Genomic DNA, 262,810 nt, shown 5'->3' on the forward strand with positions numbered 1-262,810 from the left:
ACGACGCCCAATCCATCTTTCTGGGTATTCTGTATGCAATCCCGTAGGACAAGCATAACAAGCATAATGAGCTGGTAACCCAACCCAACCCAACCATCTTGTTGAAACCACATATCTCTGTAGATATTGAGTGGCACATCTTCTAACAAACTTGTTAAATCATTTTGGAGGAAATACAAATAACATACGAAAGTATGAATTTTTTAAATAACTCGTTTTTTGCAGAAAAACGCAATAATATTTTTTAGGAAAAGAAAAATGGAAAGTGTTATACCTTTTTGGAATCTTGACTAAACAGGCAATCTTTTAAAATAACTTGCAAGGGGTGTTGTACTACTCCTTTGTTTAGAAATCGTGTGTCAAACTTAATAGACATAAATTCTTTCAACCTTAACTCAATCAAACTAATACTTTGTTTTGCAAAACTAACGACTTTTGTTATTTGATTTGTGACTGCTATAGTAGCATGGTAATGAGTAGGGCAACCAAAAATATGCTCAAAAAATGATAGTTTAAGCGCTTAAAAAATGCTGTATAAAAATCAAAATATGCTGTTTAAACATGAAAATATGCTCTATAAAAAAGAGTCTTTTCCAAATATTCCTATCAAATTTAAAATGTAGTTGTCTTTTAAATCTGTAGGCGAAGTTAAACAAAATAAAGTAGAAATGATTTCTATTTATATCTCGAGACATTTATTAGTTTGACATGTTTAAACTAAAAGACAATTAGAAAATATTGAACAATATACAAAAGACAAATAGAAAGAAATAGATAATAAAACAAATACAGATTCAACTTAAATTTTGATTACAATAAATGACAAACATCTCACCTAAATTATCAAAAAGGAAGCTTTGTCTGTTTGCACGTAAAACATTCTTGTACATTGAAAAACTTCGTTCCACTTCCACTGAAGTTATAGGTGCAAACTTAAATGCTAGTATTTCACTAACAGTGTATTTATTGTTTTTATTTCTGTAAATCCTGTACTTAAACATGTAGAAATTTCTTTCAAAATAGAAAAACCATGATTTTTTGAAATACACATATCCATTTTTTTCTTTACTGGCAGTTTCACTGTTTATTCCATTAATTAAGTCCTCAGGTTTTGTCACTATATCAACCTGTGCAGAAAGCGAAAGCCCAGTTGTTTCCAATGTTTTTATTGACGCACAAAGGAAGCCATAATTTGATGCAATGAAAATCAAATCTGATTTTATTGTATTGTCATTTAGTAAGGCCTTTGAAATTTTGATTGACGCAGCGTCCTCTTCGTCTAATGCATCAAACACATTCCTAATTATTTCGAAATTAGTTGCATAGTACTTTGCCGCTTCAATCCATGTTCCCCAGCGAGTAGTTACCGGTTTTGGAGGAAAAACAACACTAGGCGCTATTTCCTTAAAAATTGCTACTCTTGATGGCGCTTTTAAAAATACTTTTTTCACATTGGCGATAAGCCGGTCGATGTTAGTGTATGTACCTCGAATTTGCTCACAAACTCGATGAAGTCCGTGTGCAGCACAAGTCAAGTGTGTCACTTTTGGATAAAACGTTTGTATCGCCTTTGCTGCTTTTACCATGTAGGGAGCAGCATCTGATACAAAGAGTAAAATCATATCTCTGTTGAAAGTCTCACCCAAAATCTTAACAGAATCATCGAAATGTCTTGCAATAGTGCTATGATTCGCTTTATCAAGCACTGCTGTATTTAACAAAAAATTTTGTTTCGCAATCGACTCATGAGACTCTGCTTCTTGTGACTCGAGAGCCACAAGAAGCGACCGTTGATACATTTTCGTATGTGTTCTATGGTATTTTGGTAAAGTTCTTTAACATACTTTGTGCGAAGAGTAGTTTCAGATGGTACCTTGTACTCTGTGTATGACTCTAGGAACGATACTAATTTTTTGTTACGCATTTTATATAGAGGTATATCAGCTGAAATTAGTGCGCTACATAGATCTTCTGCAAATTGAATATCTTTTGATTTGGATGTGGAACATTCAGCAAAAAAAGGCTGAGTAGTTTTCTTCTCATTATTTTTTTTCTCTAATTCTATGTGTTTTAAACTTGCTAGATGCTATTTTACCGAGAATATTTTTTCGGCTGACACAGATTTGTTGCACACTTTGCAAAAAAGTACCTTACCATCAGTTTTGAACACAGGATATTCACGCACATATTGGGATAACTTTCCTGAACTTTTCAAATGTCGATAATTTAATATTCTTTAAAGAATTGAATAACTTTATGGTAACTTTATATCAAATTGCAAAATAAAATTCAAATATAAAATCAATAAAAAAATAGAAAAATAATATTCATTTATTTCCAAAAATGTTATATAATTTGAAAATATGCAATGTATGCTCGTATAGATAAAATAAGCAAAAATATGCTCTAACAAATACGGCTCAAAATTCATAGATTGATTTGAAACAAATTTCTATCTAGTCCATTTTATTCTGGAGGGTATGAAAAAAAATATACGTTTGCACCGTTTGCATATTTTTGGTTGCCCTAGTAATGAGGAACACATTATTAAAAAAGTCACTATTAAATTGCGAACATTTCTGACCGTAGTACCTAAAGATATGATGTACGAGAATGATTTTTAACATTTTCAAAAATATGTCTATTACCACTTAAGTAAAAGACATAGAATTTTTTTCTTATTTTTACCAGAACAGGTATGGGTTGGCCTCTCACCCTGTGCCCGCTTGACGTTGAGTTTCGGGACACCTGTATACTATATTCCATACATAATGGGCTCCTTTGTATGAAATTCCCGGTATATCATAAATCATAACAACCTTTATGGAAATTTTGTTTAGTATCAAATTTTTTAGTGGTTCTTAAAATAATTTTTACCTGATTTTTACCTGATACTCAAAGGTTGGGTTGTTTATCATTATGAGTAAGATTTCGTAGCCAAACTTGAAATAAATACTACAATAAATTGTTAACTTTAAATTTCAAGAAAACTCGTTGGAAAAGCTAAAGTAATAAGGAAGTTAGAGTATCGAAAGTGAAACTCTTCGCTCTTCGGACAGATATTTATGGTTTTCTGTTTAAATTTAGTAGAGTCTATTTCCAATTATCCCGTTTGATTTTATTATGTAAATTTCTCAATCATCTGCATAGAAATATTTTTTTAAATTTCACAACACCTTTGGCATTTCATTATTTTATTACCAGTTTTTCCGATCAAGATCCAGTTTATTTTTTTAATTTGTTCATCGTTCATTCCATTCCAGTCTCGTAGTATCCTTGATAAAACATGTGTCCGCGTTCGCTTAATTTATATTATTTCAATACGTTTCGTACGAGTTCTTTTATTAATTTTTTTTAAACGTTCAACCAAATTGGGTTATTTTAAATGTCGTTCGGACACCGACCAAAAAAAAAAAGAAAGAAAAAAAAACGTGGTTCTCGTCGCCGGTTTTCGTTTGGCCTTTGCATAGATGCGTAACGGCGAAAGGTCATCATCGGGTTAGGTATAGTAGCGGTGGCGAAGGAGAGAGTAAACGACTTCTTCTTCTTGTATTCGGTACGGAGCAGAAGAAGCACATCTTTTGCGCGACCTCGACGTCGTTAACTTCGCGAGCGCGAAGAAGTTAGAGTTCAAATCGAGTCTAAACAGTTCACGTTTCGTGATCTTCCGCGCCTCCACCTATTTTTTTAATCCCCAATTTAACAACTTTTAAATTAAAAGTGACCTAATGGGGAATCTTTGAAGAATAATTTAATTGTTGCGATTTAAAATTATTTTTGGGTAAGTTATTAACTTTTTTTTTTTGTTCTCTTTTAAATGTTATAATTAGTTTTTAAGTCGTGTTGGATTTAGAACGTGTGAAATAGTTTATTTCAAAGTGAATTTCTAATAGGAAGATTTTAAATAATTTATTAAATTAATTGCATTTTTTGCCAAATATTTACAACTTGCTAATTTGTTTGCAAAAAAGAAATTTTTTTAAACGGTGTTAAATAAGTAATAAGGAAGAACGCTACGTTGGTGTATTGAAAGTGAAATGCCACGCTCTTTATATATAATACATTTGTGGTTACATCTATGGTAAATTTGCACATCATTATTTAATTACGATTTATATTTATACTTTATAATAATAAATCTAAGATACGAAGTGGTTTATCCAACAAAATCTCCTCGGACAATAGACATCCACTTATCGTTTCGGAGAATCTTTAACTCTCTTCTTGCCTGATCTGATTGAGGATCTTGCGTAAATTCGGGGCCAATTTCCTGCGACTCTTAGACGTTTCTCTACTCCACTAATTGTATAGTCTTAGTAGATCCCGAAATCAAAACCTAATTAACCCGGTCGAAAAGCCACGCTCAATCCATCCTTTTCTATCGCCTTCTACTTCACTTCTTTATTTCTATTCTATGGTTTCATTCTATAAAGGAGTCGTTTACAATTTAATCCACCTGTGTTTGCATCGTTATTTAACTTCTAGAGGACGGACGTTAAAGGTGATTTCGTTTTTCTTCTTTTTAACGGTGTCGTCTTCTTCTTTCTATGGAGTCTCCAGGTCAAGGAAACAAGAAACGTCTTCGATTATCGATGAACTTTGCTTCTTTGAATGTAATCAAGGTAAAGATCCCATGTGGTTTTGCTTTCTATTTAATTTTGTATGTAATATAAATAAATTTTAAATTTTCTGGGTTTAGACAATGCAAAGGTACCAGTTTCTTTTGTTAGTTAGTGTCTAAAATGCGTACAAATAGGATTAAATCATTTTTATTATATCCTGTCATCCAGATGCGATAACCATCATATCCTATTAAGATGTTTTTAATAGCCTTGTTGTTTAACTACTTTCTCTTCGTTTTTGGAATATATGTGTAGCATGTTCCACCACTAATGCGTATCAGCTTGATGCTTTTTTTCTTTTCGCACTCATCAATCAAGCATGATACAGAAAAACTTTTAGACCACAAGTTGAGACAAGTTTTACCCTTAACACATCACCTTCTAACACTTTTTCTCTCAGATGCATCAATGTAGAGAAATATTCGAAAAACTGAAAAAAATAGAAGAATTCGTAGTTTCATAAGTGGTTAATGGAGAAAAACGGTATTTCGAGCACGATACAGAAGAACTTTTAGAACAAAAGTTGTACCAAATTTTACCCTTTACACATCGCTTTCGTATATTTTTGCTCTCAGATGCATCAATGTAGAGAAATATTCGAAAATCTGAAAATTAGAAGAATTTGTGGTTTCACAAGTGGTTAATGGAAGAAATCAGTATTCCGAGCATGATACAGAAAAACTTTTAGAACAAAAGTTGTAGCAAATTTTACCATTTACACATCGCTCTTTAACACTTTTGCTCTCAGATGCATCAATGTAGAGAAATATTCGAAAAACTGAAAATCAGAAGAATTCGTAGTTTCACAAGTGGTTAATGGAAGAAATCAGTATTCCGAGCATGATACAGAAAAACTTTTAGAACAAAAGTTGTAGCAAATTTGATCCTTTACACATCGCTTTCTTATATTTTTGCTCTCAGATGCATCAATGTAGAGAAATATTCGAAAATCTGAAAATTAGAAGAATTTGTAGTTTCACAAGTGGTTAATGGAAGAAATCGGTATTCCGAGCATGATACAGAAAAACTTTTAGAACAAAAGTTGTAGCAAATTTTACTCTTTACACATCGCTCTCCAACAGTTTTGCTCTCAAATGCATCAATGTAGAGAAATATTCGAAAAACTGAAAAAAATAGAAGAATTCGTAGTTTCATAAGTGGTTAATGGAGAAAAACGGTATTTCGAGCACGATAGAGAAGAACTTTTAGAACAAAAGTTGTACCAAATTTTACCCTTTACACATCGCTTTCTTATATTGTTGCTCTCAGATGCATCAATGTAGAGAAATATTCGAAAATCTGAAAATTAGAAGAATTTGTTGTTTCACAAGTGGTTAATGGAAGAAATCAGTATTCCGAGCATGATACAGAAAAACTTTTAGAACAAAAGTTGTAGCAAATTTTACCATTTACACATCGCTCTTTCACACTTTTGCTCTCAGATGCATCAATGTAGAGAAATATTCGAAAAACTGAAAATCAGAAGAATTCGTAGTTTCAGAAGTGGTTAATGGAAAAAATCGGTATGCCGAGCATGATACAGAAAAACTTTTAGAACAAAAGTTGTAGCAAATTTTACCATTTACACATCGGTCTTTAACACTTTTGCTCTCAGATGCATCAATGTAGAGAAATATTCGAAAATCTGAATATTAGAAGAATTTGTAGTTTCATAAGTGGTTAATGGAAGAAATAAGTATTCCGAGCATGATATAGAAAAACTTTTAGAATAAAAGTTGTAGCAAATTTGATCCTTTACACATTGCTCTCTAACATTTTTGCTCTCAGATGCATCAATATAGAGAAATATTCGAAAAACTGAAAGAAATAGAAGAATTCGTAGTTTCACAAGTGGTTAATGGAGAACAACGGTATTTCGAGCATGATACAGAAGAACTTTTAGAACAAAGGTTGTAGCAAATTTTACCTTTTACACATCACTCTGTAACATTTTTGCTCTCAGATGCATCTATATGTATAGAGAAATATTCGAAAATCTGAAAATTAGAAGAATTGGTAGTTTCACAAGTGGTTAATGGAAAAATTCAGTATTCCGAACATGATTCAGTAAAACTTTTAGAACAAAAGTTTTGTTGTAAATTTTATCCTTTACACATCGCTCTCTAACACTTTTGCTCTCACATGCATCTAGGGATGTGCCATGGACAATTGACTGACTATACGCCATGTGTTTCTTTTCGTTTGTTCAAACTGCTGCAGGGAAAGCTTATTGAGTGGATAACAAGGTAACAAAGAAAAGAAGATTAAGTAATCAAGATCAAGAAGATAACAGCTTAAATAACAAACAAGATATGTTTTTTAAAAATATGTTTAATGACGTTGCTCCTGAAGATGATTGAATGTAACGATCAAACCGGTAGAGCTAAAAATTAAAAAACCATCCATCCATCTATAAATACACATAATTTTATTTCAATTATATTAAATATAATAATGTCATCTATATTCAAGTAGCGATAGTAAAGTATTTTGTAGGTTTAAGTTATGAACTGCAGTGAACTGATTTTACCATATTTACTTAATTAGATTCATGGGATTCCGTGAATCATTTTTGACACGTAATTTCCTATAGTAGAAAAGTTTTTTTCGATAGTAACTTTTCGAATTTATAAATTCCTTTATCTGGGATCGATAAGTACCCCTCCAAAATTAGTTGGTTAATTTTAAAGTTTAGTGAATAAGAAACTAAAGTTTTATTGAAGTTTATATATTGGTCAATTGACCGATAATTGACCTAATCATATTTGACCGGTCAATTGCACAACTCTAGATGCATCAATGTAGAGAAATATTCGAAAATCTGAAAATTAGAAGTGTTGGTAGTTTCACAAGTGGTTAATGGAAAAAAAAACAGTATTCCGAGCATGATACAGAAAAACTTTTAAAACAAAAGTTGTAGCAAATTTTACCCTTTCATATATCGCTCTCCAATGGTTTTGCTCTCAGATGCATCAATGTAGAGAAATATGCGAAAATCTGAAAATCAGAAGAATTCGTATTAATTTCTCAAGTGGTTAATGGAAAAAAGCAGCGGTATTCCGAGCATGATACAGAAAAACTTTTAGAACAAAAGATCTAGCAAATTTTACGTTTTACATATTGTTCTGTAGCAGTTTTGTTTTCAGATGCATCAATGTAGAGATATTCGAAAATCTGAAAAATAGAAGTGGTTAATGGAAAAAATCAGTATTCTGAGCATGATACAGAAAAACTTTTAGAACAAAAGTTGTAGCAAATTTTACTCTTTACACATCGCTCTCCAACAGTTTTGCTCTCAGATGCATCAATGTAGAGAAATATTCCGAAATCTGAAAATCAGAAGAATTCGTAGTTTCTGAAGTGGTTAATGGAAAAAAGTCGGTAGTCCGAACATGATACAGAAAAACTTTTAGACCAAAAGTTGTAGCAAATTTTATCCTTAACGCATTGCTCTCTGATCTTCGAAGTATAGCTGATATTTCTGAACGTCACAATCTATAGATTAACCGAACAGATTCTCTTATCCAAACTTAATATTTTTGTAAACAACACATGTAGTAATACTGTAAAAATATTTTTAGGTGATTTTCTTTCCATTTTATGTGTATAAATTAAAACTTCGTTTTTTGCACTTTAATGGATTTTATTTATTGTTTTTTTCAACCGGTTTCGCTACATTTACATAGCATCTTCAGGAGAGTTACGTCAATTTGTTACAAAAGTATACTTTATCTTGATTCATTTGATAATTCCTTGTTTATTTCTATTGTTAAACTATATAGATGATATTTATTAAGTATGATTGAAGAGTTCGTTGTCAAAGTTAATTTAAATTAAATAAAAATAATAATAAATAAATAAAAATTAAAATTTAAATTAACTTTGAGAACGAACTGCATGACACATCACGTTTCTAAACAATTTTAATCCTCTTCAATCATACTTAATAAATATCATCTATATAGTTTAACAATAGAAATAAACAAGGAATTACCAAATGAATCAAGATAAAGTATACTTTTGTAACAAATTGACGTAACTCTCCTGAAGATGCTATGTAAATGTAGCGAAACCGGTTGAGAAAAACAATAAATAAAATCCATTAAAGTGCAAAAAACGAAGTTTTAATTTATACTGTAAAAAGTCTGCGACTATTAATTGATGACGCACTGAAATTTAATAATCACGTTAATAAATGTACCCAATTAGCGTACTGTAACTTAAAACTCATTTACAACTGTCGAAATTCTTTAAATAGAAAGCTTAAGGCTAAACTTTGCGAATCACTTGTATTATCGCATTTTAATTATTGCGATGTGATATGCTCTACTTTCATTTCATATCTTGCAAAGAGGAAGATACAAAGGGTACAAAATTCCTGTTTACGACTAATTTATGGTATTAAACGTCGGCAGCATGTTAGTGATCGATTGGTCGATGTAAACTGGTTGAATATGCAGAACCGAAGAATTTTGCATTCAGCCTGTTTGTATTATAAAGTGATAAATTATCAACAGCCCCCTTACATTTATAACAGGATTCGATTTCGAGCCGATGTCCATACATTGAATATAAGATTTGATTCTCCAGTATACGACCTTCAATTTTTTTAAAAATGCTTTAGTTACCAGATTACTAAAATATTCAATAATATTCCATTGGATATCAGAAAATCATTGTCTCAGAAGTCATTTAAACGGAAATAAATAATTTTGCATTGTTATTTGATGCAGGTTGAGAGCTCTCTGTGTTTCTTCTTGCCTTTGTTTTTATCTACGTTGTTGTCATTCTTACTGATTATTCTTATTTATTTACTATTTTTGATGTGCACGCTTCAGTTAATTCTAGTTTGTATAGTCGTTTATTAATTTGCTTTTGTTTTGATTTACTTTTGTTTTCCATAATAAATTTTTTTTTTCCTCTCTCATGGTTAAGTTGAAAAACGGTTTAAGACTGAACTTCGCCTTTTTTTTTCGCTTTTGTATTTTTGTTTCTTTTTTTTAAGTTTACAAGCATTGTTTTTATTTCGTATTACTAGTGAAAAAGTCATTTATTATTATTATTATTATTAGCTCTCTATTACCTTGCTGTATTGAACCAGTTCTATTAAGAATGAAATTTGCTGAATTTACTAATTCATTCCAAAGATTCTTCGTAATCTCTTTGTGAATATATCAAGGCTAAAGTAACAACAAACGCAAAGACACCTTTGTGAGCTTAAAACCTTTGAAGAAATAAGAAAAATGTAGGATTGAAAAAATCATAGTAACGATATTTTGGGAAAATAAGAAATTGTTTATAGCACTTTGAATCTTTATCAAATTTGCGTTGTAATTCTCTTTATTTCATTGTTATATTTCAATTCATTCTTGAGATACGAATTTTTAAAGTTATGCATTTCAATCAGTAACAAACAATTATACAGAGATGGGTTAAACAAATCATAACAATATTTTTAAAGAATAAGTAATTATATTAGATGTTCGTTATTTCAGTATTATATGTTAATTAGTTGTTGAGATAAAATGTGTTAAAATTGTTTGAATTGTTGATTCTAAAACGATTCATTTTAACATCTCATTCATTAACAATTCCAGAATGCTTATTCACCACCACGTCGTGTTTTGCCATTTTTTTTTATTACCTTCCACAAAGATGAAACAATCTTTTGACCGGTCAATGTTAGTCACGTCTAAAAACTACGCGATGCAACAACAATAATAAATGTTTTCCGATCGAAATGCGAAGGTCTCCTTCGTCTTCTACATCTACTTCCAGAAAGTTCAACGATCAAAAAAGATTATGTTAAATAAAATAACTTTTTTGGGATTGTTTTAACGATATTTTATGTACGTGTGATAAAAACTTGAGGAAATCAAGATCTTAATTTCACTTTGTGGTGGAGATGATTCCACGACCTGTCACCTTTTACTTTCACCTTTCTTCTTATCAACCACCCAGAGGCGGTGTTTGAGAGCTTAAGAAGTTACTTAGATGCCGGCTCTCGAATAGCAATCTCGCCATATATTAGCATTTTCTTTCTATCATGAAACTTTCTTCGATTATATATTATATTGTTTATCATATTTATTTTATTTTAAACTTTTCTGTCGTAATAAATATTTTTTTTATACATTATTGTTGAAATAATTAGTAAAGTGGTTGATATTACGAAATGGGGCACACGTCTATCTTTCTGGGGACTACCGTGGAAGCTGTAATTATCGTATTGCCACAGTCACCCGCAATAATAGTTGCGACTAGTAAGAGAGTGAGTTTAAAATGGGAGGTGACTTTACGCAATTCGCAAGAGTTTCTTTTGTGAATTGAACCTTAAAATTAGACTAGACTTTTTCTTTCATCTCTATTTATTCATGTCTATAAACAATAATTTTAATCTTTATTAATTTTTAATTAAAAGATATTTGCGTGGTTACACTATTATTAAAAATGTTGTAGTTTGTAATAAAAATAAGAATAAAAAGAGAAAATTAAATGAAATCAAAATCAGGAAGTTTGTGTTAAAATTGAGGATGATCTAACAATGGTTAAAAGACTGCATCGAATTTTAAATAACCAATTTAAATTGTAAATCCCAAAGTTGATTTGAAAGTCAATGTCATTTGAAGAAGCGAAATTTTTGTATAAAACTAGAAATCGTCGATTTCAACTCGATTTTCACAAACTAGATCTGTTTCTCCATCACTTTTATTTCATTACTTTTCTTTTTTACCATTACTTATCTAAGAAAAAAAATATATTTATTACTAAGCTGAAAAAGGCAAAATTCTTTTAACTCGAACTAGAAAACGAAATGAAAATAGAAGAAGACATCGTTGAAAAATAAAATGTATACGAACCTTGTACCGATTTTTTTCTTTCTATTCGTGCATAGAGCTAATTAGGAAGACGTTTACACCGTCATATTGTTGTGTCTCTTCTGATGAAACTCTTTTGCGAAGAAGAAAACCAAGTTGGCAAACAATTAGTTGAACGTTTTTTCAATGTCTCGAACCAAAAAAAAATTCTCGCGTATTAAAAATTAGTACTAAAAAGATTTCGTTTATATTTGGCTTCTCATTATTTAATAATTCTTTGTAGTATGAAGTGAATCTCGAAATGTTATACAACGAAACGACAATTATTATTATTTAAAGATTTCACTTGTGCGTGCAGATCTTTGAAAAGATGAGTGGAGTTACACTTTCTATACCAAACGAAGAAATCGGCAAATTATTATATAATATCATTTTAAAGTGTAAGGGTGATATCTCAATTCGATCTTGAGATACAAACTTTTACAATTCTTAATTTCAAACATATAAAGTTTAACTATAAATAAAGCAACCTTAATTACTAAAAAGATCAACAATTCAACTTGATAAAGCCAAGGCCACTATATCAGACGAGTACTATATACAGGGTGGTTCAGTTTTTAATCGGGAAACTTTACTAGGACGTAGTACTTGCCAAAATAACACAAGTTTTTTATATAAACATAGGGTCGCAACTCTTTTGTTTTCGAGCTATGAGCGATCAAAGTTGAGCTAAAAATTTACATTTTATTATTTATTTCGGCTATAAGTAAACCGAAGAATTTGAAATTTGGTATGTATTTACTACTGGTTAACATCTTGTTTTCTAGCATACCTTAAGCTTCCCTAGCGCCCTCTAAGGGGATGAAATTCACCACCCCCTTGGTTCTTTTTAGAAGAACTTTTTAACGCAATGCAATATTAACATAGAAAAATATGGGTTGTACAGCTCATTCTTTAGTGGTTCTTTTTTGTCTCTTTAGTTTTTCTCTTAAAATTGATAGTTTTTGCGTAAAAAAATAAAATATGTTACATTGCGCGGCAAAGCGCTACCTACTAATAAAAAACAAAATTTTAAGTTGGCTATGGAAGATGTAAACTTACCAGGATTTTGGGCTAACACAATAACACAAATTATTTACGATTTCGTCTCTTGACTTGTTTTCTCATTAAAGTAATAAAAAATTTAATTAAATTTAAGTTAAAATAATCATTCAAAAGATAAGTAACATTTAATAATAAATTAAATAGTATACTAAAAAAATGGAAATTACAAGAGAAAAATGTTAAAAAACAAACAGAAAACTAATTAAGAATCAAAATGAAACAAATTTATCAAAAAAACTCATTACAAAAATAAACACAATTAATTTAAAAATTGTTCAAAATGCATGCCATTGTTATCAATGCATTTTTGGCATCTTGTAACAACAGAATTAACTGCTGCTAATATTTGAAACGGATTGTTCCTTAAAGTGTTAGCAGCGTCTTTTATTTTTCCCAACAGTTCTTCCCGAGTGTTTATTGGAGCGGCGTAAACTAGATTTTTCATATAGCCTCACACAAAAAAATCTAAAACGTTAAGATCAGGAGACCTTGGTGGCCAGGCAACGGGACCTCGGTTTGCCTCTTGATAATTGACAGGACCTAGTCGTCCTATCCGTCTATGACCATGCACGTACGTTAGCGCTGTAATGCGATGGTGCCCCATCCATCTGAAGCCAATGTTGCTCCAGATCACCTAGAGGAACGTCCGATAAACATTCCGCCAAATCGTTTTGCAAAAAATTTAAAAACATCGTTGCGTTCAAACGAGGTGGCAAAAAATAAGGCCCACAGAGGTTATTATTAATTACACCCATCCACACATTAAAACTAAACTCTGTTTGGTAGGTTTTTGGACGTATTGCATGGGGATTTTCATGCTCCCAACTATGTAAGTTATGGTAATTTACGACACCCCTTCTTGTAAACGTGGCTTCATCTGTCCACAAAATCTTCTTACAAAAATTTTGGTCACGTTCAACAGACTGTACAAACCACCTACAGAAAGTTACTCTTTTAGGACCATCTTCAGGTCTTAAATTTTGTACAGGTTGAAAACGATAGGGTTTCCTGTGGTCCTTCTTCAGAGTTCGTAAAATTGTACTTCTTGAGACTCGTAAATTTTGAGCTTGAAGTAGTCTAACAGCTATGCGACTGCTTAATGTGCTGTCATTATCAAAAAGGTTTAAAATTGCTCTTTGGTTTCTGTTATTTTGATTATTTCGTACTTGCTGGGTAATTAAACCATATTGTCGAAAACGTTGATGTGTATTGATAAATACCTGAGGATCAGGACATCTTCTATTAGGAAACCTTCTAGCGTATTCTCTAGATGCCGCTTCCGCATTTCCATCACAAAAACCATAAATAAAATGAATGTCTGCGTATTCTTCTGTCGAAAATAATCGTGGCATGATCAATTTTTCGTAGTTTTTTAAACAATGATCAACAATAAAAAAATAATGATACTTTTACTTAATAACAATCAAGAAATATTTTCAATAATTGTCAACAATTAAGAGGATTTAACGTAACTAACAGCTCGTCTCAATACAAACATAAATTGTTTTTTGAAAATCAAAGCCAACTTTTAGAGTAATTTTAGCTAAGCATGGCGGTACATGGCACGACATTCCATTTTTTTACACAAAAACTATCAATTTTAGGAAAAAAACTAAAGAGACAAAAAAGTACCATTAAAGAATGAGCTTTATAACCAATATTTTTTTATGTTAATACTCCATGGCGTTAAAAAGTTCTTCTAAAAAGAACCAAGGGGGTGGTGAATTTCATCCCCTTAGAGGGCGCTAGGGAAGCTTAAGGTATGCTAGAAAACAAGATGTTAACCAGTAGTAAATACATACCAAATTTCAAATTCTTCGGTTTACTTATAGCCGAAATAAATAATAAAATGTAAATTTTTAGCTCAACTTTGATCGCTCATAGCTCGAAAACAAAAGAGTTGCGACCCTATGTTTATATAAAAAACTTGTGTTATTTTGGCAAGTACTACGTCCTAGTAAAGTTTCCCGATTAAAAACTGAACCACCCTGTATAGTATAATATATCAGACTGTATCAGACGAGTATTCATCTTTCATATACAGGGTGTCCCGCAACGATTGTACAAAACTGCATCAGCGTATTCTATGATCAAAAATAAACAAAAAAAGCCTAATAAACATAGGTCCGAAAATGGACCATTTTCGAGATATTCAAAGATTTAGTTTCATAAGTTGATATTGTTAACATCATGAATTTAAATTTGTTTTTATAATAATTAAGTCGTTACTATGATTACGATAAGTTGTCTAATCAAAAAAAAATAATAATACTTCACGAAATTATTATTTTACTATTTAATTTAATAAAACTATTAAGTATGGCTCCTATTAATTACTCCAAGGAAGAGATGGCGGATATGGTGTATTGTTACGGACTAGCTGATGGAAATGCGTCGTTAGCAGCTCGTCATTACGCGCAAAGGTTCCCGAACAGACGATTGCCTAATAGTCACACCTTTAGCAGACTATTTCTCAGATTAAAAGAAACGGGAAGCGTAACCCACAGCCATTCCACGGAGAGACATTACACAAGGCCGGTGGAATTAGAAGAAGCAGTTTTGAGAAGAGTCGATGAAAATGCCTCAACCAGCATTAGAAGAATTTCTGCACAAGAAAACATTAACAAAACAACCGTTCACCGCATTTTAAGGGAGCAGTTGCTTTATCCTTATCATTACAACACCGTTCAAGCTCTAACAGAAAATGATGGCGAAAAAAGAGAGATTTTTGTAGGTGGGCCATACAGGAGGAGGCAGTAAACGTCGACTTTCCCATAAACATTGTATTTACGGATGAAGCAACATTTACTCAAAGCGGAATTTTTAATATTCATAATGCGCACGTTTGGAGCGATGAAAATCCCCATGCAATACTAGAAACTCATCATCAGGGGCGATTCAGTGTTAATGTATGGGCTGGAGTTATAGGTGATCAGTTATTAGGTCCATTTTTTCTTCCAAAGAGATTGACAGCCGATGCCTACATACATTTTTTACAAAATGACCTTACAGAGGCATTTGATGAATTACTTCAACAAATTCTAGAAGATTGCTACTTTATGCACGATGGAGCACCAGCACATTATGCACGCGCCACTCGAGCATACTTAAATAACAGATTTGGCAATAAGTGGATTGGGCGAGGAGGTCCTGTCCCGTGGCCACCTCGTTCACCAGATTTAAATCCGTTAGATTTTTGGTTTTGGGGACATTTAAAACAAATTGTTTATTCTGAAGACGTTCTAAATGTGCAGGATTTGAAGAATAAAATTAGTAACGCATTTGACACAGTAAAACAAATTCCTGGTATCTTTGAACGCATTAGAAGTTCATTTAAAAAACGTATCCGTTTGTGTTTAGAAGTAAATGGTGCGCATATTGAACATTTATTATAACATGAATCTTTTCCAATTTGTTAAATATTCGTTGTTTTTATGCTGGTTGAACGATTTTCTTCGACAATCTTTGTTACTTGTTTTGTTAAATTATTAATGAACTGTATTAATTAACTTAATATTATCTTATTATTTATTAAACTTTATCTTAACCATCGTAACCATGGTAATCATATAATTACTGCATCTAAATCGTTAGAATTAATGATGTTTACAATAGGTCAGCTTATGAAACTAAAACTTTGAATATCTCGAAATTGGTCCATTTTCGGACCTATGTTTATTAGACTTTTCTTGTCTGTTTTCGATCAGAGAATACGCTGATGCAGTATTGTACAATCGTTGCGGGACACCCTGTATATGGCCTTGTGGTACAAAAATAAATCGTTTTTTCTTCAAAACTGCCAGAAAACTGAACACAAAAATTTTAAGAAGGAAATATTAAATAGTACTTACAGTAAATAAATTATCAACAAACACAAAAAAAAAATAGTGAATCTAATAAACATTAATGTACAAGGTTTATCAATAAAAATCAACCAGCTTCAATATGTACTTAAAACAAACTCGAATACAGAAATATTAAGAATTACAGAACATAGGATGTCAGAGACAACAATTAATACCTTAAATCTGCCAAAATACAAACTTGCGACCTATATTTGTAGAACATCATGTAGATACAGTGGAGTGGCTATTATTATAAAAGAACAATACCTCTTTGAGATATTTGATTTATCTGACTTTAATAAAGAACGATGTTTGGAGCTATGTTCAGTATTAATTCCAAAATTAAAATCGATAATTATACAAATATACCGCCCTCCTGATGGTGATGTCGAGGAGTTTTTTGAACGGCTGCAAAAAATGTTAGATTATACAACAATTACACAAACTAATAAAAATATATTAATACTTGGAGACTTCAATATTTGTGTAAACGAAAAAACAAAAGTGAAGGAATATTTTCTAAGTACTATGTCAGAGTATGGTCTGTATCTCATATTTGATGAACCTTCAAGGGTGGGGGGTAAAAGAAAAGCGTTTTAAAGACCTTCATTTAGGTGATCATTTGGCACAAAAAGCATCTTGTATTTTGACATCTGGAAAACAAGAAATTAAAATAACACAAAGAAGAAGAATAAACGCTACTAACATAGAGATTTTCAAACGTCTATTAGAAGAGAGCGATTGGTCACAAATACATAATACAAGTCTTAATGCACTGAGCCTCATCCGGAAGCAACCGCGGCTTAATTACTAAAAAGATTAACGACTCAACTTGATAAAGCCGAGGCCGAGGCGCCATTATATGATGATCAGTTTTAGGTTGATACAATCTTAATTACTGAGCTTTACCCGGGAGTAGCCTCGGCTTAATTGCTAAAAAAGATCAACGACTCAACCTGATAAAGTCAGGGCCGCTTACAGCCGAGGCGCTATTATATGATGACCAGTCTTAGGTTGATGCAATTTTAATCACTGAGTCTCGGCTGTAAGCGACCTCGGATTAATTGCTAATAAGATTAAGAAGTACATTTGATAAAGATGAGGCTGCTTGCGGCCGAGGCGCTACAATATGACTATCAATTTCTGATTGATATAATGTTAATAAATGAGCCTTGGCTTAATTACTAAAAAGATCGACAACTCAACTTGATAAAGCCGAGGCGCCACTATATGATGACCAGTTTTAGGTTGATACAATCTTAATCACTGAGTCTGCGCCTCAAGCTATTTCGGCTTAATTACTAAAAAGATCTACAAGTTTATTTGCAGTAGTAATATGATGACCAGTTTAATCATCTCTGAATAAAATGTTTGAATAAATTGTTTCGCAAAGATTTTCTTGGGGCTACAAACATAATTCGAACCTTTTTGTAAAGATTTGACTTGTACGTGTAGATCTTTGAAAAGATAAGTGGAGTTACACTTTCTATGCCGAACAAAGAAATCGGCAAATTATTATAAAATATCATTTTAAAATGTACTTCATTGTGATATCTCAATTCGATCTTGAGATACAAATTTTTACAACTCTTAATTTCAAACATATAACGTTTTTGCATACAACAATAAACAAAACATTACAACAATAATAAAAAGTACAAAAAAAATAATTTGAAAACCATATTAATGCATGGTTGTGACAAACAACATTTTTATATAGTATAACAAATGAAAGATAGGTACGTTCTTTATTCCGACATGGATAGTTCTGGTAGGTCCTTTCGCTTCAATCTATTAACAGTTGCCCGGTACAACAGATTTTTTGCAAGTCGGTTTGGATGAATTTGCAGCCTTTGCAGGTATAATACTTGTAATTTCGCTGGGCAATTATTTCTTTTACAGTAAGCATATTGAGGTCTTGATGTAAGATCTAATTAGGTACGAACCAAGGTGCGTTACATATTTGTCGAAGAACTTTAGACTGAAATAGCTACAACTGTAAAATGTTTGATTTGCTAGCGGTGCTCTACAATTAAATACCGTGTTCCCAAATAGGTTTCAGTATGGCAGTATGTATAAGCAACTTATTGTCTAGGCTGAGTTGTGAGTTTCTATTCATAAACCAGTGCATTTCCTGTATAACAGTCCTAGTTGAAGCTGTTTGGTCCAAATATGTTTTTTTCCAGGTTAGGTGATGATCTAGGTAAATTTATTTATTTATTTATACATGGAGTAGCGACATGACAAGTCCCATTAGGAGCAACCTCACAACTATACTATAGATATGTAATTTAATAAAAGGAACTACGTCACGACGATATGTACAAAAACAAAATTAATCCTATCTGGGTACAAAACTGAGGTGCTATGGTGCTTCGAATAACACGTCTAAAATTCTTTGGCGTGAGGGCAAGTATGATCTATTACTCTTTCCATCACTACGATTGAAAAATTCTTATAAGAATTGGTTCGAGCTGTTGGTGCGTAAAATAAGAAATCATATCGTAACCGATGAGGAGGAAGATGCAAGTCAATACTTGAGAGAAGATGTGAGAGAAAATCACTACAATATCTACGCTGCTGAAGCATGGGCATATGGTAGATTTGGCAGGTAGACTAATAATCTGTACAAGGATGCTGGAATCGATAGGAAAGGTATTTCAGAAATCTAATCTGAACTGTCTCTATTCTATTAACTTAAATATCGTAGGGAGGATTCCAAACAGTGCTTCCGAAATATAAAATACTATTTACAAAGACAATATACATAGAAATTATAAGCAATCCGTTAGTAAAGAAATTCCCAGATATTTGACTTCATTTTGAATAGGTAATGGAGCATTATTTGGAGCATTTTAATGTAATAATAGTAGGACAGATTCCTTTTTTTCGGATTTATTTTTACTCGCCACTGTTCAAGCCATTTTTCCAGCATCAATAAGTCATATTGTAAGTTTTGGGATGTCATTTCAGGAGATGTATGAGTAGCCATAACTATACGGGGCTCCATATAGAGTAGGCTCCAAAATACTACGTTGAGGAACTCTAGCATATATCGGTACTATCGGTAGCAGCGGCGAATGTCGGTCATTTTGTTTAACGAAAATGTATATCTCCATCAGATATGATTCGAATAGTGTAGATACTGGATAAGGTAGATAGGTTTTAAGTTTGACTATAAGACCGTCATGCCATACTCTGTCGAAAGCCTGTAACAGGTCTAAAAAAGTTGCTGTACAATATTTTTTTGGCTTCTAGGGCATCTCTAGCTGATCTCATTACTCTGTGCACTTGTTCTATGGTACCATGTTGTTTTCTAAACCCAAATTGAGAGTTAGGAATTAACTTTTTGTCTGCTATGATGCTCTGAAGTCTCTTCAATAAGAGGTTTTTGAACACTTTTGAAAGCAATGGAAATAAACTTATTGGGCTATAGTCACGTCGATTTTATTTGGTTTCAGCACCATAGTTATCTGGGACACCTTCTATTGTATCGGGAATGATCCTAGTCTTGCGATTGCGTCGAAGTTAAGCAGAGATAAGAATATGTTTTAAGCTCACATAATTGAAAGTGTCCAGTGAAGTTTCATTTAGTCCTTTATGCTGGGATAATTCTGGTTGAGGTTGAGAGACGTTATGCAGGTAATCCGCAAAGGTATTTGCTTTTTCTTCGTTACTTCTTCTCCAGTAACCATCACTTTTTGTGCGATAGGCACAACGCCAACTCTAGCAATGGAGGTTCTGCTTGGCCTATCTCCTCTGCATTTGCATATAGAGAAAGTGGCTAGAACAACCATTTACAGATTTAAGCAATATGCTCAAAACTGTTCCGACATGTCCTACCAATGGGCTGCGGAAGACATTATAAGCACTGATACTGTGCTATCAATGCCGTCAGATTTGGCGGTATCACTATCAGTGATTAATGCTCGATACCAGATTGTACTGCCTGAGCGGCAGTCCTGGGTCGAAAATGAAAATTCTCTGGTTCAGGCAGACATTTGCTTGTACACAGATGGATCAAAAACGCCTGAAGGGGTAGGAGCAGGAGTATACTGCCAGACACCTCGAATTAAGCAAGCCTACAGCCTGGGTACGTACTGTACTGTATTCCAGGCGGAAGTATTTGCTATTGACATGGGTACTAAAATCCTTCTTGAAAGAGGGGTGAAGAACATGACAGTACGAATTTTCTCAGACAGTCAAGCCGCTCTCCAGGCGCTGCAAGCCGTGAAAACGGTGTCGGCTCTGGTTAATGATTGTAAGAGAACATTAAACACACTGAGTTGTGATAACAGAGTCTCTCTGATCTGGGTCCCGGGTCACTCTGGGGTTGCTGGCAATGAAGCGGCAGATAAGCTAGCACGAGATGGCAGCGCTGAAGCGTTTGTGGGACCGGAACCAGCAGTTGGTGTATCATTTGCGATGGCCAAATATAGGATTGGACTGTGGGCTGAAGAGAGACTTCGCTTACTGTGGACCAGTTCTCCTGGAATGAGACATGCTAAGGGTAACTGTCAAACCCGGAAAATTTTAGGACTTGCCCGTAGTAGCATAAAAGTTCTAATGGGTGTTTTTACTGGGCACTGCCGATTAAAAGCACACCTCAACTTGTTGGGTTTAGCCGACGATGTTGAATGCCGACTATGTGCGGAGGAAGCAGAGACGGTTGAGCATGTTTTATGCCACTGCCCTGCCGTTAACCGTATCAGATTCTCGATTTTTGGGTCGCAGTTTATCTCCTCAAAAGATCTGAATGACCTTTCGCCGAGCAAGGTATTAATGTTCGTTAAGAGCATTGGACTGCACGGTGAAATTTGATAACGATATCTATCGGGGTACAATAGATCCTTAGGGTCGCGGTGCAAGGTTGGTTGGTCCGCCTACCCGATATGTATTCTATGTAATGTAATGTAATGTAACCATCACTTTTTCTGATGGGCGTATTAACAATTTGTTGCCATATAATTTTATTTGTTAGCTTCCATATTGAGTAATTCCTTTCCTTATCATTAGAGAGATTACTAAGAAAATAGCTAATGTTTTCGTTTTTGAAACGTTTTATTATTCAGTTTTGTTCTAATATCAGACGATCGAGTTGTCTGTTTTTCTTAATATTCTTTTCTCTCTAATCATTTTGTTAATATCGCGTAGATAATGAATTATTTTATTATGATGCTTTGGTTGAGGAGTCGATATTGCAGCTCGATATTGCAGCTTTTTGAATACTTTTTGTGATGTCCGCTTCATTTTTGAGAGGTATATTCAAGTTTACTGAGTTAACTATCGTATATCCTGGAAGATAGTCCAATTAATCATTTTATTTGTTATGTTAGGTGACTTGGGTATGTAGTGACAATGTAAGTAATTTGTAGAAATCTTCTTAATTATACAAAAGTCAATCAGATCGGGTACTTTTGACATATCGGAAGGCCAATAACTTGGTTGTCCTCTAAAGAATGTTATTAACTTATTTTCTTCTATAGTTTTATACAAACTTATTCCTCTTGGTGTAATAAGTCGTGATCCCCACTGAAGATGTTTGGCATTATATTCGCTTGCAGCTATAAATCGGTAGCCTAATGTTGCAAAATATTCTCTGAAGTATTCTTCCTTTATCGACTTATTTAGACAACTGATGTTGCTTGTATATTAACATATAAAGTTGAGATAAAAAATCATACCAACTATGTTTATGATAACTAAGAAATTATTTATAGCACATTGAATCTTCATTAAATATGCTTTAAAATGTTCTTTATTTCATTGTTATATCTCAATTCGTTCTTAAGATACGAATTTTTAAAATTGTATGTTTCAAAACAATAACACTCAAAAATCATCAACGAAACGACGATTATTATTATTTAAAGATTTCACTTGTGCGTGTAGATCTTTGAGAAGATGAGTTATACTTTCTATACCAACCAAAGAAATCGGCGAAATGTCACCGTTACATCGGGCTGCCACTTTTATTGAGTCAACAATTTATCGAGTTATATTCGAAGAAAATGTTATGTTTATTTAATTGATTTTATATCGTAAAAAAGAAGATTTGAGGAAGCATTGCAATCAATTTAAACTAGATATTGCCGTTTGAAGAAATGAAAACGTAAAAGTCGATTGTAAAAGTAAAATTAAAGTAAAAGTTATTAATTAACGAACAAAAGTTAATTTATAAAAATCGATTCTTTACAATGAGATAAAATCGTCGGAAAGTTTTAATCCATTAATATTCCCAAACTCATCAATCTTTATCATCTCAGCTCTTTTCTATATTTTTCTTTGACCCAATGACTTTATATTGTTGTGATAAACTGAAGAGACAATATTCTTGATTCTTGTTTTAGATGACATCTTGCATCACGTACGTGTATAGATAACGTCTTGAAATAATGAAATTTTGACATTTAAGTTGTTCCTTTTGTAGATGAGGCGACCTTTTAAAACTTTTCCATTTAAAATTCTACTTATTTATTTTGTATGCGTGAGTGAGTGACTTCGCTTTTATATTTAAAATTCATCTTCAATGTCTTCTTTCAAACAACTAAAATGCGCAATGAAATCTAAGCAAATCTAATCAAATCATATCTTGCGGTTTTCGGTTTATCCTGAACATATAAAACTTATTACGTAGAATTAACGCATTCGACACGTGTGAGATATAATTACAGCAACATTAATTGCTTCAATTCTAAAGATAGGAAATGAAAATTTAAAAAAAACTTTATTCTGGGTATCGTTAGATTTATAAACGATTTTCTAGATTTAGAAAGTTTATAAAACCCGAAAAAAATAAAAATAAAATGACATTTTTTCTTCGAATTTAAAACCATCACTTTCGCTTTATATCAACATCTGTATCATATTACATAACGTTTCGAATCGTCTTAATACGTCATTTATTAAAAAAAAAGAGTTATTTTAACGTAATCAACGATTTTAAAATTTAAAGTGACCTTAAAAACCACGTCTTTTACAACTTCTCTGCTAATTTAAACCTTCGATTCATCACGATTTCGGTCTGATGTTTATTTACGGCCTGAGAAGTCCTTCGATTTGTGTTCTCATCACATGGTTTTAATACAATTGGTGACCTTATTAAACTACTTAAAAAAATTAAGTAACAAAAAATTAAAGAAAATTGGGAGAAACTGAGTAAATTTGTTTTTTAATTAAAAAAGTTTTATAAAAGTTTTATTGAGCTAAATTAATCGATTATGATTGGTTAGATAAAGGCTAAATGATGGTTGGTAATGATTTCTTTAGAGAGGAATGATGCTTAGCGAAGAAAGGTACGTTTATAATTGGCTTTAATAGATTTTTAAGATGTTGGTAAAGGATTACTTTTAATTGTTAACTTTAATTAACAATAAATGTATGTGGAAAATCGATTTCTTGAGATGTCTAATTAATTGATGAAGTTTTCATTCTGCTACATCAAGTACTTTTTTAAAAGTTATATTTAATTTGGTTTTGTGTATTGTATAAAGTAATAAGTGGTTTCTTGCGGAAGTTTTTTTATGTTCATTGTGTGCTACAAATTTTTACTTCCACTTTTGGGGTTTTCTCTTCTAGGGCGCTTCGCTTTCACATTGACCGCATCAATAAGTTGCTGCGCGATCAAATCCTGTTCATTTTTGTTACCCAATTATCAATTCTGTCAATTAACGCAGCTATATCGATAAATTCCCAGATAAAAGCTTTCTAAACCTGCAATTGTAGATAAAATAGATTGAAACTTACAATTTCGCCGTTTATTTAGTTTTCTTTATTTTCCAAAAGTGGTGTTGTGGGCGGTATTAACACATCATAACCTTATATTACTGGTATTAGTAATTCGTTTAATGTAGAAATTCAATGCCAAGTAATTCAAGTTGTTCCACACTCGTCTTAAGAGTTTCTAATAATCAGTTTCATATCACTTCATCATTAATTGTGTAAATACTACATGTACATATGAAAGTAGTAAAATAGCAAATGAAATAACTAAGTTTTGTTTGAATTTGAGGATTTGTTGTAAATATCCTTTCAATATAGACTTTAATGGCCGTTCCTCATTTGTTAGAAATTCGGAAGTTTTATCAAACATTTCTGCTTCATTATTAACATAGAATCCTGCTTTTTACCATTTCAATTTTTTACTCCCACATTTTTTCTATATATCTCCACTATCTTGTATATTTTGGTATAATATAATAATTAATATTGCGGATTTTGCTAATTAGTATAGTTGCAGAAATCCACCTATCTCAGTCTTACTGCACCCAAACTAAACTCAACACAAGTTAAATCTAGTTTAATCACACTCAAGGCACGCACACAAAATTTGTCTCAGCCCAAACCACGCTACACAACGCAACTTATGCTATTCATAACTAATTCAGCATGTCCATGCCGAAACCTGACACTATATATACAAAATCCAGCGCAATAAGACTCATGCCAAGCACACCACACTTAACCAAACTCAAAGTCTGCCTCTTCAGCACATCTACTCCAAAATGAGAGCCAACCCAAATTAACCGAAGTACACGCCAGCTAAATTCATGCCCAAACCAACCTCAACATAAGCCAAACTTAATCCACATAACCCTTAACCATGCAAACCCAGCCTATTTTCATACAAAGTTTACCTAAATCCAGCTCAACAGTGTAACAAATACGGCTTAAAATTCATAATTTGATCTGAAACAAATTTCTGTCTAGTTCATTCTTTTCTGGGAGATATAAAAAAAAATATACGTTTGCATATTTTTGGTTGCCCTATTCATAACCAATCCAGCACATCCACTTTAATATCAGATCCAACCCTAACTATCGAAGTCAACACCAGATAACCCATACCCAAACCAAATTTATCATAAGCCAAACCTAATCCACATAACCATCAACCCTGCAAACCCAGCCTATTCTCATACAAAGTTTATTTCAATCCGAACTACGTTGCACAATGCAACCCTATTCACAACTAATCCAGCACATCCGCTTGAAACTATACCCAAAGCAATCCAAATCCAGCTCAATCAGATGCTCAACCCAGCCTATCCAAACTTAAAATTTGCCTCTATTCAAACCAAGCAAAATAACCTATTCCAAAATATTCATAACTAGGGCAACCAAAAATATGCTCAAAAAATGATAGTTTAAGTATTTAAAAAATTGAAGAGTGGAAGTAAAGTCAAAGGTGATAAGTGCCAAAATTTCGGATTTTTAGTTAGATCCATAGAGATCTAAAACATCATAAAGATGTTATGTACCACTCTTTATGTCCTGACAAGGGTGTTATGTTAAAATGTAAATTTTTGCACTTGTCACCTTTGTTACTTCCACTGTTCAATTATAAAAAGGAAACTTCGTCTGTTTGCAAGTAAAACAATCTTATACATTGAAAAACTTCGTTCCACCTCCATTGAAGTTATAGGTGCAAATTTAAGTGCTAGTACTTCACTAACAGTGTATTTATTATCTATTTCTGTGGATCCTCTACTCAAACATGTAGAAATTTCTTTCAAAATAGAAAAACCATGATTTTTTGAAATAACCATAGCAATTTTCTTCTTTACTAACTTAGCAGCTTCACTGTTTACGCCATTAATTAAGTCCTGACGTTTTGTAGAAAGCAGAAGCCCATCCGTTTCAAATGTTTTTATTGATGCACTAAGAAAGCTATAATTTGATGCAATGAAAATCAAGTCTGAAGTTACTTTTACTATGTAGGGAGCAGCATCTGATACAAAGAATAAAATCATGTCTCACCCAAAATCTTAATAGAATCAATCAGATTCAAGCCAAGCACCTCAAACTTAATCCATGAAAACCACAATCATGCAGAACCTAGCTTATCCAAACTCAACGTCTTCAGCACATCTACTCCGAAATTAGAGCCAACCCAAATCACCGAAGTCAAGCCACCAAACTCATACCCAAACCAACTTCAACATAAGCCAAACCTTATTCACATAACCCTCAACCAAGCAAACCCAGTCTATTCTCATACATAGTTTACCTCAATCCGAACTACTGTATTCACAATTAATCCAGCACATCTGCTTGAAACCATACCCAAGACAACCCAAAAGAAATGTAGAAATTTCTTTGAAAATAGAAAAACCATGATTTTTGGAAATAACCATATCCATTTTTTTCTTTACTAATTTAGCAGCTTCACTGTTTATGGCATTAATTAACTCCTGAGTTTTTGTCACTATATCAACCTGTGTAGAAAGCGGAAGCCCAACTGTTTCCAATGTTTTTATTGATGCACTAAGAAAGCCATAATTTGATGCAATGAAAATCAAGTCTGATTTTATTGTATTGTCATTTAGTAGGCCCTTTGAAATTTTGATTGACGCAGCGTTCTCTTCGTCTAATGCATCAAACATATCCCAATTATTTCGAAGTTAGTGGCATAGTAGTTTGCCGCTTTAATCCATATTCCCCAGTGAGTAGTTCCTGGTTGGGTTGGGTTGCCTGAGCTGCTTTTACCATGTAGGGAGCAGCATCTGATACAAAGAGTAAACTCATGTCTCACGCACAATCTTAATAGAATCATCGAAAAGCCTTGCAATAGTGCTATGATTCGCTCAATCAAGCACGAAACAAAAATTTTTGTTTAGCAATCAACTCATCTTGATCCAAAATACTAATAATGACATTTGACACATATCTTCCTCTTGTATCTGTTGTTTCGTCGATTGAAATCCACAAGAAGCGACCGTTGATGCATTTCTATATAAGGTCTATGATATTTTTTTTGTACTCTGTGTATGATTCTAGGAATGATACTAATTTTTTGTTGCGCATATTATACAGGATGTCCTGCAATGATTGTACAATACTTTACCAGCATATTCTCTGGTCGAAAATAGACAAAAGATTCTAATTTATAAGATTAGACTTAATCGCATATAAAAATGGTAAACTAGGTGGCCACGTAACAGGACCACGTGACAGTATACTCGAGTAGCACGTGCATAATGTGCTGGTGCTTCATCGTGCATAAAGGTTTGCAAGCATTTGCAGAGGTTATTCATCAAATGCCTCAGTAAGCTCATTTTGTAAAAAATTATGGAAGCATCGGCTGTCAATCTATTTGGAATAAAAAAATGGACCTAATAACTGGTCACCTATAACTCCGTTCCATACATTAACACTCATAGCCACTGATGATGAGTTTCTAGTATTGCATGGAGATTGTTATCAGTCAAATTGTGCGCATTATGGATATTAAGAATTCCGTTTTGAGTAAGTGTTGCTTCTTCCGCAAACACACTGTTTATGGGAAAGTCGACGTTTAGTACCTCTTCCTATACGGCTCACCTACAAAAATATATTGTTTTTTGCTATAATTTTCTGTAAAAGCTTAAAAAGTGTTGTAATGATACGGATAAAGCAACTGCTCCCTTGCAGTGAACGGTTGTTTTCTTGTACAGAAATTTTTCTAATGCTGGTTGAGGCATTTTCATCAATACTTCTCAAAGCTGCTTCTTCTAATTTCACATGATGGAACTACAACTTTGAATATCTCAACAATGGACCATTTTCGGACCTATGTTGATGGACCTGGTGAAGTATTGTATAATCGTTGCGGGACATTCTGTATATAGGTATCTCAGCGGAAATTAGTACACTACACTACATAGATCTTTTGTAAATTTAATATCTTTTGGTTTGAATGTGGAACATTCAGCAAAATAGCCTTCAAAATCAGATCCAACCTAACTATGAAAGTCAACATCAGCTAACCCATACCCAAACCAAATTTATCATAAGCCAAATCCAAGTTAATTACATTCTAACCACACAGATCAAAGCTAGCCCATATAATCCATAACCATGTGAACCTAGCCTATCCTAACTTAAAATTTGCCTCTAGCCAAACCAAGCAAAATGATCTTAGTATTACAAAATATTCATAACCAATCCACTTCAAAATCAGATCCAACCTTAACTATCGAAGTCAACACCAGTTGACACATATCCAAACCAAACTCAACATAAGCAAAATACAGCTTAATTACATTCAACCCACATACACTAAACCTAACTCATATAACCCATAACCATGCAAATTTAGTTTGTACCCATCAAAATCTGTTCCAACCCAAACCACGCAACACAACTCGACCCAACCAATTCACAACCAACCCAGTATGTATCCTTTCTTGGGCAACCAAATGAAATTAATAAACATCCACACCGTGAAAAACCATTAATAGAGCTGAGATCCCGTCGTTGCAACTTGCAACCATTTTGGAAGCAGCAAAAAGTATTTTTGTAGTGATTTTTTAGATCACTCATTATTTTTTTTCCATAAAACCAACACTCCGCTATAGAAGAACATTTTTGCTCGTCATAAACATGCTTGATATCTGACAGAACATCACTAATCTCAAATTGTGTCTGAATCTTGTAGAAGAAGCACATTTCTAAACATATCAAGAGTCAGGACTACTTAGGCTTAGGAATTTCTTGTTGCAGGTTTTGAATTTCATCACAATTTCTTCTTACTCTTTATTTTGTAAGTTTTTCTTAATCCTTTTAGTTTTCTATGTATTCTTTTTTATATATTTGTAATCTTTTAGTGATGACATTTGTGTTGAAAATATTTGATGATGATTTATTATCTCGATTACATAAGTCGTAATGGCAATAAAAAAAGTAATATTTAAAAACAATGACAACACAATCTCTTTATAACAATCAGATGAAGAAAAAAAAAGTTCATAAAAAGAGATAATCTCGCTCGTTAATAAAGAAATGAATTGCTTGAGTAACCGATGCGAGGTCCGGATAGGAAATCGTCCGAGGTGAATGCGAATATGTGAAATGGAAGGCGCATTTTTCGCACATTTCCCATTCATCTAGTCTTACTTGGTATAAAACGCCTCCGCGTCTCTTCCTGTCTTAACGCTAACTAACTGGGCAACGTTAGGTGAAAGAAAGAATGAAGAGAGCATCAAACAATGGTATTATATAATCTCGTTTCACACTTGAACCAACACAGTCTATTTAAAAATTTAAAAACAAGAAAAAATATGTTATATTAATTTATTTTGTCTAATTTTGACACAGAAATAAACCCTATGTACAATAAAAGCAATTAGTTTTTACTTAAAAAGCCAATCCGGCTTCATTGGTGGTGTGAAAAACTTTCTCAATAGCGTTAACATAAGCGGCTGCTCTTAAATCTGTACCTAAATTGTGTTCTTTAGCAGCTATTAAAATCTCTTTAAACGTCCGTTCCATCGTCCAAGCTAAACCTGAATGAACGATATCCACTTCGGAAGCGCCATGAATTCTTTTTTGAAACGCTTCCGATGGAATGATCGGTATTCTTGGGGTTTCACCACCAAAGTGTTTCGCCAAAGACTCCTCAACGGAAGCTAATAGGTGATAATTTGTGTCTCTCTCGTATTTGAAGGTTAATCGTCCAAACGAAGTGTGATTAATATTTTTTAACCATTCGAAATAAGAAACGGTTACCCCACCAGAATTTGCATAAATGTCAGGGAGGATTATCGTATTCTTTTTTAAAAGTACTTTGTCTCCAGCCGGTGTTATCGGGCCATTAGCACCTTCGGCGATTAATTTGGTGTTAATATTTTGGGCAACCTCCTTCGTGATTAACTTCTCACCGGCTGCCGGAACTAAAATATCGCACGGTTCGAAAAGAAGATTTTTTCCTTTATAAGCTTCAGCCCCCGGATAACCTACCACGGTACCTTTACTTAATTTATAATTTTGCAATTCTAAAATGTTAATTCCGTTCTTATTGTATATAGAACCATCCATTTCGAGTATTCCAATGCATTTAGCACCTTGCCTACTAAAATATCGGGCTACGTGAATACCAACGTTTCCAAATCCTTGAACGATAAATGTTTTATTTTTCCAACCAACTGGTAAATTAACCAATTTCATAAAATGTTCGCTATTTATTACGTGATCGACACTATGAAAAATTCCTCTTCCGGTTGCAGCAGTTCTTCCATGAATACCACCTTGGGAAAGAGAAAAAAGGAGATTAATTAAATTAAGGATCTAATAAATACACTAAAATCAATTTCAAACTGGCTTAAACTCTAAAACTGTCAAGTTTGAGATTTTAATATCTTATGAGGCAAAACTAAGGGCAGCTAAGAAACTGCAGATGTTACAAGGAAGAAGATTTCTTATAATCATTAGACAGGTTTGAAAACTTTGTCAAAATGTATAACACTCTTGAGATCTTGCTATGAATTCAGACTATAACGCAGCTATTAGAATAAATGCTCATCAGCTGTATTTGACAGCCTTGCAATTATTATTATTTAAATTATTTTGACTTCAAAAAGCACACTGAAACTTATTTTGCAAGCATGTACCAAGCAGATAGTGAGGCAACCTATGAAGTAGAAATGAGCAAACTCAACATATTTGGCGACTAAAGTATAATCTGTCAAACAATCTTGTACAAACAATTTGCACCAAATTCCATCAAATTTAACAATTCATGACACTTTAACTGATTCTTTTCATGATGTGTGTGTGAAGTTTTAGCACATTGAGAATAGATACAAGAATGAGGATATGGCTCAGATCTCTAATTACTGAGCAGCTACTAAGTTAGCTATGCATGAAATGTTCATCGAGACCAGTTTTGCAAAAGTTTTGCCATTACTATTCAACTATTGTGTTCTTTGACACAATGTTTTGAAAAAAACGTAGTAAAGTTGAAAATGTGTATTTGATCGACAGTTATTAAATAATTTCAGCATGAAAAACTATTATTGCAATGATTTTCGATTTTTGACACAGTTTTGGTTCAGTCTGGGCCACAGTGCGACGAGTCAAAAACGAACATATACTGTGTAATTGGATCGCCAGAGGCCGTCTAACACACAAAATTTTCGGTAAAGCTCTGTTGACACCTACCGACATAAAGGAACAAGACCTTGGGACAATACCAAGGTTCATTAAGAACCTACATTTGTCCTAAACTTTTGGAGAGCTAAAGTTATAATAGATCTTACAGGTAGCGGTAATGAGGGGGGCCACTCCCCTCAGCCTAGCGCTAGTTAGCATAAAATATCACTATGTTGCATATTTTTATTGAAATAAAACTAGAACTAACACTAGCTCTATCATTAGAACTAACACCAAGACCTAGAAATAGAATCATTCGGGTTTAGTCGTCTTGAGAGACTTGCGACTAAATCCGAATGTTTCTAGTTATAGATCTAGTGTTAGTTCTAATTTTAATTATTTCTACTATTTCTTTAATTGTTTAATTACTTTCTAGTTCTAGGTCTAGTACTAGTGCTTTTAGACATCTGTTAAGACGTCCAAAACCTTTTTCCAAGCAAAACTTTTCCTTTGCAGAACTTCCTGTACTATACTATTAAGCTATAGTTCTTTTTTTTTTCTATAATACTTGTCAAGGTAAATTGTTTAGGGTTTCTGTTGGTATTACCCTTATAAAATTGGTTGTTTCCTTGATTTTTAGTAACATTAGAATGATTAGTTTTTGCATTTATTTTATTTTAATTTTATTACTTTTGACTTTTGGAATAACGAAAGCTCAAACGTCAGTGTGACATTTATTTCAAAACATGATAAAACAAAACTCCCTGTTAATTTTGCCAACTTTACAACAATTTGACAGGTATTATAGAAAAAATAACGAACTTTATGTTGCATTTTATGTGGGATATTGTAAGTATATTGCAAGTTATATGAAATTCTCAGTAAATTTTTACTTATTTTTCACTAAAAAATACACTAAAATCAATTTCAAACTGGCTTAAACCTTAAAACTGTCAAGTTTGAGATTTTAATATCTTATGAGGCAAAACTAAGGGCAGCTAAGAAACTGCAGATGTTACAAGGAAGAAGATTTCTTATAATCATTAGACAGGTTTGAAAACTTTGTCAAAATGTATAACACTATTGAGATCTTGCTATGAATTTAGACTATAACGCAGCTATTAGAATAAACGCTCATCAGCTGTATTTGACAGCCTTGCAATCAAACGTTATTGTCGTCAATGTTTTCAAGGTGTCAACATAAATTATTTTGACTTCAAAAAGAACACTGCAACTTATTTTGCAAGCATGTACCAAGCAGATAGTGAGGCAACCTATGAAGTAGAAGTGAAAGTCGAAATGTAGTCCAACATCAGCAAACCCAATATAATTGGTGACTAAAGTATAATCTGCAATACAGTTTTGTGCAAAAAGCTTGCACCAAATTCCAACAAATTTAACAATTCATCACATTGAGAAGAATGAGAATATGGCTCAAGTCTATAATTACTGAGCAGCTGCTAAGTTAGCTATGCATGAAATGTTCATCGAGATCAGTTTTGCAAAAGTTTTGCCATTACTATTTTACCTTTTTAGTTCTTTGACACAATGTTTTGATGATAACAGAAAAACTCTGATGGATTTAATTCCACTTACCTTGATTTATGGGTTTCCCCGTAACACATCCATAAGCCATAATATCATTATATCCAAATGTTTTATGATAAGTATCACAAATCCAAGACATTTCTCTTTCTCCAGTTGCCATATCAGGAGCTGGAACGTCCAATTGTGGACCGATCATCATCTTCCTAGCTAATTCAATAGTTAATCTTCTCGTAATCCGTTCTAATTCGGTGACGCTGTAATTTCTCGGATTGATTTTAACTCCACCTTTTGATCCGCCGTACGGTAAATTAGCACTAGCACATTTATAAGTCATTAATGCTGCTAATGCATAAACTTCGTCAGCGCATACTCCGGTTGCGTATCTTATACCACCTTTAGTGGGCATTTTATGGCATTTATGCATAGCTCGATAGGCTCGTATCATTTCGTAACTTCCGTTATCACGTTTAATTGGGAAATTAATTTCCAACATAGAATCGCACTGTTCCAAATAAGTCATTACATTTTTTACTTTAGCTTTTCGACACTCTTCATTCATAGGCGGTTGCCCTTTGATTTTTTTTAACGATTCGACCAATTTCTTTTCGACTACCAATCGGGCTTTGTGAAAATTGTATTGAACCATACTGTAAAACGCCGGATCCGCTTCTTCGTCGATATTCGCGAGTTCTTCGGGCATTACTCCGAGTTCGGCGTAACATCTTTGCGATGGTTTAGTGATGATGGTGATAACAGCGCGTTTCTTCGTTACGTGATGAAAATACAATTTTAAATGATTAAATAGAGACATTTATTTTTTGCCCAAAAAACGCAAAGTGACACAAAAATAATGATCATTTGACTGAAATATGACTTATTTCGATTTTTGTGATTGAGAATTTGTTTATATTTTTAATAATCATTTTATTGCTTAGATACATTTAATTTAATTTAAAACTTTTAATTTGATTAATCTAATATTAATATTCTTTGGATTAATACGTGAAGGAAGTGTTTGAATAAATAAATTTAATGCATATAAATTCCAACAGGAATCTACGCCGTTGCGTTCTTCTGAATAATAACTATAGTTATAGTTATTATTAGTAGAACTAATAATAGTAGAACTATAGTTATAGTTATTATTAGTATTAGAGCGACCACTAATACTACAATTAACACTAGACCTAGAACTAGAAACATTTGGGTTTAGTTCGATGAAAAATATATAACAATTTAGCGCTGAACAATAGCTAAAACTAGAACTAATTGCGCAAACCCGAAACTTTCTAGTTCTAGGTCTAGTGTTAGTTCTAGTTTCAGTTCAATGAAAATATACAACAACTTAACATTGTAGTGTTAGTTCTAGTTTTAATTGTTATTCAACGCTAGGTTGTAGTATATTTTAATTGAACTATAACTAGATCTAGAAGCATTCGAATGTTATTAATTCTAGGTGTGGTGTTAGTTCTAATGATAGTACAAGTATAAATTCTAGCTATTAGAACTAACACTAGATCTAGAACTAGACACTTTCAGGTTAAGAAAAGGTGTTTGACGTTACGAATGTCATGTTGCAACTTTTTTGTACTACACATCTTTGTTTTTTAAAATTTTAAAACCGTTCCTTGTATATCTTGAGACAGATACAAAGTCTTCTATAAGAAAACATTTACTTTAACTTCGCTAAAGTTACCCAGGTTTGAGCGGAAATCGTTCTTTATATACCTTTGTAAAGATAAAAAGATTCGTATAAGAAAATATTTATCATCACTCCGCCGAGGTTGCTTGCGGGTGAGGCGCTGGTTTTATAGTATGAACATGCTTTTGGAGATTCTACCGCCTCGTCCGGAAGCAACCTCGGCGAAGTGACGTAAATGTTTTCTTACAGAAGATTATATTTTTACAAAGATGTATAAAGACGATTTTGCTTCAAATCGCCGAGGTCACTTGCGAGCGAGGTGCTACTTTTGATAAATCAACACGAAATAGTCAGCTCTAGAAAGTTCTACTGCCTCGCCCGCAAGCGACCTCGGCAGAGTGAGGTTAAATATTTTGTTATAGAAAACTTTGTATCTTTACAAAGATACAAAAAGAACGAGTTCGCCTCAAATCGCCGAGGTTGCTTGCGGGCAAGGCGCTACTTTTGATAAATCAACAGAAAATAGTCAGCTGTAAAAAGTTCTACTGCCTCGTCCGCAAGCGACCTCAGCAGAGTGAGGTTAAATGTTTTGGTATAGATCGCCGAGGTCACTTGCGGGCGAGGGGCTACTTTTGATAAATCAATACGAAATAGTCAGCCCTACAAATTTCTACAGCCTCGCCCGCAAGCGACCTCGGCAGAGTGATGTTAAATTTTTGGATAATACAAAAACTAAATTTAAGCTTTATAAACGTGATATAGATTGGCAAAATTACTTAAACGACTGAGAAATTTAACTATTAATACGATAAGATTCGAGAAAACAGCTTACTTTAGTAATTTGATGGTTGACATTGGTCATAATAGCTCAAGGCAGTTGTGGAATGATCTAGGAAGGGTGGGTATTTCCGCCGAGCTTGGATAATCTAGATGAAATAAACGCGTTTTTTCTTGGTCTAAGCTCCCGAGTCGATTCAACAGATAGTCCAGATTTAGATGCCTTTGAAATTAAAAATCAAATTGAATTTCGCTTTAGAAATGTGGAAATTAATACCGGTATAGATATTAGCATAGACACATTAAATCTTTGCGGTGTCATATTTTACAGTTTATTACTCATATAATTAATGCTTGCCTAGAAGAGGGTGTTTTTTCTTCGCAATGGAAGACAGCAATCGTTATTCCGCTAACTAAAGTAAGCAATCCCACTATCTATCGGGACCTTAGACCAATAAGCATATTACTGGTATTATCAAAGGTGTTGGAGAGGGTTATAAACAAACAATTGTTTGCGTTTTTGGAGGAAACTGATTTCTTACCATGTTGTCAGTCGGGCTTTAGAGAAGGACTAAGGCTGCTGCACAGCTTTAATAAAGGTGACCGATGTCATACTGACTGCTACGGATAGGGGAAAAATTACAATTCTTGTGCTACTTGGTTTCAGTAAAGCCTGAACTTGGTTTCGATACGGATAATCACGATACTTTGTTTAATATTCTGTCCAGGATCATTTTGCTTACTGCGCTCCACTTTACTATGCCTCAATTGATAGTATTGATAATGTAAATTGCTAACGCTCTCTATTATTAGATTTTGACTAGTGGGAAGCCTTCCTACCTGACAAACAAAATAAGATATCGTTGTGATGTGCACACTCTGAATACGAGGTTCAGAGGTAGAATTTCTCCTCCTAAGTATGAGTTGTCACTATTTAGAAGATCATTCACGTACTAGATTTATGTACTTTACAACGATTTGCCTGATGACCTAAATATGTTATTTCTCGGAGCCTTTAAATCTACCCTTGTCATCTTGTTACTATTCGATCAGTAGTGATTACTATTTAATCAGTAGTGATTACTATACGATCAATAGTTATTTCTTTTATTTTATTTTTTTTAAATTTATTTATATTTGTATAAGGTGTGCCATCTTTTATCTTATCTTACCTTTTATCTTAACTATTCTCGCTTGCCGTGACATTGCTCGCTATCTTGCGTTTTGCTTTGTAATAAAATTTTCGTTAGTGGGTTGGATCTGAGCAGGGGCACATTTTTGATGTGCCATCTAGACCCCGCCTTACATATTTTATTTATACATTGTAATTAAGTTTATTTAATTCAATAAAAGGTATTATTATTATTATTAAAAAGAACGTTTTCGCCTCAAATCGCCGAGGTCGCTTCCGGACGAGGCCTTTCTTTTGATAAATCAACACGAAATAGTCAGCTCTAGAAAGTTCTAGTGCCTCGCCCGCAAGCGACCTCGGCTGAGTGAGGTTAAATGTTTTTTATAGAAAACTTTGTATCTTTACAAAAATATAAAAGGAACGACTTTGCTTCAAATCGCCGAGGTCGCTTGCGGGCGAGGCTCTACTTTGATCAATCAACACGAAATAGTCAGAGCTGACGCTCTAGAAAGTTTTTGCCTCGCCCGCAAGCTACCTCGGCAGAGTAAGGGTAAATGTTTTCTTATAGAAAACTTTATATATTTACAAAGATATAAAAGGAATGATTTTGCCTCAAATTGCCGAGGTTGTTTGCAGATGAGGCGCTAGTTTTGGTATATCAACTCTAAATAGTCAACTCTGGAGATTCTAGTGCCTCGTCCGCAAACGACCTCGGCGGTTTGATGATAAACGTTTTCTTATAGGAGACTATATCTTTGTCAAGATATACAGGGTGTATCAGTTATGAGTAGAAAATAATTGAGAGGTTATAGGTCTCCTCTTTCTGAATAAAAATTCTTATAACACATTGTCCCATTCTTTGTCCTTCTTAAGATGATATGATACGATAAAGTTAAGGGTTCACAGGTTTGAGTAGTACTGGTTAATGAATTATACTAATAAAGGCTTTGCTTTACAATTTGTAATTTGTTATTAAAGAGCGATAAAACAGAAGTGATCTCAAAAATGACTTTTATGTGTCAAATTAAAGCTATATTACATAAACAACGCCTGCTTAATATAATTCTTTATACAGCAGTACTTAAACTTTCAAACCTTTAACTTTATCGTATCATATCTTAAGAATGGCAAAGAATGGGACATTGTGTTATAAGAATTTTTAATTGAGAAAGAGGAGACCTATAACCCCTTAAATTTTTTCTACTCATACCTGATACACCCTGTATAAAGTATGAATTCGCCGAGATTGCATACAGGCGATGCGTTAAAATACTCGAAAACTGACGATTTCATGTTGATACATCAAGACCAGCGCCTCGCCCGCAAGCGACCTCGGCGATTTGAGGCGAAATCGTGTCTTATAGGAGTTTTGTGTCTTTACAGAGATGTAAAAGGAACGATTTCGCAAAATAGTTTATTCTGGGAAATTCTACTGCCTTGTCTGCAAGCGACTTCGGCGGAGTGAGAATAAAAATTTCTTGTTAAAGAGTGTAAAATAGTAATTTTTTTGACAATGACGTTTAGTGATACATAGTTTAGTGATAGTTAGAATTAGTTCTAATGTCACTTCGCTCTAACGATGTTTAGAAATTTTGTAAATAAACCATCTAAACCCGACTAAACCCGAATGTTTCTAGTTCTAGGTTTAGTGTTAGTTCTAGTGACAGTGCAAGTGTAAAACTAGAACTAACACAGGACCTAGAACTAGAATCATTTCGGTTTAGCCGTCTTGAGAGACGTGCGGCTAAATCCGAATGTTACTTCTAGTAATGCACCAGCACTATCACTAGAATTAACACTAGAACTAGAATCATTCAGGATTAGTCGTCTTGAGATACTTGCGGCTAAACCCGAGTGTTTCTAGTTTTAGGTCTATTGTTAGTTCTAGTTTTAGTTCATTGATAAATATAGGTATAACAATCTAACGCAGAACGACAATTAAAACTAGGACTATGTATGTATGTATGGACTGGGGAGTGCATGCAAAACCGCACGCCACACTTAGGCCCCATTGGGCCCCTTGTGCATCCTCCCATTACACGCTCTGGTCACATCAACCAGCCTAAGGATTTACCAAAGGCTAGGACAGATCCTAGACTTGCATTCCTGATGTCATCTGTGGTTGGCCATTCCTCCCCGAAGGTCCTCATTCTGAGGTCGGTCAGAGAGGGGCAATCACACAAGATGTGTTTAAACGTCTCGTCATCCTGTTCACAGGCTCGACAGAGAGGAGAGTCAGCAAGCTTCATGTTTTGAAGGTGCTTATTTACTTTACAGTGTCCCGTGAGGAGACCTGTGGCAGTGCGAAGGGCACTTTTACCGAGCCCTACGAAAAACTGGGCTGTTGCGGCTGAAGGATATTTTAACAATTCCTTAGCGAGATGACAGCCCGAGGTACGGTCCCACCCGTTTAAAAATTTTTTGTGGGTAATGTGCTTTATTAACTCGATATGAGTGGCTAAGGAGGGGGTAATTATCGGCTCGGGTGCACAGGGCGCTCTACCGGCAGCAGGTTTGGCTAGCCTGTCCGCGTGGTTGTTACCCTTGGAGCCGGAATGCCCTTTAATCCACTGGATTCTGACAGAATTGTATTTCGCGGCCTCCTCCAGTGCTTTGTGACAATCCATAACTACTGCAGACGTTATAATAACTCTGCTTAAAGCTAAAAGAGATTGTTTACTGTCTGTAAAAATAGTAAAACACTTACCCCGCTTGTTGGATTCAACAATACAGTCAGCAGCAAGTTTAATAGCAGTTAGTTCCGCTTGTATGACGGTGGTGCTGGACCCTAAAGGTTCTGAGAGGCGAATCAGGGGATCGTGAGAGAATACCCCCGCGCCTGCACCATTTCGTCCTTTTGAACCATCAGTGTAGATCTTTAAGGTTCTATGTACATCTACAACTGTGGGACTGACGTGGGTGAGGTACTTCCTTGAGAAAACATATTTTGCTGCCAGCGTCCTCATCCTTCATAGTTCCTACTGATTGTAGTCGTTTCATGGTTACCAACGCCACTTCCTGGATATGTAGGTTGAGTGGTGGTAAATTTAACATGATTTCCATGGCCGCTGTGGGGGTTGATCGCAGCGCACCTGTAACATACAGACACGCGAGTCTCTGTATTCTATTAAGCGCAGTGGTGGCGGTAGACTTAGAAGTTCTAGTCCACCATACCACCGCACCGTAAGTTAGCATTGGTCGAATAACGGCGGTGTAGATCCACAGGGCTATCTTGGGAGACAAACCCCAAGTCCTCCCGACAGCCCTCCGGCACTGGCCGAAGGCGACACAAGCTTTATTAACTCTATTGTCTAGGTGGGATTTCCACGTTAGCTTACTGTCTATTATTAAGCCCAAGCACTTGACTTCTGTAGACAGTTTAAGTCGAATTTTAGCGAGCGTTGGCAGTCTAGGATTGCCAATGTTGCGCTTGCGTGTAAAAAGAACCATCTCTGTCTTTTTGGGATTGACGGAAAGGCATTGTTTATTACACCAGTTCTCAATTAGATTGAGTGCTTCCTGCATCCTGTCGAGGAGTACATTAGCGTACTTGCCTCTTATGAGGATTGTCAGGTCATCTGCGTAGCCAACGGTTTTAAAGCCGGCTAGATTTAGGCGTTTCATGAGGCTATCGAGGGTGAGATTCCACAAAAGTGGAGAAAGTACTCCCCCTTGCGGACAGCCTCTAGTAACAGCCCCTTGAAGAGTGGCCTGGCCAGCTCTTAATTTGACGACCCTATGTCTTAGAGTGCTCTCAATCCAGCCGCACAGGGCCAGAGGAACGTTATGCTCTAGCAAGGCGTCGTTAATTCCGGAGAAGGTAGTTTTATCAAAAGCTCCTTCCACGTCAATAAAAACCCCGAGGGCGGACTCCTTGTGGTCCAGCGCACCACCGGCGAAACTGATCACTGAATGAAGAGCCGTCAGTGTGGACTTTCCCTGGGTGTAAGCATGTTGATTAGAGTCTAGTGGCCTGCTGCTAGGCAAACTAGGACTAATACTAGCATTAGAACTAATACTATACCTACAACTAGAATCAGTCGGATTTAGCCGTCTTAAGAGACGTACGGCTAAACCGAAATGTTTATAGTTTTAGGTCTAGTGTTAGTTCTATTTTTAATTCAATAAAAATATACAATAATCTAGCACTGAATAGCAACTAAAACTAAAAGTACCGTCCTTGATTTATACTCGGGGAATACCCCCAGTTTATCTATGAATATATTCTTGCATATATGTTTTATTGTATTATGAAACTTTTGAAACGTCCTAAAAAATCACGTTGTGTAACTGCTCCAATTTGTTACGGGATATTAAAGAACAATACCTTGTAAAAGATAGACATCGAGAAGTTGTTGGAATTTTCGACAATGAACCAAATTTTCCCATAATATTCTCGATTTTTTTGTTACGTTTTTACCCTTGATACAACAAAAATTTTAACATTTTAAATCTAGATTTTAATCAAAAATACAACCGGTATTGTTTGACTTATCTCAACAAAAATATCTAAACATCATTTCGGCTTCTGCGTCCATTGTCTTCGCGATTCAAATTGATTTAACGCATTACCATTTAACATTGTTAATGATAAACGGTTAATTGAGCTTTGTAATTATGACATTGAACGATAATATCTTTTTTCATTCAATCACGACTCCTCTTTGAATTTAATTTGAAGACTTCGGTTCTGGTGATTTTCACTTTCAAACGCCAACGATAGTGAAATTGTCTTCGGAGATGTTATAAGAGGGAATTAACTCTTCGGATTGGGTAGGATATTTTTCGTAGAGAAAGCATCGTGGTGTTGAAAAAGGCAAACTTGTTGGTTAGGTAAACTAATTTATGCGTGCATAAATCGTAAAATATTGATGACTTCATCGTTGCGAAAATACGCGATGATCCACGCTAATGGTAATTTTTTAGTAAATAAATTCGACTCATAAACTATAAAAGTACTTGTTAGATTATCCTTGAACTTTTATTAAGAGATCCTCCTCTTACATTAAAATATTCTTATAACACATTATCGATTAAAAAATGTTTTTGAAAAGAAATACATCGCAAGGTCGTTTTTCTTATGGTAGTTGTCCTAAATTGGACCAGATCTGGCTCTTCCAGTGACATTAAAAGAACCAGGACGCGAAGGCTGCAACAACAACGAAAACAAGATGTGCGGGTTTTTGCGCAATTTTTCGACACTCTTAAATATCAAGATTGGAATCGGACAATTGACCCAAAAAAACCCCACCGGCTGGTTCAATCGCCTGTTAATTATCGACCCAAACCGAAGCTTTTAAATCGAAGGTTGCGCAAGAACAACTAAAGACACATCTATTTTAAAAAAAAATTTTATTTTCCTTTAAAACCATTGAAGCAAAAATTAACCTTGCAATGCCAATTTTCTCGGCTCTTTTAGCATTAATTCCGAAAAAGGAAGTCGTTTTGCAACATTCTTATTGTTTTTAACATCCGAACAAAAAAAAGATAATTACAAACAGTAAAGCTAAAAATAAAATGGTCATCAACTTAATTCCCAATCTATTTTTAACCAAACTTTGAGGTGAAAGCAAAAGTAATTCATTCAACATTTAAAAGTACTCGGATTCAATTTCTAGATATCGAAATAAATGTGAATTTGTTCGACTGGAAGAAGGTCGGATCAAAAAGGTCAAGATCGAGTGATCTTTAATGGTTTATTTCTTTTTCGGTTTCTCATAGAGAGCACTCTAAATTGAAGATATCAGATCGGTTTTCGAAATGAACGGTGACCATTCAAGATGACCCGAGTATTGTTAACGCGGAAGGAAAGTTGGTCGCGGCGAGACCAAGCGGATGGGATGCGAAGATGTGATTGTAAAAAAAAATTGTTAGACGGCGAACGAAAAGTTAATGGTTTTATTACTGGTTCTTGTTTATTATGTAACTTGAGTAATAAAATTTGATTTTATATTTTGGAGAGTCTTACTTCTCAAATTTCGATCTTCACTTCGAGATTAATCCTATGAAAGATGTAGTAATGTTTCTTCTATCATTAAGGAATATTAATTACTTGTCAGGTAATCAGTTACAATCAGTATTTGTTTCTTGTATTCGAATTTCCAAACAAGTACTTATTAGCATCTCTTATACAATCGTTTCTAACATTTAATAAATCTATAAATTGTTGATTCATATCCTCCCTCAACCAGTTTCTTGACCCAAGTATATCTATGGCATCCTTATTCGTTCAGTTCTCCCATCTTGAGATCTATATAGGGGAAGAATTCGCTCCTTGAAGCCCATTACATTTTCTGGATTTTGATGTACTCTGAGAGCATTCTGAGCAGTTTCTGATTATATCTTGCTCTCTATGTACAATTCTTATACATATATTGGGTCTACAATCCTTCTTAGGATTCTCCTCTCGTAGATGACTACCCTGTTTTAGTTTTTGAGTTCAAAATCAAAGAAAATTTCTTGTCTATTACGTCAGAACATGAACTTAAACCAGTCTTTAATCAACCATCTCGTGTAAATGAAAGAAGATGTGTAGTTAACTTATTTATAAATACATTTACGGATGTTGTCATAAAAAATACAGAAAAACTGGCATCTAGGTGACCATCTGGCGCAATTGACAACAAATTATTCTTGAATATAAAACTGAAAAGAATAAACATACAAAAATAAGACTAATAGATAAAGGATGAAAAGAGTCGTAGGGAATCACAGTGTCTGTCTGTGTTGGCTTACGATAAATGTTAAAATCAATGTTTCTATTCCTCCTACTTATTGTTAAGTCCAGGAAATTTATAGATTTTTGTTTTTCGATTTCCTCAATTTTATCCAGGTTTTCTTGTTTCCACAAAATCAGGATATCGTCTACATATCGAGTCCATAAGATGATGTTTTTTAATATGGATTCTTTGTGTTTAAGATTAAGTCTTCTTCTATTTTATTGAGGAAGAGATCGGCCAAGAAACCACTCATTGGTGAACCCATGGGTAAACCGTCTGAATATGTGTAAATGTTATCCTCAAAACTGCAAAAATTCTGTTCGGTGCAAATCTTGAAAAGGTTGTGTATGTTATACTTCTTTTTCTTCCTGAAGTTCATCTGTGAGCAATTTTCTTAAGATATCCAAGGTCTCTTTGATAGGGACATTGGTGTACAAGTATGAGATATCGAAAGATATCAGAGAATTTTTCTGGAAGTTCAGTCTGATTGATCTTTTCCATTAAATCCTTTCTGTTTTTTATTGTGTATTTCGGTCTGAATGTGAGGTTGTTCCTGGTGAAGGAGCTAAGAAATTTTGCTAGATAGTATGTAATAGAGTTTATGCTTGAAATGTATTTTGGGTAGTCCATACATTTTGGGTAACTATGACTGCATTCTTTAATTGTTGTCTTCAGTCTATTGTGAAAGGCCATCATAGGGTTTTTGTTAAGTTTTTTAAATTTGTTGTTCTCAATGAATTCCATGGTTTTATTGATATAATCCTCCTTTTGTAGTATGATCATTCCCGCATTTTTGTCTACATTAATTAATATCAAATCATTGTCTTTGATCTTCGTTTTAATGATCTTTAGGTGATAAACCTCATTTTTTTAGGGAATGGTAGTTCTTTCCTGGTTTTTGATCTTTGTTCTGTTTTTCCTTTATTCTTTCTTCTGCCTTAGTTAATAGCAACTTGATATCATTCCTAATTTGATTTTGGTTGGGGAGATATTTGATATTGGCTTAAACTGAGATTAGTTTCTAGTAGAGCAAACTTGTTACCTTTAGATAAAAGTTTCGACCAAGCAAAATGAATTTTGCTTGGTCGTTCTTGATATCATTATAGTTGATCAACTTCTCCTCGGACATAATCTCATCTATTTCCAGTGAGTGATATTTAATTGATAGGTCTTGTTAGGTTTTATAAAGTAAACTATTCATCTCATTAATCTTCCTGTGATGTTTGCGTTTTTCTCTCTTCATCAGTTATACAAAGTTTCACCGAATAATTATATCGTGTTATCAGTCTGCTTTTCGAGAAATAATAATAAAAAAGAAAACATGTACTATCAACACTAAAATGAATTGAGATGACCTAAGCAAGATGAAAAATACTTTAGATGCTATCTACACGATAGCTGAAGTAACGAACGACAAGAAATACAAAGAATTGTATCAAATAAAAAAACGTGAGTTTAAAAGACTATTAGATAATACAAAAAAGGAAGCTTATAAACAATTTATGACGAATTCACAAAATAAAATAGTGGTTAGCACGAGACCAACGAGACGAGATTTTCATGAAGTCTTGTCTCGTCTCGTTTCTCGTACGAGAGTCTCATAAAAGTATCGAAATCTCGTCATGCATAATCTTATTGTTTCAGTGCAATAAGGAATACTTAAATACTTGCTATAATGTAAGAGTCAGAAGGGAGAATTACAGCCTTCAGCCCTGTCGGTCGCAAATGATTTTGTTTTTCACCCAATCGTTTAGGTATAATAAATATCGTGCAGATTTATTATTAAGGCGATTTCGATGTTTTCTTATAGTTAATTCAGCACGTGAGAATAATCTTCAGAAGCATGAATTTTCCACCATTGTAATATATGTGTCTTTATTACACCAGGGCGTAGAATAATATTTTTGAAGCTCCTGCATCCATTCTGCTTCGGAAGGCGTAGGATTTACTGCATACAAAACATCAAAATCAATTACAAAATCCGACTTTTCCGCTCTAGAATGCCATTACTTTCGAACGTTGGTCTTCTGATTGGTGGAAATAGGCTTTGTATACATCTTCAAATTTCTGAATCGAAACTGCAGCATAAATCTAATTAGTTTTACGATAATGCTTTAATATTTTGTCTCTCGCAGCCTGAAAACTAACAATAAGCTGCTCTTCGACAGCGTTTTGATCTGCCTTTCGGTCCCATGAAAATATTTTGCTCTCAATATTATCTATTAGTATATTGATACATACAACCACCATAGGTAATTTGACGTACTTCTCTACTCCGAGTTTCTTGGAAAGTATTTGAAAGTTGACTAGTAATTTATGCACTTCTTCTAGCAGTATCCATTCTTTGTCCTCAAGAGCATATGGTTTTAAATCAACAACATTTTGACACAATGCACCAAATCCATGTCTACCTTCAAGAGGTACTTTTAACATATCATTACTGGAATTCAAGCGTGTAGATACGAAAATATTTACAGAAATATTGCAGATATTATTTGCACAAATGTTTACCTGCGAGACTCTCGTATGAGACGCAAGACCTCATGCACGAGGCTTGTGACAAGACCAATGAAAGTCTCGTCTTGTTTTGTCCGAGTTGCGTCTCGAGTCTCGTCTCGAAAACGAGACGAGACCATGCAAGACTCTCGAAAACGAGACTCTCGTACGCACCACTAAAATAAAATAACTGCTGCCTGGAATATAATGAAGCAAGAAACTAGAAAAACAAGGCGCAAGAAAGAAAATAATTCTCTTCTGAACGTAAATGACATAAATCATTTTTTTGTATACAGTGGTAAATCTATATATGGAAACAAAAGATCCTATTGGGCTTGAGCAAATTAAAGAAGAAGAAGGAATGCAATTAGACGAAATTGGAGAAGAAGAAGTGGAAAAGATAATCAAAAATTTGAATAAGACAAATACTAAAGATGTTTATGGGATGACAACGAAAGGAATTCAGAACATAGAACTAACAATAAGAAAAGTATTATGTATTAACTTTTCCAAATTAATTAAAATATGTTAGAGTCATTCCCATTCAAAAACCAGGAGACCCAAGTGATAAAAGTAAATATAGACCTATATCAATAGTACTAATACACTGTTGGAAATAATTCACGAGCACACCCTGTATAATCTGAACGCGTGTGTCTAGCGCAATAAAATTTGGTATGGAAGTAGTACTAAAGTAGTGTAACTTACTCTCACAAGGAGAGCGGCACAACTCTGCTGGGAGGAGAAACATCAATAGCGAGAGTATCCCACGTGAGCTTCGCGTACCATCGGTACACGACGAGGCATGGAGTTAATAAGTCGCTGTATTGTAGCATAGCTCCTCAACGTTAGCCGAGGAAGCCGGATAACGTAGAAGTCTCCGACCAGTCATTTCCCAAACATGTTTGATCGGATTCAGATGCGGAAACCGAGCTAGCCATGGAAGCATTCGTATACGGTGCTCTTCCACAAAGGTCTGTACAACACGCCCGATGTGCTGTCGTACAACGGACCGTAGCACCTCATCTACGTATCGTTGACCCGTCATGGTCTGCTATACACGCAGCAGACGTGTACGTCCACCATGTGTAATAGCACCCCAAACCATAATGCTCGGTTGTCGGTGGATAGGGCATTCTTGCACGGACTGCTCGAGTAGACGATCACCACGTCTCCGACGAACTAAAATTCGCGCATCACCGGTGCTCAATTCGAATCTTGATTCGTCGGAAAACAAAATGTCCCTCTACTCGGCAACCCATTAATGCCTAGCGTTGACCCATTCGTGACGTATGCTGCGGTGCTCGGATGTTACTGGAATCCGCTGTTTCGCACGACGCGCGCGCAGTCCACTATCTACCAAACGCCGCCGTACAGTTCGCGTAGTGAGTGCGCCTTCCTCTGCCGGTGGCCAAACAGCTCCAAGTTGCCTTGAGGAGGACTCACACAACGCTAAAGCGCTGAGCACAAGAGCGCGATCCTTGTGTGCTGGGGTCACGCAGGACCCTTCCGGCCGCGGCTGAAGGTACCTATGTCCCAAGGTTTATATATAAGAGGTTGCCTAGGTTCGTACGCAACCATACTGCGCATTACGTCACAGGTGGAAAATAATACCGCCAAGCATTTCAAATTAAACAAATGCATGGAGCACCATATGGCCATGAGGTTGCGTGCGCAATCCGTGATCGCTTACGTCACGAAACACTCCTGCTCTTGCCCCTCGCCCACAAACTAAAATCAAAGTATTGCAGCATAGGAACTTAGACAACCTTTAATATATAAACCTTGCCTATGTCCTACCTCAGACCATTCTCGCCATGCCCGTTGCACTGCAAACTGAAATTACGAGGAAGTGTGAAATTGGAAGGGTACAATAGATTTAGAATTGGTTTACAATAGAGATAATAATGCTTTGCCATTTGTTTGCTATGTTGATTCGGACTATGGTGAAGATTATCATGACAGAAAAGCAATTAGTGGTTATTTAATTAAAATTTATGGGGTTACTAAAAAACAAAATTGTGTAGCTTTATCTAGCACCGAAGCGGAATTTGTTGCATTATGTTCGGCACTACAGAAATGTTTATGGTATAAAAAATTTTAATAGACCTAAACATCACCATATGTGACACTCTGCCCAACACGATATCTCTTACTCCAAGAAACGAAAGCATTGATCTGCTATGATCTTTTCTGCATTAAATTTGATAATATGAGCTATTGCATAGTAAGCTTTGTTATCGAGGAGTCTTTTTCTTTGTATATCCCTAACCTGTAACCATCCAGTAACATGTTTTAAAAAACTTTTTTATTACAATAAAAACTGTCGCTTTATTCTTTTCACTCAATTTTATACCAAGAGTAAACTAGCTCGTTTTTATACATTCAAAAAGCGGATAAAATCGTCTGAGGAGATTCCCAGGAATTGTGAAACAAACGTTCCCAGGTCGACGTAAAGGCAATTACACGCTTAGAAAGTGTTAATATTTAATTAACACCACTCGCGGTGTGCTCTTTCACCTTGATTCAATTTTGAATTTTCTTCCATTTATTTTAATTCATGCGTATTAATTAACTTATTATTATATTTTACATTTTAAAATTATTCGATTTTTATTGAGGACGTTGGTTAGAATTTAACGCCTTTAACGACTTCATTAGGTAAGAAATTTGACTTACATGAGGCGTTACAAATGAGATCGTTGAGAGATAAATGAGACCAAAACTGTTTTTCTTGCGGTCGAGTGTTCGTCGTTGCGCAAAAGTGCTCTGCAATTTATCTTTCTCGGTTGCGACGACGCCAAAGAAAACCAAAACGAAAGAGAACAATGCGGAGGTTCTCTAATTGTAGGAAGTTGTGCGAAATTGCGGATCTCTTACTTGTTTCTTAGATAATTGATTTTTACCTCGAAATTTACTTATCTTAGTTCTTTTTCTGTTTCAGGTGTTCTTCGATTTTGAGGGAGATTTTTAATAAAATGAGGTATTCCATTTATAGATTTGGTAAGTGATTTATGATTTATAAAATTAATGATAAAGATTGTTATGGTTGTTGTAGTGGGTTTTATAAATTGTAGCAGGAATGTATAATAATAACAAGGGCTTGGTAATTTGTTACGATAAATCGTGGATAATTTTATTCAAAGTTATTCTATGCAAATTTCAATAACAAAGTTATTTTTTTATTTTTTTCTTGTAGGTTTTGCGACACTCTTCTATGCTGTATTGTTTTTAACTGTAAGTAAATTCAATAAAACTTTATTAAGAGAGGATAAATCTATTTTATTTTTTTTTAGACACCAGAAGAAGTTTCGTCGAATCAAAAATCGAACGAATTCGACGAATTTGTTTATTATCAAGGTATTATAAATCTTTAGAGAAAAATTTTATATCGACGATTAATTTTGTGTTGTTGTAGGGGTCCAAGGAAGACCAGGAATCGATTTTCCAGTATTTGCTCGAATTCCCAGAACAGGATTTAGTTGTAAACAAGTTCCTTCAGGTTATTACGCCGATTTAGAAACAGATTGTCAAGTAAGATATTTTTTTATAACAATCAATAGAAATCTTGTGGTTTCTACTTCTTTTTCTTGCAACAAATAGAGATCGATTTCTTTTAAATGATTTGATAGAAAAATTAGAGGAGTTTCAAATTAAATGTAATTATCATTTTCTCCTTTAAGGTGTTCCACATTTGTAACGAAGGAAGCAAGATTTCGTTTTTGTGCCCAAACGGCACGATTTTCCAACAGTCCGATTTAATTTGCGAATGGTGGTTTAAAGTAAATTGCACGAATTCGCCCAATTTGTACGAGGAAAGCGCCGAACAATTACTGGAGGAATCGTGGAGGAGGAAAGAAAATCGAAGACCCGGTTACCAAAATCGTTTAGCTAACGAAGAAAAAGAAAAAAAGAAAAATTTCGTTGCTACTAATCAAAGCAAAAGGAAAAATTTAGGGAATTCTTTGAATAAACAAGTCAATTTAAATCCTTTTTCGACTAACAATCAAAATCGTGAAGCTAAAATTGCGAGAAAAGAACTACAAAATCAAAATCAAAGTCGGGGGAATCAAAAATACAAGAGACCGATCAATTTGAAGGGGAAAAATGATTTGAATTTGGAAGATTCGAGCGAGGAGAGCCAGGTTTTGGCGGAAACCGCTTCTTTTTATGATAATAATAATCAAAACGTTATTCATAGCACTGATAAGATTGCGTTGGGTAGGAAAGGTTTGAATCAAAATCAAAATAATCAAGCGAATCAAGGCAATGTTGGTCGTAAAATAAAAATTAATAGGAATCGTAATCAAAAATTGAATGAAAATAGTCAAAATCAAAATTTGAATCAACATTCGAGGTCGAAATCGAGTCAAAATTTGGATCAAAATCAAAATTTGAATAAGAATTCTGATCAAAATCAATTTTCTAGTTCTAAATTCGATCAAAAATTGTTTTCGAATCCTGTCGAAAGTTTTAATCAAAATTTAAATCAAAATAATCATAATTTAGATCAAAATAATCACAATTTAAATCAAAATTTGAACCATAATGATCAAGGTGGACGCACTTTGAATGAAAATGGTCGAAATTTGAACCAAAATAATCAAAAATTAAACCAAAATGATCAAAGTGGTCGAAATTTGAATCAAAATGGCCGAAATTTGAATCAAAATAAACCAAATAACCGAAATTTGTATCAAAACGACCAAGATTTGGACCAAAATAATCAATATGAACGAAATTTAAATGAAAATGGTCGAAATTTGAACCAAAATGATCAAAGTGGTCGAAATTTGAATCAAAATGGCCAAAATTTGAACCATAATGATCAAAATGGACGAAATTTGAATGAAAATGATCAAAAATTAAACCAAAATGATCAAAGTGGTCGAAATTTGAATCAAAATAATCAAAATGGCCGAAATTTGTATAAAAATGGCCAAAATTTGAACCATAATGATCAAAATGGACGAAATTTGAATGAAAATGATCAAAAATTAAACCAAAATGATCAAAGTGGTCGAAATTTGAATAAAAATAATCAAAATGGCCGAAATTTGTATAAAAATGGCCATAATTTGAACCATAATGATCAAAATGGACGAAATTTGAATGAAAATGGTGGAAATTTGAATGAAAATGATCAAAATGGACGAAATTTGAATGAAAATGGTCGAAATTTGAACCAAAATGATCAAACTGGCCAAAAATTGAACCATAATGATCAAAATGGACGAAATTTAAATGAAAATGGTCGAAATTTGAACCAAAATGATCAAAATGACCGAAATTTGTATCAAAATGGCCAAAATTTGAATCATAATGATCAAAGTGGAGGAAATTTGAATGAAAATGGTCGAAATTTGAACCAAAATGATCAAAAGTTAAACCAAAATGATCAAAGTGGTCGAAATTTGAATCAAAATAATGAAAATGGCCGAAATTTGTATCAAAATGGCCACAATTTGAACCGTAATGATCAAAATGGACGAAATTTGAATGAAAATGGTGGAAATTTGAACCAAAATGATCAAAATGGCAAAAATTTGAACCATAATGATCAAAATGGACGAAATTTGAATGAAAATGGTCGAAATTTGAACCAAAATGATCAAAATGGCCGAAATTTGTATCAAAATGGCCACAATTTGAACCGTAATGATCAAAATGGACGAAATTTGAATGAAAATGGTGGAAATTTGAACCAAAATGATCAAAATGGCAAAAATTTGAACCATAATGATCAAAATGGACGAAATTTGAATGAAAATGGTCGAAATTTGAACCAAAATGATCAAAATGGCCGAAGTTTGTATCAAAATGGCAAAAATTTGAATGAAAATGGTCGAAATTTGAACCAAAATGATCAAATTGGTCAAAATTTTAATCAAAATAATCAAAATGGCCAGAATTTGAACAAAAATGATCAAAGCGGTCGAAATTTGAACCAAAATAATCAAAATGGCCGAAATTTGAACGAAAATGATAAAAACTTTAACGAAAATCATAAAAATTTGAATCAAAATAATCAAAATTTGAAATCAAATTTGAATAATCAAAACTTGAATCATAATTTAAATAAAGATTTGCATTTTAATTCAGAAATAGGTGATGATTTAAGTCAAAATAACGAAAAATCAAAAATAAATACTCAAAATGATCATTTTATTAATCAAGAAAATGATCAAAATCACCCACACTATCCAAATCATAAAACAAGTCAAGAATTAAATGATAACCCAACTGTTACATTTACAAGAAGTGAAACACAACAATATTCTGATGAATTTACAACCGAATCAAATCAAAAATTAACTGATTATAATCAAAATAATTTGAATAATGAGTTTATAACAACAGAATTTAATCAAAATAACCAAGATGTCTCAACGAATCAAAATGAAAATGGGTTTACAACAAATAAACCTTTTGAAACGACGATTAATACTCAAACGGATCAAAATCAGAATCAGTATGAAGATCAACGTAACGAGGAAAGTTTGACAACGAAGGAATTTTATCCGAATCATAAAGAAATTTATACTGAAGTTCGCGAACCTAAGTTTTTATCAACGAAAGCTTACACAACCGGGCCTCAAACGATTCCTCCTCAAACAGTTTCCACGAATCGTATTCCATTGAACGATGGAAAACCTTTCGTAGTGAGCACTCCAAAATCATCTTATAACATCAAAGAATTCACAACGGAGAATTTCTTTTATTCGCCGACGATTCCACCCTTTACAACGACGACGAAAAATTTAATCTTTAATAATCAAGATGAATCGAATAAAGAAGAAATAACCGTTTCAGAACCTTACAGTAACGTTGTAACAGAAAATGTTAATCAAAATAAAAACAATTTGAAGTTAGAAAATAAATTTGATAACAATGAAAAGATTCACGTGGTGAATTCGATTCCTGTTATAACCGAAAACGCAAATAAAACCGAATTCGTAAGAATTTCATCGTCACTCCCACAAAAAGAGAAACCCGAACGGATCAAAATTAACGTTTCGACGAATTTACAAAAACCTGAAAATCAAAATCCTTCTTCCGAATCTTCCCCCATTATTTACAGGCGATATTCAGCGGCGATTTCGCAAGCTGAAAATCCAAATAACGCGTGTATCGATGAAATCGTTAACAGGAAAGGGACAACGCGAGCTCCAAAAACGACGAAATTAATTAATTTGGAAGAAATAACGACAAAAACGTATTCGGGGACGAAAAAACCCGACTTTGAAATAGTCGTTGGAAGAAAACGAACGGAGCAAGACTCGAAGGTTTTTAAAATTTCCAAATATCCCGATATCCAAAAGCCGAGGTCGTTTGAAAAAGCCACCGAATCATCGATTTATCGGGTTAATGTTAAAAATCAAGAAATTGAGAGAGTCACGGAAAATAATTTTTCGCTAAAACCAACTGGGTTTTATGTGACTAAATCTTATGATGGTGAAGTAATAACGCGATTTGGAGCTGGGAATACTTATTTGCCTAAATCAACCACTCCAAACTCTTCAATTAATTCGAAAAAATCGAAATCTTTATTAATAAAATCAAATGATGAAGAATTTGATGCTTTAAATGATGATTTTGATATCATTCAAAAACCGAAACCGTTTGAGTTACCTCCTAAATTAACTTCGAATGTTTCAACGAAACCTAATTTAAATACAATTGATTCATCTCCTAATTATGAAATATCATCAGCCAGACCGTTTGAAACGACAATAACCCCAACTCAACCCACAATTTTCCCCTCAAGAACCCCAAAAGTTTACGAACACGTCACAAATATGTTAACGAGCATCAAAGATTTGATTAAAACGGTGAATAAAAATGAAAGTGATGAATCCCGCGAAGGATTAATAGTCCCCCCTTCCGCTGGCCCACAAACTTTACATTCATTAGCCGTTTATTTTGCAAACGCCCTCGAAGGTGTTGGTGATCACGAAAATTTTAGCCAAAACGATGATGAGATTACAACAGAAAATGATGAAAATAACAAAAAAGATATTGAGTTATTATCGATTCCTACATTGAATAGGTACAAAGATTTATTTAAAGAGGATGAAGAGACAACTCAAAGCGTAACTGAAGATAACGATCTCGAGGGGCAACACACAAAGAATGGGGTTGTTACGCCGAGGGTGAGGCAGTTAGCTCAAGTTTTTACGAAAGCTTTAAGTTCATATTTGGACGACCCAGAAATGTTTAGAAAATATTTGCAAGACGTTCGCCCAACGGAACCAATAATCAAAGAAAATTTAAGTCGTACAACTCAAAGAAGTATCGATAACACCGAAGAAGACGAATTATTAAATTATTCCGACGCCGATATAAAACCAGAACTCCCCAAATTATCAACAACAACCCCATCGATTAGCCCAACTTGGGGTTATCTCTTAGCAAAGAATAACTCAAATAATTTCGAATACAACTCATTAAGCACCGATGGCGAGAACTTACAAAGCGCGGATAGCCAAAGTTTCGTATCACAATTTAATAATTACATTAAAGAAAAACATTTTGCAACAACCCCTTTAAACAAAAAAGAAAATTTATTTAAAGATAAATTATATTCGAACCCCCTAGCCATAAACGACGATTTAGACGGTACAAAACCAACTTTAGAATCAACCGAAATTAATTACGAATTAAGAACGTTACCGAAAATCGAATTAAACTCGACTCAAGTTCACGGGATTTTAATTGATTTTATGAATACAACCACAAAGAATGAAAATTCGCGTTTAATTCGAATTTTATCGAAATTAAATACGACCCAAGATGAGTTTTTGAATAAAATGCGCGAAATCGAACAAAATCCGCTCACGAGGAGATTAATTTTATTGTTAATTAGTGAATGTGCTGGAAATGTTACTGATAATCATAATGATAATTTGGAAAATGATGGTTACGTTTCTTCTAGTGAAAATAAATCAAAAATTGATTATTCATCGAAATTGGATTTGTTTGATTCTTCTCGCGTGGCGGAAAATGATAAGCATGTTAGTAAAAATTCGGCGATACCGAAATTTGTTGATCAAACTTTGAAAGATGAAGATGAAGATACTCGAGCTTTGGAGTTGTTGAATTCTTTGTATACTATTGCTTCAAGATATGGAAAATGATTTATTGGAATTAAAATTTGATTATGTGTAGGAAAAATAATATTTATATTTAAAAAAAAACTTGTTTTTCTAATTTTATTTGTTAATTAATTAATGTATCTTCTTCAATTAATTTTTAATCTAACAATTTTGGTGATATTAGAGCATCTTTACGTTTTTTGGCATTTCTTATCGTTAGTTCTTGTTTTAATACTTGGATATTTTCCATTCAATTCCTATGCAATCGTTCGATGTATTTAGTTTTTATAAAATGAATAAGGTGTGTGTGTGAATGATATTAATCGTTTTTTTTTTAAATTTTGAGTGAATAATTTATATTTTGAATTAAAATATTAAATTAATAATCAATTCGGAAATGGATATTAAAATTAATTATTTTGTATTTAAAATTTTAATGATTTTGTATAATATAAGGTAATATTGTATATTTTTTCTGTAAATAAAACTTCTTTTTGTATAATATTAGTTTCAATTTCAAAACACTTAATTTTCTTGACTTACAACTTAAGAATATAAATAATAAGATCTGTTTTGATATCTTTCGAAAACCGACTAATGTCAATACAATTCCATATGATTCCTCTCATCCTTTATCCCATAAATTGGCGAACTTCCGTTTTTTATTCAATAGAGCCCTCAACTACCCACTTTCTAAAGAAGATAGAACAAAAGAATTTACCTACATTTATAAACTTGCCATGACCAATAACTTTCCAAATTAAATTATTAATAAACTCCTATATAAAATAAAACTTCAGAAAGATCCATTATACTTAAAATGTACAGAACCTAAGATTTACAAACCTATACCTTTTAATAATATTACATTACAGTCCAAAAATATTTTTTCTAAGTATAATTTATCGTTGGCTTTTTCCAATAATAATTCTATCCTGAAATTACTCTGAAATTGTCATATGGAGAAGATAGACACTTTTGACAAATGCGGTGTTTATTCTATAGAATGTTCTAACTGTGATGGAATATACATAGGACAAACAGGAAGAAGATTAGGCATACGAATACAAGAACACAAGAATAAATGTAATTCAAATGTCTACAGATATCACTCTGACACTGGACACATAATAAATTATAATAATGTTAAAATCATTCATCAATGTAGTAAAGGTCCAAAAATGGACTTACTAGAACAATATGAAATTTATAAATTCAAGAGAAAAAAAGAATACACATTATTGAATGATCAAATCGACATTGAATATAACCCTTTATTTAAATATTTAAAAGATTCTCCTATACAGGGTGATTCATTAGCTCTATGACAAACTTTGGCAGATGAAAGGTGATGCGATTCTAAGGAAAAAATGTTATATGAATATGGGTCCGATTCATTTTGGTTAAAGAGTTACAAGCCTTGGAAAATTTTACACAGTTTAATAGGCAAATGAAAATGTAACATAAAAAATAAGTTTAAAAATTACAAAAATTGTTCGAAATGGCCGCCTTCAGCTTGAATGCACGCTTCACATCGACGAAGTAAAGATTTGCAACAATCGCAACAATAATTATGAAACACAAATACAGAGTTGGCTGTGATAACAAAACTGAGTTCTTTATGTCAAACATTTCAATTTACTCTATTCTGTGTGTTTCAAAGTTTATAAATGTCAGAGTTTTGATCGAAAACGAAAATGCATGTATTTACGACTGAAGAACTGCATTCCGTTCGTCCCCATGATGTGAATGTACAAAATGAAGAACGTGTTATTGATTTAGTACTTGACGACCCTTCAATTAGTACGTATAGCGAGCATGTTACAAATATCCCAAAGTTTTGTATGGCGTGTATTGAATCGAGAAATGTTACATCCGTTTGGAGATACTGAGCAACGCTTAGCATTTTGCCACTGGATTATTCAGCAACATGCTCAAAATAATAACTACATTTCCCAAGTTCTGTGATCTGATTATGCGTGTTTCACTAGGGACGGCATAAATAATTATCATAACGAACATGTGTGGTCCTTGCAAAATCCACATGCAATTAGACCAGGAAGATTTCAGCAACGGTTTAGTGTAAACGTTTGGGGTGGCATTTTTAACAATTCTTTGCTACCTGTATGGGTGATAAATGAACGCTTAAATGCAAATATGTACAGAAATTTCTTGGGACATAACCTTTTCGATTTTATCGACGACGTACCACTTAACATCGTTCAAAATATGTGGTATCAGCACGATGGTGCACCACCACATCGAGGAAGAGAAGTCATCGCTTGGTTACATGAACATTTTCCAAACAAATGGATTGGCAATGGAGGTCCAGTAGTCTGGCCACGACGATCCCCAGATCTAAATCCGCTGGATTATTATTTCTGGGGACACATGGAGCAGCTTGTGTACCATGTAGAAATTACTACCCGTCAGCAACTACTGGACAGAATTCAAGATGCAGCTAATAGCATACGGAATGATCCAAATATCTTTACTTCGTCGATATGAGGCGTGCATTCAAGCTGAAGGCGGACATTTCGAACAATTTTTGTAATTTTTAAACTTATTTTTTATGTTACATTTTCATTTGCCTATTAAACTGTGTAAAATTTTCAAAGGCTTGTAACTCTTTAACCAAAATGAATCGGACCCATATTCATATAACATTTTTTCCTTAGAATCGCATCACCTTTCATCTGCCAAAGTTTGTCATAGAGCTAATGAATCACCCTGTATAGTGTGATGCGAATTATGTTATTTATTGGTTATATTTTTTATTGTCTGTAATTTTTCTTAAAAATTCATATCGTTTTTCGTTTAGGCTCTTGTATCCGGTTTTATTTTTCTGTTTCATAGTCGTTTTTCTCGTGCTCATGTCAAGTTTTGTTCGTGCGTTTCGTTCTTTTTAAAGTGTTTTACAATATTTTATCTATACAATTTTATTTATATACTGTGTTTTTAACTTTAATGTTCACAATAACATACATCATTACTGTTTGATATATTTCAATATGTACTCTTTTCATAATTTTTGTTTTAATGACGTCGTGGGTTACTTTTTAACTATTTGACAGTAAGTTTATGATTGTAATATTTTTATTATGTTTCTCATTATATTTAATTGATCGTAATGTAATTTTTACGTAGATTCGGATGATGATGGGCTAAGCTCGAAACCGGTTCCGAATAAATTGATATTAAGCAAGTAAGAAGTTTTTTATATAGTTTAAATTTTCCTTGGAAAGTTTTCCACCGCTACATTTTCAGACTTAAAAGCAAGTGTTTTGTTCGGTAAAGCTTTGAAGAAAAGGCCAGTTTCGTCGGCGTTGAACACATCTTCTTGCGTAGACTTAAAAATTAAAGTGGCTCTTACGCTATTTTTTCAGCCAACCATTGGATGTCCGAAAGTTGCCAACATTTAATTTTTGTGCTATTTCATGAGCTTTGGCCTTCACTAAACGTCCCGAATGTTTTGGCTACGACCACGAGAAAACCAATTAAAACACACGTTGTCAATTTGAAGTCTGCCAGTTTTCAAAAAACCCCTTTTTTGACCGGCATTGCTTCCTGACTTCCACTGTAGACGAATATTATTTATATTCTAAACCATTTCCGCGGCTTGAGTTTTTCCGATATTAAATTTTTCGGCGAGCTTCCGTACTGACAATTGTTCCTTTACCGAAACGTTAACAACTTCCATTTTTTCACGCAAACTAAGAAGTTTTTTGCTAGGCGCTATTTCAAAAATCTCTAGCACTCAATATTTGCACAATAGAAAGAAAACAAGCAGTAAAGCAAGCAACAATCGCACAGAAACTAAATAAATACGACAGAAAAGAAAGATTTAGTTTCTGACTAAAACGAACGGAAATAGATAATTGCAATACCAATACTGTGATATTGGTTGCATACTTGCAATGATGACGTCGGGCAAGGTCTATAGAACATAAGATTACCCAATGCCGATTCTCCTCCTCTGAGAGGCAAGGTGGGTCAGTGACGTAGCTGGTTCTATGAACCACACAGCACGATGCGATGTTTAAATATTTTATATTAGTGATGGGCATAATCGAGATATATGAATAATCGATTATTAATCGATTATTTGATTATTAATCGATTATTTGATTATTAATCGATTATTTTATAATCGAATAAAATAATCAATTATAAAATAATCGAATGAAATAGTCGATTGTTTTTCCATTCAATTATATTTTCATTCGATGATGAAAGTTGAAATAAAATTCTATCTAAAATATTTACAGTATTACTACTTCAGAGGGCGGATTCGGGGATTTACCGAATTCTTTGAAACTCGATGTAAATATATACACACCCCTACCCGAACTTTGGCAATACTACAAATTTAAGTGAACACCTAAAACGAAAGCACCCAGCCTTATTATTACAAAAATCTAAACCTTCTGAAGATACATCATGCGAAGAAATTCGAGGTACACTTCCGTCAACTTCTACAACTGAAACTTCCTCACAACATTCTATAATACACCCACCGCCTTCCAAACGTAAACGTCAACTTGCTCTTTACGGAAAAACACAAACATATAGTATTTCAGAAAATGAGCAAACCGAAATAGATCAAAGTTTAGTTGAAATGATAGTTTCTGATTTTCAGCCCTTATCCATTGTTGAAAATAAGGGGTTCATGAAATATACAAATAAACTTAATCCGCATTATGACTTACCAAGTCGAAAAAAAATTACAACTTCCCTTATACCAAATATATATATGTACAGCGACGTTGAGTAAGGTAAAAAATGAGTTGAATTTGTCGTCAAATTTGTCTATAACAACAGATATATGGACATCATCATCTATGAAAGCATTTTTGGCAGTTACTGCTCATTATATAAACGGAAGCCAATTGAACAGTTACTTACTGGAAACAAAACAATTGGTTGATCGTCATTCAGCAGGAAATGTTGCCAGCGCACTTCGCGAAGGTTTTGAAAGTTGGGATATCTTTGAAAAAGTTCACTGTATTGTAACAGATAACGCTTCAAATATGAGAAACGCTATCACTGTTCATCTCAATAAGACTCACCAACCCTGCATAGCACATACGCTGAACCTATGTACCATGAACACCCTCAAACATGCAGATCTACAGCAATTGCTCGAGAAATGCAAAAATATTGTGGGACACTTTAAAAGAAGCACTGTAGCATCTGGTGAACTGGCCAAAATGCAGGATCAAATGAAACTTCCTCTGCTAAAAGTGAAACAGGACGTTTCAACAAGATGGAATTCTTGCTTGACGATGATGCAAAGATTAGAGGAATTAAAAGTTCCGTTGTCAGCAGCAATGTCCAATCTTCCCGGATCACCTTCACTTTTGTCATCGGAAGACTGGGCACTAATTAAAGACTGCATATGTATTTTAAAACCTATTGAAGCTATGACTTCCGAGTTGTCGGGAGAAAAATATATAACGTTGTCCATTATCATCCCCTTAATTCGTGGTGTCCAACACGCTGTTGAGAATGCACAACCAATAACTTCCACGGGAAAGGTATTGCAAACCAATTTTCATGATATCCTATTGAGGAGATTGGGTTATGTTGAATCTTCAAAAATTTGTGCAAAGGCGACATTATTGGACCCCAGATTAAAGATATTGGCCTTTGATAAGGTAATAAATGGTAATCAAGCCCTTAAATGGATTACACAAGAAGTAGAGGATTTGATTGTGACTATCACTCAGCATCTAGAAACTCCAAATTCTGAAATACCTTGTACTCAGGGGCGTGCAGGTAAATTATTACTGTTAACTCATTTTCGTTAAAAGTTTTTTTTTATTTGTTATTGCAATAGTTCGATAATAGAGTATATTTGAATATAAATTTTAGATTCCAGCGAGAACCAAGCTAGTTTACTTTGGGAGCATTTTGATATAAAGGCTAAGCAGGAATTCAGCGCGTCCACACCTACACATTCTGCCGAAGCACAAATAAAGCAGTACCTAGACCTACCATTGGTAGATAGGAAGCTGAATCCTTTAGACTTTTGGGAGTCCAAGAAGGAGATGTTCCCGCAACTATATAAACTTGCAAATAAGTACCTCTGCGTGCCAGCAACATCAGTGCCATCTGAGAGGGTATTCTCAAAAGCAGACGAGTTAACAAAGGACAGAAGGAGTAGGTTAAGCAGCAATATGATCAACGAAATCATGTTTTTAAATAGTAATATGTAGTGCAATAAATATTTTCTTTGAAATATGTATTTTGACTGACCATCCTCCATATTATCATGGGGAATCAAATAATCATTCTTTTTTTACTTCATATCAAACAACTAGTAATGAATACAAACATAAAACGTGGATTCTACTAATCATTTGAGGCTCTATTTAATTTAAATATTAAAATGAGACATTCAGAGAAGTCGGTAAATTCCCAAAACAGCCTTGAAGTAGTATGTCAGTCAATATTTTATATAGAATTTTATTTTAACTTTCAACATCGAATGAAAAAATAATCGAATAGAAATATAATCGAATGGAAAAATAATCGATTATTTTATTCGATTATTTCATTCGATTATTTCATTATAATCGATTATTTTTTAGAATAATCTATATCTCGAATGATCGTGTATAATCGGTTAATCGATTATGGTCATTCGATTATGCCCATCACTATTTTATATAAACTGTACTACAGTATAGGCTATCTTTTACTCAACTCTTTACTCTGACTGTATCGAACCAGTGACGTCAATCTGCGGGGTAGCAATCGATACCACAGATGCATGGGAATTAGGTAACTTTATGTTCTATAGACCTTGGACGTCGGGTACCACAATTAATTAACACACTGTATTTAAAATGAAAGAAGGAACAATAAAGATCTTATTAAATAATCTTATTTTAATATATTTTTATTTAATATTTTTTTCCTCTTATAATAATAAGTAATATATTATTATTATTAATATAAAAATCCCTATTTAATTACAATATGTACAAAATAATTCCTCATCTATATAAAAAAACATCTATACATTCTTAAATCCACGTTATTAATAACTAATTAACTTAAAAATTAATCATATAATCTCTTAGACTTTATCATCATTTATCATAAAAAAAGAAAATAAATATCTTAATATCCTAATATATAAATTTATCACTAAGCACTAATGACTTTTTCTTTTTCATTTCAATCCCTTTCTTTATCATTTAATTAAAACGTTTTTTCACTTAAAGTTCTGTCGTTGTCTCAATTGGAGAATGATCCCCATAGGGATACCCCATATGAGAATAATCCTTCTTCTCTCTAAACATCACATTATCGTTTGTTGGGCTTGCATTCATCTCTTCATCATCAGAAGATCTATCAAAACAAACTCAGTAATAAATTAAAAATCGAGTATTTAAAATTACCTGTGATAAACATGTTCTCCTCTCATCGAATGATTATGATTCGATGTTAAAATATGTTCTCCAACGCTAGAAGCTCTTGCAGTAGTCGCTGATTCACTACTAACGGGACTTTGTTGCCCATATTTATTCAAATTATTATCCTTCGAGATATAACTAACATTCTCCAAACTAAATGTATGATTTTTATTGCTAAAATCTAAATGTAAATCGTTATAATCATCTTGATCATCAACCGGAACACACATCTGTAAAACTTGAGTTTCATACTCCTTCAAATTTGGTTCAACATAAACCGAATCGTAACGACTCGGACTCGCGGGTACCACGTATTGCCGCTGCATTTGATCTTTAAACGATTTATATTTGGACCAAGAAACGCAAATATAAATAATCCCAACGATTCCTAACACAAAAATAATAATTGCGATTATAATTAAGGCGTAGGGAAAAACATCTCCGTGAATCGAAGCGATTGAGGCGGTTTTTATTTTTTGAACGACGAGTGGTTCGTGAATTCCGAATGCGGTGTGTTGGATTTGGCCGGAAATATCAAAAGTGATATTATTCATCGCTGATTTTGCAAGAATCTGATTTTGGATTAGAGTGTGATTTCTTGGTAGGATCGTTTCCGTTTCTGGATCGATTACGTAAAACCAAACGTCCGTTCCGATCGGATCAACTTCCAAAGTCCCGTTTTCGCCGATAAACTCGCGGATGTTTATCTTTTCGATCCCAGCAATCAAACCGGATCGATCTTGGATTACTTGAGATACCGTTTCTAATTTATTCGCAACAACATCCGGTTTTGCATCGCCTATTTCTAAGACTAAGCGATTTATTGGAGCGATTAAATTAATTATTAATGTTGTTTCGGTTGAGTGATAATTTTCGGTTGAGTTTGGGTTATCTCTTGCTTCGACCAAGAAGCGGAATGGTTCTGAATTATCGAGTTCTTCGAACGTTTTTTTCGTTTTTATTATTCCCGATGTTGAATCAATTGAGAAATATGATAGAGTTGAGGGTGTTGATGAATCGTTTGATTTTAAGGTGTAATTTATTTTCCCGAATTTTCCGCTGTCTTTATCGTCAGCCTAAAAATTATTTTTAGTCATTAATTGTTACTCCCTCTGTTCCAAATTATTACATTTCTCTTTACAATTTGTCTCAAATTATGGTATACAAAACTTTGGAAACTGCTTTATTGTATTTGAAAAATTAGTAATTCAATTTGTACCTTAATTTAAACATACATTTATGAAAATTTTACACATTTAAACACAATTCAGCTGGTTCAATGTAAACGCCCTTCATGGCGAAGCTTTTCTTTATTCATGAATTTTCATATTTTTCTCGATATCTATGGTTTGTAAGAAAACCATAGATATCATAATATAATTTTGTTAAGAATACAATTTGCTACAACTTTAGTTCGAAAAGTTTTTCTGTAGCATGCTCAGATTCAAATTTATTCAATTTTATAGTTATTGAGGCCATCATGGTTGACTCCATGCACTTTTGTAGTGTCGAGAATACGTTATCTAACTTTTCTTTAGTTAATGCGTCGAAGGCACTTTTAACACAATCTATCAATTCATTCATAGTTTTTGGCGAGGTTTGCTGGCGATTTTGATATTTTGAGAATTCCTGGCTTGAACTTAAGAAATGGTGATATCTATGATAGCATTGGTTATGAATTATGTTATCTTAATTCATTATCATTAATTTTTATGGGACACGTTTTTCTCTATCACCTTTAATTTTCTACTTATAACAGAATTTAACGCAGATGATTGTCAACTTCGATATTTTGAGAATTCCTGGTTTGAACCTAAGAAATGGTGATATTTATGATAGTGCTGGTTATGAATTATGTTATCTTGATTCATTATCATTAATTTTTATAGGATACGTTTTTCTCTATCACCTTTAATTTTCTACTTATAACAGATTTTAGCGCAGATTGTCAATTTTGATATTTTGAGAATTCCTGGCTTGAACCCAAGAAATGGTGATATCTATGATAGCATTGGTTATGAATTATGTCATCTTGATTCATTATCATTACATTTTATGGGAAACGTTTTTCTCTATCACCTTCAATTTTCTACTTATAACTGAATTTTACCGAGATGATTGTCAATTTTGATATTTTGAGAATTCCTGGCTTGAACCTAAGAAATGGTGATATCTATGGTAGCATTGGTTACGAATTATGTTATTTTGATTCATTGTCATTAATTTTTATGGGAAACGTTTTTCTCTATCACCTTCAATTTTCTACTTATAACAGGATTTAACACAGATGATTGTCAATTTTGATATTTTGAGAATTCCTGGTTTGAACCTAAGAAATGGTGGTATCTATGATAGCATTGGTTATGAATTATGTTATCTTGATTCATTATCATTAATTTTTATGGGAACCGTTTTTCTCTATCACCTTCAATTTTCTACTTATAACAGAATTTAACGCAGATGATTGTCAACTTCGATATTTTGAGAATTCCTGGTTTGAACCTAAGAAATGGTGATATTTATGATAGTGCTGGTTATGAATTATGTTATCTTGATTCATTATCATTAATTTTTATGGGAAACGTTTTTCTCTATCACCTTTAATTTTCTACTTATAACAGAATTTAGCGCAGATGATTGTCAATTTTGATATTTTGAGAATTCCTGGCTCGAACCCAAGAAATGGTGATATCTATGGTGGCATTGGTTATGAATTATGTTATCTTGATTCATTATCATTAATTTTTATGGGAAACGTTTTTCTCTATCACCTTTAGTATTCTAGTTATAATAGAATTTAACGCAGATGATTGCTAATTTTAATATTTTGAGAATTCCTGGCTTAAACCTAAGAAATGGTGATATTTATGGTGGCATTGGTTAAGAATTATGTTATTTTGATTCATTATCATTAATTTTTATGGGAAACGTTTTTCTCTATCACTTTTAATTTTCTACTTATAACAGAATTTAACGCAGATGATTGTCAATTTTGATATTTTGAGAATTCCCGGCTTGAACCTAAGAAATGGTGATATCTATGATAGCATTGGTTATGAATTATGTTATCTTGATTCATTATCATTAATTTTTATGGGAAACATTTTTCTCTATCACTTTTAATTTTCTACTTATAACAGAATTTAATGCAGATGATTGTCAATTTTGATATTTTGAGAATTCCTGGCTTGAACCTAAGAAATGGCGATATCTATGATAGCATTGGTTATGAATTATGTCATCTTGATTCATTATCATTAATTTTTATGGGAACCGTTTTTCTCTATCACCTTTAATTTTCTACTTATAACAGAATTTTACGCAGATGATTGTCAATTTTGATATACTGAGAATTCCTGGTTTGAACCTAAGAAATGGTGATATCTATGATAGCATTGGTTATGAATTATGTTATCTTGATTCATTATCATTAATTTTTATGGGAAACTTTTTTCTTTATCTCCTTTAATTTAATACTTATAGCAGAATTTAACACAGATGATTGTCAATTTTGATATTTTAAGAATTTCTGGGTTGAACCTAAGAAATGGTGATATTTATGATAGCATTGGTTATGAATTATGTTATCGTGATTCATTATCACTAATTTTTATGGGAAACGTTTTTCTCTATCACCTTTAATTTTCTACTTATAACAGAATTTAAAGCAGATGATTGTCAATTTTGATATTTTGAGAATTCCTGGCTTGAACATAAGAAATGGTGATATCTATGGTGGCATTGATTATGAATTATGTTATCTTGATTCATTATTATTAATTTTTATGGGACATGTTTTTCTCTATCACCTTCAATTTTCTACTTATAACTGAATTTTACCCAGATGATTGTCAATTTTGATATTTTGAGAATTCCTGGCTTGAACCTAAGAAATGGTGATATTTATGGTAGCACTGATTATGAATTATGTTATCTTGATTCATTATCATTAACTTTTATGGGAAACGTTTTTCTCTATCACCTTTAATTTTCTACTTATGACAGAATTTAACGCAGACGATTGTCAATTTTGATATTTTGGGAATTCCTGGCTTAAACCTAAGAAATAATGATATCTATGGTGGTATTGAGTATGGATTATGTTATCTTGATTCATTATCATTAACTTTTATGGGAAACGTTTTTCTCTATCACCTTTAATTTTCTACTTATAACAGAATTTAACGCAGATGATTGTCAATTTTGATATTTTGAGAATTCCTGGCTTGAACCTAAGAAATGGCGATATCTAGGTATTGGTTATGAATTATGTTATCTTAATTCATTATCATTAATTTTTATGGGAAACGTTTTTCTCTATCACCTTCAATTTTCTACTTATAACAGAATTTAACGCAGATGATTGTCAACTTCGATATTTTGAGAATTCCTGGTTTGAACCTAAGAAATGGTGATATTTATGATAGTGCTGGTTATGAATTATGTTATCATGATTCATTATCATTAATTTGTATGGGAAACATTTTTCTATATCACCTTTAGTGTTCTACTTATAACAGAATTTAACGCAGATGATTGTCAATTTTGATATTTTGAGAATTCCTGGGTTGAACCTAAGAAATGGTGATATCTATGATAGCATTGGTTATGAATTAAGTTATCTTGATTCATTATTATTAATTTTTATGAGAAACGTTTTTCTCTATCACTTTTAATTTTCTACTTATAACAGAATTTAACGCAGATGATTGTCAATTTTGATATTTTGAGAATTCCTGGCTTGAACCTAAGAAATGATCTTATCTATGGTAGCACTGATTATGAATTATGTTATCTTGATTCATTATCATTAATTTTTATGGGAAACGTTTTTCTCTATCACCTTCAATTTTCTACTTATAACAGAATTTAACGCAGATGATTGTCAACTTCGATATTTTGAGAATTCCTGGCTTGAACCTAAGAAATGGCGATATCTATGGTAGTGCTGGTTATGAATTATATTATTATGATTCATTGTCATTAATTTTTATGGGAAACGTTTTTCTCTATCACCTTCAATTTTCTACTTATAACAGAATTAAAGGCAGGTGATTGTCAATTTTGATATTTTGAGAATTCCTGGCTTGAGCCTAAGAAATTGTGATATCTATGGTGGCATTGACTATGGATTATATTATCTAGATTCATTATCATTAATTTTTATGGGACACGTTTTTCTCTATCACCTTTAATTTTCTACTTATAACAGAATTTAACGCAGATGATTGTCAATTTTAATATTTTGAGAATTCCTGGCTTGAACCTAAGAAATGGTGATATCTACGGTAGCATTGGTTATGAATTATGTTATCTTGATTCATTATCATTAATTTTTATAGGAAACGTTTTTCTCTATCACCTTTAATTTTTTACTTATAACTGAATTTAACGCAGATGATTATCAATTTTGATATTTTGAAAATTCCTGGTTTGAACCTAAGAAATGGTGATATCTATGGTGGCATTGGTTATGAATTATGTTATCTTGATTCACTATTATTAATTTTTATAGGAAACGTTTTTCTCTATCACCTTTAATTTTCTACTTATAACAGAATTTAACGCAGATGATTGTCAATTTTGATATTTTGAGAATTCCTGGCTTGAACCTAAGAAATGGTAATATCTATGGTAGCATTGGTTATGAATTATGTTATCTTGATTCATTATCATTAATTTTTATAGGAAACGTTTTTCTCTATCACCTTTAATTTTTTACTTATAACTGAATTTAACGCAGATGATTATCAATTTTGATATTTTGAAAATTCCTGGTTTGAACCTAAGAAATGGTGATATCTATGGTGGCATTGGTTATGAATTATGTTATCTTGATTCACTATTATTAATTTTTATGGGAAACGTTTTTCTCTATCACCTTTAATTTTTTACTTATAACAGAATTTAACGCAGATGATTATCAATTTTGATATTTTGAGAATTCCTGGTTTGAACCTAAGAAATGGTGATATCTACGGTAGCATTGGTTATGAATTATGTTATCTTGATTCATTATCATTAATTCTTATGGGAAACGTTTTTCTCTATCACCTTTAGTTTTCTAGTTATAATAGAATTTAACGCAGATGATTGTCAATTTTGATATTTTGAGAATTTCTGGCTTGAACTTCAGAAATAGTGATATCTATGGTGGCATTCATTATGAATTATGTTATCTTGATTCATTATCATGAATTTTTATGGGAAACGTTGTTCTCTATCACCTTCAATTTTCTACTTATAACAGAATTTAACGCAGACGATTGTCAATTTTGAGAATTCCTGGCTTGAACCTAAGAAATGATGATATCTATGGTGGTATTGACTATGGATTATGTTATCTTGATTCATCATCATTAATTTTTATGGATAACGTTTTTCTCTATCACCTTTAATTTTCTACTTATAACAGAATTTAACGGAGATGATTGTCAATTTTGAGATTTTGGGATTTCCTGGTTTGTACATAAGAAATGGTGTTAGCTATGGTGGCAATGGTTATGAATTATGTTACCGTGATCCTATATCATCAATTTTTATAGGAAACGCTTTTTTCTATCACCTTTAGTTTTTTTAGTCATAACAGAATTTAATGTAGATGATTGTCAATTTTGATATTGTGGTATTTCCTGGCTTCTGCATAAGAAATTGAGATAACTATGGTGGTATTGCTTATCAATTATGTTATCGTGATCCATTATCATCAATATGGAACCAATCAACTTGGATCTAATGGTTGGAAACGTTATCGATAATCATCTTTTTGCATTCTGCTGCATTGTTCTTCTTACCCGGTTCTTGCTGTTTTTTTATAGGTTTTTTATAAACAAAAAGCCAGAGTCCTATTTTGCCGTTGAAATACTGTCTTTTAGCACTGTCATAGCGTGGTCTGGCCACTGCAGCCATAAACATAACTTTAGTTAGGAACCCTTTGCTTTTACAGCGCCTTTCTGGTTCTGTGTCGTTCAGCGTTATGTAGTATGACCTTTTAACTTGCGTTGAGACTTACATATCCTCAAAACATCGATTTGATTTAACCTTCGATAAACAGAACTCTAGTTTCTTTCATTAATTAAATTAAAATTACATTATATTATATTAAATAGATAGAAACTCGTTAATTCTCCAAACTTTCTTAACCCATAAATTTTAGAGAAATGTATACCATAATTTGGAACAGAGGGAGTACAAATTATTTAAAAATTAATTAAACTGACCTTCATTTGTATCACAGTTGTAGCTAAAGGTGCACCAATCGGCAACGCCGCGTACAATTTCTCCTTAGAATTCCCATTGTAAATAAAAAACGGCTCGTTATCATTCACGTCCAAAACGTTTACGTTAACTTGCGTTTTACTAAATTCTTTATTTAAAAATCCTTGAAGTGATATCAATTCAACGTCGACGTTGTAAGATTCGACCGATTCAAAATCAATCGTTCCGTTTAAATAAAGTGCACAATTTCGTTCTTCAGTTACATTAACGAGAAATTTTGCTTAAAAAAAATTTTTAAGTTAATAAATAAATTTTGAGTTGTTTTCTTTGAGACGTTTCGAGATTTACTGACTCGGTTGGATAATAATAAATAAGTTGAGTCATGAGTGAATACCTAGGACGTGCCTGCAATTTTAATGAGGCTATACACGTTAAGTTTGTTTTTTAAATTTATTCGAAACGAGGTTAAATTCTTAAATACTAAAATTATAATAAAAAAATTAAACAATTAAAATTAACTCACCATCATCATTTCCCGAAATTATCGTACACTTTAACGGGATATTTCCACCATGAGCTCGACTATTAACAATCGTTAAAGTCTTCACTAAACTCCCCAGAGTTGAATTCTCTGGTAATTGAATGCTATAAGAATTATCAGCGAAACGGAGCCCAACTTCCGGTGCTACCGTCGCTACGTGTTGAATATAAACATCTAAAGTGATAACGGAAGAAAGTTGGGGTTCACCCAAATCATAAGCTCTTACGTCCACCTAAAAAAAAATTAATTAACAAAAAATAAATTAAAAAATATTTCTTTTACTTGATATTCGGTGTCTACTTCTTTCTTGAGATCATTGGTGACTTTGAGCTGGCCGGAATCGGGATCTATTTGAAAATACTTGGTGGCTTTGCCCCTCCCGATGATTTCGTAACGAACCTGGGTGACAACAAAGAAGGTCGTTTCATTAATGCCCACGTTTATTATTTTCATCGGGTGGTTTCGAAAGCGCGCCGCGCAATTGTGTGCCTCGGCCGAGGTATAAATATTTAAGGCATAGGAATGTGGAAAAAATCTTCATCTCGAGGTGTCGGCGAAAGTAAATTTATTGTCGTTGTGATGAATGCAATGTGCACTTATGCATGGAATAAATCTAGTAAATTAATTTCTTTTTAATAAATTAATTTTGTTAAAGAAATAAAGTAAATATATGCAAAAAATTTAAGGAATTTAAATTTTTTGGAGAAAGTTGTTTTTTTTTCTAGTAAAATAGATTATATAGAAGATATGAAGAATAGAATAAGGGAAAGCTTTAGCTGAAATACTAGATAATGTGCAAGCCGAATTCGTAAATCGGCTTCATCTATGCATAGAGCAGAGAATTATTTATTGTTTTCTTTTTAAATCGTTATTAATGCTTAATCACGTATTTTCATGAGCTTATTTCTTTTGATTAATTACACAATATCTCAAAAACTTCAACTTGTAGGTATAGAGACGTACTGAAGATTTTTAATTTGTAGGGAATTAAATTCTCTATCTGATAAGCTAGTCAAATATGGGTGTTCCATTTAAAATTTTCGACTTTTTTACAATGAATATGGTAAAATAGTAGTTATATTTGAATACCCTGTATAAGATAGACTCATGTAGCCAATGGCACTCTAATTAAGGTATCCAAGCAGCAACTCTCACAAATTTTAACTTTCTAGCTCGATCAGTCGCTAAGAAATTCAGTTTTAAAGAACACTGTGTTAATTGCTAAAAAACCGTCTAATTAAAATAACTCAAAAACTAAAAGCGGTAAGTATCAACATATCTTATCAAAGTCAACATATTTTGGTGTGTAGAATTAGAACACGCAATAAAAACTATATCATTCCATTTAAAATAACATATGTTTATTTCGGTACGTCGTTATGAAACACCTGTATGTATAAAAACATTTTCCGTTTATAGTGTGGTAAATTTCCTACAACTTTTGTATAAGAAAGAACTGTGTATCTCCCCCGCTTCTTAATACTATTTATGTACTTTGCCGCTTACGTGGGACATTCTGTATACAGGATGTCCCGTTAAGCGTACGGAGCGGCTGTATCTCTAGAACGGTAAGGCCTAGAGGTTTGGGAAAAAAATCCTTATAAGCAAAGTGACCAATAGAAATAGCTGGAAATTATTTTGAAGTTCGTAATTCCACCGCTAGGGGGCGTAACTGCCATTGAGAAACATAAAGTTCCCGCTATCTCAGAAACTTATACGATGAGCTATAACTTTGACAACATCATTTAATAGCTTGGATAATACCGCATCGCTTTTGCTTTGCGATATTTCTCATATCTGTCATAATAAGGGAGGGGAGGCCAATGCGTTTTCATATGTTTACATTTTAATATCTCCTAGACCATTCAACCGATTTGAATATTTTCGGTGTTGTTTGAAAGAGCATTTTATGCTCTTTTTAAAGATATTTTCAGTAAGATCGTCTGCTTTAAAACAAATGAGCTAGAGGACGTTATCTGCAGCGATTACATATTTTTGTGATTTTTGAAGAAATGTTAAATGGAACGATACTATTTACTTCACAGACCCTTAGTCACCTTAAAATTTGCAAAATTTTAGTGAAAACCGCATCTCGATATCGCCACCCGTTCTCGAGTTATAGAAGAAAATGTTAAAAACTCGAGTGCCATCAATCGGATCCAGTTACCTCATCGAGAAAAACAAATCACATAACCATGGTAACTGTAAACATGTCATTTACTAACGCAGAAGCGTATGATAGAGCGTATGATGATTTATTTTCAATGTTTCGAATACGATGCAACTGCATGGCAAAAATGTGCAATGCAATTACGACAAAGAAAGACATTTTTCTCTAGAAGTGTTTTTAAGATTGACTTAGCGATTACGGAAAACTGGCAACCTGTAGCCCATTCAGACATCTCTATGAATTCGTAAATCATGTTGGTGCGCAATTGGATCCCACATAATCTGGGAACTCCGAAAACAATTGTCCACTAGAGTTCTCAAGAGAATAATATCTCCACCACGTTGTTTTACATCAGGCCTTAACAGGTACCGATTATGATAACAGACTGAACTATTACCATTGACTTTTAAATATGATTTGGGCAAATCCAAACCTTTTATCACAAATGCTATGGATGCATGAAGCATCTGTCCACAAGCTGATGTAAACTTGCATAATATGCATTGTTGGTTCGAGCAAAACCCACATTGCTTTCACCCCTTTATCGAAATTATTTTATTATTGGGTAGACTAAACGACCTGACTTTTCAAGAAAAAACCAATAACCAGGGAAAATATGACAAAACACTAAATACCAGTAGAAACGTGTCCAGGGCCGAGACTTAAGCAGCGCTTTCTTTTCGTCGAAACTAGATTAAATAAATGCATCGAGGTTTATGGAAGGCATTTCGCACATTAGTGAGTTATTTTTGCCAAAAATTTAAGTTATTCTAAGTGTTTTGGTTTATTTTGTTTTATTATCATTGTTGATGTTTCATTGATCCGTTGGCTTTTCAACACGCCTCAAAAGTAGTTTTGAAGCAGTTCTAAGCTTGGATAAAGTGTGAAGGAAGGTTCTAGATAATAAAATTTTTGTTCTCTCTTATTTGTTTCCTAAGGTACCTTGATCGAATCGAATCTTGATCGAATTGTAGCTTGATGATGCGGTTTTCACTAATATTTAACAAATTTTATGGTGATTAACGGTCTGTGAAGTAAATAGTACCGTTGCATTTAACTTTTTTTCAAAAATCACAAAAATATGTAACCGCTGCAGATAACGCCCTGTAGCTTATTTGTTTTAAACCAAGCGGGCTTACTGAAAATATCTTTTAAAAGAGCATGAAATGCTACAGGCTGTTTCAGGTTTTTGTAGCAGGACTTTAACAGTCGATAGATCTTTTAAAATTAATACAAAAACTTCATATAAACCAATAAATCGACAAAAGCTTTGTTTTGGAAATATATGATATTCACATTAAATTTTTAAATTAATTTATTTTTAATACTACACGTGTATTTCAACCGATTCTATTCAAATTTGGTATACGAAGGCTTTTTGGCATGAGAAAGACGTTTTACTATAGCCGGTAGAGGGCACTCTGTATGTATATTCTTTACGGATTAAAATAACCATAACTTTTCTGACAGTATACTTTTTGGCTTTTTGAATAAAAGTTCTTATTCTGTGTACTTTTTGAAACAAAAAAGATACTCTTATCAAAGTTTCTTATTCGTTAACGTGTTAAATTCAATTTTCTTGCTAATTAATGTGTTAAATTCATTACTCTTTTTCCTTAACGTGTTACATTTTTTTTATTTTTTACATAAAAACTTTATAAAATGCCGTTTATTTTTTGTATGCAAGAATTAGCGGATATTCATTTTGTTTATGGGTATACAAACGGAAACTCAGCAGAAGCAGCCCGAGAGTATAGGAGAAGATATCCAAATAGAAGACATCCGTAACCCTCCCTGTTTGTGAAAGTGCTTAGACAAATGGTTGAACAAGGGCTGAATAATGATCGGGCAGATCATAATAATGACAATGTTAGACTGCAAAGAAATTTTAGAAGAAGAATTTTGCGTGAGACCCCACTACGAGTGTTAGAAGAGTTTCGAATGCCTTGCGGATTTCTAGTGCGCGTGTTTATCGCGTTTTAAAACATGATCATAGACATGTTTATCATTTACAACCCGTGCAAGGATTGCAACCAGACGATGAAAAACGGCGTGTTACGTTTTGTCGGTGGATTGCTAATGCAACAGCCAACAATCGAGATTTTTTAAATAATGTAATGTGGACTGATGAATCCTGTTTCACAAGATGTGGGATTGCAAACTTTAATAATTTACATGTTTGGGCGCATGAAAATCCCCACGCAATTCGGCCACGAAACTTCCAACATCAATTTAGTGTCAACGTCTGGGTAGGTGTTTATAATAACCATATTTTCGGGCCTTACTTTTTGCCACCACGACTAAATGCAGCAGCGTTCTTGCAATTTTTGGAAGCCGAACATGCCAATATGTGGGATGACATTGATTTAGATTTAAGAAAAAAGACCTGGTTTCAACTTGATGGTTGTCCAGCTCATCATGGTAGGGTGGTAAGAAGTTGGCTAGACAACTATTTTCCTGCTAGATGGATTGGTCGTGGTGAACCAGTCGCATGGCCCCACGATCTGCAGATCTTAATCCTTTAGATTTTCTTGTATGGGGATATTTGAAAGGAAAAGTGTATGAAACACCTGTTCCCACAAGGGATGAATTATTAATAGGGTTAGGAATTATTGTAATGATATAAGGCTGTTCTTAAATACTATTACACGATCAGTCATTCATCGGTCAGAATTGTGTATCCAGCAAAACGGTTCACAATTTCAACAATTTCTTTAATTTTTTTCTTGTATTATTCAGATTAAAAAACATTAATAAACTGAAACATTAGTTAATTTACCTACTTTCTTTCCATAGCACACATTATTATACCGCGTCCCAAGTTGGAACTCTGTTATTTATATTTCGAGTTTCTTGAACAAATAAAATTTTCTAACGCTCAGAAAAATCTCTTTTTTTGATAATTATTAGGCTGAGTCTGGAGGAACGGACCAAACTTTAGGAGTGTATTGCACGCTTGAAAATAATGTAAAAAAACTCAAATGTTGTCCGATTTTCATTTTTTAATTTTTGACAAGAGCTCTTAATAAACGAAGCCGGAAATGTTTAGAAGTTAATAGCAATATTTTCGAACAATCATTAAAATAACGCTGATGATCAATATTTAATGTTGATGTATAAGATTTTGTTTAATTGTAGTTATGCAGTAAGAGTTATGCAATAAAAACTTGTTTTACATTATATTTTAGTGTACAACACACTTCTAAAGTTTGGTCCGTTCCTCCCGACTCACCCGGTATATACAGGGTGATTCAAAAAACCGCTGACAGACTTCTAGAGTAGATAATACATGAAAAATTAAGATGAAAAGTGCCTCGTCGGCGAGATATAGCGGATCAAAGTTTCTTTAAAATTAAACACTATCTGCTATAAAAAGCACTTTTTTAAAAATATTGTCTACGCCATTGCTCTCTTCGCGTGTAAATTGATCAATTATCTATCAATTGGTCTCTTACAAAACTTGGATCAAAGCAATAGTTTTTAAGAAAAACACGTTTGTAGAAAATTTGTTAATTCAATCAAAAATTGTTGCTTTAATCAAAGTTTTGTAAGAGACCAATTGATAGATAATTGATCACTTTACACGAAAATACTGCCCGTTTGATAAAATTAGCAGTGGAGTTGAAAATATTTTTAAAAAAGGGCTTTCTATTGCAGATAATGTTTAATTTTAAAGAAACTTTGACCCGCTATATCTCGTTAAGGAGGCATTTGCGACCCCATGTATATTAAGACTTTTCATCTTAATTTTTGATGTATTACCTGCCCTAGAAGTCTGTCAGCGGTTTTTTGAATCAACCTGTATATGTTTTAAATAAAAAGTTTACTTTTTCTATCTATTGACTCAATAAATTTAATACTTACAGAAATTATTTAATTTTCCGAACACGTTGTAATTATTTTTTCAAATTTTAACACATGCGCATTGGTTATTTGTTATTCTGGTCTCTCGAGCAAACAAAAAGTATAACCACTTTTCCTTGCAATTCAACCATTATTTTGTAACTTTTCATTGTAACGTCGTAATTGTAATTTATTTTGGTTAAGTTCAGTTTTGAACGCCAACTTTTTCTAATGACAAGTAAGTTAACGACAAGTACTTTTTAGTAGTAAGTTTATAACAAATCTTAGTCATTAATTGTAGCGCTTCTGAAGATGACCTTATAAGGCCGAAACATGTAAAGCGCGATATATTAACTATAAAACCGGTACAAAAGTACAAAATTTTATCATTGATATTTTTAAATCAAATATAAATTTTTAAAACTACTGGTAAAATGTATTTTGTAATCAATATTGACCAAATATTAATAGTGCTAGATTAAAAAAAAAATCCTCTTTCATATCCCGTAATGAAAATGGGGTAAAATTTAAAATCTACACAAAATAATTGCAATAAATTTAAATCTTTAGATCCGTTTCAGGGATTTTTCCATAAACCGTTTATAATGATTTTATCACCTATATCCGTTACTTTACAGACACACTGTATATGGTAATGCGTAGTACTTCACGGATGGAGAAGTATGTGTTGTTGACTGAGTCTGCCGACAGGAGACTACGACAACACACCGAAGATGTCAGGTGAGATCTTGGCGAAAAGATCTTTCCAAAGAGAACCAACAGGAAGAATGGATGAAATCTCGTATCGACCACAACAACACATGTATACACAGGGTGATTCTCAACCTATATGCATAAACTTGGGAATTTATTCCTGGAGACAAATAATGGGTAATAGGTGAAAAAATTGTAGTAAAAGATTTTTAGTTTCATAGATATCCGATATATGCGACGACATTTAGATAAGGAAGAATGGACAGGTCGAGGTAGTCTTGGTACTCTTGATTTCTATTTTTGGGGTCTCTTAAAAAGCATAATGTACGTCACCGAAGTTAATATTGAGTAAGGATTGCGAAATCAGATACAAACTGCTGCCGAGACAATCCGTTAACACCCTGGTTTAGGTCGCGCTATCATATCATCTCCAAAGCGTACAGTCTTTGCTTCCGGCTATCATCTTACACAGCAACACCAAACTATCTCATCTATTTAGAACTGATACCACCACACTTATTTCATCTTCTCCAAAAAAAAGTTTACATACATTTGAGTGTGTCGCTTGCTCACGTTCTTTTGATTGCAAGAGTTGTGCACACAAATGAATGCCTACATAAGATGCAGAATGACATGTACGGATCATACAACGTTGAGAGCATCAAAAAGAATCAGATAGAACTACAGCGAAAAAACGTCAGGCAGCCTTCCTCAGTTTCAAAGTAAGAATAAAAGAATTAGAACAGGTCGAAGTATGTAATGTAAACTATGGTTACACTATGAGTGATTACAAAATCAAGATTGAGTGATATGCAGATGACGCCGTCATCTTGGTTGATACTGAGGATGGCATACAGCGGTTAGCACAGACATTTAACATTGCAGCTGAGGAAGTGAATACTGAGGAACGATTGCGAAATCAGATACAAACTGCTGAAAATACAATTCGCCAACACCCTGGTTTAGGAGGCGCTAGTGGGACATTGTGGATTCCGCGAGCCCAATTGTGTATAGAAAATATTGGAAACAACTTGATTTTAAAGCAAATTTCATTGATATCTAGGAAACGAAAAAACTTTTGCTACAATTTTTTAATCTATTACTCATTATTTGTCATGAGGAATAAATTTCCAAATTTATGGGTATAGGTTGAGAATCACCCTGTATATACACATACATTTTATTTCTTTGTGATCAAACTAGCAATTTTAGGAGAAAATGTCAAGAGACAAAACAGTTGCGTATTGAATCCCTCTATTTAAATCAAGTTTTTAAATAGAAAAATGTAGACGCATTAAAAAGTTTTGATGCAAAGTATTATAGGGGTTGATTTTTTCAGCCCCTTGTAATAACATTTTCGGGTTATAAAAATCGTCAAAAAGTGGCATTTTATTAGAAATAGTTATCTGCCAAATTTCATTCTTCTAAATTCCTCCATAGTGGGTTTATTAAATAAAAACAAATTTTTTTCCCTAACTTTAGAGTGCTAACTCGGTGGGGAAGGGGTTTTGAACAAAAAGTTATATGAAAGACCCCCCTTAGTTTTTACTGAAAAATCACTCTTTGAAATCTTACGTATCAATTTAGAAACACCTGTATATACATATTTCTTACCTTATTTCCAGGTGCAGTTCCATCAGAATCAGTAGCAACTAAATCATAAATCGCCGTTCCAATAGCAGTATCATCCTCCAACATAATCGGTTGAGGAATAATGGTAAAAACCGGAGGAATATCATTCCGATCCTCAACTTTAACAAGAACTCTCGTCGTACTCCCATTTCCATCCGACATATTTTCCAAAGTTCCAATCACCAAAGTATGCTCACTTTCCTTTTCATAATCCAACCCTCTCGTTGTATAAATCGCGCCGCTACCCTCATCGATCCTAAATAAATCTGTCGGTCCTCGATGAATAACGTACGTAATTTTTTTGATTGTATCCGGATCGTGGGCCATCACATCCGTTACGAAAGCGTCGGGAACGTTTTCGGGTACGGTAGCTTCGTATTGGTCTTTAGAGAAAACGGGAAGTTCATCTTCAACGTCTAAAACGTTAACGGTAACCGTGGCTGTTGCTATCCTCGGATCTAACGCGCCGTCTTTTGCTGTAACGACAAATTGATAATTTTTGGTTGTTTCGAAATCGAGAGCTTTATTTGTTGTGATTTCCCCAGTTTGATTGTCGATGTAAAAAGGAAGATCGGTTGGAATCATGTAAGAAACGATCGCGTTGATTCCTTCATCAGCGTCAACAGCTTCGACTTTACCAACGATCACGTTTGTTAATCCTTCTTTTACCGTAAAATTATAAGGATCGTTAATAAATTCGGGGTTTTTATCGTTTATGTCGGTTACTTTTACATTAACGGTAGCTGTGCTTGATAATTTCCCCGCATCTTCGGCTTTTATTATTAATTGGTATCGAGTTAAATCTTCGCGATCTAATTTTCTAATTACTGTGATTACCCCGGATTTTTGCCCGATTGCGAATTGTCTCAAATCGTTTCCGGAAACTATAAAATAAGTTACTGGGTCTTCTTCGGGATCGATTGCCAAAACTGTTGCAACTGTTGAGTTAATCGTAGCACCCTCGCTTACTTCAATATCGTAAACGTTTTGCTCAAAAACTGGACTTTGAGTGTTTGGACCAGGACTTACTGTAACTTCAACAATCGCTTGGCTATATAAACCACCTTTATCGGTCGCTTGGACCGTTAAGCTGTATTGCTCCCCAGCATTTAATTTTCGAATACTTTCAATTTGACCGGTTATTGGGTCAATCATAAATTTATTGTTTCCGTTATTTGAAACGTGATAAATTGAGTAAGTGATTTGGGCGTTTTCTTCTTCGTCGTTGTCGGTGGCTTGGATTTGGATTACTTTTCGTTTTGTTTCTCCGGCTGGGACGGTTGTGGGGGGGATTGAGGGTAAAACCGGGGGGTTATCGTTGACGTCTTTGAGATTAACGGTGATGGAAATTGGGGCGCTTGCTGCAACGCCATGTTTTTCACGGGCAACGATTTGAAAGCGGAATTTTCCTGGATTCGGGGGATCCCGATCCAAGTTGTTTTCGTTGACGGTTAAACGGCCGTTTTTGTCGATGTTGAAGGAAGGGGTGGTTAATTCGAAGGTGTAAATTGGTTTTGGGTCATCTTCGCCCTAAAAGATAATTAATAAAATAAAATTTTTTTAAATTATTAAGTTAATACTAACAAAATCTTTATCGATAACTGAAACCATCACGGGGTCCCCTTTTATATCTAAAACATTCGTCCCAATCGGTGAGTTTTCGTTAACCCAACCCTCTTCGGATGAAAAAACGATTTCCGGTGGATTTGCATCGACTGGTTTCACCGTTATTAATAGTTTCGCAGTGGTGGATCGTTTCGCTTCGGAAACTTCTTGCGCTTTAATGATAACGTTAAACATCTTCGTGGTCGATGTATCGACCGCTTTAATTTGATGGACGCTTCCGGTTTCGGGGTCAATTCGGAAAAATTCCGAATAAGAATTTGGGGTTCCACTCAAAAATGTGTAACGAATCGGGGAGTTTATCGTATCCATGTCGATTGCTTGAATTTTTTCAGGGGATATGTTTAAAACACCGTGTAAGACTCCACTAGAAACCTAAATCAAAGAGAAAATACATTAAAATTCGATATAAACGTTGAATAACAATTAAAACAACTCGGGGAAAACCCCGAGTTTATCTATGAACATTCTATACTCTATTTACTAATTCGGAGGAGTAAAATGAAAAGTTACGTTTCCACAGTGTAATTTTTCAAAGCTATTTTTTTGGCGGGAGTTTTAAAACGAGAGAGGATTTTAAGTAAACTGTAGTTACGAATTTAATTACTTGTTTGTTTAAATATAATAAAAACCATGGCGTACCTATTTACTTTGTCCCACATAAAATGCAAATAACAAATAAAACTAGTCTAATACTAGTACTAGAACTAACACTAGACGGCTGGTAGGTGGTAGGTAGCGCTAGTTAGCATAAAATATCACTAGAACTAAAACCAGAACTAACACTAGACCTTCATGTCTCAATTCTTTGAAAAAAAAAGTTGTATTTTGAAGAGGAATAGAAAATGTCAAATAGAAATTTGGCAATTTAACATTTTTCATAAATAGAACCGTTCAATGATTCTTTTATAACCCCAGAAACTTTCATGTCGCAATTTAAAATGTTTTTTACTTCATCTTCAAAAAACGTCAAATTGATTGCCAATTTACAAATTTTTTTATAAAACGAATCATTCAACCTGGAAACTTTAAATTTGGTATAACCCAATCTCAAATGTTCTTTTATAACCCCAGAAAATCTCATGACTCAATTCTAAATCGTTTTGGAGAAAAAGATTTTTTTACTTCATCTGCAAAAAGCGTCAAATACAAATTTGGCGATTTTTAACATTTTTGATAAAAAGAACCGTTCAACCTGGAAACTTTAAATATGGTATAACCCAACCTCAAATGTTCTTTTATAACCCCAGAAAGTTTCACGTCTCAATTCTAATTCGTTTTGGAGATAACAAATTTTTTTATTACATCTTCAAAAAACGTCAAATACAAATTTGGTGATTTATAATTTTTTTTATAAAAAGAACAGTTCAGCCTGGAAACTTAAAATTTGGTATAACTCAACCTCAAATGCTCTTTTATAACCCCAGAAAGTTTCATTTCTCAATTCTTATTCGTTTTGGAAAAAAAGGTATTATTTTACTTCATCTGCAAAAAACGTCAAATACAAATTTGGCGATTTTTTACATTTTTGATAAGAAGAACCGTTCAACTTGGAAACTTTAAATTTGGTATAACCCAACCTCAAATGTTCTTTTATAACCCCAGAAAGTTTCACGTCTCAATTCTAATTCGTTTTGGAGATAACAAATTTTTTTATTACATCTTCAAAAAACGTCAAATACAAATTTGGTGATTTATAAATTTTTTTATAAAAAGAACAGTTCAGCCTGGAAACTTAAAATTTGGTATAACTCAACCTCAAATGCTCTTTTATAACCCCAGAAAGTTGCATTTCTGAATTCTTATTCGTTTTGGAAAAAAAATGTATTATTTTACTTCATCTGCAAAAAACGTCAAATACAAATTTGGCGATTTTTTACATTTTTGATAAGAAGAACCGTTCAAATTGGAAACTTAAAATTTGGTATAACCCAACCTCAAATGTTCTTTTATAACCCCAGAAAGTGTCATGTTTCAATTCTAAATCGTTTTGGAGAAAAACTTTTTTCTACTTCATTTTCTACAAAAAACGTAAAATAAAAGGTTGCCAATTTATAAAATTTTTTATAAAAAGAATCGTTCAACCTGAAATCTTAAAATTTGGCATAACCTAACCTTAAATGTTCTTTTATAACCTCAGAAAATTTCATGACTCAATTCTAAATCGTTTTCATGCACCAGTCACTCGTATTGATGAATAACGTTGTTTTCGATTACAGAACCCATTTTGGCCATTTTTTGAGTTGTCAGTTTGACTGGTTTGGCCAGGTTTGACAAAGTAATATTTTTGATTGCATGTTTGTATTGTGTATAGAGGAAGAGTTGCTAGCGATTTGAAGAAAGAGCGATTTGTTATTGTTGCTTTATAATAAGTACTTCGATTGATGTTATAATCAGTCATGGGGAAGCAGCATTGGATAAATACAATAAAATTAAAAGGAAAAGATGTGGTATAAATGATATTAAAAAAATTAAAGAATAAAGTCTTTGTTATTCATTTAAAGACTTTTTAATACACCCTGTACCAAATAATAACTTAATACCTAGTCATGTTTTTTCGATGTTTTCTTTTTTGGAAAACATTGTAAACGACAAAATTTAAATGTGTTTAAAATTTTGTACAGTTTGTAAAGTTTTGTCGCCGAGCAATGTTTTCGTAAAAAAAACATCGACAAAACTTTCAAATAACAAATTTAATTTATATTTCCCGCCTGCCTATGATTTCAGCGCTGTAGGTGACAGTATCCAAAACTAATTGCGCATTTCAATCAAACCTTTGATTATATATAATATGGATTGAGCCAACGAGAGAGATAGCTTGCGCAAGGTGATCGAACCGAGATAGACATAGAAGCGTACTGACATATAATGGGCGTGCGTTAATTTTGGCGGTAAATTTAAAACAAAATTAATAAATGAAAAAAGAATAAAATAAAATAAAATTTCCTTATTATTTATAATACTTACAGGTGATGTGAAGCTGTATTATCGCGAACTTTGCACACGAAACAATACATTTTTAAACATAACGGTGTGACTGGCTGTGACACAACAAAACGATAAACGTCAAATGGAAGAGGTTTGACACTTTTGTGCGCATGCGCCCGTCTGTTTAGTACCGTTTTTTGTCTATCTTTGTTACACTTTCACATTATCGCTTTCCATCTGCGTCTATTCACCTTGAGCCACATTTTTGTTAGTAGATATATTCAGTTAGCTCAATCCATATTATATATAATCAAAGAATCAAACGTTTATAGTTGCCTATCTATATAACAAATATATTATATCTAATCTATGATCGTTTTGGAGAAATAGTATATTGTTTTATATGGAAGAGAAGCAGTGCTTTTTATGGCGTGGTCTGTCGCTTAGCGACGAACGCAGTGAGTCGCTAATGACAGATGAGCCGTTAAAATTGTGGCGTGTCCGACAGTTTGCCGGACGAACGAAGTGAGTCCGGCAATGACGGACCAGCCACAAACGAATCTGCTTCTCTTCCGAATAAAACATAGTATTTTTTCTTCAAACGTTGCAAATAATACGGCGCTAAAGTGAAATGTTCTTCAACGTTATGGCGCTAAAGTGAAATTTACTTTAGCGCCATAACGCTGAAGTACTTTTTTGCTATGTTGATCTTAGCAACCGTCGTTATGCAACAATGACTTACTTCTACCGCGAGTAAACACGACAACAAAGTTGTCATTTAATGACGTTTGAAGAAAAAAGATTTTTTTACTTCATCTGCAAAAACGTCAAATACAAATTTGGCGATTTTTAACACTTTTTATAAAAAGAACTGTTCTGCCTGGAAATTTAAATTTTGGTATAACCCAACCTCAAATGTTCTTTTATAACCCCAGAAAGTTTCATGTTTCAATTCTAAATCGTTTTATAGAAAAACATTTTTTTAATTCATCTTCAAAAAACGATAAATTAAGATTGCCAATTTATAAAATTTTTTATAAAAAGACTCGTTCAACCTGGTATCCTAAAATTTGGCATAACCTAACCGAACAGCATGGTTGGCATAACCAACGACGCTAGTTAGCATAAAATATCAGTATGTTGCATGAGCGTAGCCAGAGAGGGGCAAGGAGAGGCCACTTTTTTACAAAAAAATTAACTCTTAATTACAAATTGACTGCACCACGGTCAATGCGCGACATCGAAATTTCAGTATAGTTGGCTTGAGAAATATTCACCATGTCTGGTATATTCAAATCACTTAAAGGGAGCTTCGTGTTTATACTGTGTGATGTTTCCTTCTACTTCGGTTCAGGGAGTTCAAGGTTCTTTAGCTTTATGCCCTTTTATTCGATGTAAGCATATGCATGAATACGACAAGAACCATATTGCAAGTCGATGGCATTTGGCAGCAGTCAAAGTTGCAATATCCTTGAAACAATCGACAAATTTTTACAAAGAGGAGAATTAGACCCACAAAAATGTGTTGGGCAGGGATACGACGGATGTGCGACAATGGCCGGCAAAGATGGTGGTGTACAAAAGATAATAAGGGAAAAGTATAGAAAGGCCTTGTTCTTTCATTGTACAAGTCATAGGTTAAATCTAAATCGCGTCGCTGAGATTCGTAACACAGTGTCCACTATAAAAGACATAACATTTTTCGAGAATCCGTTTTAAGGAGAAAATACGCTCCAAATATACCAGCTCTGTGCAAAACAAGATGGTCTCAAAAATACCGAAGTATTTCTATCTTCATGCAAAACTTCTTAGGAATCGTACATGGTCTAGACTATAGAGAGACTCGCAGAGGAAGGAAACACTGCTACAAGAAAGACAGCCTTTCAACTGCATTGTGCTACCACGAAACCTGTATTTATTATCTCCACCTGCATTATATCTAAGTACTCTGCTTTACTGGAACCTGTTGCAAATGTTTTGCAGTCAAAGGGTTTAGATCTCCTGCAACGTACGAACCACATTAAGAAAATTGTTGATGTAGTGAAAGTTCATCGCCAAACTACGGATGCCATTGTGAAAGATCTGTTTGCTTCTGCCAATAGGATTGCGGAGGAAATACAAATAGAACTTCATCCATCCAGAATAGTAAAGCACCAGAAGCATCGTGCAAACACTCTTGCAGATTCACCTGCTGGACTCTTTAACGTCAGCGTTGGAGAACACATTTTCTGTAGAAAACGTACCGGCCTTTTCTATATTATCCCTACATCCTTATTGTATGCTAAATTTGAAGATTGAAGATTTTAAGCAGAGAGCAAAATCTATTGTACGACCTGAAAGAGCTTCAGTCTGAAACTAAATTATGGTATCATGTGTGGGCTGAGAAAAACCTTGGTAGACAGATCTTAAAAGATCTGGAAATGGTTGAAGTGATTAAAGAAGCTAATATATTCTTTCCCGGCATAAAAAATGCTTTAATGATCTCAATAGCGCAGCCTTGTTCTCCAAGTACAATAGTAAGATCATTTAGCACATTAAGACGTGTCAAAACATGGTTAAGATCTACAATGGACGAAAACCGTTTAAATGGACTATGTTTAATTAGTGTGCATAAAAATCTTGTGTCGGAAAAAAAGAATGAGATAGAGTTAGAAGTCATACAAACATTTTCTGAAAATCCTAAGCGATTAATGTTATAAATAAAGTATGTGTTGTTTAATTTAACGACTCTTCAATTCTTGAAAACCTCCCACTCCTGCCCCGGTCATGCAAGTCTCCAAGATGTCAACTCTAATTCGCCCCCCCCCCCCCCCAGACCAAATTCTGACTACGCCCATGCTATGTTGCATATTTTTATTGAACTAAAACTAGAACTAACATTAGACCTAGAACTAGAAACAATCCGATGTTGCCGGCCGCCTAGAAACATTCGGATTGGATCTTGTTCTAGATTGTTAGTTTTAATGATAGTAGTAGTGTAAAACTAGAATTAACACTAGACCGAGAACTAGAAACATTCGGGTTTAGCCGCACGTCTCTCAAGACGGCTAAACCCGAATGATTCTAGTTCTATGTCTTGAGGTAGTTCTGGTGGTAGTGCTAGTGTAAAACTAAAACTAACACTAGACCGAGAACTAGAAACATTCGGGTTTAGCCACACGTCTCTCAAGACGGCTAAACCCGAATGTTTCTAGTTCTCGGTCTAGTGTTAATTCTAGTTTTACACTACTACTGTCATTAAAACTAACAATCTAGAACAAGATCCAATCCGAATGTTTCTAGGCGGCCGGCAACATCTCGAATTTTCCTAGTGTAATTTTTGCTTAAAACTGACCAATAGCAACCCTTCTTTTTGGCGCTTCAATTTGAAAACACTTCATTAAAAAATAGAGTATACACTGTTCGAAGTTCGTTCTAACGAGATCCGTTATAAGGAGGTTTTTTTGTAATAAATTATTAAAAATAAAATATTTACCGAGGCTGTATATTCTGGATTAATACAAGCTCCATCAGAAAGCATACATCCTTTATAAATAAACGAAGGATTTTGATCGTCGTCATCTTTAATATTAACGGTAAGAATGGTGGTTGTTGATAATCGATGTGATTCATTTCTTGATTTATCCTTGAAAAAGAGAAAAAAATTAAAATTGATGTTTTGAATTTCTAATGCAAAAATTAAAAATAAAAATAACACTGACCGTCGCCACTATCGTGACGTAATATCGTTGAGTTTTTTCGTAATCCAAAGTTCTATTCACGGTCACCTGTCCTTGATGGGGAAGATTAATGGCGAAAAAACCGTAACCATCGGCCGAACTAATTCTGTTATAATCCAAATCATTGGTGCGTGTTTCATCGGATCCCGGAATTATTGAATACTCAACCAAGCCGTTTACTCCGGAATCTTTGTCTTTTGCCAAAACGTTTTGGAAAATCGTTGTTCCAATTGGTGCTAACTAAAAAAATAAGAAAAATTAATTAGTAATTTAAATCCACGTTTCAAAACTATTTAATTGACATTAAACGAACAATTTTCTCTCTCATTCTAGCACACGTGCAAAGATTTCTAACGGTAGAACTCTCGAGATTTCTACTCGGGGCAAATCTAACGGAATTCCAAACGTGTATCTTGGTTTCTTGGTCGTTGAGATATTTATGTTAATGAGAATTGTGTCACCGAGATCTTGAATCGGAGTTCGTTATGTGTTACTGGGTTAAAAGTTATGAACAACGATTTATTAATATGATTTATAAAGTCTGGTTTCAATTTCAATGCTATAAATTTACCTCGGAGATGCTGGTTTCGTATGGAGTATTAATAAATTCCGGCGCATTATCATTAACGTCGATTAATCGTACGATGACCGGATATTTTTTTCGCTTGTGAGTGCTTTTGACGGTGCAGGCCACTTGAAAAACGATATGGGACAGGTTGTCTTCGTCTCGATCAATCGGCGATAAGAGTCGCAGGCTTTTCCCGGTGAGGTAGAAAATGGGTGGTCCTTTTGGAAATTCCAAGTCCAAAAATATGTCGACGTTGGGTTCGCCGAAAATTGGGAGGTCTTTGGGGATCGTTTCTTGTGTTATTGCTAAATTACATAATTATTAATGTTAATATAATTTAAATAATGCAGAATAACTCACAAATTCCCCTGCTTTCTTCTATATCCAAAATTATGTTACTTTGCCCATTTTGAACTTCACAAAAACCTAAAAAATAGAAATTTAATATTTAATTTTGCCAATATGGGCCAAAATATACAGCGCTACTAGCTATAGACAGAAATTATGTACAATTTATTTTATAATAACCAATACATAACCTTAAATGATAAATCTTCCTAACCCGAATTAAAATTTAAAATTAATTCAATGAGTTTTTTGTCCTCTAGAAACTTGTCTTATTCCTATATACACTTAATGTTTTTACTTTTATTTATTTTAACTAGTATTTTGCTCATTTTAAATTGTGTATTATCTTCCATCTGTCAAATTTTGACAGCACATTCATCAGCGCCATCTAAATGTCGGAGGTAAAACTAATTTGTGCTATACATTGAAATAATATTATTCTTAATTGTATTAGAAAGTTATTAATAAATAATAAGCTATAACAAAATGTAATAATAACTTCTAATTATAGCAATTACAGTTATAAAATGTTATTACTTTTTTATAATATGACATGTGACTTTAGAACACCCGGTATACACATACACAGGTGTTCTATAAGTATTCCAATTTTACGAGGAGGCACTTAAAGCCCGATTTAATCTGATTAAAAGTGTTAAAAGTTTTTTTTTGTTAATTAGAAGTAAAAACAGAATTAAAAACATTAAAACGGTAAAATAAGTACTCATTTTGATGACATTATTAAGATAATAAGTTTGTTTAGTAGCAGGAAACGATCGATAATTAATTACGATGAGTAAAGTTGTTTATCACATTCCATTTATTCTTTTTTAATTTATTTTATTTCCATTTCTAATTCCCTTTTCATATTTATTCATTTCTTCATTGTTTTTGTATTGGAAAGTCGTAAAATTAATAATAAAAGTGAAAAAAATAAATAAATATGGTAAGCATTTGGTACAAAGTATTATAATAGTTATACATAAATGTTGTAACATTTCGGCGAGATAGTTTGACTACAAACTGTATATATTATACAGAGTATTTCTGTAAGTCGTGCCATAATTTTAATCACAAATACTAGAGTGTATACATTTTTCGTCTAAACCCATAAATATCTAAGATATTTTTAATATTGTTTGTCTTAAAAAAGATAAAATTTGGTCAACAGTGCAATGTTATCATGAGAAATCGTTTAAGATGACTTTTGAAAATGTGCAAGCACTGGTCAATGCTATACAGGTGTTCACAAAAAAATTGCGGTAAACTTTGTTACATATAATCATACTGATCACTTCTGCTATACTAACGCGTATTTAAAAATTTTTGACTCCTCAGTTCTTCTTTTATAGCAAGTAAATCATAAAAAAACACCCGATTTTTGAGTTGCCCTAAATTACCGTCTCTTTATGAATTTTTTTTTCGCCTTTCACTAATTTCACACTAGTTAACCAATTGTCTGCAGTAATGTTTTGACCAGATCCAAAAATCGGCCTGGACAATCGCATAATTATGGAATCTGCCGAATTTGGTTGTCTGAAAGGACCTTCCTATAATATAATTTAGCATCACTCAGACAAAATATTTTTAAATCGCATTTGGTAGGTTTTGATGGTATAATATTGATAAATACACCAACAGCAACGTTTTCTGCTTATTTCATGCATTTGAAAAGTACCTTTGACAATCGCTGCCCTGAAAAAGAAACCTTTGTTTCGAGTAGAAAAAGGAAAGAAGTAAAATTATCTACAACTACAGAAAACAACTTTAACACCGTACTAATTCTGGGAATTATTGCACAACAAACAAAAGCGGAAGAAGTATACCAAATATACAATAAATATAAAAGAGAATTAAAACAACAAGTAATGTATGAACAAAAACTACATAATGAAATAGCGATACACCAAGCTGAAAACAGACAAAAAAAAGTAACTGCAATACGGCTGAGGTATACAGTTTTCTAAGACCGACTGATACTACAGAAGCCAAAACAATAGTGAAAAGTTTTAAATCAAAAATAACTGAGGACATTTATGGAATGTCTGTTGCGTTTTTGAAAAGAACTATAGAAGGTGTATCTGCACAATTAATGCATCTTATTAACATGTGCCTCAAACATGGAATATTTCCAAACAAATTGAAGTTAGCAAAAATCATTCCCATCCACAAAAAAGGGGATGTAGAAAAGCCATACAACTACAGGCCCATTTCTATTCTCCCAGTAACTTCGAAAGTCTTCCAATACGTAATAGCAGATAGAATTTCTACTTTTTTTGAAAAGAGAATTGTGCACTAAATATCAACACAGCCACCGTAAAGATAAATCTCTAGACACAGCTATACAAGATACCGTAAACAAAATACTGGAAGCAAAGATAAAAGAAAATTTGTAGAGTTGGTAGGAGTTGATTTTATTAAAAGCGTTCGATAGTGTAAACCATGCGCTACTCCTAGATAAGCTGTATTAATACGGTATTTGGGACATTCTGAAGTCATACTTGAATGCTAGAATGCAAATCGTGGTGGTGAATGGAGGAAGATCTAGTGCTACAGAGGTCTGAGTGAGTGTTCCTCAGGGTTCGGTATTGGGTCCTTTGCTATTTATCATATACATAAATGACATGGCAAGCATTGTACCACATGGAGACCTTTGCCTCTATGCAGACGACACAACTATAGTTTCAACGAGCGAATCAATAAAAGATGTTCAAAATATCTTCAGCAAATTCATGCACGCTGCAAAAGAATGGTTTAATGGTAAACCAAGAAAAGACGCAATGCATTACCTTCAACAACGGACATAGCAATACCGAAAATAAATCCCTAAAATTTTTAGGTCTGTATCCAAATGGTACACCCATATAGATAATACTGCCAAGAAGCTAAATGGCGCAATTTACTGTGTAAGAGCTATCAGTACCATACAAGCGGCTAAACTCACTTATTATGGCAGTTTCCACAGCGTAGCAACGTACGGCATTCTGTTCTGGGGCATGTCTTCAGCAGCAAAGCGAATTTTTCTATTACAAAAGAGGGCAATTCGAGCACTTCTCAAGACTCTAAAGACTCAAAATAACTTCGAATATTGGGCCCAAAATTCTACAATAACTTACAACAGTCAGTTAGACAATTGCCTTATAGAAGAATGAACTCGTTCGTTAAGAATTACCTAGCGCAAAACCCAATATACAGGATAAATGAATTTCTCGAAAGATGTACAGAATGAATTATTTTGTTTTCTTTTCTTTTTTCTTGTTTTGTATGTCCACATGTAACCACATTCTAATTAGGTAACATTATAACATGTTGTAATTTCTTATGTATTTGCATCGAATAAAAATTATTATTATTATTGTTATATATTGTCAAAATGAGCGAAATCCGGGTAGCATTTCATCACTGTGACCTTTTCTCCCAAATCAAAATGTTATTGACAATTTTCTATAAACATTGTAAAAAGTTCTCTAAATGCAGCCAATTTGTCAACTTTCCATCGAGTGCCTGTGGTATCTTTATCATCGAAGCGTAAGCACTTTATAAGGAATCTGAATCGTCATTCGAAAAATATCTATCCCTAAACCATCGGTACTCCACGAATCGGACAATCGTTGATGTCAACCTCTAAATACACCTGCTAGATAGAGCAAAGCTAACAATGTCTTCATTTGTTGGTTTCTTCAAATCGCACTTGCGTTAGCACTCTTGAAGGCAATTTATGGGAAGATGAACGTCTTCCTCCTGCCGGGGAATACCATATTTTTGTAATTACGTTTTTTCCCCAAGTCTTTTTCTATATAGTTGCCATCCGTTGTACACTGAAATATCGACACAAAACGCAAAAATTGCCAACCACTTCTTCGATCTAATGGAAATCCTGTAGTTATCTATGTTCTCATCCATCCTGTCTACACCGGCCATAAATTTAATATATTGAGCTACTTCATAAGGTTACGCAACTGGCAACCTTGTTTTCTGTTTTGATATCCACCTTTCCACTCTACATTCTGAAAGCGTAGAATCATAAGTACTGCTCATCAGAACTATTCTATTATCATGCCAGCTTGTAACGGTTAGTTATTGGCATAGAAACCTGTGTCTTTCTTTTCTACCATTTTTGAAGGTATTATGGAACACTTTTCAATTCTATTTTATCTGATAGGTCTTGTACATCCATATCTTTTTCCTATAAATGAGTTACTACTTTTGTTTTGGTAAGACTTTTATCAGTCCAAGTGCAGCAGACTTTCCTACACCAAACATTGGTTCCTTTACAGTTTCTTTTCTTAGTTTTTTTGTGGTTGTCTCATTTTCTTCTTTATCCGCTGAAGTAAAAGCTACATTTTCTCTCGTCGGTTTTTTTCCTTGGTATGGTTCAAATTGCATCAAATACCCAAAAGGTTCGCAGAGGTACCACATCTTGTAACTGTATCATATCGACTTTCCTTTTAAAAATTGTTTTCCCCGTGCCTACCAAAGCATGGAAACATACTTTCATCAATACTCAGCCTTTCTTGGAGGTCTGAGTATTTCAAAAATTTTTAATTAAGCGTTTGCACCAATTCTCGTAGTTTTACAAATATATCGACCGGGAGAAGGTTATTATTATCTGCACAGTGGAGATATCTTTTTATCATTTCTGATGTATTTTTTCTCATAGAATTCACTAGTGCCATATTGCAAGATTCGGTTCTTAGCTCCCACCACATTCTAATCTACGAACAACACAATAGACAGATAACAGTAGTATGGCCAAAAAACACTTTATTTATATTAAATTATTATTAAGTATTAAGTTGCATTGAATTGCAGTGGGTTGCAATAAATTGCATTGAGTTGCAATGGTTTGCAACTATTTAACCCATTAAATTTTTACACTAATCGTCATCATTTTTACTCAGTATTTGTGATTAAAGTATGCCACAACTTACAGAAACACCTGTATACGCGGTGATTCACATAAGAACCAACACAGAGCAGGGACATGTAGAGGACAATAAATTAAGATGATTTAACGCAACTTATCTCTATACTAAGTTGTACCCCTGAGGAGTTGTAGGCCTTCACAGTTGGGTCTTAAATTTTTAAAACATTCAATATCTTCGTAATACATTAAGCTAGAAAAACCAAATTTGGTATACGTTATGAGTGTACCAAGGGTATTAATTGGTTGCAAATTGAGAATTTAATTGAATATAATTGAATGAATTTAATTCATTATTACCTGATTTCATGTGGAATCTAATTCTAAAACGTTTTTTACTCTTATTATTTTTTAAAAAACATTGACGTTTTCATAAAAAACTCAAATAACTAATGACACGTATTTCGTTAATTTCGTTAAATTTCCTTGAATCATCGAAAATTCAGTAGTTGGCTGTGAAATTGTACGTAATTTTAGCAATAAATTGTTTATAATGAACTAATTTAGTTTAGGCATAATAATTTTCTAGTGATAAAGAGAAAATCCCCAAAATGTCAAAATTAAGTACTTTTGGTTTTAAAATCGATCATAACTCAAGAATGAAAAGTGATGGCCAAAAGTTTTTTAGGAAGAAATTGTTTATAATGAACTAAATCCTATATGAACTATCCGTAAACAGATTTGGTTTAGTTATAATGATTTTCTAGTGATAAAGAAAAAATCACGAAAATGTCAAAATTGAGTACTTTTTGTATTAAAATTGATCATAACTCAAGGATGAAAGGTGACGGAGAAAAGTTTTTTAGGAATAAGTTGTTTATTATCAACTAAGAAGACATCATCCATAAACAAATTTAGTTTAGGTATAATGATTTTCTAGTGATAAAGTGAAAATCCCCAAAATGTCAAAACTGAGTACTTTTGATCTTAAAATCGGTCATAGCTTAAGAAGGAAAGATGATGGAGAAAATTTTTTTAGGAATAAATTGTTTATTATGAACTAAAAAGACATTATTCATAAACAAATTTAGTTTAGGTATAATGATATTATAGTGATAAAGAAAAAATCACCAAAATGCTAAAATTGAATAGATCATAACTCAAAAATTAAAGGTGATGGAGAAAAGTTTATTTGAAATAAATTGTTTATTATGAACTAAAAGGACATTCCTCATAAACAGATTTGGTTTAGTTATAATGATTTTCTAATGATAAAAAGAGAAAATCATCGAAATATCAAAATTGAATACTTTTGGTATTAGAATTGATCATAACTCAAGGATGAAAGGTGATGGAGAAAAGCTTTTAGGAATAAGTTGTTTGTTATCAACTAAGAAGACATCATCCATAAACAAATATAGTTTAGGTATAATGATTTTCTAGTGATAAAGGGAAAATTCCCAAAATGTCAAAACTGAGTACTTTTGATCTTAAAATCGATCATAGCTTAAGAATGAAAGATGATGGAGAAAATTTTTTTAGGAATAAATTGTTTATTATGAACTAAAAAGACATCATCCATAAACAAATTTAAAGAATAAAGATAAAGAAAAAATCACCAAAATGCTAAAATTGAGTATTTTGGTATTAAAATAGATCATAACTCAAAAATTAAAGGTGATGGAGAAAAGTATATTTCAAATAAATTGTTTATTATGAACTAAAAGGACATTACTCATAAACAGATTTGGTTTAGTTATAATGATTTTCTAATGATAAAGAGAAAATCAAAATTGAATACTTTTGGTATTAAAATTGATCATAACTCAAGGATGAAAGGTGATGGAGAAAAGTTTTTTAGGAATAAGTTGTTTATTATCAACTAAGAAGACATCATCCATAAACAAATTTAGTTTAGGTATAATGATTTTGTAGTGATAAAGAAAAAATCGCCAAAATGTTAAAATTGGGTACTTTTGGTATTAAAATATATCATAACTCAAAAATTAAAGATGATGGAGAAAAGTTTATTTGAAATAAATTGTTTATTATGAACTAAAAAGACATCACTCATAAACAGATTTGGTTTAGTTATAATGATTTTCTAATGATAAAAAGAGAAAATCATCGAAATATCAAAATTGTATACTTTTGGTATTAGAATTGATCATAACTCAAGGATGAAAGGTGATGGAGAAAAGCTTTTGGGAATAAGTTATTTATTATCAACTAAGAAGACATCATCCATAAACAAATATAGTTTAGGTATAATGATTTTCTAGCGATAAAGAGAAAATTCCCAAAATGTCAAAACTGAGTACTTTTGATCTTAAAATCGATCATAGCTTAAGAATGAAAGATGATGGAGAAATTTTTTTTAGGAATAAATTGTTTATTATGAACTAAAAAGACATCATCCATAAACAAATTTAGTTTAGATATAATGATTTTCTAGTGATAAAGAAAAAATCACCAAAATGCTAAAATTGAGTACTTTTGGTATTAAAATAGATCATAACTCAAAAATTAAAGGTGATGGAGAAAAGTATATTTCAAATAAATTGTTTATTATGAACTAAAAGGACATTACTCATAAACAGATTTGGTTTAGTTATAATGATTTTCTAATGATAAAAAGAGAAAATCATCGAAATATCAAAATTGAGTACTTTTTATATTAAAATTGATCATAACTCAAAGATGAAAGGTGATGGAGAAAAGTTTTTTAGGAATAAGTTGTTAATTATCAACTAAGAAGACCATCCATAAACAAATTTAGTTTAGATATAACGATTTTCTAGTGATAAAGAAAAAATCCCCAAAATGTCAAAACTGGGTACTTTTAATCTTAAAATCGATCATAGCTTAAGAATGAAAGGCGATGGAGAAAAATTTTTTAGGAATAAATTGTTTATTATGAACTAAAAAGACATCATCCATAAACAAATTTAGTTTAGGTATAATGATTTTCTAGTGATAAAGAAAAAATCACCAAAATGCTAAAATTGAGTACTTTTGGTATTAAAATAGATCATAACTCAAAAATTAAAGGTGATAGAGAAAAGTTTTTTAGGAATAAGTTGTTTATTATCAACTAAGAAGACGTCATCCATAAACAAACTTAGTTTAGATATAATGATTTTCTAGTGATAAAGAGAAAATCCCCAAAATGTCAAAACTGAGTACTTTTGATCTTAAAATCGATCATAGCTTAAGAATGAAAGGTGATGGAGAAAATTTTTTTAGGAATAAATTGTTTATTATGAACTAAAAAGACATCATCCATAAACAGATTTGGTTTAGTTATAATAATTTTCTAATGATAAAAAGAGAAAATCATGAAAATATCAAAATTGAGTACTTTTTGTATTAAAATTGATCATAACTCAAGGATGAAAGGTGATGGAAAGAAGTTTTTTAGGAATAAGTTGTTTATTATCAACTAAGAAGACATCATCCATAAACAAATTTAGTTTAGGTATAACGATTTTCTAGTGATAAAGAAAAAATCCCCAAAATGTCAAAACTGAGTACTTTTAATCTTAAAATCGATCATAGCTTAAGAATGAAAGGTAATGCAGAAAATTTTTTTAGGAATAAATTGTTTATTATGAACTAAAAAGACATCATCCATAAACAAATTTAGTTTAGGTATAATGATTTTCTAGTGATAAAGAAAAAATCACCAAAATGTCAAAATTGAGTACTTTTGGTATTAAAATAAATCATAACTCAAAAATTAAAGGTGATGGAGAAAAGTATATTTCAAATAAATTGTTTATTAGGAACTAAAAGGACCTTACTCATAAACAAATTTAGTTTAGATGTAATGATTTTCAGGTGATAAAGAGAAAATCCCCAAAATGTCAAAATTGGGTACTTTTGGTGTTAAAATCGATCATAACTCAAGAATAAAAGGCGATGGAGAAAAGATAAACCTTGTCGTCAAATAACTTTATAACCTATTTGTCAAGTTTGACGTACAATTTTATAGGCGACTACTAAATTTTTTCTTATTTTAAGTAACAATACGAAATACGTGTCTTTAGTGTCTTTAGTCTTAGTATAGAGGTAAGTTACGTTAAATCATCTTAATTTATTGTCCTCTACATGTCCCTGCTCTGTGCCGGTTCTTATGTGAATCACCCTGTATAAAAAATAAATAAATTTAATCATCGTTGAAAAAACCCGTCATTTAAGAGGTTTCTTTTAAAATGAGATGGATGAATAGACAAATTCTTAATAATTATAACAAATCAGTAATAATTATTGAACTGTTACGTATTAAATTGGTCCAATTCTATTACTTTCACCTAACAAATCTCGTTTTAATCGACTTTCACCTCGATAATACCTGCTTATTACGTTCAAATTGCATTCACCTCGTTCATTTTAATCTTTTTCAGGCAATACAAGTACAAACAAAACCGAGACCAACACCTTTAGGCGAATCTTTATTCGTATTCAACACAATTTGTAAAATTTTCGGACAACAATCATTCTTCAAATCGAAAACTGGCGAATACAAACGATCCTTTCTATCCGCTTTTTTCGCTTTGTTCCATTTATCTTCGTATTTTACGTGTTTATTTTTTGTCGGTGAATTAATCCAATACGATTTTTCTTCGGCTATTGTTATTGTATTAAAAGAAGCGATGTTTATTGGGAATATAATCGTGATGGTTTACGCAATAATTTATTGTAACACACTTTCGTTTAAAAAGGAAACGGATACGCTTAAATTGTTTGAAAAAATCGATGAGGATTTGTTCGGGTTGAAATTGGGAAAAGAAATGAAAAGGAAAAATGATTTTTTAAAGAAGGCAACTATTTCTTTGGCGTTTTTTAATTACTTTATTTTTTATTTTTTAAGTACGATATCGATTTATTTTGGGTTTAATCGCATCGATGAGGAGTTATCTTGGAAATTGTACGAAACGATGGCCCCGATTATGATAATATCAACAACGAAATCAAAATTTTATGTTTCCGCTTTAATTTTCAAAACACGAACCCAAATAATCAACGAATTTTTAAAACAAAAAATTAACAATTGCTCAAGCCATATTAAACAATTAGAAAAATTAGAAGTCGACATCGAAATTGCGCTAAAAATACATAAAAAAATCGTCGATGCAGTTCGTCATTTAAACAACGTTTTCGGATTTATGATTTTAATAACTTTTATTTTATCGTTTATTTTGTTATTATCAGATGGTTATATAGTTTTGTATTGTTTAACGGTTGGAAAGGAAAATAATCTTTTTCATATATTTAGTTCAACTCGATTATTACTATTTTACAGCGTCGAATTATTTTTATCGATGAGAACGACGACTTTGTTATGCGCCGAAGTGAACGAGACGAAAAATATTTTATTTAACGTTAAAATCGAACCTGAAAACGTCGACACGAGAAATGTTATTATGGTTTCTGTGTTTAAATTAATGCACGATAAATTAGAATTAAAAGCTTGCGAATTATTTAATATGGATTTAACGTTTGTGTTTTCAGTAAGATTTATTTATTTCTTTAAAATTAACTCGAAAAATAATTTTTTTTAGATGTTTGCTTCATTAACAACTTATTTATTGATTCTTCTCCAATTTGATATCGATAGCATTCAAAGAAAAGCGGCGAATTTTTTAATTAATGAAACGATTTCTTTGAGTATTGATTAAATCTTAACTTACCTGCTGAAGAAACATTTTTGATAAGAAAACTTGCAAAAATGCATTGAAGAAGGATGAATTTTAAAGCCATCACCTCCACTGCAACAAAATAAATAAATAAAATTATAATAAATAAATATTTAATAAATAGTTGTTTATGATACAATTAGTTACGGTTGCAAAGTTTTTTTAAATTGGTTAAAAAGATGGAAAGTTTGTTGGGTGTTCAACAAACTGGGAAATTTATGAAAGCGAAGAATGCATTTTTTTTTAAATAAAAAATTGTTGCCGTTTCACTGCGGGCTCTGTTTCTTTAATATCGATGATTTATGTGCGGAGATTTCTACCACAATTACTTCAAGACATTAAACAAAGATTAAGGTTGAGTGTTTTTATTGCACACTGGAATGTATAAAAAATGTAAAACAATCTTTAATGTCAAAAGATTAGATTGTATAAATTATGTAATTAATTTTTTATTTGTCAGTTTTTCTCAGCTGTGATTAAAGTTACAAAAAAAATTAGTTATTCTAGTTAATTTACGAATAATAAAGATTTTTAATAGTAAAAGTCTCTTAATATGTTCAAAGATTAGCGGAAAACCAAAAAAAACTTGTTAAGATTGGCCATTTAGAACATTATGTCCTGGAACATGAATGTTTTGATAGAGCTTCAAAATCACAAAATAGATATGTATGAGTGAAGAGGAATGTGCAGGAACTACCAACTAATATACCACGTCATGGCGTAGCAGGAAAAGATACAAGCTGAAGTAGCAAAATTAAATGGCGATGGCATAATGATCATTTAATGATCATTAGTGACGTCTAAAGAGGAGCAAAAATGCAAGATGGAGCTAGAAGGGAGTCATAACCGATGACCTTCTACTACCTGGTAGTCGAAATTTCTAGCAATTGCAACTTATACAAGGAGGCATAAAACCAGGCAACAAAAACATTAATTTCGCCATAAAATTGATCATCTATCAGACTACATCGCATTGAACTACAGAAACGATTGTTCAAGCTAAAATTCACAAAAGAGATGAACTTGACAATGCTTGGAACAAGAAACAGGAAAGTTTGAGTAAAACTAACATAAATAACAAATCACAACACCATTTTCAGCCAAGGATTGGAATCCAACATCAATGCTTCAATAAGGAATGGGAACTACTGAACAATGATCACACATGTAGTATTGCGCCACAGGGACACAATTTACCTAAAATATCCATCGAACTCGAAACTGCTGCTCATAACACACCAGAAGAGGAGAACTTAAGGCAGGATCTGGTTGACTGGCTGAAAAGGAAGGAGAGTTAATCTAACAGGACCACAACATCTAACACCATACTGGATGAAATGAAAACTTTAATAATCATAAATGCTGATAAAAACGCTGGTTTAGTTATTTTAGAGAAACCTTTATATATAAGTACGAAGGCTTTCACGGCCGGTGTGATTTAAACTAAAATTAGAACTAAAACTAGAACTAACACTAGAAACTTTCTGGTTTGCCGTGCGTTTTTTAATAAAAAGTTGGGTTGGGTTGAGTTGGGTTGGGTTGGGTTGGATTGGGCGCTCTGCCCCTCACGCGCAGCCAGTATTTTTTTGCACTTCTGCAGTCCCCTCTTTATCCCTTCTCGTGGTAATCAGAACGCGCCCGTCTCTAGTCTTTCTAATACCCTCGATTAGTTCGATTTCTTTCCTTCCGTTCATCGCTTCTTTTATTCCCATGACGGCTTCCTCGTATGACATCGTCTTGTTTTCCACTATCAGTGCGTAGGTGTTTCTCGTGTCGATGTTTTTTGCTTCTCCCTGTCTCACTTTCTATTTTCTGTTCCTCTTGTCTCTTGGCCAGTGTCGTGTATATGACCACTCTTACGCCCATCGGTCTAAAGATTATTTCCACCATTGTGCGGAGGGCTTTCAGCGTCATCCCTTTCAGGTGATGCAGGGCAATGTCTTTCACATCTTTGATGTTCTCCCTGACTCTGGCCAAGTTCGTCCAAGTATCGAGCCCGGACGTACCCGCGTTGATCTTTATGACCCTTTCGGACCTTTCCCGCTCCTCTCCTTTTACTTTTATTCGGGTCGACATCTCTCATACTCTCCGCCTAATTCCTCCAGCACCGGGTACGTCCTCTTGAAGTGCGCCTGAACACTTTTCTCCATGGCGACGTCGTCTGGCTCAACCATGACGACTTTCGTCGTCGCTAATTTATCCCACACGGGGTTTCCCTCCTTTATCGAGGTTGTTCTGAAATCAGAATCCTCCCATTTCAGGTCCGCGGTTTCTAACCAATCCGAATATCGCATCGCCTTTTCTATCTTAAGCCTGTCATTCTGTTTCCTAAGGCTTTCTACTTCTTCTACCGACTGTGTCTGGGTAGCGATCTCCCTCGTCTCCCTCTTCTCCGTTTCCTCTCTTTTCTTGCTTTCAGCCGCTTCCCCGCTGTCGTCTCTCTGCATCCTCTTCCGTTTTGTAATGCCGCTATCAATAGACCAGCTTCTTATCCTCGCCGGCGTCTGACTTTCGAGGTCCACCATGGCCGGAAATACCAGGCCGCCGGGTAACATCATCTTCTCCTTGTCTGTCGGAACTTCTTCCACCGATACGAAGGTCTGGTCCAGGTCTTCGACTTCCGATCTACTCGACTTCATCACCTTCTCTGGTTGTGGTAGTGGTGGTGACCTCGATACCATCGAGCTCCTTCCAAAGATCGCCGTCTCTTGCTCTTTATCTCGGCTCTCAAGGCTCTGTGCGGATCTAATTTCTGTGCGATCGCGCGGAATGAGTGAGCTTCTCCTGAAGATGTTAATCTCATCTTCCTTACCCTGGCCCAGGGTCTCGTAAGGTTTGTTGGTCTTTGTAAACGCGCAGAGTCGACCGGTCTCCACGTGTAGTGAATGGGGCTATTTCATAGTCCCACACTCCCGGTTGAAACAGATCTCTACGAACATCTTAGATGCGCCAACAGTAGGCCGGGGTGCATAACGCATTTTCCCCTCCTCTGCGCAAAAAAAAAAGGGTTGGATTGGGTTGGGTTGGGTTGGGTAGGGTTGGGTTGGGTTGGGTAGGGTTGGGTTGGGTTGGTTTGGGTTGGTTTGGGTTGGGGACTTCGAACCAGTTTCTGAAGAAGGTTGCAACATGGCATCCGAAACGTGAAACCTTTTATTAAAAAACGCACGGCAAAACCCGAAACTTTCTAGTGTTTTAGAAGAAAATACTTTTTTCTATACTTTTTCAATGTTATATTTATTTAAGTTCTCCATTCTACATGTTTCGAGGATCCAGTCCTCATCTTCAGGAAAATTCGTCAATTTTTGAATAAAAGATAACCATATCCCTCGGATTACAATTCAAAATTCTTACGATTAAACAATTAAAACAGAAATAAACTATTAAAATTGAATTGGAAGATTCTAGAATTCATCGGCGTGTATTATGAATTTTGAATTGTAATCCGAGGGATATGGTTATCTTCTATTCAAAAATTGACGAATTTTCCTGAAGATGAGGACTGGATCCTCGAAACATGTAGAATAGAGAACTTAAATAAATATAACATTGAAAAAGTATAGAAAAAAGTATTTTCATCTAAATCAACACAATGTTAAGAAAAACCAAAAACAATTATTATTTCTAGTGTTTGTTCTAGTTTTAGTTCTAATTTTAGTTTAACCTTTATATATTTCAAAAACTTTAGAATTTTTTAATGACAATAACTTTACAGAAATAAGAAAAACCCCTACTGTTGCTTTCTGTAACAAAACTAAAAAAATTGTCAAATCAGCAAAAGATTTTCTTGTACAACAAAACATAGCTATGTTTAACTTTATACCAATGAACCCAAAGACACCTTTGGCCTTTAACCACCCCATAACACCGATTATATCATCAATTGACTCAAGTAGGAGTCAACATGTGGACCGATTGGCGGAAGATTGAATATCCAAAATATGCAATGGACAAGAGGGGGAAAAGGATAGCAGCACAACGATGAGATAGGAGCAATCGCAGCAATCATCATTTGTTGAATAACAGGAGAAATCCTAAAGAATCATTTACCAACAGTATCAGAACCCAATATTTAGTCTTATAAGGCTTTCTTAAACGGAATATAGCCACTTACTACTAATATGTAGACAACTGCCAACAGTATTTAGTCTTCTACAAGCAATACCTAGTCTTCTATAAGCTGTATTTAGTATTTAACCAACAGTATCTGGACTTTTACTTTTATTACTAGTATCCAAATATCTGCCAACGTTTTCCAATTATTACGGTTTTATTAGGATTTACTTTGTTCACATATTTGTGGGGTTATGTTTGCTTGTTTTTCATATCAGTTCATCCTTTCGATGGTAAGAGGGCGTTGTTGCCCGAATAATCAGTAATTTTTATTCGATTTGAGATGTGTTGCTATGAATAACTTGTGTTCGTATCCACCTAAAATACTATCTTATCAAGACAAGACGAAACTCTGAGACCAGCGGCGAGCGCTATGGCGTCCACGTGCGGAGAAAATTGAGGGAAACTAGAAACCGACAATCGTCAATTAATTCCTGTATTGAATCATCTATTTTGTTATCTATTACGTACTAATTTTGTCATATTAATCCTGATTCAGGTTTTAGCTTGTATAGTAATCAAACAATTTGGTGCAAGATATAATAAAGGAGGAGGAAGACATTTAACATCCTTCACTTAACTTTTACCATCCAGTTGTGGACCAAAGATCTGCTTCCCCTGAGATACAAGCTAGTAGGGTTCATAATAAAAAAGTAGTAGCACAGTCTTTTGCAAGCAGAATCTGATCTTCCATTAGCAATAAGTAGTCCTCCGCACCAATAGTATTAGCTTCTACTAATATGTTATATGGCCTTCTAAAGACAGATTTAATCTTCTATTAGCAGTATCTAGTCTTCTATTAGTATATATTCTTCTGTTAGCATTGTGCAGTCTTCTGCAACCAGTATTTAATCTTTTATCGATAGTATCTAGTCTTTTGTAAGAAATATCCAACCTTTAACCAGCAATATTTAATCTTTTGTAAGCAAAAATAGTCTCTTGTTAGCAGAATTTAGTCCTCAATCAGCAATTATTCCGGTTCTAGCGAAACAGAAATGACGTATAATAGCTTTATCTTGCTTTGCTCCGTTCTAAATGAGCTATCACTCAGCTTTTAAAATTACATTTATAATCACAATTCAAGATAATAACTTTACTTCAGTACATCTGTTTTAAAATCAAGACGCTGAACTTATTTACAAACATCCGGTATTTATCAATGAGACAGATTAAAACTCGTTATGGCTCATCGAGAGAGAGGTGAAGCGAACGACGTTGCTAGATCGTTGGTTATTATTACTCTTGGACTGGTTGTCTTCAGCTTGTACTTGATCGCAAATTTCCTTTGAACCTCAATAGAGCTGTTATTACTCAAATAGTAGGGTTTGACAATCGATATACCGGGAATTTCATATAACTCGCAATATATGAATGCAGTAACCATAGTTACGAAACATAGCTTAATAGTACAGGCATTGGGTAATTTTACAAAGAAAAAGTTTTACTTGGAAAGAGATGAGAAGCAGTGATAGTGCTAGTGCAATAGTATAGGGTGCGGCTAAACCCGCATGTTTCTGGTTCTAGGTCTAGTGTTAGTTCTAGTGATAGTGCTAGTGTAAAACTAGAGCTAATACTAGACCGAGAACTAGAAACATTCGGATTAAAGCCGCACGTCTCTTAAGACGGCTAAACTCGAATGATTCTAGTTCTAGGTCTTGTGTTAGTTCCAGTGATAGTGATAGTGCAATACTAGAATTAACACTAGACCTAGAACTAGAAACATTTCAGAAAAATATGGTACTTAGATTACTAACTACCAAGTAGTTAGTAATTAAATATGTAACCACTTTTATAACTATAACTGCAAAAATGTAGAAAAAGTTCTACAATAATTAATAAATAAATAAATGCAAAATAAGATAAACTACTTTTTATTATATAAAGCTTATTTTAAAGGTAACTAGTTTCTAGTTAGCAGTCAACAACTGTTTGAACTGTAATTATGCTTAAAAGTCAGATTCTTTTGGTAGAAAAACACAAAACTGAAACTTATGAGGTAGGTATTAAGATTATTTAAAAATTTAAAGTTATTTAAAAAATATAAAATATAATAAACAAATATACGTAGAATCTTGTAACTTTGAAAGCTGCTTTTAATTTAAGTTAAGTTTGCTTTCAAAAAACGAACTGCTCAAAAACATTGTCAGCGATAACATGTCTTCTTGATGAATTAAGCAAGGTTGCAAAATTGAACATCCGTACAACTACAGCTGACGATGGTAAGGTGGTGTTGTATTTTATAAATACTTGTTTAATTAACTTATAATCATGGAGCATTTGTTTATTAGTTCTTCTATCTTCCAAGTACTGTAACTCTAACTCCAATTTATTTCTTACTAAATCTTTTTATGATTCGGATGTTTTTTTTGTATTTATCATAATTTTTTGAATTTTCATCTTCTTTGAGATCAAAAAACATATTCCCAGGTTGTACATCAGTTAAATTTAGGTTATCATCACTTCCTTTCCAGAACATCGTCATCAAACAAACCACAACATTTGTTTATAATAAGTTTTAAGAACAATTTTTTGTTTAATATATGATCAATTTCCTGGTAAACATTCAGCCACCTCAATTGAACGGTATCATTACTGACGCAATTATAGCCTCAACAGAATCATCATTCATTGAAAATAAATTCAATCAGCATTCACAAAAATAGTTAGAATACCTAAAGTAGTTAACAATGAGGAGTTAACTACTTTCTTAACTACTTTCTGCGAATATTTTATGTCAGCATAAAATAATCGAATAACAACAACTACTTTTACACAAAAAGTAGTTGACTACGTAGTTAAGTATTGCCCAGCTCTGCTCTCAAGACGGCTAAACATGAATGATTCTAGTTCTAGGTCTTGTCTTAGTTCTAGTGATAGTGCTAGTATAAAACTAGAACTAACACTAGATCAAGAACTAGAAACATTCGAGTGTAGTCGCACGTCTCTCAAGACAGCTAAACCAGAATGATTCTAGTTCTAGGTTTTGTGTTAGTTCCAGTGATAGTACAATACTAGAACTAACACTAGACCGAGAACTAGAAACATTCGGATTTAGCCGCACGACTCTGAAGACGGCTAAACCCGAATGATTTTAGTTCTAGGTCTTGTGATTGTGGTAGTGCAATACTAGAACTAACACTAGACCGAGAACTAGAAACATTCGGATTTAGCCGCACGTCTCTTAAGACGGCTAAACCCGAATGATTCTAGTTCTAGGTCTTGTGTTAGTTCTTGTGATTGTGCTACTGCAATACTAGAACTAACATTAGAACGAGAACTAGAAACATTCGGATTTAGCCGCACGTCTCTTAAGACGGCTAAACCCGAATGACTCTAGTTCTAGGTCTTGTGTTAGTTCTTGTGATTGTGCTAGTGCAATACTACAACTAACACTAGACCTAACAAATATTCTGATTTTGTTCCACGTGTCTCAAGACGGCTAAACCCGAATGATCCTAGTTCTAGGTCTTGTCTTAGTTCTAGAGATAGTGCTAGTGTAAAATTAGAACTAACAATACACCGAGAACTAGAAACATTCGGGTTTAGCCGCACGTCTCTCAAGACAGCTAAACCAGAATGATTCTAGTTCTAGGTCTTGTGTTAGTTCCAGTGATAGTGCAATACTAGAACTAACACTAGACCGAGAACTAGAAACATTCGGATTTAGCCGCACGACTCTGAAGACGGCTAAACCCGAATGATTCTAGTTCTCGGTGTATTGTTAGTTCTAATTTTACACTAGCACTATCTCTAGAACTAAGACAAGACCTAGAACTAGGATCATTCGGGTTTAGCCGTCTTGAGACACGTGGAACAAAATCAGAATATTTGTTAGGTCTAGTGTTAGTTGTAGTATTGCACTAGCACAATCACAAGAACTAACACAAGACCTAGAACTAGAGTCATTCGGGTTTAGCCGTCTTAAGAGACGTGCGGCTAAATCCGAATGTTTCTAGTTCTCGTTCTAATGTTAGTTCTAGTATTGCAGTAGCACAATCACAAGAACTAACACAAGACCTAGAACTAGAATCATTCGGGTTTAGCCGTCTTAAGAGACGTGCGGCTAAATCCGAATGTTGTAGGTCTTGTCTTAGTTCTTGTGATAGTGCTAGTGTAAAACTAGAACTAACACTATACCGAGAACTAGAAACATTCGGGTTTAGCCGCACGTCTCTCAAGACAGCCAAACGAGAATGATTCTAGTTTTAGGTCTTGTATTAGTTCCAGTGATAGTGATAGTGCAATATTAGAACTAACACTAGACCGAGAACTAGAAACATTCGGATTGAGCCGCACGTCTCTTAAGACGGCTAAACCCGAATGATTCTAGTTCTAGGTTTTGTGTTAGTTCTTGTGATTGTGCTGGTGCAATACTAGAACTAACACTAGACGGAGAACTAGAAACATTCGGATTAAAGCCGCACGTCTCTCAAGGCGGCTAAACCTGAATGATTCTAGTTCTTGGTCTTGTGTTAGTTCTAGTTTTAGTTCAATGTAAATTTGCAACATAGTCATATCTTACGTTAACTAGCGCTATCTACCACTGTCACTAGAATTAACATTAGACCTAGAACTAGAAACATTCAGACATGTTGAATTTTATGTGGGACAAAATAAGTAGGTACTCCCTGGTTTTTATGGAAATATATTATGTTGTTGTATTTCTACATTTTTAACGAAACATGAATAACTCGAAATTAGTGACATTAGTAACTTTTGTGTCAAACTTGTTGGAAGTTATACCAACTGTAAATAAGTAAAATTACTAAAATATACTTAAATTATTATTTGTAAGATAATAAATATTATAAGTGGAAATTTTTAGGCTTTTTCTTATCTAAAAGGTTAATATTTTAAGTATCTTCTATGATATATCATAAATTTATCTAAAAATAAACGGAGTATTCCAAACTCAATCCAATAAATCACGTTATCCTGCATAATAATACACAGCAGATATAAAGTATGACAACACCGTTTTTTTTTTCTTAAACCGTTAACATCCACAAACAATCTGTTATTTAAACTACCAATTAACATTGGTAGTCAAACAAGAAAAAACTGTTCTTTATTTCAAAGAATTTAAAGTAAAAATTCCTCCAATATCTTAAAATTATCGTTAAAAAAAATGATTTATCATAAATAATTTTTGTTTTAAAAAAGAATACAAAAAAATGGTTAAATCAGAAGAACTCTAGTCACAACTGTTACATCAGAAACTTTCACAAAGCGAAACTCCACGTTACCTACAATCGTGTGAGAGAAAAAAAACCGTTTCCTGATCATTTTACATATTGTACAAGCGACGTTTAAAAGCTTATTCATCTCATTCCATTTTAAAATTAAACTTTAAGAAAAAAAGAAACTGGCTCGACTTTGACGCGTTAAGACCTTGTAATTCGATAGGTTTTTTGCGGACCCAACAACAATTCGAGGCTGTCCAAGCAACTTTTTATAAACAATACTAACCACATTGTATACGCATATTTCTAAATACATTACAAAATATTAACGTCACAATTAATTAATATATTTTTTGTTAATCTTCCAAGATCATTTCATGGTGCATCTGAAGATCCTTTACAATTCACACTTGATTCTCATCACGTAACGGGAATTACGTGTTGGTTTCCGACCTTTATTCATCATACATTCACATCGCGTTGATCGTATTAGACTCCGATTTAAAACGTGATCTTTCTTAAAATTGTTCAATTAGTAATACAGATGATACTTAAGAATTTCAAAAATTTTAGTAAAAATGTACTCGTTTTAATTCAAATTAAATCCAACATTTCCTGGTCTTTTAACCGGAAATACAAGTTCACAGCTACTCAATTAGAACGAACATAATAGTGAAGTGCCGAGGAAATTCCCGTTTTCTCCAATAAAAAAAAATAAAAGGAAATACTGTTATTCTTAAAAAACGGTTAAATTTTATTAAAAAATTCTTTAAAATGTTAAAACTAAAGGTTGTAGCAGCACTTTCACGTTGCATAATGAACCGCGTAACGGGTTCTTATTTCTTAATACAAGAAGAAATTTGAAATGATTAAAATTTTCGATTCATCAAGTTCCAAGAATAACTAAAAGTGGGTAAGCGGCGTCTTCACGTAAACGAGGTCAGGTACACGATACGTTACGAAGAAGATTAAAGTTGAGAGATACCGAAATGAAAATCACGTTCAAAAAAAAAAAAATAAGTTCAAAAAGCTTTACCTTTACGCTAAATTTATTTTTAAAAACGTATCTCCACATATCCCTTTTCAATTCGACTCTTCTTGCATGAAGGAGGTTCCCCTAAGAACTTTGTGTCAGCACACCATATTGATACCTAAAGAAATATCGTTGGGAGAACGAGAGGTGAATATGATTTTAGTGATTTCAAGGTGATTTCTTTAAGTGTTTTGGCACTGGTCACTTAACAAAAATTGATTTAGACACTGAACACAAAGTCGCAAAATCTTAAAATGTTAGTTGTTGCTTCGCGTCTTATTCATGTTAGGAGTAAAAGAAGAAAAATTGCAAAACCCGATATAACCGCACCTGCTTCGTTCTACCCACGACTTACTTCTTGAGGTACGCGGAGCAATACCAGGTATAGGAAAAGAGAAGAGGTAGAAGGTCCGCTGTCCGTTGGTTGGAAGGAGCTTGATTTTACTACCTTTCTATAGTTACCAGTCATATTTGGTTGCGTTTTATGAAGATGTAAGGCGTTTTGAATACAAGAAAATTTTGATTTATACTATTAAAAACTTTATTAAAAATCAAAAAAAAAATTTTAAAAAATAAAATGGTAAAAAAATCTTAAGATTGCAATAAAATTTATTAATCTCTTCAAATTTGAATAATGATTTATTCAATTTAACATGCTAAACACTTTCGTAATTGGAAGTAATTTGAATTGTTTGGTTTTGTTTACTACTTCCTGTAGGAATACTGAATAGGTGATTCAGCGAATGAATCATGAAATAATGTTTAATTGGTTGCCTATCGAGAAGGAAATAAAAATATTGAATTTAACCAATATAAATGGTTTTCGAAATTTAAAGATATATAGACCAATCTTTTAACAATTTAGATGTTGTTTTGGTTGTATAAGTTAATTGAAATAAAAATGTCAAATTTGGTTCCTTAGAAATTGGTAATAATTAATTTTAGCTGAGGCATCCAAGACTATCGACACCCATATAGGAATTTAAGTAATAAGCTAAAATCAATATAAACGCTTTTATTCTTCAAGAATATTCTTCAGTAACGATGTCAATATAGCAGTAACTAGTATTTTGCAAATAAAACAGTCTTGTATTAGACTTCTATCAGTAGTGTCTATATTCCTAACATCAGCGGTATTCAGTATTTTCAGCGCAATGCCAAGATAGTTTCGACATGCAAGAGGCTAAGAAACATTCGGATTTAGCTGCACGTCTCTCAAGACAGTTAAACCAGAATGATTCTAGTTCTAGGTCTTGTGCTAGTTCTAGTTATATTGCTAGTGTAAAACTAGAACTAACACTAGACCGAGAACTAGAAACATTCGGTTTTAGCCGCACGTCTCTCAAGACGGCTAAACCCGAATGATTCTAGTTCTTGGTCTTGGTTAGTTCTGGTAATAGTGCTAGTGCAATACTAGAACTAATACTAGACCGAGAACTAGAAACATTCGATTTTAGCCGCACGTCTCTCAAAACAGTTAAACCAGAATGATTCTAGTTCTAGGTCTTGTCCTAGTTCAACTCATATTGCTAGTGTAAAACTAAAACTAACACTAGACCGAGAACTAGAAACATTCGGATTTAGCCGCACGTCTCTTAAGACGGCAAAACCCGAATGATTCTAGTTCTAGGTCTTGGTTAGTTCTCGTGAAAGTGCCAGTGCAATACTAGAACTAATACTAGATCGAGAACTAGAAACATTCGGATTTAGCCGCATGTCTCTCAAGACGGCTAAGCCAGAATGATTCTAGTTCTAGATCTTGTTGTTAGTTCTAGTTTTAGTTCAATAAAAATATGCAACAGCTGTCACTAGAACTAGAAACATTCAGACATGTTCCAACAGTGACAAAACAGTCTTGTATTACTGTTTCTATCTAGACACCACTAACTTTTATCAGTGGTGTCTATATTCATAACAGCAGCGGTATTCAGTATTTTCAGCGCAATGCCACGATAGTTTCGACATGCAAGCTTGTTTCCTTTCTTGTATATGGAGCATATTACCGCCTTTCTCCATACCTCGGGCGAGCTTTCTTCTTCTCAAACCCTCTACAGCAGTGTATAAATTCTCCTTGCAAACTCCTCACCTTCAGCCTTCAGCACATCCGCTGGTATTAACCATGTGTAACGCAGCAAAATTTGTTGTACTAAACTGATACTAGCGCACCTAAGTGAGTTAGCGCAATGTATCAACTCAATTGCGCCATAACACAGTTGCTGGATGCATCACATCTATCTCTCGCCGGTCAATTGCGCCGGTACCGCCTGCTGTCTCATTCCAAGTTCTAGCAAATTAAGGTTTTATACGTGATTAAGGGCTGGAATTTTCACTTACATACATATTTGTAAATCTTCAAACCACACCGGCGTACTTTACTACGCCAACGGTGGCGCAATTGAGTTGGCTCATTTTAAAATTGGATATCAGCGCATGTAACACACTGTACTGAGCTAACTCAATTACGCCGCGCAGCCCAGTGTTACACATCTCTAGCTGGTATGCTATCGATCCCTGGTGCCTTCCCATTTTTAAGTTCCGCAATTGCGTCTTGAACCTCATCGATGAATATGGGCTCCGTGGTTTTCTCCTCTTCTTGGGATCCGTTTTGGTATCCCATATTTAGTAGGTTCTGGAAATAATTTGTCCAGGTGATTTTTACCTCACTATCTTCCCTGTTTCGTCTCTGCATAGAGCTGTGTGGGGTTTACATCCTTGTCTTAACAGTTTAACAAACTTATACGCACTCCTAGTATCGTTGGCTTTAAAATCATTTTCGCCTCCCGTCTCACCTTCTTGAATAGTTCCTCTCTCTCTTATTAGTCTAGCTATGAATGCGTCATCAAAACAGATCGCTGCGATGCGTTTTCCACTGCTGTATTAATAATACTCTCTATCGTCTTTCTATTATCGTCTCCAGTGCCTTCATTTATCCTTACTTCTATTTCCCTCATCAATCCGTGCTGCGCTTCCAGTGTTTTCAGTCGTTTCGGGCTTGGCTGCTAATTTTACACCTTAATGTTGTCTGCACCAGAAGCAGGCTCCTCTTCTTGTTTTTACATCTATGATGCTTAAGGTAAATCTTCTGTCTATCATCACATGGTCTATTTGATTACTAATGATGCCATCAGGTGAGATCCATGTCGCCTTATGTATGCTCCAGTGTGGGAAGCATGTTGAGCTAATGACCATGTTTCTTCCGGTCGCAAGTCCGATCACCAACCCTTCGCTCTCGTTAGTCTCGTCGTGCAAGCTGTGCATTCATGTTCCCAAGTATTATCTTCATGTCGTTTCTAGGGGCCGCATCATATACCTGTTCTAATTGTTTGTTGGTTAAATAGCTCTTTAACAGTATTTTATTAACATTATCATCTTGCATGGGCATAAGTAGACCTGTACTAGCAGTGTACTAGCAGCATGTAGTCTTGCTGTAACACTATCTAGTTATGCCCACAAATATAGTCCTCCGTCATTAATATCTAATCTTCGATTATTGGTGTATAATTTTCGATAAGGATGATCCAGTGTATACATTTTCATTGGCAGTATCCAGTCTTCTATCAACAATATCATTATTTAGTCCTCAGCAAGCATGTTTATTCTTCTACGAACGAATTCAGTATAACATTAACACTATCTGGTCCTGAATCCATAATATCTAGATTTTTGTTTATAACATCTAGTCACTTGCAAGCACTGTCTGGTCTTTCAACAGCATTATTTCGTATCTGCAAGCTATTTAGTGTTTCCAAACGAAATATTCTCTTGTGATCTCGATACGTAGGCTAGATTACGTTCTGTATTTAACACACAAATATATCACTAGTTTGGTATTAATTAAAAATTGTATGTTTGAATTAAGAATAATGTGGGCCGATCCTTGCGGTACTGCAATACAAGGCCAACCCGTGACAGAAGTGGAGCAAGCTCCTACCTTCCATCAATTTCCAAAAATCAGTTTAATATACTGGCCCCGCATGCGGGGCGTATCAGATATTAAGCTGATAAGAACAGATACTACACTTTGATCTTAGCCATAGGCCGAGAAGCGATACTGATTCAAGTTACTTTTTTCCACTTAGTCCATAATGTCCACATGATACGGTCGAGAATAATCGTGTGCCATCTGTCGTTCAAAACCTTACAACAGCATACAGGCTGTGCCATACAAAAGTAAACATCTCGTTAATAAATTAAAATATTCTGATCCTGTATTTGTACGATTACATATATAGCACAAAAATAAAGGTGGGCTCTTAATTTCGTGGTATATTATAGTTAGTCTACAGGGTGGAACAAAAGTATGGAATATAGTAAAGTACTGGTACATACGCCATTTGTGATTTAAATGAAAAATGTTTCAAATAAAAGTTTTCTGGTTAATAATGGCGCATATTCTTGCTACATTTGTTCTTAGTTTCGTTGTTATGGTAACCAACATTGTTATCTTATAAGGGATACATAGGTTTTTTGTATTTTTGAATTTTCTGAAAATATTTAATCAGCTAATTAGAATCAAAGTAGGAACTGAAACGACGCCGTTCACATCATTAAACGTTAAAAAATTGTCGGTTACCACAAATTATGGCGCAATTATGGCCCAAATTTCTTAGGAAATTTTGAGGTTGTGCTTGAACAGCCAAGAACACAGTTAATTTGATAATAACAAGGATAAAATTGACAAACTGGACAGAAATACAGTTTCACTAAATCACTAAACATTAGAATAAAGAAACATAAAACTCAATGCAGATCTAATTTTGGCAGACATCTTAACTTCAACGAGAAACACCAATTCGACGAAAATAAAAACTCATACATACTTCATTATAAAAATAAAAGCAACCTTCTAGAGCCACTGGAAAATTACGGCTCCATATATAATAATAATAAATAACAGCTCCATCAACACATTTAGGGAATTTGCTACTATTATAAAATTTCTGCTTCAGTAGAATTATTTCTTCTTGACTTTCAGGCATTCGAATATATTTTTTACCCAATTTGGCAATCGCTTCTGAAACTTTATAAATAATTTGACTTGCCGTGGCTTTGCTTATCCCTATGAAATCTCCCATAACCTATGATAAAGATAATGTTAACTTTAGTAATACTATATTATATAGTATATTTATTGGTTTACCTGTAAGATACTACCAGTTGCAAAAAAAACGTAGTGTTAATAATAACTTGTCCTCACAAGAAACTGTATTATTTCTATTACAAAAAGTTGGGTTATGTTATAAATAGTTCACAAGCTATATTCCTTGTATATACTTAATACCTATTTGTTTTCGACTATACAGCTTTCTTTATTTCATTTAAAATTGACCTTACAACCCACTTAGATAGTCTAAAACGTTCCAGAAACTCTTGGTCTGACCATTTTTCAAAATGGCTTTCCGCTCATGAAAAACTTTTAATATTCTAAGAAAATCCACTATTTCAACTACTTCTAAGAAATCTTCATCGTCCGTAAGTTCATTAAATATGTTATTCATAGTTAAAAAATATTTTTAGAAAATGAAAATCAAACAGTTACAAAATACTTATTCAAAATACTTACTCTTATAATACATCGATGGTGTTTTTCCAAAAGGGCGAACGCGCCATTTTGATGTTTTGAGAAAATGACGAAAAACTGTTAGGTACGTTCTTGTAAGAGCAAACTAGTAAGTAATGCATTTAGGACTTCAAGTATTCATTAAATGTAATGAAAATCACTAAAAATTACATAAAACTACAAACAGTTCTTTGTTTATCATTATCAAGTGCTAAATTTAATATTCGTTTAGTTCTATTCGGCATATTTAAGCTTATTTGGCAGTAACCACTAACTTCGCTAAAATAACGCTACTTAAAATAAAAGGAAATAAGTGAGGTTATAATTCTAATACAAAAACAATACACGTTCGCCCTTTTGCCATTTAGGAGTACTGAATATTGGTACTTTTGGATAAACGTCTACAGCACGTTCGCCCAGAGTAAATTTAGTTTTTTTTGCTACTAATTCCTTATTGTGATCCTAATATGTTCGGCCTTTTGCCAAAAAGAATTCGTATATATAATCTGGTACATAAAAGTCAAAATCGCAAATTTGGCGCGTTCGCCCTTTTGGAAAAATACCATCGACATATTAAGAGGGCAAATTTGGGTGTTATTATAGGCTATCTCAGAAACTATAAGAGATACCAAAAAAATAGGTGTCATGTCCCAGTCTCTTTTTTCGAAACTAACCCAATCTCGCAAACACCAAACCTCTATCTTCTTTTGTTTTTAAGTTATAGCCAAAAAGTCAAATTTTCATGATTTCAAAAAAATGCTCATATTTCGTGTATTTTTGAAATTAGAGAAATGGGGTTGATACTTTCTTGAGACACTTTTTTAAGTAGAATATACTGCCGTTTAAAATTTAAAAAATATTTGATGATTTTTGAGATACAACACAAAGTTATATTTTTTTAAATACAAACTATAGTAGAGTATGGTGTTACTGAAAAGAGCATATTTTTAGCTTTCCAATGATGTATTGCACGCATGGTGTATTTGTGGAAAATAAGCGTTATTTTTTAATTCTAAAATATTAATGATTAATATTCAAAATTTTAATTATAGTAGGCGAGGAAAACGTTAAATGTCACTTAGTTACTGAAGTAACGTGAGTGTACTGATCATTTCATTCATGAATTTTTCGAAACGAGTTTCGAAAATGATTCTTTGAAAATGATAGATAAGGCTCCATATCCCACATAACCATAGTTTCAATGGAAAGTTCGCTGCCCAGTTTATGATCCCTAATCTTTCTCTATCTCACACAATTTCAAAAGATAAGGTTGCTAATATGAAAAAACTTCTAAATCTCATGGTTGGGGAAAACTGGGAAGATACTACCGAAGATTTCATTCATTGATACCCAACTGTTCTAACCTTACAACCAGTAAGTTTAGTAGAAGAAGATGACACAGTCTCTGACTGTTTAGTTCCTGAAGGTATTGTTCATATTTAATTATTCATTAATTAATATGTTTCTTGTATTTTTAATAAACAAACTTTATCTACAAATCATTTTTTATTGGTGAACAAAGTCAGGGATAAGACACTGAGGAATTTAAATCAACTATTCAAAGTTTTTATTCGTTGGTACAAAACCAACTGTATCCCGCATAATGGTACAAGACCAACTATTTGTCATATTCGTGCAAAACCATATAGCAATTAGATAGTATTTACTGTCCGAACCCGCCTGCTATAATCAAAATTTTGAACTTTATCGCTTACTATTTTGAAATTGAAAATTAACGCTTATTTTCCGCAAATACACCATACATGCGATACATCATTGGAAAGCTAAAAATATGCTCTTTTCATTACCATCATAATCAAGCATAGTTTGTATTTAAAAAAATATAACTTTGTGTTGTATCTCAAAAATCATCAAATATTTTTTAAATTTTTCAACGGCAGTATATTCTACTTAAAAAAGTGTCTTAAGAACGTATCAACCTCATTTCTCTAATTTCAAAAATAAACGAAATATGAGCATTTTTTGAAATCACGAAAACTTGACTTTTCGGCTATAACTTAAAAACCAAAGAAGATAGAGGTTTGGTGTTTGCGGGATTGGGTTAGTCTCGAAAAAAGAGACCGGGACATTGCACCTACTTTTTTCGTATCTTTTATAGTTTCTGAGATAGCCTATAATAACACCTAAATTTGCCCACCCTGTACAATATGAAATTGACACTTATTACCAACTATAGTAGAAACCTCCGTTTCTTATACTTAGTTTAATAATTCGTTGTAAAACATAATTTTTGTAAAACTTAGTTTAAATTTTAACTGCCGATTAGTTAATCGGACGCTTAAACTATGATTGTAAAACCAGGCCTAAATATCAGGAAAACTACTAAAGTTAGATATATGACATACTTATCATTAATTAAAGGTAACTTGATGGGCAATTCAACCAGTACACAATATACAGGATGTTCCATTTATAAAACTTGTGAAAAAGCCATTTGAAAAAAATCAACCGTAACTAAGCTTTATGTATAGCGTATCTAATATCTTTGGATACTATCATTTACCTACTGGCTTTGACTATTATTTGACATAGTTTCATGGCAAAAGTGGAAAATATGTCGTTTTTACATCGTTTTTAAAAATATCCTGCAATGGACACATTTTGGAAAAACAACTGGATATCTCAAGAACTATGAACGCTATTAGTTAGTAACATATACGGCTGTATAAGCAAATTTAATTCTATTCATAATATGATAAAATTTACAGGTATTCCATTTAAAAAAATCTACATACTTTCCGTTACGCTTGAATGGATTCTGTATAAGTGAAAATAATTTTACGTAATAGAAAGTGGTGAGTCAAATAGGTTTTGTAGAAAACAGTTTTTAGATTTTAAACAATTTGTTTCATCATGCTCACTCAATTCTGATTCTATGTTATCTGTCTACCAGTCACTCTCAGTGATGGGCGCTGGGTAAATACCCAGTGGGTAGGTATTTATAAAATGGGTTTTATCCGGGTATTTACCCCGGCCCAGGGTAAATACCCAAACAGTACATATAAAAGCATTGATGGGCGCTGGGTAAATACCCGGCGGGTAGGTATTTCTAAAATGGGCAAATACCCATTTGCGTTTGGGTAAATACCCAAACAGTGGGTATAAAAGTGATACCAGTAAAAATATATCAGATTCTAAAAAAAAATGAAGAGGAAGATGATGAATGGACATTGAAGACGAGGAATTGTCAACAATCAAAGACGTATTATTATTAGACGAATCTGTCGTAATTTAGATTAGATCAAGTTATTATGATTATTATCATCAAGCAGCCCTCTGCGTCCATTGTTGGACATAGACTTCCCCTATTCTGTTCTATTCGATTCTATTCTGTGCTGTTTGAATCCAATTGTTGGTCATTCTTTTGACGTCTACTTCGTCTGTTCGCTCGCTGTTTCCACTCAAGCAACCGTTTTGTCCACTGCTCATTCTTCATTCGCGCGATATGACCCGGCCAGTTCCACTTAAGTTTTGCCACAATGCTGACCACATCACTTACGCCAGTTTTTCTTCATAGGTTTTCATTTCGTATGTAGTCCCTCAGATTTAGACCCAGGATCGAACTCTCCATCTATCTTTGCGTTACTTGGACCCTCCTGGCAGTGGCTACCGTTAATGTTAAAGTTTCAGAGCCTTATGTCATAACTGGAAACTCGCATTGATTGAAAGCCTTTCTTGGCCTTTGCTCTTGAAGATGTCTCTAAGTTTCCCGTAGGCTGCCCATACGAGTGTGATCCTTCGCTTGTTTGATTATCTCTCGATACACGAACCTCATAGCCAAGATATACAGGGTGTCTCAGCGAGACCGGTCATTAGACGTTTCTGGGGTTCTGGCCAAACAAAAAATTTGAGAATGGAGACTTAAGTATTATCAATTACGTTCTCTTCATCTAAAATATTTTCAGATTTCTAGCACTTCCGGTTATACCGGAAGTCGCCACCTACTTTATTTTTTTAAGTGGAATAACCTGTATATTTTTACATATTTGGATTTGTCTGTTTTGAAGGTTTATAAATAACTTTACTTTTTGCAATTTGATTCGGCCGTTCTCGAGTTATTCGAATTTTTCTAGAAAAATCTGCTCCAGCGGACATTTGTTAAAAAAATCAAGAACACTCAATTTTTGAGATATCAATTTAGGATTCAGAACATGCTTAAACAACATGATTTAGTATGTTTTGGTGCCGAGAACGGCTGTCTAGATCGTTTGGTCACTTTACTATGACACGTTAACTTTTCGAAATTTGGAAGCACCATAACTTCATTTTTTTAAATGGCACCCCCATATTTTATTACTTAGTCATCTTCGGCGTCTCATTTTACATCTTTTATATTCCTTATGTCCTATGCCTAACATTAATAGTTTGAGAAATAATTAGGGTTTTTTGAAAAATACTCACATATCATATCGATATTAACCTAGTGTGCCATGGAAAACAAATGTTTAATGACTTATTGATAAACGTCAAAGTCTGATTTACGTTGTTTGATGCTTGTGAGTCTAAAACCAGTTAAAATGGATATTAATAACGTAAATGTTTATACAAATGAAGAAATCCATAATTTATTTTTTGTGCACGAAAAGTGCGACAAAGTTCTTAGTAGAACTAGCAGAATGTTTAATGAAAATTATCCACATTTATCTCCGATGACAAAAGGTAAATTTAGAAGAATAGAAGCAAATTTTTTGCATTTTGGACGTATTAATCACGTGTTACACTGAGCAAAAAATGTAGTAGATAATGCAACGGAAGAGGGGGGCTTATTTCGAGCCCAGTCCCAACACCTCAATTCGAGCTGCCAAAGATCTGGGAATCATACTACGAACTTTGTTGCGCTTTTCATGCATAAAAAATAAATTAAGAATTTCTTGATTTGTGTAAATATTACTTTCGTTATTGTTATCGGTTTTAACTCGTTTCAGTACTAATATTAAGGGACATAACAGATAATTATTAGCTCACATGCATCAAGTGACGTAAACAAGTGAGTCTTTGACAAGAACTCATTGAGAAGGCTTGTTTTTCATGGCACACTAGGCTAAATATCCATATGATATGTGTGCATTTTTCAAAAAACCCTAATTATCTCCCAAACTATTAATATTAGGTATGGGACATATGGGATATAAAAGATGTAGAATGAGACACCGAAGACGACTAAGAAATAAAATATGGGGGTGCCATTTAAAAAAATGAAGTTATGGTACTTCCAAATTTTGAAAAGTTAACGTGCCATAGTAAAGTGACCAAACGTTCTAGACAGCAGTTCTCGGCACCAAAACATACTCCATCATGTTGCTTAAGCATGTTCTCAATCCTAAATTGATATCCCGAAAATCGAGTGTTCTCTGATTTTTTGAACAAATGTCTGCTGGTGCAGATTCTTCTGGAAAAATTCGAATAACTCGAGAACTGTCGAATCAAATTGCAAAAAGTAAAGTTATTTATAAACCTTAAAAACAGACAAATCCAAATATGTAAAAATATACCATATATATGTTCCATTTAAAAAAATAAAGTTGGTGGCGACTTCCGGTATAACCGGAAGTGCAAGAAATCTGAAAATATTTTAGACGAAGAGATCGTAATTGATGATACTTAAGTTTGAATTCTCAAATTTTTATTTTCACCAGAACCCCAGAAACGTCTAATGACCGGTCTCGCTGAGACACCTGTACAGGGTGTCCCGTTAAGCGTACGGAGCGGCTGTATCTCTAGAACGGTAAGGCCAAGAGGTTTGGGAAAAAAATCCTTATAAGCAAAGTGTACAAGAGAAATAGCTGGAAATTATTGTGAAGTTCGTAATTCAACCGCTAGGAGGCGTAACTGCCATTGAGAAACATAAAGTTCCCGCTATCTCAGAAACTTAGGCGATGAGCTATAACTTTGACAACATCATTTAATAGCTTGGATAATACCGCATCGCTTTTGTTTTGCGATATTTCTCATATCTGTCATAATAAGGGAGGGGGAGGCCAATGCGTTTTCATATGTTTACATTTTAATATCTCCTAGACCATTCAACCGATTTGAATGTTTTCGGTGTTGTTTGAAAGAGCATTTTATGCTCTTTTTAAAGATATTTTCAGTAAGACCGTCTGCTTTAAAACAAATGAGCTAGAGGACGTTATCCGCAGCGATTACATATTTTTGTGATTTTTGAAGAAAAGTTAAATGGAACGATACTATTTACTTCACAGACCCTTAGTCACCTTAAAATTTGCTAATTTTTAGTGAAAACCGCATCTCGATATCGCCACCCGTTCTCGAGTTATAGAAGAAAATGTTAAAAACTCGAGTGCCATCAATCGGATCCAGTTACCTCATCGAGAAAAACAAATCACATTACCATGGTAACTGTAAACATGTCATTTACTAACGCACAAGCGTATGATAGAGCGTATGATGATTTATTTTCAATGTTTCGAATACGATGCAACTGCATGGCAAAAATGTGCAATGCAATTACGACAAAGAAAGACATTTTTCTCTAGAAGTGTTTTTAAGATTGACTTAGCGATTACGGAAAACTGGCAACGTGTAGCCCATTCAGACATCTCTATGAATTCGTAAATCATATCGGTGCGCAATGTGATCCCACATAATCTGGGAACTCCGAAAACAATTGTCCACAAGAGTTCTCAAGAGAATAATATCTCCACCACGTTGTTTTACATCAGGCCTTAACAGATACCGATTATGATAACAGACTGAACTATTACCATTGACTTTTAAATATGATTTGTGCAAATCCAAACCTTTTATCACAAATGCTATGGATGCATGAAGCATCTGTCCACAAGCTGATGTAAACTTGCATAATATGCATTCTTGGTTCGAGCAAAACCCACATTGCTTTCACCCCTTTATCTATTGGGTAGACTAAATGACCTACCTTTTCAAGAAAAACCAATAACCAGGGAAAATATGACAAAACACTAAATACCAGTAAAAACGTGTCCAGGGAAGAGACTTAAGCAGCGCTTTTTTTCGTCGAAACTAGATTAAATAAATGCATCGAGGTTTATGGAAGGCATTTCGCTCATTAGTGAGTTATTTTTGCCAAAAATTTAAGTTATTCTAAGTGTTTTGGTTTATTTTGTTTTATTATCATTGTTGATGTTTCATTGATCCGTTGGCATTTCAACACGCCTCAAAAGTAGTTTTGAAGCAGTTCTAAGCTTGGATAAAGTGTGAAGGAAGGTTCTAGATAATAAAATTTTTGTTCTCTCTTATTTGTTTCCTAAGGTAACTTGATCCGATTAAGATATACGAATTTTTAACATTTTCTTTTATAATTCGAGAATGGATGGAGATATCGAGATGCGGTTTTCACTAATATTTAGCAAATTTTATGGTGATTAACGGTCCGTGAAGTAAATTGTACCGTTCCATTTAACTTTTTTTCAAAAATCACAAAAATATGTAACCGCTGCAGATAACGCCCTCTAGCTTATTTGTTTTAAACCAAGCGGTCTTGCTGAAAATATCTTTTAAAAGAGCATGAAATGCTCTTTCAAACAAGACCAAAAATATTCAAATCGGTTGAATGGTCCAGGAGATATTAAAATGTAAACATTTGAAAACGCATTGGCCTCCTCCTCCCATATTATGACAGATTTGAAAAATGTTGCAAAACAAAAGCGATGCGGTATTATCCAAGCTACTAAATGATGTTGTCAAAGTTATAGCTCGTCGTCTAACTTTTTGAGATAGCGGGAATTTTATGTTTCTCTATGGCAGTTACGCCCCCTAGCGGTCGAATTACGAACTTCAAAATAATTTCAAGCTATTTCTCTTGCCCACTTTGCTTATAAAGATTTTTTTCCCAAACCTCTAGGCCTTACCATTGTTGAGATACAGCCGCTCCGTACGCTTAACGGGACATCCTGTATATTACTCTTAATTTACGCTTTTTTTCTTTCTACGTCACACCAATTGTAACAATGTGGATCCTGTTGCAGTTGGATTTGTTAAGTGTGATAGAATTCATGTTGCAAGATTTTTATATAATTAAGAAATAAAAGACAATAACTTCTTTCTTGCTTTTTTATATTAAATTTAATCGGTACCGGTTTCGACTAAACAGTCATCCTCAGCCGAGTCTACATATATGTTAAAAATATTTTACATAAAAAACTTAATTCTATAATTATTACACTTACGGTCAAATAAAATCTAATTATGAAAAATTGAGCACATCATATTGAAATAAATCTTGCATAAAACATTTTTTCCCCCTTCTCCTATGAGATTGAATCGTTATATTTTTTTTTGTTGATTGAACATTTAAGATTTCAGTAGTTTCATTTTTAAAACGCTACAAAGTCAAATAGCTTTTGTAAAAAACTGTTTTTTCTTTCTCAAACGGTTTAGCAGCTATCGTCCGCCGGGATACTAATAACTCACCTGTATATCGACACCTATTTAATGGATTTTTATTAGATTATAAACAATTTGTTTCATCAAGCTCACTCAATTCTAATTCTATGTTATCTGTATCCCAGTCACTCTCTTCGCCACTCATTATTCGTTCTTCCACTTTATCTATTTCGTTTTGCGACAATGGAAAAGAAATAGTGTCGTAAAATTTAAGAGACTCTAGTAATATAGAGTTTTAATTATGAACAGCAACATTTTTTGTATGTTATAGTTAGTACTTCTGTTTTTATTATAATAATGTGGGCCGATCCTTGCGGTACTGCAATACAAGGCCAACCCGTGACAGAAGTGGAGCAAGCCCCTACCTTCCGTCAATTTCCAAAAATCAGTTTAATATACTGGCCCCGCATGCGGGGCGTATCAGATATTAAGCTGATAAGAACAGATACTACACTTTGATCTTAGCCATAGGCCGAGAAGCGATACCGTACCAAGCCATCTTTTTCCCGCTTAATTCATAACACCTATACGATCCCGACAAGAATATTAAAGCGCCACCTAACGTTCAAACTCGCAGCTTTAAATAGACCCATAAACAGAAATCCATATCAAAAAAAAATTACTTCTATAATTTTTGTATTAATAAGAAAAGTATTTTTTTAAGTTTACTTTAAAATGTGAGAATCAATTTGCTTTTTGAAAAACATGATTACAACACTTATTACATAAAAGCTTGCAACCCAACGAAAAATTTTCAAATTAAACCATCCACAATTTACCAAGTATCGTTAATTATAACGATATCGATGCCAATTATCGCGAACGAGTTAATACATTTTTAATTAAACAGAAAAAACGTAAGTAAAGCGCTCCAAAAATGGACAGACAGACTACAACGGAACGAAAATTTCATATCATCTGCTCGTCCAATTAAACGTGAATATTTCGATTCGGGCACGTGCCCCGACTTTATTTTTTTTAAACCCTTGGGTAATTGAGCGTCGAGAACGCGAGTCTCTCCTTTTTAATATTAACTATAGCCGACGGAAAAACGGAACCAACAAGAACGTGTATGTGAATACGTACACGTACGTGTGTGTGAGTTCACCGTATTTATTTAACGCGGAGGGAATTTATCATTAAACCTAATTAAATATGCAAACATACGTTCAGCGTGGACCCAATTACATCGCCGAAACTAATTTAGACCTTTTAACCGGAAAAAATCGCAACCGGAAGCAGACAGACAACAAAATTATTTAAAGAAAACACTTTTTCCTTTTCAACGATTGGTAAAGATAATCAATCGTTTTTTATTATTTTACTTAAATAAACCCGGTTGTTACGGTTTTAGGGTTGACGGGAATGAACGAAGAGGTTGTTGTGGTTTCTTTTGGCCGGGGGAGACCTTGATCGCCATCGAAGTGAGTCCTATTTGCCTGTCAGAGTTTCGTCAAACCACCCCTATAATTTTACTCGAAACGCGGCCGCATAAAAGCAGAACAATTTACTTGGATAGTTTCAACTCCGGACAACAAACCGCCTTATATTTTAACTTATTTAAACTCACCGAAAATGTCCGTTACAAAAAATTTTTAAGCCCTACTATTAATATTATCTATTTAATATATCAGTATATTTAGATATGAATGTAGATAGAATTCAACTTGGCTCAATTCTGAGTTCATAGATAAACTCGGGGTATTCCCCGAATTGTCTATACAATGTATAAATCAAGGACGGTAGTTCTAGTTTTAATTGTTATTCAGCGCTAGATTTTGTATATTTTTATTGAACTAAAACTTGAATTGTCACTAGACCAAGAACTAGAATCATTCGGGTTTAGCCGTCTTGAGAGGCTAAACCCGAATGTTCCTAGTTCTATCTCTAGAGTTAGTTCTACTGTTAGTTTAATAAAAATATACAATAACCTGACCCTGAAAAACAATTAAAACTAGAAGTACCACTAGACCTACAACCAAAAATATTTGGTTTAGTTAACCCGAAACTATCTGGTTCTAGGTCTAGTGTTTCTTCTAGTTTTAGTTCAATGGGAATTTACAACAGCCTAGCACTAACTAATATTACCTAGACCTGTCACTAGAATTAATACCAGACTTAAAACTAGAAACATTCGGGTTTAGCCAGACGCACAGTGTTAGGAAGTTATGAATATCTGGCCAAAAATCTAATTACAACTAAATGAAGTTGAAAATGTTTAATACCATTATATAATGGTTAGCTAGGATTTATTTCATCTATAAACAGTGCTTAAAACAAAACTTAGGATTTTGAAACGAATATTGGAAAATAAAAGCCAAAAAAGTTTTTGTTGTGGGTTGGGTCGGATGTTAAAGCTAATGTAACTCCGAAAACATGGTACATTTATTTCATGTACCCTAACAATAAGTAATATATACCTATATACTATAATATATACAGGGTGTCTCACGTAACTGGTTCGTTAAAACTTTTTAAGGTTCCACTATTCATAGAGGTTTGAAATTTTGGTAGCATAAGTTGTTCATTAGGAACTTTCTATCTAAAACATTTTCAAGATGACTGCCACTTCCGGTCTACCGGAAGTAGATCATAACTTCGATATTTTAAATGGAATGCTACAATTTTTATTACACTTTTTAATTGTACATAAAAAAATATGTTGACTATTAAAAAACAATTAAAGACAATTAAATAGGTGTAATAAAAACTGTAGCATTCTATTTAAAATAATAATAATAATATAATAATAATAGTTTATTCTTCAACAATACATATATACAAAAACTGTATTCATGCTAATTAAACTTAAAAAAAAAACAAAAGAAAAATAATAATAATAACTGTTGAAGAATCATAAGGTCGCGAATTCAGTGCCATGGCCAAAAGACCATTACTGTTCTTCCACCGCAGCCTTAAATTTAAAAAAAGCTATCAAAACAGGCCAGTAAATGCCTAAAAAGAACTTAAAGCTAAAATTCCGTATTATCCCTAAATTACATGTTAAAAAGGTAATTAAACAACAAACACTTAAACGCACGGTCATGCAAAACCTTTATATAATCTGGAATAGAGTTGTAGAGAGAATATACACTGTAGGTAAATGATCGCTCAAAAAGGGTGGTCCTATACTTAGGAGGATTTATAACATTTCTATTTCTGATGATAAAGTGGAAGTGATAGCATTTTAATACGAGACCTCATATTAAGCCATCCAAGATCCTTTAATTTATAAGTTATATGGTCATATTTTCTTATGCCGAAAATGTACCGCATACAAGCATTTCGCACACGCTGCATCCTAGACACGTCTGCAACGTCGAGACAAGGACCGAAGACTGGAGCACAATAATTAAAAATGTACAGCACAGTGCTTTCACATAAAATTGTCTTAAGCTTGATGCTGAAAACATTCCTAAAAGGATACAAAACCTTCAGGTTTAGAAAACTCAAACCTATAAGTCTAGAAATATGCTGCCGCTATCGAAATGTATTGTCAATAATAAGACCCAAATTCTTCTCCTGTAGTGATATAGGAATCACATTATTATCAACACTGATTTTAACCAATGATTGCAGTTATTGAACGTGTCTCATTACCAAACAAAAGAACAGCACATTTTGCCGTATTCAAAAACAAAAATGACAGTCTCTGAAGATCACAATTCATTTTATTTACAGCATTTTCATAATCATTAAACGGAAAACCATAATACAGTTGAGTGTCATCCGCATACATGTGGACATTACCATATTTGATACAATTATGCAATAAGGACGTATAAACGGTAAACAGCAGAGGGCATAATATTGATCCCTGTGGAACACCTTTATTAACATGTAAAGGATTAGAAACCGAACCACCCAACTTGACACATTGATGCCTATTACTTAAATAAGATTTAATTAAGTCTACGAAAGAATGATGACACCCAATGTAGTTTAAAATTGATAAAAAATTTCAATTGGTAAACTCTAATAAAACCAAGTTATATTCAAAAGAGCCGTAGTACAATTACGCCCAGGTACAAAACCTGACTGACACTCAGGTAAAATATTATAATGTTCTTTTAATTTAACGCTAATTATTTTTTCCAAAATCTTGCTAAAAGCAGGCAATATGCTAATAGAACGAACATCACTATATGTTACAGGTGCATCTTTTTTAGGCAGAGGGATTACATACGCCATTTTCCAAGAAGAAGGAAAAAATTTCTCTTCGATACAACAATTGAGTATATGACATATGTATGGTAAAGTAAGCATAACGAGGTTATGGTCTACTTCCGATAGACCGGAAGTGACAGCCATCTTGAAAATATTTCAGATCGAAAGTTCGGAATGAACAACCCATGCTACCAAGATTTCAAAACTGTACAAATAGTGGACCCTAAACAGTTCTAACGAACCAGTTACGCGAGACACCCTGTATACACTGTGTACATAAAGTATGAAATCAATTCGATAAAAATTTGAGGGATATTCTTCCCGAAAAAATTCTTGAATATCTATGTTATATTTTTTAAAGGGCATTTTTTGAGATAAAATTGAAATGTACAGGTGTCTCAAAATTGAGATACCATATGTTGACATTTTAAAAGAGGAACCCCCATTTTTTGTTGCATTTATGGATTCTACGTAACTTCTGAGTATTTTTCATGTAGCTCTCTTCGAAAAAGTAGTAGTTAAAAAATACTGTTACTGTTTTATTTGCAATAATAGAGTAAACTACGCTATTCTCTGTTTCTGTGTTAATTTGTGACAAATGTTTAATAATGTAATGATAACCATAAATTATGTTTTAACTCATAAGTAAATTTAGTATTTTTAACATACTATTGTAAAATTTTTTTTTACTTATATTTATTTTTCTTCGTCCTCACTGTGTTTTATAATTACAATATGAATTGCAATTGACGATAAAAAATTATTCTTCAGAAAAATCTTTATCATTCCTTGATTTCTTGCTATGAAATGATGTTATAATTGGGTCTGAAGATATTAATAGTCTGTTTAAAATGTCTCTATTATTGTGTATTCTTGACATATTTCTGGATAAGTTCTCTCTATACGTTCTAAGGTCTTTATTCCAAGTTTCTTGCGTATCTTCTGAAAGCAGACCAGTCTGGATACTTAATGATTTTATTATTAAGTGGCCATGCCCAAGAATTTTATACAGTGCCATAGGCATATAATACCAATTATATAATTGATTGCATAATAGAATTATGTAGTTTGTAAAACTTTTAGATGCAGCAGTGTTCATTTCTTGATAATAATTTTTGTGAAATTTGTGGTTTGGCATTTTAAGGCGTCATTGATTTTCTTTTTTATTACTGTATGTTGGATAGGTATTTTTTAAGTAAAAAAATACTTCGGACTTGTTTGGAAAGAAGGTTAAGGCACGGTTAAGCCCGAAAGGTTCTAGTTCTAGATCTAATAATAGAGTTAGTACTAATATTAATTCATAAATAATAGTTATTCTGAAAAATTGTAAACGATTAATAGTTTCAAAACTAACTTTCAGTATTCACTGTCGAATATCCGTAGACACCACCCTGTATATTAGCCATTTTATTGAAAATGCGCAAACATGCGCAACTTTTAATACGTTTACAATCGTTTCTCAATATTAATCAAATGTTTTTGGAGATTGGTATGCAAAATAAGTGTTAACTTTACATGTCATTTTTATCCAGAGTTGAAGTTAATGAAAAATGGTTATCCCCATTTACCAAAATATTAAAAAAGAAAATTAGTAAAATCATGTAATGGTCGGTATTTTCAAACTTGCTAACACTGTGAGACGTCTCTAAAGACGGCTAAATCTAAATGTTGCTAGTTCTAGGTGATTTGAGATGGCCAAAAGTAAAACAATCATATCTCAGAATGTAAGCAAGATATCTTAACAAAATAAGAAGCATTTTATGATCAATGTAATCAAGATTAACGGTGCCTGAAATAATGTCTTCTTCCCCATAAATTTTGTATATTTTTAAAAAAAATCGTATTTAAAGAACGAATTGAGATATCGTGCTGAAATAAAAAGCATTTTAAAGCAAATTTAATCTACTTTAAGTGCCTCAAAAATACTTTCTTAATTTCCGTTAATTTGGTTGTAATGATTATTTCAATTCAACCTTGAACACCAATAATTGCTTAAAAGTTAAAACGAGACGGTCAAAATTAAAACAATCATATCTCTGAAGGTAAGCAAGATATCTTAACGAAATAAGAAGCATTTTATAATCAATGTAATCAAGATTAATGGTGCCTTAAATAATGTCTTCCTCCCCAATAATTTCGTTGTTATGATTTTTTAGAACCAAAACCTGCGTATTTAATAGATATAGAGGTTAGGTATCTATTAAAAAAATCGTATCTCAAAAACGAATGGAGATATCGTGTTAAAATAAAAAGCATTTTGAAGCAAATTTACTCTATTTTAAGTGCCTTAAAAATAATTTCTTAATTTGGTTGCAATGATTATTTCAATTCAACCTTGAACACCAATAATTACTTAAATGTTAGAACGAGACGGTCAAAACTAAAACAATCATATCTCAGAACATAAGCAAGATATCCTAACGAAATAAGAAGCATTTTATGATCAATGTAATCAAGATTAACGGTGCCTTAAATAATATCTTCTTCCCCATAAATCTCGTTGTTATTATTTTTAGAACCAAAACCTGCGTATTTAATAGATGTGGAGGTTACGTATTTATTGAAAGAATCGTATCTCAAAAACGAATTGAGATATCGTGCTGAAATAAAAAGCATTTTGAAGCAATTTTAATCTAATTTAAGTACCTTGAAAATAATTTCTTAATTTCCGTTAATTTGGTAGTAATGATTATTTTAATTCAACCTTGAACACCAATAGTTACTTAAAAGTTAGAACGAGACGGTCACAACTAAAACAATCATATCTCAGAACATAAGCAAGATATCCTAACGAAATAAGAAGCATTTTATGATCAATGTAATGAAGATTAACGGTGCCTTAAATAATATCTTCCTCCCTCTAAATCTCGTTGTTATGATTTTTAGAATCAAAACCTGCGTATTTAATAGATTTAGAGGTTACGTATTTATTAAAAAAATCGTACCTCAAAAACTAAATGAGATATCGTGCTAAAATAAAAAGCATTTTGAAGCAAATTTTATCTACTTTAAGTGCCTCAAAAATACTTTCTCAATTTCCGTTAATTTGGTTGCAATGATTATTTCAATTCAACCTTGAACGCCAATAATTGCTTAAAAGTTAGAACGAAACTGTCAAAACTGAAACAATCATATCTCAAAATGTAAGCAAGATATCTTAACGAAATAAGAAGCATTTTATGATCAATGTAATCAAGTTTAACGGTGCCTTAAATAACATCTTCTTCCTCCTAAATTTCGTTGTTATGATTTTTAGAACCAAAACCTGCGTATTTAATAGATATAGAGGTTACGTATCTATTAAAAAAATCGTATCTCAAAAACGAATTGAGATATCGTGTCGAAATGAAAAACATTTTGAAGCAAATTTAATCTACTTTAAGTGCCTCAAAAATACTTTCTTAATTTCCGTTAATTTGGTTGCAATGATTATTTCAATTCAACCTTGAACGCCAATAATTGCTTAAAAGTTAGAACGAAACTGTCAAAACTGAAACAATCATATCTCAAAATGTAAACAAGATATCTTAAAGAAATAAGAAGCATTTTATGATCAATGTAATCAAGATTAACGGTGCCTTAAATAATATCTTCTTCCCCATAAATCTCGTTGTTATTATTTTTAGAACCAAAACCTGCGTATTTAATAGATGCGGAGGTTAGGTATTTATTAAAAGAATCGTATCTCAAAAACGAATTGAGATATCGTGCTGAAATAAAAAGCATTTTGAAGCAATTTTAATCTACTTTAAGTACCTTGAAGGTAATTTGTTAATTTCCGTTAATTTGGTTGCAATGATTATTTCAATTCAACCTTGAACAACAATAATTGCTTAAAAGTTAGAACGAAACTGTCAAAACTAAAACAATCATATCTCAAAATGTAAACAAGATATCCTAATGAAATAAGAAGCATATTATGATCAATGTAATCAAGATTAACGGTGCCTTAAATGACATCTTCTTCCCCCTAAATCTTGTTGTTATGATTTTTAGAACCAAAACCTGAGTATTTAATAGATGCAGAGGTTAGGTATTTGTTAAAAGAATCGTATCTCAAAAACGAATTGAGATATCGTGCTGAAATAAAAAGCATTTTGAAGCAATTTTAATCTAATTTAAGTACCTTGAAAATAGTTTCTTAATTTCCGTTAATTTAGTTGTAAGGATTATTTTAATTCAACCTTGAATACTTCAAAGCAGTTGCTTCAAAGTGTTAGTTGTAGTGGGAGTGCCAGGTAGCGGCAGTTGGCATTAGATATCGCTAGGTTTTAAATTATTATTGAACTAAAAGTAGAACTAACACTAGACAAGAACTAGAATCGTTCGAGTTTAGCCGTCTTAAGAAACGCTTAGCTAAACCCGAATGTTTCTAGTTTTAAGTCTAGTGTTAGTTCTAATGCTAGTGTTAGCTCTTGTTTTGGTTGTTATAGAGCGTTAGATTCTTGTATATTTTTAACTACAAAAATAAGAATTAAAAAGAATTGTATTTAATTTTTGAAACGAGACATTTTTTGTGGTTAAGAATTCTCATACGATTTTTATTTTATTCTTTTTTGTGTAAACCTCATCCGATAATTTCGATTGCCCTCCTTTTTACTGTTATTTTCTGTTATTTTCCCATCTACAAAGGGCGTCTACAAGAAATTAGGGTCGATTTTTGAGGGTCAAAATGAAGATAGATAATAAGATAAAAAGGAAATCTAAATAAGTTAGTCAAAAAAAATATTTTAAAGAAACTCTTTTGTGATGATTTGCACGCGTGATACTCGTCGCGTGCGTCGGATGGTTTTTACGTTGTCGGTGTGTTTTCTTGCACGAAAGATATTTGGCCACAACAGCAAATCTTCTTCATTGGTCTTCAACCTTCCGTTTCAGTTGCATTCTCGGTTCTTGACGGATTTTCCGGCTTTTTTAAGTGAAAAAGAAACAAAAAAATTCAGTGAAAAACAGATTTGGATTGATGTTGTGAGTAAAATCAAAGCAGGTAATCAAAGCATTTAAATAATTTAATAGAATAACCTAGATAAAATAAGTAATAACAAATTCCACGCAGTAAAAATTGCGTTTGTAAAGCTCACAACTGATATTTCACTAATTAACACAATTTATAATTTATAAAATAATCCTCCACGCAAACTACACTGTTAATTTGTATCCAGTACTGATTTTTTTTATTACTTTGTAAAAAAATCTTTCATGTCGAAACGAAAAAATTATAATCTCGTACGTGAAAAAGAGTCTTTTTTGCGCTTTCCACCGATAAAGTATGTTATTATTCAAAATGCAAGGGTATACGACCGTTATTGTATGGTTGATCGGACCGTCACGGAACAGAAATAAAATATTTAAAATCGAATCGATCACACGGGAGGTAAAAGAAAAAAAAACGAAGTGAACCCGGCCGGGATTAGAAATTTTAATGTCGCCACGATATAATGCAAATCGAGCCGGGTTTTTGCGACCAAAAAAATCCTCGTATAACATACGCATAAATAGATTTCTGTTGCATGTAAAATATTGAAATGTCAGGGTGGTTAAGAATTTGCCACTAAACCGGGGCGACTATGTTAACTTTAATGAAGTTTATGTTAATATTTAAAAAGAAACGCTTTTACCGTATATTTTACATCTTTCTTACCAATATTAGTAGCTGCTTTATCCGACATTTCGTTACCTTATCAAACATGCAAAGCTGGATTCAAAAAATTGTAACAAGATTTGTGAGGAATAAGAAATTAAGAATTGTCACAAAGTACTTTTTATTTTATTAAGATATCTTGCTTAATTTAAGATGCTTTTAGTTTTCGACTTTTAGTTTATTAGTATTCAAGGTTGATTTAAAAGAATCATTACATCCAAATTAATGAAAATTAAGAAATTATTTTTGTGACAATAAAAATAGATTAAATTTGCTTCAAATTGCATGATATCTCAATTAGTTTTTGAGATACGATTTTTTTAATAAATACGTATCTATTAAATGTGCAGGTTTTGGTTCTAAAAATCATAACAACGAGATTTAGGAGGAAGAAGATGTTATTTAAGGCACCGTTAATCTTGATTGCATTGATCATAAAATACTTCTTATTTCGTTAAGATATCTTGCTTACATTTTGAGATATGATTGTTTTAGTTTTGACAATTTCATTCTTACTTTTAAGCCATTATTGGTGTTCAAGGTTGAATTAAAATAATCATTACAACCAAATTAACGGAAATTAAGAAATTATTTTTAAAGCACTTAAAGTAGATTAAATTTGCTTCAAAATGCTTTTTATTTCAGCACAATATCTCAATTAGTTTTTGAGATACGATTTTTTTAATAGATAAGTAACCTCTACATTTATTAAATACGCAGGTTTTGGTTCTAAAAATCATAACAACGAGATTTAGGGGGAAGAAGACATTATTTAAGGCGCCGATAATCTTGATTACATTGATCATAAAATGCTTCTTATTTCGTTAAGATATCTTGCTTACCTTTTGAGATATGATTGTTTTAGTTTTGACAGTTTCGTTCTAACTTTTAAGCCATTCTTGGTGTTCAAGGTTGAATTAAAATAATCATTGCAACCAAATTAACGGAAATTTAGAAATTATTTTTAAGGCACTTAAAGTGGATGAAATTTACTTCAAAATGCTTTTTATTTCAACACGATATCTCAATTAGTTTTTAAGATACGATTTTCTTAATAGATATGTAACCTCTATATCTATTAAATACGCAGGTTTTGGTTCTAAAAATCATAACATCGAGATTTAGGGAGAAGAAGACAATATTTAATGCACAATTAATCTTGATTACATTGATCATAAAATGCTTCTTATTTCGTTAAGATATCTTGCTTACATTCTGAGATATGATGTTTTAGTTTTGACCATGTCGTTCTAACTTTTAAGCAATTATTGGTGTTTAAGGTTGAATTAAAATAATCATTACAACCAAATTAATGGAAATTAAGAAATTATTTTTAAGGGACTTAAAGTGGATTAAATTTGCTTCAAAATGCTTTTTATTTCAGCACGATATCTCAATTCGTTTTTGAGATACGATGTTTTTAATAAATACATAACCTCTATATCTATTAAATACGCAGGTTTTGGTTCTCAAAATCATAACAACGAGATTTATGGGGAAAAAGACATTATTTAAGGCACCGTTAATCTTGATTACATTGATCATAAAATACTTCTTATTTCGTTAAGATATCTCGTTTACATTTTGACATATGATTGTTTTAGTTTTGACAGTTTCGTTCTAACTTCTAAGCAATTATTGGTGTGCAAGGTTAATTTAAAATAATCATTGCAACCAAATTAACGGAAATTAAGAAATTGTTTTTAAGGCACTTAAAGTAGATTAAATTTGCATCAAAATGATTCTTATTTCAACACGATATCTCAATTAGTTTTTGAGATACGATTTTCTTAATAGATATGTAACCTCTATATCTACTAAATGCGCAGGTTTTGGTTCTAAAAATCATAACAACGAGATTTATGGGGAAAAAGACATTATTTAAGGCACCGTTAATCTTGATTACATTGATCATAAAATACTTCTTATTTCGTTAATATATCTTGCTTATGTTCTGAGATATGATTGTTTTAGTTTTGATTGTCTCGTTCCAAATTTTTGAGCAATTATTGGTGTTCAAAGTTGAATTAAAATAATCATTGTAACCAAATTAACGGAAATTAAGAAAGTATTTTTGAGGCACTTAAAGTGTATTAAATTTGCTTCAAAATGCTATTTATTTCAGCAAGATATCTCAATTCGTTTTTGAGATATGATTCTTTTAATAAATCCGTAACCTCTACATCTATTAAATACGCAGGTTTTGGTTCTAAAAATCATAACAACAAGATTTAGGAGGAAGAAGATTTTATTTAAGGCACCGTTAATCTTGATTATATTGATTATAAAATGCTTCTTATTTCGTTAAGATATTTTGTTTACATTTTGAGATATGATTGTTTTAGTTTTGACAGTTTCGTTCTAACTTTTAAGCAATTCTTGGTGTTCAAGGTTGAATTAAAATAATCATTGCAACCAAATTAACGGAAATTAAGAAATTATTGTAAGGCACTTAATAGGTAGATTAAATTTGCTTCAAAATGCTTTTTATTTCAGCACGATATCTCAATTAGTTTTTGAGATACGATTTTTTTAATAGATAAGTAACCTCTATATTTATTAAATACGCAGGTTTTGGTTCTAAAAATCATAACAACGAGATTTATGGGGAAGAAGACATTATTTAAGGCACCGTTAATCTTGATTACATTGATCATAAAATGCTTCTTATTTCGTTAAGATATCTTGCTTACCTTGAATTAAAATAATCATTACAACCAAATTAACAGAAATTAAGAAATTATTTTTAAGGTACCTAAAGTAGATTAAATTTGCTTCAAAATGCTTTTTATTTCAATACGATATCTCAATTTGTTTTCGAGATACGATTTTTTAAATAAATACGTAACCTTTATATCTATTAAATACGCAGGTTTTGGTTCTAAAAATCATAACATCGAGATTTAGGGAGAAGAAGACAATATTTAATGCACCGTTAATCTTGATTACATTGATCATAAAATGCTTCTTATTTCGTTAAGATATCTTGCTTACATTCTGAGATATGATGTTTTAGTTTTGACCATGTCGTTCTACCTTTTAAGCAATTATTGGTGTTCAAGATTGAATTGAAATAATCATTGCAAGCAAATTAACGGAAATTAAGAAATTAATTTTAAGGCACTTAAAGTAGATTAAATTTGCTTCAAAATTCTTTTTATTTCAGCACGATATCTCAATTAGTTTTTGAGATACGATTTTTTTAATAAATACGTAACCTCTATATCTCTTAAATGCGCAGGTTTTGGTTCTAAAAATCATAACAACGAGATTTAGGGGAAAGAAGACATTATTTAAGGCACCATTAATCTTGATTACATTGATCATAGAATGCTTCTTCTTTCGTTAAGATATCTTGTTTACATTTTGAGATATGATTGTTTTAGTTTTGTCAATTTCATTCTAACTTTTAAGCAATTTTTGGTGTTCAAGGTTGAATTAAAATAATCATTGCAACCAAATTAACGGAAATTAAGAAATTATTTTTGAGGTACTTAAAGTAGATTATATTTTGTTCAAAATGTTAATTCATAAAAGTCTTCTCATTTCGTAGAATTAGCTTCTCCACTCTAGCTTCTTTCCTTCGGATGCAGAGAGTTACCACCACAATCGCAAACTTTTTTCCAACCATTCCATTGCTATATTATAAACGATTATTTCTCTTGGACTATGTTGGATTTATTTAGTGTGGTGCTTTGTTTTCACGCATTGCAGAGAGTGACAGTTTTCTTTTGATACTATCTTTCCTTAGTAGTGAACTTGTTGTTTATCCACAGCAGAACAATATTTCTGGACATTATGCTCGATTCTAGTTATGTTGTTCCATTTTCTGAACAGAAAATCTAGAAGCTTGTCCTGATTTCTTGAACGTGTTTATTTCTATTCTCATTATAGCATCAGTGTTTGTTTCCAGAGTGAATGATTTAAATTTAATTTTTAGCACCTTACCTTATTTTTTGTTTCGCTAAAGTTAAACAAAATATCTTCAGCAATCTTGCAAGTATGTCATCGTCATCATATATTAGTTATCATCGTTTCTGAAGTACTTTGCCAAAAATGAACTTTTCTGCATCTGCATTTTGTAACCAATCTAATTCTTTGCGCAACTGTAATTATTGCTTTTTTATGAAAATATCTCACTAGAGAAATTTAATGTTTTACTTTGTTAGTTTTTTATAGAAAATTTCTCATAATCACCGCGTTCGAAACTAACAACCAAACAAAAAGGAAATTCTCATTTTAACTATACACCGAGACAACCAATCTAAAACGACAATTAACCTATGTACATAATATACACAAATTGCAAACAACAATTTTCCCATCCCTTTCAGCTCCCCGCAACTCTCTTTTTACCACCACCTCGAGTACTGTTTGCTCTTTCTTCCTTTTTGTAAAAGAAGGAATTAAAAACAACGAGTAGGAAAACACTTGAATTGCAAAAAGGCAATTGTTTGCACATCCAGAGGCTATACATTGTTTCAGCAACCCCCCTGAAGGATGCTCGGCGACGCAAACGCGGGGGGTGACGGCAACAGCAGTGGCGTCGCGAGGCGGCAGCAGGCGTGGTCAAGAAGGTATTGTGCCCCACGTTCCGCCAATGGCGTGCCGAACAGACTCTCGCGGTAATAATACCTCTACCATATTTGAAAATTATTCTTATTATCGTACTGAAAATTACATAGGAGGCCATTTTGGAAAGCGACAGGTTTCCTTCACTTGTTTCTATAGATGATACTGACATGCTTTATTTTTCTTAAGAATACATATACAGGTGTTAAATATTTTTTTTTAATCTTGAGTAGGAAGTAAATTTTGATGTAAGTGGTGTAGGGTATTATAATTTTGAAGGTGTTACAGTTGGTTCAAAAAATATATGAAGTTAAAAAATAAATAAATAAGAAAAAGTGTAAGAAATTCGAGCGATTTTTACGATCAGCACCGAGTTAATTTATTATCGGTCTTCGAACGAGGCGAAAATTTTAATTTATTTAACCGCATCCCCGCGACGTATTTATTAGGGAGCCTTCTTCTTCTTCTCCCTTCCTCGTTCGGTATTTATTTTTGGTCCGCGCGCGCGGCTCCATAAACGATAATGATATACGAGCCGATTATTTCGGCCGCTCTCTCTTCTTCGTCTTCCTCTCCTTATAGATACCGATATCTATCTATTAAAAGTATTAAACAAAAAACGTTCCAATTAAATTTAACGGTGCGTCACGGATCAAAATAAAAAAAAATTCAACGGAAAACAAAGAAACAAAACGAAAAATTGCAGCAAAAAATCTTCAAGTCAGACGCGATATGCAAAAAGATGACGATATCTACGTCGCAAAACGGATATAACATGACGTGTAACCAGCACCTGTCACTATCGGTCCAAAGATACGACCGCCTTATGATAATGACATGGTAATTGGAACGACCGCGAGGACGAGACATCGTAGCACAGAAAGTCTTTTTAAATCGAATTTGCATCACTGAAGCTAACATAAAAATTTGTACACACATTGCGTTACAAGGAGTCATTTCAATAAAATAACCGACGGTGAACAGTGTGAAAATTAAGCGATTATGGTTATTTTTATATCACATCGTTAGGAAAACGCAATAATGAAATTTTTGATTATTAATATTGTTTTGTAAACCATGGAAAATCATATAATTTAAACTATTATATATTATAAACTATTATAACTTGTATTCCCAAGAAGGATTCTTCTCTATCTGATCCAGCCAACTATCGCCCCATCTCACTGCTCCCCGTAATTGGAAAACTCTTCGAGACGCACTTGAACAAGCTGCTGGCTGCGGTATCAAAGAAAATTCCGCCTTACCAATTTGGCTTCCAATCCGGCAAATCAACGTCCCAGCCACTAACTATTCTGGTTTCCAACTTCCAGGCGGCACGTTTTGTAAAACTGAAATCTGCAGCAGTGTTTCTGGACGTCCGAAAGGCCTTTGACTCCGTGTGGCACAAAGGATTGCTATTTAAACTGGATAAGCTAAAAACGCCATACTACCTTCTAACCCTGATAAACCAATTCCTGTCGAATCGCTCCTCCATCGTGCAGTTGAAAAATCACTTCTCCCAGAGCTTCTCCGCTCAGCAAGGCCTTCCTCAGGGTTCGCCTATCTCTCCCTCTCTATACAATCTATTCTGCCACGATCTTTACAACGACAACCCAGACGCCTTTAACCTCACTGCATACGCACTACTTTATGCCGACGACACAGCATTGGTCTCCCACAGTAGGGATATCACTTCCTCTGTCCGTAAGCTGCAGACGCTCATAAATGAAACGGAAAATTGGTACCAAAAATGGCGCATCCTACTTAATCCCACAAAGACACAATTTTTTGTCCCATTCCTCTCACCCCGCGCTCCCTCTCCCACAATTACAATCCAATCAACGGCCAATGTTATATGATATAAATTGTTGAACCTCGACTGCAAAAGAACTCGGCTTAATAAGGTGAAATCATATAATCTCCACAATAAGTTTACCCAAGGTTGCTTGCGGTCGAAAAGCTGCAATGTGTTAGTCAATATTGGGTTGATATGATATAAATTGTTGAACTTCGACTGCAAAGGAACTCGGCTTAATCAGATGAAATCATATAATGTCCACAATAAGTTTGGCCAAGGTTGCTTGCTGGCGAGTAGATGCAATGTGTTAGACAATGTTGGGTTGATGATATCAATTGTTGGACCTCGGCTTAATCAGGTAGCTTGCGGCCGAGTAGCAGCAATGTGTTGGCCAATACTGGGTTGATATATTAATAGTTGAAGCTCGTCTGCTAGAGACTTCGGCTGAATCAGAAGAAATCTTATATTCTATGTCAGTTGTTATTTAAACAAAATCCTACATTCTCTATTCTGAATTTAGTCGAGTCTGAGTTGGCTCTATTTCACTCAGAGACAGAACAAGTATACCTATTTGTTGGATTCTACGTATTAGTCTTTGAAATACCATTGCATTCTGTTCTCAATTCACATTTGTCTGTTAATCAATCTCTGGACCAACTTAAATTTGACCATATCTATTTTTTTTAATGCTACTTACATTGTTTTAGTCAAAGCCCCACATCATTATATTTTCCATACTTCTGTGCACACTTGATTGTTTGTGCATTCATTTACTTTGTACATTGAGTTTTTAGCGTTTGTACGCCTCTTCTTGGTTTAAGATCGTTCTTATTTCCTAATTCCTTAGCGTTATCCCTATATCTATGGTTGAGCAGAGCTTCAAAATTTTTGACTATATTTTTTCGCCAAATACGAAGGTTACTCGTTTCAACACTATCCCATTTCATGCACACCGTGTACAGCACTGTGTAACTACTGTAGATATGTAATAAAATATTGTCTTGTGGTCTTCACGATTCTGAACACAAACCTTTAGTCTTGTCATGAAATTTTCATCACCGATGACACGTTGGAGATCGGTAATAATCGCGCATTGGCATAGGCGTTAGTGTCCAGATTTATGATATCCAAATGCAGGCCACAAAAAGACATTAAACAAATTGATGGCGTTCTGTGAGATGTGTTGTATTGGTTTGAGGTTTTGGGTTAGCAGAATTTTATAGGAATGGAGGTATTCAGAATTCGCTGCATGGTGGTTCTCGAAATGAAATTGTTGTTGACGATGCCACAATGATAACGCGTTGTTCCTTTGCGTAGCGCTCTATAATTAATAATCTGAAGAATCGCAGATCTCAACTGTCAAATTTCAAAGCTACCACTTGTATTGAGAAAAATAGCGCAAAATTTCAATCAGATTTTGGGTCACCTGCTTTATCTTACTTCCGATCATTAAATATTTTCCTTGCATAAAAATATAATTGTCACAGAAACCCGAAATGATAAGATGCAAATAAAAACGTACAATATTGAAACATATTTGACATACTGCATACACAAATAGTCCATTCTCAATACTCCAACTCCTCCCTGGCCTTCCTCTCCTTCTTCTTCCTTGTAGTGTCTAGTGCAGTACTTTCTTAGGTAGTCGGTCTTGGCCAATTCTTTCCACATGTTCATGTTCACATTTAAGTTTGGATGTTTGAAGTTCAGCAACTCTTCTCCATTAATCCTTTTCTGTGGCTTTTAGTATTCCTTTCGGCAATCTTCTGATGAAAGCTGCAGATTTCTTTCGGTTATCGAAATTTTTATGCCCAGGTATTTGTATGAGCTGCAATGTGGGATGTTTTGTTAATCCGAAATAGGCAGATTTTGTTGTTCCCCTCCAATACAGATGCATTTAGTTTTGTGAAAGTTGGTCTCATTTATCATACTCTTCAATTAATTGCCATGTCATATATTCAGCATAATCAATATCCTGTGCAATCACAACCAGATTCATCAGCAAATGTGAAAGTGTAGACTGTTGGCGTTTTCTTTTCCATGTTAATAATGCGCTTAAGTACTCTGAAGTTGGCTTCTATTCTTCCAGGATCGGCAATCAACACTATCAGCAGAATAAATTCATTTCTGCCTCACCTATTTTTATTCTTATGTGTTACTGATATATTTGGCAACTTATTATATGCAAATAAAAATACAAAAATTAAATTTATTACCTTTATTGTTTCTTAAAAGTACATATTTTTAAATGCTATGTCACGTTTTTCTTTCTCTAAGACATTATAACCGTCTGATTCATCTACATCCATAATTAGAGCAAGTAACACGGTTAAAAATGCAAAAAGAGTGATTGACATGAATAAGATGCATATAAATCTGCACCCCAACTTTACTCTCATTTCGAACTGTTTATTTTTGACAAATCTGCTTATTGACGTTGATTTATTTATGTCAGAAACAAAAAGTCGATGCTATTTTTTTTATAAAAAATAATAATTGGTGATTAGATTTTGTAAGATTCGTTGTAGTTAATTAATTTCGATTTTTTTGTTTGTTAAAAAGGGGATGAGGGGTTGTCGGTGAGGAAGAAGACCGAAGACCGCCCGGGGTGTCTTCGGAGGCCGGTACGGTGCTCCGCGCACACCTCCGTCGGCTTCTTGGGGCCCATCCTCCGGCCAGACCAATAAACAATTGACTCGTACGCCGTAAATAATTGGGATAAATTGCCGAGGCTCGTTTATTTTGCACCCGCTCACACCGCGGCGCCCGAATTCGTCTCGTTATTTATACCGGATATCGGAGCCCCCCGTTTATTTATCACCTCAGAGATTGGAATTTCGCGGAATTTTAAACTGGAATTGTAAGAAATTTAAGCAAAAAATATTTCTTCCAAAGACGCAAATATATAACACTGGTCTACAGTGGTTTTGTTGTCCTAGATATAAGATTGATTTTGGATATATTTATGCTCACAATTCATGAAATTATCAATGATTTTGTAAGATTTGCTCTTGTTTTTTTTTTTTAATCTTTATTTAAATAGAGAGGAAAATGTCAAAAACATATGTTATATTTCCACAAAACCTTTTATGAGCTTTTCTTTTATAAGGTTTCCGGGGACAATCTCTTTTTAACCCTGCAGTTGACGGGCGGTTTAAAAATTACACTGTTCGACAGGCTGGATCCCTCAGACCCAAAGTTTGATGCTTATTCCTCCCACAAAAACACAATAAAATATTACATTTATGCTATTTATATACAGTATGACCCATTTGAAAGCGGAGCACCCTCGTAAAATCTGTATTTATTACCCGATTTCGACAAATTTTGAATTGTACAGCGCAAGAAACTGTACCTTAGGTCAGAGTGTTTTTTTTTTTTTGAAAAAGCCAAGTCCTACTATTTTACTCTTTAGGTGCAAAAAATGAAGAAATCATATTAGGAATTTTTTTTACAAAAAACCTGAGTACACCACTGCATTAAGTGCCGTTTGAAATGGACATATACCAAATTTCATCAGAAATGGTTAGAAATTAACACCGTTCAGATAATTTCTGTCACTTCCATAAAAATACTGTGATCGGGTACACCAGTACTAGTAGAAGGATTGTCCTCTTTATCTGGTTCTTCTTGTTCTGTATCAGTACTATGTTCATTAATTATATCTTCAGCAACCGACTCACTATCAGATTCGTCACTACCGTCTGGACTTGGAATTTCATCAATAAGTGCATTGATTTTCTGCTCGTTTATATAGTATTCCGAAATAATATTAAAGAACAGGGATTACCCTAAAATGGAACATCTGTACAGTAGACAAGCCTAGGAAAGGGAGTCCGTGATAGCAAACAAAAATTTACCTTCTTATTCAAAAGCAGCCGAAAGAAATACTTCTTGTATTCAGGACTTCCGCTGAATAGAAGAAACACCGTATAGTTACAATGCAGGGGATGCCCCAGGAACGTTTTAGTTTTATACATAATTGAAATCAATTACTTATACCATTTTTATCATTTATGATAAAAAAGTTACATGAAAAAAAGCAACACGACCACACGGGTTGGGTCTAATAGGCCCAAAGCCCTTCTCATAACTAAATGGTAAACATAAAATTAAAAACAAAAGAGAAAACCATGTATTTAGTAAATATAAGAAGGTACCCAGAAGATAAATCAATTTAAAAAAATATTTGAAAAGATACAATAAAAAAAATGATTTTGGCAGGTTTCACAGACCCAGCCTGTCGTTTAACCGGAGGGTTAAAGACCAGCAGTAATCTGCCATCATGTGACAATACCATTGACCCTGATACCTGTCCTCTATCACTTTTAGATCCTAGTGGAACCGCTCTCACTGTTCCTCACTATAATTTCCTAAATTATCCGAAAATTTATCCAGATGATTGCGGAGATAGTGTAACTTGATACTTATATTTGGTCTTACAGTCTGAAAGTTTGTCAGCACATTTTGTACAATTTCTTCATAATTTGGTGTTTTATAGAAATTTTTTTTTGTGTTGGTAGGCGCAACACAAAACTTTTCCAAGCTTTATTTTCCGGAACAATCATAACTTTAATAAAATCTGCGTCTTTCATCAATTGCCGTGTTTGAGGACCATCAAAAATTCCACCTTTCAACTTTTCCATACTATGTTCGGAAATTTTCTACAAAAATAATTAAAACAATTTGTCCAACGCTTTTACAAATTGCATTATCATTCCTAACTTAATATGTAATAATATAATAATAATATGTAACGGCTCCCTTATTACATTGGCTTTACCGACAGTTAAAGAATTTCTTATAGGCCAAACATCTTGTTCCCAATGAAGTTGCTTTGCTCTATTGTCCCACATACAAATGAAGCAAGGGTATTTCGTGTATACACTTTGTTGACCAAGTAAAAAATTAACCATTTTCAAATCCACACAGATCGGCCATTGATGCTCCGAGTAATTAATTTTTTTTAAAACTAATTTTGTCAACAATCAATCAATCTAACAACTGTCAATAAAGAGGCGCCACTAGGTTAGTATTCTTTTAAACCCATGTCTAGAAGCAGCGATATCATTACAGTACACCAGTCCTTCTGATTTTAATAGCTATTTTGCAGGTGTGGCCCGTAGTATCATATCGACATTTGATCCACATCTTTCGAGACATCACGACGCCACCCCAGGTTCTCCTGTAAACAATTCTATCACCAATGGTTTTTAATTTAAACCGAGCTGTGCAACATAATTTCTAAATTCAAGAACTCGACGTCTAGGGACGTGTATAACTTCAACAGTAAGCAAATAAAAACATCTTTAAATATAGACATCTATCCACTTTGTAAATTGATTAACCAGTGCATATCTGCATCAATTTTTCCTGACTGTCTGAAGGTGGCCAAGGTTATTTCAATACATAAGAAGGGCTCCCTACACGAGCCCTCAAATTATAGGCCAATATCTATCCTACCAATCTTAGGAAAAATTCTTGAGGTAGTGTTGAATGGGCAACTTGTATCTCATCTAGAGTCCAATGGTTTATTTAGCACAGGTCAATTTGGATTTAGAAAAAATAAATCCACGACGAATGCCGTTCATGCACTGGTTAGGTTTGTCCAGGGCGGTTTCGAGGCCAAGAATCACTTGGGAGCCGCATTCTACGACTTGACAATGGCATTTGATTGCGTTTCTCACAATATACTGATTCATAAACTAGATGCCTTCAATATGAAGGACAGTAGCATCACGCTTATTAAATCATACTTGTCAAACAGATCACAGTATGTTTCCTTTGGTGGCCTAGATTCGGAGTGCTTGCCAATTAAATATGGTGTCCCACAGGGCTCGGTATTTGGACCCCTTTTGTTTCTAATATTTCGATTTTAGATCTACCGAATAATGTTCCACAAAACTCAGAAGTGATTCTCTTTGTCGATGACACAACCATCATGAATTCTTCGAGTGACGCTGTCGTTTTGCAGCAGCGTATGATGGAATCGCACGATTGCATCTTTAATTGGTTCCAGTACAATATGTTAAGCATGAATGATGCTAAAATACAAGAGCTGAATTTCTCTCTCAGACGTTTGGAGGTATGCGTGGAGCCGGTCAGGTATCTGGGGGTATATCTTGACTCCGGCCTGACATGGAAAGCCATATTTGTTATCCGGTCACTTAGAGGGCTCGTTCCTTTCGATGTGCCCATGAAGACATATTATGGCTACTTTTTTGGCCACGTTTCTTACGCGTTGCTGTGTTGGAGTCATTCAGCCCATGCAGACCGAATTTTCAGTGCGCAGAGAAGATGCGTTAGAGTGATGGCCAACTTGACATTTCGGGCCTGCTGCAGGGGTAAATTCATTGAGTATAATATTTTAACTTTTTCTTCGCTCTACATTTCCTCATTGTCTTGTGTTCATTAAAAATAATGTTCCCCAGCTTAGGACTTTTAACTCATATCATAATTACTATTTTCGAACGGCGAGGGCGAGGAGCGGACCCAATTACTTTGGTATAAAGTTTTATAATGTTAACTTTTGAACATAAATCAATTTAAGCTCAAAATGAAAAACTATCTGATAGCGAAAGCTTTTTATTCTATTCGGGAATTCCTGGCCAATGACGCCTTCTGATGTCCCTTACACTTTGTATTTTATATAACAACAGGGAGGGGTCGCAAGTGATAGCTATTGCAAAAAAGGCGAATAAGGTGATGGGACAAGTATGGGGTTGGGGGAAGAGAGTCTTTGGAAGGAATGTGGCAGCGAGGAAGATTATGTTTGAAGGTCTGGTTAGCAGTGTGATGATGTATTGGGCAGAGGTATGGGGATGGAGAGAGCAGGCAATGCTGGAGGACGTGCAAGCTAGATGGAAATGGCGGAAGAGGATAAGGGTGAAAATAATATATTAATAATGTAAAGAATTATAGAATTGTAGACAGATTATTGTATACAATAAACTCTTAATTGTATTTTATATATAAATTCTTTTTTTTTTTTAATTCGTATTTCGTACTTTTCTTGGGACTTGTGAAAATCATTGTAATGATATGATCACCAATAAACAATTTGAATTTGAATTTGAGTATAGGGAGAAACACCGCAAATATAACAAAATAAATCACTACTATATTTACACTTTCTTCGTGACGAACTCATGTTTTAAAAGACAAGATAAATATATTAGAATGGACATTCAGTAATTGAAACAAAATATGTATTAACATATGACCATAGAAAAATTTATGTACATTATGTATATAGAAGGTCATCTCCCCACTATTTTTCGGTACAAGCGCTCCCAAGGGGATTGTGAGGGAACTAATTAGGTTAAAGCGCGAAATTTAAATATAGGTATTTCTATACCGGTTTATACCATTACTTTATTTTGAAGAGGTCAAGTGCATTTTCCAAATAAATATGAATTTAAAGTTTTTCCAAGATAATATTCATAATTTTTAACGTATATTGCTTTCATTGGCAAATAGCGCCAATTTATCTATTGGATAAACTTATCAAGAGGTAGTAAAAGTGGCCCTAACTTATTTAAATACTTAACTAAAGGATATAAAACACTAAGCCAAAAGAACGTAAGGAAGAAAATTTGCTTATACAACAGGGTTATCTGGTGATAATCACACTAGACGACAAAACAAAAATGTGACGTTTGCTTTGGTTTGCTTTCACCGCTGAGTTTGACGTTATACATAAATTTTTCTATGGTTACAAGCGCTTTGTTTGTGTAGATAATGCAGATTGCTGCAAATTCAGTTTGCAACGTCATCCAGTGGATTGTGAGGGTACTAAATCTCGGTCTACATTTTTATAGTAGTAAGATTGCACAGCATGCATATGACAACTTATCCAGATTCACGTGTAAGTACTTCAATATTGTCAAATAACTGAGATCTTAGCAACAGAACAGATATATAGAAGAAGCGCCACTACATGTTAAAATCAGAGCAACACATTTTACCCCCACTTTTGCATGGCACAACTAGGCGCGAAATTTAAACTGGTCAACTCTGTTATTTTTTTTTTTTTTACTTAAAAAATAAGAAATAAAATTCAAATTTAAAAGTGAACTGCTTTTTTATTGATAGTAACGGCAAATATATCAAAAATAATCTAAAAATATACATATTTTCAGTAAAAACAATAATTTTAATAAGCTTTTAAGGAAGGGTGTTTACAGGACCACTTCTTTCTAGACAAGGATGATACGGCGAGATTATACATGACAATCCAAGAAATTACAATGCAGTAATCAAAAAAATTAATACGAAATTAATTAAAAGAATATTTTACCTTAAAACTAATATGACTTAACGATAATTGTTCAAAATATAAGATATGTAAAAATCATAAAAAACAAGAGCACATTCAGTACTTTCATGAGTATATTTGTAATTGCTGGGCAACAAAAAAAATTTTGTTGTAGTACTGTGTAATTAGGAAAGAAAAAAAATAAAATTCTATTTCTTTTCCAATTTATATCATTATAATTTGTACCAATTCTTAGACCAATTATTGTTTCTATAACGAAAATTGCCTAATACCTTAAATACGACCTAAATAGACGTGAGAGTCGGATCCTGGATCTGTGTCATTGAATAACAAGGCGGCTTCGGCTAAATGACAGGCCGCCTTTCGACGTATTCTAAAGACGCCGTGGCGCCACCATACCAAACGGACGTGCTGGGGGGAAACCGAAAGAAGAGTGTATAATTGTCGCCGTTGACGTCGTGGTAATTAACGGCCCTCTCGGCCGAATTGCGATCTCGTTAGGTCAATTAATTTTCACTTTTCAGGGTCGCCAACCGTGGTGCTCTGGTGGCGCGTGTCTCTCTTTCTCCGTACGGTAGCCGGGCAATAAATTTTCGTCAGGATGCCTGGTCTGTGGTTAACACATGAGTTATGAGCCTCGGAGATGTTGTTCAGATTGATTTATGACGATCTTGGGGAGATTTGTCGAGAAAATATTGATGGTTTTGAGAGTTTTAAACACCCTTATTAAATCAAAATGTCAATGTGGTGATTTCATTAGGATTATTTAGTTAGTTTAGCTTAAATTAACTTTGACTCTTTCAAAACGGGATTAATTATTTAAGGAAAACTTAAAGTATTAATTTACACGGATGAATTACACGAAACTAGTAGATGGGAAAGGGCAAAGAGAGTCAAAGAACGAAGATCCCCCAAGCAGAGTGTAAAGACTAAAGCCAAAAGGCAAACGATATCGGTCGTATTTTGCACTAATGTTGGCAATAACTCGGTGGAAGCTTAAAGCAGCCGTAGCGCCGCACATTACGCCGTATTTTCTTTCTGATTTACGTCGGACTTATGACACGAGAGAGGGAGGGGGACTCGGAGTTTGTAAACCGAAAGAAGAACCCAAAGCAAAAGATCGAGAAGAATTAACTGAAAGAAAGAGAAGGAACTAAATTGAGAAGAATTAAGAAAGAGAAGAAGCTAACAAACGAAGAGGTCGTTTTCGAAGAGTTCAAGAAGGAACGAAAGATAAAGCATTATGCGGAATGCCTCCTTGTCGCGAATTTACATGGCCTGAAACGCTTGTAACGGCTACCCATTACACGGAGCCGCCGGAACAATTCCGTGTAAGGTAAAAGGAATCGTTGGGGGTTTGGAGGAGGTGGAGGTGGAGAAGGGAAGGAAAAGACAAGAGGAGATTAGTAAGAGGTTTACCCTTAGCACTACTGGATGCCCGCCGTCGGCCACCGAGCTCTGGCTCGACCCCCTTGTTTATGATCCTCCCGGAGGAATTATTGGAACCGCGCAGCCTCCTCCTCGGCTGAAGTATCATAGATCGACCACATGCTGTTGTGATTTACGAACATCTCAGTACACGATACCGGACAACGAACGAATTTTCAAGCCCGTTTTACACGATACGAATTGTTGGTATTCATGTAATCATGAATTTCTTTGGCAAATTTTTCTTTAAAAAAATATAGTTTAAAAAAACAATTCACTCATTGCAAATTTCATTTTATACTGATTTCGGTAATATTCAATTTCCATCTTAGGGCTAATTTAATTAATTCAAATATGAATTTGATATATATTCCAGCACCTCGTCCGCAAGTGACCTTGGCGAAGGTAGCAAGTCTATTATAAGAAGATATTTTGCCTCAAATCGCCGAGGTTTGCTGGCGAGGCGCTAGAATCTTCCAAAGTTGACGATTTCGTGTTAATTTATCAAATCCAGCACCTCGCCCGCAAGCTAGCTCGGCGATTTGATGTTAAATATCATTTTATAAAATATTTTGTATATTTACCAAGATATATAAAGAACGGTTTCGCCTCAAACCGCCGAGGTCGCTTGCGGGCGAGGCGCTAGTTTGATAAATCAACACGAAATAGTCAGCTGTAAAAAGTTGTACTGCCTCACCTGCAAGCGACCTCGGCAGAGCGAGAGTAAATGTCTTCTTATAAGAGACATTGTATCTTTACTAAGGTATATAAGGAACGATTTCGCCTCAAATCGCCGAGGTCGCTTGCGGGCGAGGCGCTAGAATCCTCCAAAGTTGACGATTTCGTGTTAATATATCAAATCAAATTAAATATCGTCCTATAAAATATGTTTTTAATTTTATGCGAATATACACATGTATTTTTGATATATTTAGCCCTAGTTAGTAGGTTGCCCTAGTTGGACCATTACATACAGTTAATGTGACATTTGATGCAGCGGATCATGTCTGCTGTCTTAGTTTGTCTCTTTTGTTTTTTTGTTCCAAATTTTGTTTGTTTCTGCTTGTTTTGTTGCAGTTTTAAAAGATTTTTCTTCAATTATTAATTATATTTTAGTTATTAACGTAGCTTTCTGGGCTATTCCTCTATCTCGAGAATATGATGATGCTGGCAGTGGATTCAGTTTTGGAGGCGGTGACACTTCTCATGGAGAACGTTCTCAAAATTTTCGATTGTTCTAGTTTGACATACATCCTGTTCAAATTGGCTATCTTGAAAGACATGTCGATTAACAGGCCAAATACCAGAGGCACGGACAGCATTCTCAGCAATTGCAACTGTAGCTGCTTTTCTATATACTTTTTTCAGCAATTTACAAATCTTCATTTGGCTTATTTTATCTTCTTTACATTGATTAAGTTTTTTATTTGTAATGGGCCAAAGAAAGCAACATCTAAAGGTTGCAAACGATGATTAGTGTGGCTAGGCAACTGTAATAATATTATTCCATTATCTCGAGCAAAACAACATGCATCCACATTTCTGCTATACGTGGTATGTCCATCTAGTAATAAAAGTACCCCCTTGTTATTGCTACAATTGGCGTGATGTTCAAAATGTTTCAACCAGGTAACGAACAATTCGTTATTTGAAATGGTAACAATGCTTGCTGGCGGTGCTCCAATTTCTAAATCGTTGTTGATGATGTTTCTTTTAAAAATTATCATTGGAGGGGCATAAACCCGAGCTGCACTGACCGTGTAGACCACAGTTGTATTAACTCCGCGCTCACCACTCGTTATAGCCCCATCTAGTCGTTTACCTTTACGCGCAATTACCGTTTGCATTGAATACGCATTGATACTATGGACTGGAAACATGAGTGTAGGTCCGACATTGATCGAGTGGGAAGTCATGTGATGCTAAAAAGTGAAAGGCATCAGACAAATAAGCAGGAGTACGGGTATGTATGGACAATTTTGTATAACATAGTAAGCATACGAAATGATCTACGACTCTAACAAGTCATCATCTGCAGGTTGTTACGATATGGAGCAATCTGCTGAAACTTTCCTATATCAAAACTGTACCGTACACAATTGTTCTGAAGTCTTTCCAATTTACCCCGAAGGGCTGCGGACAGATCGGGATACGCAGCATCGGCATAATCAATGTGTGTAAAAATGAGAGACTAACAAAGATTACGACGTACAACAGGAGGAAGGTAGCAGCGAAGTTTTTTCAAAGTATGGAAACAGAAGTAAACCCTCTTACAGACTCCCTGAACTTGTGGCCGCCAAGACATCGCCGAATCTATTACCACACCAAGATTTTTGACCGTATAGAAAACGGTATAACGGTGTCGCCAAGCCTCAGTTGAAGGGTACTGAAGGAATTAAATTGTACCAGCAAGGGGCGAGAGCCAAAAGTAATGGCTGGCGTTTTACCTGGATTCAACTTGAGTCCATGACGTCTAGACCAGTCAAGTACACTAAAGAGATCGTTGTTAAGATGCAACAAAGCATCTGCGGGGTTGTTAACAGTTGACGAAATATAAAGTTTAAGGTCATCTACATACAAATAATAGTTACACGAGATACCATCACTAATACTATTTATGAAAATTGAGAAGAGCAAAGAACCCAGCACACTGCCCTGGGGAACTACACATTTGATGTCAACATTAGAAGAGAGTACAGATTCCACGCGGGCACGTAAAGACCGTTAGGAAAGGTAGGACTGGAACCAAGATACACAAGAAGAGGTAAAACCAATAGCAGAAAGCCTAGTTAAGAGGAAGACATGGTCCACAGAATCAAAGGCCTTACTAAAATCAAGTAACACTAGCAAGGTAACACAATGCCCAACCCAGACTGGAACTTGTTAATCAGATTAAACTCCTCAAGATATTTCTGAATCTGTAAATAAGTTAAACGTTCAATAGCTTTTGACAACGTAGATAGAATAGAAATGGGTCGAAAGTCACCAACATGGGACGGAGATTTAATTTTTGGTATAGGAACAACATGGGCGATTCGTCAGATTGACGGAAATATACAGACTGTTCAAAAGAACAGTTGAAACAATGAGTTAGGGGAGTAATAACTATATCCAGAATGGGTAAGTGGAATCTGAGTCCAATATCATCTGCTCCGACACTAGTGGACTTGAAGTAAGTTAAAGCATCCCGGACCTCAACATCTGTAAGCAAGCTGAATGAAAAGGGAAGCATGTTGGTAGATGCAAGGATTTCATTAATAGTATTCTGCCTAGTTATGTTACCAACCACCACAGGAGGAGACTCTATAACACCAAGTGATCGCATTGCTTTCCAAAATGTTTTATGAGTGGCTCCAGACAACCTCTGACAGTAGTGCAATTTTTTCAAAAGGGCTACGTTTGAACAATAACTTTGCACAATTGCGCTCCCGCATGAGAGACCTAATCTCATCATTTAGCCAAGGTGCCGGCATGTGTCTAACTCTCCGCCGTCTCTCCGGAGCTGCCTGTCATACAGGTCAAGAACCTTGGAATTAAAGTACTCCACCTTAGCATCCTTGTCAGGCAATCAATTTCGCTCGCATCAGACATCAATAACCTGCAATCTATACTTTAAAGATCACGGTGGATCACAAAGCGCCGGAAAGCAGCCTGACGTCGTAACTGCAACGCACAGTAAATCAAGTCATGGTTCGAAAATTGAACTGCAGGCTTCAATTAAACTGACCTTGCTTAAGAATATTGTCTGGACAAGACGTGATAATAAAATCATCAGTATTGAGGATTTGAAATGGACAATTTAGATGATGTTTCGCAAATTGTAGATGGAATTGCTATGCTTGCACAAGACAATGTCAACTACTATAAGACGGAAACGATCAACCCAAGATATTATTTCGAAACTGTCAAGCTGGGAAATCGTTGTCAGTTTAAGGTCTTCAAAAAACAGAAAATTTTCTGGATCAGAAGACAAACATTATGTTTTGCAATTGTTGTGATTATAACGTGATTACAATTGCATCGTATGCTATGTTAGTGAGTTCAGGTGCGATAAATAAGACGACCTAATTGTAATTTGTTTCATACTTTACCAAGCTTCATCATTTACATTTGTATCATCAATCATGAACAATGAACACTCTGAGCTTATAAATATTTGTCTATAACACTGATGCAGCATTTTAAGAAATATGGCTTGAAATAATTAATTAAAAAAATTATTAAAATATCTTCAAGTACATATTCTAACATATTTTTCAATAAATTTATTAGTCGTGGTGTTGACAGTTAATATTTTCTTTTCATTTTATTATAAATTTTTTTTCTTCATTTTTTAAAAATTCTGCTTTGCGTCCCTGTGGTTTTCTGAAGGAAAGGCAACAGCAGCCTTCAGGAAACGCGATACAGTGTAAACCGGTCCGTGTGGATCGAGGATCCATAAACACAGACGATTCGGTGTTCTCACATATATAATTGAGATACGGCTACAAGTCGTTCACTTTATTGCCAGGGCGGCGGTCGGCGGCGGACCCTCGTGCTCTTCGAACTTACTACTACCACCGCCGAAGAAACTGGGTGAGAGAGGATCCGAACTGTTGCCGCTCCTCGAATTAATCGGCCCCTTCAACAACAGCGGAACCGATTACGACAATCCGAACATTATGGTTTCCCCTTACAAAACCAACTACATCTGTTTCATCTGCATCAATTTATTGATGTTAAAGAGTCGTCATTTTTTAACGAATCAAAACAATTTTGATTTTATTTTTTAACATTTTTTATAATGAGCACTAATTTACCAATTTTTGAAAGCTGGATAACGTTTTCTTAACTTTTTCCCATGTTGTTTCTATAATGATCGATATTATGATCAATTTCAAGACTGAGAACTATCTTTATACAGAACGAAACGAAAACCAACTCCCCTTTATTTTGTAATTACTGATTATCCTCTACCTATTCCTACCTAAGGGCAACTATCCCGTCAAAAATGACGACGGCAAAACTTTTAAATTATCCACCACACAGAAACGAGATAAAGGCCGACAAAAAATCGAACAAAACCAAATTGTTTGGTTTCAAACTTCTTTTGATTGTTGGAAATGAATTTTTTTTTACAAATTTACTTCAATAGCAACTGCTGGTTGTTTATTATATATTTTTTTAATAAACGCCGGCCAATTAACAGGCAAAAGAGGACGGTTTCGGTATCACCGGACGCGATCTCAAAACAATTATACGAATTATTTCGCGAAATAACTTCTGAAAAGTGGCTTAATTGGCCGCCGGTGCCTTTAATTGACCGTCGACGTCCGAGGACGCGCGGCATAAAAAAATAGTTAGTCTAATTGCAACCACTTAACGAACTTATGTAGTAATTTTTTATGCTACGTCTCGGCGTTATTTATTTTTCTCTTTACAATTTCCTCACCCCGCAACGCCCGCTTTGTCTTTACGTCTTATTACTTCGGAAAACGCCGATTATACAAAACGCAAAAACCGTATATACCTATACCGAGAAATACGTTAGTCTCGTTTTACAACAACTGCGCAGGTTCACCAACATCATTTCCGTGTGAATTAACTCTTCTTTGTGGATAACTATAAACAGGTAATAAAAACCAACACAGTAGTTCATCTGATAAATAACAGGAAATTTATGTTCAACAAAAGTAATTATGGGTAATCTTTTTTTATCATCATTTTATAAATATTTACCAACAAATATTAAGAACATCGAGAATGTCTGTTAATTAGGATAAAAAATTTATGCCTTCTTTAGATGCTCAGAAATTAAAGGGAGAAAATTAAAGGGGTTTGATTTTGAAAATCAACTTTTATGACATCCTCTTTCAGCTTATTGGTAAAAATAAAACTAGTGGCATTCCTAGTAACATTGGCGATGCTGATTCTATTAACAATTTTTTCTATCCTCTCAAAATAACAGCCCTGGTGATGCAGATCTTATACAATTCTATAATTGTAATTTACTGCCTCAGGTATCTGGTAGGCTGTACTTTTCGCTTGCCTCTGAAGAGGAAGTCTTTCGTACGTTACAATCTATTAAAACTAATGCAGTTGGGTGTTATGGTATTAGCGTAAAAATATTGTTGTTGTGTTGCCCTGTTATTGTTCCATATTTGTGTCATATTATTAATTGTTGTCTGGAATTTGGGGTTTATCCCGACCAATGGAAAACTGCATTGGTTTCACCAATTCCAAAAAACAAGAATCCAAATGCATTGGTTGATTTACGGCTTATTATCAGTCTGGATTTCGACCTGGTTTCAGCTGTACAAGTTTTGTTGCTAACACAATAGACTCAAGACAACTTTCTGACTGATTTAGATCTGACTGGTTTTGCATCTGCTATTTCGGTCACTCTTTGTCTTTGTCTCAAAAAAATCTTCCAGAAAATCCAGAGTGAAAGCTAATTCCTTAAATCAAAATTTGATGCTTCCAGAGTACAGTGATTCTTTAGTCTATGGGTCTATGCAGTTCAAGAATCAATCAAACGATTTGTTGGTTGTTGGTAACTACAAATTCCAATTCTTTATGCCAATGCTTTATGCTTCTAGTTTTACACTAGCACTATCATTAGAACTAAAACAAGATTGAGAACTAGAAACATTCGGATTTAGCCGCACGCCTCTCAAGACGGCAAAACCCGAATGATTCTAGTTCTAGGTCCTACAAGAAAATGTTATAGATGGGAATTGTTTGTAACGAATCAGAAAAACTCAATCACCAAGCAATCATAACCTAAGTATTATTATTGCCAACCTAGCGGATTCAAAATCCCAAATATTTCAAATTTGATGTATTTAGTAACAAAATGGTTTATAACTCAAATATTAAAAATGATTGGTTGGAATTATATTAACAAAAATTGTTAATAATAAATCATAAAAACATAATCTATAAACAATGTCTTTCCAACTATATCGCATGTTTAGTTATAAACCATAAAATCCCCAAATCTCCAATTTGACATTTTTTGAAAAAGTTATTGTTAGGTATTTCGAAAACTAAAACTGCTACAACAAAATATTATGGATGGGAATTGTTTGTAATGAACCAGCAAAACTCAATCAGCAAGCAAACATAACCTAAGTATTATTGCCAACCTAGCAGATCCAAAATCCCAAATATTTCAAATTTGACGTATTTAGTAACAAAAAGGTTTATAACTCAAATATTACAAATGATTGGTAGGAATGATATTAATAAAAATTGTTCGTAATAAATCATAAAGACATAATCTACAAATAATGTCTTTCCAACTATATCGCATGTTTAGTTATAAACCAAAAATCCCCAAATCTCCAATTTGACATTTTTGGAAAAAGTTATTGTTAGGTATCTCGAAAATTAGAAATGCTACGAGAAAATATTATGGATGAGAATTGCTTGTAATGAACCAGCAAAACTCAATCAGCAAGCAATCATAGCCTAAGTATCAATATTGCTAACCTAGTAGATCCAAAATCCCAAATATTTCAAATTTGACGAATTTAGTAACAAAATGGTTTATAACTCAAATATTACAAATGATTGATAGGAATGATATTAATAAAAATTGTTCGTAATAAATCATAAAGACATAATCTACAAATAATGTCTTTCCAACTATATCGCATGTTTAGTTATAAACCAAAAATCCCCAAATCTCCAATTTGACATTTTTGGAAAAAGTTATTGTTATATTTTGAAAACTAGAAATTCTACAAGAAAATGTTATGGATGAGAATTGCTTGTAATGAACCAGCAAAACTTAATCAGCAAGCAATCATAACCTAAGTATCATTATTGCCAACCTAGCGGGTTCAAAATCCCAAATATTTCAAATTTGACGTATTTAGTAACAAAATGGTTTATAACTCAAATATTACAAATGATTGGTTGGAATGATATTAATAAAAATTGTTCATAATAAATCATAAAAACATTACCCATAAATAAGGTCTTTTCAACTATATCGCATGTATAGTTATAAACCAAAAATCCCCAAATCTCCAATTTGACATTTTTGGAAAAAGTTATTGTTATATTTTGAAAACTAGAAATGCTACAAGAAAATGTTATGGATGAGAATTGCTTGTAATGAACCAGCAAAACTTAATCAGCAAGCAATCATAACCTAAGTATCATTATTGCCAACCTAGCGGGTTCAAAATCCCAAATATTTCAAATTTGACGTATTTAGTAACAAAATGGTTTATAACTCAAATATTACAAATGATTGGTTGGAATGATATTAATAAAAATTGTTCATAATAAATCATAAAAACATTACCCATAAATAAGGTCTTTTCAACTATATCGCATGTTTAGTTATAAACCAAAAATTCCCAAATCTCCAATTTGACATTTTTGGAAAAAGTTATTGTTATATTTTGAAAACTAGAAATGCTACAAGAAAATGTTATGGATGAGAATTGCTTGTAATGAACCAGCAAAACTTAATCAGCAAGCAATCATAACCTAAGTATCATTATTGCCAACCTAGCGGATACAATATCAAATATTTTAAATTTGACGTATTTAGTAACAAAATGGTTTATTACTCAAATATTACAAATGATTGGTTGCAATGATATTAATAAAAATTGTTCATAATAAATCATAAAAACATAATCTACAAATAATGTCTTTCCAAGTATATCGCATGTTTAGTTATAAACCATAAAATCCTCATATCTGCAATTTGACATTTTTGGAAAAAGTTATTGTTAGGTATTTCGAAAACGAGAAATGTTACGAGAAAATGTTATGAATGAGAATTGCTTGCAATGAACCAGCAAAACTCAATCAGCAAGCAATCATAACCTATGTTATCAATCTATCATTATTACCAATCTAGCGGGTTCAAAATCCAACTCAAAAATAAGAAACGGGGACCACAGTTATATTAATAAAAATTGTTAATAATAATCACCACAATATGATGTAGCAAAGATTTCTTTTCAACTATTTTGTATTTTATTAAAATATACTACAATCTAACACTGATCAGCAGTTAAAACTAGAAGCGTCTGAGGACGCACGGCTAAACCCGAAACCTTCTAGTTCTAGGTCTAGTGTTACTTCTACTTTTAGTGCAATAAAAATATGCAATGTAGTAATATCTAATGCTAACTAGCGGTAGTTAACACTGTCACTAGAACTAACATTAGACCTAGAACTAAAAACATTCGGGTTTAGCCGCACGTCTCTCAAGACGACTAAATTCGAATGATTCTAGGTCTTGTGTTAGTTCTAGTTTTGATTGTTATTCAGCGCCAGACTGTTGTAATATACCAAGAGTATCTAGTCTTCTGGAAGCAGTTTCTTTTCTTTTTACAGCAGCGTTTAATCTTTTGCCTCCAATTCTAGGCTTCTGGTGACGATATCTAGTTTTCTAAAAACAATATCATGACTATATCAGCAGTGTCTGATGTTCTGGAACAGATTTAATCTTCTGCCAGCAATAACAAGTCTTCCCGCGACAATATTTAGTCTTCTGAAAGTGGTATCTAGTCTTCCATTGGTAATATCAACTATTTTAGATTTTAGTTCTAGGTCTTGTGTTAGTTCTAGTTTTACACTAGCACAGTTACTATGTATAACTAACACTACACCTAAAACTAGAATCATTCGGGTTTAGCCGCACGTCTCTAAAGACGGCTAAACCTGAATGATTCTAGTTCTAGGGATAATATTAGTTCTAGTTTTACACTATCTTACTATCACTAGAACTAACACAAGACCTAGAAGAAGAAACATTCGGGTTTAGCTATGCAGTTCAATTCCAATTCTTTATGTTTTAGAAAATCTTGTCATTTCAGAGTGGGTCTTTTGTATGAATTGGCGTTTTTGCCAAACATTACTTCATATTTAGACATCTATTAGTATACATTACTAATTATTAGTAGACATACTTCATCACCTTATTTCCTAAATAACTATTCTCTATTTGTTCTGAGTTCTGACCATAATTTGAAGGCTATTCTCGTACTTTTAAGACCATGTTGAAGTATTACCAGCGTGTTATTTTAATTTGCAGCAATAAAACTACTTTTATGAATTAAAAAATTGAATTGGTCTAAATAAAGTCTAAAAGTATTCGATGAAAGAAAATTGATAAAATACTTAGAAATTTATTACACTTCCTTTTTTACATACAACAAAATTGTTTGCGTGCACTACAATTTCTGTTCGAAATTAAACATATTTCATTCCCAATTTCGTATCGCCCCATTTCCACGAATATCCGAACCAACACCGTCGAGGTAAAAACGAATAAAATGAAGCGATTAGAACAAAAAAAGTCTCGATATTACACTAACGCGACGCTTAACTATTCATTTATTCAAGCTCCCATACAATATAAGGGTATTAAAAATTCCCTAATCCGAATACCTAGATTGTAAAAGTTATAAGTTTTCATACCAAAACAGCGATAAATCGAGAAATAAAAAATAATAAATGAACGCTCTACGCGGAAAGAAAAAAGAATTAGTTTACAAAGTATAAACACGAAAGAATATAACCGAAAAAAAATTACTCCCTATTTTTTTTCTTTTTTTAATTTCAAATTATCACTTTTTCAACCTTCGTTTATTTACTTTGCGCGATATTAATCTTAAGCCAACTGGGATTATATAAAACTACATCAATAAAACAACATACTTTGAACGTTCTTATCTAAATGTTTGATAAGGGCGAAACGATTCCCCTCGACTGAAAAGAAAGGAATTAAAAGGAGACGGAAGAAGGGAACAAAAGGAGATGGAAAAAATAACAAAAAAAAAAGAATGAAAAAGGATAGTAGATGTATTTCGATTGGTCGTCGAGCCGTGAAAATACAATTTTATTGTATTTTTCAGTACAACCGCATTCTGAACGTTTCTCCCCACTTCGAAAAGAAGCCCAAAGCTCCCAGAACGTGCGCCACCACGCCTTCTATATGCCATTGGTGCCCTCTATACTAGATTGACGCCTCCCGCTAAACACCGTAAAGTATTATAACAACACACTCTATACGCAGTATAACGTACTATATATGTATCTTTAGATATACAGTTAATTTCACTTAAGATGCATTATACAAAAATATATTTCCATAGTACTTACTTTGTCCCACATAAAATGCAACATGTCAATATAATTCGACATTACAATAAAACCTCGATATAACGGATCAATACGGGGAACGCAGCAGCTCAATAAAAATATACAATAATCTACATAACAAATAAAACTAGACTAACACTAGACTTAGAACTAGAATCATTCGGGCTTAGCCGTCTTGAAAGATGTGCGGCTAAACCCGAATGATTCTGGTTCTAGGTCGTGTGTTGGTTGTAGTGATAGTGTTAGTGTAAAACTAGAACTAACACAAGACCTAGAACTAGAATCATTCGGGTTTAGCCATCTTGAAAGACGTGCGGCTAAATCTGAATGTTTCTAGTTCTAGGTCTTGTGTTAGATCTAGCGATAGTGGTAGCTAGTGCTAGATAGCATAAGATATCACTATGTTGCATACTTTTATTGCAGTAAAACTATAACTAATACTAGACCTAGAAACATTCGGGTAAGTGAGATAATGTTTAATATATGGCCTTTAAAGTTCCTTTTATAATTTTATGATGTATCTCAAATAATGTATCCAACGGAGTCAAATCTGATGATTTCAGTGATGATGACTCGGTGATGTAGACTTTGTACAGAATTGTCTCTATGCAGATTTGATCAATTTTATGCAAAACTGTGTCGGTTCAGACTTGATGAAGGCATAGAGATTTAAAATAAATACAAAGGAGGCTTACTGCAACTCTCCAGTTGGGGGGGATAACAGAGATTGCATGTATTCTGTAAAGACTAGATATGATGTAGTTTTGATGAAGATTTGGTGTAGATATCAACCATTGATGCAGACTTTATATGATATAAACAGGTAAATACTTCATACCTCTCTGTATGAGGTGTATATGGACTCTTTATCGAGTTATTTTGATTAACACTTATTGTAGGCATGATAAAAATGTAAAATAGACTTCATGGCATAATGCAGCTGCACTCCTTAATACAGTTTTGATACAAACCAGATAGTTTTTTTGTGCAGTCTTGATGCATACTTGAAGAATTGATAGAAACATACTTGATGCAAACATGGTTTAGACTTGATATAGACTCAGCTCAAAATAAGGCTATTAAAACATAGACCTTGTCAAAAAATTAAGGTGTTGATGTTGAATTTGAGATATGGTATAAAGTTTAATAGTTATTATCTCAAAAACGCATAATGATTTTCATGTGAGGTTTTATTCACGAAAAAGTACATACTTTCCTATATTAATTAACAACATTTCAACAAAATATTTTCTACGATTTTTTGAAAATTGTAATAAAAAATTGTTAACGCTACAAAATCAAAAAAATGAGATTGAGTTCAACAACAATTATCTCAAAAATGAGTAATGTTTTTCAAGTGCGGTTTTGTTCACGAAAAAGTACATACTTTCTTTTATTAATTGAGAACATTTCATCAAAATATCTTAAGAATTTGAATTTTTACGATTTTTTCAAAAATATAGTAAAAAATTGTTAACGTCATAAAATCACAAAAATTGGGATTGAGTTCAACAACAGTTATCTCAAAAACGAATAATGCCTTTTATGTGAGGTTTTGTTCACGAAAAAGTACATACTTTCCTTCATAAATTGAGAACACTTCATCAAAATATCTTAAGAATTTGATTTTTTACGATTTTTTTAAAATTATAGTAAACGATTGTTAACTCTATAAAATCACAAAAATGGAGGTTGAGTTCAACAATAATTATCTCAAAAACGAATAATGTCTTTCAAGTGCGGTTTTGTTCACGAAAAAATACATACTTTCCTTTATTAATTAAGAACACTTCATCAAAATATCTTAAGAATTCGATTTTTTACGATTTTTTGAAAATTATAGTAAAAAATTGTTAACGCCATGAAATCACAAAAATTGAGATTGAGTTCAACAATAATTATCTCAAAAACGAATAATGCTTTTCAAGTGCAGTTTTGTTCAAGAAAAAGTACATACTTTCCTTTATAAATTGAGAAGACTTCATCAAAATATCTTAAGAATTTGATTTTTTACGATTTTTTGAAAATTATGGTAAAAAATTGTTAACTCGATAAAATCGTTCTTTTCTATAAAGTCGTTATAAAAACGTTCTTTTAAATATCTCAACAAAATGTTTGATAAACTTTAATCCTGAGTAAATGCATCATATATTTTCTGGTATACTCACAGAAGCAATAATTGTGACATGTACCCTCCTATTAAAACATAAACTTTGTTATTTTCTTTCTTGTCCTTGTCCTTTGGCATTATAGTCTTGGGTGGGTTTGTTTTTCTTTCTCTGACATTAGCCTCTTTCATCTGCCTCTCATTTTTCAAGTCATCGTCTTTCCAGCCCTTTTTATGGCATAACATTTTAAGATGCTGTATATCGTCTGAAGACGCACGGCTAAACCCGATACTTTCTAGTTCTAGGTCTAGTGTTAGTTCTAGTTTTACACCAGCACTATCACTAGAACTAACACAAGACCTAGAACTAGAATCATTTGAATTTAGCCGTACGTCTTTCAAGACGACTAAACCCGAATGTGTCTAGTTTTAATTATTATTTAACGTTAGATTGTGGTATATTTATATTGAACGATTTATGCGGGACAGTGCAAGTGCATAGTAGTTTCGTCACTATGGTTACTGCATTCATATAATGTAATGTGAGTTATATGAAATTCTCGGTATAGGTAGTTTTAATATAAATACTAAATGGTAGTTTAGTAAGAAGTTTTTTATCCTTGAAATTACAAAAAATAATTTTAAATTAGACTAGTTTTATTTAACCAACCGAGTAATTGTGTGTGTGTGTGGGTATTTTTTTCTTTCTCTTCTCATTTCAATGTTATTTACTGTTATTACGTATGTACGATTTTGTTACTAATTTATCCGCTAATGATACGTGGTTGGTATTTATGTGAATGGTGTAATTTGTTTGTTGATTTGAAGGCTGGAGGTATTTAAGGCTATTATTATGATTTCTGGTATTAGTTGTGGTTTTGTTGAATTATTCTTTTTCTAATTATTAACGATAGTGTGGCATTAATGAAAATAAAAAAGAAGCAAATGTCATTTTATTAGTCACTTATGCAGAAATGTTATGGCCATCAAATTAGTAGTTGGGGAAATTTACGGAAAATAGGTGACTTATTTTGTATTTAAGTAAGATATAACTTGTATCCTTACCATATACAGCATCTTAAAATGTTATGCCATAAAAAATGCTGGAAAGACGATGACTTGAAAAATGAGAGGCAGATGAAAGAGGCTAAGAAAGAGAATGTCAGAGAAAGAAAAAACAAACCCCCCCAAGACTATAATATCAAAGCACAAGGACAAGAAAGAAAATAACAAAGTTTATATTTTAATAGGAGGGTTGACTAACGGTTGCCGAAAAAGGAGTAAATGTCACAATTATTGCTTCTGAGTGTAGAAGAAAATGTATGATGCATTTACTCAGGATTAAAGTTTATCAAATATTTTGTTAAGATCTTTGCAAGAACGTTTTTATAACGACTTTATAGAAAAGAACGATTTTATAGAGTTAATAGTTTTTTACTATAATTTTCAAAAAATTGTAAAAGATCAAATTCTTAAGATATTTTGATGAAGTGTTCTCAATTTATGAAGAAAAGTATGTACATTTTCATGAACCAAACCGCACTTGAAAAACATTATTCGTTTTTGAGATAATTATTGTTGAACTCAATCCCAATTTTTGTGATTTTATAAAGTTAACAATTTTTTACTATAATTTTCAAAAAATCGTAAAAAATCTAATTCTTAAGATATTTTGATGAAATGTTGTCAATTAATAAAGGAAAGTATGTACTTTTTCGTGAACAAAACCGCACTTGAAAAACATTAGTCGTTTTTGAGATAATTATTGTTGAACTCAACCCCAATTTTTGTGATTTTATGGCGTTAACAACTTTTTAATATAATTTTCAAAAAATTGTAAAAAATCAAGTTCCTAAGGTATTTTGATGAAGTGTTCTCAATTTATGAAGAAAAGTATGTACTTTTTCGTGAACAAAACCTCACATGAAAAACATTATTCGTTTTTGAGATAATTGTTGTTGAACTCAATCTCAATTTTAGTGATTTTATAGAGTTGAAAATTATAGTAACAAATTACTATAATTTTCAATAAATCGTAAAAAATCAAATTGTTAAGATATTTTGATGAGATGTTGTTAATTTGTAAAGGAAAGTATGTATTTTTTCGTGAATGAAACCGCACTTGAAAAACATTACTCGTTATTGAGATAATTGTTGAACTCAATCCCAATTTTTGTGATATGGCGTTAACAATTTTTTTTACTATGATTTTCAAAAAATCGTAAAAAATCAAATTCTTAAGATATTTTAATGAAGTCTTCTCAATTTATAAAGGAAAGTATGTACTTTTTCGTCAACAAAACCGCACTTTATAAAGCAAAGTATGTACTTTTTCGTGAACAAAACTGTGTTTGAAAAACATTATTCGTTTTTGAGATAATTAATGTTGTTGAACTCAATTCCAATTTTTGTGATTTTATGGCGTTAACAATTTTTTACTATAATTTTCAAAAAATCGTAAAAATTCCGATTATTAAGATATTTTGATGAAATGTTGTCAATTAATAAAGGAAAGTATGTACTTTTTCGTGAACAAAACCGCGCTTGAAAAACATTACTCGTTTTTGAGATAATTATTGTTGAACTCAATCTCAATTTTTTGATTTTATACCGTTAACAATTATTTACTATAATTTTCAAAAAATCGTAAAAAATCAAATTGTTAAGATATTTTGATGAAATATTGTTAATTTATGAAGGAAAGTATGTATTTTTTCGTGAATAAAACCGCACTTGAAAAGCATTATTCGTTTTTGAGATAAATGTTGTTGAACTCAACCTCAATTTGTGTGGTTTTATAACGTCAACAATTTTTTACTATAATTTTCAAAAAATCGTAAAAATTCAAATTCTTAAAATATTTTGATGACGTGTTCTCAATTTATAAAGCAAAGTATGTACTTTTTCGTGAACAAAACCGCACTTGAAAAACATTACTCATTTTTGAGATAATTATTGTTGAACTCAATCTCAATTTTTGTGATTATAGAGTTAACAATTTTATACTATAATTTTCAAAAAATCGTAAAAATTCCGATTATTAAGATATTTTGATGAAATGTTGTCAATTAATAAAGGAAAGTATGTACTTTTTCGTGAACAAAACCGCGCTTGAAAAACATTATTCGTTTTTGAGATAATTATTGTTGAACTCAATCTCAATTTTTTGATTTTATAGCGTTAACAATTTTTTACTATAATTTTCAAAAAATCGTAAAAAATCAAATTGTTAAGATATTTTGATGAAATATTGTTAATTTATAAAGGAAAGTACGTATTTTTTCGTGAATAAAACCACACTTGAAAAGCATTATTCGTTTTTGAGATAAATGTTGTTGAACTCAACCTCAATTTGTGTGGTTTTATAACGTCAACAATTTTTTACTATAATTTTCAAAAAATCGTAAAAATTCAAATTCTTAAAATATTTTGATGACGTGTTCTCAATTTATAAAGCAAAGTATGTACTTTTTCGTGAACAAAACCGCACTTGAAAAACATTACTCATTTTTGAGATAATTATTGTTGAACTCAATCTCAATTTTTGTGATTATAGAGTTAACAATTTTATACTATAATTTTCAAAAAATCGTAAAAATTCCGATTATTAAGATATTTTGATGAAATGTTGTCAATTAATAAAGGAAAGTATGTACTTTTTCGTGAACAAAACCGCGCTTGAAAAACATTATTCGTTTTTGAGATAATTATTGTTGAACTCAATCTCAATTTTTTGATTTTATAGCGTTAACAATTTTTTTATATAATTTTCAAAAAATCGTAAAAAATCAAATTCTTAAGGTATTTTGATGAAATGTTGTCAATTAATAAAGGAAAGTATGTACTTTTTCGTGAACAAAACCGCACTTTAAAAACATTACTCGTTTTTGAGATAATTATTGTTGAACTCAATCTCAATTTTTTGATTTTGTAGCGTTAACAATTTTTTACTACAATTTTCAAAAAATCGTAAAAATTATTTTCATGAAATATTGTCAATTAATAAAGGAAAGTACGTACTTTTTTGTGAATAAAACCTCACTTGAAAATCATTATGCGTTTTTGAGATAATAAATATTGAACACTTCGTAATTATCATTGCGATCTTTGTACCATATCTCAAATTCAACATCAACACCTTGATTTTATGACGACGTCTATGTTTTAATAGTCTTATTTTGACCTGAGCCTACATCAAATCTAAACCATGTTTGCATCAAGAAGTATGTTTCTATCAAATCTTCAAGTATGCATCAAGACTGCACAAAAAAAACTATCGGGTCTGTATCAAAACTGTATTAAGGAGTGCGGCTGCATTATGCCATGAAGTCTATTTTACATTTTTATCATGCATACAATAAGTCTTAATCAAAATAACTCTATAAAGAGTCCATATACACTTCATACAGAGAGGTATGAAGTATTTACCTGTTTATATCACATAAAGTCTGCATCAAAACTACATCATAGTCTAGTCTTTGCAGAATACATGTAATCCCCCCAACAAGAGAGTTGCAGTAAGCCTCCTTTATATTTATTTTAAATCTCTATGCCTTCATCAAGTCTGAACCGACACAGTTCTGCATAAAATTGATCAAATCTGCATCGAGACAATTCTGTACAAACTCTACATCACTGAAATCATCAGATTTGACTCCGTTGGTACATTATTTTAGATACATCATAAAATTATAAAAAAGAACTATATTAAACAGATATTTTTCAAAAGGTGGTTTTCTTTTATAACGAGTGAAGGTTTGCGTGCGATTCATAATGACGATAAAGGCAATTAGTGTATTATCGTGTCCCAGTTGGTTCATTGAGCGTACTTCTGCGACCAAGCCACCCGATAATTAACTCGTTTTTTTTTCTTACTGCCCACGACGCGACGGACGTCCGAAAAGACGCAGCACCATCGAAATAACAGAATACTGAATATACAAGGTTCTGGCAACCGTTTTAAAACATGATCGACACCTGCCATAAGATTTACGAGCTGTAGTCACGAATTAATAATCTTAAAAAAATATATTAAAAGTTTATTTAAAAAAAGTTTACCAAAAAATAATTTTTTTATAATAAAAACTTATAGTTTGATGTAAAATTTTTGCTTTGAATTGAGCTTTGAGGTTTCGTGCTTGCCTGACTGATTACTTGGGGCGATTATCCACGAAAATTCATAACAATTTCCATCCCGAAAAGGCGCCTGCCCACTTACCGGCCATTTACCGCTTAATCTGGACGGGGCCATCTGAAACCGACCTGAAAAATTGCGTACGGACCTGCAATTTAGTTACAAGAGACGGGAAGTCAAACTTGTCTCGACCCAAAGAGAAATTGCAGGAAACTTGGTACTGAAAAGTAGGAAAAATTTACTACACCACTAATCGTTTGTAATTTAGAATTTAAACGATAAACTTTTCTTTTACGTTTTATGTTGTAACATTCTTTTTTATTACTTTCTTAATGATGAATTTAAATGCGATTTTAAATATTGATGCTCCAATTCTTGTCGAAATTACATAAAAGTAAGAAAACGAGGAATTTATTCATTAGCTTCAATTTAAAGGGAGGCGCATAAATAATTTATGACAGCTGTGCCGAGACATTACATCGCATTCGAATATTATAAATCCCGCGCATTTTTAATTGAATTTTATACGAATAATTAACATTCATTATAAGGGGAATAATTAAATAGCGCGTCTTAACGGCACCCGGTAATTATCTTGTTATTTATTATTTTTTAAACCCCGTATTGAGACACTATCTATCTAGATAGTACCGAAGGCAACCGTTTTCGCGACAATCACCCTGTATAATAATATATATAATTATTCCATCGTTCAAAATTAAACGACCAATTTATATCAACAAAAAAAATAAAATAAAATTGAAAATTAAAATTTCTGTACCGTTAAATTTTGGTCTGTTGATATTAGATGGCGTTGAGATAGTTTTAATCGATAAATCCGCTTCAGCGACATCTAAACGGAGTGTTTTGAAGTTATAGATAAAAAGAAAAATCTTCTTTTGTATCACGTTATGATTATTATAAAAATAAAGTGCGAAAGGGTTTAATCTAAGTACTTATATTAACAAGATGATGGAGATTATGGAACTAAATTGATCTAAATTGTTAAGAACGTGTTGAATTTGCGTGCAGAGATGTTATGATAATTATACCAAGTTTATAATCTTGATTAAAACTTAGGTTCGTTTTGCATGCATTGGATTCGAACGAAATTATCTTTAGGTATTTCTTGGTGTTTTAATCAAAACATATACCAAATCAATTAGTAACTTTAAATTTTATTTTATTCTATTATATTAATTCCAAAAGCTTTATATTTTAAGTTTTCACAATTATCAAGGTGGGAGAAGGAACTAAAATGTAGCAAAACAAGCTTTTGAGATTACATGATAAAAATTGAGACCTCAAGGAACTTAATGAATTCGGAATTAAATAAGGCTACATCATATTATGATAAGTAATAATTCTAAATCAAATTATATGATATTGTTTGTTATTTATGTTTGTTAATTATTTGATTATTCGTTTGATGTTGGCGGTACCTCGTTTTGTGACATCGATTTCAATTCCGCCATCTTATCGCGAGTTACGAAAAGCACAGAATCAAGGTCCATTGATTAAATATACTGTTAAGGTTATCCAACTCCTTCTGAACGCTGTTGTTATGAACGTATCACTCTTTAGAGAAGTGCGGCTAAACCCAAATGATTCTAGATCTAGGTATAGTGTTAGTTTTAGTGATAGTGTAAGTGTAAAACTAGAACTAACACTATATCTAGAACTAGAATCATTCGGGTTTAGCCGTCTTTAGAGACGTGCGGTTAAACCCAAATGATTCTAGTTCTAGGTAGAGTGTTAGTTTTAGTGATAGTGCAAGTGTAAAACTAGAACTAACACTATACCTAGAACTAGAATCATTCGGGTTTAGCCGTCTTTAGAGACGTGTGGCTAAACCCAAATGATTCTAGTTCTAGGTATAGTGTTAGTTATACATAGTAACAGTGCTAGTTAAAACTAGAACTAACACTATACATAGAACTAGAATCATTCGGGTTTAGCCGCACGTCTCTAAAGACGGCTAAACCCGAATGATTCTAGTCTTAGGTATAGTGTTAGTTATACATAGGAAGAGTGCTAGTGTAAAACTAGAACTAACACTATACATAGAACTAGAATCATTCGGGTTTAGCCGTCTTTAAAGACGTGTGGCTAAACCCAAATGATTCTAGTTCTAGGTATAGTGTTAGTTATACATAGGAAGAGTGCTAGTGTAAAACTAGAACTAACACCATACATAGAACTAGAATCATTCGGGTTTAGTCGTCTTTAGAGACGTGCGGCTAAACCCGAATGATTCCAGTTTTAGGTATAGTGTTAGTTCTAGTTTTACACTAGCACTGTTCCTATGTATAACTACCTATGTGTTAGTTCTAGTTTTACACTAGCACTGTTCCTATGTATAACTAACACTATACCTAAGACTAGAATGATTCGGGTTTAGCCGTCTTTAGAGACGTGTGGCTAAACCCAAATGATTCTAGTTCTAGTTATAGTGTTAGTTATACATAGTAACAGTGCTAGTGTAAAACTAGAACTAACACTATACATAGAACTAGAATCATTCGGGTTTAGCCGTCTTTAGAGACGTGCGGCTAAACCCGAATGATTCTAGTCTTAGGTATAGTGTTAGTTATACATAGTAACAGTGCTAGTGTAAAACTAGAACTAACACTAGACCTAGAACTAGAAAGTTTCGAGTTTAGCCGTGCGTCTGAGGACGCACGGCTAAACCCGAATAATTATTATTAAGCGCTAGATTATTGTATATTTTTATTGAAAGGTTAAATATACGTATTAAAAAAGTACGTATATTAGATTATATAGTAGAACTAGAATCATTTGGATTTAGCCATCTTAAGAGACGTACGGCTAAGTCCGAATGTTTCTAGTTCCATAATATAATAACTTCCATATAACCAATACTCAACGGACCTTGGCACAGAATAACCAGTAGTCAGTAGTGATACCAACAGTATCCTGCCAAATCTTTACCACCAACAGCAACAAAGCTTGGTAACTTCCTATAATATGGCGTCAGATTTGGTGGGATACTGCCACTGTCACTTCTGGTTATTTTGTGGCCAAAACCCACCCAAGACTATAGTGTGAAGGGACAAGGACAAGAAAGAAAACAACAAAGCTTATATTTTAATAGGAAGGTTGACTAACGATTGCCGAAACAGGAATAAATATTACAGTTATTGCTTCTGTCAGTGTGCCAGAAAATTTATTATGCATTTCCTCAGGACTAAGGTTGCATGGATTGAGATGTCTTTTCAAATATTTTGTTGGGAACTTTGCAAGAACGTTGCATTCACATTACCTTGGATGCAAGCTATTACATTTTTGCAATCGTTATCACTGCACTTGCTAAATCCTATAATTAGACTTTCGAGCTGTACCAAATCGCAGGAGTTGTAGCAGAAGCTTTTTGGAAAAACGTCTAACATTCAAGTACACTTTTCCACATTTAAAATGTCCTATTCTTTCTACTTCGATATCTTTGAAACAGATTGTTTTTAAAACACTCCTAATGATAAACCATTGTGTTCATATAAGCAAACAGAAAGATTTTGAAGATACACCTAATGCTATAGAAGTTGTAGAAATGTTTATCGTTGATGTGTTAATGGATTGCCAAACTGTCAATAGACGTTGTTCGCTGTTTCTTTACCGATCGGCTCATTTCAAGGTTTCATGGATGTTTTGTTAGTATGCCATTTTTTTCTTGTGGTGTTGCCTACAGATACTTACAAGGTACCTACAGATACCTATAAGGTAAGATAGGGATCTAAAATGTAACAAAACAGGTTTTGGTGATTACTCAATGATTGCGAAATTAAAATAAAGCTGCATGTTGTCTTATCATATTATGATAAGTAATAATTCTAAATCAAATTATATGATATTGTAACGGGTGTGACATTGTAATGTAATCATCTAATATTACTGATTTTTATGCATCACTGAAACATCGTTGGCAAACACATCAAAAGCATGATCAACTTTATTTAAGGGGGTTTGTAATTAATGTATTATAGAACTAAGAGCAATCTTTGTTGATCAATCGGAGTCATCATCAAAATTCTAACCAAACTGCATCCCTATGCAATTCTACATAAGCTAAGTATACCACTTCCTGAAATTAATATTGCTAAAATCCAATCTTGGACACAATCACAACTCAACCCAAGTCCATTAATAATTTTCAAACCATTTTTTTTATTTATTTTTTATTTTATTTAATTACCAACCCTTTTTTTTCGAAAGGTCGGGGAAAATCTGCTACCAGACACCTGACTTGGGATGTTGCCTCCTCCAGCTTCTGTTCGTCCATCTCTTTAGGTCGGTGAAGATTGGACCTTCTTTCCCATTCCTTAAATATCTTCTCCTCAACCGCACTTGTCATATCAATCGTCCTACACGGCCACTCTTCTCGTTATCATAAGATCTATCGACAACGAGCTGCATATATTACCAACCCAGCCTAGCCCAATCCAAACATTTCTTTTTGTGTCCTTATTTTAGGTCGGGTTGGAGCCCATCTTTGGATCTCCGACAGGAAACTTAGGCAGGAAACTACGCTGTTGCGCTTTAATCATCAACTCGTCGTGGTTGTCATCGTTTCTACTTCTGCGATTTTTCATCGAGAAGAATGTTTCCACACTGACTCCAAAAACAACTATAAAAGCCAACCTAATCCATTAAATAATATCCAAGATGCCATCCTAACTCCCACTCAACCCAACCCAAACTTTCTGCCATCAAAATTCCATTGGGATAGAACAACGTACAGATATATTCCTGCGGTATGCTCATCGTTGGCACAGACAACCTAAACCAACTCATTCAGTAATATCGAATATAAAAGCCAACCTAATCTATTAAATAATATCCAAGATGCCATCATAACTCCCACTCAACCCAACCCAAACTTTCTGTCATCAAAATTTCTTTGGTATAGAACAATCTACAGATATGTTCCTGCGTATGTTCGCCGTGAGCAGACACAACCTCAAATGAGACCAAGACCATGTCAATATTAATTTCTCTAAATCATTGTGTAATTAGGTTGTCTTGCTAACTATCTTTATATTAGTGGATAGACGAGCTTAGGGATCGATCGGGAAAGTTTGCTTTGATTGAAAAAATGTCTTTGAATGCCTTCGGAAATCACAATCTACTGACTACCATAATCCTATTAGAAGAAAATACCACGAAAAGATCATATGTATGAATAGCGCCATATAAGGATTTCGTACACAAGACTTTACTAGAAGGATAAAAGATCAAAATCAGCTAGATGGATCACTCAAAATAAGTGAAAAGGGGATTCAATTTATCGAAATGAGGTTGGTGCGAGTTGTCAGACCAACGATGGGCAAATGGTATGTCAATACAACATTAATGGAATCTTACGAAATGGGTAAATCTTGTTGAAAAATCGTTTTCAAAACAATATGTAGTTGAAATTGAACTCATATGGTGTTGATCATAAATATAGACAAACAATCATAAACAGTTAAGACCTATATCAAAAGTAATAAGCTCTAGATGTAGGACGAAAATAAAGATATAAATGTTACATGTAGAATTCAAGAAGCTATTCAAGCTACGTAAAATTTTCTCTTATGAAATAATCCTAAATAAGTGGATTGATTGAGTTGATGCTTTAAGTGATGCTTTATGGAAAAGTAGAACAACATTGCACAACGATAATCGAACTTGTAATGCAAGGAATTGCTAAATTGCTGTTCTTAAAGGAAAATTTTGTGAGAATAAGGGAATGATATGTAGATGAGGAATTATTATTGAAATTGCGACAACAACTTTTCACCTTAATTCGCAGTCTAAATCAATCTCAATCAATTTAATCAATTTTGGTCATAAATATTATTTTGAAAAATATATTCTTGGAGTCATCTAAGAATTTGAATTTTAATCATTAATTTTTCCATATTAACCCTTATTTAAATGTTCAATAAACCCCTCAATAATATTCCCCTTATATCCCTTTTTCCCCATTCAGTGTAGTTTAGAAATCCCCACTCAAAAAATTGCCTGAAAAGTAGCCATGTTGTGACGTTTCGAAACTCCGGTAACCAATCCGGGGACCCGGAGCCGCCCGTTGATGCCGTAGCAGGCGTCTTCGTAGTGGGGCTGTTGAACAAAGAAGGGGGCCCCCGGGCCGGCGGGGTCTGCGCATGTTTTCGACCCCAGTCCGGGTCGCAGGGCGGCGAGCGTCGGAGATCCGAGTGCGTCGCATGGTAAAAGAAAGAACCTTTTTAAACGCGCGTCCGCGTCTCAATCCCCGGATTTACAACAACCAACAAAAGTAAACAAAATCGTGTAAAAAGTTAAGCGTCGATTTAAAGTTTAAATAAGTTGTGATTTAAAAAAGCATAAAAAATAAGGGAAGTGCGAAAAAGATCGAGTTTCTTTTTTCAAAACGGAATTCGCGGGGCCGCCGAGAACTCCCCAATGTGCTGCCGGTGCCGTGGTTCTTGGTTCCGTGGGTCCCAGTGCCGCGTTTGGAGGTGAGGCGATACATCACCACCATCATCCGCCGCCGCCTCCGCCGACGGTTACCACCGTCGCGGCGCTCGGCGGCGCAAATTCAACAACAATCACCGGCCCAAATATGAATCAATTAGGGACGGTATACGCTACAAAAAGGAGAAGAAGAAATGGAAAAAGGTAATAATTATGATTATCAAATTAAGATTCTTAACTTATTAAAAAAATCATAAAATATAAAAAATAAATCATAAACATGAAACTTTCTAGGTCTATTCAGCGTTAAATTGTTGTACATTTTTATGGAACTAGAATTATCATTAAAGCTAGAACTTGAATTAGTCAAGTTTAGCCTTATGATGGCTAAACTTGAATGTTTCTAGTTGCAGGTTTACAGTTCGTTCTAGTGTTACTGTTAGTTCTAGTTTTAATTGTTATTCAGCGCTAGATTGTTGTATGTTTTCATGAAACCAAAACTAGAAGTCTAAAGCGTTAAATTGTTGTATATTATAATGGAAATGTAACTATCATTAAATCTAGAACTAGAAATAGTCAGGTTTAGCCGTACGTCTCTTAAGATGGCTAAACTTGAATGTTTCTAGCTCTAGGTTTAGTGTTAGTTCTAGTGCTAGTATTACTTCTAGTTTTAACTGTTATTCAGCGTTAGATTGCTGTATATTTTAATAAAATACAAAATAGTTGAAAAAAAAGCTTGCTACATTATACAGGATGATTTAAATTCGACCCCCACTATTGGATCTCAGAAACCATAAGAGATACAGAAATGGTTAAATGGAGGCAAAGTTGCGTATCTTAGAGCTCATCATTTTTCAACTAAGTTTTTGGATCTAGCCGTTTTAGTTTTTAAAATATGACCGAAAAACAAAAAAATGACTTTTTCGTTTTTTGCCTATAACTTCTCAAGAAAAAAGATTTTTAAGGTAACTTTTTATGAAAAATGTCATGACAAAACTAGAAATTTTCTCCGACGTTTCGTTTTCGTGAAAATATCATCTGGTTTATTTTTTTTTTTTTGAATAATTCAATGTTTTTTAAATGAAATATATTGTGTGAAAATCAAGTATGGCGTTCATAAGAAAAAATAAACCTGATGATAGTTTCACGATAACGAAACGTCGGAGAAAATTTCTGGTTGTGTTAAGAATGTTTTTTCAGATTCACGAAAAAACGAAAAATAAAGAAGTTATAGGCAAAAAACGAAAAAGTTATTTTTTTGTTTTTCGGCCACATTTTAAAAACTAAAACGGCTAGATCCAAAAACTTAGTTGAAAAATGATGAGCTCTAAGATACGGAACTTTGCCCCCATTTAATCATTTCTGTATCTCTTATGGTTTCTGAGATCCCAATGGTGGGAGTCGAATTTGAATTACCTTGTATTGTAATAAATACGTCAAATTTGAAATATTTGGGATTTTGAACCTGCTAGGTTGGCAATAATGATACTTAGGTTATTATTGCTTGTTGATTGAGTTTTGCTGGTTCATTACAAACAATTCTCATCCATAACATTTTCTTGTAGCATTTCTAGTTTTCGAGATATAACAATAACTTTTTCAAAAAATGTCAAATTGGAGATTTGAGGATTTTATGATTTATAACTAAACATGCGATATAGTTGGAAAGACATTATTTATAGATTATGTTTTTATGATTTATTATGAACAATTTTTATTAATATCATTCCAACCAATCATTTTTAACATTTGAGTTATAAACCATTTTATTACTAAATACGTCATATTTGAAATATTTGGGATGTTGAATCCGTTAGGTTGGCAATAATGATACTTAGGTTATGATTGCTAGCTGATTGAGTTTTGCTTGTTCATTATAAGCAATTTTCACCCATAACATTTTCTCGTAACATTTCTAGTTTTCAAAATACCTAACAATAACTTTTTCCAAAAATGTCAAATTGGAGATTTGGGGATTTTATGGTTTATAACTAAAAATGCGATATACTTGGACAGACATTATTTATAGATTATGTTTTTATGATTTATTACGAACAATTTTTATTAATATCATTCCAACCAATCATTTTTTATATTTGAGTTATAAACCATTTTTTTTTCTTACTTTCCCCTTATATTATTATTATAAAATTAACATAAAAATTTAAAAAGAAATTGTTTGGAACATTTAAATTTAACACACATTTAACCAGTTTTTTCTCCTTCTCCACGCCAACGCTAAAATCTTGCCTCAAAACTTGTTTTACATATCGCCATTACACGACTTTTAATTCTACAGAACCTTTGTCAAATTTCTAAAGTGTGTTAACGTATATATTGGTTTTAATAAAAATTAATTATGATGTTGAATTTAAATACAATGTTGTTTTCGTAAAATTTTGACTGTAAGTACTAGTCATAAGGAATTTTTAACATTTAACAATTTTAATTCATAAGATTTAAATTTCTTAATTGTTCAAGATTTTTTATTGTTATTGTATATTTCATCTCTTGTAGTTTATCTCTGAAGATGGTTTTTTAAACCGAAACTAGTCAGATAAATAAAACTTAATAAATGATCAGTTAAAAGTATAGAAGTATCAAATTTTAATTTCAAACCTCTCATAAACCATTTTGTTACTAAAAACGTCAAATTTGAAATATTTGGGGTTTTGAACCCGCTAGGTTGGCAATAAATATAGTTAGGTTATGATTGCTTACGGATTAAGTTTTGCTGGTTCTTCATTACAAATAATTCCCCACCATAACATTTTCTCGTAACATTTCTAGTTTTCAAAATACCTAACAATAACTTTTCCAAAAATGTCAAATTGGAGATTTGGGGATTTTATGGTTTATAACTGAAAATACGATATAGTTGGTAAGACATTATTTATAGATTATGTTTTTATGATTTATTATGAACAATTTTTATTAATATCATTCCAACCAATCATTTTTAATATTTGAGTTATAAACCATTTTGTTACTAATTACGTCAAATTTGAGCTATTTGGGATTTTGAACCCGCTAGGTTGGCAATAATGATACCTAGGTTATTATTGCTTGTTGATTGAATTTTACTGATTCATTACAAACAATTCTCATCCATAACATTGTCTCGTAGCATTTCTCGTTTTCGAGATACCTAACAATAACTTTTTCCAAACATGTCAAATTGGAGATTTGGGGATTTTATGGTTTATAACTAAACATGCGATATACTTAGAAAGACATTATTTATAGATTATGTATTTATGATTTATTATGAACAATTTTTATTAATATCATTCCAACCAATCATTTTTAACATTTGAGTTATGATCCATTTTGTTACTAAATACGTCAAATCTGAAATATTTGCGATTTTGAACCCGCTAGGTTGGCAATAATGATACTTAGGTTATGATTGCTGGTTAATTGAGTTTTGCTGGTTCGTTACAAACAATTCTCATCCATAACATTTTCTCGTAGCATTTCTAGTTTTCGAAATATAACAATAACTTTTTCCAAAAATGTCAAATTACAAATTTGGGGATTTTATGGTTTATAACTGAACATGCGATATAATTGGAAAGACGTTATTTATAGATTACGTTTTTATGATTTATTATGAACAATTTTTATTAATGTCATTCCAACCAATCATTTTTAACATTTGAGTTATAAACCATTTTGTTATTAAATACGACAAATTTGAAATATTTGGAATTTTTAATCCGCTAGGTTGGCAATAATGACACTTAGGTTATGATTGCTTGTTGATTAAGTTTTGCTGGTTCATTACAAACAATTCCCATTAATAACATTTTCTTGTAGCAGTTCTAGTTTCGAGATGTAACAATAACTTTTCCAAAAATGTCAAATTGGAGATTAGAATTTTATGGTGTATAACTAAACATGCGATATACTTTGAAAGACATTATTTATAGATTATGTATTTATAATTTATTATAAACAATTTTTATTAATATCACTCCAACAAATCATTTTTAATATTTCAGTTATAAACCATTTTGTAACTAAACACGTCAAATTTGATAAACTTTTAAATAAATCAAAATTTTTTCTTACACAATTAATATTTTAAACCGAAAATTTATTAATTTCTTAAGATTTTAGATAAAAATCACCTACATAAAAACATTTTCGCGATAAAAATCTAAAACCACCCATTTCCCCTTTCCACTACAGCAAAAAAATTCCACTCCAAGAAACAGAAGATGAAAAATGTACCTTTTTGATGTGAAAAGCTAAAGCTGTCACCCGCATAAAACACATTTATATCATAATAATTTAACATGACGTATTATCGGGCGAGCTTTTAAGCTCTCTTATGTTTAACCTTCAAAGCACCAACCCAAGCGTTTCTTTTCCGAAGTCCGAGCCCACCTCGAAAGTTCCCCTTTCTTATCTTTTTTTCGACGGGTTGGCTCGCGTGCCCATTTTCGAAGCTTTTAGTTTTCTCGGCGGTCTTTCGGTGGAGGCGCGATAAGAAAATGTAAATGCGCCCCCGTCGGGGTCGAAATCAAGAGGGGAAAGCTCTCTCTTCGCCATGTTACTGCTTTTACTACTACTACGAAAGCGTCCCGACGCCTATTATTGATTTTTTGCCAAGAAAGACAATGGCCGAAGGACAACCCAATAAACTTTTTAGTCGTCTTAAAAAAAATTATTTAATTTTTATTAAAATTCAAGTTGGATTTAGAAAGATGTTTAGGTAAGAATAAAATAGAAAGTTTAGAAGAGTGTGTGTTGAGCTTGAATTTTATAATGTAATAGGTTTATAAATAAGTAAATAAACAATTTTTAGTGATATTATACTCATCTACAGTTTTTAATTTTTGAGTTATTAACTTTTTTGTTGCTACATATTTCAAATTTGATATATTCGGGATTTTAAGTCCCATAGATAGGCAATTATTTATGTTAGGTCATGATTGCTTGCAGATTGAGTTTTGGTAGTTCATTACAAACAATTCTTATCTATAACATTTCCTTGTAGAACTTTTAATTTTCAAGATATAACAAAAATTTCATCCAAAAATAACAATTTTTAAATTTGGGAATTTTTCGGTTTATAACTAAAAATATAAAATAGTTGAAAAGAAATCTTTGCTTCATTATATTTTAGTGATTTATTATGAACAATCTTTATTAATATAACTGTGGTACCTCGCTTCCTATTTTTGAATTATAACCAATTTTTTAACTAAATACGTCAAATTTAAAATATTTGGGATTTTGAACCCGCTAGGTTGGCAATAATGATACTTAGGTTAAGATTGCTTACGGATTAAGTTTTGCTGGTTCATTACAAACAATTCTCATCCATTACATTTTCTTGTAGCATTTCTAGTTTTCGAGATATAACAATAACTTTTTCCAAAACTGTTAAATTGGAGGGTTAGGGATTTTATGGTTTAAAAGTAAAAATGCGATATAGTTGGAAAGACAATATTTATAGATCATGTTTTTGTGATTTATTATGAACAATTTTTATTAATATCATTCCAACCAATCATTTTTACTATTTGAGTTATAAACCATTTTGTTACTAAATACGTCAAATTTGAAATATTTGGGATTTTAAATCCGCTAGGTTGGCAACAATGATACTTTGGTTATGATTGCTTGCTGATTGAGTTTTGCTGGTTCATTACAAAGAATTCTCATCCATAACATTTTCTTATAGCGTTTTTAGGTTTCGAGATATATATAACAATAACTTGTTCCAAAAATGTCAAATTGGAGATTTGGGGATATTGTGGTTTATAACTAAACATGCGATATAGTTGGAAAGACATTACTTATAGATTATGTTTTTATGATTTATTATGAACAATTTTTATTAATATCATTCGAACCAATTACTTTTAATATTTGAGTTATAAACCATTTTGTTACTAAATACGTCAAATTTGAAATATTTGGGATTTTGAATCCGCTAGGTTGGCAATAATTATGGTTAGGTTATAATTGCTTATGGATTAAGTTTTGCTGGTTCATTACAAACAATTCTCATCCATAACATTTTCTTGTAGCATTTCTAGTTTTCGAGATATAACAATAACTTTATCCAACAATACCAAATTGGACATTAGAGGATTTTATGGTTTATAACTAAACATGCGATATAATTGGAAAGACATTATTTATAGATCATGTTTTTATGATTTATTATGAACAATTTTTATTAATATCATTTCAACCAATCATTTTCAATATGTGAGTTATAAACCATTTTGTTACTAAATACGTCAAATTTGAAATATTTGGGATTTTGAACCCACTAGGTTGGCAATAATGATACTTAGGTTATGATTGCTTGCTGATTGAGTTTTGCTGGTTCATTACAAGCAATTCTCATCCATAACATTTTCTTGTAGCATTTCTAGTTTTCGAGATATAACAATAACTTTATCCAACAATACCAAATTGGAGATTTGGGGATTTTATGGTTTATAACTAGACATGCGATATACTTGGAAAGTCATTATTTATAGATTATGTTTTTATGATTTATTATGAACAATTTTTATTAATATCATTCCAACCAGTCAGTTTTAATATTTGAGTTATAAACCATTTTGTTACTAAATATGTCAAATTTGAGGTATTTATGGTTTTAAATCCACTAGGTTGGTAATAATTGTAATTGGGTCACAATCACTTGCAATTGCGTTTTATTGGTTTATTACAAACAATTTACATCCACAACATTTTCTCTTAGCATTTTTAGTTTTCGAGATATAAATAATTAAATAGATTTCTCCAAAAACGTTAATTTAAAGAATGTAATGTTACTTATAATGCGAAATAGATAACTAATAGTAACGACATCATAGAATAGATTGTGATTCTATATGTCATTATAGAAAAGGTTGTAAAGCAAAGGAGAAGTGAGACATCCCGAAGGAAAATCTCTTTGAGGTGAAGCTACGAAAGTAGCAGTTTTTCTCCTTTACCAGCGACGACCGTTCGGAAAGAAATTCCTTTAACAGATTGAGAAGCTAGATTGAGATCTTTAACTTATCTAGATTGTAGAGAAGTCTTCTGTGTTGTACGAAGCCAGATGTCTTTGGAACATTAATGAATACTGTGGCGTAATTATCGTATTTTGTGGCGTACATCTTGTAAATTTCAGATCAGCACTTAAAGGGGGTTTGATATGGATCTGCTTGCTTGGAATAATAATGATAATAACAAAGCCTTCTTGTCAGGTCTTAGAACTGAGCCGAACCAAGAGGTTCCCAGAGCAATGGAAAACTAATATAACTAATTCCAGTTTTTCATCTCACTTTTTTATCAGTCTACGAAATTTTTGAACAGTTGGTTCGAAATTTGCTATAAATAGTAATAAAGACTAATCTTTAATGTTTAATGATATTCAATTATCAATCAATGTTTCAAGTAATCATCTCCATCATAATATATAAAGAAATATTTATTATAAAAAAACTTGACGATTTTTAAATAATAAATTTTAAACGTACTAATTCCGATAAAAACGTATTAACTAGTTTAAATCTATCACTCATTTTCGACCTATTAAACATAACCCCTCGGTCGATAACACCGTAAAATCGTAAAAATCATTGAGTCAGTATGGCACGCAACACACAGTATTTAGTAATATGGTAGTAGTACGATGTAGGGTATATCGTGCGGCGGACCTTTTTGAAAAGCTTTTCTAATTGGCCGCTAATTGCTGTGCGCAGCCAACCGAAAGTTCTCTCTCACTTTTGACTTCTGTATAAAGAAATTACATTTCCATTATGACATATAACATGGTATCAACTAATTTATAGAATGAGTTTAGTTATTTAGAAACAAGTTCAAGATGAAGGTTTATTACTATAATAAATTTTGCATTTTATCTTTCTATATGATATCACAAGTATCATTTAAAATTATTAAAGCAGTATTTATATACAAGAAAACGTTGGGTCTGTTCTATCACGTTCGAACGAACTTCGGATATAACGGATAATCAGACTAGATACAAGAATATTAGACACTACTGATACAAGACTAGATATTGTTTCTAGAAAACTAGAAATCATCGGAAGTCTGAATATTGTTGGTAGACAACTAGAAACTACTTCGAAAATACTAGATAATTGGGATATAAATGCTTCTATATATTACAAATGAATGACAAAATGCTTCTAAATAACTAAATACCACCGTTGGAAAATTAATAAGGTATTGTTTCCAGAAAAATTTCGAGATATAACAATGACTTTTTCCAAAAATGTCAAATTGGAGATTTGGGGATTTTATGGTTTATAACTAAACATGCGATATAGTTGGAAAAACATTGTTTGTAGATTATGTTTTTATGATTTATTATGAACAATTTTTATTAATATCATTCCAATCAATCGTTTTTAATATTTGAGTTATAAACCATTTTCTTACTAAATACGTCAAATCTGAAATATTTGGGATTTTGAACCCGCTAGGTTGGCAATAATGATACCTAGGTTATGATTGCTTGCTAATTGAGTTTTGCTGGTTCATTACAAACAATTCTCATCCAAAACATTTTCTTGTAGCATTTCTAGTTTTCGAAATATAACAATAACTTTTTCCAAAAATGTCAAATTGGAGATTTGGGGATTTTATGCTTTATAACTAAACATGCGATATAGTAAGGACAGACATTATTTATAGATTATGTTTTTTTGATTTATTATGAACAATTTTTATTAATATCATTCCAACCAATCATCTTTAATATTTGAGTTATAAACCATTTTGTTACTAAATACGTCAAATTTGAAATATTTGGGATTTTGAACCCGCTAGGTTGGCAATAATGATACTTAGGTTATGATTGCTTGTTAATTGAGTTTTGCTGGTTCATTACAAACAATTCTCATCCAAAACATTTTCTTGTAGCATTTCTAGTTTTCGAAATATAACAATAACTTTTTCCAAAAATGTCAAATTGGAGATTTGAGGATTTTATGGTTTATAACTAAACATGTGATATAGTTGGAAAGACATTATTTATAGATCATCATTTCATGATTTATTATGAACAATTTTTATTAATATCATTCCAATCAATCAATTTTAATATTTGAGTTATAAACCATTTTGTTACTAAATACGACAAATTTGAAATATTTGGTATTTTGAACCCGCTAGGTTGGCAATAATGATACTTAGGTTATGATTGCTTGTTAATTGAGTTTTGCTGGTTCATTACAAACAATTCTCATCCATAACATTTTCTTATAGCATTTTTAGGTTTCGAGATATAACAATAACTTTTTCCAAAAATGTCAAATTGGAGATTTGGGGATTTTATGGTTTATAACTAAACATGCGATATAGTTGGAAAGACATTATTTATAGATTATGTTTTTATGATTTATTATGAACAATTTTTATTAATATCATTCCAACCAATCATTTTTAATATTTGAGTTATAAACCATTTTGTTACTAAATACGACAAATTTGATATATTCGGGGTTTTGAATCCGCTGGGTTGGCAATAATGATACCTAGGTTATGATTGCTTGCTAATTGAGTTTTGCTGGTTCATTACAAACAATTCTCATCCAAAACATTTTCTTGTAGCATTTCTAGTTTTCGAAATATAACAATAACTTTTTCCAAAAATGTCAAATTGGAGATTTGGGGATTTTATGCTTTATAACTAAACATGCGATATAGTAAGGACAGACATTATTTATAGATTATGTTTTTTTGATTTATTATGAACAATTTTTATTAATATCATTCCAACCAATCATTTTTAATATTTGACTTATAAACCATTTTGTTACTAAATACGTTAAATTTGAAATATTTGGGATTTTGAATCCGCTAGGTTGGCAATAATGATACTTAGGTAATAGTTGCTTGCTGATTGTGTTTTGCTGGTTCATTACAAATAATTTTCATCCATAACATTTTCTTGTAGCATGTCTAGTATTCGAGATATAACAATAACTTTTTCCAAAAATGTTAAAATGTAGATAAAAAAATGTAGATTAAACAAGCACACCTTGTCATCAATATTTTCAAGGTATATGATCTCATTCCAAGGAACTTGAGATAAATCATGTGCAAAATTATCATGGTTAAAATATTTAAAATCTTTGAAGCTAATTGGTCGTGGCTCAGATTTAAGTCCATCTACGAAGCCTAATTTTATATAAACTATCGATAATAAGAAGCAACCCAACCCCAAAGCACTCCAACTTCATAACAACTAACTGAAAACATCGAAATACAAATGTGACACGTGCAATTTATCCAAAAAGTAGCTCAGGGCGATATCAACCCAAGTCAACTAAAAATAATAATTAAAAATTCAACGTAATAGCTACCAAGTAAGAAGACTTTCCAGAACAACACTTAAAAAGATGTGAGGATTTCTACATAGAAGCTCCCATATTTTGTGAATTTAGTTTGAAAGGAATTTATTGTGCTCCCTACTTCATCGTTTTGGAAAGGAGTCTTCTAAAAACATATTTACGTTGACTTTCGAAAGATGACATAATAAATTTTGCTTCTAAATAACTAGATACTACCGCTGATAGATTAATAAGGTATTGTTTCCAGAAAAATACTGTATCTTGTTATAAAACACTAGATTATGCTGATAAGATTATATACTGAAAACTAAATACTGCTATCAGAAAACTAAATACTGTTGCAAAAGTCCATCTACAGCTGACAAAAATAGATGTTGCTTCTAGAATAGTAGATAGTACCGATGGAAGACTAGATACCACTATCAGAAGACTAAATATTGTCGCGGGAAGACTTGTTATTGGTGGGAGAAGACTAAATCTGTTACAGAACATCAGACACTGCTGACATAGTCTTGATATTGTCTCTAGAAAACTAGATATCGTCACCAGAACTATAGAATTGGAGGCAAGAGATTAAATGCTGCAGTAAAAAGAAAAGAAACTGCTTTCACAAGACTAGATACTCTTGGTATATTACAACAAACAAAACTAGAACTATCACTAACATTATCACTGGAACTAACACAAGACCTAGAATCATTCGGATTTAGCCGTCTTGAGAGACGTGCGGCTAAACCCAAATGTTTCTAGCTCTCGGTCTAGTGTTAATTCTACTTTTACACTAGAACTAACACAAGATCTAGAACTAGAATCATTCGGGTTTAGCCGTCTTGAGAGACGTGCGGCTAAACCCGAATGATTCTAGTTCTAGGTCTTGTGTTAGTTCTAGTGATAGTGCTAGTGATTCTAGTGATAGTTCTAATTGATTCTAGTTATAGTTATTATTCAGCGTTATATTGATTTAGATATATCATATATTATTGTAAGAAAGATAAATGTTAAATCCGGTTATCTGTGCCCCATTAACCAGAAATACCGTTCTACGAAGAGAAGCAAATGTGCATTTTTTCTCCCCGAAGAAACAATTTAATAAATTTCACGCACCCGCGATCGCATACGAGCTCGTTTCGCCGGTGCACTTTTTCCATGTTATTGCCGGATTATTGCAGTTTACGGTTAAGGCGAGCACACAACAACACAACCGAGGAATATACCAGTTACTATCTAAGAAATTATTCTAGTGTAGCAAAAGTATAGAACAAAAATAAGCCAGTAGCAATAAGAAAGAAAGAACAAAACAACGTCCCCGTTAACCCGCCTAATTGATGTTTGTTCTGCTTTAAACGAAACGGAATACCGCACACACATTGTAAAAATATAGTCCGATTAAATAAATCCTGTTCGAGATTTACTATTCCGAAACGGCCATTTGCATTTTAATCGGAATGTTTATTGCTATTTAATTATGGTTTATCGGTTCGGTTGTCGAGTAACCAGTTAACTTTGTCAATAGAAAAGTCGATTTGAATTGAATTTATATCTTAATTACTGCAATAAAATTAAAATTTGCACTATTTAATAAAATTTCATTTAGAAATATTTCTAGGAAATAAAAAATTCGTAATTAAAACCGATTTATATCTTAAATAGTTAAACGTTAAAAAGTCCGTATTTAAACACACACACAGCCGATTGAAAAACATGATTAGAATTGAATTTATATCTTAATTACTTAAATAAAATTAACAAAGTCGGTTGCAAATTTATTAAAAAAAAATTAAAAATTAACGTTTTTATCTTTGACTCATCTTTTAACGGCTTCCTCCCTATAAAAATGTGGGCAGTAATAGTTGAAGTAATTAACCCGGCGGCGCTCGCATCGCCAAAGGACACATTAAGAGACTGGCATAAAAAATTATATGGAAAAAATGTGGATGAAAATCCTCCGGCGGCGGGCGTTCATGCATTTTAATTCGCATTTGCATTTTAATTAGACGTAATATATACTATATAAAAGTCAGACGTACAGAACAAAACTTCACAGGCTAAACGAAAAGTTCGCCTACACCGGCACCGACTCATTACAAAAGCGGCCGATGGTGTGCCATTCGCGACGAAGAACTCAAAGTGATTAATGTACTCTTTCGCGGATATATGGTAATTTTTATGCGTGTCCACCTTGTGTGTACTACCTAATTGAACGGTCGTTTAGTGTTTTCGATAATCACCTATGTGTTATCTGCATTTTATCGATCGTGTAATAGCTATAATCGATCAATTTGATATTAGATCAAAAATTAACGAGTAAATTACATGATTAATTACGACAAAGCTACTAAAACTAAAACTAGAATTAATACTAGACAGAGAACTAGAAACATTTGGATTTAGCCCCACGTCTCTCAAGACTATCACTAGAACTAACACAAGACCTAGAACTAGAATCATTCGGGTTTAGCCGTCTTGAGAGACGTGCGGCTAAATCCGATTGTTTCTAGTTCTCGGTCTAGTGTTAGTTCTAGTTTTACACTAGCACTATCACTAGAACTAACACAAGATCTAGAACTAGAATCATTCGGGTTTAGCCGTCTTGAGAGACGTGCGGCTAAATCCGAATGATTCTAGTTCTAGATCTTGTGTTAGTTCCAGTGATAGTGCTAGTGATATTATAAGTGTAAAACTAGAACTAACACTAGACCTAGAACTAGAAACATTCGGGTTTAGCCGTGCGTGTGAAGACGCACGACTAAACCCAATACTTTCTAGTTCTAGGTCTAGTGTTAGTTCTAGTTTTATTTGTTATTCAGCGCCAGACTGTTGTAATATACTAACAAGGGAAGTGTCACAACTGTGTCTCACCGATTTCGATGCAATTTGGTACAGTCATAGAATGGGCCAAAATAAGGTTCGTACATTTTTTTATACGTGCGGTAAAAGCCCCTGGGGCGAGTTATAGGGGTTGAAAGTTTGGAGAAAAAGTACGTTTTCACTTATATTTTAAAAATGAAAAGTGCTATCAAAATTTGGTAAATTGTAACTGATATTCATTTTAAAAGAGCTTTCTTTTGATGTATCACACATATACCAGAGGGTTAAGAAGGGCGAACTACCCCTATTTTTTTGGAATTATTTAAAAACCACCCTATCGATTTTGGCGGCATTAAGTATACTTCCAGCACGTTCAAAAATATTAGTTAAGGGTTTTTTCCCATTCGCTCTAGATCATCCCCAGCGAAGTTACGGGGGTTAACATGTAACCACTTTTCGTAAGAATGATGTGATAAAATTGTCAGGTATTTTGAAAATACTTTAACAAAACCGTAAATTAGTCGCACAATAAAATGTTTAATGTAAAATAAGGCATAATACACCATTTAGGGGTGGTTGGGGTTAACCACCCCCTTAAAAATTAATTCTATCCCGGGCATTACTTGTTGATTACGGCGAAATTTGGTACTGTGTTTGTTTTATATAGTTTATTAGTTTATTTTTATTCTACATAATGTTGCCAAAAATACACCTACCAAAAAAATTTTGGCACAATATTTGTTTTTTTAGTGCCGCTTGCTAAAGGTCATTTCTCAAAATAGTTTTTTCTAGTATAAAAGAACGTGTGCCCAGTGGGTAGATTTTAGTTTCAGAGCAACTGACAGAAGCAATGGTTACAATAAACCCAATAAACGTTTTAAATTTGCTAATGACAGTTTTTACTGTTATGAATATTCCCCAGACTCCTGTAAATGAAGCAGAAGTTAGTTTAAAAGAAAATATACAGCGTATTTTAATGGAAAGTATGGAAGACTACAATATGCAAATTGAAGACGAAACTGTATTAATTTTCGATTCATCCAATGGCATCAATGACGGTCAGCAAATTATTGAAGACCAGGATACAACTGACAGGTTTGTAGAAGATACTGATGCTCATTGTCCATTGAAGGATGACATCGACTACGAGTACAAATTAGAGGCGGTAAATTACTGGACAAGTGGGAAGAAAGGTTATTTGAAACTAGAAACCGTAAAAAACAAATACCGAAAAGTAACGTCAAAGACCCAATTGCACAGATGGTCTAAATATATTGAAGAAAGAGGGACATACAAAGAAAAATTAGCAGAAATTACCGAATTTGTAATTAATCAAGCGAGAGCCGCCGTAGATAATAAATTGCCACTACATGATATTGATATACGCAGATGGGCTATACAAGCTAGAAATGAAAAGAATTTATCTCCTCAACTGTTCAAAGCATCTCATAGCTGGGTGCAACGTTTTAAGAAAGCAAATCGGTTAGTAAGCCGAAAAATAACAAAATTTCTATCCCAAAAACAAATTGGAAATGTTGATCGAGTAAAAACTTTAGCAAAAGATTTCGTTAAAGAGGCAAAGCTACAAATCCAAATATATGGACCTGAAAACACCTACAATTCGGATCAGAGCGGTTTTAACTTGGAATTCCATTCGGGAAGAACATTAAGCGATTTAGGAGTTAAAACCGTAGAAAGTGTGGTCCAGTCGGTGTCATCTACAACGCACAGTTACACAATTCAACCCGTAATATCTGCTGATGGGAAACTTCTTTCTCCACTTTTTATTGTTTTAAAAGAACCCTCTGGCAGCTTTGGACCGAGGGTAGCAAATACAATGTTTAAAGCAGACAATATATACGTTTTGGCATCAAAATCTGGAAAGTTAACTTCAGAACACATGAAAAATTGGCTCCAAAATGTATATTTTCCAAATACTGGTTCTAAATCATTATTATTATTAGATTCTTGGAGTGGCCATTGTCCTGAAGTTATTAGTGAAATAACTCCATCAGGTACTAATTTTAAACATTTATCTATACCTGCAGGGACAACAGGTCAAATACAGCCCCTAGATGTATTTGGTTTCAGAATATGGAAAAATTTTATTAGAAGATTCTCTGATCAGATTATTCTTTACCAGTATGATGTCAATTTACATCAGAGGGATAACATATTAAAATTGCAATCGTTGACGCATAACCAGTTGGCTTCCCCTCGGTTTATAAATGTTTTTAAATACGCATGGTTTGCAAGTGGCTATATAGAGGAGAGACCAGACCATTTTGAAAATCCCGTGGAAGTTTGCTTTTCGAGTGAGAAGCCAACGTGTGATATCTGTGGGGATATAGCGGTCATAACATGTGCATGGTGTAAAAAATCCTTATGTTTAAAACATTTTTTCCACGACTTTCATTTTTGCCAACACTACGTAGAATAAAAATAAATTTAATATTGAAAATTAATATAATACATAAAAAACGTCAATTAGTAATGTAGAATAAACTTCTTTGGTATATTGAACTATTTTTTTTGTCAGTTGCTTTTTAACTCATAAATAAATAAAATATCTTATTTATCTAGTAGTTTTATATTTATTATTTAAAGAAAATGAGGGTAGTTTACCTCGTGGAACATCGATAGATAGATTTTTAAAAAACAATACCACAGTTACGATGGCAGTTTTCATCTTCGAGGTATAAACAAAAAACTACCCCTAATTTGTAACCCTTATAACCATTTTCAAAAATTTTTACTTCAAATATAAAACAAACACAGTACCAAATTTCGCCGTAATCGACAAATAACGCCCGGGATAGAATTAATTTTTAAGGGGGTGGATAACCCCAACAACCCCTATATGGTGTATTATGCCTTATTTTACACTAAACATTTTATTGTGCGACTAATTTACGGTTTTGTTTAAAGTATTTTCAAAATACCTGACAATTTTATCACATCATTCTTACGAAAAGTGCTTACATGTTAACCCCCGTAACTTCGCTGGGGTTGATCTAGGGCGAATGGGAAAAAACCCTTAACTAATATTTTTGAACGCACTAGAAGTATACTTAATGCCGCCAAAATCGATAGGGTGGTTTTTAAATAATTCCAAAAAAATAGGGGTAGTTCGCCCTTTTTAACCCTCTGCTATATGTGTGACACATCAAAAGAAAGCTCTTTTAAAATGAATATCAGTTACAATTTACCAAATTTTGATAGCACTTTTCGTTTTCAAAATATAAGTGAAAACGTACTTTTTCTCCAAACTTTCAACCCCTATAACTCGCCCCAGGGGCTTTTACCGCACGTATAAAAAAATGTGCGAACCTTATTTTGGCCCATTCTATGACTGTACCAAATTGCATCGAAATCGGTGAGACACAGTTGTGACACTTCCCTTGTAAGAGTATCAAGTCTTCTGGAAGCAGTTTTTATTCTTTTTACAGCAGCATCTAGTCTTTTGCCTCCAATTCTAGGCTTCTGGTGACGATATCTAGTTTTCTAGAAACAATATCAAGACAGTGGCGGCACCACAGCTAACCATACCTTTAAAATATGTATCCATGTAAATACGACTAAATATGAATGACTTTGAAAAACATAAAAAAAAGTGATTTACAATAAAAAATATAGAAAACTTTCCATAAAGACTATATCAACAGTGTCTGATGTTCTGTAATAGATTTAGTCTTCTGCCAGCAATAACAAGTCCTCCCGCGACAATATTTAGTCTTCTGAAAGTACTATAGTCTAGTCTTCCTTTGGTACTATGAACTATTCTAGAAGCAGCATCTGTTTTTGTCAGCAGTAACTGAAGTTTTGCAACAGTATTTAGTTTTCTGATAGCAGTATTTAGTTTTCTGCTAGCAATAACTCGGCTTAGGAAAGCAGTATATAATCTTATCAGTATAATCTAGTGTTTTACAACAAGATACAGTATTTTTCTGGAAACAATACTTCATTAATCTTCCAGCGGTTGTATCTACTTATTTAGAAGCAGTATCCACTATGATCCTAGAATAAAGGTTCATACTTATAAACTGTTAGAATTGGAGAGAATCGTGTAGTGTGTATCCACCGAAAAAATACTGCATAGAGCATAAACCAAGAAATAAAATCTAAAAGGAAAGATTTTTAATTCTGAACATGAAACCAAATCGATATGGTCCATAATAAACTGGGAGAAAGAAAAGATAAAGCTGTCTCAACCCCTCTAGAAGGAGTTGTTCCATCTTTCGAAAATCAACGTAAAGATGTCTTTATAAGATTTGCACAGCTAAACCCGAAACTTTCTTTAATTGATATTCAACGTTAGATTGTTGAATATTTTTATTGAACAAAAAGTAAAATTAACACTAAACCTAGAACTAGAAACATTCAAGTTTAGCCGTACGTCTCTTAAGACGGCTAAATCCAAATGTTTCTAGTTCTGAGTCTAGTGTTAGTTCTAATGCTAGTGTTAGTTCCAGTTTCAGTTATTATGTAGCGTTAGATTATTGTATATTTCTCATTCAACAAAAACTACAACTAACACAAGATCTAAAACTAGAATCATTCGGGTTTAGCCGCCTTAAGAGACGTGCTGCTCTAGTTTTACACTAGCACTATCTGTAGAACTAACACAAGACCTAGAACTAGAATCATTCGGGTTTAGCCGTCTTGAGAGACGTGCGGCTAAACCCGAATGTTTCTAGTTCCAGGTCTAGTGTTAGTTCTAGTTTTATTTGTTATTCAGTGCCAGACTGTTGCAATATACCAAGAGTATCTAGTCTTCTGGAAGCAGTTTCTATTCTTTTTACAGCAATCTAGTCTTCATCTTCTGGTAACAATATCTACTTTTCTAGAAACAATATCAAGACTATATTAGGTCTAGGTCTTGTGTTAGTTCTAGTGCAAAACTAAAACCAACACTGGACCGAGAAAAATAGCTAAAAAGAGCTAAATCCGAATGATTTCTAGTTCTAGGTCTTGTGTTGTAATATACCAAGAGTATCTAGTCTTCTGGAAGCAGTTTCTATTCTTTTTACAGCTGCATTTAGTCTTTTGCCCCCAATTCTAGGCTTCTGGTGACGATATCTAGTTTTCTAGAACCAATATCAAGACTATATCAGCAATGTCTGATGTTCTGTAACAGATTTAGTCTTCTGCCAGCAATAACAAGTCTTCCTGCGACAATATTTAGTCTTCTATCGGCAGTATCAACTATTGTAGAAGCAACATCTATTTTTGTCAGCAGTAGATGGACTTTTGCAACAGTATTTAGTTTTCTGGTAGCACTATTTACTTTTCTGCTAGCAATATCACGGCTTAGGAAAGCAGTATATAATCTTATCAGCATAATCTAGTGTTTTACAACAAGATACAGTATTTTTCTGGAAACAATAGCTTATTAATTTTTCAGCGGTAGTATCTAGTTATTTAGAAGCAAAATTTATTATGTCATCTTTCGAAAGTCAACGTAAATATGTTTTTATAAGACTCCTTTCCAAAACTCACGATGAAGTAGGGAGCACAATAAATTCCTTTCAAACCAAATTCACCAAATATGAGAGCTTCTATGTAGAAATCCTCACATCTTTTTAAGTGTTGTTCTGGAAAGTCTTCTTACTTGGTAGCTATTACATTGAATTCTTAATTATTATTTTCAGTTGACTTGGGTTGATATCGCCCTGAGCTACTTTTTGGATAAATTGCACGTGTCAAATTTGTATTTCGATGTTTTCAGTTGGTTGTTATGAAGTTGGAATGCTTTGGGGTTGGGTTGCTTCTTATTATCGATAGTTTGTATAGAATTAGGCTTCGTAGATGGAGTTAAATCTGAGCCACGACCAATTAGCTTCAAAGATTTTAAATATTTTAACCATGATAATTTTGCATATGATTTATCTCAAGTTTCTTGGAATGAGATCATATACCTTGAAAATATTGATGACAAGGTGTGCTTGTTTAATCGTTTCATTTTGTCCTTATTCGATGTCCATGCTCCTTTAGGGTTATCTCAGCAAGGAAGAATTGTCGTCCTTGCATAACTGATAACATTAAATTGTTGATGGAGCTCAGAGATGATGCTTACTCGAAATTTAGAAGAACTAAAAATGTGAACACGATTACCTTACTTATAAGGAGTTGCGTAATTTTACTAATTCTAGTGTTCAAAGGGAAAAGAAGGCTTACCTTAAGTATATGTTGAATACCAGAAGTAGTCAGAAATTGTGTCAAGTCAGCGTTCTATTCTTGAAGATCTTGTTGATGTCGATGCTTTGAATACTGAATACTGAATTAATAACTTTCTTTTCGTTAAATGTGATCCCTACGGTTACTAAAAAGCTTCAATTATCTTTATCCTCAGAGCAGGAGGTTATGGACACGATTGGGTTCAATGGTATCAGTGCAAGAATGCTGGTACTGTGTTGTCCAGTTATCTGTCTTATATATGTCACATCATCAACTATTGTCTTGAGTCTTCTGCTTTTCTAGACTGCTGGGGGATTGCTTTGGTTGCACCGATCCCGAAGACTACTAATCCTAATAAGAATACGAATAAATATTCTTATTATTATTTGAATTGCTATCAGATTAGAATTTTTAGATTTGGATTAGCTATGCCTAACATGTGTCAAATTTGAATAACGATGGCTTCGGTTTCGTTGACTCAGGTTGGGTTACTTTGGAGTTGGATTAGCTGTGACACCCACATGTCAATTTTGAATTACGAACAGTTTACAACATATCCAAAATCTAAAGAACTGGTCCAAGACTATATCTAGAACAGTTCTCAAGAATGTTTCAAGCAATGTGCCTAAAATGTTAATTTCTCATCTAAATGGAAGGTCTGATTAACGATTTGTTAGGCAGATCACTGCCAAATCTTTTCTGGAACAATTATTAGTAGGCTTCAACTAGTCAAGAAAATCTAAGCAAAACCAGGAACGAAATATGATGGCACAAGACAGGTTGTTTTAGATCTCCTCGTGCTTGGGTTGAATGAGCAACAATTTAAACAATTTTGAACAATTTGATTAAGATAAGAAATTCTAAAATAGTTATTATTGAAGCAAATATTAATTAATTTAAGGAATAAAAGTGTTTCTAATAATCAAAAGCATTAAAATAAAACGAGAATATTCCTATTACATACGATGAGCAATTATACAAATGGAGCGTCAAATTTGCAATTCCAAACGGGTTAAAGTAATTAAGACCGATGTAACTACGATGGAGATTCATTTCCATCATCCTCTTCCCACCTTTTGATTAACTGAGAACTACGGAGATAATACCAATTTAATTTCAAAATCAATTTTGAAACGTTTAATATATGTTGGGATTTCTAAAAACATTATGAAAATATAAAATAAAGAATTTCATGACGTCGATTGAAAACTTAAGATCGCCTGACGACGTGGCGTGTCAGATATAACCAAGCGACTAAAAGAATCTAAAGGCAATCGTTCACTGGCCATAAAAACGTGATAAAAACCCGCTAAACAGTGATAAACTCTCCTCATCGTACGCCATTTAATTTATACTGACAATTTTTTTTATTCGTTTCAATATCTTTAGACCAATTTTATTGCATCAAGATTTTAGAATAGTTTACTTACTTAGAACGTTGTCACAGTTAGTTCGGCGGATCATTTTCGCGTAATTCCGGGAATATTGTCCGGGACGGTTATTTGTTCCGGTAGGGGGCGTCTCGAAAACGACTCAAATTCCTGTAATTGAATGTGTGCTGTTACAGTGGATGGACCGCGAATTAAAGGTGTACGGGAAAACGGCACAAAAACCTCGAGTACACGCTCCATTCAATTCACTGCATACATCTTTTATTATATTCTAACGGTTAAAATTTACTGCAAAACATCCTATACATTTATCACAATTTTAAAGTCTAATTGTGTAATCTAGATAATCATTTTATATTTAAATTGTTATAATATAGAGTTACAAACATTTTTTTTTTCATAACGGAAAATCTTAATAACGTTCTATTTAGTATGTGTATAATACCACACAAATGTTTAGTGTTCTAGTATATCCAGTAGAGTTCACCATATCTAGATGTAGAACGTTCGATTAAAGATGTGTAAAACACATTCTTGATTTATTACGATAATAACCTAGAGTTAAGATTCAGTTAACACCAGATTAAGTGCTGGTTAACTTGTTTTTATTAAACATTTGATGATATTTATGACCGATAAACTCTCAGTTAGAGTTATCTAAGCTGTTATCTGTAAAATAACACTCATTTTTGATTTAATTTAACGCCAAACTTAGCTTAACTCACGATTAAGCTGATTAACATTCAATTGGTTAACTTGCTTCTATTGAAAGTTACATATCTATAGTCGATTAACCCTCAGTTAAAGTTAACTAGGCGACTATCTATTAATGAACATTCTATAAAGTATTATCAAACTCAATTTTGATTTAATTTAACGCCAAACTTAGCTTAACTCACAATTAACAACATGATTAGAATTTATTAGCTTACAAACATGATTTCGTAACTTTTAGTTGGAGTGATTACGTCAAATACGTTAATTTGAAACGAACCCGGAATATACATTCCATTAATGGAAGATTAAGCATTGATTAGCACAATCTTAAGGTTTTATGAGACTGGCTTAAACTAAATATGATGCAAGCGGAGGAGTTATTAAACAAACTACTTAACAACACGTTTGGTTGATTAACTTTTTGATTTAACAGTCAGCTTAAATGGAACCTAACTCACGATTAACTTCACGATTAGTATGCCTTAACTTGAAATCATGATTTGTTAATTTTAGAAAAAAATTTTGTTCAATTAGCGATCGGTTTAAGTTAACGTGACACTAATCGAGCTTTATAAAAGCACCCTCTAATTAAGGTGATATTATTTTTCAAAGGACGATCAAGTAATGTTCTTTAAAGCCAACTTTTAATATATTGTCACTTTATCATAATACGGAACATCCGATTAACGTCGGATTAAGCGTTGATTAGTACTATATTTACAAGAATATGACGCTAACGTAAATATTATGGTAATTATTTGTTTGGCGAACTAATTATGATGTTATTTTTGTTCTTAACAAATGCCTATTTAGGGTAGGGGGCGTCTCGAAAACGATTCAAATTCCTGTAATTGAATGTGTGCTGTTACAGTGGATGAACGACGAATTAAAGGTGTATAATATAGTTACAAACATTTTTTTTCAAACGTTTAGTGTTGTAATATATCTAGTAGAGTTCACTATAACTTGATATAGATAAATGTTCGATAAAAGATGTGTAAAACACATTTGATTTATAACGATAATAACCTAGAGTTAAGATTCAGTTAACACCAGATTAAGTGCTGGTTAGTATTCAATTTAGACATAACTTCATGATTAGCCATCGGTTAACTTATTTTTATTAAAAATTTGATTATATTTTTGGCCGATTAACTCTCAGTTAGAGTTATGTAAACTGTTATCTGTCGATGAACATTCTATAATGTCTTATAAAACTCATTTTTGATTAAATTATTGCCAAACTTAACTTAATTCACGATTAACAATATCACATCATTTCATAACTTTTAGTTTTAACTGAATACATCAAATATGTTGAACATTCCATTAATGGAAGGTTAAGCATTAATTAGCACAACCTTTAGGTTTTATAACACTCATCTAAACTGAATATGATGCAATCGCAGGAGTTATTAAACAAACTACACAACAACACGTTTGGTTGATTAACTTTTTGATTTAACCTCAGCTTAAATAGAGCCTAACGCACGATTAACATCACGATTAGTATTAATTACCTTCTAATCATGATTTGTTAAGTTTAATTTTTGATTAAAGATGACAATGTTATTTTAGAAAGAAAAATTTGTGCGATTAGCAATTGGTTTAAGTTAACGTGACGCTAATCGAGCTTTATAAAAATGTCTCCTAATTAAGGTGATATTATTTTTCAATGAACGGTCAATTAATGTTCTTTGAAGCTAACTTTTAATATATTGTCATTTTATCATAATACGGAACATCCGATTAACGTCGGATTAAGTGTTGATTAGCACTATATTTACAAGAATATGACACAAACGTAAATATTATGGTAATTATTTGTTTGGCGAACTAATTAGGATGTTATTTTTTTTCTTAACAAATGCTGTAAACGAATGTGTGCTGTTTCAGTGGATTAACGACGAATTAAAGGTGTACGAGAAAAACGCACAAAAACCTCGACCACACGCTACATTCAATATACTGCATACATTTTTTATTATATTCTAACGTTCTATAATATATATTGTATATTCTAAGTTTAATTGTGTAATCTAGATGTAAGAGTAATTTTTTTTTAAACGTTTAGTGTTGTTGTATATCTAGTAGAGTTCACTATAACTTGATATAGATAAATGTTCGATAAAAGATGTATAAAACACATTCTTGATTTATTACGCTCATAACCTAGAATTAAGATGCAGCTGACACCAGATTAAGTGCTGGTTAGTATTCAATTTAGACATAACTACATGATTAGCCATTGGTTAACTTGTTTTTATTAAAAATTTGATGATATTTTTGGCCGATTAACTCTCAGTTAAAGTTATCTAAACTATTATCTGTCGATGAACATTCTATAATGTCTTATAAAACTTATTTTTGATTAAATTATTGCCAAACTTAACTTAATTCACGATTAACAATATCACATCGTTTCATAACTTTTAGTTTTAACTGAATACTGAATAATGGAAGGTTAAGCATTAATTAGCACAATGTTTAGGTTTTATAAGACTCATCTAAACTCAATATGATGCAATCGCAGGAGTTATTAAACAAACTACACAACAACACGTTTGGTTGATTAACTTTATGATTTAACCTCAGCTTAAATAGAGCCTAACCCACAATTAACATCACGATTAGTATTCATTAACTTCTAATCGTGATTTGTTAACATTAATTTTTAATTAAAGATGACATTAATGTTATTTTAGAAAAAAAAATTTGTGCGATTAGCAATTGGTTTAAGTTAACGTGACGCTAATCGAGGCTTAAAAATGTCTCCTAATTAAGGTGATATTATTTTTCAATGAACGATCAATTAATGTTTTTTGAAGCCAACTTTTAATATATTGTCACTTTATCATAATACGGAACATCCCATTAACGTCAGGTTAAGCGTTGATTAGCACTATATTAACATGAATATGACGCAAACGCTAATATTATGGTAATTATTATGAGATAAAACATATTACTTTGTGTGTTTTTTGATTATGCGACTAACATTTTCATGTTTTCCGTGCTTCGTTTCGTTTCTTCTTCTTCAACATTACCGGGGAATGTTAAAAATCCGATCCCGAAGCCATTACGTGAAATTACACGTTCCGCAAACCGCCTATTTATCGGCGACTGCGATATCAACCGTCTGGCTACCGCTTTTATTACGACTTTCTATGGTCGACTCTGCGGAAAATTGCTACTCTTCGGACAGGGTTAGCCTCAAAGCCGCACCGTAACTCCACCTATTTTCAACCCAACCCGATGCTACGTATAAAATGTATTCTTTCTTTTAGAGTTGAATCAAAAAATGTTTTATTAGCGTAATTTTTTATGCAATTTCTTTTAATTAGACAATTTGGGACCACACGAAAAGCTTTTTGGGGGTTAGGAAAAAAAGATGGAGTTGATAAGCCGCACCCGATGGTGGGAAATTATGTGCTCGTTGTACGAAGGGAAAATTTTTATGACGGATATATAAAAATATGCTTTACGAGCGAGATAAAAACCCCCGGAAAGTACCGGTTCGTTTTCCCCCCATGCTGCTCCGTTTTTATTATGTTTAATTAATTCAACTGGGGGTTGTTTTTTCGTCTACGACCATGTTTAGAATTCACGTTCGTACGAACGTGCCCTTAAAAACGCTAGTTTCGACGTTAATGCATGGAAATTACGTCTAATTACATTTTGTAAGCTATCGACGCGAGCTTTAACTCGGAGTTTTTGCGAAAAGTTAAAGAATATGTAGGGGGGTTTTTTAGTTGTTACAACATTTTCACACTGCATTAATACATTTTTTTTATCTAAATCAAGCAAATAATTTAGAAGAATAGAAAGTATTTTACTACATAGTAAAATAATAATTAACCATGACCTATGTACATAGTCATCAACACCTAGTTTTTGCGTGCATAACCCAACAACACCTCAACCATCTCAAAACATGTTCTTTCGTGTCACACGAAAGCCAACTCCAAGCTCTTCTACGTTTAAATACCGGGAATGATTAGCCACCCCCGCTGGATCAAACACTCAATTTCTGATTCAAACCACGTCGTAGTGCAAGAAACAAGAAAAAAAATAAAACAAAAATGATAGCGAAAGTGACCCACTCTTGGAATCGCGACAGACTAGGATTCGCGATACCACACTTAAGAACCCATTTACGACTCCCACCCCGCTTCTCTTTTCGTTCTCTCGCCAAAAGCGTATAAATCTCCTCCGCGGTGCCGTGGAGATAAACGACGGGACCATGGGAACCGTCGGGGTCGGCGGTTCGGGGGCCCCCATCGCCTGGTATCGGCGGCGGCCCATCGCGGTCGCCTCGCTGCTAACGAGACGCGGTGGGCAGAAGAAGAGAAGCCCGACCCGCGCGGGCGCGGGCCGCGGACTCCTATCGCTAATTACGCCTTGACGCCGATGGTGTGACGCGGGCGTCGTCGCTCGACCGCTCGTTAGGGAGATACATCTCGAAGGGAGAGACGACCTCGAAGACTATTGCTACTACTACTGCTCTGTCTGACAAAAGAGAGGGTGTGTCGATGGTTTGCACCTTATAAATACTTACATTTATTATCTCTTTAACTTCTATAACTTATATTAAGTTATTTTGACATCTGGGAGGGATGATTTAGATCTTGGGATGGGTGAGCCAAAGCTTTGTGGTAATATGATGTAAAAAAGGATAACTGAGATATACCGACAGCAATTTTAACCCATTGAGAACCTTTATAAGTGAAATATATTGGGAGCAACAGCAATTGGTAGGTATGGTCGACTATTGAAGGCTATATGGACTGATTTAGGCACAATGGGATGCATCGAAAGCTATTCGAAGGAATTTGGAATCATTAAGAGACTTTATAAGGGAAAGGCACAAAGATAGGAATTCGGAGTAATTTGGAACCATTCCTAGTCTTTAAAGCAAAAGATATTGGCAGCAACTGAGTTCTGGTGGAATCTATAGATAATAGAACATTGGAATGTGCCATTTAAAAGCAAATAACATTCGGAGTAACAGTTTTGGTAAACTCCACAGATAGTTGAAGTAATTGGAAGCAACTCAGAGCTATTCGTCGTCAAATCAGAAGATATCGGGATGTACCAAAAGTCCTTGAAAGTTATTTTGACTCATTATGAGTTAGGCACGAAAGGTATTAGGAGCAACAGTAATAAAGAGACATCGTTTGCAATTGGAGACTATTTGGAGTAAATGAGTGTCATTAAAACAAGAAGTATTGGGAGTCATTGCTAGCATAGGGAGCAATTTGTAGGCTTGAATGGCCTTTTTCAATTTCTGGTAAAATCCACACATAGTGGGAGTAATTGGGAGCTATTATAAAGAAAAGATACTGAAAGCTTTAGCTAATTATTCAGAATCAGTGATATACATGGGTATTTGCTGAGACTCGTTGAAAGCGTTTAAAAGAAAAAGTATTGTGAGGAATTGAGAATACAAGAGCATGAAGATTCGCTCTAAAATCTTGATTATTAACGAAAACATATTTTCATTCATATAACATCTTAATCAAAATTCAAAATTGTAAAAAATATTTTTTTATTAACAATTTATATTATAATCCGTAAAGTAATCTAACCAGTTTCAGCAGCTAAACCATCCTCAGGGGTCTATAGAAAGTTCAGAATGTATTCAAGTATCAATAAGATAGGAAAAAACCAAAGTGTAAAAACTAATCCTACATCAAGTGTAGTTGTAATAATAAAATCATCAAGATCCAACGTTACTAATGACATGGAATGAATGTACTTGGAATGAATGAAATGTATGTACTTACTATTGGCATATGTTTGTACTCGATTATATCTTAAATTAAAGCTAATAAGCTGTATTTCTAGATGTGCTATAGAAATAATGATATTTGATATAAAAAGTATCCTAATAAACAGCTTACAAGAAAATGTATTAATATGAGCTTATTCAGAAAAAGTGAAAATTTAAAAATATCACCTCTACCTTATTTCAAGAAGTTAGAAACGAGTTATATCTTAAATTAAAGTTAATAAGCTCTATTTTTAGATGTTCTTTAAAAATTGAAAAAAAATATGGAGTAAGTGATTCACAATGTGATGCTGCGAGAGCTTTTAGAAAGAATTTGGAGTCATTAAGAGACGTTATAAGTGAAAGGCATTGGGAGCAACAGAAATTGGAAGGCGTCATCCGCTATTAGAGGCGATTTGGATTGAGTGAGAGATATTTGGTTGCACAAAGACAGGAATTTGAAGTAATTTGGAGCCATTCCTAGTCTTTAAAGCAAATGATATTGGGAGCAACTGAGTTCTGGTGGAATCTACAGATAATAAAACATTGGAATGTGCTATTTAAAAGTAAATGACATTCGGAGTAACAGTTCTGGTAAATTCTACAGATAGTGGAAGTAATTGTAAGCAAGTCAGAGCTATTCGTCGTCAAATCAGAAGATATTGGAATGTACCAAGAGTTCTTGAAAGTTATTTTGACACATTATGACTTTTAGGCACGAAAAGTATTAGGAGCAACAGTAATAGAGAAACATCGTTTGCAATTGGAGACTATTTGCAGTAAATGAGTGTCATTGAAACAAGAAGTATTGGAAGTTTAGTATGGCATTTTACAATTTCTAGTAAAATACACACATAGTGGGAGTAATTGGGAGCTATTCGGAGCTATTCGCGGTATGTAAAAAAAGTTGGGGTTAAGATATACGTAATTGGGAGCTATTATAAAGAAAAGATACTGGAAGCTTTACTTAATTATTCAGAATCAGTGATATACATAGGTATGTGCTAAGACTAGTGATGGAAGGATAGTGATTTTGCGAAAAGCCGGATAACGGATATTTGTTATCTCTTTCAGCCGGATATCCGGCCATTATGGTTATAATTTCTGATGGATTTCTGAAGTGAAATGAAGGGAATAAAAATAAAATTAATAAGAAAGCTGATAAGATATGTCAACTTATTTGGATCCAAGATACAAAATGAACTTTTTTGATGCTGATTTAACTAACGAAGCAACTCTAAAAAGAGGATACTTTAATTAATAATTGGTGATATTTCCACAAGGATCCTTCAAGAAATGAATTTATAGCGAATTTTGAAAACTTTATCAAAACTTCAAATATTATTTTCTCAAAAACTAAAAGTTACTTTTCAAAACGGGTTTGTTCATTGGAAAGGGGACACTTCTATTATAACTTTGGGTAATTTTCATACTCATATTCCAAGAACTGGATTTTATACGAATTTTTAAATTTATCGATGAAAATTGCAACATCGAAAATTTTATCAAAACTTCAAACATTGTTTTTTCAAAAACCAAAAGTTATTTTTCAAAACGTGTTGGTTCATTGGAAAGAGCACACTTTTATTAACATTTTGGGAAATTTTCATACTCCTACTTCAAGAAATCGATTTTATACGAATTATTAAAATTTTATGGACGAAAATTGCAAAATTCGAAAAAATTTTCGATCATTTCAAAAATTTTTTTCTTAAGAACTAAAAGTGATTTTTCAAAACGGCTTGTTGCATTAAAAAGAGGATACTTTAATTAATAATTGGTCATATTTCCACAAGGATCCTTCAAGAAATGAATTTTATAGGGAATTTCGAAAGTTATCGATGAAAATTGCAACATCGAAAATTTTATCAAAACTTCAAACATTGTTTTTTCAAAAACCAAAAGTTATTTTTCAAAACGTGTTGGTTCATTTTAAAGAGCACACTTTTATTAACATTTTGGGAAATTTTCATACTCCTACTTCAAGAAATCGATTTTATACGAATTATTAAAATTTTATCGGCGAAAATTGCAAAATTCGAACAAATTGTCGATTATTTCAAACATTTATTTCTCAAGAACTAAAAGTGATTTTTCAAAACGGCTTTTTGCATTAAAAAGAGGATACTTTAATTTATAATTGGTGATATTTCCACAAGGATCCTTCAAGAAATGAATATATAGCGAATTTTGAAAGTTATCGATAAAAATTGCAACATCGAAAATTTTATCAAAACTTCAAATATTGTTTTTTCAAAAACTAAAAGTTATTTTTCAAAACGGGTTGGTTCATTGGAAAGAGGACACTTCTATTAACACTTCGGGTAATTTTCATACTCCTATTTCAAGAAATCGATTTTATACGAATTATTAAAATTTTATGGACGAAAATTGCAAAATTCGAAAAAATTTTCGATCATTTCAAAAATTTATTTCTTAAGAACTAAAAGTGATGTTTCAAAACGGCTTGTTGCATTAAAAAGAGGATACTTTAATTAATAATTGGTCATATTTCCACAAGGATCCTTCAAGAAATGAATTTTATAGCGAATTTCGAAAGTTATCGATGAAAATTGCAACATCGAAAATTTTATCAAAACTTCAAACATTGTTTTTTCAAAAACCAAAAGTTATTTTTCAAAACGTGTTGGTTCATTGGAAAGAGAACACTTCTATTAACACTTCAGGTAATTTTCATACTCCTATTTCAAGAAATCGATTTTATACGAATTATTAAAATTTTATGGATGAAAATTGCAAAATTCGAAAAAATTTTCGATCATTTCAAAAATTTATTCCTTAAGAACTAAAAGTGATTTTTCAAAACGGCTTTTTGCATTAAAAAGAGGATACTTTAATTAATAATTGGTGATGTTTCCACAAGGATCCTTTAAGAAATTAATTTTATAATGAATTTTGAAAGTTATCGATGAAAATTGCAACATCGAAAATGTAATCAAAACTTCAAATAATGTTTTCTCAAAAACTAAAAGTTATTTTTCAAAACATGTTAGTTTATTGGAAAGAGGACACTTTTATTAATATTTTGAGAAATTTTCATACTCATATTCCAAGAAATCGATTTTATACGAATTTTTAAAATTTAATCGGCGAAAAATGCAGAATTCGAAAAAATTATCGATTATGTTAAAAATTTATTTCTCAAGAACTAAAAGTGATTTTTCAAAACGGCTTGTTGCATTAAAAAGAGGATACTTTAATTATTAATTGGTGATGTTCCCCACAAGGATCCTTCAAGAAATGAATTTATAACGAATTTTGAAAGTTATCGATGAAAATTGCAACATCGAAAATTTTACCAAAACTTCAAATATTGTTTTCTCAAAAACTAAAAGTTATTTTTCAAAACGGGTTGGTTCATTGGAAAGAGGACACTTCTATTAACACTTTGGGTAATTTTCATACTCATATTCCAAAAACTGGATTTTATACGAATTTTTAAAACATAATCTTAATCTTAAATTGTCGATTATTTCAAAAATTTATTTCTTAAGAACTAAAAGTGATTTTTCAAAACGGCCTTTTGCATTAAATAGAGGATACTTTAATTAATAATCGAAAATGATAACAGCGACAGTTCTGTTAGTAATGAATGTGATGATGAGTTACAAGTGAAGAGAAGAAAACTGCAAGAAGAGATTTTATATATCGTATTGAGATTGTTGCAATGAGGTTGCTAATCACAAACCTGATATAAATAAAGTTGTATTCAATGAAAGAAGTCCTGTTGGGGTTGAACTTGATTATTTTCTTTAGTGTCCAACACCTAAAACGGATACTAATTCCTGTGAATGGTGGAGTACTGAGTAATAGATTTTTAATATCTGGCCGATGTCGGATATTTGGTAACTATCCGGTATCCGGCCGGATTTTAAAAAATGGAAGGGTAGGCAGGATACCGGATAGTTGCCGGATATCCGTTCCACCACTAGCCTACTACCCGCTATTAACTTAAGACTCTAAGAAAAAGTATTGTGAGGAATTGGGAATACAACAGAATGGAGATTCACTCTAAAATCTTCTTAAAGGAACCTAAGCAGCTAAACCATGCTCAGGGATTTATATAAAGTTCAGAATCTACTCAAGTATCAACAAGATAGAAAAAACCCAAAGTATAAAAACTAATCTCACATCAAGTGTAATTGTAATAATAAAATCATCAAGATCCAACGTTACTAATCACATGGAATGAATGTACAGGTATTTTTTCTTTGACCATATTTTTTTCTATAATTGGCATATGTTTGTACTCGATACGCTATAATTATTAACCACGTAGTACCTAAAGCATTTTCGAAAACAGACCAAGCGCGTTTTCTGTTACGGTTTTAAAAGAAGGCGAACAGCTTTTATTTACGCTTAGATAATCACTGGTATCAAATTAATTATTGAACATATATATCAAAACGTTTTTCTCTCTTTTCATTTTATTCCACATTCTATATTATACTTTATAAAATTTTTTTAGGTCAGTTTAGATTTACCCCAAATATATTTCCCCTCTTCTTCGTTGATCCCTTAATGCATTTTTGATGATACATAAAATTCCCTTAATGTCGTCGTTCGCTGTGCGTATAGTCGAAAAGAAGGGAAGAATAAAATACGATTTCGTCGGTACCAGGCACCGTAAGTGTATATATTCGTCTTTTATTGGAAAATTTATTTGTTTGACGAAAAAATAAAAAAAAATGTTCACAGAAAATAGTATCGATTCGATTTTATACAAAAATAAAGTTAAAATAATCGTGGAATAATGGGTTTTGAAGGGAGATAAGGCTTACAAGACGGCGGCATAATGGGTAAATAATTGGTGGTTTTAACGTTATGTTGAAGAAAAGGCGAGGTCGAATCCGAAGATTGTGACGAACGAGGGAACGGGGAAAGAGGAGAAGAAATGAAGTAATAACAGTGCGATGTCGTAAGAAGCGGGGCAGTAATTATTTTGACACGTCGAAAGGGGCCCCTTTTCGCAATATAATCTGAGCTTAAGCTAAAGTCAAAACTGAACCGGCGCGATAAATTAATGAGCCACGAGCAGCTGCCATCAAGAAATCTATACCGTGCTTACACTCGAGATTTTCAATAAGGATAAGAAAAAAAAAATTAAATACGGAGAAGTTGGGGTCGAAATGAAACAGTAAACCGTTAATAAAGTTGCTAATTATGGGATACAGGAACTGTTTTCTGGATATCTGGAGCTCTGTTATTATTCTGTCGGTTATCTGAATTGAAAATTATTACTTTTAACTAATCTTACTTAAAAAAAGCTTTTTGTATTAACTCGGGATGGATCAATACTCAAAACATGTTTGTAAATCAGAGTGATGATTACGTTTGAAAGAGACGAAAAGATTTTCTTCGATGACTCGCGGTTACCATCTAGATTACAAGATGCTGCTGCCGTACCCGAACTCCTTCAGCCACTGCTTCATATGTATGAAGCCGGTAATAGTGATGCGTTGGTAGGCTGTCATTACAAAAGACTTAGCCGGACCCAAATTTCTTTATAATTCGTCCCGGCCATACACTAGATACACCTTTGTCTAATGGCCCTACGCTACGGTTTCATTTTTTTAAAACTTTTTATCATTATTTATTTTTTTTGGGACCGTTTGGTCGTCGAAAGAACTACATTCTAACTTTTTTCGGGAATTTGCAATTGCGCGGCTTTGCAATGCAATTACCATCATCATTTATGTGGTTTTTCTTAAGAAGTGTACTTTCTATCCGGACGTTTTTATTCCTTTTTTTTTACAAGATTAATAGGTGCACAAAGAAAAATGATTTTTTAGGCATTTTTTGCTGTTGAATCCAGAACGAATCCAGTCACGCAACTCTTAAAATGTAGGAAAAAATATAGAAGAAAATGCTTACAAGAATATGTATTAAATTGAGTTAATTCAGAAAAAATGAAAATTTAAAAAAATCACCTCGACCTTATTTTAAGGAGTTAAGAGATGAATTATATCTTAAATTAAAGTTAAAAAGCTCTATTTCTATATGTGATATAGAAATAATAGGGTTTGATATAAAAAGTTTCGTAATAAACAGCTTACAAGAAAATGTATTAATATGAGGTCATTCAGAAAAAACAAAATTTAAAAAATCACCTCGACCTTATTTTAAGGAGTTAAGAGATGAATTATATCTTAAATTAAAGTTAAAAAGCTCTATTTCTAGATGTGCTATAGACATAATAGGATTTGATATAAAAAGTTTCGTAATAAACAGCTTACAAGAAAATGTATTAATATGAGTTAATTCAGAAAAAGTGAAAATTTAAAAAATCACCTTGTCATTGTTTTTAGGAGCTAAGAAGTGAATTATATCTTAAATTAAAGCTAATAAGCTCTATTTTTAGATGTGCTATAGAAATAATAGAGTTTGATATAAAAAGTTTCCCAATAAACAGCTTCCAAGAAAATGTATTAATATGAGTTAATTCAGAAAAAGTGAAAATTTAAACAATCACCTCGACCCTACTTTGAGGAACTAGAAAATGAATTATATCTTAAATTACAGCTAAAAAGCTCTACTTCTAGATGTGTTATAGAAATAATAGGGTTTGATATAAAAAGTTTCCTTATAAACAGCTTCCAAGAAAATGTATTAATATAAGTTAATTCAAAAAAAGTGAAAATTTTAAAAATCACCTCTTCCTTATTTTGAGTAGCTATAAAATGAATTATATTTTAAATTAAAGCTAATAAGCTCTGTTTCTAGATGTGCTATAGATATAATAGGATTTGATATAAAAAGTTTCGTAATAAACAGCTTACAAGAAAATATATTAATATGAATTAATTCAGAAAAAGTGAAAATTAAAAAATCACCTTGACCTTATTTTAAGGAGCTAAGAAGTAAATTATATCTTATATTAAAGCTAATAAGCTCTATTTCTAGATGTGCTATAGAAATAATACGGTTTTATATAAAAAATTTCCTAATAAACAGCTTACAAGAAAATATATTAATATGACTTAATTCAGAAAAAGTGAAAATTTAAAAAATCACCTCGACCTTATTTTAAGGAGCTAAGAAGTGAATTATATCGTAAATTAAAGCTAAAAAGCTCTACTTCTAGATGTGTTATAGAAATAATAGGGTTTGATATAAAAAGTTTCCTAATAAACAGCTTCCAAGAAAATGTATTAATATGAGTTAATTTAGAAAAAGTGAAAATTTAAAAAATTATCTCGACTTTATTTTAAGGAGCTAAGAAGTGAATTATATCTTAAATTAAAGCTAAAAAGCTCTACTTCTAGATGTGTTACAGATATAATAGGGTTTGATATAAAAAGTTTCCTTATAAACAGCTTCCAAGAAAATATTAATATTAGTATTAATATGAGTTAATTCAGAAAAAGTGAAAATTTAAAAAATTACCTCGACCCTACTTTGAGGAGCTAGAAAATGAATTATATCTTAAATTAAAGCTAAAAAGCTCTACTTCTAGATGTGTTATAGAAATAATAGGGTTTAATATAAAAAATTTCCTTATAAACAGCTTACAAGAGAATATATTAATATGAGTTAATTCAGAAAAAGTGAAAATTTTAAAAGTCACCTCGTCCTTATTTTGCGAAGCTATAAAATGAATTATATCTTAAATTAAAGCTAAAAAGCTCTACTTCTAGATGTGTTATAGAAATAATGGGGTTTGATGTAAAAAGTTACCTTATAAACAGCTTCCAAGAAAATGTATTAATATGAGTTAATTCAGAAAAAGTGAAAATTTAAAAAATCACCTCGACCTTACTTTGAGGAGCTAGAAAATGAATTATATCTTAAATTAAAGCTAAAAAGCTCTACTTTTAGATGTGTTATAGAAATAGTTGGGTTTGATATAAAAAAATTCCTAATAAACAGCTTACAAGGAAATATATTAATATGAGTTAATTCAGAAAAAGTGAAAATTTAAAAAATCACCTCGACCTTATTTTAAGGAGCTAAGAAGTAAATTATATCTTAAATTAAAGCTAATAAGCTCTATTTCTAGATGTGCTATAGAAATAATACGGTTTCATTTGAAAAATTTCCTAATAAACAGCTTACAAGAAAATGTATTAATATGAGTAAATTCAGAAAATGTGAAAATTTGAAAAATCACCTTGACCTTATTTTGAGGAGCTAAGAAGTGAATTATATCTTAAATTAAAGCTAAAAAGCTCTACTTCTAGATGTGTTATAGAAATAATAGGGTTTGATATAAAAAGTTTCCTTATAAACAGCTTCCAGGAAAATGTATTAATATAAGTTAATTCAGAAAAAGTGAAAATTTAAAAAATCACCTTGATCTTATTTTAAGGAGCTAAGAAGTGAATTATATCTTAAATTAAAGCTAATAAGCTCTATTTTTAAATGTGCTATAGAAATAATAGAGTTTGATATAAAAAGTTTCCTAATAAACAGCTTCCAAGAAAATATATTAACATGAGTTAATTCAAAAAAAGTGAAAATTTAAAAAATCACCTCGACCTTATTTTAAGGAGCTAAGAAGTAAATTATATCTTAAATTAAAGCTAACAAGCTCTATTTCTAGATATGCTATAGAGATAATACGGTTTTATATATAAAATTTCCTAATAAACAGCTTACAAGAAAATGTATTAATATGACTTAATTCAGAAAACGTGAAAATTTAAAAAATCACCTCGACCTTATTTTGAGGAGCTAAGAAGTGAATTATATCGTAAATTAAAGCTAAAAAGCTCTACTTCTACATGTGTTATAGAAATAATAGGGTTTGATATAAAAAATTTCCTAATAAATAGCTTCCAAGAAAATGTATTAATATGAGTTAATTTAGAAAAAGTGAAAATTTAAAAAATCACCTCGACGTTATTTTAAGGAGCTAAGAAGTAAATTATATCTTAAATTAAAGCTAATAAGCTCTATTTCTAGATGTGCTATAGAAATAATACGGTTTTATATATAAAATTTCCTAATAAACAGCTTACAAGAAAATGTATTAATATGACTTATTTCAGAAAAAGTGAAAATTTAAAAAATCACCTCGACCTTATTTTAAGGAGTTAAGAAGTGAATTATATCTTAAATTAAAGCTAAAAAGCTCTACTTCTAGATGTGTTATAGAAATAACAGGGTTTGATATAAAAAGTTTCCTTATAAACAGCTTCGAAGAAAATGTATTAATATGAGTTAATTCAGAAAAAGTGAAAATTTAAAAAATCACCTCGACCTAATTTTAATGAGTTAGGAAATGAATTATATTTTAAATTAAAGCTAAAAAACTCTATTATTAAATGTGATTTAGAAATAATATGGTTTGATATAAAAAGTTTCCTTATTAACAGCTTCCAAGAAAATGTATTAATATGAGTTAATTCAGAAAAAGTGAAAATTTAAGAAATCACCTCGTCCTTATTTTGAGTAGCTAAGAAATGAATTATATCTTAAATTAAAGCTAATAAGTTCTATGACTAGATGTGCTATAGAAATAATAGGGTTTGATATAAAAAGTTTCCTAATAAACAGCTTACAAGAAAATGTATTAATATGAGTTAATTCAGAAAAAGTGAAAATTTAAAAAATCACCTCGACCTAATTTTAATAAGTTAGGAAATGAATTATATTTTAAATTAAAGCTAAAAAGCTCTATTTTTAGATGTAATTTAGAAATAGTATGATTAGATATAAAAATCTTAACTTAAAGCTAAAAAGCACTCTCTCTAGATATGATATAGAAATAATGGCTATCATATCTTCAAATAAAAGGGGTCATATCATAAGTTGTCCTTGCTCTGGCAACACCTGAAACTAATTTGCTTGTTACTGGATTGTATTATTAGACAGATAGGTGATTCAATTCGTGATCTACGAATGTACTACCAATAAATCCGCTAACTGTCGTGTTGAAATGTTCAATTCATTGTTGCAATGTATTATTTATTCGTAGACGCTATCATTTCTTCTAAACGCAATGATCTTATCAAAAATGAATTTCTGTAAAACTGCTGTAAACGAAATCGCCTTTCTTTCACACAAATGAGGAAATAACACGAATTAGAGAAAGTTACTACTCTATACAATCGTTTTTAGGTCTTACAAAGCAATATTTTGTACACTTTGGAGAATCAAAAAACTTATGGGGAAATCTCGTGAAGGAACAGTAATCAGTTTTGCTTCAGGGCCCAAAGCCCAAAAGCTGTTATGCCAACAAACACCTAGGATTCACTACATCTTAGAGACAATTTTGGAGATTGCGATGATGGGGAATGAAGTAGCCCGCCTAGAGTTTAACCGAAATCCTATCATGAAGCGCTGGGATGATATGGATCGCCAAGTTATCTTCTACTAGGCGAGTGGAAGAAAATACGAGCTAAAAAAATAGGACTTATGGAAAATAAGCCAAGGAGGGTTGAGGCGGAATAACGTCATTATAAAGCTTTATAATTCTTGGAGTAAGATATCCAATACTAAGTTTGCAAAAACGAATTGAAGACTTCAAGATTCAACTTTTAATGTAACATCATAAAAATAGCATTAAAAAAGTCAAACATACCAGCGAAAAACACTAATAACTCATCATGTGACTAAAATGTTATGCCATCCCAAGAATGATTTTTTTAGCTAAATCGCAATCTGATTGCTTTAATAATTGCAAGAAAACGCAACGGTTTCCGACGGTTTGCAATGCTCAATTACACAATTAACTCACAGACTGAAAGAAATTCCAAATTATATTCTGAATCTTTCTGCACTTTTAGAGTTAATTGAGAAAGTGTATTTAAAGTTTATTGAGAACCTTTCAAACGCAGAAATATCCCAAATATTCTTTGCTTAAAAAAAAATTGGGGGACCTATCGCATTTCCATAATAAGCATCCCTCGTTTCAAAGTACCCACTAAATGAGAACCCAAATCGAAAATTCACAGAACCAACCGAACTTTTTTAACAAAAGTATCGTTTGGAACCCGTAATTTTTCCAAACGCATCCACCGACCACAACGTTTGTAATGATACAGTAGCACAGACGAAAGGGGGCGCGTTTAATAACGATTCGGGACCGTCGCTAAAGGATAAGCACACGGTTCTTGTACTCCTCTTCTTCTTTGGATCTATGCAAATCTCTACCAGAGGGCGATTCTTCTTTCTAAAGGTAGATTCTTTTAGTGGGCGGTTGCTGGTACTCAAGAAAACGAAACTTTTCGTTTCTTCTTCTTTCCTCTTCAGTCTCTTCACCTTTATTCGCATTCGTATTCGTCGTCTTCTTATTTAATTTTTTCTTGTTGTTCTTTCAGTTCTTACGCCCGCGTTCGAACGCATCAGATATCGCTACCGTTTCAGTAGCGAATTGAGACATCGGGGCTATTTAACGAGCCCTCTCCGAGGCCGCCACTCAATATGTTAATGTTATCTTGTCGATAGGGTCGCGTACATAGCTCGTACACGTCGACAGGTCCCTCGGATGGGAACCCCGGATCTCCGGGGGCACCTCTAATTGTTTTTTAGTTTTTTTTAACGTTTTTATCGGGCGTCGACGACGACGGTTTTACGCATATAAATATTGCCCGGGAAGATCGCCACTGTAAATATGCCATCGACGGTCGTTAAACGAAGCCCGGGAAACCGGCCCGAAACGGGATGTGAAGAAACGGAAAAGAGATTTAAGGTACCCGGTTTTGTTGGACTCCGATTTATTTCTCAATTTAATTTTCGGCGTTTATCTGCCGGGTGTCTTTCCGTGGTGTCTTTCCAATCCAAGTTTAAATGTAGTAAAGGAATGGTAAAAGGTGCTATAAAGTTGTTGGATTTATCAACGTGTTTCAATTTTTCAGCAAAATAATGTTAAACGATCAAGTTTTGATTGAATAATTGGACCACGTTATACATCACTTGACTAAGCGACATTTTATCGTTTTTAGGCCCACTTTTAGCACCTGCTGATAAATTTATCCGATAGATAAATCCAGTTCTTAGCCAATGAGAGCGCTTAAAACAGCCGTAACCATGGCAACTATCCTCTAGATAGCTTATCAGGAGGATGGTCTTAGAGATTTTAGGTAGGTAAAGGTGTAACTTATCTTAGAATGCAGAATACCGAAAGACCTAAAATACCATTTGCTTTAACCCCTTAACGCGCAAGCCCCAGTGTGACTCGGGCAACTAAAAACGGCGAATTCGCGCAAACCCGAGTCTTACTCGGGACAGAGTTTTTCGTTATTATTTCCAAAAATCTGTAACTCCTATAATAAATAGGCCTTTTGTAAATTATGTGTAAGGTCGTGTTTTTGTTTCACTTCTGTTGTCACGAAGAATAACCCATTTATATTATTTATTATATTTATATAAGAAAAATATTTGTTCTACAATGTCGAGCTCTGACGACGAAGATTTTCATTACACTAATTTGTTAGAAAGCGATTTAGATGATGGTCTTAGTGATTATGAATCGGAAACGGACAGTTCGAAAGATGATGATGATATGATGATGAGTGCTGCATCAGATTGGATTCAAATAAGTGCAGACCAACCCAATTCAGCTCCGCACAAATTTCCACTCAAGGCAACACCTGGTTGTACATTTCATTTAGAAGATGAGTATGATGTATATTTCAAACTTTTTTTTGACAATTGCTTATTGGACATAATTGAAAATGAAACCAATATATATGCCGAACAGCAGCCAGGAATTTCATCAAATACATGGATAAACAAACCTGAGGAAAGAATGTATTGGTCTTCAAACGAATTGATTGCAACTCCAACTTTTCCCAGACTTATGTCACAAAGACGGTATGCTCAAATAAAGCACAACTTACATTTTTCAAACAACGAACATTGCAATACATAACAACATCGTAATAAAAAACTTCAAAAAATTTTGCCCCTTTTTGACACATATATAAAAAATGTTCATCTTTATATATACCTGAAAAACATATCACTGTGGATGAAAGTTTGATGTTGTACAAAGGTCGTCTTGGCTGGAAACAGTATATCCCTCTGAAACGATCTCGTTTCGGCATAAAATTAAAATTATTCATCAATAATTTACACTGGTAAAGGAACAATAATAATAGGTGACAAATACAAAGATAAACCCTTTACTTTTCAAGTAGTTCTGACCTTACTGGATCCTTTACTAGATAAAGGTTACTGTTTGACAACAGATAATTTCTACACATCTCCAGAACTAGCTAATTTTCTTATTTCAGATAATACAGATATACATACAGGGTGTACAAAAAGTATGGAATAACGGTTCTACAACCTAAACTTAAACTTACATTAAAAAAAGTTTTAAATAAAAGTTACTTGACACTATTTTCCTGTTCACGAAGATGTTTGGAGTCGGTATAAGCTCCGCCCATCAGTATGACGTCAAGGCTTAGGTTATCTATTCCATAATGACACCATAATTTGGTTGTCACTACGTCAAATCTTTTTAAATAAAAGTTTCAATATCTCGAAAACTATGCAGTTTAAAGCATTAAAACCTTATGGCATTTTGCAACACCTTGTCAAAAAGAATCCAAAAACCTTAAAATATACAGGATGTTCCATTTAAAAAACACACTCACCATGTCGTAACTCAGACTGCCGTCAAGATTTTATTTTGTTTCTAGGCCAAGATATGCGGAAAATAGTTTCAAGTAACTTTTATTTAAAACTTTTTTTAATATAAGTCGAAGTTTAGGCTGTAGAACCATTATTCCATACTTTTTGTACACCCTGTATATGGAACAATGCGAAAAAACAGAAAAGATCTCCCATCCGAACTCCAGAAAAAGAAACTAAACAAAGGATTGCTTTTCAAAGAGGAAAAATTATGGTTATGAAATGGTATGATAAAAAAGACGTATATCTATTATCGACCATTCATAACATTGAAAAAATAAATACAGATAAAATGGACAAAACTGGAAATGTAATTGCAAAACCTAAAGTAGTGGTAGATTATAATAAGACTATGGGAGGAGTTGATCATTTAGATCAGCAACTTCATAACTATCCAGCAACAAGAAAACAATGAAAAAATTTTACAATTAAATCTTTTTTCATTTGCTAGATATATCCATTTATAATTCATTTATTCTTTATAAACTCAATGGTGGAAGGCGATCACATTTAGAATTTAGAATAAATCTTGTGGAAAAGTTAGTTCAGCAACATCACGTAGAAACAAGGACTACTATGCACGTAAGATCAAAACAGCCAATTTATTCCATCAACAGAAAAAAAAAGTTGCGCCTACAAGATATTGAGCAGTATGCTGCAGAAAGGATAACCATGGAAAAAGGAAAAGGAAGGAAACCCGGTATTATTGTAAAATATGCGCTAAAGGGTTATCTGTTTTTCCTTGTTTTATGATATACCATACAAAAGAAAATATATAAAATCAACGTCAATTTTTGAGATATTTGTCATCTTTATTAAAAAACCTTTAAAATGAGTCCAAAGATGACTCACTTACCTCAAAAAACAAAAAAGTTAGAATAAAAAACATTAAACCCGAAGTTAGCAACAATGAAGATAGCAATTTAATTTTTAAATATTAATACCAACCTTAATTTTTGATTTTTTTATTATATTTTTGTTTTTGTGATAAATATTAAGACATTTCATAAAAATTCAGAATATGTCAAAATTGACGTCATTCTTAACCGGAAGTTGACCATAACTTCATTAATACTGAAGATAAATATGTCGTGTTTGTACTCATTTTAAAGGATTTTTAATGAAGATTACAAATATATCATAATTGAGGTTGAGATTTTAAACCTGAAGTTAGTTATCATATAATAGAAGTTTTATAACAGAAGTTAATCTAGTGTTAGTCACTTTTCAGCACTTTCTTTTTACTTTTAACGTGTTTTTTGGGTCATCGATTTTGCCACATGATGATTCTTGAATTTTTCCCAAGTTTCTTAATATTTCTTTTGTTAAAAAAGAGCGTTCTTGAATTTTAACCTATAAACTTGTAACACTTCGTCCTTAATTTCATTTTGCAAGTTTTTAAACATTAATTTTATAAATTTTAGTTACTAATTTACAAAATTAAAAATTAAAAAGCAAGGTTTTACTATGTAATTAGGTTTCTCAAATTTAGTCATGTCGGAGACACATCAGCCTAAAAATTCAAGTTATCAACGTCAGACGGTTGAAAATATTATAATCAGTTCTGGCTAATCTGTGTCTCATTGTATTCGTTTGGAGTACCTTGCAAAAAAAGCAAAAATTATCATATTTTGCAGAAAGTTTTCTTTATAACTTCTTTTCCTACTGATTGATTCAAAAAGGAAAATCCGAAAATAATAATAATGCCTTTATTTCCCACCTGTAATAATATACAACAACATAATATACCACAATTTCACGAGACGAACTAATACTAAACAAGTGGGAAATCCCAAGGTGCAGTTCAACCGCTGAATGCCGCTGACATACAGCGGTTGCTCTTCCACCACTCTTCCACAATGAAATCTTGTCATTAAAATTAAGTACGTCTAAATATCCCAATATACTTCATCAATATACTTGCATTATTCTAATTGTGTCATTTTGAATCCTTCTTTGACATTTTCTGGACAAGTCGAAATCTTAACATTTTGGTGTTTACTCTCACTGAAGAGTCCAAGACAGAGTTCAAGTCAAGTTAACCCAGAAAATATTTGCAATAAAATACATGAATTTACTTGTTTTTTGTTACAAAACGTAGAATTTATTTTCTCAAGAATCAGAAATTGCAGCATTTTGGAACTACCTTAAAATATGCTCCCAGAATACTTCCAACGCATCCTACTTCCGGTTGATCACAACCAAAGATCCTAGATGGATGAGAAGTACTTCTGCCAAAACATAATCTATCATACATCATACATGATTTGAAAGTTTGTAGACTGTAAAGTTTTGCTCTGGCGTCTTGCAGTGTGTGGTGAGCTATAGTATAATTGATAGTAAAATGAGAGTAAAATGGATAGGATGAGAAATGTTAATCTATTTGTAGAGTCTCTGAAGAGGACCAAGGGCCGAAACTAGTTAGACTTAAATTCTACAGGGTGTATTGTACATGGTGTATTGTTACACCATATCCACAAGGCCGGTGGAATTAGAAGAAGCAGTTTTGAGAAGAGTTGATGAAAAGGCCTCAACCAGCATTAGAAGAAATTCTGCACAAGAAAACATTAACAAAACAACCGTTCACCGCATGTTAAGGGAGCAGTTGCTTTATCCTTATCATTACAACACCATTCAAGCTCTAACAGAAAATGATGGCGAAAAAGAGGGATTTTTTGTAGGTGAGCCATATAGGAAGAGGTAGTAAACGTCGACTTTCCCATAAACATTGTATTTACGGATGAAGTAACATTTACTCAAAGCAGAATTTTTAATATTCATAATGCGCATGTTTGGAATGATGAAAATCTCCATGCAATACTAGAAACTCATCATCAGTGGCGATTCAGTGTTAATGTATGGGCTTGAATTATAGATGATCAGTTATTAGGTCAATTTTTTCTTCCAAAGGGATTGACAGCCGATGCTTACATACATTTTTTACAAAATGACCTTACGGAGGCATTTGATGAATTATCTCAACAAATTCTACAAGATTGCTACTTTATGCATGATGGAGCACCAGCACATTATGCACGTGCTACTCGAGCATACTTAAATAACAGATTTGACAATAAGTGGATTGGCCGAGGAGGTCTTATCCCGTGGTCACCTCGTTCACCATCCGTTAGATTTTTGGTTTTGGGACATTTAAAACAAATAGTTTATTCTGAAGACGTTCAAATTGTGCAGGATTTGAAAAATAAAATTAGTAATGCATTTGACACAGTAAAACAAATTATGACATGAATCTTTTCCAATTTGTTAAATATTCGTTGTTTTTATGCTGGTTGAACGATTTTCTTCGAAAAACACACAGGGACAGTCTTTGTTACTTGTTTTGTTAAATTATTAATGAACTGTATTAATTAAATTTTATCTTAACCATCGTAACCATGGTAATCATATAATTACTGCATCAAAATCGTTACAATTAGGGCCGGTTTATCAATATCTAGTTAAGACGATTTATCTGTCAATTAAAATTGTAGCTGATAGATAACGTCGACGAATCGTTTATCCACCCGTAGTTTAGGGTAATCTTATAGATAAATATGACATTTGGATACCCACCAGATTGAAGTACTGGTTAAGGGTTTACCTATTAGATATTGTCAAAAAAATGTGAGCACAAGTTTGGTTGCTTGGTGAAAGGAAATGACAATGAAATCAAAATATAACGTCAAAAATAAATTAAGCTTATAATTGTGGTGATGGATAAGCAAGAGAAAGAAATGATCATCAAATTTTAGTACAGCAGAAAAGAACTTGCTGATGGATTTGGCAAACGAATATAAAAATGTTATAGATAATAAATAATAATCTAGTAATTTAAAAAAATAATAATAATATAATCTATAATCTAATATAGTATAATCTCGTCTTAATTTTAACTAAGATTGACAAAACTGTGTCCTTTTTTAACCGAAATCTAACAAAAAAACGTGGTCGTCCAACTCCTCAAAGTGGTTTTGACTTTTGTCTTTCTTTTATAATATATGGTCGTCGTTTATTATTTAAGAGTTGGACAATATCCTCATCTTTATCGCTGTCTAGTAAATATTCGTGTAGGAATTCCATTATAAAAGCGGTTTTCGAAAACAAAGCACAATACCGAAAGCACACGGGAATGATAACCTCCAAAACATCAGCGACATCAGCTGTTTATATCAACTTCACAAACTAATGTCAATTATTCAAATTTCACCAATTACGTTTCATTTCCGTTTCTAATATTAACACTCAGGGGTACCATCTATGTTCTATCTTGTAGGTTGCTGCCTGTCGGGTAGTAAGTTGCTGGATAAACGGTTCACTGAGGTTATCTGTTAAGCAAGTTTATCCATGAGTTGCTTATCTAACAGATTTAACTTGACATTGATAAACCGGCCCTTAATGATATTAACAATAGGTCAACTTATTAATCTAAAACTTTGAATATCTCGAAATGGTCCATTTTCAGACCTGTGTTTATTAGACTTCTTTTTATCTATTTTCGATCAGAGAATACGCTGATGCGTATTGTACAATCGTTGCTGGACACCTGTAGAATTTTTTTATTATATAAAATAGAAACCAGTTGAAAAGTACAAAATCAAACTGTAGATAATTTTCTTCAAAAATTTTTACACGAAACATCATTTTGACTCGAATATTTGTGTTTAAATTTATGCCACGACTTACAGAAACATCCTGTATAATCGTAAAACGACTGACCAAGCGGATTCTGTGCTTGTGATAGCTCTCATCAACGTTCTGTGATAGAAATAGAGAGACACCAAACAATTTTCGATAGTTTGGGCCTGCCTATTTTGAGAAGTTTTATATTTTTAGAGAGATGAAATTTCTCAACATTGTTCATTTGTCTCAACGCGATCCAATTAATGAGTATAATATGTAGGGCGTTGCAACAAAACTATCTCAATATACAAAATAATTTTTCAATGGGATTTCCTTTTAAAAGAAAAAAATATCAAAACAATGAGAGATGCACACAACAACGCACCTGGATTACCTTAATGAAACGGAAAGTGAAACCTTAGTTGGCAAACAAATAATATAGTGTGGCGTATATGCGAATACGGTGATTGTCATGTTCACATGAATATCAAAGCGAGGATTTGTGGAAATCCAACTCGAAAATGTTACGTTCGTCTTGATTTTTTTTTCTTTCCGTTACGGTCTCGTCTTCTTCTGGGGTCTGTTTTGTGAACAAACGTCAGAACATTTCTTCGACTCTAATTGCGGGTTTCTGTCCCGAGATACAGTTATAATCACTACACACGATGCACGTCCAAACAGAAAACCAAGATCATTTTTCTTATAGGGGTTTCTTTTTGAAACGAATTATTTTCAAAAAGGATTGTTTTTATTTATTCATTGTGTTGCGCAAAATAATCACCTGCTTTAATAAAAAAAATATATATCAAAAAAAATACTATAAACGCGATGAACGTTAATATATCCGTTGGGTTTAATGTTAAAAACGAAGTTTTTATAATGCAAATGGTCGATTCGGACATCTGTTTTTTTTAAGTCAGCTATTAAAGTGCCAATATTTAAGAATATTTATAACTTGCAATTAATAAAAGTCGACGCCGATTTCGAGTTAATTTCTTCCGCAAGGAGGAAAAGAAAGAAATCTTCCACCTGCTCTTATACCAAAAATTAAAAATTATTATAATTAAAAATATTTCTAATAATATTTAACCTAATTCTCTTTTTACACAAATTTGATTTAATTTAAGGAAATCATTTTGGTATTCATGAAGCTACCATAAGAATGATTAAGAAAAATGAAACTACGATCAAAAAATCGGTATGTTCTGGAACGAAAATAAGTGCTAAATCATGGTGCTCGAAGATGGAAAAAGCTTTGGTAATGTGGATTGAAGATAAATCACAAAAAAAATCAATAGATGGAATTGCTATCATCCATAATCTATAAAGGTATTAAAGAATACAACCTAAATTTGCTGCAAGTACAGGTTGGATGACAAGTTTTCTTAAATGCGTCCGTAGATGAATTGGTTGCCGAAGAATTTCCTGAAAAACTTAGAAAACTTTTGTTCCAATGCTTCAGGAAAACATATGTTAAAACCACTACTAGTAAATCGTGCTTTAAGACCATGCTCGATGAAAGGCGTAGATTTCAATAAATTGCCAATTCACTGGATAGCAAACAAAAAGGCCTGGATGACCAGTGGAATCTTTACAAAATCGTTCCAGAAATACTTCATCCCAGAAGTTAGACGCTAAATAAATGCAAAATGTCTAGAATTTAAAGTTCTTGGAGCACCCAAATGTGTAATTTTGCTTTCTTCCGAACACTACATCCTTAATACAACCACTAGACCATGGGATCTAGTTCATTCCAATATGTGTTAGACAAACTAGACCATAATGAGGATTTTACAGTCATTGATATGTGGAAATTTTTCTCTATTATGGACTGCATTAATCAAGTTGTGTTACCGTTAGCTGACTTAAAACCATCAACCATGTTGGAGAAATATTTGACCAGAATGTAGATATCAAAAGCAAAGATCATGATCCTGTCATCCATAATAACGCTGCTTTTACTGACATCCCAACGCTGGCACATACAATTTGGTGGAGATGGATTCGATGATCTATCATTTGCCGATATAGGAAGATAAAAGGATGATAAAATTACCCACGTCAATGATTTCTCTATCGTCCTCAGATTCATTTGAAGAATTTATCATCTAAAACTTTCCCCGTTGCTTTATCTTTTTCAAAATCTTTCTTCCTTGGCACCTCATTATCAACAATTCGCATTTTTGCCTCTTCGACTTTTGGTTTTAATATCTTACGCAACTTCTTCTCTTTTCTATTAGCTATTTCATTTTTTTCGGGCGTGTCAGTGGCGATAATACTTTTCATTTTTTGAGGTCCACGTCTTATGGTTTTTCTTTCACCTGCTTTGGGAAATGGACGAATATCTTCAGGGGAGACAAATGTGGTGTAACTTGAGATGTTATACTGGTTGAAGGTGTTGAGCTTGTTGCTGAAAGATTTTCATCATTTATATTTTGTTCATCAGTTTTTAGAAGATGAAATACCGGTGCATTTGAAACCAGATTTTATATTTGTAGGAGTTGCTGCTCGATCTCATGCCATACAGCAGATTACGGGGAGATCATAAAGTGTTAGCATTTAACCTGGATGGGATAACATCCAAGAATTTGCACCCTGATTAAAAAACGTTTTAAATAATCCGAATACTGTGCGATCCAGGGGTTGTAATTGATTTGAAGTATGTGGCTGTAAGTGCTTCAACTGATAAATGGGATTCATGGTTATCCACTATAAGGAGCATTTCCTTTTCTATGGAACAACGAGTGTTTAAAATTTACAATCAACCTAACTTATATGTCATTTTCATTCTTTTTTAGTCAAATCTTTGTCTAGGAAAGACCCACACAGGTGGTAGAGCTATGCCATTGACACCTATTATTCTCCCTTGGGTTATTAGTCCACGTTCTCTTGAGGTTACTTGTCCTATTTGATACTGACCTTTTTTGCCGATTATTTTCTGAACCCTGGTGACATCGGTCTGGAAAAAACACACTCTATGAGATAAAGTTTGTTTCTTAATACTAGAACCAATCTCATCCAGATTGTAAATTTTTCTAGATTGAAGCTAATATTGTAGACGCAGGAGTTCTAATGTATAATGATCTTCATAAACCCTGAAAACCAATTTTCATCTGCATTTTTATTTATAGCCCATGTCTCGGGCATTTTCAAAGAATTTTTTTGAGCATATTCAAATGCTAGTCGTCTCACGGCTTTTGGTGTTAAACCATAAAACATGTTACTACATTGCAACAAATATTCCACAAGTTTAGTTTCGTAATCTTTGGTAAATATTACCCTTTGTGCAAAATTGCAGCGTATGGAGATACTTTGGACAGGTATCCAATCTATCCCCATGTTGCCTCTGATAACATAAAAATTCGTAAAAGGATTTTGATGTTAGCAATAACTATAACTTTGATATGGAATAAAAAGGAGTAACTTTCCCAAATAAGAATGTACACTATAAAGCATGTCAGTAGAGCTATCTTTTGTGAAAATTTTAAACGTTTAACTGCAACAGTGCGCGAAATATTAAGCTATCATTATATCCCTGTGTCCAATCTATCTCCGGTCTCCCCTAATGATAAATTTTGTATACTGATGAACCACCAATCATATTTGGATTGAAATTGCATGATTCGGCAATCTCATTATGATTCCAATCAGCGCGCAAGTTGAAATTCCAGTTAATTTGACAAGATTATAATAAGTCGTTTATGACCTCCCTTTTATTTATAATTAGATTAGGAGAAAAGCTCCTTCAGCAATCCAGATTGTAAAAGAACTTGGGTTGGATTGGGTTGTGTTGGATTTAGTTGGGTTGGGTTGTTGATGCTTTGTCTTGGCTGGTATAAAATTTATTGGTGGTCGCTTAAGCTGATTTTTCTTGCCACCATTACTAACTTTACAATATCAGACTGGGAATATGCGGGAAGTTATGGGAAATAGAAAGAGGAACCCATAAAGCAGCTGATATAATGTTCCTAGAATTTCAAATTATTGTATTTTTCCTTTCATCCATCTAAGATTTTTAGCTGTGAGCAAGAGGCAGTTCTAGGGTAGTTCTAGAACGCTGTAATTTCTGATTCTTGAGAAAATCTACGTTTTCTAATAAAAATCAAATAAATTCAGGTATTTTATTTAAACTATTTTCTGGGTTGACTTGTCTTGAACTCTGAAGTTTCAGACATCACTGAGTTACCGGTTACATTTATGTACTTCAGTAAAAATATACAAGAATTTAGCGAATAACAATTAAAACTAGAACTAACACTAGAGCTATAACTAGAATCATTTGGGTTTAGCCGCACGTCTCTAAAGACGGCTAAACCCGAATGATTCTAGTTCTAGGTATAGTGTTAGTTCTAGTTTTACACTTGAACTGTCACTAGAACTAACATTAGACCAAGAACTAGAAATATTTGGATTTAGCCGAACGTCTCTCAAGACGGCTAAACCCGAATTAATTATTACTATGTAGAACTAACACTATACCTAGAACTAGAATCATTTGGGTTTAGCTGTACGTCTCTAAAGACGGCTAAACTCGAATGATTCTAGTTCTAGGTATAGTGTTAGTTCAAGTTTTACACTTGTACTGTTACTAGAACTAACATTAGAGCAAGAACTAGAAACATTCGGATTTAGCCGAATGTCTCCCAAGACGGCTAAATCCGAATGAATTATTACTATGTAGAACTAACACTATATCTAGAACTAGAATCATTTGGGTTTAGCCGCACGTCTCTAAAGACGGCTAAACCCGAATGATTCTAGTTCTAGGTATAGTGTTAGTTCTAATTTTACACTTGCACTGTCACTAGAACTAACATTAGACCAAGAACTAGAAACATTCGGATTTAGCCGCACGTCTCTCAAGACGGCTAAACCCGAATGATTCTAGTTCTAGGTATAGTGTAGTTCTAGTTTTACACTTGTACTGTTACTAGAACTAACATTAGACCAAGAACTAGAAATATTTGGATTTAGCCGAACGTCTCTCAAGACGGCTAAACCCGAATGAATTATTACTATGTAGAACTAACACAATATCTAGAACTAGAATCATTTGGGTTTAGCCGCACGTCTCTAAAGACGGCTAAACCCGAATGATTCTAGTTCTAGGTATAGTGTTAGTTCTAATTTTACACTTGCACTGTCACTAGAACTAACATTAGACCAAGAACTAGAAACATTCGGATTTAGCCGCACGTCTCTCAAGACGGCTAAACCCGAATGATTCTAGTTCTAGGTATAGTGTAGTTCTAGTTTTACACTTGTACTGTTACTAGAACTAACATTAGACCAAGAACTAGAAACATTCGGATTTAGCCGAATGTCTCCCAAGACGGCTAAATCCGATTGAATTATTACTATGTAGAACTAACACTATATCTAGAACTAGAATCATTTGGGTTTAGCCGCACGTCTCTAAAGAGGGCTAAACCCGAATGATTCTAGTTCTAGGTATAGTGTTAGTTCTAATTTTACACTTGCACTGTCACTAGAACTAACGTTAGACCAAGAACTAGAAACATTCGGATTTAGCCGCACGTCTCTCAAGACGGCTAAACCCGAATGATTCTAGTTCTAGGTATAGTGTTAGTTCTAATTTTACACTTGCACTGTTACTAGAACTAACATTAGACCAAGAACTAGAAATATTTGGATTTAGCCTAACGTCTCTCAAGACGGCTAAACCCGAATGAATTATTACTATGTAGAACTAACACTATACCTAGAACTAGAATCATTCGGATTTAGCCGCACGTCTCTCAAGACGGCTAAACCCGAATGATTCTAGTTCTAGGTCTTGTGTTAGTTAGAGTGATAGTGCTAGTGTAAAAGTAGAACTACAGCCGTCGTTTTAGTTCAATAAAAATATGCAACATTTTATGTTAATCAGCGCTACCTACCAGCCGTCCTAAGAGAGGTACGGCTAAACGGAATGTTCCTAGTTCTAGGTCTAGTATTAATTTTCGTGCTAGTATTAGTCTAGTTTTATTTGTTATTCGGCGGTAGATTGTTGTATACATATCTGATAGCTAAATCCTACGTTAGACATTTACATTAAAAGGCAGAGAAGATAACACCAAAATGGTAAGACTTGGATTTGCCCAGAAAGTGTCAAAGAAGGATTCAAAATGACACAATTAGAAGAATGCAAGTATATTGAAAACTCTGAAAGCTGTAAAAAAACATACGTCATGAAATATCTAGACGTACTTAATTTTAATGAGATGATTTTAGAGTTTTCCTTTTTGAATCAATCAGCAAGAAAGGAAGTTATGAAGGAAACTTTCTGCAAAAATATGAAAAATGTTGATAACTTTGAAATGTACTCAAAACAAACTTGCTTTGTTTTCAAGGTATTCCAAACGAATACCACTACGTTGCCAAATTATCAGCAATTTTAAGGCTGATGTGACCTCGCAGCTTAAACCTTACAAAAAGATTGCACCAGCTCACAAGGCAAATTATCTCGGTACCGGTTTCTAATATTATATTCATCATCAGGAGAGTAATTTACTGTAATTTAATTATTAAAATATTAACTTACCGTGAAAATGAATTAATTCTTAAAATAAACGTAAATTCAATTATATTTTTGTCCTTGAAAACATGTCAATTCAAAAAGTTATCGAGTAATTTAGTCGACCGACCGAAATGACATATCATTTTCGTTTTCTATTGTCCCGTAGCCAATTAGTTTTTAGAAACATTATCCAAACCGGTGAAACGTAAAAAAATAATTAATTTTCTTTACGTAAGAGAGCGACTTTTCCAATTTAAGAGGTTTTCTTTTCGCACACCGAATAAACAATTACTTTTCCTTTCTTCGGGTGATTAATCGCCCAGACACGACCGGATGCTAATGGCCCCCCAAAGTCGTAAATATCGCGGAGATAATTAATTTCCACTTTTCGTCCGCGACCAAACAAATAAAAAAACAAAATAGACCAAAAGGAAAACAGAAAAAATAAATAAAATGAATTGAAAATAGAAACGAATTTCTTATTCGAGGAAATAGACTTTGCCCATTAACTACTTCAAAGGCGATAATCGCGTGTACGTTTTAAAACGCGAACAACTCTCTTTAAAAGAGGTTTTTTTTGTACTACTTTTCTTTCTTGTTATTTTCTTGCAGTTTAAAGCCTACTCCAAAGGATGGTGTCACGAAAAGCAATCCGAGTAAAAGGCACAGGGAACGACTCAACGCTGAATTGGATACGTTGGCCAGTTTGTTACCATTCGAACAGAACATTTTATCGAAATTGGATAGATTGTCCATTTTGAGGCTGTCAGTTAGTTATTTACGCACCAAAAGCTACTTCCAAGGTAATTATTTTTAATTTTCTTCTATTTAATTAAGTGTACATGTTGACATCTCAATTAGTAAAGAATAGAAAAATCTTTTTGGCTTGTCTAATCGTGCGCAGCCAGATAGGAAACGAGGAGAAAAAACCAGGGGGTTGAACAGATAGCGCTGCAGAAAACGCCTTGTGTTCATTGTTTCGCCCGGTTGATTTCATTATTTTCACCTGGGGTCCCAGCTGTTGCAGGTCCCAGCGAGTTCGTTGCCGTCGCTCCACCCCAACAGCAACCCACCTTCTATAACGAACGTCCATAATTTATACTCGGGGCCCTATCCGTTTCCGAACTCTCTTGACCCCATCCCTACGAGTTAGTTAATATCCTCTCCATTTCACCAAACATTCGTCTCTCATCGATGAACTTTTTCCTCCTACTTGTATTTCTGCTTCTCTTTTCTTTTCATTTCTATTGTAGTTAAATGAGAAACTAAATGCGCTGTTGGTGCAATACTAAAATAGGGGTGACACGACGCGTGCCGTTTTCATTGTAAAGTAATAGCCGTGACCATTCATGGTTTTCTCGTTTCATTAACCACCCAACAACCAACAACAACATAAGGGGGTTCAATAATACTTTAATAGACCAAGTTTCCCGGATTTTCAAGGGTAATCTTCCTCTCGTACACTTCCTCTCATCTTAATGGCCGGAAATGATTGTTGAATGATGATGTAGGAAATATTATAAAACCGACATGTTTTCGTCCGATAAACAATTCAATTACGAATTTTATATAAGGCGAAATTATTGTTATTTTTTTTTAACTTGAAGGCGATAATCGTGGGCAGCTGCTCTATCAGTCAAAAAAGGGGTCGGCGTTTAATGAATTTGGCGCACACGTCGGGTATTAATAATGCGACGTGGTCGTCGGCGAAGATGAATGAAAACGAATGAGGTGCTTTGGCGCGGCTTTATAATATAATAAATATATGCGCCCGGTGCCAAGCTCGCTGTAAGCCGTAATTACCGCTAATTGGGCCTTCTGACGGTTTTCTTATATTCTTCTCCATCTCTTTTGCGAGGACAGATGCCACTCGACGACTTACAAGTAGTTTGTAAAAACGTTAGCTTTAATTTTTTATGAAAAAATTGTAATCAGTTATTTAAGGCAACTCATTAAGCGATGACAATCTTTAAATTAAAGGTATAAAACAACTAAGTGTATGTATTTGTGAGCTTCATAGCTATAAAGATTACACAGCTTTACAACAACAAAATTTTTTTTGTGGATATCTTTGCAAATTTGTGTTTTCAAGTACCCAGATTACGAATATATTCATGAAGGTACTGAATGTGCTCTTGTTTTTTATGATTTTTACATATCTTATATTTTGAACAATTATAATAATAATAATAACGTTTATTAATCGGATAAGATATATGTACAATAGAAAAAATAATAATAAAATTATAAAAAGGCAGTTCCGATTAAAGAGGGTCATGTCAGATCGACCAAGTGACCAAGGCCCCTTTGTCACACTCTTTTTCAATGACCCTCAGCAAAATAATAAGACAAAAATTGAAAAATAAAATAATTTAAATGAAATCAAGCCGATTATACGCGCAAAAAAAAATTTTCAAAAGTTAAAACTTAAAATACACAATAAGAAGCATACTTACATATAACAAGTATACATACAGGGTGTTCCATCTCGTACGAGCCACCCCGTATATTTCTTATCCTATAGTGATTAGAGAAGTTTCCCGAAACCCGTCAAATGATTTTGTTTGGGGGACATCTTTTGACGTCATTTGAGGCTTGAACGAGCTTCAATCCCTCAAAATTGAATAGGGGAGAGAGGTTGAGTGATACTTCATTTGAAAGGTCTTGGAAGCCTCTTTACAACGGTGTATGAAAAACGTAAATTTGATGAACCGTTTTCGCCAAAAATCAATTTTTTAGCTCAAATGAGCAACCTTGAATATTTTGGTTATAAATAAAAAAATTGAATTGTTTTATGATGTTTTATTTATCACAATCAAAAAATCAAATCTGCGTTTTTAAATCAAATGTTCAAATTGTCCTCCATTGACTTCCATACAATAATAAATTCTCTCAAACTAAAAAATAAAAAAAAAATCAAAACATTTCCATATGTTGCCTTCATTGTTTGTTCTTAGAAGGTGTTTATGTGGTTATGATACGTTTAAATCAATCTGTTGAGTTACTACTTTGCTGATTTGTTTAAAATTTTAAAAATAAGTATGGTGTACACATTGCAAGAATGTGTTCAGCTGGTTAGCCTCTATTACCAAAATCAAAATTGTGCCCGAGCAACTGCAAGGATATTTAACCAAAGCCATCCTGAACGTAGTGTTCGCCATAAGTACGTAATGGAATTGATTTCAAAATTTGTTGAGACGGGTTCAGTAATGGATAAAGAAGGGCACCCATTGGAATTGTGAATGATGAAAGAGCAGCGGTGGCGGTCTTGGGACATGTCCAACTTATGCCAAACACGCAATCTGTACGACAACTTTCTGCAGCTTCCGGTATTAGCAATCTAACGTTTTCAGAATTTTACATAAACACAAGTTCCATCCGTACAAATTTAAATTAATTCACGAATTAAATGATGATGATTTGGATCGAAGGCAAGAGTTTTGCGAAATTATGGCCGAGCGTATCAACAATAACCCAAATTTCTTGTACAACGTTTGCTTTTCTGACGAATGCACTTTTTCACTTAATGGAGAGGTTAACCGGCATAACTGTAGAATTTGGAGCGATACAAATCCTCATGTATTTCGAGAAGCTCACACTCAACATCTGGAAAAGCTAAACGTTTGGGTAGGAATTTTGGGAGACCACATAATTGGACCTGGAACTGGATTGGTAATTTAAATGGCGAAATTTATCTTGAAATGCTGGAAAATGTGATTGATCCGTTATACCGTATTGTACCACGATATCATTCTTCTTCAGACGCCTCGCAATTCGCTCCGTCACACCTGAAACATAAGGAAGGCAGATAAAACCGGCTGGTGTCGTACTTACCGAGTCATCCTTCTGTTAGCGTGGTTTGGTGGCTCGTCGGATATCTCTCTCATATAGCCGTTCTTCTGCAACACATCTTCTAGGAATCTTTCTTCTATTCTTAGGTTCTCTTTATCGCATATACTCTCTGCTCGCTGGAATAATGCTTGAATCACGGACCTCTTCTGTTGTGGGTGGTGGTGGGATGAAGGATGCAGGTACCTATTCGTATACGTCTTCTTTCGATATACTCCCAGTTCCATGTCCCCATCTGTCTTCCTAGTGACTAACACATCCAAGAATGTTTTGTAGTATCTATTTCCATGGTAAATTTTATCATGGGAGATAAATAATAACAGGAGACAGAGGTGATCCTATGGTTGCCCCTTCGCATTGTTCATAGAATTCCCCCTTCCAGCTGAAATATGTCGACGATAGGCAGTACTCCACTAGTCCTGGGACATACTTAGACAAACCCTCCGAGATGAATTTCTGACAAAGACCATCCACGGCATCTTTGACTGGTACTCTGGTGAATAGAGATTAATAAAAGGTCTCATAAAAGGTGTTTTATGGAAATATAACATATGTTTCCGACATTTTCCTCTCTATTTACATCAATGTACCCTAATTTTTCAAAACAAAACTGACATTATAAATATATCTGTTATTTTGTTTCTTGTTTTCCGATTTTTGTAATGTAAAATGAAAATAAAGATTTAAAAAAAAACGAGAGCAAATCTTACAAAGTCATTGATAGTTTCATGAATTGTGAGCACAAATATATCCAAAATCAATCTTATATCTAGGGCAACAAAACCACTGTAGACCAGTGTTATCGCTCCTCCATTGGATAAGCTATTTTAACACCAAAAGAGACTAAATTAAAAGAAATGTTTTCAACCCTGCCTGCTGGAAAAAAATCTATCTTTATTGTTGTTCCACTCCAGACTATCTAAAGCAGATTAAATTAGCAGCTATTTCATAAATAAGTTGCCAAATTACTTCCCTTTCGAAAACCCAAAACGCAGAAAGATGATTTTTGAATTGCACAAGAGTCTGTTTTTGGCCCCGAATATGTATAAGAACTTTGTCAGTTAAAAAGATAAAGATACTATAGCTCACCAAACACTGCAAGACGCCAGAACAAAACTTTACAGTCTACAAATTTTCATATAGATTATGTTTTGACAAAAGTACTCCTTATCCATCTAAGATTTTTGGTTGTGATAAAACAACTAAATATAAATAAAAGTATGTTTTCAACCTTGCATGCTGGAAAAATCTTCCTTCATTGTTGTTCCACTCAAATTGTTCCACTGCAAACTATCTAAACCAGATTGAATTACGAGCTGTTTCACAAATAGGTTGCCAAATTACTTCGAAAACCTAAAACCCAGAAAGATGACGTAGAGTGTTGCGCAAGAATCTGTTTTTGACTATGAATATGTGTAAGAACTGTGGCAGATAAAAAGATAAAGATGCTGTAGCTCATTAGACACTGCAAGACGCCAGGGTAAAACTTTACAGTCGTAGAAACAAAAATTACCAATATAAATAGGAGTAACGCTGTACAGCAATCATTGAATACTTGAAATCGATCCACGTTAACCATACTGAACCGCATTCAATGACTTTCACAGGAGCTTTTTAGTATTTTTTTCTAATGTTTCTAGTTATAAGTCTAATGTTAGTTCTAGTAACAGTGGTAGCTAGCGCTAATTAGCATAAGATATCACTATGTTGCATATTTTTATTGCACTAAAATTAGAACTAACACTAGACCTAAAACTAGAATCATTCGGGTTTAGCCGTCTTGAAAGACGTGCGGCTAAATCCGAATGTTTCCAGTTCTCGGTCTAGTGTTAGTTCTAGTTTTACACTAGTACTATCACTAAAACTAACACAAGACCTAGAATTAGAATCATTCGGGTTTAGCCATCTTGAGAGACGTGCAGCTAAACCCGAATGTTTCTAGTTCTAGGTCTAATATTAGTTCTAGTGACAGTGGTAGCTAGTGCTAGTTTGCATAAGATATCACTATGTAGTATATGTTTATTGCACTAAAACTAGAACTAACGCTAGATCTAGAACTAGAATCATTCGTGTTTAGCCGTCTTGAGAGACGTGCGGCTAAACCCGAATGTTTCTAGTTCTAAGTCTAATGTTAGTTCTAGTAACTGTGGTAGCTAGCGCTAGTTTGCATAAGATATCACTATGTAGTATATTTTTATTGCACTAAAACTAGAACTAACACTAGACCTAGAACTAGAATCATTCGGGTTTAGCCGTATTGAGAGACGTGCGGCTAAATCCGAATGTTTCTAGTTCTCGGTCTAGTGTTAGTTCTAGTAGCAATACTAGAACTAGAAATATAGATATACTATATAGTGATATCTTATGCAAACTAGCATTGTCATATTGAAGTCGATCTACGTTAACCATACTGAACCGCATTCAATCATCATGATCTTCATTATTGATGATTTCCATGACTTTTCAATGTTTTTGAATTTTTATGACGTTTTTTTTAGTATTTTTTCACAGAAGTTTTCTTGGTTCCTGTAGTTAACGCTTTTCTATTGTACAAGGAGCTACAAAGACGGCAGGATTTGAACTTTCAATCTAATTGTCAAATATCAATCAAAGTATACTGTTCTATATATTAAAGCTCTAATTCTAGAGTGATAGTCGAGAGTGTTCGGTGAGCTGATGTGGTAATTATAGCTTCAGCAGAAATTGTAGAGATAGAAGTAATACTGAACAATTTTCGCTCTGGAACAAAGACAGAAGAGATTGTTCCAGAAATGTGGAAAAAAAACAGGTTGCAAAAAATGGACAATAGTCAAATTATATATTATGTCTAGGTGTACTTACATCGAAAACATAGGTACCTTGTGAAACTGAGGTTCTCATCGTTGTTGAATGGATTTTATGGGAAAACAAAAAAAGAACATAAATAAATATTTTTATTCATTTAAAATCTGTGCCAAAATGAATTCTAGGAAAAGGAATTAGTTGAGTGTGGACCAAATAAGTATTACAAAATGGCACTTATCCTCCCCTATTGCTCTCATCCAATAAGAACACCGTCAAATCACAGCCAAAAAAGGGGACGTCAAATAATCTCCCCAGCGAGGTTGAAATAATAAAATAACCCCACTCGACTGAGCAATTCGATCTAGTACAACCAAGATATAGAACCAACCCCAGTGATTATGCTAATAAAACACGACCCCGGTTTTACGCGCGATCGGCCAACATTCGGTGCGATAATAAATCGACGGACGTAAATGCGGGGTGGTGTGAAGGCCACCCTTCTTCTGCGGCCCCGACGCATTCCTTCATTTGCGCATTAATAACGTCGAAAAAGCGGAAGTCGTCCGAAGGAGGGCGGCAGCGCAATTCGCGGAAGGGAGCCCTCCTCGTAGGGTTGATTACGTCGACGGGGGTTGGAGATCGGGGGTTTGGATGGCGTAGGCGCCCCCTGACGGCGGCTAATTTATGTATTATAACCCCGGCCTGCGCCGGCTGAGCCCGCTCGTTATTTACGAGGTCGTAACTTTTTTATTGGGCCGCATTTTTTTTCTTTCGTCTTATGGGGCAGTTTTCGGGGGGAGGGTTTAGAAATTGGATCGATTTTGTGGGTTCAAAAAATTAATTCTTTTTGTGTTAAAAATAAATCGATTTTGATATCTGATCCCATTACAACACAACTTTCACTTAATTAGCTTATCTGATGCGCCAATTTCGTCATGAATCCTTCTTTTGGTTACATTCCATCGTTGTTGGTCGGCATAATACGAGCAAAAACGAAAAGAAAACGACTTAAAAAAAGTAATAATAAGGTTGGAGAAGATCCGTAGGGGGGAAACTGATACCAAAAACTCGCACGGTGTATTTCGCAGCAACGCAAAAGGACTATGGGGCCGCCGAAAAAAAGTACACAGAACAACCTAACCGGGTAACCGAAAGCTGCCGGCGGAAACGAGAGCAAAACGGCGCCGCGACGGTAACACGACACCGGATCGCGTCCCCGCGCGATCGGGCCCCATGATTAACGGGGGGGCGCCACTCCGGGACCCCAAACCGCCGAAAACCAATAAATAAATTCGCTCTCTCTTTTTCTTTTCTCTCGGTTACTCTGGTCACAGTCATTGCTATCTTTCGATCGGTGCGAGATAAATTGGCCAATTTTTATTCAATCACATATCTCATCGCCTCGTTACCTTTCGGACTCTTTCTTAACTCCGGGCTCAACTCAACAACGAAAGAAAATCGGCGCCGAAAAGAAACTAAAGGCACTTGTCACGTTCACGGATCGATGATTATCATCACCAGATCATCGTGCGAAATCATTTCGGTTTTCTCAAGTATAACATTTAAAATGAATATAAAAAAAGTGAATAAAATGGGTTTCAATTTGAAAATAAACGTCTAAATAACCGCGTTTAGTGGGTGTATAATTTCTACAAATAAAGTAATTGTATGAAAATAAAAAAAGTCAACGAATTATACACATAACGTAAAAGTGTTAAACGCCTAAGTAGTTGTTATTGCTCCAAGCGGAGCGAGCCCGGTGGTGGTTGGTGGTCATGAAACGCAAGCAGCACACGTTCGCAGGCACGCGACCAAATCATTAATATCGCTACCCCAAACAATCCCAATCACGTACCTTAAACGTATTACTTGGTAACGACGGATCCATCAATTCGAATGACAACTCAATCATTAAAACGATGAAGAAACCAACCAAAATTTAACGTAATCTCAAATTCAATTCATATAGAGTGAATTTAACTTAAAATTACAAAACTATATTTCCATAGAAACCTACTTACTTTGTGCCACATAAAATGTTTCTGATTGTAGGTCTAATGTTAGTTCTAGTGACAGTGGTAGGTAGCGCTAGACAGCATAAGATATCACTATGTTGCATATTTTTATTAAATAAAACTAGAACTAACACTAGACCTAGAACTAGAATCATTCGGGTTTAGCCGTCTTGAGAGACGTGCTGCTAAACCCAATACTTTCAACAAATTGGAAACTAGGATTCGAGAACACAAAACTAAGGCTAACTCTAATATATTTAAACATCACATAGAAACAGGACATCAAATAAATTATAAAGAGGTCGACCTCCTACATTCCTTCAACAAAGACTTAAAGCTTGACTGTTTGGAAATTTTAGAAATAACTAAGATTAAAAATGAAAATGAATATACACTTCTTAATGAACAGCTTCAACTTTTTCAAAAACCTTTATTTTCATTTCTAAAGGGTTTTAACCTTAAAATTTAAATTTAAAGTTTAAAGATTTTTCAAGTTTTTTGTTTGTTTTCCGATTTTCTACTACGCGTCCACTTTGCATGTCATCCAACGACAGTCTCTTCTTCTCTTTCCGCCAATATGGTTGTTTCGTAACACCGAACACATTAAATAGATTTCTGCAGCTGGCCAGCAATAACCATTTCGGCAATCTTTGATAACACCGGAAGTACACTTATAGGTCTGACATCAGCAAACACTAGCACTATCATTAGAACTAACACAAGACTTAGAACTAAAATCATTCGGGTTTAGCCGTCTTGAGAGACGTGTGGCTAAATCTGAATGTTTCTAGTTCTCGGTCTAGTGTTAGGTCTAGTATTGCACTAGCATTAGTTAACATAAGATATCACTATGTTCCATATTTTTATTGAACTAAAACTAGAACTATCATTAGAATTAACACAAGACTTAGAACTAGAATCATTCGGGTTTAGCCGTCTTGAGAGACGTGTGGCTAAATCCGAATGTTTCTAGTTCTCGGTCTAGTGTTTGTCATTATTATTATTATTATTAACACTATACGCACAGAAACGGGACGAACCCACAAAGTTTGTGCCACAAAATAATACAAAAACAAATCACCAAAATACAATGTTAAACCAAAATTACCTTAACAGCGTAACGAGTTAATTGAAATAATAAAAATAAAAATAATAATAATAACAAAAACAAAAGGATTTATTTTATAATAATAACAAGACATTGCAAAAAAAGACGCAAATTAAACCTCATTAACGAATTACTTAAATTAATTGATCAGCTTTAAGCTTAGAATATGCCATAAGTGTGTGCCATTGTCACCATAGAAGAATTCTGCAAGACATTCATGCGAGGAATGGGAGTGTGAAATATATAATCTAATCGAAGCAATCGGGGAGGAACGCGTATATTAATGTTTTCAAGAAGTGTTGGCGAATCGAAGCTGCCATTGATAATTTTGTAGTATGTTAAGGCATCACTACAAAGACGGCGCTGACGAAGAGATAAAAGATTGAAGCATGCGGAATCGTAATCAATGTAATTAATTGCGGACTTATGACAAAGGTACTTTACGAATTTCTTTGGAATTCTTTCAATCCTCGAAATGTATGTTTGATATTGCGGAATCCAAACGGAGCTACAAAAATTCAGAATACTATGAGCATAAGCAAAATATAGAGTTTTTATAGCATTGACATCCGCAAAGTCTTGAGTGCTTCTCATAACGAATCCAGGCATGCGCCATGCCTTGACCACTGCGACCACTGCACCAACGTGGCCCTCAAACATCAGTTTTTCGTCATATATGACGCCCAAATCTCTAATCTGAGTTACTCTGGGTATGGTTATGCCACCGACGTCATACTCATATCTGACCACATTCGCCTTCCTTGTAAATGAGATTACATTACATAGTGTTAGGTCTAGTATTGCATATGTATTTGTTCCATATTTTTATTGAACTAAAACTAGAACTAACACAACACCTAGAACTAGAATCATTCGGGTTTAGCCGTCTTGAAAGACGAGCGGCTAAATACGAATGTTTCTAGTTCTCGGTGTAATGTTAGCTCTAGGTTTATACTAGCACTATCACTAAAACTAGCACAAGACTTTTAACAAGAATCATTCGGGTTGAGGTTTAGGTCTAATGCTAGTTATAGTTTTACACTAGCACTATCATTAGAACTAACACTAGATCGAGAACTAGAATCATTCGGCTTTAGCCGTCTTGAGAGACGTACGGCTAAATCCGAAAGTTTCTAGTTCTCGATCTAGTGTTAGTTTTTGTATTGCACTAGCACTATCACTAGAACTAATACAAGACCTAGAACTAGAATCATTTTGGTTTAGCCGTCTTAAGAGATGTGCGGCTAAATCCGAATGTTTATAGTTCTCGGTCTAGTGTTAGTTTTTCTATTGCACTAGCACTATCACTAGAACTAATACAAGACCTAGAACTAGAATCATTTTGGTTTAGCCGTCTTGAGAGACGTGTGGCTAAACCCGAATGTTTCTAGTTCTAGGTCCAGTGTTGGTTCTTGTATTGCACTAGCACTATCACTAGAACTAATACAAAACTTAGAACTAGAATCATTCAGGTTTAGCCGTCTTAATAGACGTGCGGCAATCCGGCTTTGGCCAAATATTAAAAACCTATTACTTAGTACTCCACCATTCACAGAAATTAGTATCTTTTTAGGTGTGGGACACTGCAGATAATAATCAAGTTCAACCCCAATAGGACTTTTTTCATTGAATACAACTTTATGTAGAGCTCTTTTCGCAGAACAAAATATTGTCACGTTCCCATGTTTGTTTATTCTAGAATGTGCACTTTTTGTTATAACTAATTACCATGAATTTTTCTCAAAATATGAATTATCTCATCATCATCAAACGAGAGGCACTGAACGATTATTTTTACTACCACCGAAGACTAATTATTCTAAAATACAGAAAAGTGTTTTATATTTTTGTATAAAACTGTACAATTACTTACCGTTTGATTGGAAAGCGCTACCATCACATGTATTTAAAAAAAGTTTGAAAGAATTCTTAATCGCGAAAGCTTTTTACAGGGTAGATAATTTTTTTCTCGAAAATATTTCAACCCACTAAGAAATATGTTTATTAACATCTTTTATTTTTATTTTGTACTAGATCTTTTGTATTTGAATTTGTAAATTTATTGGTATTATAATTAATTAATTAATGTTATTTACTTAATTGTAAAGGTTTTTTGTTTTTTTGACTGTTTTCTATGCATGTAAGCATTATAGAAATAAAGGGATTTATTTATTTATTTATATCAGGTTTGTCTTTAGCAACCTCATTGTAACAATCCCAATACGATATATAAAATCTCTTATTGCAGTTTCGTCTAGTTTCCTTCTCTTCGCTTGTGTTCATTATCACATTCATTACTAACAGAACTGTCGCTGTTATCACTTTCAAAAAGCGAATGAGAAAGAGAAAGAAAAGCGCTTGAGAAATAAATTTTTGAAATGATCGAAAATTTTTTTGGATTTTTTTAATTTTCGCCGATTAAGATTTAAAAATTCGTATAAATTCCACTTCTTGGAATATGAGCATGAAAATTTCCCAAAGTGTTAATAAAACTGTCCTCTTTCCAATGAACCAACTGTTTTGAAAAATAACTTTTAGTTTTTGAGAAAACAATATTTGAAGTTTTGATAAAATTTTCGATGTTGCAATTTTCATCGATAATTTTCAAAATTCGCTATAAAATTAATTTCTTGAAGGATTCTTGTGGAAATATCGTCAATTATTAATTAAAGTATCTTCTTTTTAAAGTTAAATCAGCATCAAAAAAGTTCATTTTGTATCTTTGATCCAAATAAATTGACATATCTTATCAGCTTTCTTATTAATTTCATTTTTATTCAATTATCGCAATAATGTGGCAATGTGGGGTATGCAGTTCAGAAATGTACCAGAAATTATATCCGGCTTTTCGCAAAATCACTATCCGTTCCATCACTAGTTACTGCATTCATATATTACGAGTTACATTAAATTCGGCAACACAGTTGCGTCGATTGTAAGTTGTTGACAAGAAGCCAACGTCCTTTTTGTCTTTCCATTTCATAACACAGACTTTTCCTCTCTGGTATGCCATTACTTCTTCTTTTTACAACTTTTTCTTTTGCATATCTTTCGGGACATTATTTCTGTTCAATTTCATACCACCAAATATATCGGTTTTGAATGGCAGAAGAGTATTTGCAACTGTCGGGGAAGTATAAAAATTGTCCGTGGTTAGACAGTGTCCCAAATTCAAAATTGGTCACATCAGAGACATAATAATTTGTGTTCCCATTCCTTAGTCTTTATTATTATTATTAAATATTGTTCCCTTTCCTGTGTAAGTTAATATATCAAGATTTCGATTCGTATAACATGTAAGATTTGATAATGGAACCCAATCCACCCTTATAAAACATAAGACTCTCATCTATTGTTACTGCTCTCTCGAGTGTAATCGCAGAAGAAAATTTTTGATTTAGGTGATCAATGACAGGCCATAATATATTTCGTTTCCGATGTGGTTGCGTTTCTACATAATTTAATGCATAAACACTTGCAAGACATACCCTTTGCGAAAAATGGTGTATCAATCAAAGAAACAATTTTTTGTAACTATGGTTACTGCATTCTATGGTTTCTTGGTAAAATAAATATAAAATAATTTTTAATTTGGTATTAAATTAATATTTTATTCTGATAGTGAAATAGATATTTTCTGGGAGGTGTAGCACCTAATTTATTAACCACTTTAATAAGGGCTAATACCCTAGAGAGATCTCAAGAGATGACAACAGGCGATAAGAATGTAATAACGTAACATATACGTTACTATGTCTCTGTTGGTATAATTTTTTAAATGACTTATTGTGGAGAGTCAAAACCCATTATTGTAATTAATAAAGGGACGGTAATTGGAGGGGTGATTCATTGTTTTAAAAAAACAACAAAGACTAAAAAACAACTTTTTTTTTAAATTTTTCATGAAACTGTGAATTGTTGGTGGCCTCCTCAATCTGTAGTTTATTGGCAGAAAACGGGCTGCTCTCTACGGAGCCCGCGTTTCTGAGATCATTTATCGCAGGATAAACGGTAGCGGACAGCGGGACAAGAGCCCGTGGAACTGCGAGGTGTCGAAAGCGTGGGCAGAATCGCGCTTCCCCCGCTTAACCCCCCAAGGCCCCCCCGGTGCGCGAATTATGTTTGTTCTTATGCTGCTAAGCTCGGTATCGCCCCCCGAAATCTGGCAACGTTTAATGAACCGCAGGAGCCACTTTCGGACGTTATCCTGATCGGTTGAAAAATAATTACTTCGACGATTTTACACACCAGAGAAGATGCCAAGAAGAAAAGGTGTTAGCCAAAATAACATTTAATTCGTTTCCTTTTTCTTTCTACCTGCATAAAAAGAAAACATTTTATTTTTTGTAAAACTAAATTTTTTTTGTATCTACGTATCAATAATAGATCTTGAGAGAGTTGTATTGAATGCAAAAAAATTCGTCCAAAGATAAAATTAAGAAAAAACATAATAATAATGATGGCAAAAATAACTTTCTTGTCGTATTTGCAACAACAGATGATGAGGAATACGGTGCACTTCAAATTAGATTGATCAGAAATTCTGCCAAAAAAAATTATATTAAAATCAATTTTCCAAAAAAATAGAAACTAACCAAAATAATTTTTTGCTACTTTAGATGATGAGCTATACGAAACAGTTTGAATTAAATTGATGGAAAGTTCTGCTCAACTTGAAATTTGAAAAAATTCGAGGAAACTGTTTATGTATTTGCTACTATAAGTAGTGAGAATGTAAACAATTTTTGTTTTGTTTTTTATCAATGTTACAATTAAAAATTAATAGTCTTTTTGGGGGTGGGTCGATTTCGTTTCCGAAAAAAAAGGTAAAGGGGGCGCATGGGGCGCGCAGCTATCGGGCGAGTTACATTTTCGACGTCGCGTGACCCAACGCCGTATGGGGTCGAAGTCACGCGACGGGGGCACCGTCAGACTTCGAATTCAGATTGCAGCCGGGCACGTGGTCACCCCCGTTGTCTGTCTTTCCTGAAGAATCCCCCGAAAAAATTAGCCCCCTTTTTCTCGCAAGAAACAGGTATAAAATCAAAAAGAAATCGATTCTTTCGATTTGAATAATGCGAACATTACTTGAACGATATCAATTTGTATTATTATAAGAACGTATTAAGAAATAAGACTGTAGATGAAGAGAAAGGGAGTATGAGAGAGGTGAATATTACCGTTCGGGGTCTCACGGTCGGGCGGCCGCCGAGAAATTTACGGCGAGCTATTTGTTTTTATTTCTCGCCCTAATAAATATGTCCATACATTTGTCGGAGGGTCCCGTGCCCCAATAAATAAGCCGGTAATTATTCCGGTAAAATATGCTCGGACGCCGGCCGAGCGGCTATTTATGGCCGGCCGGCTTTCGACGCTTTTTGAATCCGATTATCTAATGATTTAGGCGGCGGGCGAAATTGAAAATCTCGAATGGGTGCCTTACGGGTCTCCCTTCTTTCCTCTCATTCTTTACATCTCTCGATTTCGAACGGTTTCTTTCTCTTTTATGTATTATTAAAACCTTGAAAATCACATTCTATACCTTTACAGATTTATATACTATCAAACAAATGTATTATATACACAGTATTAATGTATCGTTAAAAACCGAGGCAGCCGTGCTGCCGAGGCAGTTGTTCTAGAACATAAAAACAAATATTACAACAAACATTTCAATATTGCATTATTAAGAAGCCGAGGCAACTATGTTACTGAGGCAGTGGTTCCAGTACGAAAAAAACAAAAATTAAAACATTTCAATACAGTATTGTTAAGAAGCCGAGACAACTGTGTTGTCGAGGCAGTAGTTTAGTTTCTTAGGAATTTCGCGAAAAATTTCACGTTTGAATAAGTGGAAATTGATAAGATTAATAGGGAATTGATTTATTTTGCTACATATTCAAGATCTGCAAGGTATTGTAAGTACACCAAAATGCGAATGGTACTGGTCGATGAAGGATTTGATTGAAACACCATTTTTCGCAAAAGTTATGATTTGCAAATGTTTGTGTAAGATAAAATGCATTAAATTGTGCAGACCTGTCATTGACCATCGAAATTTTGTTCTGCGATTACACTCGAGAAAGAGATGTAACAATAGGTTGAATTAATAGGTTGAATTCAGTATATGCCTCTCAAAAGGGCCAGATTCGGTATCAAATCTTACATGCTATGCGAATCGAAGTCTTGATATACAGGGTGATTCATTAGCTCTATGACAAACTTTGGCAGATGAAACGTGATGCGATTCTAAGGAAAAAATGTTATATGAATATAGGTCCGATTCATTTTGGTTAAAGAGTTACAAGCCTTTGAAAATTTTACACAGTTTAATAGGCAAATGAAAATGTAACATAAAAAATAAGTGTAAAAATTACAAAAATTGTTCGAAATGTCCGCCTTCAGCTTGAATGCACGCTTCACATCGACGAAGTAAAGATTTGCAACAATAATTATGAAACACAAATACAGAGTTGGCTGTGATAACAAAACTGAGTTCTTTATGTCAAACATTTCAATTTACTCTATTCTGTGTGTTTCAAAGTTTATAATTGTCAGAGTTTTGATCGAAAACGAAAATGCATGTATTTACGACTGAAGAATATGCAGATATTATTTTTGTATACGGGCTTTGTAACGGATAGACAAAAATGACGTTGGCTTCTTGTCAACAATTCACAACACAGAAATGATAGAAGTTGAAAGAAGTCAGGATTTTCAAAAATTTCCAAAATTTGTCGATTACAATAATTCCATGGGCGGTGTTGACAAAGTTGATCAACATCTAACAAGTTATCTTATTATCAAAAAGGGCAGAAAGAATTATTATTATTGGGTCATACAATAAAATCTTATTTGGAATTTCAATTAGATCTCATTCCAAAAATTATTGAAATATATGGAAAAGATGAAGAAAAACTCAGATGTCCATCAGCAACACCGTCACCACTATGTTTGATTGGTAGACATTTTTCAGAAACGGCAAATAAGAATAAGACAATCAGACAGTGCAAAATATGTTGTTTACGAAAGGAGAACGGCAAAAAAAACGAAAAGAGACTTATTGTCCAGATTGTAAACTAGGATTGTACATTGACTGTTTTCAAATATATCATACTCAAATTAATAGTTAATTTTAGTTTGCTTACTAATTTTTAAGAGTTAAAGAAAGAGAAAATAAAATAAAGTGACAGTTTTAAGACAAATTTTCTTACAAAAATGAAATGCTTAAGTGGAAAAGAAACACATATTAAGCCATTTCAATACAGTATCGTTATGAAGCCGACGCAACTGTGTTGCCGAGGCAGTAGTATTAGTGTACAGGGAATTTCATATAACTCGTAATATATTAATGCACTGTCCCATATAAAATGCAGCATAGCTTAATAGTACAGACATTGGGTAGTTTTGCAAAAGAAAAGTTTTGCTTGGAAAAAGATGACAAACCCAACCCAACCCAACCCCGAGTTTTCAACCGTCTGAAGAGACGCACAGCTAAACACGAATGATTCTAGTTCTAGGTCTTGTGGTAATTCTAATGATAGTGCTAGTGTAAACTAAATAGAAGTATTTGCGAGCTTCATAGCTATAAGAATAATCGCTCCTCCATTCAATAAGCTATTTTAAGTATTTCAATACCAAAAGAAGATTTAAGAATCCCAATATCAGAGTAAATATACCTACCATTCAGAATTCTGGAGGTTTGTTTAATAGACAATATGCAACTAAATATAAGTAAAAGATATGTTTTCATCCGTGTTGAACCAATTGTTCCACTCCAGACTATCTAAAGCAGATTGAATTCGAAAACCCAAAACCCAGAAAGATAACGTGGGGAGTTGCGCAAGAGTCTGTTTTTGCCCCCGAATATGTATAAGAACTTTGGCAGTTAAAAAGATAAAGATACTATAGCTCAGCAGACACTGCAAGACGCTAGAGCAAAACTTTACAGTCTACAAAGTTTCAAATCTATGTTTAATGTATGATAGATTATGTTTTGGCAGTACTCCTCATCCATCTAAGATTTTTGGTTGTGATCAAGCAGAAGTAGGAGCGTTGGAACTATGCTGGGCGCATATTTTAGGATAGTTCCAGAATGCTGTAGTTTCTGGTTTCTCTTTTCTAATAAAAAAATAAGTAAAATCATGTATTTTATTTCAAATATTTTCTGGGTTGACTTGACTTGAACTATGAAGTTTTAGACATCACTGACTTACGGGTTACATTTATCTGATAGCTAAATCCTACGTTAGACATTTCAGTCAGAGAAGATAACACCAAAATGGTAGGACTTGTATTTGTTCAGAAAATGCTAAAGAAGGATTCAAAATGACACAATTAAAATAATGCAAGTATATTGATGAAATATATTGGGATATTTAGACGTAGTTTATTTTAATCACAAGATTGTAGGGTTTTCCTTTTTGAATCAATCAGCAGGAAAAGAAGTTATGAAGAAAACTTTCTGCAAAGTATGAGAGATGTTGATAATTTGGAAATGTGCTCAAAACAAACTTGCTTTTTTTGCAAAGTGTTCCAAACAAATACAATGAGACTCCTTATGAAGACTCCACTACGTTAGTAGAACAGATTAGCCAGAACTGATTATAATATTTTCAACTCTGATATGACTAAATTTGAAAAACCTAATCATATAGTAAAACCTTGCTACATTCATCGTCTGCAGAATAACTTAATTTAATTGTTATCATATTAAATTATACCATTCCGAATTCTGGAGGTTTGTGTAATAGGCAATACGCAACTAAATATAAATAAAAGAAATGTTTTCAACCCTGCATTTTGGAAAAACTCTCTCTTCATTGCTGTTCCACTCAAATTGCCCCCCTCTAGACTATCTAAAGCTGATTGATTTAGGAGCAATTTCACAAATAGGTTGACTATGAGTATGTGTAGCTCATTAGACACTACAAGACTCCAGAGCAAAACTTTACAGTTGTAGAAAGAAAAATTACCAGTATAAATAGGAGTAACGCTGTACAGCAACAATGGAACACTTCAATCGTTAATCGCTTCAATTTCCATGCTTTCACAGGAATTTTTTTGTATTTTATTCCAATGTTTTTGGTTGTAGGTCTGATGTTAGTTCTAGTGACAGTAGTAGGTAGCGCCAGTTAACATAAGATATCACTATGTTGCATATTTTTATTGCACTAAAACTAGAACTAACACTATTCCCAGAACTAGAAATATTCGGGTTTAGCCGCACGTCTCTCAAGACGGCTTAACCCGAATGATTCTAGTTCTAGGTCTAATATAATATATAGTATACCGGAAATTTTATATAACTCACAATATATGCATGCAGTAACCATAGTTACGATACTACTATACATTTGCACTGTCCCACATAAAATGCAACATAGCTTAATAGTACAAGCATTGGGTAGTTTTGCAAAGGAAAAGTTTTGCTTGAAAAAGGTGACTCCTTAGCGCTATCGCTAGAACTAACAGAAGACCTAGAACTAGAATCGTTAGGGTTAGCCGTCTTAAGAGACGCAGGACTAGTAACATACATAGTAACAGTGCTAGTGTAAAACTAGAACTAACACTAGACCTAGAACTAGAATCATTTGGGTCTCTAAAGACGGCTAAACCCGAATGATTCTAGTTCTACGTATAGTGTTAGTTCTAGTTTTACACTTGCACTCTCACTAGAACTAACATTAGACCTAGAAATATTTGGGTTTAGCCGTACGTCTCTTAAAACTGCTAAACCCAAATGGTTCTAGTTCTTGATCCAGCGTTGCATGACAATTAAAACTAGAGCTAACATTAGACCTAGAACTAGAAATATTCGGGTTCTAGGTCTAGTGTTAGTTCTAGTTTTACTTCAATAAAATTATGCAATATAATGATTTATGCTAACCAGCGCTAGCCACCTACCAACCGTCTTAAGAGAGGTACTGCTAAACGAAATGTTTCTAGTTCTAGGTCTAGTGTTAGTTCTACTGCTAGTATTAGTCTAGTTTTATTTGTTATTCAGCGTTAGATTGTTGTACATTTTTCTTGAGCTATAACGGACACTACGTTTACTGTAATATCAAATTACATTGATATGTTGCATTTATGTGGGACAAAGTACGTAGGTACGCCCTGATTTCTATGGAAATATATTATTGTGGATTGCATCTTAAGTTAAATTCTGTATGTATTATATTCATCTGCCAGATTCTAGTATGTTTATCTGGACATAAGTGGACCATTTTCAAATTTAGACTTTACTACTGTTATATATAGTTTTACATAATTAATGAAAATCCTCTCTGTCCATATCACTAGCTTGGTTTCACACAATTTGAGTGGTTTTTGAGTAAGACTAGAACTAACACTATACCTAGAACTAGAATCATTCGGGTTTAGCCGTCTTTAGAGACGTGCGGCTAAACCCAAATGTTTCTAGTTCTAGGTCTAGTGTTAGTTCTAGTTTTACTTCAATAAAATTATGCAATATAATGATAGTTTATGGTAATCAGCGCTACTTACCATCTACCAATCGTCTTAAGAGAGGTACTGCTAAACGGAATGTTTCTAGTTCTAGGTCTAGTGTTAGTTCTACTGCTAGTATTAGTCTAGTTTTATTTGTTATTCAGCGCTAGATTGTTGTACATTTTTCTTGGGCTATGACGGGCACTACGTTTACTGTAATATCAAATTACATTGATATGGTGCATTTTATGTGAGACAAAGTAAGTAGGTATGCCCTGGTTTCTATGGAAATATGTTATTGTAAATTGCATCTTAAGTGAAATTCTGTATGTATTATATTCATCTGCCAGATTCTAGTATGTTTATCTGGACATAAGTGGACCATTTTCAAATTTAGACTTCACTACTGTTATACATAGTTTTACATAATTAATGAAAATCCTCTCTGTCCATATCACTAGGTTGGTTTCACACAATTTGATCTGTGTAATCTTTTAAAACTACAGCAACACATTCATTTCTATTTTATTTAATATTATCCACCCTTCCAAAAAGTCACATTTAAAACAAATTCCATCCATTATTTTCAAAAATTATCATAAGCGTCGCCGGTCATTTGGTATACAGCCAGACGACGAGCGTCGGTCGAAGGTGACTCAACATCATTTCCTGTCAGCGGTACGATAAACTACCCTCTATCGATAAAGTTTCCTGTGCTCGAATTAACCCCTCATCAACCAAAAACCTTCAAAAAATCCGATATTTACAATCTTTATTTTTTATTGTTTTTATCTTTCTTTGCAATTTTTAAGTAAGTACAACTTTGAATAAAGCTATAAAACCAAAAACATCTGACACACTGACCACACACACCAAAACCACCACCACCTGCGTTTACGTCAGATGGCGCCCCCCTTTTCGAACTCACCAAACCATATCCACAGGGTGAACTCATTCTTCACAAAGATACTCGTAAGCGATACAGGGCGTAATTAGTTGATTATGTGGACGTTATCGGACAGGAAGTTCTCTTTCCTTTCACTCTGCTTGGAATAGAATAAAATAAAATAAAACAAAACATTGAAATAAAAACAAGATTAGAAAAAAAATTATCGAGAGATGAACAAACGTTTCTGAGACGATAAATAAAAGGGTTGTGTGTGTTTAATGAAGATATCGGGAACTGGATTTTGTACCAATTTAGGACCAGCGTAACTAATTGTTATTTATGTGGCACCGGTCGGTTAATAATTCATTTGTATTCGGGCTCTCGCAGCGAGGTCTCTACGTTCTATCCCCCCAAACCCCCGCGATTTCCAATCTCCCCCGCGACTGCAGTGTACCAACATCTCAATTATAATATACACGTCGTTGTAGTGCCCGTTATATTGTTGGCGGTGTTAAAATATTTGTCGATCATAAACTCAGATGATAATTTCCAATTTCGAAACGCCCTCTTCGTTTCTGGCGAGAGAAACAAGCTTGTAGACAATGTATTTGACAAGATTCGAAAGATCTACACGATAGTTTACGATATAAAATGGATTACGAAAAGTGGGAGGCTCAGTTAAACAAAGTTTAATCTATTGAAAAAGAATACAAGAAATATAGAATAAAAAAAATGAAAAATAGAGTAAAAGATCGACGTAAAGTTGAAGTTCTTGGGTTCGTGAAATTTTAGTTACCACGTCGAAAAGGATACCGAGGACGCGTATCCTCTTCTCGGTTTAGTGGACACGACGGCTTGTTAAACAGAACAAGAGCAAAGGGAACGGCTCAAGGGCGGTGGAAAAATGGTAGCCGAACGGTAGCTAAGAAAGATTGGGTTACAATGTGTGGGGGTTTGCGTGAATACAAAGAAATCAACTAAATCAGAGATTTTAATTGATATAATCACAATATAAACATTTTTCCTAAAAAATTTATAAAAACACCTCAATAGGATTGACAAAAGTATTATAGTATAATGATATATATATTTTTTTGCAAGTTACAAAAAAACCTACTCATCTTGATACAGAACAAGACAATTAGTAAGGAAAAAGATGGAAACAAGAATTTTGACAATTTTTGTTCGGATTTGGCTTTCACTAAGTTGCTTCGAGCTTTTAATGAAGACTTAGTACCACTAACTTCGTACTGAGTTATCGACCCAAGACGAGGTAATGTGAGTTTTGGCAAAAGTGATACCACCTTAATTTCTAACACACCACCATCATGACCAACATACAACCATCAGCAAAGAAGTGGTGCAGACAACTAGTGACATTGATTTAGACAAAAAATTCTGGAACCCTCTGAAAAGCTCTCTCCAGGAGAAAGAGTATGAATGAGAAAGGAGCCATAATGACGGAGAGGTTTTCCCCTCACACTCGCAAATTCCATCCAAGGTACATTGTAAAACTTTAAAAATCTTTGACAGATTAGATCCTTATTATGGTTAAAGCCATTTTCTTTCTTGTTTTATACTTACACCATCAGCACCTTCTTATTCCTCACACTACAATGAATCTTTCAACAGCTGCGTATGAAATTTGGCTCCTAAGCATATTTTTACTGGCTTCAAAACCGTAGAAATTGCAACACACATAACAGCATGTCTATTTAATGAAGGATTCATGCCTCTACAAAAAATAATGGAAACTATAGCCGTAACAATGGGCAGAGAGGCTATGCATTTCGTTCAGATTCGAAACGAGCAAAGTATTTCGAGAGCGGAGAAAGCCACTACCAACGCTTCAAAACAAGAAAGAGCCACAAGAAGGGCAGCCAAATTATTCAAAAATTGTGTATATGAAGAAGCTGAAGGTTTATTGTATGGAACACGCATAGCTAATTAGCGTAAGTACACTTTTTGTATGAAAAATCTGTTACTAAAACTTTAAATGCGTTTATCTCAAAACCATTCTTTTGCAACTGGTGGGAAGCATAACTTAAATTTAATTCAACCTATCGTGCTATATTTTAACACATTGTTCGACACATCAGCCATTTTCATTGGAACCAGAAGTTTGTCAATCCATTAACAACTGGAACAATGCTAATAATACAAGACAATTAGTAAGGAAAAAGATTGAAACAAGAATTTTGGTTCAGATTTGGCTTTTACTAAGTTGCTTCGAGTTGGCTTTTTAATGAAGACTTAGTTCTCAAGTAACCTGGTGATCAGGAACAATGATGCTAATATGAGCTTTTGATTTGGAAAGATTTAAGCATCGCAGTTTCACTGGTAAGAACTTCTCTTACTTTGCATCTATGGCATTTTATTATTAAAGTTGGACATCGAAGGAGATCAGTTTTAAAAAGTAGAAAAGAACTTGGAAATCTGTATACACTAACTTCGTACCGAGTTATCAACCCAAGACAAGGTAATGTGATTTTTGGCAAAAGTGCTATGACCTCCATTTCCAACATATCGCTATCATGATGAACATACAACAATCAGCAAAGAAGTGGTGGTTAGACAAATGTTTCTGGAACCCTCTGGAAAACTCTCTCCAGGAGAAAGAGTATGAATGAGAAAGGAGCTTTCTGATAGGAGCCATAATGACGGAGAGGTTTCCCCCTCACACTCGCAAATTCCAAGCAGGGTTCATTGTAAAACTTTAAAAATCTTTGACAGATTAGATCCTCATTAAGGTTAAACTCATCGGTTTTCTAAATTTTGAAAATTTTTGCTCATATTCGACTCTTACTTAAGTTGTTTCGCGCTTCTAATGAACATGAGAAACAATGATGCTAATATGAGTCACTATCAGTACCAGAACTACTATTATTCTGCCAATGTCTTCTCCTTCCCCATCAACGTACTTATCAACATATCATTTGGAGTGATTCCAATTGCTATCAACTCTATATCAACATTATAAGCGATTACACATCGCTGTTTCATGAACAACTTTTAAGAGAAGCAAAATTCTTATCTCTCAAAACGCTTTTTGCAGCAATATAGCTATCCTAAACAACCAGGTATATAATAGGAAGATGCAATATGCTTGGATCCAGAAACTGGAGGAGAGAGGATATGAACAAAGGGACTTGGAGGCAAAATTTGAGAGAAGCAAGAACCGGACCGAAAACGGTCTGTGGAGCAATTAATGAACAAGTAGAAGTAGTAGCTGCTAGCTACCAAATTAAAAATACTTGGAAATTCGCTGTGCTGTAATATAATAAAGTACACTCCAACTTCATACTGAGATATCGGTACTAGATGAGATAATGTGAATTTTGGCAACCATAATTTCGTGCGGAACTTCATCGTGACATGATCTATTTAAGTGAAATTTAGCTCGCTGGATGTGTCTCTATGACCAACATGCAACCATCAGCTAAGAAGTACAAATTGAGGAGATTGGACTGTCTAATCATAATAAAGTTTTGCCGTTATTAAAGGTTGACGTAATATGATTCTGCCAAATACTGGGAATGTTGCCGCAAAAGTTAATATTTGTTAACTTTGCTATGTCTGCTATGTCAGTTTCTATATGTCTCTTTGAGCGGGAATCACGGTCATACCATATAATTAATAAGGTTGGAACTAAAATTTATAATATATAATGACGTTAAGTAAGGAATATTTGGGTTGATGGCATCTTTCAGCAAAAAGGTGCTGCAACCCATAACGTTGAATAATGAATGATATTTATGATTGCTATAAACAATGTCATACGTTTGAATGAGTAGATGATGATTGAAGTATTTCTCAAGATTCATCTGATGGAGTAAAAAGTACATGTTGGAAGCTACTTAATCCTATGGATTCCTAATTTCTCGCACAGCTCGTGTTCCGAAATCAGAAAAGCGAAGATAAATTATTCCTTTATAACACCCCGCGAACTGAAATGAAAAAGAAGAAGAAAATCAGTAAGGAAAAAGTTGTCTAAAATGGAGATTTTGTGAGGAACAACCTCAGATGAGCAAAAATTTTTAAAATTTTGAAGATTCGACTCTTACTTACGTTGCTTCGAGATTCTAATGAACTCTCAATTCTCAAGTAACATGGTGATGAGGAACAATGATGCTAATATGCACTATCAGTGCCAGAATTACTCTTATTCTGCCAATGTCTTCTCATTCCCCATCAACGTGCTGTTATCAACTCTATCAACACTATAATTGCATTATGATTATGAGAGATTTACACATCGCAGTTTCATGAACAACTTTTAAGAGTAGCAAAATTCTTATTTCTCAAAATGCTTTTTGCAGCAAAATAGCTATTCTTAACAACTAGGTATATAATAGGAAAATGCAATATGCTTGGGTTTAAACACTGTAGAAGAGAGGATATGAACAAAAGGACTTAGAGAGAAAATTTGAGAGAAGGTAAGGACCGAAAATGGTCTGTGGAGCAATTAATACCAATTTAAGAATATTTGGAAGTCCGCGAATTTCATTTTCTTGTTTGTACAAGGGCCAGAGGTGATGTAATATAATGGAGAAACTCTCTAACTTTATACTGAGATATTGGTACTAGATGAGATAATATGATAGATAACTTCATCGTGATCGATTTAAGTGAAATTTAGATTGCTGGATTTGTCTTTATGACCAACATACAACCATCAGCTAAGAAGTACAAGTTGAGGAGATTCGACTGTTTAATTAAAATAAAGTTTTGCCGTTATTAAAGGTTGGCGTAATATGATTCTGCCAAATACTGGGAATGTTGCAGTGTAAAAATAAAAAAATTCGTTAACTTTATTTAGGTTAAGTAAGGAATTTTTGGGTTCATGGCATCTTTCAGCAAAAAGATGCTGCTAAACAATGTCATACGTTTGAATGAGTAGATGATGATTGAAGTATTTCACATGATACATTTGATGGAGTAAAAAGTACATGTTGGAAGATACTTAATCCTTTGGATTCCTAATTTCTCGCACAGCTCGTGTTCCGAAATCAGAAAAGCGAAGATAAATTATTCCTTAATAACACCCCGCGAGGTGTAAATGCCTCGCTAGCACGAAACATATCGTTTAGTCGTATTACCATACGAAACGGTGTTCCGTGTAACCAATTCAATTGAAATAAGACGCTCAAATACAACGACAAATCTAAACTAATGACTCTAATGAAATATTCGATAAATTTCGCGTTTCGCGGAAAAAAATGAGTTATAACTTGGTCCGCGTCGGTGGCCATTTTGACGGCGTTTATGCAAATGATGGTAGACGGGGTGGAAAAAAAGCCACCCTAATAAGAACATTATAGATCCGCGACGTCGTTTACCGCTCCTAATACTATATGCCCGTGCAGATAAGACCGAAACATTTGCATACCGGTTCGGTAAAGTATATAAATTTCCCCCCTTTTTCGTATTTTTTATGCGCGAGATTATGCACGGCGACCGCGGGGCTATCGCCGAATCGAATTTTGGGTTATAAATAACGGCCGACCACCGATCGAAACGATAAAACCAACAGCTAAGCGACAAGTTAATGCTTCTCAGAGAAAGACATCAATAAATCAAAGATTAAATGTTCATTTTTGATTTAATGAGTTTTAAATACTTGTACCGATTTAAATAGATTAAAACTGCATCAATGAAGTAAGTTTCTCCAAGAAATAATATTCGGGTCCCAAAAAACGAGAATAAGAACTTTTCGAATGGAAGGGGGTTAATTTGCCAATACAGGGCGGCCATTGCAAGGTATCGTCGACGACGCCGAGCGTCGCGACGCTGAGGTGGGGCAGTCTGTCGTCATGGAGACGCCACCGGCGTCCCTCTCGGATCCCAAGGGGTAGGACGAATTTCAGGACGAACCAATAGACGCAAGACTACAATAAACCCTTACCGCAATCGACCCTTCCTATTCCCCCTATCCCTTTCACCCTAAAAGCTTTAAGAAAATTCTTTAAAAAATTGCAGCTTATTTTTTTGTAACAATCAGCAAGGTCAAGGTGGATCAGCTGATCGAGGACCACGCGTCAGGACTCTTCGGGGTCCTTCGAACGTAAACGGCGACCTCTCCACGCAATAGCGTGCACCGGGAGGGCGCCGGATCACGCAAACTACCGCGTTTGTGGTATAACCCCGTTTCTCTTTTGCGAGAGACGTGTTGCGTCCTGATTTGGTCCGGACATGCAGTCGCTCGCCGCCGCCGACACTAACAAGTGTTTGTTTATGGGCACGTCGACACGATTTTCTATAAAGACCAAAGACGACGTTTTCCTTGTAAAACAATTTGTTACCTAACAATCTAATTATAAATGGATTTTAAAGCAGAAAACCCTATCTCACACAGATTCAACAACTGCAAAGATGTACAGTGTGTTAATTAATTATCGTACCCGACGTCATCATTGCAAGTATGCAACCAATATCGCAAATCGCGTGTTACAATACCAATACTGTGATATTGGTTGCATATTTAATAACGTCGAGTACGATAATATAATTAATTAATAGAGTGTAAATTTGTTAAGGTGTCAACAATGAATTAAGAATGTAGATAATAATATTGACTTATTCATTAAAAAAAAAAAACAATGAAGAATACACCCCCTATAAATTTCCCAGTATAACGTGGAATCCTTATTACAATTTAAACTTAATCTTATCTAAATAAACCCTCTTAATTTTAAATATATAATGATGGGAAAACATCGAGATAATCTATACAAAAGATAAGAGGAGTTGTTTGAACCATAAAACTATTTTATAATAAGGATAAAATCCGAGGAAGTGTAAAGAATGCGCTTCTACGTTATGATTTCACGAGCTCCTCGAGTATACGCAAGGTGGGCGTACTGCTACTTAGAGCTCTGGTTGAGTGACGTTTTCCGCCAACGAGTTTACAAGCTTCTGGCGGACTTATCTTGGGAATTAATTAAGCTCTGACGCCTACGATATGTTCGCGATATCACCGGGTGCCATCTTAACCGGGAAGTAAATTTCAAATTTAACATTGAACGAAAAAATGAATTCCATGTAGGATGTGCAAAAATGTATTAAATATAATTAAAAAGGGGTGTTGGAATATGTCAAGGTGTGACTAACTAGAAAATCGTAGCTGCAAGGCAGGTCACGGATGAGTCAGAAACGGTTCTAATACGGTAATAATCGGGCGGCGGAGCTTCCAAGCCCGAAAGCTCACCGTACTTATTTGATCAATACTCCGCAGAACGGCACCGGACCTGCGAGCTGCGGTCTGACACCGACCCGAATCGATATACAAAACGGCGTGGATTTACGATTTTCGCCTCAACGATTTCCCCCGAACTCCACACCAGTTTCGTTTCATAACGAAAATTACCCACCCACTTTTTCCCTCCTTCTCATCCTTAAATTTCCTCCGTCATATTCCACCCTACTCGACAATCCTCCGACATTCTATAAAAAAAAGCTTTCTTTTTTCTGAATGAAATAAAATTCATCAGCTTTTCGTAAATAGTAGGATAGAAAGCAAGCGAATTGCGTGCGTGTTACTCATTACGAGATCGAACAAGAGACCCCGGTCGGGACAATACAAAGTACACGACAGGCTTTATTACGGTTAAGAGTGTGTCCTGACAATGCCCGAAACGAACCTTCCTGGTCCTGCGGGGACCTTAGGGCTGCTTTTCCTATACCACAAACCGCCATTTCTACTAATGTCTTTTGCACTCGGAAATCTTTCCCAGCGGTAATTCACCAAGTGCTTTTAAGATAATTGACATTATAAGAGGATAGCTACTCCAAAATAACGAAAAGTTCTAATTAATTAAGTTAAAATTGAAGTAAGAAAATATGATGGAGTTTATAACAATTCTCAAAGAATCTTTCAATTAGAAATTAATCAAACAAGAAAAACTTTTATCACTTTGTACTTTGTACTTTAAACCAATATTGTAACGATTACAGTTTATTAAAGAGGAGAGACCGCAAGCGACCTCAGCTTGATTAAGTTATAAATATATTCTTGATAACTGTGCAAATTTGAATCAAGGTGGTATTAATCTAGCGCCTCGGCCGCAAGTGACCCCGGCTTGATTAAGTCATATACAACTGTAAAAAATGAGAAGAGAGCATTTTTTGGTTCTATTGCTGTCTCTGGTCATGGAGGGCAGATGTGGAGAAGATTAAAATAATTGAATATTAAATTACATAAAGATGCTACCTTGTCGTCAAATTTAAAGTTTCCTGACAAGATTAATGAATATTTTGTGGATAGTGCCAAAGAAATTGTTAAAGACTTTCAAGGCTCTGGTTTAGATCTTTATGATAGCGCCTCGGCCGCAAGTGACCTCGGCTTGATTAAGTCATATACAACTGTAAAAAATGAGAAAAGAGCATTTTTTGGTTCTATTGCTGTCCCTGGTCATGGAGGGCAGATGTGGAGCAGATTGTAGTCATTGAATATTAAATTACATAAAGATGCTACCTTGCCGTCAAATTTAAAGTTTCCTGATAAGATTAATGAATATTTTGTGGATAGTGTTAGATCTTTATGATAGTTCTAGTTCTAAAAATGACTTTTCTTTTAAACCAGTGGAGGTCTCTTTGATGTTGGCGATGATTAATTCTATTGCCTCATCAGCAGTTGGAGCGGATGGTGTCTCCATTGACATGATCAAAATGTCTTGTCCGACTATTTTGCCATATTTAACTCATATACTAAACTGTTGTTTAACTGAACATGTATTTCCCATGGAATGGAAGCGTGCTGTGGTTGTTTCGCTGCCCAAGAAGGGTGACCCACAGGAATATGGCGACTTGCGGCCTATTAATTGTCCTTTCCAAAATTTTTTAAAAAATTATGAAGATACAGTTTACAGAGTATGTGGAATTGAAGGGTTTACTCCCATCGCAGCAATCGGGCTTTAGATGTGGGTATAGCTGCACTACATCAATGCTGAATTTAACAGATGATTTGCCGACTGCTCTTGACAGAGAAATGAATACCGCCGTAGTTTTCCATACTCTTATTTGCAAATTATTTCGCTATTTGGGATTTAGTGAAGACACAGTATCTATTTTACGTGATTATCTTAGTAATCGCACACAGCGGGTGAGGATTAACGATTCTGTTTCTAATGATTTGGCAATAACAAGCGGTGTTCCACAAGGTTCTGTGTTGGGTCCTATCTTATTTTCTTTATATACTTCGCAGTTCACCAAATTTATTCAGTTTTGTACGATTAACTCTTATACAGATGATGCACAACTGTACGCTTCTTATGTGGATGCGAATAGTGGTGTTGTTGAATATAATATAAACAAAGATCTTGAGAAAATATTTACTCTTGCTTCTTACCATCACATAAAAATAAACCCTGACAAATCTATGTGGATGTGTTTTAGTAGTCAAAAGCGTGTTGCTGCTCCTGACTAGGCTATTAAGTTGAATGATACGTTAATTAAAAGAGTTTCAGAGGCTAAGTGTCTTGGTTTGACTTTAGACAATAATTTTAGATTTAAGCAACATATTACAATGTATATTAAAAGATCTTACAGCAATTTGCGAATTCTCTATCCGCATCGGTCATACCTGCCCATAAAAGTGAAAATAAGTTTGTGTGACGCATTTGTGCTCTCACATTTTAACTTTATGTGTGCTATATATCATGGCGCTATTGATGCGGTCACTTCACGAAGTATACAGAGAGTACAAAACAGTTGTCTTAGATTTATCTATGGAATTCGAAAATTTGAAAGAATTTCTTATAAACTTAAAGAAACTGGTTGGTTGAGTATGTGCAACAGGAGGGAGTTTTATAGTTTGGTTCTAGTCCACAGAATTGTGGTCTCTGGAATTCCGGAATATCTATATAATAAAATTATATTTAAACCACAGCTTCGTCAAACCAGGTCGGGAGTCAGTTTCTATCCGCCGAGATTATTATTATTCTAATTCTATTCCCTATTCTCTATTCCCTATTATTATTAATAATTTTATATATTCTTCAAAACTGTGTAGGATCGTATCAAGGTGGTATCAATCTAGCGCCTCGGCCGCAAACGACCTCGGCTTGATTAAGTTATATGTACATATATTCTTGATAACTGTGCAAATTTTTATCAAAATGGTATCAACCTAGCGCCTCGGCCGCAACCAACCTCGGCTTGATTAAATCATATATTCTTGAAAACTGTGCAAATTTGTATCAAGGTCGTATGAACCTAGCGCCTCGGCAGCAAGCGACCTCGACTTGAATAAGTTATACATATATTCTTGATAACTGTGAAAATTTGTATCAAGGTGGTATCAACCTAGCGCTTCGGCCGCAAGTGACCTCGGCTTGATTAAGTCATATATTCTTGAAAACTGTGCAGGTTTACATCAAGGTGGTATCAATTTAGCGCCTCGACCACAAGCGACTTCAGCTTGATTGAGTCATATATTCTTGATAACTGGGCAAATTTGTATCAAGGTGGTATCAACCTAGCGGTTATGTCGCTTTAACTGTTGGATGCAGATTTAAAAATCATGTTCAACGGTATGCCATTTATGACGTTTTGGTTTGGCAGCGTTGAAATGTTCTGGTAATCAGCATATATTCTTGCATATAATGTAGAGCAGTACTTCCTAAATTATCTAATGTAGCGGCATTTTTTTGTCCCAATGTGTTGCGGACCGGTATCATATTCAGTTGCAGTGAACTTTTAATGTAAGTAGGACTAGTGACTATTGGTAACATTTATATAAAACGAACCTAATTTACTTGCTTATTTTTGATCAATTTTTCTATTCGTGGTTGAATTGATGACAGCGCCACACGAAATAGATCATACTATTTCTATATTTTGTTTTAATTACACTCATTATTGAAAATCCGACCTCACGGAGGTAAGTCGTGTGAAAAGGAAGTAGTTTCTTCATGGCAATGTCTGAGAGCTCAGGATATTCTGTTTTAACTTGTAACCAAAAAGATGCAAGTATGCAAGTTTTAAGCCTTCGTCAGCTACGATCTCCAACAATTTATTTCCTATGACAACTGGTAAATCGCCGTTTCTTGCAATGAAAGGATTTCGTACTCATCCATTTTTTTTCCGTGGATCTTCTTGGAAATGTTCTTCCAATTTCGACAAATGTTCACTAATAACTTTTTTTAGACACGTAACATCTCTCCTGCATCATGGATGAATGTCTCTACGTTGTCAAACATGCCATAACACTTTCTTGATAAACGATCTTTCCATTCTTTAAGTTTTCGTTTCTGTCCATCGATTTTATCTGCAATGGTAAAACAGGAAACCATCCTCCCTTGCATCGATGTATTAAGATCATTAAAAATGGCAAAGATGTCAGCCAAATAAGTGAACTTGGCCACCCAATTTACATTAAGGAAAAATTAAGCCGAATTTTATTTTTTGAATTCCGATAGTTCGTTCCGAAGGTTGAATAGCCTTGAAACGACTTTACCTTTGGGCAACCAACCTCAGCATGTAACAAGAGCTCCTTATGATCAGCTCCCATTGCATCGCATAATGCAGCAAATAAACGCGATTTCAAAGCATTTGCCATAATCAAATTAGCAATCTTCACGACGTCGACAAGCACATGGTTAAATTCTGGGGACATTTTTTTTGTTGCCAGATTTTCCCGCTGAATTCATTCAGTTACAAGCTTTTTAATCTGTGTAACTACTCCAGAATGTCGTCCCATCATTGCAGCAGCCCCGTCAGAACATACACCTACACAAAATTTGAGTTCCAATCCACAATTATTGACTACGTAATCTGTTACAGCTTTGAGTATTTCTGGTTTTTGTTGGCAGTGAAATCGAAAAGAAAACCTCTTCCTGCAGGTCACCATTCTGTTCAAATCTCACATACACCAAAAGAATCGCCTCACCAGCAAGATCTATAGATTCGTCAAGTTACAAAGCAAAATATTTTGATATTTTTATTTGTTCAATTAACTGATCTTCAATACCATAGGCGAAGTCGTGAATTCGACGAGCTAGGGTATCATTTGAGAATGGTACTTGTGCCACTTTCTTTGCGGTCTGCTCTCCCAGCATTTCGAAGCAAACATCCTTACTTCCTTTTTAGCCTTAGCAATTTGAAGAGCAACTTTGTAAGAAGTTCGCAGTGCTGCAATATTTATGTGTGAGAACTGAAATATCTGTTTTTGACAGCCCTTTAATTCAGCATGCATTCTTTCAAAAAATTCTATCCTCTTGGAAGTCAGTTCTTTATGATTGGCACTCAAGTGCCTTTTTAGTTTTGATGAAGCGCTGATGTAGAGAACTTTGAGAAGTTGTGATATTACGATAGTTGCTAATAACAAGAAATCTGGCACACTCAAAACGGCCAAAAACCCCAAAAAAGCGTCCCATCCACTGCACCAACCCCAATCCCACTAGCACCTTTGAAAGAAACGAAAATCAAACCACCAAAACTGTCAACATTTTCAAAAAGTTGAAGTCTCAAAAATCTGGAACAGAGCTTCAGAAATTCAACTTAGACAAATTGATAGAATTCGCCTAACAGCTCCAACTGGACGTTATTATTATTGATATTGTATCTGGAACATTTTAGCTCAGCTACAAATAAAATTTTTTTCTTATTTCGGACACTCCCTTCCCCGTATTACTTCGTTATATCAAGGTTGTACTATATTTCTAATCGAATGAAAATAATTGTTCACTAGTAAATAATATTAACCACACCAATATTAGTTTCCCGAAAATCCCCTAAGCTTGTTATTAACACATTAAAGGACCCGCAAAAGGGTTAGATAGCACCCCGCAGACACGCGGCTTGATCAAATTTGGGGTGCTACAAGATTCACAAAATGTAATAGGAATTGTCGCCGAGTCACGATGATCTTGCAACACGTCAAACTTAAATCGTCCATTGAATAACTCACCTAATGGCCTTGTGATTCCATCGTTCGGGGCAGGTGTTATTGATATAATAGACTAATAGAGCTTTAAGCTCACCCCTCGGTGAGTTTTATACGAGAATCGAAGAGATATCGATTTATTTCGTTCCCCTTCTTTTTCTTAATGGGGATTTATGATCATAACTTTTTTGGATCTTTAATTAATTATTTTTTTTAATTTTTTGTAGTCGTTATGCACAAAGAAAAAGATGAAAATGGATCCCTGCACAGACCAAGGGACTTAACTGCCTTCGACCACACGCCGTTGGACGGTGAAATGTTCCTTCAGGTGAGTTCTCTCCTCTTGTGATGTAAATTCGCCTTTACAAAGTGACAAATATCCCCAACGAGCACGTGTGCAGCTATCGTGCGAGCAAGTGCTGAGCTTATGAATGCCATTAACATGTGATTAGCAAGCCATTAACGGTCGTTAAACGACGTTGACTCGCGCATCTAATTCACTGTACGCGAATAACGAATGATGATAAACCTATATTAATTAAGTATATCTTTGTAATTTTAATTATTTGTTTTTTAAGGCTCTAAACGGGTTCCTGATGATCCTAACTTGCGAAGGAGAAGTTTTCTTCGCCACTCATAGTATTGAGGGTTATTTAGGGTTTCATCAGGTGGGTTATTTTGTATTTAAAAAGTTTTGTATAAATTAGTTTCTTTGATTTTCAGTCCGATATTGTCCACCAATCAGTATACGAACTCGTCCATTCCGAGGATCGAGAAGAACTCCAACGGCAGCTGATGTGGAACTCGTTTCTTCCACCAGAATCTGCAAATATTGGTCTTCAGGATGTTTTACTCCCAGATAATTGTCATCTTTTGGAGAGGAGTTTTACCGTTCGATTTCGATGTTTGCTGGATAATACTTCAGGGTTTTTGAGATTAGATATAAGGGGACGGGTTAAAGTACTTCACGGCCAAAATAGGAAGTCCGAAGAACCTCCTTTGGCTCTTTTCGCAATATGCACTCCTTTCGGGCCACCATCGTTGTTAGAAATTCCTCAGAAAGAAGTGATGTTCAAAAGCAAGCACAAATTAGATCTTACTTTAGTCTCAATGGATCAAAGGTAATTTTTAATGAATCAATTTAATTGTTAAGATTGCGATTTTTTTTATTTTAGAGGAAAAATGCTTCTTGGATACTCAGATTCGGAATTAGCCAACATGGGGGGCTACGATTTGGTGCATTACGATGATCTTGCTTATGTTGCTAGTGCCCATCAAGAATGTAAGATTTAATTAATTAATTTTAACGGTTTATTGTGAATTTACTTTTTAGTATTGAAGACTGGTGCATCTGGAATGATAGCTTATCGATACCAAACGAAAGAAGGCCAATGGCAATGGTTGCAAACCAGCTCAAGATTGGTTTATAAAAATTCAAAACCCGATTTTGTAATTAGTACGCACAGACCTTTAATGTATGCTTAAAGAGGTGCTTTAATTGGTTTGGGTAAAACAGTTTTTTATTTTTTAGGGAGGAAGAAGGTAGAGATCTTCTTGGTAAACGCACTATGGATTTTAAAGTCAGTTATTTAGACGCTGGTCTTCCAAACAGTTATTTTTCGGATACCGACCAGTTGCTGTCGACCACCTCATCGACGGTTCAACACAATTTACCTACAACCCCAGCCCGAGTTAATCGTCGCTATAAAACCCAATTACGAGATTTTCTATCAACATGTCGAACGAAACGCAAATTATCGCATGGTTCTTCGAGCGGACAAGTAACTCCACCGTCAAACGCGACCGTTTCCGGTGCGGTAGTCAGCCCAATGCCAGCTACGGTCGATTATATCGCCACGGATGGTTGTACAGCTTACAACATGTACACAACTCCTTATCCGACGGCGACACCGGATCATAGTTTGAGTTATATGAGTCACACCAACTTCCAACACAGTTTATATCCATCCCCAACGTTGGATAACCGATATTTAACAACAACCGAAAATTTATTCCAATACAGACCTTTAAGTACGTATTATCCAGAGTATCACACTTCAGCGACAACTCCTTACGTAGGAAATGGTTTCTTGGAGATGCCACGAGGCTCAGTTCCAACATACGATCCAACATCAACGAGTGCTAGTCACCACTCAACGTATAGAACCGCGATTATGCCGGTTGAAGATAAAATATACTCATGCCAACAAGTTGTTGATGGCAACACAAGTAAATATCCAACGTACGTTGATAGCACAAGAGGTTACGTAGTGGCTAACACCACCACGAAATGCCTAGACGTATCTTGGCCGTACTCCGTAAGCCCATCTTCAGGAATCATCCAACCAGTACAAGTGATGAGCGCCCAAATCGATTTAAAATCAACATCCTGCGGAAAAATAAAACATCCATCATCAATCGATGGAATGTCAACCCATTCAACTTCCCCAGCAAACAGCGGACTTTTAACCCCAAAAATGGAAGATGTAAAAGATTCCCCAATGCTTCAAAGCAACGATTCGGTTATAACAACCCAACATTATTCTCCGATTAATGTAAACGCCACAGCCACGGTTCAAGAAGTACCAAGACAAACCGTCTTGATGTGGGGATCAAACAATCATATTCAACAACAACACTCTTCCCCAAATAATCGATCCCCAAGTATTGATTACACTCAACAACAACAACAAGAAACAAATTGCGAAGCTTTAAAGTCACTAACAGAAATTAGTAATCCAGATATTTGCAAATGGAACGGGGATGCAACTAAAAATGAGCCAGTTCCGCAAGGAAGTGATCCGGATAGTCCGCATCAACACCATCCGAATCACCATAATCATCATAATTCGCGGGTGGTTATGGTACTCTGATGATCGGGGTAAAAAGTGGCTCGTTAAAGACCCGCTTTGTACATAGTTATAAATAATACTTTCGAAAATTGGTAAAGTGCACATAATTTATTTGTCCAGAGTGAATTAATGGAAAAAAAACGTGAAGATTAAAATTAAATATGTAATAAATAAAAGGAGTACGTTCACTTTTAGATATTATTAGGTTTTAATTGAAGTAAAAGTGATGATACTTTTTTAAAATTAAAAAAAAAAATAAATAAATTCTTCCTGTAAACTTTCAGTTGTGAGAAAAAATCTGTCTTCGAAAGAACGTCGATTGTAGGTTAATTTTGTACATTAATTAAAAGAAAATTAAAATTAAAACAATATTAGTAAATTAAACAAAAAAAAAATAAAATTTCCGCGTCTCAAAAATCTTTTTCAATATCGATTTTTTAATTTAATTATTTTTTTTTGTGTGCGTATTAATTAGAAAATGTTCCCTTTTTAATCTGAAATCATTATATACAAATTATTATAAAATTATATAATAATTATATAATAACACGTGCTAGTCATTTCCCTTTATATTATGTATATGTTGTACATTGCGTTAATTTATTAAGAGACGAAATATTACCATATTTTGAACCGTCGAATTCCGTGGAGGTATTTTTCCGTATTTTTTTCTTTTACAAAGCCGCACCAGAAGAAAAAAAATTACGCGTCATGAGCATGTATAAAAAATCGGCAAATTAAGCAGAAAAATCGGCTACCAGAAATATAAATATGTAACGTGTATCACAAGGATGTATAAATATAAGAGATAAAATAAAAACATTATGAATTTAGAATCTTTTATGTATTATATTAAATCCTTCCTTTCTCCATTCTCACCATATGTTCGGCCCACATCCAGGCTCGCGCCATACACATGTACAATGTTAAATTCTTATTCTGACTATTCCTGTTATTGTATTTTAGAACGCTGTTGTAACTTTGATCAACTTGTGAGGTATTCCTGTCCCTTTCATGATTTTCCAAATGGTTTTCTTTGGTATACTATGAACACTGCACTCAGGTTGAGAATGCCATATATGATCTTGCATTTGCCTATTTTCCAGTAT

The 262,810-nt window shown here is 33.5% G+C and overlaps 6 protein-coding genes and 2 non-coding genes across 8 annotated transcripts; 4 read left to right on the plus strand and 4 right to left on the minus strand.

Moving 5' to 3' along the window:
• The first annotated feature begins 3,256 nt into the window (after positions 1–3,256).
• On the plus strand, positions 3,257–54,768 carry LOC111418640 (probable cyclin-dependent serine/threonine-protein kinase DDB_G0292550). Its single transcript, XM_071194996.1, has 6 exons — positions 3,257–3,781; positions 48,498–48,556; positions 48,753–48,790; positions 48,850–48,913; positions 48,972–49,087; positions 49,237–54,768. Exons 2-6 carry the CDS (start codon positions 48,532–48,534, stop codon positions 54,688–54,690), a joined length of 5,697 nt encoding a protein of 1,898 aa, XP_071051097.1. The 5' UTR covers positions 3,257–3,781; positions 48,498–48,531; the 3' UTR covers positions 54,691–54,768.
• LOC111421323 (glutamate dehydrogenase, mitochondrial-like) lies at positions 29,429–33,672 on the minus strand. Its single transcript, XM_023054463.2, has 2 exons — positions 32,836–33,672; positions 29,429–30,395 (listed from the first exon to the last, which is right to left on the minus strand). Exons 1-2 carry the CDS (start codon positions 33,596–33,598, stop codon positions 29,506–29,508), a joined length of 1,653 nt encoding a protein of 550 aa, XP_022910231.1. The 5' UTR covers positions 33,599–33,672; the 3' UTR covers positions 29,429–29,505.
• A 3,143-nt stretch (positions 54,769–57,911) lies between the features above and the next one.
• On the plus strand, positions 57,912–60,948 carry LOC139429409 (E3 SUMO-protein ligase ZBED1-like). The gene is made up of 2 exons (XM_071195148.1): positions 57,912–60,426; positions 60,523–60,948. The coding sequence occupies exons 1-2, from the start codon at positions 59,349–59,351 to the stop codon at positions 60,864–60,866; spliced, it is 1,422 nt and encodes a 473-aa protein (XP_071051249.1). The 5' UTR covers positions 57,912–59,348; the 3' UTR covers positions 60,867–60,948.
• Positions 60,949–61,841: 893 nt separating this feature from the next.
• Positions 61,842–108,711, minus strand: LOC111418639 (cadherin 99C). The gene is made up of 13 exons (XM_023051262.2): positions 108,269–108,711; positions 97,934–98,011; positions 87,389–87,454; positions 87,032–87,333; positions 86,443–86,700; positions 86,217–86,366; positions 79,775–80,188; positions 78,173–79,720; positions 70,114–70,230; positions 69,814–70,063; positions 69,293–69,570; positions 62,058–63,148; positions 61,842–62,007 (listed from the first exon to the last, which is right to left on the minus strand). Exons 2-13 carry the CDS (start codon positions 98,001–98,003, stop codon positions 61,875–61,877), a joined length of 4,677 nt encoding a protein of 1,558 aa, XP_022907030.2. The 5' UTR covers positions 98,004–98,011; positions 108,269–108,711; the 3' UTR covers positions 61,842–61,874.
• LOC139429323 (putative gustatory receptor 28a) lies at positions 96,663–97,980 on the plus strand. Its single transcript, XM_071194997.1, has 2 exons — positions 96,663–97,753; positions 97,805–97,980. Exons 1-2 carry the CDS (start codon positions 96,896–96,898, stop codon positions 97,919–97,921), a joined length of 975 nt encoding a protein of 324 aa, XP_071051098.1. The 5' UTR covers positions 96,663–96,895; the 3' UTR covers positions 97,922–97,980.
• A 3,414-nt stretch (positions 108,712–112,125) lies between the features above and the next one.
• Positions 112,126–112,315, minus strand: LOC111418641 (U2 spliceosomal RNA). Its single transcript, XR_002707291.2, has one exon. It is a non-coding gene; the product is annotated as a U2 spliceosomal RNA (small nuclear RNA).
• A 10,210-nt stretch (positions 112,316–122,525) lies between these two features.
• On the minus strand, positions 122,526–122,715 carry LOC111422182 (U2 spliceosomal RNA). The gene has a single exon (XR_002707292.2). It is a non-coding gene; the product is annotated as a U2 spliceosomal RNA (small nuclear RNA).
• Positions 122,716–172,644: 49,929 nt separating this feature from the next.
• LOC111417862 (aryl hydrocarbon receptor spineless) lies at positions 172,645–262,537 on the plus strand. Its single transcript, XM_023050255.2, has 8 exons — positions 172,645–173,128; positions 225,485–225,675; positions 259,077–259,177; positions 259,428–259,517; positions 259,573–259,970; positions 260,025–260,131; positions 260,183–260,324; positions 260,381–262,537. The coding sequence occupies exons 1-8, from the start codon at positions 173,073–173,075 to the stop codon at positions 261,720–261,722; spliced, it is 2,427 nt and encodes an 808-aa protein (XP_022906023.1). The 5' UTR covers positions 172,645–173,072; the 3' UTR covers positions 261,723–262,537.
• The last annotated feature ends 273 nt before the right edge of the window (positions 262,538–262,810 follow it).

The sequence above is a fragment of the Onthophagus taurus genome, chromosome 3 (genome assembly GCF_036711975.1).
Source record: "Onthophagus taurus isolate NC chromosome 3, IU_Otau_3.0, whole genome shotgun sequence".
NCBI lineage: Eukaryota > Metazoa > Arthropoda > Insecta > Coleoptera > Scarabaeidae > Onthophagus > Onthophagus taurus.

What these genes read in the sequence shown, in the direction of transcription:
- LOC111421323 (XM_023054463.2), bottom strand. Translation starts at nt 33,598, where the DNA reads ATGTCTCTATTTAATCATTTAAAATTGTATTTTCATCACGTAACGAAG. An exon ending in GGGGAAACCCATAAATCAAG is followed by an intron (nt 30,396 to 32,835) that starts GTAAGTGGAATT and finishes CTCTTTCCCAAG; the next exon opens with GTGGTATTCATGGAAGAACT.
- LOC111418640 (XM_071194996.1), top strand. Translation starts at nt 48,532, where the DNA reads ATGAGGTATTCCATTTATAGATTTG. An exon ending in CGAATTTGTTTATTATCAAG is followed by an intron (nt 48,914 to 48,971) that starts GTATTATAAATC and finishes GTGTTGTTGTAG; the next exon opens with GGGTCCAAGGAAGACCAGGA. An exon ending in ATTTAGAAACAGATTGTCAA is followed by an intron (nt 49,088 to 49,236) that starts GTAAGATATTTT and finishes TTCTCCTTTAAG; the next exon opens with GTGTTCCACATTTGTAACGA.
- LOC139429409 (XM_071195148.1), top strand. Translation starts at nt 59,349, where the DNA reads ATGACTTACCAAGTCGAAAAAAAATTACAACTTCCCTTATACCAAATA. An exon ending in TTGTACTCAGGGGCGTGCAG is followed by an intron (nt 60,427 to 60,522) that starts GTAAATTATTAC and finishes TATAAATTTTAG; the next exon opens with ATTCCAGCGAGAACCAAGCT.
- LOC139429323 (XM_071194997.1), top strand. Translation starts at nt 96,896, where the DNA reads ATGTTTATTGGGAATATAATCGTGATGGTTTACGCAATAATTTATTGT. An exon ending in ATTTAACGTTTGTGTTTTCA is followed by an intron (nt 97,754 to 97,804) that starts GTAAGATTTATT and finishes AATTTTTTTTAG; the next exon opens with ATGTTTGCTTCATTAACAAC.
- LOC111418639 (XM_023051262.2), bottom strand. Translation starts at nt 98,003, where the DNA reads ATGGCTTTAAAATTCATCCTTCTTCAATGCATTTTTGCAAGTTTTCTT. An exon ending in ACGAAACCAGCATCTCCGAG is followed by an intron (nt 86,701 to 87,031) that starts GTAAATTTATAG and finishes TTATTTTTTTAG; the next exon opens with TTAGCACCAATTGGAACAAC. An exon ending in ACGTCACGATAGTGGCGACG is followed by an intron (nt 86,367 to 86,442) that starts GTCAGTGTTATT and finishes CTCTTTTTCAAG; the next exon opens with GATAAATCAAGAAATGAATC.
- LOC111417862 (XM_023050255.2), top strand. Translation starts at nt 173,073, where the DNA reads ATGAATCAATTAGGGACGGTATACGCTACAAAAAGGAGAAGAAGAAAT. An exon ending in AGAAGAAGAAATGGAAAAAG is followed by an intron (nt 173,129 to 225,484) that starts GTAATAATTATG and finishes ATTTTCTTGCAG; the next exon opens with TTTAAAGCCTACTCCAAAGG. An exon ending in CACCAAAAGCTACTTCCAAG is followed by an intron (nt 225,676 to 259,076) that starts GTAATTATTTTT and finishes AATTTTTTGTAG; the next exon opens with TCGTTATGCACAAAGAAAAA.